This window comes from Arvicanthis niloticus, chromosome 3, assembly GCF_011762505.2.
Source record: "Arvicanthis niloticus isolate mArvNil1 chromosome 3, mArvNil1.pat.X, whole genome shotgun sequence".
Classification (NCBI taxonomy): Eukaryota; Metazoa; Chordata; class Mammalia; order Rodentia; family Muridae; genus Arvicanthis; species Arvicanthis niloticus.
The window spans coordinates 106,403,102-106,667,978 of NC_047660.1; the positions used below are offsets into that span (position 1 = coordinate 106,403,102).

Sequence of the window (264,877 nt, forward strand, 5' to 3'; positions counted from 1 at the left end):
TTAGGGGCTCGCTGGTTTAGGTTAAACACTGAGCAGCTACTTCCTGCAGTAGTTTTCTACTGCATATAACAAGTTCTCACAATGTAATGGCTTGAATCAATGTGTCTTCATCATTTCACAGTTTTGTGAGAGTCAGAACTCTGCTGCAGTATAGCTAGGTCCTGTTCATAGAAGCAGTTAAAGAAGTGGCTAGAGATGAGGACTCCTTAGAATCTGGCTGGGGAAGAATTGACTTCTCCCACTCACTGGGATGAGAGCATCTGGTTCATTGCCTTTATAGGAGTGGATGTCAGTATTTGTTGAATGTTGAGTGAAAGGCACCCTAGTTCCTATAGGCTACTGATAGCTCCCTACCCCATGACTACATGGCCAATCCACAACATAGCAGCCTACTTCTTCCAAGTCAGCAAAGAAAGAATCTGCTAGAGCAAATCTGTTAGTACATGTCACCTCTAGGTGTCTTGTTTCATCACTTTCACCATATCCAGTTCATTAAAGGCAAATCACAGGTCTTGCCCTTATTTAAAGGGAACAGATCGTATAAAACTATGAAGACCATTAGTCAAGGAAGGGCAGGCAAGATGATCACCTTCAAATATGTCTGCCATTCTTCCTTTATTATGATCATTTATTACCTCAATGTTTATTTTCCTACACTAATATTACTCAGACTGTAGATAAGAGGTTGACCTAGGCTGGAGTCATGCTTATTCAACTCTCTGGTTAAACATTCCTAACTTTGCATAACCTTAGGGAACATTCATGATTTCTGTGTCATCTCAGTAATATGTATCTGGAAAGGTACTTCACAGTTACTGTAGCATTCTTATTAATAGCTTTAAAGTCCTTAAGAATAGTATCTAGTATTTGGGAAGTGCTCCTAAATCTTAGTAGATAAAAAACATAAATATACGAGTGGTTAAACATATTTTAAGATAAGAACAAAGTTCTAATAGGTTCATTTCCCACCACAGAAAAATAGTTATCTACACTTCTTGTAACTTACAGACTCCACTTTGAAGACCATGTCTGTTGCAAAATCTTAATGAAAGTCCTATTCCTACAGTAAAACAGACATTCATTCACATGAAATAACAGTTCAAAAGCCAGATAGACCGTCTTGGATGAGCAAGGTCCCAGACCTCCCTGATTTAACCCAGAAGGAATCAGAAATCTAGAATCAGTGAATCACTTTGCCACAGCTTTGGGGGCTCCAATGTATAAAAGTGAGTGGGAGTTAGACTCCCAATAAAACGAATAATGAGACAAAAGACAGTCCTACTTTACCAAGCCTGCAATAAAGCAATCTATATCCAAGCCACCACCATTATCATGTACCAAGGTGTTCCTGACAATATTTGACCAGTGTTAATGATTATCATTTTAGACATGCTGGTTTTTTTCCTGTTGGATACAGAAATTCTTTCTAGAAAAACCCAGAAAAATGACTGTGCTGAACTGGTAGGTATAAGACACATTTATTGGGGATAATCCCCCAGAAAGGGAATAATTAAATACTCCTTAATCATAGTGAGATGGTGGATAATGCACTGATACTATGCAAGTCCGATGGGTATTGTCAAATGATTGGAGTCCCCATTTAGGGTCCTACATAATTACCCTTCTTATCCTGGCTGAGGCTCTGGTGCCTTTTGTTAATCAGTATCTCTCTAAACCACTGGGGGACATTCAGCCAATCAGACTGCTCAATTACCGTGGTTGAATGGTCTTGACCTCATGAATATGAATAGAGGGTGTGCACAATCGAGCAGCCCTTTTAATAACAATGGAACTGCCATAAGGGATGAAAGAAAAGTGTGGTTTTAAAAAAATAATTAAAATTAAAATGAGAAAAAATCATAATTAGCTGTGAGGATTACATATCTTTGTTAAAATGTTTCTCACTTGCCTTTTGGACAAAGGATGAAAGAGAATCCTTTTCTATTTCCTTCCCCTCAGATAGGGATGTTGCAGTTGTTGACAGCTGGACTTTGCTTGCATTTCAAGTCATGTAAAGGCCCTTGTAAATATTTGGGAAACAGAAGCAGGAGGATGAGAGTTCAGACACACTCTTAAACTGAGTGTGGAGACAGAAAACGTGAAAGGTGACGAATCAGTGTGCATGGTTCAAAGGCAGTGCAAAGTGAATCAGGACCTTCCTACCCAGGGCTGAGCAGGAGGATGAAGGAGGGGATTATGGGAGACATGTACTATTGACTTAGCATTTTTGTTTCATGAAAAAAAAAAAGTGCTATGGTTTTGTGGTACAAAAATGAAATAGAGGCAAAACTGTCATAAAATAGAACCAGTAAGAAATATAGAGTGTGGGGGTGGGGGGAAGGGTCATCAGCGAAGATGTGAATAATGCCATTTCCCAAATATGCATAATGTAGAATTATACACTATCTTTAGCAACTGAATTTATTAGTGGAATCCTAGAACTTGCAAGGAAACTGGTGTCATTAACCAGTGTCAATTTGCCCAAGCCTAGCATTTATCCTCAAGAGGTAAGTCCCCTGTCAGTCTCTCCCCTACCACAGTAGCTGCACCATACAAATGGGGCATCTCAGGGTGATATCATGAACCCTGGAGAAGGCACGGGTTTCCAGGAGTAAGTACATGAAAGTCACATTAAATAACTGTTTGAATCACACACCAGTGGTACTTGAGGATCCGGCTGGTGGGGGATGGTTAACAATAAATAAGGGAAAATGGATAAGGAAGGCCCACACTGGAGTGTGCTTCAAAAGCCTAGAATTTGAATATCAAAGGAGAAAGAAGAGCCCTTGGGAAAATCAGCAGGCTCCCTGACAATTTCTACAAAAATAACCTTCTCTACTTTACCGGAGAATCAAATGTGAAAGATGTCTTACTAAGCTGTCTTGTAATTTTCCCGAAAACCTAAATAAGAAACATGATTTGGTCTTTATTTGACAACTTAATGCACACTTTCTCCGTATGCTAAGAGAAAGTGCTCACTCTTTGTAATTTTATTTTGCTTTCTGAGATAAATTTTCTACAACTTTTTTGAGCCCTACTTCCACCCCCTCCCCAGCCACCATGATTGTTCATTAGAAATATGTGATCGCTGATTTAGACTTTTTTAAAACACTGATTAATGCTAATCACAGCAAAGTTGTGAGAAGGGAGTCCTACTTCTTAGCAGTGAAGCAGAGGATGAAAGCCTGGTGCACACCCTGTGACTTGGTAGTGTCCCTGGGCACAAGCAAGTGACTCATCAGCACTGGCCACACAGCCATGACATGGGTTCTCTCTAATTTTTTAAAAAATTATTTTTATTTGCATGTATGTGGGCATGTCTATGCGACTATATGCCATGTACATATGGGTCTGCGCAGAGGCCAGCAGAGAGAATCAGACCCTTTGGAGCTGGAGTTACAAGCAGTTGTGAGCTCCCTGATGTGGGGGATTGGGAACAGCACTCAGGTCACCTTCAGAAGAGAGGCAAGTGCTCATAAGTGCTAAGTTTTCTCTGGATCTCAGAAACACATGTTGCTATAAGAGGCATGGCTGTGCTCTCTTTCCATGATGCTGTGTTTTCTGTGCTCATGGGCTAACCTCTGCTCACTAGAGCCTAACATCTAGGTACACATATTTTCTACAAAATTGGTATGTGTCTGCTTAAATACCTAAAGAGAGATCCTCAGACTATCCAGCTGAATCCAAGAATAGATTTTTTTTTAAGTTACTACGGCAATGTTTTCAGATTTTCTTCCAGTATGCCAGTTCTTATAAGCCTGAGAAACTAATCAATGATGTGGGGAAGTGGTCCATAATTATTCTGCTTTGGAAAAGGATATATTTTGGTTTCAGAGGCAGATGCTCAAAGGCTTTTTTGTTCCCAAGAGCCTGGGTAGATCAGTATAATACAATAGCCAAGTGCTTAGATTTTGTAGCTCAAGGACCTAGGCTTTTATCCTTGACTTTCTCTTCTGAGCTGTATGTCCTAGGATGAGTTTCTTCATCTACAAAATGGGATCGATAACAAAACTACCTTCTTCCCAGTCTAACATACGTAATATCTGACACTATCAACTGCTGGATAGTGTCAGCTACAGCTAGGTCTCACTTAGATGTCTGCTTCCAAATAACTGCCTCTGAAATTCTCACCATATGTGTTGAAAGAAATCCCACATTGTTTTCCTGATAACATCTGTTAATATAATAGAGATTGACTATGTAAACAATATAAAACCATAGCTTTTAAGCAGACATGAATATCGCTTATAAAACCGTCCAAAAATAAAGTATGTATTATAATAGTTAATCCTCATTGTCAGTTTGATCAGAGACATAGCTCTTTTATTATTATTATTATTATTATTATTATTATTATTATTATTATTATTATTATTATTTATGTATATGGACACACTGTTGCTCTCTTCAGATACACCAGAAGAGGGTATCAAATCCCATTAGAGATGGTTTTGAGCCACCATGTGGTTGCTGGGAATTGAACTCAGGACCTCTGGAAGAGCAGTTACTGCTCTTTAACCACTGAGCCATCTCTCCAGCCCCCAAGACACAGCTCTTGATGTATCCATGGGGGTATTTTCAAAGAGAACTAATGAGGCAAAAAGAGCCTTGGCTGTAGGTGATAGAATTCTATGAGCTAAGGTCCTGAACTAAATAAGTGACTAAGAAGGAAATTAGAGTAGGGTACCTGCCTTCATCTCTTTGCTTCCTGATGGAAGATGCCATGTGACCAATTGCTTCCTGCTCCTGCTCCTGCTCCTGCTCCTGCTCCTGCTCCTGCTCCTGCTCCTGCTCCTGCTCCTGCTCCTGCTCCTGCTCCTGCTCCTGCTCCTGCTCCTGCTCCTGCTCCTGCTCCTGCTCCTGCTCCTGCTCCTGCTCCTGCTCCTGCTCCTGCTCCTGCTCCTGCTCCTGCTCCTATGCCTTCTCTGACATGTCAGATCGCCTGTGTCCTCAAATTGTAAGGCAAAGTAAACCTTTCTTTCCTTATGTTGCTATTGTCAGATGTTTTGGTCAGGGCATTAAGTAAATAGCTAATTCAGAAAATTGGTACTGAGAAACGGGGCTGTTACTGTGAAAATCCTCACCAAGTGGTTCTTGAGCCTTTGGAACCAGTTTGGGAGAAGAATATGGAACAGTCTGGAACCTGAGGCTGGGGAAGCTCCAGAATGCTGTCACCAGAGCTTGCAGGGCCATCTACCGCTTACTGTTCTTAATTAGATCTATAATGAGTGAGCAGAAAGGTATGAAAATGGAAAGTTTGGTAAGGGAAGAGGTGAGAGCATATTTAAAGATGTGGACAAGATTGGTCTGTGCAGAAAGCTGATATAATTGCTGAAGAGATTATTATGCTTAAAGAAAGACATACCACTCTCACTGGGACAATAGGAAAAATACTGTTGGCAAGATCCACACATTGAAGGTTTCAACTTGTGAAATGCTAGTTTATTTTAAAGTGAAGGGCCTGAATGGAGAATGACCCCAAAATGGTTCTCTTTGTAAAAAGTTAATCATCATCACCACCACCACCATCACCATCATCATTATCCTAGGAAGTTATTTCCCTGAGTGTCAGCACACAGAGGTCACTGTAGTCCAAAGAACCAGGCTACATGTTGAGCTACAGCATTATTCAGATAATACTGATTTTTCAGATACCAGTTAACAGTAAAGGTCTCACAGATGGCTTGTGTTCAGTGAGCCACTGAGACTAAGCAATGTGTTGACAAAGTCAGGATCCCTCCAAAGAGGCCTTGAGGGACTGTGAAGCTGTGAGAGTGAAAGCCAATTTGTAATGGAGACTCCAGGATGTTGGAGAGGCCAGAACAAGAGGCATTGTTAACAAAAGCTGCATGGTGTGGAGGTGTCCTAAGAGAGAGGCTATCTGTGCTGAAGACAGCATGACTGGATGGGAGGAGCCACCAGACGAAGTCCAGATGATTCCACCAGGAATCTTAGATGCTAGATATGGAACTGGAGGGTTTAATGTGTTTGTCCTGCTAGGTTTTGGTCTTGCCTTGGTCTGGTCTATCTATAGTGACCACTTCCTTCCTTTAGGGGTAGAGATATTAGTTTGGTACCCCAACTTGTTTGGGGAGGGGTGTTTTCTCACAAATGTCTACAGCTAAGAGTTTGTTTGCCTCGAGTCTCAGAAGAGACTTTGGATTTCGGGGTTTTTCAACAATGTTAAAACAATATTTTCACTTACTGTTCTGGATGAGCTGAGTGCATTTTGCCTTGTGAGAGTCTATGAGCTTCTTGAGGGTAGAATTTGATGATTTAAAAGTTATTGTTTGGGTATCAGACTGACAAGCAATGGTCTTAAAAGTCTGGATTGTTGATTTTATGGGATGTAGACTCACCAGAGAAACATTCCTCTGGCTGTGTCTGTGAAAGTATATTTAGAACAGTTTGAATGAGGTGAGAAGACCTGCACTGAATGTAAGGGGCACAAACCTTGGTGGGCTGGAGTACTGAACTGAATTAAAAGGAAAAGGCAACTGTGAGCCAATATTCATCTCTCTCTGCATCCTGACTACAGTTACAATGTAACCAGCTTTATCCTGCTGCTATAACTTCCCTGCTAGGAAGGACTATACCTCCAAACTATGAGCTAACATAAACCTTTTCTTCCTTGCTGTTTTGTCAGACACTTTGTCAGAGGAACAAGTAAGTAGTATACATATCCTTCATCCCAAGTGAAGATATTGATTCGGGGATTGGTATGGCCTGAATTGTAGAAAATCCCATAGGTGAGCCTGTCTGGTACAGGTCTTCTTTTAATGACCAGTGGTTCTTAAGCTTTGACTCCTGCATCAGTATCTGTATCACTTGAGTCTTTTTGTGAATGTAAATTGCCACTCTTTGGTCTAGACCTAGACTTATAGGTCATAACTCTGCAGTAGGGCCATTAATCACTTCCAAATGGGTTTGTTTGAGAAGCACAGATATAAGGAACAGGTGGAGATGTCCTTCATGAAGTCCTCCATGCACTTAGCTTTTCTGCTGAGACAGAGAGGTGATGGGGTTCAATGAATGATCTGAGTCCCCTGGAAAGAAGAAGAGTAGCTTTTAACTCATGCTATTTTAATTTAGAACCAAAGATGTCAGGCATCGGCTGAACTTGGATTAAAACTTACATTCAGGATCTAAGGAACTGAACCTTAGCAGGCTACTTGCCACGGCTCTGTAGATGTCAGCTTAGCTAAACTGACATCATATAGCCCTGGTCTTTCTTCTCTGATTCTGGGTTATTGGAGGAGAAAAATACACACACACACACACACACACACACACACACACACACATGAATAATTGGGAAAGGAGCATATAAAATTGAAACAAATTAGCAACTGATGATCTAAATTCAATGCAACAGTATATGCCATTGAATACCTTGCATGTAAGGCTGATCTGTTGACTGATATTGCTTGCTGCTTCCAATTCCTAAATGTATTTTCAGAGCTCACATACTCCGAACCTTATCCCCAGTGTAGCTGTGTTCAAAGCCCCTGCCTTTGAAGGATCAGAGCATGGGAGCTTTTGCATTCACAGAAGGGTTCATAACTTCATGGGATATTGGAAGGTGTTGGGAATTTTAGGAGGTGAGATGTAATTAGAGCAAGTAGCTCATTGTGAGCAGAAACAATGGGGCTGACTGACGACAGTAATGGTAATTTTAGAAGTCTTGTGCCACTTTTGTTGTGAGACTGAGAGGACTTTGTGACTTGTTTGCAGGTTGTTGACACTCACTACTAGAGAAAGTACTATGAAAAATAAAGTGTCTGAAGAAAATTCATTACAGGGTGAAAGGAACACACTGAAGAGGCTAGTGTGCACTTTTGAAAGGAGATGCATGGTCATGACTGTGAAGAGCATCTTAGTTTTAAATGTTTACAGTGTAGGGATAATTTATAAGCTAAGTACATTAGAAGGAAGCTAGGGATTCCAAAGAGTTGGTTGGGATTGTCCTAGAATAAGTTTTGCTCTCTTTTTCAGTCCATGAATGGGACTTGCAGACAATTAAAATAATGTTATGACAAAGTCAAAGATGGCCAATTATGTTGGTCTCAAAGGTTTGCATGGTTTTTGTTATATTGAGTAGTCAAATGGATTCCCACTGTGATCCAGCTCTGAGGTTGTCTCAGTCTCTAGCCACCATTCAGGTTATTTCTTTTCTTTTCTTTTCTCTTCTCTTCTCTTCTCTTCTCTTCTCTTCTCTTCTCTTCTCTTCTCTTCTTTTCTTTTTTTTTTCTTTTTTTTTCTCCTCTATGTCTGTCTAGCCAATTTAACCTGCCTGAAGAAGATTCAAAAAGAACCCAATGTACTAGCAACAGGCCCAATCACAGTCATTGACTAGTCCTATGGGACCAAACACTTCTACTTTTCATCTCAAAAGACACTTGTTATAATTGTGTTCATGGTCTATTTGCAGATGACAACTGAGTCAGTTCGTTCCTTCTTCCTTTATTTGGGTTCTAGGGTCAAATTTAGGTTGGCATGCTTGTGCAGCAGGTAGCTGAACCTGGCCAAGCTTTTACTCGATCTTATGAAACTGTGAACATCAGAAATGATTAGTGATAGAATAGTATAGATCTTATCAGACAGGAAGAGGGGAACTACAGAATGGAACATTTTGTATGGCATTCTATAAAGCAGGTAAGTACATTAAAATAAATATTTGTATAACTTATTTGCAATGTTACTTATGAACACTGTAGATTTTCAAAAGATGAGTTAAAAATTAAGGAAAACACACTTCTAAATGACCCCCAACCCATTTATCATGGACATATGATATTTACTCTGGGTGATTTTTTTTCCAAAAGCATACCTTAGTATTTAGTTTCATATGTGTAGTTCTTTTACATTAAATGTCCTTTAATAAAATTAATTATTTCTCTTTTTTTAAAAAAAAAAAGAAAGAAATTGTGTGCCAAAACAAATTTTTCCTACATTAAATTGATTTTCTTCAGGTATTTGGCCTCAGTAGTGGAAAGCCGACTAACACACTGACAGAGTTCAGTGACTGAGCACACAGCTGCTCCTACTAGCTGGATCTGCTGATTCAGTGTCCAGGACAGGATCCTGCAGCTTCTTGGAGGCAGTGTAGGGCAACTATCCTACTAGGGTTAAATGGGAGACTCCAGCTATCCTCACTCATCCATTTCACAAATGCTTTATTCTTCTGTCCCTCTGACCTACAGGGGCCACAGGTTCGCAGCTGAGCACAGACTCAGCTTCCTAGCCATTCATACCTCCATGGTAGTCAGTGATTGGCTACCTGCTTTGGTGCCTCTCAAATCTTGTAGATGTTTATACTACCACCTCAAAACCAATAAATTCTCTAAAGATAAAAAAAAAATTCTAGTTCACTAGGGGAAAGGGTAATGGCACTCCGTGCCTGCTCCCATGAAGAAGCAGTCTTAGGTAAGAGGAGGAGGAGGGGAGGAGGAGGAAGAAGAGGAGGAGGATGAAGAACAGCTTGCTAAGCCAGCTGGATAAGTAAATGCACATATTGGCCTCACTGTGGAATTATCATTAACACATGAGCTATAGTAAATATTTGCTATCTTTCAGGGTTTGGGGTAGATATTTTTAAAAGTTTATTTTAATATTTATGGTGTGTGTGTGTGTGTGTGTGTGTGTGTGTGTGTATCTATGTGCATCTGTGTGTCTGTGTTTATGTCTGTGTGTAACAGAAGACAAATGGTGCACCTGCTATGGTTTCTGTATTGAGGTCAGAGAACAAATGTGTCAAGTTAGTTCTCTCCTTCCACCCTCTCATGAGTGTTGGGGATCAATCTAAAACTGTCAGGCTTGCATGGCAAGTACTTGACTGGCTGAGCCAACTCAGTGGGTCTCTTTTTGTACTTTTAATTTCTCTTTTGTTTGTTTTGAGGTTTTTTGTTTGTTTGTTTGTGTGGATTTGTTGTTGAGTTGTTTTGTTTTGTTTTGAGGCAAAAATCTTGCTATATAGCCTGGGCTATCCTTGAACTCATGCTATAGCCCAGGTTGCCTTGGACTAACGATTCACCTGCCTCAGTCCTCACAAGCTCAGGGACTATAGACAGGAGGCATAATTCTTGGCACAAATACTTTTAATCTTCACAAATCTGTCAGATCAATTTTTTATCAATTTCCCTTGTTTTATGTGTGAGGGAACTGAGGCTCAGAGAAGTGCCCTAACTGACCAATATTAGTATTTTAGGGATAGGTTTTATTAGGCTCTCTCACACTAACCAGATGAGGAGAGATCTGATTCATACAGTAAAACCCAATTGCTCCAACTTTGTGTTCATTAAATAAAACTATCATGATTGGCCCACTATTAGACATTTTTTATTATGAAAGTAAAATATTTATTGGAGGAAAATTGAACAATTCAGATAAGTGTAAAGAAGTGAGCAGAATCACCCAGAATCCCATCAATTAGGTAATTTCTTTAAAAATAACTTTCTTCTGCTTCTACTTCCTATAAAAATAAAATCCATTTTTATAGGCTTTCTGCTCCCTCCTCTTCTCATTTTAAATACATGTCTGTTTCTGTTAAGCATAAGATGATTTCAATTTAGGTTTTATGTGAGAAAGGACTCTTTGGTGTGAATGGAAACGTCTAATATTTGAAGTGCATTCATTTAGTTAATGGTTAGCATGCCAAGAAAAGGGCTTGAAACTCAATAAAGACGTGTTGGCGGTGGGGTTTCCCTTTGATGGTCTTCTGATCAGTTTTTACTTGCATTCTGAAAAAGTCTTTCATGCTCTTTTTACTGAGATGTTGCGAAGACACAGGGGCTGAGAGTTACTGCTGTTACTATGCCTTTCAGTCCTGCTAAATGCAAGTATGAAAGCCTTACGTGCCCCACCCCCCGGCATAAAACTCCCGTGGGTTCATGGACTCACCACCATAAATGGTTCCTTTATGGAAGGAGCTACGGGTCAGGGTAGAGCAACAGCCATGTGCAATGACTTTGTTTTTCTTGATGGCAGTTCTTTATGTCTTTCAAGAGATCCAGTGATGTAAAGATAAGTGGTATTTAGGGTGTATATATATCATCATTCATTTCAAGTTTCCACTCTGTAATAAATAATGTTGTGAATGATGGACTCTATAGGGTCATCGTGCCAGTATGCAATTATCTAATAGAAAAAAAAGAAAAGTGAGAGTTTACCCCCTCCTTTTTTTTTGAGCAGCACTCACTGGGTCAATTAATTAAATGAGTGCAAATAGCTTCATGTAGGAGATTCATATACAAGGCAGGCAGTCTCATGAGACTGAACTACATGAAGCTAGAAAATGAAGGTAGACCGGGAGATGGAAAAAGGGGGGTGACTTTTTAAGAAGTACATAATTCTAACTCTTTATCTTGCTCATATAGTTAAGAGCCACATTAAGTCCATATAAGTTTGTCCAACATGAGATAGTGGGGACTGTCCCTCAATACTTTCCGGTATCTTTTGAATATTTGTCTCTTCCTTCAAGCTTACTAGAATTACCAGGTCTTGTCTGGGACTATAGCATTGGGTAGTTTGCATATTATTATCTGATTGATTCAGACTGGGGACACTCTTTTGTCTAAGCACTTAGTATTCCAAATGTGGAAACTGCTGTTTATTAGGAAAATGGCTTTGATTATGATATTTACTGCTGTGATGGAGTAAACTTAAATAATCCAGTGGATATATGCTTCTCATCAAATAGGATTCATCTCCCAAAGAATCTGTTGCTAGAACAGCTAAGGTATGCATGGTAGCTCACTACCGTATCCTCAGCTACTGTGAGGCTGAGGTGGGAAGATCAAGAGTTCAGGGTCGTCCTTGAGTACATAGTAATTTTGAAGGCTGCCTGGAATGCATTACTCTGCTTCAAAAACAAAACAAGAAAGCCCAGAATGACCATACATGGCCTTAATCCTAGCACTCAGGAAGCAAAAGCAGGGAGATCTCTGTGGGCTTGAGACCAACCAGGACTATATAATGAGACCCATCTTAAAATAAACAAGTCAAAAGAAACAAACAAACACACAACAACTGACTAAGACCTTGAAAAGCATAAGACCATACCAAAAAAAACCATGACTCAACAAAGTAAACATATGGACAATGCAGTGTATATATGCCCTCACTTTTGTAAGTGTGAACGCAGGCATGTACATGATCTGAGGATAACCTTGGTGGTACATCCTTACCTTCCACATTGTTTTAGGCAGGTTCTCTTGTTGTTTTCTGCTACGTACATCAGACTGATTGGCCCATAGAAAGTCCAAGGGTTTTCTTTTCTCTGCCTCCCGTCTTCCCATAGGAGCTCTGGGCATCTGGCTTTCACACAGACTCTGGGCATTTGAACTCAAGTCCTCACATGCATGGCAGGTGTCTTTGTCCATTGAACCTTCTCCCTGGAACCGCTAGATCAGTCTTTCACTAATTCAGCATATATCCATTGACCTGTGCTGTGTTTAAACTAGTGAAGACAGCAAAGAAAATACACTGGATATGTTCTCTGCATTCATAGGGTTTACTTACATAAAGGGCCCAGGGATATTGATGAAGCAAGTCATCTCAGACTTGAGAAGTGCAAGCAACTAGCAAAGAAAAGTAGACAGTAACATCAAAAGGTATACTGCAGGAACAAATTAAGACGAGGGGTGGCCATCATGACAGAGTAACATTTAGTGGAGTTGGAAAGCATAAGGGAATATATGGGGCACAGGAGACAGGGAATGAAGGTGAGACTTGGGGAAAGCACCAAGTCTCTTCCAACTCTGCACCTGTAAAGGTTGGAATTCAGAATGCTGTGCTAAGCAGTCTTCTCTAAAACACATGTCTGTGGTCTCTACACTGGCATGTGTTGGCTCATGAAGAACAAGCAACTTATGCAGTTTATTTTGTGATACACAGACAGGAGGCTGGAGCTGAGGTCTTTAGAAAGCCTCAGGCTCTCTATTGAAAGGGTCCAATTAAAATCACTTTTCAATAACTGAAAACTAGAAAGCTAAATGTAGCGAAGTCCCAGAGCCCAATAGCATTGGAACTAAGAAGTTCAAATTAGTATTCATTCAGAACTCCCCAGATTTCTATTTATGAATTATTATTAAAAATCACAAAAGTGACCCATAACTGTTGGTTAAAATACGCTTCTTTAAAACAGCCACGAATGCTTACCTGTACCCTTTCTTTTACCAATCTAGATAATTATCCATATTAATGTCTAGTTATTCAGAGTTTTCAATATGGTAAGCAACTATATATTCATATATAGTCTTCCCTCTTTCACACACACACACACACACACACACACACACACACACACACACACACACGTATGCCACAGCACATGTGCAGAGGACAGCTGGAGAGAGTGAATTCCCTCATTCTACCATGTAGGTTCTGGGACCCAAACTCAGGTTGTTAGGCTTAGGGGCAGGTGCCCTTACCCACTGACCCATCTCACCAGTCTGTTATCCATGTCTTTTCATCCTCTTCCTCAGCTTCAGACTGTTCTTTTCTAAGGCTCTAACACAAATTAGTCCATTAGTATTCTTTGAAGACATTAACTCTGTTTCCATCATTTGGCCGTTGCAACTATGACACAATGACTAATCCTGAAAATTGCTGCTGCTGATTAATAAATCTGTAATATAACCATTCAGCTCCCAAAATTATAGTTACCTAAATTATCTCAGTGTTTCTCTCCCCATACACAATTTTTGTGTATGCTATTAACATTATGCTTCATTGTGACCTATGAATTTTTAATTTTTGTCCTTTTTTCTGAATTTGGCTATATTATAATATATAAGAAACATTTGTAATTTTTTGCCTGGTTATATATTCCTCCATCTTAAATTAATTCCATGGTCTTTGTCTAAAATAAAATCAATATTTTATTTTGTCATATCTGCAAAAATAAGATGTAAGGGATTCTTTCCCTGAGGAATCTCTCCTTTAAATGTCCTTCCCCCGCCCCCCCAAATAAAAGTATGATTCGGCCAAAGTTTCTCCTGGGGAACCAAGGGCTTTAGTGTGCTTCTTCAGTAGTCATGAGTTAGAGGCTGGGTAGAGGAGGGCAGGTGATGTCAAAATGGCTGCATTGGAAAGTTTCCATCCAGCATGGATGATGGCTTTCCCATAGCAACAAAACCCTGATATTTCCATGTTATCTAACCTTTCTCAGCTGATGTACTCTAGTATCTCCTAAGACCATCTGAGGCCAGTGCAATTGAGCCAGTGACTGAGTGGTACAGGAAGATGTTGGAATCTCTGAGGTGGCTTTAGTGACCCGCTGCATCCTTTCTGTAAGGGAACATCAACAGTTAACAAACCCAATCATGAAGTCCCTCACAAGCAGTGACAGATGTTCCAGTGAGGATGGTGGCTGCTAGGCTTGGATAATAGCGCTGTGCAACATTATATCTGGATATGATGGTCTGCAATACATGCATGGATTATATATGTGTTAGCCTGCAATAATAGCTTTAAGCAACTCAGCTAACTGCCTGAGAAAGTTGCTTAAAATAACTTGAAACTAAAAACAAGAGCATTATGGAAATGAGGATAAACAGCTCTTCAATTTGACATAAAATTATTTCCAAGCTTTTAAATCCATTTGTATTCTGATTCTTCTTTTGAGGTCTCGGCTGCTTTTCTTGTTAGTATTGTTTGTTTTATGCTTTTCCTAGGACTATTGTGAATGTATCTGTACCCCCTGCCCAAGAAATATCTTCTTAAATGCACTGATGGACTATTTAAATCAAGAAAGTCAGAAAATACAGAAGAGGTATATTTTAACTCTGCCTCTATCTTGTAACTTGGGCTAACAATTACCTTCTGGCTTGCAAAGACTGAACCACACCAATCAAAGAGCATACATGGGCTGGACCTGGACTCCCACACATATGTAGTAGATATTCAGCCTTCAGGCAAGCCCCCCAACAACTAGAGCAGGACTGCCCCTAAATCTGTTGCCTGCTTTTCTACAGATCTGTTTTTCTGGCCTCAGTGGGAGAGAATACGCCTAGTCCTACAATATTTTGGAATGCCAGGGCAGGGTGATACCCAGGGTAGAGGGAGCCTTCCCCCTTCTCAGAGGAGAAGGTGAGGGAGCATGGAGGGGAGACTGTAGGGGGAAGGGAGGAGAGTGTGTCTGCAATCATGATGTAAGGTAAATAAACCAATAAATTAATGAAAAGATAATAATTATCTTCTAATGGAACCATCCCATCCTCCACATCTCAGTTTAACTCAAAAGGGAATTAAATGTCAATAGAATTAGGTGGGTAACTAATCTGTTTTATTTGTTTATGTATTTTTCTTTGTTTAATGTGGTGTGTGTGTGTGTGTGTGTGTGTGTGTGTGTGTGTACCCCTCAGTACATGTATGTGCATCTGAGGAGAATTTTAAGAGTCAATTCTCTCTTTACATTTGTTTGAGGTAGGTTTCTCTTGTTTCCACAGCTGCTCAGATCGGGTTGGTTGTCCTGCAAGCTTCCTGACAATTCTCCTGTCTCTGCCTGTCATATCGCTGTTAGAAATGGCTGGGTTATAGGGACCACCATATCCAGTTTTCCATGTAGGTTCTGGGTATTGCACTTGGGTCACTGGGGTGGCACTGGGGTTGCCTTTTAGGTGTCCAATTATCTCCAGGACTGTGAGTGACTTTTGTTTTCTTCTTGTCTAATTATCTGAACATGTTTTTTTTAATCTCAATCTAATGTTGTTTACAGACATTGAAGTAAATGAACAGTAAAACCCATGTTCCCCTTCACTGTGGATTCCATGAGAAGTGTAGTCAGCTTTGTCCTCTGTCTGTGAAACCAGAGGCTTTAGTTAGAGGTCTATTCTTTCCTCTCTGAGGGCCAGTCTCTGCATCCTGTAAAACTATTGCATTCCAGAGTCTATGCTTGGCATCTTGGATCTCCTAGACATCTCAGACAAGCACTTCCAGTCCAATTTAGAAGCCCACACTGTAGATCAATGTGTCTCTAGGGATATTCTTGCTTCATTCCAATTCACTGTCATCAGCATTACATCGAACACAATCCCCTGTGTAGAGTTTAAGTCACGATTACTTTGTGTATTAGATTTACCAGCACACATTGTCTTACATCTTGATGATCTTAGCTTTCCTATTGTTTTTTGGAGACAGTCCTTGAACAAGGGATAGTCTAGAGATAGTTACTCTTTAAATTGCCATATATTTGCCCTTTATCGCTCTTTAGGCTTCTCCCCATGAATTCTCTGCTAGCAAGCCGTGGTTCTAGGAGAATGGCTTTCAATTCTTTAAGTGCTCCATGACATATCATCAAGGCTCATGAAGAGGATAGCCTCATAGAATTTATTCCCTTTAACTCCCTATTTTATGGTGGCTTTTGATTCTCCAACTGCAGGTGGTTCTTCTTTTACATCACCTGTGATCCATTTGGGAAAACAACCTATTTTTAAAGCCACCCTAATATATTGGGAGCATTTTGTCTTTGTGATCTCATTAATTTGGGGACATTTAAAATGGATAAATTACACTCTCATAAATATACTCCTGATAAGTTCTGCAAAGATAATAGAGGACATTATAGAGTTTAGTTAGAAATACTGCAGGTCGTTAGCACATGTGGATGGTAATGTCTATTTGTGAGAGATCCCTGATATTGAGAGCATAATGACCATCAGAGGCGAGCATTCTGCCCTCTCCCCAGATCCCTATACTCATTTACTTTCCTCTCTGTCTGTTCTGCACCCCGCACACAAAGGGAGCTCACTGCTCTTTCATTTCGCAGAAGCCACTATAATTTTTCTTGACATGGCAATTACTTTTTAATTCGGTTAGCATAGACTATAATGGAACCAAGTTGTAAAACATCCTTTCTTGTTTACTCTTTTATTTTGCTTTTAATTTATTGCCTTGATTTCAATCCTTTTTATAAAGCCATTAAAGCCCAATTACTCACTTTGAAGTCAATCACTAATCAATGCCATTTATTTCTGTATTATGGGATATGGGGGGGTAGTTAAAAAGTCTGTCTGTATTCCAGTAAAGTTTTTGATAAATATCAGACATTGTTAGTGTTTACTAGTTTAAGGGACAAGAAATTCAATAGAAATAGAGGGGAAATTCCTGTGAGAAGAGGTTAGGACTCTGACTTGACTGATGTTATAGCAGCTTTGTCTCCTGTGGAAAGGCAAGAAAAGCACACATAGCATTTTAAGCATGACCTAACTGTTCATGAACTTAGACTGATTAATGAAGATGAATGGGGAATTGTCACTCTCTCACTAACTGGGACTTACCAAGTAAAACTGAACTGTGTGTGTATGGGGGGGTGGGGAACACACACACACACACTTATTGATGACTGATGACGACTTTTAAAAATGTTTCTATGTTCTATATGCATGGCTTCCTCCAGTGAGGCTGTGTGATATGTAGGGGATGCCATTAATATTTGTACCCTACAGATCTATAGTATAGACAATGACACTGGGGTTTCCCAGAGGCTCAAACAATTTGCTGTTTGTCTCGTGGCTTCTAAATGGAACCTTGTTTCCTTCTACACCACAGTGTAGAATTCTGGACCTTTTCTATTTGTACAGGAGGTTTTTTCCTGAAATAGTGGGTTCTATGACAAATCAGAAATCACATGACTATTTTGGTTGGTGACAGTGCTGTGCTGGCAACTCCTCCTGAACAAACAAACCATGATGTGTAGCATTTGCCCATATTCTTGGTGCAAATACTGTCACTGTGACCAGTTTCAAGCTTCCTAAAAGACATCATTAAGCTCCAAGTTGGAAAAGAACCCACAAGGTAGTCCTCCTGCAGAAGATTGAGCAGCTCCAGAACATAGCACACTTCTGCATTATGGCCATTAAGGTATCTATGCTGTGCATATGAGATCTGCCACTCTGGGGCATAACTGTAGTATTTCAATAAGACTGGAACATCTATTTAAAAAGTAAATTTGATCATTCAACAAACATTTTAAACTACCAAATATGAGTCGCTGTGTGGGTTGCATGAAGAATGTGTATGGATGATGGTCTTACAATGAAGCCCATTCACTTACACAATTAAGAGTTTTGCTATTCAATTAATACAATTGAATAGTCTAGTGAAGAGAGATACACACACCAGTCAACCATTTGTGGGAGTTCAATTAAGGATTCTGGATGCTTTGAGATTAGAAAAAGAAAAAGAAAATGGAAAAAAGTTTCCTATCTTGGAAATTTATTTTAATATTATTATTATTCTTTTAGAATTCCATGCATCAACACCATGAAATATGCATGCATCATTATCTTTGTTGGGGAAATTATTGAAAGACAAATCTATAGACGACTTAGTTGTCTAGGGTGATTTAAACTTATAAAGTATGTTTCCAACAAATTCATAACCGTGAAGAGTGACTCCTGACGGGGGAGGGGGAGAAATAGCAAAGCAGAGGTCTGAGTATGCCCAGCTTGTGAAAATATAGAAGATAGGTTAGTCAAAGTCAGGATCAAAGAATGTGACTGATAACGGTCCCCTCCTCAAGGAACACATCTCCGACTCTGCTCTGGGCAAGCTGTTCTGGAACCATCTCAGAAGGGTTTACTATGTGTCAACCCTTTAGGCCTTCAAAAAAGAAGAGTAATAGGCTGGGTAGTGGTGGAGCATGCCTTTAATCCTAGCACTCTGGAGGCAAAGCCTGGCAGATCTCTGTGAGTTTGAGGTCAGTCTGGTCTACAGAGCCAGTTCAACGACATCCAGGGCTACACAAAGAAAAACTGTGTCAAAAAAAAATGAAATAACAAAGTTATTAGGTGGAGATTCAAGTCTTGATGACAGAAAGAGCAAACTGGAGCTGAGAAGACCAAGTGAGAGTCATGTCAAACATGGTAAAGGTTTGGAACCGAAAAAGATGCCAGAGAACTCTGAAGGATCCTTAAATTTGAAGAATATTTATCGTTGCTTTTCTGACAGTGTAGTGAATACCGTTGTGAGACTTGGAGGGCAAGTTTATCCACATAACCATCCATAAATTTATTAGACTTCTATGTAGTATTCTACAGTGAGTATTTCATGATTTTACAGTACCCAAAAGTTTGTACACTATGAAAAATTGGAAAAACCATTTTTTTTTTCAAGAAGAAAATGGTTGGTAGTGATACTGGATTAATTGGCTAGGTTTAAGGAAGTGAAAATTGGCTGGAAAAGAAAAAGGAAAAAAAAAGAAAACCCAATAGTCTCCATCCTGAGTTGTTGGAAAGATGATGCTATTCATCAAGAAAGGGCCATGGGAGGAGGAGTTTTGCTGAAAAATATGGAAAGTTGTCCTTTGTAGAGAACAAATGGAGCATATTCTTCATCATCCCAGAGACGGCCCTCAAACTCATGAAGAGATCACAGAACACAGTAGCAAATACTAATATTTCATTCACTACTAAATACTTATTGGGTGCTAAATTTTTTTATCAGGTGCTTACTAAGCCCTTTCAATAGGCTCTTATTTAATTCTCATGGTAACCAATTAGTAATTATTATTCTAATTTTCCAAAAAGACCTAGATACAGACTATTATATGACTTAGGTAAGGTCATAATGCCTGCTTTGCAGCTGAGGGAGAATTCAAACCCAGCTGGTCTTCCCAAATGTCCCCAGAGGTTCCGTTCTGGACTTGGATGCCAGAGCTGTTTGACCTTCGCATCCAGCAGTTGAAGATCACATCTGCCTGAGGAACAGGTTAACAATGATTGTCCAGAGAAGCTGAAAACATGTGTTCATGGGCTGGATTTCATCTAACAGTGAAGAATGGTTTTTCTAGTTGATTCAGTCAGGAAGGAAATGGTTGCTAGGGCCAGTGAGGACCAGATCAGCTCAACTCCAAATCAGCTCAAGTGATCCAGTTTCTCTGGGAACTAACCACTGCAACCACCAGATGCTCTCCTCCTGTGGCCTTCACTCCTGTGTATCTTCTTCTGTTTGGGAAAGTAACTGATGTAATTCAAAAGATAATTCAGCTCATTGCAGTCAAGATACTTCCTACAAGAGAAATGTTGGGACAGTGTAATAGATGGACAATTATAACATTAATAGCAAGCAATAGGCAAGAAGAAGTGAAGCACTTACATCCTTAAATATGCCCTTCTATGTTTATTACAGTGTTCCCAGTGTACAGGATATTAGAGACCTCTGTAACATGAATTCCTTTGGTCTTACTCTTTAGATAGATTGGTCTTCTGTCTTAGAATAAAAAGATTAAAATAAACACAGTATGACTCTAAATGTTGTTACTTTCTAGTAAATCTGCTTGTCCATGCTCGGGTAACCGTTAGCTTGTCTTCATCAAGTTCAGGGAGTAAAGAAGTCTTGGGAGGAAAGTGGAGAACTGAGAGTAGTAATTAAAAATAAAGTGGACATCTGTTTGGTTCTCAATATACTATGTAGGAAAGGTTTTATATGAATGGTGGCAGCTGTGAAGCTATACAATGGGACAGAAGACAATATTAGCATGGACTGAGGCTTAAGGATTAAACCAAGAAAGAGCTCACTGTTTTTCCTACCAATTTTGTTTCTCAAAAGCTAATTCAGTAAAGGCCATGTGATAGTGGTGCACACCTTTAATCCTAGCACTTGAGGAGGCAGAGGCAGGTAGATCTTTGTGACTAGCCTGGACTACAGAGTGAGTTCAGGACAGCCAGGGTTACACAGAGAAACCCTATCTTGAATAACCAAAAAAAAAAAAAAAAATTACTCAATGATATAGCTATAATAAAACACAAAATGGACTAAAACAGACAGTCCATAAAATCAATAACATTTCATATTTGAAGGAATTCTCAGAAATACCACTTTGTCGTCCACCAGCTTTAAGAAAACAGTGGCTGGTTTTTGTTTGTTCCTTTTGTGGTGGTCCCCTGGGGGAGACAGGTGCACCTGCCTACCCCTGTGAACACATCTCTTTGCGGATGATAACACTTCCATCTCCAGCCACCAAGTCATTGCCAATAATGTCCTCCCCTCCTGTTCTCATTCTGTTAGTATGCATTTGCCTTCCCACTTTTTCCTTGGTAGAGATCAACACAGTGTGTGAATACATTCTCCAAGTTACCTACCAATCCCTGCCCTGTAGCACTGGTCTCTTGTTCCTAGGTAGCCCTGCACATGAGCTTCTCTTTCAAAGCTCCAGAAAAATGCAACTGTACATGGCTTCCAGTCCAGATTCCTCTGTTACATTGACAAAGGCCTTTGATCTGCTCCCACTCTTCTACAACCTTGCTCTCTACTTGCCTACACACAAATTCTCGTTTTCATCAGAAAAACTTCCTGCTGACCCCAACAAGTTCCTACCTCGCCATCATATTGAGTCCTACTGACATTTTATTTATCTGCTCCCCAATTTGAAATGTTGTCTCCTTCATTTGTAGGGTATTATTTAAAGCTTAAAATTTAGTTCAAGGGATTGGGGTTGTAGCTCAGTGGTAGAATGAGATTCTATCCCCAACACTAGGTACATAGATAGATAGATAGATAGATAGATAGATAGATAGATAGATAGATAGATAGATGAATGCATGCATACATACATAGGTAGATACATAGATACATAGATAGATACTTAGATAGATACATCGATAGATACATAGATAGATACTTAGATAGATACATAGATTGATACATAGATACATAGATAGATACTTAGATACATCGATAGATACTTAGATAGATACATAGATTGATACATAGATACATAGATAGATACTTAGATAGATACATAGATACATAGATACATAGTACGTAGATACATAGACACATAGAGAATTACTCTTCATTTTGACTATTAGTAGGAAAGGATCATTTTGGGAATAATCCACAGAACCATAATTTGCACTAATGCAACTGACAATCTTCACTATGCCGAGTCCACACAGAGAGAAGATTTGCTGAATTCTTGCACACCAGCAGAATGCTCTTCTAGAGAGTAGCACAGTGGCCCGGAATTCTGCTCTCTAGTGTTCTGATTATTCCTGATGTTCTGATCATTCCTGTGATATGTCTGAAGATTCATGTGTTAAACTGGGAATGATGGTGTATGCCCTTAATCCCAGTATTCTTGAGGTGGAGTCAGAAAGATAATGAGTTCAAGGTCATCTGAGGTCATATAGTGAAATTGCAGTCACCCTGAGCTACAAGAGACCCTGCCTCAAAACAATAGAAATAGGGCTGTAGAGCCAGGCAGTAGTGCTGCATGCCTTTAATCCCAGCACTTGTGAGGCAGAGGCAGGTGGATTTCTGAGTTCAAAGCCAGCCTGGTCTACAGAGTGAGTTCCAGGATAGCCAGGACTACACAGAGAAACCCTGTCTCAAAAAGAATAATAATAATAATAATAATAATAATAATAATAATAAGAAGAAGAAGAAGAAGAAGAAGAAGAAGAAGAAGAAGAAGAAGAAGAAGAAGAAAGAAAGAAAGAAAGAAAGAAAGAAAGAAAGAAAGAAAGAGAGGAAGGGAGGAAGGGAGGGAGGGCTGAAGAGATGGTTTCATGGTGAAACACTGGCTACTCTTCCAGAGGACCCGAGTTCAAATCCCAGCACCCGTATGGCAGCTTAGGATTGTTTACAACTCCAGTTCCAGGGCATCCTCACACTCTCACACAGACACACATGTACGGAAAACATCAGTTCACATAAAGTCAAAATAACTGAATACTTTTAACAAGTTAAAAAATACAACAATAGTTGAGTATGATGACTCTTGCCTTTAATCCCAGCACTTGGGAGGCAGAGGCAGGCAGATCTCTGAGTTCAAGTCTGGCCTGATCTACAGAGAGTTCCAGAACAGCCAGGACTACACAATGAAACCCCATCTCAGAAAATAGATAGATAGATAGACAGACAGACAGATAGATAGATGGAACAAAACAAAGGCTGTCTTGCTTAGCACAGTTGTCTCCACATTTAAGGCGATGCTGAAGTGTAAGGATAGTCAAGTTGAGATGTTCTACTACCTGACAGACAGAGCTTGCTACTTGATGAGAGTCATTCCATTTGATTGAGCTTGTTCCCAGTATTTTCTAGATACCATTAATCCAGAACAATGTCACACGGAGGAAACACTTGTTTCATAATTAAGAAGATTGAGAAAAAGTCCTTGCACAGTAACTAAAGAAAGACCATGCGTTGAGGTGATGGTGGTCAGTCAGCTTTTTGGACCATTTTAAAGTAGACACCCCCTGGAATGAGCCTTTCCCACAACTTAGGTGTCTTGCTGCTTCTCAAAATGCTGATCCCAGAAGCAAAATTAATGTTTGACTACAAAGGAGAAGCCCAACCCCTTCTCAGCTTTTCCCACTTTCTTTTGGAAACTCTTTTTCATTTAAATAAACAAATTAAACATTCTGAAATTCAAAGGCCTATACAATGAAAGCAGTCAGTCGGTTCATGATGGATTAGTCTGATGTTTAAAAAGAAGATGGAAAAAAATGCAAAACAGCTGCCAGCACCAGTTAAAGGAGAAATAGATCATAGGTAACATGGGATTGTGTTTCAGCCGTGCGAGGTTAAGAAACATTTGCAGAAGCGTACACCTCGCACAGGTATAAGTGGTGGGCGGCTGCAAGGCTGTGTTTGTATTTTACTCCTCTGAGCACGTGTTTACACCTCCTGAAATCCTTGCTGCTTAGAATCTTTTTCATCACCAAACTCACATCAAGCTGACCCCACCACTTCCTTTATCCTCACAGACTAAAAGGCAACATGGGTTCATTTAATGAGCAGAGGCCATCAAGTCACTGAAGGGGCAAGTTCTTGCAATGCTGCTTTTGGATCTTGGAAGTGAATTTATTACTTCTCTATTAAATATTAAGACCACGCAGGTCTAAGTGATAGATCTACAGAATGTGTGTACCTCTGCTACTGGTCTAAAATGTACAGCCATAAGAGTGGCCCAATCACAAAATGTAAACAGTGACTCCACAGGTAACCAGTTCTCTTCACAATGATAGATACTGTTGACCTAGTACACAGGTGCCTGGGATGGGTATAATCTGGTGCTGACTATAAGAACACGAGCAAGTTCAGTGCCCTGAGCATTGGGTCTGTCCCTTGTGTGATCATCCCGTTGTGCTTAGGATCAGAGGACTGTGATCATCTCCCAGAAGTCTGCCTTCTGCTAGATCCATTTTTCCAAAAAGAATTTCTACTCCTCTGCTCTGTTCTCTACTCCAAGGCTCCACTTCCCTTAGGCTCATGATGCCTCTAAAGGCCTTATGGGCTCAACCTTCTGACCTTAAACTGGCTGTCTTTTATCTTTCCCTGTGTTACATCCTAAGATTTAGCAGCCCTTTGCTGCTGGCTGGGTTCTCATCCTGCCCTACACTTTTAAACTTTATACCTTTACTTAATCTTCACTCTCCTTAACAATGAAGGCAAAGTTTTAAGCTTCAAAGTCTGTGCTCTCTTCAGGAACATAAAGCCTTCCTCAATCTCAATTCCCTTAGCTACAAAAATGAGAATATGACATTCTACCTAGCAAAGCAGGCTTCACAACGGGTTAAAAGGATAAACTGAGCCAGTGTTGGTGACATTCACTACTGGAAATGTGTTTGTTTAGGTTTAGATGCTGTTCCTCACAGACATGTTGGTCACGTCAGTATAAGAAAAACAGTTGGAGAAATGTATAAGAATATATTTGAGTATAGCAGTTTGTTTCATGAACAATGTTATGTAGTCTCAGAACTGCTTATATTTTAGGTTGAATACTCCTTTGTAGTAGGACACTTTTCTGCACATTGCGGGACATTTGGAAGAATTCCCAGCATCCATTCAACAATCACCCATGCATTTGTAACAATATAACAGTGCTTCAAACATGGCTGCCAGATGCCATGCTGCCACTTCTCTCACATTAAGGCAAGAACAAAATAGCCTTATAAACAATGTTAGCTATCAATGTCACTGTCTCAAAACAGAGGACCCTAAGAGGACAGTGATCCTATGTTGAGGACGTTATAAGCAAGACACAAGATGGATCCATAGAAAAATGATTCTCTCAAGGAAGTGTAAACCTGGGCGGCACAGAAGGATCCTGCAAGATTAGTGAGCAGAGGCTGCATTCAGTACAAAGAGCAGGAGTCCATTTCTTGTAGCATTGGCCTGGAGAACACAAAGGCAGCTTAGTGCTGCTTGATTCCACACTGAGTAAGACTTTCAATACAGCTGTTACTCAGAGAGGATTCTGGAAGGCAGAAGTTGGCATTTCTGCAAAGAAATTGGATGAAACAGCCAGGGGCTGGGGCGGGGGCAGGGGGAGAAGGTCTGTGAAGAGATGTCTTACATTGCAGGACTCTTCCCTTTCATTTCCTAACCCTGTGCTAGTCCAACCTCTGTGAACTCTGATACATCTCTGTTTCCTCTCCATCCCATTCTTTCCTGTGTGTAGTTCAGGCACTTGGAGAATTAACACTCAATCCTCTCAATTTGATGGTATCAGAGTGAGTCTAAGTTTCTGGAGCCTTCTAGTGGTCACTCCGTCGTATTCTATTCTAAACACGATGGTCAGCACTGACTGTGCACAGGATGCGGGCAATTGTAAACGCTCCTTTCATATAAGAAATGAGTTCAGCTTTGAGGTTAACATTTCACAAGTGCAGATGGGACCATCCATCTAGTTGTCAGGGCAGAATTCAAAAACAGTAGAAGCTGAGGACTGACTGTCAAATTGACAGTGTCCCCTTGAGCCACTGGGGGGCTTCTGAGGTCACGACTACATGATAAAGCCTTTTGTCCCACTCTGCTTGGAGAAAGCTGAGAGAGCCAGAAGGATATAGATAGTGTTATGTAAAACACAATCACTGGAAATATCTCAGCATGTGTCTTGCTGACAGTGGGAAGTCCAGCTCTGAGAGAAACACTGTCAGCAGTACTGGCTATTTATGTGAAAGATTAAGCTAGAAAATGCTTATTCTTATTGATATTTTTGGTACTTCTCCCAGAATTGAAATTGTTTTCAATATGCTTTTTTGCTTGCTTGGACTTTCATACATACAACTGATTCCTCTGAATACATCCATACAGTTTGCATTGACCACCAGACTTTTCATCCTTAGATTATATGGAAATTGAGCTATTCTTGAAGAAAACCTTGCATCAGATATCAAAAACTGTGGATTTGACTCTCTGATATATCTCTCGGTTCACTAATCCTGAGAAAGTCACTAATCCTATTTGTCATCCTCAGGTATTATTCTAGTTGTCCTATCTATTTCTTAGGATATATATATATATATATATATATATATATATATATATATAGTAAGCAGTTAGAAAAAAGTAATGAGAAAGTGGGTGAGACAGAGAGAAAGAGGGAGAGAGAGAGGATGGAAGGGGAAGGGATTGAAAGAGGGAGGGAGGAAAAGATTGGGGGAAAGAGATTTCAAAACACCCAAAATATTATATTTTAAACGCTTGATCAGCTCAACAGACTCTACAGAGAGGTAAAAATAATGATAGCATTTTTATGCTATTCTGGTCACCCTAAGTCATATATAACACTTCTCTCTTTTTTGATGTTATCTTTTTCACCCAACTGTTATCTTCTTAATATTTGGTTTAAAAAAAAAAAAGCAAGCTGAGGGTAGTGGTGCATGCCTTTAATCCTAGAATCTGGAAAGCAGAGGAAGTTGGATCTCTCTTGAGTTTAAGTCTAGCCTGGTCTATATAGTGAGTTGCAGGCCAACCAAGGCTAGAGTGTGAGTGATACCTGTCTGAAAAGAAAAACAAATACAAAAGCCAAAAATAACTATATATCTCCTTATCCTAAGCATGGTCAGTGGTGATCCTCAACATGCTATAAAACAGGAAGTTGTGACCATCAGAAAGTTCAAGAAACTTAGACTCACTCTGACACCACCGCCTCGAGGGGATTGAATGTCAAGATTCCAAGAGCCTGAAGTGCAAATAAGAAAGAAAACAATGGGGACCTATCAGAATTTACAGAGAGCTCAGAATAGCACAGGGTTAGGAAATCCAAGAGAGAGTTTTGCTGTATGCGACATCTTCTCATGGACCATTTATGGCATCTCTTCACGGAGCCTTCCTTCAAATCTCTATTTATACTGAGGAGAAAACAAGTGAGCAATCGAGCAACACACTTTTGGTGTGCTGTGTTAAGTCTGGCTCAGTAACCAAGTGTCTAACTCAACCCAGCTTCTCTTTAGCTGATGGCCATGCCAGATGGCTGAAGGGGTTCTAAGGAAATCAGCCCACCTGGGGAAGCTTATTGTTAGGAAATCTAGTGCCCTCTTTGAAGGGTAAGCAAAAGCTATAGGGTCAGATGAGTAATTCCACTCATCCCACAGAAAGGGCCAGTTGTGATCATAGACCTGTTAAGGGCTTCACAGCTTTGAACTCCTACTGGTTTTGAAAAAAAAGAACTTAAATTAAGCAAATTAATTATGTCGTATTTGCCTGTGTAGATTTGGAGGCTAAGGAGTTAACAGAGTGACAAGATTAGGTGACAGCACAATGACAATGGGGAGGTTTTAGCTTGTCTGCTTGCCTGATTGATTGAGTGGTTTTGGGTTTGTTTTTTTTTTTTTTTTTTTTTTTTTTTTTTTTTTTTTTTTTTTTTTTTTTGTATTTTCTAATAAACAACTGAAGAATTTTTTTATTTTATTTTATTTTACATTTGATCTTCCCATCAGAAAGACTCCTACCATCAAGCCAAGAAGATCTAGGTGTAATTTCAATGATAAGCAAGACATCTCTGCCAACCAAACTCCTCCTATTGATTAACATCTGATTCTGTTTGTCAGCAAAGAAAGAAAGAGAATTTATTACTTATCCTTTAATGGTGTGTTTGGTCCTTAACCAACAGGGACAAGTGAGGGCAGAAGTGGATAGAAAGGCTCTCTTTCAGAAGCTGGTGAAAATATATTAGTATGTATTAGTATTCTGCTCCTGGCCATATAAATAACATCTGTAATCTTAGAGCAAAGTCTTGCCTGGAAAATGGAAGGCAAACCTTCCTAGAGCAGTTGCTCCTTGTGGCTGGAAGCTGTCAGGACCTGGGATTCTTGGACTCTGAGGCCAGTGCACTGTCCTTTGCACACAGGTCTCTATTTCCCTCTTCCTGGAAGGCTGACAAGGGGCATTCTTAGCAGGAGAGAATAATACTTCCCCGTATCTTACAGCTGTTGTGTGGAGACATGGCTGCATGAAGACAAGCCTCCTGCCAGACAAGTATGAAGTAAATTCTTGACCTAGCAAAGCCAATTTGGGACTCTGTAAATACACACACACACACACACACACACACACACACACACATACAGAGAGAGAGAGAGACAGAGAGACGGAGAGAGAGAGACAGAGACAGAGACACACAGAGAGGGACAGAGAGACAGAGACAGAGAGAGACAGAGACAGAGACAAAGAACACTAGGTAAAGAATATCCTAGTGTCTTACAAGAACTTTTCCACAGTTCATTTCATTATATCATTCTTATACTTTCATGAATAAGTTATTACCTCTGTTTTGAAACACTTGAAATCGAGGCCCAATGATACTCACTGACTCAACCAATATATCATGGAACCTATACAGTAGACCTAAATGCCGAGCTCCAGCCTGAGGCTCCAAACTGACTGTCTTTCCCACTATATATTAAGCTTTCTCTCTTCCTTCACTAAGAAGCAATGACATCATATTTTTAAGGGAACCCCTAAGTTCCTGTTGGTAATGAATCTTTTCTCTAATGAGGACATTTTATTACCAACCATAAAATTTTAGTAATTTGTGATTACTAAATTATTGCTAAATTATAAATTACTAAATATTTTTTGCTTGAGAGTTGAAAGAAAAGAGTGTAAAAAATCAGTGTTGGTATGACGCCTGACGCACATACCCATCAGCAAATTAACTTAGTGTTTCTACTCACTAATGTTTCCCTCTCGTCCATTCAGTTTTCTGTTCTTGCATCAAGTATGGGCAGCAGAAGGTACACACCATGATTGATTCACAGAAAAAAAAATCCAGGAATGACCTAAATGAAATGAGATTTTTTTTATTGATTGATTGATTGATTGATTGATTGATTGATTGACTGACTGACTGATAGATTGACTGACTGACTGACTGACTGACTGACTGACTGACTGACTGACTGACGATTTTCCAGGACTTCTTTCTGACTTCCCTATACAGTCCTCTATGTTCCTAATTCTGACTCTGAGAAAATAAGCTATCACAGTGCCTCTTATGTCCTAAAATAAAGTAGCAAGAGATAGAGAAATTTCATTAAAATTTGAGATTATTTTTGTAAACCCAGAAATTTCTGAGAGAGCCCACTGGTCCCTAAGGCATAATGGGAATTTGTTTACCTGAGAATGGACAAGCCATCATACCCCTCCCCTTTTTTAGAGACTTAATTCATTTTATGTATATGAGTACACTGTAGCTGTGTTCAGACACACCAGAAGAGGGTATCTGATCTCATTACAGATGGTTGTGAGCCACCATGTGGTGGCTGGGAATTGAACCTGGAAGAGCAGTCAGTGCTATTAACCATGGAGCCATGTCTCCAGTCTGGCCATCAGCCCCTTTTAAGGAGTTCTGTTTGATCAAGCAAGGTCATGAAGCAGGGCACAACATGGGAAATGTCTTGGTGATTAACATTTTTACAAGATAGAATTTTAACTCTGGGAGGGGGAATGCAGAAGACTCCAATTTTCATTCTATCTACACTTTCTTTAATTCAGGTATCTCTTCTAGAATTATATTTACTGTCCATTAAGCCTCCATTCCTTTTATAAACTGAGGCACCTCCCAGACATGCTTCACTGTGGGTCTGGGCCCCTTGAAGGAACAATTTGCTTCCTTGAAGACTGCGCACCAACTTTTTTCTCACTAGCTTTTTTATTTATTCATAGCTCCTTGCCATGAGATTATGTCTGCAACTAATGTCCTCTTTCTCTGTTGTGCCCCTACTTTGATGCCAGGTTTGTTTGAATGTGGCATACGTGTGGAGGGAAAGCCTCTGGAGAATTTTGAAGAGTAGCTGGCTATAACTTTCAAATGTCTTTTCTTGTCTCAAAGTGTCAGCTAAGGTATAATGTGTTTGTAGGAGGGAAATTCTAATTAAGAAAGCAATTAACATCAATATAGATATCTATGCATTGTCACCTTTAGTGTTGAAACACTTGGTCTCTGGCTGATGAAGCCATTTGGGAAGTTTGTGGAACTTCTAGAAGATGAAACTTTGAGGGAGAAAATGGTCACAGGGAGGTTGTCTGGTTTCAGAGGTTGACCCCATTTCCTGTCCTGTTCAGTTTCTGACTATGACTGTGATGTGAGCAGTAGCCTCCTGTTCTTATTATTGTGACTTCCTGCCATTGTGGACCATGTCCCCTGTAAGCCAAATGGACCCCTTCCTACTTTAAGATATTTCATAAAATATTTTATCTGAGTATCAAACAAGTTAATTAATATAGTAGATACAAAAGATACATATTAAGTGTATATATGTACAACAGAATAATGAAGAGGTATACCATAATAGAAAACTTATGTTCTTAACAAGATTCTCTAAAACAGAGCATAAGACACAATCCTTTCCCTACAAACCTCTGTTTTAGTGATTCATGTAGGCTTAGATTTTTCAAAGCTTACTTTATTTAGGGTTCTTAAATGCTTCAACCTCCCTTCTATCCCACTGACCAAAGATAGGTAAGGAAGTTGGTTACTAAGACAAGGGGGTTACAGACCTGTTTAGAGGTAGTTCTTTGGGGGAGATTCCAATCTTTGTTGTCAGGCTACCAACATTCCAGTCCAATAGCAAACACCAAACACAAATCAGTAGTAGTGGCACAATCCAGCATAAAATCTCTGCTGAACTGGCCCAAATCAACAGAAGGAGCCAGAAGCAGCCAGAATACCATGAGAAGTTCTTTTGCCATTTCTCTCTACTAAGTGAAAACCAGTAAAGACAGGAGAAGACCAGCAAAGAGTTGCATGGCCAATAAAGACCAGCAAATCGTAGCCATGCAAGAGCATCCTCTCATTGTCTGTGGGGTTCTACTTATACTCTTTCAAAACACCTCACCCTCTCAAGCCTTTGTTCCAGCAAAACATCACATGCCCTCTCACATGTCTGTTTCATCAAAACATCCTCTCATAAGACAGCTTCCAGAGAAACATTACATGACACAACTGAGTTTCTAAAGAAACAAGAAATTTCCACTTCAGATTCACACTTCAGTAATGAATTTTTATATGAATCTCACTTTTGCATATTGGGAAATTGTTGTTGAGACTATGATTCTATATCTCAAGTTTTTGTCTCCTATTAGTATAACATGATGAAAACAATTCTGCATTTGGTCTTCAGAAAAAAAGCAAATAGGAATAAAAGTTTGTTAAAAGAAAAAAGTACTTTATGTGACAAAAAACTTTCTAACTAGGAATCTGGGATGCATAAAGTCACATGCTACATTGACTCACACGGTTGGAGTATTGGTTTTCTTCCTTTCTTTCTCAGATGCATTTTTACCTTTTGGGGAGCAGCATAAGACCAGTTTTGAAGGAAGTAAGATACAACTAAATTAAATGGGCTTAACGTATATCTTTTAGATAAAATAATAGGTGAGGGCATTTGTTATGGAAAGAGTGTGTTCAGAAGCACAAAGAGAACAGACTTATTAATAATGGAGAAAAACCAAGGTGTGTATGCTAAAAATGATTATGAGTCACTATGCTGGTAGCTATCTTTTGAATGTTTTATTCACAAACAGTGTGTAACACAGGATGAAGTAAAGGAGTAATGACAGAATATTCAATGTGATCATCTTCAGTGTCTGGACCACTTGATTTGGAGAAGGCAGACAGCTGTTACAGAAAAAAGGTAAATACGGAAGTAGCAATATAAATTCATGAAGCTATTTGTCTTAATAATTAATCATCAATATAGTTATGCAAATTCAAAACAATTCCAATTATAAAATTTAGCTGGTTCTTATCATTATTTCTCTCTCTCTCTCTCTCTCTCTCTCTCTCTCTCTCTCTCTCTCTCACTCTCTCTCTCTCTTTCTCTCTTGTCTACCCCCTGTGTGTGTGTGTGTGTGTGTGTGCAGACCAGCTAATTCTGAACTATAAATGATGGGTAATGAAACTGCAATAGTCAACGAAATTTCAAAAACAAATGTAGAGTACACTAACTTTAAGAATTCTTTACAGCTGAAGAGATGCTTCCATGGTTCAGAGTACATACTGCTTTTTTAGAAGACCTGAGTTTGTTTTCCAGCTGGGTGGTTCACAACCACTTGTAATTCTAGCTCCAGGGAATCCAGTGCCCCCTTCTGGCCCCCTCAGTTACTGTACTCAGCCCACATATACTTACTCACATACTGATACACACATACAAATAATTTTGTAAGGCTTCCTAGACAGTTGTCAAACTTATATGATAACAGCAAAAGAATAGACAAGTAAATCACTGGGCCAAAGAAGAAAGCCTAGAAATAAGTGTGTGTGTGTGTGTGTGTGTGTGTGTGTGTGTGTGTGTGTGTGTGTGTATTAACTGATTCATTTCAAAAGTAAAAGAACAACTGGTGGGGAAAGGGCAGTGCTCTCATCAAATGCTGCTGAAACAAATGGCTATTCTTATGCAAATTCAAATTTCAATTCATATCTTGCACTCTACACAGAAAAAGTAACTCAAAGAAATCATAGACATGAAACCTGAAACTGAAAGTTCTAGTAATAAGCAGGAGAGAAAATTCTTGCTCAACTATCTCCACATCTCTGGAAACAAGGGAGATGTCCATCTAGCCATCTTATCCAGTAAGTACTAATCCAGTACTGAGCCAGTAAGTGTTTCTGGGTGGACCTTCTATCTACAGGATGTTGTGTGGCCCGTAATGGATCCAAATGTGTTTCTGCCATATGATCCAGCTGCAAGAGAAGAAAGTCATGTTACATCTTTGCTTTTTCCATTCCTGAAAATGGCCCCACTGGGCCCATGTGGCTATTTGGAGCCTGCCTATTTTTCAACATTTCATCAAAAGAGAGAACACTTCTGGCCCAGTGATGGAAAAATCCACAGCCTTCCACATCCTCTGCTGATGGTTGGCTGCCCAGCTCTCCCTCCATGGCACTCAGCAGCAGCTGCTCTTCTCTTTGTGTGCCCATGTCTCCTTTCTATCTCGCAAGACAGGGCAATTTCTTTGAAATAAGGCCCCTTTCTCTGCGGTGAGTGACCCAGAGTCATTCAATGCTGTCATTTCCAGCTCTATCATTGACTTCAAATTCAATTTCAAGGCTCATGAAAGCTTTCCCTGTCCACCTTGTGTTGTGTTGCCTTTGTTTCGGTGTCCTGCAAGGCAATTACTTTGGGATCCTTGTCTCCATTTTAGCATGCATCTAACTTAGGCAGGGAGAACTGCTGCAAACATGGTTGTGGTGCCTGAGGCCTGGCAGTGATCCAGGGCATTGAAGTTGGGGCTTCTGTCACATCTATGGATGCTGTGAATAGCCAGTAATGAGAATAGAGGGAAATGTCATGCTAGGAACTTGTGGTCTGCATCAGGCAAATTATCTAACAATATATAGAGGAGATGCCATTATTCAGAGTATATAGGACCAGGAATGCTTCTCCAACAGTAAACTCGAATAATAAGTAATTATGGGCATATTTTAAAATGCAGATGCATGCTTCTGATTGATGGGTGGGACGGTGTTCGCCATGATGCCATTGAAACGTGCTATTTATGGTTGTCGTCAATTATATCCAAGTTTGTCAGGGAACAGCCTTGTGAAACTTAGCTTTCTAATTTGTAAAATTTATGTCGAGGTATCTTTCGGTTCAGACCCTTTAGGGCACCTGCCTGGTGAGTATTCAGAAATCTTTTCCATTCAGTTATCCATGATTTCTTGTCATCTAATCACATAAATTCTGTGCCCCATAATGGGGAATAGATTTCCTCTCTGGTGCCCAGGCTAATTGAGTGGCTATGGCTGTTTGAATTGAGAAGGATGCTGAGGGTATTCATAGGATGCCCCTGGACACAGGTTGGATAGCAACTGTGTTGCAGGTGTGCATTACGTGTATGGCAGGTTGGGGATCCATAGCAACTATGATGCACGTGTGTATGATCTATTTCTTCAACTCCAAATTCCTCCCTCTTGGTCAAATTTATACTCTTCAAATCACATATACCCCAATAAAGGAAACGAAAAGAACTTTACAGTGCCCGTCTGTGTGACATTTCAACAGATTATAGACATAGGAAAAATGGATAGTGACTATAAGACTCAGGAGTTCAATAATAAAGCCTCCAAAACTAACATATATATATATATATATATATATATATATATATATATATATATATATAACTTTATTGCAAAATAAATGGATTAGTCCAATAGGTATCTAGCAGGATACTTCTCTCTGCCTTCATGAGAGTAATACTCTTTTCTTTTTCTTATTTTTTTTAAACCTTCTGTGTGTCCTTTAATTCTACTGAAAAGAAGCATCCATGTTTACTAACACCATTTTCTGGACATGAAAAATAATATTAATAAATAAATTATTTAAAGGCTACTTCATGAAGTCTACATTCAAATGAGACTCATTTATATCAAAGGAGAAACTAGAATACCAGTAACTTTTTCTCTTAATGCAGTTCTCAGTCTCCTGTCTAAAAACAGGAAAGATCTACTTCTGTCCTTTCCTGGAAATGTATTTAAACTCAATACTAAATAATACTGGGCCTGTGGTCGGGGGAGGGTACAGGCCTGTGATCCCAGCTACTTAGAAGACTAAGGCTGGAGGAGTGCAAATTCAAGGCTAGCCTTGACTACGTAGCGAGTTCAAGGCCAGTCTGGTTAATTTAGCAACACCATGTTTCAAAGTAGGAAGTAAAAGGGGGCCTCAAGGTCAATGTAGAAGGCTTGCCTAGCATGCATGAGACCCTCCACTCAGTTGCAAACAAACAAAGAAGCAAACGACAACAAAAAAGAAGATGTGTATGTACAAAATAGCATTTTCAACTAAGAGGTATCTAAGCAGACAAAATATAAACCAAGGCTTCTGAGAAACTTTTACTGCCATTGACCTGGAGTCATTTTTACTACCTGTGAAGTCATTGGAGAGACCTCTGTTCATACCTGCAAAGGTGATGTTGATATGTTAATTGATATGAGATGTCCTATCTTATTTGTTGACAGGGCCATTTCTTGGACAGAAGATCCTGTAATGTATAAAATAGAGGAAGCAAACAGAAATGCTAGCATGCATTCATTGCTCTCCACTTCCTGACTGCAGACACGATGTGAATTGCTAGTACCTGATGGACATGCTTCAGTGGACTCTACCCCTGAACTGTAAGCTAGCATAAAATTCTTCTCCTTTAAGTTGTTTTTGTCAGTGTATCATATCATAGCATCCTCAGATTCTTCCAATTTTTCCCCAATTCAACCACAGGGGTCAACAGCTTCTGTCCTTTGGTTGGATGCACAAATCTGTATCTGACTCTTTCAACTGCTTGTTGGGTCTTTCAAAGGGCAATCATGATAGGTCCCTTTTTGTGAGTGCTCCTTAGCCTCAGTAATAGTATCAGGCCTTGGGACCTCCCTTTGAGCTATATCCCACTTTGGGCCTGTCTCTGGGCCTTCTTTTCCTCAGGCGCCTCTCCATTTCCATCACTGCAGTTCTTTCAGACAGGAACAATTATGGGTCAGAGTTTTGACTGTGGGATGACAGCCCCCTCCTCACTTGATGCCCTGTCTTCCTGTTGGAGGTGGGCTCTATAACTTCACTCTCCCTACTGACAGGCAGAGTTCTGGTGGGGTGAGGAGTAGGTGTGGAGGTGGGGAGTACGTACATTCTCATGGAGACAGGGGGTGGGGAGGATATATGGGATGTAGAACAGTCAGAGGGTAGACTCGGAAGAGAATAAAATTTGGAGTTTAAAATAAATAAACTAATCAATTTTTTAAAAAGAAAAGAAAATGTTTTCCTTGTGAGATTCTGGCAATTAGACCACCACCACCTTAACCATCCAATTTAAATAGTGGAAGTGAAAGGTAATCTTTACTTTAAAATGATTATTTGACCTGATATTCTAAATATAACAATCATATGAGGGACTGGATTGTTATAACTGGCATACAAAATCCAGAAGTTCCAGGTAAAGGCATTAGTGACTTATTTTTGTTTAAACTCTGCATTTTCCCTAGAGATTCTGCCTTCTGTCAAGATTAAGCTGTTCAGGACTTAATGTTTGCTGTGAAATAAATGCCTTTGAACTTACAGATGCCATGGAGACAGGGTATGGGAGCCCATTACTCAGAGAGAAAACAAATTTCATGGGAATGCTGACATTTGCTCTGAGGTTCAAGTCTGGACACAGTAGTCATTTTTATAGTAGAAACTGAAAGACTTGTAAAGAGATGTTTATTTGTCTAAGATATAGCTAATTCTTGGTAGGAATGAAAATTCAAAGTTTGTGTGGTCAAAGTAGGTTTTCCTAATTCAAGGTCATTGTTGGGGAATGGTTTATGCTAAACCATGGATGCTCCATGTACATCACCAAATATCCCCTCAGGCATGTCCTGAAGAAGACAGTTAAATAAGGCCAAACATGAATTCTCTTTTCCCCAAAGCCCTGGCATATACTCAGTACTCAACAGAAATTGCCAGAGTAAACAAATTTACATCCAACCGAATTGGAATGATGCAGGTATTTTCTTAGTAGTGTGATTCTACTTCATTCCACAAGGGGGCACCTGGCAGTGTATGGAGACACTTGTAGTTGTCACAATATGGGACTTGTGCTATTATGAATTAGAGAGTAGAAGCTAGGAGTGCCCATACACATCCTGTGGTATACAAGATGTCGCCACAGCAGAAGACTGACTATGAGATCCAAACTTCTAACAGTGCTAAGGTTGAGAAAGGCTATCTAAGCCATCACAATGAAAGCAAATACCCCTCACTCTTGGGGAGTTCTTTCTACTGTTGATGCCAAATCCACTCAATGCCCTTGGACTACAGCAGTGGGTCTCAAGTCTTACCAAATACTGTACAGTTCAGGTTCCAGGAAGGCCTGAGGGGGGTCTGATCCAGCCCAGACAGGAACATTTGAAAGTTTACTTCTAGGGATTCCTTTATTTCTCCACATCTGAGGCATGTAATGAGCTTCTTAAATTGTTTAAAATAGAGGGAAGGAAGTTTCATGTGCAGATACCTGGGCTCCTGACTAGGCTATGTTTTAGAGTCACTAAGACTCCTGGAATTGTTTCATTGGGAGCATCTGGGATGTTGCATACTGCCAACGTATTGGGGTTTTTGGTTGTTGTTCTGTTCTTCTCAATATGCCTTAATTTTGAGGGGCTGGCCTCATTTGAGATACTCTACCCCACATCCCAATATCCTGAAAATGACTCTATGTTTTAGCAAGCACAGAGTTAAAAACATACATTTAAAGCCACTGACCAGCCAACATCATGTGACCATGGTCTGATAGACATGAGCGACTCTGGAAAGAAGGCTCCTGATCAAAGGCTTTGCCATGCTTTCCTGTGAAAAGGGTGTGACCATCACTGAGAGGAAGCAGGAGATGTGGTGGGGGTAGCCAGAGCTATCTTTTTCAGGGGGTGCTGCACAGACTTCCCTGATTCATTGAGAACAGAGCTATGTTTATTAGATGCTCCAGGTCTGAAGGGACATCATTTTTCCATGTCTTTTTAAAATGTGGTTGCCAAGATGAACATAGAAACCTGACTTCAGAGACATCTATTTCTCTCAGCTTTGGTTGAAATCATTTGCTATTTTTTTAGGACTATTGTTTAGTATATAACATCACTGATTATATCTGATAATTAACTCAAAAATATGATAAGACATGTAATTTCTGTGTAATACTTAGATTTGGGGGAAAAAAAATCCCTGACTGCTTGTTAACATTATGCTCTCTTGGTGGAGGTACAAGCTATCTGTTTTATCCTCTTTCCTAGCTGGGGTGAAATTGGTATTTGATGTCTATCGAAAGTATTTATATCAGAAATGCCTTTTCTCCATTCATTATTGTTAATTTGCTTTATAATTCTTTCACGCTTTCTTGAAGTTGTTAAAATTCATCTACCATCAACACCCCGGGGTTATCATCTCTATGGTAACAGGATCCATTTCTTGAGCATCTTCATGGCAAATTGTGTGGCTTATTTTACATAATATATCCTTAAGTTTCATGATGAATACATGAAATGAGGTCCACAGCCTAGATTTCAAAGAGAAGTGTAAGTCTCTTACTTAAAGTTACATAACTTTTTTACAGCTTGCTTACAAACAAGGAGGCCCTTAGTGACAAATTGCAACAATGTAGAAGATAGGTGATGAAAGGAACCTAGTGGCTCGTCGGAAAGCATCTTTTTAAAAACACCATGCTGCTATTCAAAACTACATTGCTGGCATTTTCAAATGAATCTCGATTGGTATGGTAGTAGACACACAAGCATGTGTGCAATAAAAATTACGTAGACATGAGTACACACACAAACTCAAGTCAGTATGGGGAGAAATAGAGAAACTCGTGTAAGATCAGAAGATTGTATTGACATTAATATCCAGTTTTGATAAAGTACTATAATTGTAAGATGTGTTACCCTTGATGGGTTGGTGAGATAAATAGATGGAATAAGGGTTGCTCCACAAACCTGGTGGATGACCTGAACTTGATCTCCAGAATCTGTGGTGAATGGAAGTAACAAAGACCAGAAAGTCATCCTATGACTTTCTCTATGGCACATGTGTGCCCACACTCACAGACAACTACATACACACACTAAGAAAAGCTATTACCACTGTACAAAGCTGCAGCAATGAGTAAAAAAAAAAAAAGGGTAGACTGTGCCATCCCCCCACAGCAGTCCTGACAGCATACCCAGTGGCAAGAACTATGAGAAATAACTGTATTATGTATAAACTAACCACTGTTAAGTCTTGAATATGATGCATTCCTCAGTAGGGCTCATGCATTGAAAAACTGGCTGCTAGTTTGAGATGTTTGAGAGTTTCCAGACACTTCCAGCGAAGATATCCAAGCAGAAATAAATCATGGATTCATAGGATCACTCTACATCAGTGGTTCTCAACCTGTGGGTCGCGCCCATCAGAGAACACGTATTACCGATGACCTTAGGAACCGAGACAATTCTCAGTAGCAAAATTACAGTTATGAAGTGGTAATGAGAATAAATTTATGGTTGAGGGTTCCTCAGACCATCGGAAGTATGTGCTTCCCTGAAAGTCACAACCCCAGGTTGACAACTGCTGCTCTATGTAGTTATTTATAAGTATATCGCGGTGTATGTTTGTATCAGGCAGGATTCCCTAGAGAAGCAGAACAAGTAGAAGATATTTATTAAATCTGGAGAAGGCAGCAGATGACTCTCCTGGACTGCTAGAATCTCAGGAGGTAAAACGGGGGTTCTTGGAGAACCATCATCTTACCCTGGCTGATGGTGGCAAACAGTAGTCAGTGAGACAGAGGAAAGGCAGGCAAGGAGTGAGGAAGGAACAGAGAAAGAGAAGGAAGAAAACTTTGGAAAGCATAGCCATGGAGTCTAAAGTTTGTTCCCGAGAACTTCGCCCCCAATTGGGAATGCTCTCCTCAGACACTAGCCTGATAGCTTCTGACTCAGAAGAACCTTGGCTGAGACAATGAGAAAATGTATGAGGTCCTTGCAATTTCAGATCATTTAAGGAGGAAACTAAGCCAGCAGAGGAAAGAGCCCTGCTGCATAAACCTTCTTTTTTCATCCAGAGCCCTGGCAAAAAGCCACTTTCAAAAGATTCCCACTGATATGGCCGGGGAGACAGAGCAGGTATCACAGGGTTGTAGTCTGCCGTATGACCTAAAACAATACTTGTGGATGGAGGAGTAAAACTTTGAATCCGAGCTGTGTAGTGTCCCAGAAAGTAGAACTCTGTTCTATGCTACAGACTTGTATGGATCACAGAGAGAAAAGGAGAGGATGGAGGGAGAGAAGGAGGGGGAGGAGAAAGAGGGGCAAGGGCCCTATATCATGCCCACACAAGGACCCATACAATGCTAGACTCTACTACACTAACACTACATTCATGCAGGAGAATATGCCAAAGTGAGCTTGGCCTGCAGGCTCTACCTCCCTAACTGACCACACAAAGGCAAAACCAGTACTTGTAGCCATGCTCACCCATGCTAGGCTGCACGAATATCCTATGCTTGTGAAGGCTGGCTGTACCCCACCCCCACCGTGGGGGAAGACTGGACAGAGGAAGGCCTTGTAAGAAACTGCACCTGCCCTGTGCTCTTTTCTTCGCTTGAATGCTCCCTTTAATACCTAATTATAAAATCAACAAAATGACAGGAATGAATATTTACCTTTCAACAATAACTTTGAATATTAATGGTCTCAACTTTCTTATCAAGAGACACAGACTGGATTTTAAAGCAGGACTCATCTACTTGTTGCCTTAAGAAAAAGAAAAAAGGGGGGGGGCGGGTTGGAGAGATGGCTCAGCCATTAAAAGCTAGGCTCACAACCAAAAATATAAGAAAAAGAAAAAAAATGCACTTTTCTAACAAAGAAAATCACAGCCTAAGAGTGAACCAGAGAAAGGATTCCAGCCAGCGAGGTGCGGTGATGCAGGTCTTTAATCTCAGCACTGGGAGCCAGAGACAGGTGGATCTCTATGAGCCTGAGGACAGCCTGGCCTACATAGTCAGTTTCAAAGCACCCAAGGCTATGTAGTAAGACTCCCCCCCCCCCGCCCCCTGCCATCTCAAACTAAACAAAACACAAAAAGAAAATTCAAGGCAAATGAAACTACGAATCACATAGGTTTGGCCATACTAGAATCTGATAAATTTGACTTTAAGATGAACTTAGGTAAGACGAAGGGAGTCACTCCCCAACTGATTAAGAGGGTAATTCATCAAGGGAGTGTTACAACCCTGAATGGTTAGGCACTGAATTCCAACACACCACATTTCACCAAATAAGCACTCCTGGATAGAAAGTCAGAGTGACCTCAAGCAATAATAGTGGGTGATGTCATACTCACTGTTACAATACAGTTCACCCAGACAGAGAAACTGAGTTAAGTGGCATTCTACATCAAATGGACTAACATCAAGAGAATATTCCACTCAAGGACTGAAAATACATATTTTTCTCAGAAACCTAGGCATTATTCTCTAAAAAGGACCTTTTGGGGACACAAAAACATCTCAACAAATACCAAAAAAAAAAAAAAGAAAGAAAGAAAGATAGATAGATAGATAGATAGATAGATAGATAGAAAAGAAAGAAAGAAAGAAAGAAAGAAAGAAAGAAAGAAAGAAAGAAAGAAAAGAAGGAAGGAAGGAGGGAAGGAAGGAAGGAAGAATTCTTGTAGTCTATCCAATCACAATGTTGATTAGACTGGAAATCAACATCGAGAGGAACTATAGAACATAATCAAGTTTGTGAGACTGGATGACACACCGTGGAATAAATGCTGTTATAAATGAGCAAGTTACCCTTCGTTTTACTTCTCTGTCTTCTGTCTTACACCTTATGAGGGCAAAGCATTTACACCTTCAAGGTGAATCAAAGAACCACCATTTAGGAATCAGAGACTATAAGAATTTACTAGGTTGTAAATTTGATACCTCAATCTTCCCAGCTTCCACAATGGTGAGAATAAACGTCTGTTGTTCTGTCAATGGTCATAGATTCACTAAAATACACTACAGAGGCTGGGAGCTACAAAAGTAGCTAGAAAATCCATGCTTCTATCCAACGCAGTCAGACAATTGGAATTTTCTTCTGTTTTGTGTTTTTTGCTCTATTCTGAATTCTCATGAATTCTTTTCATTACTGCCTAGATATTCTTTGGAAAATATAAGTATGGGAGATGAAGAGCTAGCTTAGTCCTTAAGAGCACTTGATACTTTTTTAGGGGACACAAGTTTAATTCCTAGTAGCCATGTTTAGAGGCTTGCAACCAGCTCCAGAGAATCTGATGCCCTCTTCTGACCTCCTAGGACACACACACACACACATATGAGACACACACATACACAGATACACAGACACATACATGGCATATACATACACACAGATACATACATATATACACAGATGCATATATGTGACACACATATGACATACACACATGGCATATACACACACAGAGTCACACACATATATACATACACAGACACACACAAAAATAGAATTAATCTAAAAGAAAAGAAAATATGATCATACTGGTAATAAGTCATATCCTTACAACAGTCCAACTCTCATCAATTAGCTTGAACGTGCCCAAAGTCTACAGCTGACATCATTCAAGTTGATTCATTGGTTTTTTAATCCAAGGACCCTTTAGTTTGAGGTACTCACTCTGACTCATAGGGATCTAAACTCAGGTAGTCTCCACTGCTTAGATAACCCAGGCCTCACCAAACTAGTGGCTCTTCCTCTTTCTTCTGTCAGTCGGGAGCCCTAATTCAAGGCTTCTTCATGCCTATTCTAGGGCAAATTCCCTAATATTCATGAGCAGATCTTCAGATATTCACTTCATTTCACGATTCTGTCTGGCAATTATTTTTATTTGACGCCTTCTAGGTTTTTCTGTGTCCATGAAAGAAACAGTTCTATCATGGACATCCTCAAACTCACATAAAGCAGGACTAGAACAGTTGCGGGTTTCCCCCTCAGGTTTTAGCATTAGCAGCAGGTGGTCATTTTATCAAGTTTCACCTCCTCCTCAGTACCACATTCTATCCTTAGATAGCTTGCTCTAAATCCCTTAAAGGTAAAAGCTCATTCTAAAAACAACATGAACAGGACATTTCACATTGCCATGCTTCTAAAGCTTAATGATTGTCTTAACATTATCAAATATCTGCCAGAGTTGAAATACTATATAATACTTGACTTATCTACCTACTGAGAAAAGGGACGAAACCCAGAAAGTCCCTGATTAGTAACTGACAGTGGATTTCTGCTCAATAAATATTGCTGAGCTGAACTAAGCATGGGAGGGAGCAGAAGTATACCAAGGAGACAGGTCTCAGAGGAACAAATACAGTTAAAAAGCTGTTCCTTGTCTCATTCCACATGAGCTGAACCTTCTCTTCAGTGGCATTCTGGTCCAGGAACTCGGTTGTGCACTGGGACAAATTGAAGAGCCAGGCAAAGTTGTTAAAAGTCTTCCCTTGACCCCTTAGTCTATTCTTGAGACCAAAGTTGCCCCTGGACTTCTTGTTACTAGGTGTTTTTCCCCATCATTGCTTACCTTTCATTCCCATAGAGCAATGAACATCAACAAGAAGCATAACACAGGCAGCACTTTACAGGAACTTGAGCCACCAAGAAGAGGAAACCTCAGTTGAAGAATTGTCTCCACCAGATTAGGCCTTGGGCATGACCATTGCAGATTGTTTTGATTGATGATTCATGCGGGAGGACCCAGCCCGTTGTTGGCAGTGCCACCTCTGGACAGATATTGCTGGATTGTATAATAAAGCAAACTGAAAAAGCCATGGGAAGCAAGCCAGTGACTGCAGCTCTCAGGATCTCTACTTTAGAACCTTTAAGGCAAATAAACTGTTTTTTTTTTCCCCAACTTTATTTGGTTGTGGCATTTATCAGAGAGATAGACAGTAGGCATTTATCATAGAAATAGACAGCAAACTCAAACAGAAACCAGAATAAAGAGCGTGGGGTGTTTCTGTAACCGACCTGACCATTAGTAAGAGGGCAGTAGAGGCTTTCTGGACTTTCAGATGTAAAAACCATTGAGTATTCAAGAACTGTCTCAGAATTTGGAAGAAAAGCTGGGAGAAATACAGACAATGGAGACCTGGTTTGAAGTTCCAGAGGAGACCACTCATGAAATATTTTGATTAAGAATATGTAGAAGTAGGGCTGGAGAGATGGCTCAGCAGTTAAAAGCACTGACTGCTCTTCCAAAGGTCTTGAGTTCAATTTCCAGCAACCACATGGTAGCTCACAACCATCTGTAATATGATTGGATGCCCTCTTCTGGTGTGTCTTAAAAACAGCTAAATGTACTCACATAAATTTAAAAACAACAACAACAAAGGGAATATGTAGAGGTCAAACTTTGCTTTCCTGGGACAATTGTTGCTGGTGAGCTAGGGATGGAAGATCAGCCATGGTTAATAAAAAGCAAAATCTTGTGGGAATGTTTCCTTAGGGACAGCTCACAAACACTGTGGGCCAGAGGGACCCAAGGCTGCACATCAGGCAGGTGGCTGAACTTGATAAAGTGTTGGGGTCTCCCACATGGTGCTGATTTTGAAGACATGAAAGGGTCATGGGGAGCAGCTAAGTTTGGTACTGTGTGAGGCCAGGAAAAGACACTGGTAAAGTTGCAGCCTTAGTGACAGTAGAGACTCCAGGATGAAAGGGCCATGGAGAGAAGCAGAGGCTTGGCACCATGTGGCAGGGTTAGAGTCCCTGAGAAGGCCAGGAAAAGTTGTTGGCAAAAGTGTATCCTAAGATGCAGTAGAGACCCTGTCATATTAGAACTACCAGGACTATAGAAGCTACTGCATGAACTCGTCCTCTTCCTCTTTCTCTTCCTCTTCCTCCTTCTTCTTATTTCCTTAGAGTCTTATGTAGCCCGTCTTGGCCTAGAACTGTTGCCAAAAACAGTTGCCTTTATGTCTTGAGTGTTTTCCTTACACACTTATGACATCATACCAGGCTACTGGGGATCAAACCCAAGGCCAGTGAAGCAAGTGTTCTATCAACTGAGTTACATCCTGGTGTTTCTACTCCTTTATGTTCTTATTCTTTAAACAGATAGTTTAGAGCCTGTGAGATAGCTCAAAGGGTGAAGGTCCCTGTTGCCGAGACAACCTGAGTTCCATTCTCTGTGTCCACATGGTAGAAGAAAGCGCCAGCTACCCTAAATTGTCCTCTGATCTCTATATGTGTGCTGTGTCACAGATCGACACACAAAATAAATGTTTAAAACTGTAAAAGAATTAAGTATACAGTTTACTTACATTTCATTGTGAAGGTAATACCTGTAATTGCAGTTCATCTCATCTCCACAAGTGTTTCTCCTCACTATTACAAATACTTAGATACTTTACCTTTTATTCCGTAATATTTTAAGAAACGGCATTTTCAAACTTAGGTAAATGTTGATCTCAATTCTGAACTGTTGTAAATAAAGCTTTGACAAAAGACTTTCTACAGTGAGATTTTTGTGCATGGAAGACAGTGTTTTAGGGCCAATTCCCCAAGGAATAATGACAGAGTCATAGTATGAATAATTTTAAAGCTTATGTATGCACATTACCCAATTGCTTGAGAAGCATTATTGTTCATGTATAAAATTAATTTGCCTGTAAATTAAATTTAATTCCAAAGTACTTTTTATTGTTTTTCTATTCCATAAATTTTATAAGGTTATTACAGAAAAGTTAGACAATATAGACAATCTACTAAGAATGAAATGGAGATTATGGGTGACTTCACTATGCAGAACGAACCAAGCCACACCTCATTGCAAAGACTTCCAGAGATGTTGCTATGGATGTAGACAATTGTAGTAGTAGTAGCAGCAGCAACAACAACAACAACAACAGTAGCAGTAGTAGTGTGTCTTAAACATATACGTATGTAAAAGAAACTCTGCAAGGTCTCACAGAAATGTTGTAGATTGTTACCAAGGTTGAAGGTTTATTTCCAGGATGCGTATGGATATCAGGTAATACCATCTCCATAATCACTGTAGAGCCAAAGGTTTTCAAGGCAGGTTCATAAAGCCAAATGCAGAAGACTAAAGCCCTCTCTCTGTACATGCAATTCAAGTTCATCAAATGCATTAAGTACCTTTATTGCTCTAAAGACAGACTCAGTGGGGTGGGTTTGCTTGCTATGCCCCATCTGGTATAGTTCTAGACTGCTGCTGGATAGAGCATCACAAACCTCTAAGGCTCTCGTCCTCTCTTGTATTCTGCTTATCCAGATCTGTGCCATCTATTTCTATATCCATAATTTACTGCATGCTCTTCACAAAAAATCCTCTGTCCAGAAAACGGTATGCTAGTTTCATTCCTACCAAGTTGTTTATGATGAAAAAAAAAAAAAAAAAGATTCAGGACACTTTAAGTTTTGGGGTTTTTTTTTTTAATAGAAAACCTTTCTATATCAAGTTCTGGGAGCTTAAATTATTTTTTTTTCACAGCCTGTGAGGCTTCATCAGGGCACTGTGCATGCCCAGTTAAAGGGAAAAAAAATTTTTAAATTCTGCCATGTGCTATAGATTGTGTGTGTCTGTGTGTCTGTGTCTCTCTCTCTCTCTCTCTCTCTCTCTCTCTCTCTCTCTCTCTCTCTCTCTCTCTCTCTCTGTGTGTGTGTGTGTGTGTGTGTGTGTGTGTGTGTGTGTGTGTGATAGTTTTATAAAATCAGAGTTCAATTGTGTGTAGGAATGAGTCGGTTCTGCATTCAGAGGCAACATCTATGCAGAATGTTTGATGATTTGGCTTGTTTTATTTTTGTAGGCTTTTGTCTTTAAAATTTTCACATTCCAAATTCATCAGAATATTTTTTTGGGGTATTTTTGGTATTTCTCCCTTACTGTAGCACTAGTTTATTCAGCACCTTCATATCTTTATATTTATTCAAATCTCTCAACTTCTAAATGAAAAAAAAAATAAAAATAAAGCAGTGCTTGGCTTACATGGGAAAGTCCCCTCCCCTCCACCTCAAACTTGAACTGATATTTTCTTATAGTCTCTTGTGGTGTTTTCATTTTGGCTGGGTATTCAATCCTTCTGTAGGTTATTTTGAATGTGTTGTGAGGTATAGCCCTTTATGAGTTTTTCTCTTAGGTGGCTAGTCAGCTACCCCGATGTAGTATTGACTAATCCATCATTCTCTTATTGGCCTGTAGATAGTATATGTCTCCTTATACGTATTTTCTGTTCTACCTATTTCAATGATTACTAACAATATCTATGTTTCAAAGTGTTGTGTTTGCATGTGTGTGTGTCAAATGTGTGTGTGTGTGTGTGTGTGTGTGTGTATGTGTGTGTGTGTGTGTGTGTGTGTGTGTGTGTGTGTGTGTAGTGGGTGTGATTTGGATATGAACTTTCCCTACAGTCTCATGTTTTGAATGTTTAATCTCTGGCACTATTTGTGGGAACATAGAAGCGGAGGCTAGTATCTGGAGGAAGGTCACTGAAGTCAGGGCAAAAGTCTACAAAATTACCATTCAGTTTGGTTTGTTTTGGCTAACTACTCCTAGACATGGGACCTACCCTGAAGTGTGGTTAATATAACCAATGAGATTCCATTGGAGAAAACTAATTTTTCTTTTGCACAGAGGTATCAATTGCAGATGGCTGCTTTGTATGTCCACGTCCTTCTCTCAGTGCTCCCACCCCATCTGACTTGAACCTGTACAAGTCCTGTGCATCCGACCACAGTCTTTGGAAGTTCACATGTGCCTCAATCCTGTTGTGTCTGGAGGGCTCATTATAAGAATCAGAGGTAATGGATGATGTCTTAGCTAGGATTTCCATTTCTGTGAAGAGACACCGTGACCAAGGCAACTCTTATAAAGGACAGCATTTAATTGGGGCTGGCTTACAGGTTCAGAGGTTTAGTCCATCATCATCAAGGCAGGAAGTACAGCAGTGTCCAGGCAGACACGGTGCTGAAGAAGAAGCTGAGAGTTTTACATCTTGATCAGAAGGCAACCAGGAGGGGACTCTCAAAACCCACCCGCACAGTGACCCACTTCCTCCAACAAATCCACAAACATCCGATAAGGTCACACCTCCTAATAGAGCTACTCCCTGGGCCAAGCGTATTCAAAGCACCACAGATGACTCAAAAGAGTGTCCCATAAATGTTTTAAACTCAGGGTACTATTAATGTTTCTATCTTAAAAGATACATATTCTTTTATGTAAGTGAATTTAAGTGGCTATTGTAATATGTCATTTATTATACTGCGTATGACTTCTACATTTTACATTTTATTATTTATGATTGTTACTTATAATGCCTTCCCTACTTTATATGTTACCTGTGATGTAATCATTATTAGACTGAAGTAATTCCTTAAAACGTTTGAGGTCTTCGGTGCTATATTTCCTGGACATCTACATATCCAGGCATGTTTGACTCTTCTCCCTCAGGTGAGAACTGTCTTTGCCAGTTATGGAAATCTGGGCTTTCCAGGTGCACTAGTGTCCACTGTCCCACTGCCTTGTCACCATTTGTTTCTAAGAAATGAAAAGTGATGCTTTCCCTCTGTTCTCTAAATGAACAGTCCTTCTTTTGTTGATCTTGCGCTGTTGCTCCATCTTAAAATTGCTTGCCCACACCACCACAGCAGGCTGCTTCTTTCTTTAAATACTCTTGTGGGGACATAGCTATGGCCATTCATTTACACATTGTGTATGATTGTTTTCATATGCTACAGTAGCGGGTCTAATAGCTGCAAGAGGGACAAAAAACCCTCCACCCCACCCCAACCCCTACCCAATGCTTAATGCCTGAACTAGTTACTATCTTTCCCTTTACAGGAACATTTGCACACCCCTGTCCTAGGCTAGCCCAGAAGAGCTGGATTCTAATGAGAGCATTTCAAGCCTATAAGGACCAGCAGGGAAAGCGGCTATTTTTCAGCTTGAAAACCTTTGAGCACACTCCCTAATAACACACTACCAATGTGACCTCCTGAAAGTTCACATGACAAACTTGTAAACACTGTTTGGAAATGATAGGTACACCAACACTCTCTACAGAGCCAGGGCTGCCGCCAGCCATGATTCAAAACCAACCCGCTGGTGCCAATTTTCCTCTCTCTGAGGGAGGTGGGAGCAGGGGAGAGACAGGAGGATGCCCTTTCTGAATAACTGTATAAGTTTGGTGCTGGCTCTAGCTGTCATATTATTGAAGCTGCTTATTTCCTCAAAGCAAAGCTTCCTTTAGGGCAGAGCAATCTTGCTAGTGGTAGAGGTTTAATTTATCAGCAGTCTAATTGAATTTTCTCTGTTTGGACAGACTGTAATTTGGTGCTGGTGAGAAGCCCTTTGAACAGTTCTGTTGCTTTGGCTGACAATTATGTGACTTCAGTTGCTCTCTCTCTCAGAGCCATGCGGCTCACACATACATGGCAGATTTATTTTCTCTTCCTCTGTAGGTGCTGTTTCAAATCAGTGCTTGAGTGAGAGCAACTTAGGCAGACAAGGTAGCTCGTCTAATTCGACTCATGCCAAATTACATTCAGTATAGAGGGTGAAACATTTTAAATCAGAGAATCAAAAAAAAAAAACAAAAAACAAAAAAACCCACATTCTTTTATGGCTCCTAATTGGAAAAGGTAACATACTCGCAGTGACCTGGACCTGCTATGGAGGTAATTCATCTCCCCAGATGGAGCACTTTGCTCTCAGCTCTCGTCACATAGGACTAAACATACAGGAAGGACTTCCTGCTTTTTTAATTTTTTTTTTTTGACAATACAGAATTTAATCTAAATTTGCTTTCTCTTCTAGCTACAAGCATTTAACTTGCATAAATCACTGAGCGAGCAACATGAATTTAAGGCCATTCTGTGGTTGGCTGTTTTCATATGTATCTAGAAATAGTCTCACAATCTTAGCAGGGGAAGAAATTAAGCCCATCTGTTTTGAAGATGTGAAGAAAAGCTAGCTCCCTTTGCCATCGAAGACTGAAAGCTTTACATGGATTTCCAAACTTGTGGACTTCGGTGGGTCAGACCAGGCACTCAAGTCCTTGGTTATTTCATTGGTAAACGGAGATACTGTGTTTAGACTAGAGGCTAGACCCTGTGCTAAGCCCTTGAAATATTACAGTGTTTAATTCTTATAACAGTTCCACGTGGGCAGGTACTCTTATTAAAATCTACCTTACAGGTGAGAAAACCGATGCAGGTTCACTTAGCCTGGGTCAGAGGCTGCCAAGCTCCTAAATACTAAGTTACTTTGCCTTTGTCCCATCTTCATTAGCATCCTTCACCATGAAAGGGAAATACTCGTCTCCTAGCAACAGGAAGTATCCTCAGCTCACCCAGAGCTCCCACTGTAAGCATCGCTATGACGAGGATCCTGCAGCCCAATTCCACTTCTCCTGATTTATTTTTCTGGGGTTTCTGCATTGTTAGGTCATGTGTCAGATGGAGTCTACAAACCTACTGACTCTCGAAGTTCCCTGGAGAGGGTTCAAACCTACAGTGTGTTCAGTTGATCTTTACGTCCTGACATCGATTCACAATGTTCCTCGAATCAGGCTCCTTGGAAATCCCATTTACCAAAAATGGAAGTGTCCTTTGGCAGTGTAGAAAAGTGGTCTACCTGTGGTGGCTTCCACGTGGACATTTAGACATCTTCAAGAAAGATGACTAGACCTCGGGTCAAAACACTTTTGAATTGAGGCCCCTGCTGGCTTTTGCTGCTTCCAGACAGATATTTGTCACACTGGTTAATGAATCATATTCTATAGTTTATAATACTAATTTCCTCCCTTGGGATGGTTAGAATTCTATAGTTTGAAGCCTGGCATATGGGAGAAAGTCAGTTACCTAGAAAGAGAGAGAAATTTGCCAAGCAGCTACCTCTGCCCTTGGTGCTACTTTGTTGGTCTTTTTATTAAATATATGATATCATGTAACAAAGAACTCTATGACATAGTTATTATTAAGACCATATTGCAGATGAGGAGACTAAGAAAAGAAATTGAGGCTGGGGAAATAGGTCAGTGGATAAAGTGCTTGTTCCTCAAGTCTGAGGACCTGAGTTCTGATCCCCAGCACCCATGTAAAAGCCAGGTCTGTGCCCATGACTGCAATACTGGCGTAGGGTCTCCATGGATCCCCAGAGCTCACTGGCCAGCTCGTCTAGCTGAATCAGTGAGCTCAAGGGTCAGTGAGAGATCCTGTCTAAAAGTTAAATAAAAATAAAAATAAGGCTGGGACTTACAGAGCAAGACATCTGACGTCAACCTCTGATGTCCCCAGACACATGCGTGGACACACACAAGCACACAAAATGATTCCTCATTGTACAACAGTCATTTATTGAAAGCTGCTCTGAGGAATAGTGAAAGTTTAGTCTCAAATATTGAAGCACATTTAGGATCTATCATATTTAACAGTTTGTAGTTGGATTTGATGACTGGCTGGGACTTCTCACATTCAAAATTTGCTGGTGTAGCTCTCTAAAGTGCAATGTTATCACAAGCCTCCAAACACAAAGCGTATTCATCTGAGTCCCTTGATTTGGATCCCACAGAACTTAGAGAACACTGAACACAGTCTTTCCATGGAAGAATGGATGCTTAGGTTTATAAGCCAAGCTGGGACAGGCAGGAACTGGGAGAACATATGTAAACAAGAACCTTTTCTTTTTAGAGCTCACTTTCATATGCAAAGACACCAATTTTGCTTAGAATTCAATAGACTCTCCAGTTTTTCGACTCAAATTAGATGTTTTTTACAATTTTCGTAGCAGAGATATGAATTACTGCCCTCTCATTTCATTGGGCAGAAACTCAAAAGAGAGTTGATGGCAGTCTCAAAGACTACTGTTCAAGATGGCTCCCTCAACTCAGGTTTGATCTTGCCCCAGTAATTCAAACACTCCACAAAGACTGCTGAGAAACCAGAGGCCAAGGAAACAAGGAACTGATATGACCACCTGTGGCCTGCTGGATTCTTGCTGGAACTTGCTGTAGCTGAAGATGCAGTTTCTAAAGGACAGTGGAGAGTGAGACCCTGGGGCAGAGACTCGGAAGGCACTGTCTGGAGACGGTGGCCGGTCGAGCTTTCTTGGTATTTCAGCAAAAACCAAACGAAGGCTGCTGTACTGTACATGGATCAGGCCCCTACAGGAGGCCATTTCCCAACAGTCTTATTACTAGGAACCAAGCATCTCACTGTACTGAGCCTGTGATGTGCAGCCTGAGACAATTCTTTGCCCAGTGTGGTCTAGAAAAGGCAAAAAGGTTAGATATTCCTGTTGGAACATTTCTCATGCCAGGTTCCCCCAAACACATGTTAAGAGCTGATTCTAGATTGGAGGTGAGGAACCAGCATGGGAAAATCAACACTTATAATGATGAAGAAAGACATAGACAAACAAAAGTAAGAATAAAATAAAGTTCACTCCGAGAGAACTCGCAAAGCTAACTTTTAAATGGAGAAAGAAAGCAAACAGCTAGAACAGACCATAAATTAACAGGAGTTTCTTTTTCTGGTCCACGCATTTCCTATTCTAGCCTCTTTCCAATGTCACACTCTCTTCATTATATGATTTTCCATATGTTTACCAGGGAGGAAAAGTCTTCACTTTCTTACTATCCTTCAAAATTGCCTTATTTTGGGCGTTTCCTGATTCCATTCTAATTATGAGATGAGCTTGCCCCATTTTATTAAATGGAATGCTGAGATATTGTTCAGCATAGAAAGAAATGCATCCACCACATATACCTTTATAATGCATGCACAAGGGTACCTGTGGTCATATGTACACAGGCATATCCATGGACATAGACTGTGTACGAGGGTATGCAGACCTTTCTGAGGATGTTTTATAAGTTTCTTTACAAAGATCTTACGTGTCTGTGGATTTTATTCTTAATCACCTTTTTGCTATTATTGTCATATGTTAAAAAATAATATTTTTAATTAGTTATAATTTTTTGAAATATTTTACCTTCAATGAATGTCAATTCCATTGACAAGGGACTTCAGATGAGCTCTATTCAAGGCCACAAGACCATGCATTAAAACTCTAGTAATAAGGGGAGGAATGGGCCGTTTAGAACTTAATATTCTGCTAGGCTGTCATTCAAAAATGCCACAAGAATCCACACAAAATTATCTTTTTCTATATTTTCATATGTTGGTGGTAAATGTGTGGCTGTTGGGGTGCATTTACGTGAAGGCCAGATTTGGATGCTGGGAATCCTCAGTTGCTCTTCCACACCATCCACTGAGGCAGCCTCCCAATCAAACATGAACTTGCCCATCTGCACATCTCGCTGTGGTACCCACGGCCTGCACCTTCCAAGACTGAACTTACAAGTAGGCATCCATACCCACTAGACTCTGAGTAGATCTTAGGGGTCTAACCCTTCAGTCCTCACTCCTGTTTCAGCCAGTGCTTTAGTCACTGAGCATTTCCCTCAAATAATTATCAAACTATATCTTTCATCAAGAAAAAAGTAAGCCAATAAAGACTTAGAAAGCAAAAACCAATGAGATTAGTAAAATTTGGATTCCCTCTCCCTCCCACACTTATAAGATTAGTTACTTTTTCATCTCTTTGTTCAAAATAGATCAAAGAAACAACTTAACGAGGAGAGATTTTTTTTTTCTGGGCTCATAACTTAAGAGGGTATCAGTTCATAAAGATGGGGAAACCTGTGTGGTCCAGCTCAGTGGGAACAGTGAGAGTGTGTGGCTGAGGCTATGTATGTCACAACAATCAGGAAGCAGGTCGTGTACAAAGAGAAGTAGGGCTCTCCTTCAAAGGCTCACTTTCAGTGACCTGCTTCAACTAGCCAGGCACTGACTCCTCAAGCCTCTGGGCCTCCCAAAATAGCATGAGCAGCTGGCAAACACACAGCCGAGCCATGATGCTGTGAGAGACATTTCAAGTCCACACCAATAGGGTGTCTAGGCGTGGCATTATGTCAATTTTTCCTGCTTCATATGTAAAGCATATCTTTATCCTAAGGTTTTTTTTTTTTCTTTTCTAAATTTCCCCATTTTTGGTTGTGAGCCTAGCCCTTAGTGGATTGAACCATTTCTCCAGCCCTTTCTTTTTTCTTTTTAAATTTTATTCATTTTATTTCTAAATTTATGTTTTATTTGAAAAAATAGTGTGTGTGTGTGTGTGTGTGTGTGTGTTCTGTACCTGTTCCTATGTATGTACAGTGATCACCTATGCATGTGGTAGCCAGAGACAGCCATCTTCCTCTCTAGTTTTCCATCATAACTTTCTGAAACATGTTCTATTATCAACTCTGGGGCTGGGTGTTTGGGCTAGATTATTTGGCCACCAAGTGTTCAGGATGGTCATGTCTCCGGCTTCCACCTCACCCACCCCCTAGAACTGCAATTATAGCTGTGTACCTGTAGTCACATTAGGCAATATCTCACTGTGGCTTTGATCTGAATTTCCCTAGCGATTTGTTTTGTTGAACATTTTATATATATATATATATATATATATATATATATATATATATATATGTGTGTGTGTGTGTGTGTGTGTGTGTGTGTGTGTGTGTGTGTGTGTGTTTGGCCATTGGTATGTCTTCTCTCAAGAAATATCTTAGATTTTGTTTGTTTATTTTGATTTTTTTTTAATCCTAGAAATTGCACCTGGGCATCAATACGCTGTATCTCTAGTTCCCCAGAATATTGTTTTTAATCCTAAAAAAAAAAATCTCATTTTTTATCCCTTCACATTCTCTTCTTTTGCAAATTTTATTAGACACACCAACCATCTTCAGTGTTGAGTGTGTTTATTCTGTATTTTTGGTGCTCTTTCTTTTTCACTTGTTCTCTTTGAGAATCTCAAAAACACTGCATTGTGCTACAGTAACTCTTCATGATTAAGGTCACTTGAAATGAATCAAAAAGACTTTTTAAATGACAAGATAGTAAAATGGGAAAAATGTTTTGTACAAAGAAACACAACAGGAAATGGAAATAGCCAACTGAGCGTAGAAATTATGTATGCTGGTTAGTAAAAGAACAAGCGTTCAGATAGTCCTTCCCGACACCATGTTAACCCCTTCCTAAGCATTTTGCAAGATTCTCTGCTTTGTACTGCAGTGATTCAGTGACTTACATAAGGTCAAATCCCAAATGGTTGAGCTGGTATTTGAACATCTGGCCTAGGGCTGTGCCTTCAGACATGATAGCTATGAACAATGCTCAAATAAAATTCAAAGACTCAGGTCTTCAGCTGTGTGGTTACACCTTATGGGTAACTCACTGTCTTAGCTTCTTCTTTTAAAAAAAAAAAATCTCTACAATAAAATACACAGACTAAGCCTGGGTATTACTGTACATGCCACTTTTTTAGACAGACATGGAAAATAAACTTCCTTTTCATTTTTTTTTTATTATTTTGTGTATGGGTGTATTGTGTGCATGTATATCTGTATGCCATGTGTGTGCAGTGCCCATGGGGCCTAAAAAGGGTATTTATCCCTGAAGCTGGAGTTACAGGTGATTGTGAGCTACCATGTCAGTGCTGGGAATTGAACCCAGGTCCTCTGGAAGAACAGTCAGTGCTCTTAACCACTGAGCTAATTCTCCAGCTATTATATAGACCCTTAATCCCACCGCTCTGAAGGCAGAAGTAGGTGGACCTCTGAGGTTAAGATCAGTCCAGTCTACATAGTGAGTTCCAGACTAAACAGAGCTACAGAGTGATACTTAATCTCAAAAACAGAAACAAAGAACTCTGACCAAAAAAAACCTAAGAGAGAGGGCTTTATTTTGACTCATAGTTCCATGTTCTTCATGGCAGGGAAGTCATAATGTAATCAAAGGAGCATCTGTAATCAAGAAGAAGCAAGAGGAGATAGAGAGGTAATTTGGTGGTTAAGAGCACTGGATGCTCTTCTGAAGGACCTAGTTTTAGAGGCAGCCCATGACTGCTTGTAACTCTAGTTTCAAGAGGTCAAATGCTCTTTTCTGACATCCAAAGATACCAGGCACTCATATAATGCACAGATATGCAGGTATGCAAAAACATCCATAGAAACAAATATTTTAAATATTTTTCTTTTGTTAATTTATTTATTAACTTTACTTTCTGATCACATCACTTCTCCTCTGAGAAGGGAGAGCCCTCCAGCCCCCCATGTACCAACTAACCCTGGCACATAAAGTTACTGAAAGACTAAGCACATCCTTTCCCACTGAGGCCATACAAGGCAGTCCAGTGGGAACAGGATCCACAGGCAGGCAACAGAGTCAGGTACAGCCCTCCTCCAGTTGTTGAAGGACCCACATGAAGACCACCCAACTGCACATCTGTTACGTATGGGATGGAGGGCTAACTCCAGCTTATATATGCTCTCTGGTTGGTGGTTCAGTCTCTGGGAGCCCCCAAGGATCCAGGTTACTTGACTGTGTTGGTCTTGCAGAGCCTCTATCCCCTCTGGATCTCCCAATCCTTCCCCCTATTCTTCCATAAGACTCTCCAATCTCCCTCTAGTGTTCGGCTGTGGTCTTTGCATTTGTTTCAGCCAGATACTGGATGGAGGACAGTTATGCTAGGCTCCTGTCTACAAGCATTAACAGAGTATCATTAATAGTACCAGGCACTGGTTCTTCCCCATGGTACGGCTCTCAAGTAGGGCCAGTTATTGATTGTCCATTCCCTCAGTCTCTGCTCCATCTTTGTCCCTACCCTTCTGGCAGGCAGGACAAATTTTGGGCTGAAGGTTTGTGAGTATGTGTTAGTGTTTTTACTGGCACTGGAAGTCCTGCCTGGCTCCAGGGGATGGCCACAAAGCAGCTAGAGATAATGTTAGTGCTCGGCTCTCTGTCTCCATTTCCCAGAGTCCAGGATTCCCCATGTAGAAAACGGAGGCACCCAGAGTGAGTGGATCATCCCACTTCTATTAGCATAATAAAAATAGTCCCCCCCAGCCATGCCCAGAGGCCCATCTCCCAGATGAGGCTAGATCTTGCCAAATCGGTAGTTAGCACTAACCATCATATTGAATCTGTCACCACGTTGAAAATATAGATATAAGCAGAAACATCAATGAGACAGGACAACTCCAGGGCCTCTGCTCTTAAGTGTTACTGAAAATGATGTTTGTAGACAGGTCTCGTTCCTTTCATCCTGTTATACCCCATATGCAACTCAAGGCTCCAGGAGAGAATTCCCCTCGCTTAGCTGGAAAAATGTTACTGGAGCAGTGAGATCTTGATTTAAAAAAAAAAAAAACAAAAAACCTCACATTTCACGCTGTTGAAATGTGGGAAAATAAAAATATTTACAGGCTTCTCAGAAATGCAAATCTTCACATAGGGAAATTAGGCAAAATCATGTCAAATTAAAAATGCATACACACTACCGGACCATGATTCTATTTATAAATGTATTCTCTAGAAAAACTCTACAGGTAAGATGACTACAGTAATTTTCTTGGGAAAAAAATGGTTTGAAAAGTAAAAACCCAAATCCTAATATTAGGATATAAATCCTAATTTATTTTAATATATAAGTACAAGAGATATATTCATAAAAATTAAATCCTAAAGTAATAAAATATTATAAATGACTTTGCAATACAAGGAAGCTACAGAAGATATCTGTGCCTTTAAATATTAGCTAATATTATGTATGTGTTTATTTATACAAAACAGTATTACACACTGTTCATATTCTTTGAGTTAACAGGAAAACCACAGAGGTCAGAATAGAGGTCAAATCTTATCACAGTGAGAGAGAAGTAAGGCAAGGGGGTAAGAAAAATCTTTGAATCTCTGGAGTTAATAATTCTTAAAACATGAGAAAAGGGCTGGGGACTTAAGCTCAGTCATAGCTGGAGTGCTCGCCTAGCATTTCTAGAGTCCTGGCTTGATTCCTGGCACTATAAACAAGGGAAAAACAGAGCTGAGAGCTGGTGAGGGCTCGGTGGTTAAGAATACTTGCTGTTAAAGCAGAAGGACCAGAGAGGACCAGAGCTGGAATCCCCATCACTCACTTAAAAGCTAAACAGAGCTGCACATGCTTCTGTAACTTCAGTGGTGTGGACAGAGAACAGGGATGAAAGGTGGATAGAACAGAAGCTCCTGGCTTTGGAAAATGCACATAGGCATGTGCACACACACAAACACACACACATACACACACACACAGAGTGAGAAAGGAAAGATGGAAAATGAATGTGAGAGAGACCTTCCCATATTCAGAAAATAATTACACTAGAAAAAGCTTGGTAAGTATATTGATTAATTTTGAAAAAATTTCAGTCAAAAACAAATAACCTTCACAGTATTCATAGAAGCAAGTATTTCTATAGGTTAAGTCTGGAACACCATATTTAATTCTCTACTGAAGAAACAGATGCCTTAAAATTATTAGTTGATGGTCTTGAACACATAATGTACAGAAATACAGGTTTTGATGTCAACAGGTGAGGATGCTTTTATAATGAACCAGAGAATTTGCATACTATCGAAGGCAATATGGTAAAAATTCCAGGTAGGGTGTTATAACCTTAGGATATTAAATACTATCTCCATGGTAACCATGATAAATATGTATAGAACGTATACGAGAAGAAATAAGAGAATTGAAATATTTTCCTACAAAAGTAGGAACTAAATATAAAGAAAATTGTATAGAACATGAAGCAATGAAAATACTTCATATTAGAGAAAACAGACCACAAGGGGAGAAGAGTCTAACTGTAGGCTGTCTACAAGAGACTCAGTCAATCTAAGATCACAAATAGGTTGAAACTGAAAGTATATAAAATAATAAATAATGGAACTACTGTATGAGTCATTAATCATTTCGGGCATCTACCTAAAGGAAAGCCACTGCCTGATAGAAAGCCACACGTCCATGTTCAACAACAGTCATAACTATCAGGATACAGCAACAACCGACAGATGAATAGATAGAGTGTGGCACATGTATATAATAGATTGTTATTCAGCTTTGCAGAATATGATCATGCCATTTGTCACCAAAAAAAAAAAAAATGAATGAAATTAAGAGCCACCATGCTAAGCAAGACGACACAGAGGCAGAAAGTTAAGGATTTGAATTCTACTTAGGATTGTTGCTAAAAGTAGATTTTTAGGTGTGTTTGCTCACAAAATGTGAGGTGAAGGTCACAATGTGATTGCCATTGTAGCCACTTCATTATCGGCATGTACATCAAGACATCCCATGTTCATAAACTAGGAGACAATATCATTAGGGTGACAGTACTACCCAAGGTGACCTTCAGATTCAGTGTTAATTGCTGTCAAAATCCCAGTGATGTTTTGTATAAAAACAGAGCACTTCATCCTAACATTCTTTTGAATCTCAGGGACCCAATCAGCAAGACCATTTTGTTAAGAACAGTGCTACAGGATTCTTACCTCCTGACTTTAAATTCACCACATAGAGGCTGTCATCAAAACTGTATGATACTGACAAAGACTTGGACATACAGATCAGTGAAATGCAATGCAGGCCAACCCTCATGTATATGTGAACACTATTTTCACAAGGGAATAAGGACCATTCAGTAAGGAAAGGACAGAATGTCCTTTCAACAAATGATAATGGGGACATCAGATGTCTACATGTAAAAGAGGGAGGGGGGACAAATATGGTTTATTTAATTTTGAGAGTTTCATATATGGGTGCTTTGTTTACAGCATCCCTCCCCTCCCTCTTCTCTATGTCTTCTCATACCCTTCTCCCTTAAGTTTTACTGAGATCTTCGTGTTGCTCATACATGCTTAAGGCTGACCTCTGGGGACTGGTTAAGTGGGGGAGCCACTAATTACTGGAGAAGACTGATTCTACTTTTTGTATCCCCCAGAATAAATGTAATGAGATAATTAAATACTATATTCCTCATGAGCTCATGGGGGTCATGAAACTCGTGAGACATGTAATACCCAATCCGAAGTCAGAACACAAATTAAGGATGTGAAAAGTGGGTTCTACCCCATTCCCATTTAAACCATTCAAGTCAGACTAGCTAGTGAAGTCAAGTAGAAATGCCTTGGGTTAATTTTGCATCTTTGTAACTGCAATCGAAGGGAATACACCGTGGATAACCCCGGAACTAGAAGAGAGGTTCTCTGAAGAAACCTGTCTTCCAATAGGCTGGACCACAAAAGCTGTAAAACATGTGTTAAATTATACTGAGCTTAACTAAACCTAACACTGTTTAGGTGTATTATTAGTGGCCACAAAAGATGGTGTAAGATTCTCTTTCTACAACATCATGGAAGAAAAGGGAACTTTTTTTCTGGGGCTGGTAAAACTCAGACATCCATAATCCTATGTAGCTTCAGTCTTCCCACTGTCCTGAGTAAAATAGATGTCACTGTTGAGCCATGGAATTCACAAAGATTAAAACAAAAATGGACCCAAAAGCCCGGGATTCAGCTCAGTTGGGGGATTGTTTATCTAGCATTCGATAGTGACTTTGGGTCACTAGTTAGTACTACACCACGGTGGCACATACCTATAATCCCAAAACTCAGGAGGTGAAGACAGGAGACCAGAAATTCAAGATCACAGGTTGATAGCACATACCAGACCAGCCAGAGATATTTGAGATTTTGCCAAAAAAAAAAAAAAAAAAAAAAAAAAAGGAAGAAACCCAAAAGCAAACAAAACAATGGACCTAAGACCCTTTGTCTTGCCGCTTAAAATGTTATTTTTCTGTCAACTTTCCCATAAATTCTTTATATCTAGGAGGACATGTATCTAAGCCTTTATTATTATGAGTTCTTTCATTCTGTTCAAAATAAATTGAAGAAACATTTTCCTCTTAGCAAAATAACATCTTTGTTGCCGGGCAGTGGTGGAGCATGCCTTAATCTCAACACTTATGAGACAGAGGCAGGTGGATCTCTGTGATTTCGAGGCCAGCCTGCTCTACAGAGTGAGTTCCAGGACAGCAGGACAGAGAAACCTTGTCTACAAAAACAAAAAAGCAAAAAGCAACCAAACCAAACAACGACAAATAAACAAACAAACAAACCATAAAATTAAAAAACAAAAAACTTTTAAGTTCTAGAGTAAGCAAATCTTTCAGTAAATCCTTATTTTATCAGGATTTTTCCTTCCAGTATTTTCTGGTGTGCCTTTCAGCCTGTGTTCATATTTTTTTTTTTAACATATTACTTTTCCCAGTGACAAGTTCCCTAAAGGAGCCTGTTTCCCACAGCAGCGTGTCAGAAATGATAAGCTTTCTTTGGTTACACACACCTAAACTTGGACTTTAAACACTGGCCTCTCCAGACTATTACATGCTTACAAATCTTTGTTTAGCTGTCATTTGAGGGGTGGGATAGAGGAGTATACAAATCAATTGAACCAGGAATCACCCCCCCCTTGAATTAACTAGGAAAATGTTCTCATTTTTATTCCTTTTATATGCCCAACTCGTAGTCTGTTTTAATTTCTCCAAACACCACCAGACAATTGGATCGCACGACTTCACATCATAAGAGGCACAGTGTTCCAAGCTGAAGTTAATCATACCTCTACAAGTGAGAAACACCATAATTATGAAGCCCATGCTAGCACAATGATGTAAGTTGTCCTTATTTGCAACGAGATAGGCCTTAGCCCAACGGGCACATAATAGCCTTTAAATTAAGATCAGAGCACATTTCCTTGATTGCTCAAATTCTTATTAACACAACTGGAGGATTGTGCTCACTCTAGCTTCCCCTGATCATTCACAAAACGTCATCTTACATAGGCTCCCTGTTTTCCCACTCACTTTTTTTTTTTTTTACCTTTACAGAATGTTATTATTATTTTATTAAGTGGCATATGCCTGGGTATTTCTACAAAATGGAGAGGAAAGAAAAAGGGTTGGGGTATGGAATAGAAATTAGTAATTATGCTCTGCTAAGCGCATCATAGCTGTCCAGCTGGCACAATTAGAGAAATAGCTGATCAGTTCCAGTTATTGGTTCTGCTAACATGTTTGTTCACGGTTACTTCTTGTCTAATTAGTTTTTTTCTGCTTTCTTAGTCTAAAAGCATACCTTTCCAGACGGGGCTATTTTCAAACATTAGTGAGCAAAGCTTCCTTTGGTTGCTTTTGACATTTTTTTTTTGTATGCAATAGTTTCCCTATTCATTTATTCATTTAGCTAGGAGATGGCCTGAAAGCAAGACTTTCCTCTGAATTCCTTATTGAATTTCAAATCTGGATTTTACATGCTTCTCTTTTTAATGGATATATCAGCGGCAGCGTTGGTACAGCTGCACCGGGAGCTGTTGTCGTCAGAAAATGCCATGGTACCAGGGCTGTCTCCACAAATTGGGGCGAGCTTGGGAACGCCTGAAAGACGCTAGCCACCCGTCTCCCTCAGTGAAGCTTGTGACAAGCATTCCTTCTCCCTTCTGCTGAAAAGGAAAACATAACTCAATGTAATTTCTGTCTCCTAAATGCATAGTATACAAGAAAGGAAAATGTTTGATTCTTTTTTGTTGGTGGTGGTGTTCTTTTTGTTTGCTTATCTGTTCATTGGCTACTAAAATTTAAGAAAATCGAAGGTGGAAATGTAACCTTAATTTCTAGGACAGAAAAGCAGTAGACATGGTTCTAAGAGAGCCTCTCTCCAGTGCAGCAGAGGAAGAACATATGGCACCAGAGTCTTTGCCTTTGTCAAAGTTGATGAAATAAAGCTTTAAAATATGGTAGCATATGCAAGTGTGAAATGGGTGTGAAACACTGGGGACTCAGTAGAACAGTTTATCAATAAAGTTCACCCTGGCTCTGTGGAGGGGTTCACTGGTGATGGCAGCTGTCAGCCAAACTGGAGGACACCGGTGGGCTGTCAGGATTTTAACCACTCCCAAGGCAGGCACCAAGTAAATGCTGCTCTTTTAAAAATGTATCTTTCAATTCACGATTTAGAAGGAAGAATGTTTCTTTACCTGAGTATTAAATGACAGGGAAAAGAGCTTTGAGTATAACAGTAGAGATTTCTCCTCTCAGTGAAACAGGACTGTGTTGCTCCATTTCCATCTAGTTGATGTGGTCACTATAAAGCTTCAGCTTCCAAAATCATAGAGGATGAGCCAATTTTCTTTCCGAAACAAAGGAGCATCCTGCAGATTACAATATTTCATTAACTTTACAACTTTGCTTTAACACTGTATCGAGGCCTAGGGACACTTTGAATCAAACGATAGAAAATTAATTTTAACTTTTTCATTGCATTGGCCGTGGTAAACTAGTAATGGCAGAGCCACTGTACCATAAAAATGACACAAGGATTTTGATTTTTATTCTCTTCAGGGAGAAAAAAGTAGACAATTAAAATCTTTAACATTACATACATCCAGCCTACCCATCCACCAAAGACTGAAACTAGAAATAGAAAAAGAAAAATTTAAAAGGACCAAAGAAACAAAGAAAATATTTAACCTGTTAATTTTTAAGAAAATTTTATGTTAATTAGACTTAAATGTTATATACATAATTGAAACAAAAAATGAATTCTATCAAATCAGCAATGAATAGTTAAAGTTAAAAACCAGTCTTCACCAAAGGCAGATGGTAATAAAAAGCTAGAATTAACCAACCATGATACAAAGGCCAAATCTAGCCTACTGCCTGTTTTTGTAAATAAAGAGTTTGGGGAGCACAGCCAGGTTTATTTGAACACTGTGGCTACTTTTTGCATTATAGTAGCAGATCTGGGTAGCAGCCATGGAGATGTATGCCCTACACAGTCTAAAATAGTTACCACTGGGCTTCTTATCTTTGATTGAAATAGAAAATGTTTAGACATTTCCCTCCCTAGTAATAATTCCTTTAAAAGACAAAGTAAGATGGATGTTCTTTTTCTCTTTTTTGTTTCTGTGTTTGTAACATCTTCCCCTTCCACTTTTTCTCTCTAACCCCCATCTCCTTCAAACTCATGGCCTTTTCTTCTACTAATTGTTATTGCGTGCATATATGCATGTGTAGATACATATATATTCTTAAATATAACCTGCTGAGTCTATATATTGCTGCCTGTGTGTATGTTTCCAGGACTGACTTTGGCACTGGCCAACCAATTGCTGTGCTCTTTCCCGGGGAAGGACCAACTCTCCCACTGGCTGTGTATTCACATCTCAGTTCCTTCTTGAAAACAGCCTGCGATCTTAACTTGATATTATTTGCCCTGGACATTCGAGACATGACAGTACATCTGAAGAATTAAAAGCCATGAGCTCTTAACTAGGCAGGGGCACTGTGATCAGCAAGGGGGTACTACTGACCTTTCTTGTGTTTGTGTTTGCAGATGGAGTCCCCCATATTCTAAGCTGGCCTTCAACTTACAATATAAACTGAGAATGACTTTGAACTCCTAATCCTCCTACCTCCATCTCCCAAGTGATAGGATTGCAAGGATTCACCACTCACGTGGTTTATATGGTGCTGAGGACGGCATCCAAGGCTTCATGTGAGCCAGGCCAAACCTACAGAGTGAGCTGTACCCCCTGCCCTGTCTTCACATCATTTGTTCAGTCTCTTGACAATTGGTGATACTCCAATGATGCCAAAATCTCCTGATGTTATTCTTTTCTCTGCCAACTATCCCCTCAGCTTTTCTTTGCGCTATGCGTGGCCTCTGCTAGTTCCCACTGTGCATATTCGATCATCTACTCCTCAAAGTCTCTTCACAAGTGCCATCTGCCCTCCCAGCAATAATCCTAAGTCACCGACTCTCTTCCCCTTCCCCCATTCCCACAGGAGGCATTTTATCATTTCATGTCATTTTAAGTGTATACATGAGAGAGGACCCAAACTCCATTCACTGGAGTATGGTGACTGATAGGGGGAGAAACCCATACCCTCCTCACTCCAGCACTGGATTTCATTGCAGGAAACTGATAACACAACACCTGTCGATGCCTCATCGAGAAGTGGTATAGCCACCCTGAGTGTTGTGTGGCTGTCCTCCCAAACTGTCTTACACATTTGACTAAGCTTCTGTCCATGCCTGAGGCCTTGGAGCCATCAGTATGATTTCTGTGGTATACCTGCTCCCAACTTGACATGTTCTTTTGCTTATTATTTGAATCTGTGGGTATATTCTACATCTTGGAATGTTCTGATGCAACCCCATTGATTCATATTTAAAAAAAAAAAAAAAAAAAGCTAAAGTGCTTCTTGAAAACTACATATCCCAGCATGCTTTTTAGCCCCTACCTTTGTTGGTCTTCCATCCCGTTGCTGTTCTCCCTTGTTATCTTCCCTTGTTCCAGGTCCAGGCCTCCTTGCTCGATGTGCTAAAGCCTTTGCACTTTTTGATTCTTCTAGCCAATCACTTCTATGGCTAACTCTCCTCACTTCTTACAAGTGCCTGTTCGTATGTCAAGTTCAGTCACTCTCACAGACTCACCCTCACCCAGTTTCCAAGTTTTCTGTTGCTCTGTTGCCCAGATAAAACCCAGACTAGGAGCAATACAGGGAGGAAAGGATTTATTTGGTTTATGGATTACAATTTATCACTAAGGGAAGCCAGCATCAGAACTGAAGAAGAGACTATGTAGGAACACTGCTTACTGGCTTGCTCAGTTTCTTACCTAACCCACCTATCATGATGTGGTACCTCCTGCAGTGGGTGGGGCCCTCTCTCATCATGTAGCAATCAAGAAAATGTTCCTCAGGCCAATCCGATGGAAGCAATACCTCCAATGATACTTTTTTCCAGGTATGTGTAAGTTTGTGGTGAATTGACAAAAGCTAGTTATGATTACCTGCTGTCAGTCACCCACTCAGATCCATCATCACCTACTCTCCTTTCGTCCTTGATTCCACAGAGATAATTAGTAGACGTGTGTTTCTTCACTCCTACTGCGTCTTCTAGTCCATGGTTTCATCCTGTATTCTGAAGGTCCTTTTCCCCTCCCAAATTCTATATGTAGTCAGGCCTTTGTTACAGAACTCCTTATGACCACACAGCATTTCTGCCCAGCTGCCTGGAAATCCACCAGTGGTCTTCATGCTCTCCCCCCAACCGCCCCCCCCAACACACACACACACAAGCTTCCAGATGGCACAACATTTCCAGACAGCAAATCTAATACATGTAAAGCAGGAGCAGGCCACGGTACACCTCAATTGCAGAGGAGAGGACCTCTGGCGTGAGCCTCATTACGAAGCCATATGACAGTGCTCTCCCTTGGCATATGGGTTGGGAATTGGGATGGCTGTCACCCCACTTAGTTCCTAAATTGCTAAAGGGCAAAAAACCATTTCTTTGGACCAGGTAAAACCTGACAATGGCTAGCCCAGTGCTTCTCTCCTATTATGTATTCATTGCAGAAGTACTGGGAGCACTGGAAATTAGGGAACAAAGAAAGAAGGCAATGCCTTGGTTATGTGTCTAGAATCATCATCATCAAATACTAGGCAGAGCAGAAGAGTGACCTCCTGTGCTTAGGAGGCACTACTTTAAGAACGCATGCTATGAATGTACAGAAAGATGCAAATATAATGAGATGCAAATATATGCACGGCGGGGGGGGGGGATCTTTTACTTTTTTCATTGAAAAACTGAATTGTTATTCCAGTAAGCATCGACTATTTAGTATAGTTTTCCAATCCTGTCATATTGTATGCAGTTACTAATTTAAAGCAAAGGAAGAAACTTCTGAGGAGCTTTTAAATGTGATGATATATGACCAGACAAATTTGCCCAATAAGTAAAACTATGAACCATGAGAATGTTAATATTTTTACAAATATAATTATTTAAATATAGCAAACAAAGAGCTATCACTCTCAGCATAAAAGTACCAAATTAGTACATCTAGGCTGTGATGTGCTAGAGTGATTTGCTTTGATTTAACTCTTTTTTTTAAATCTATTTTTTTACTTATCCACTTTACATCCCGCTCACTGCTCCCCTCCCAGTCACCCCCTCCCACAATCCTTCCCCCTCATCTCCCCTCTTCTCCTATGAGCGGGTAGGGGTCCCCCTGGATATCCCCACACCGTGGCACATCAAGTCTCTGGGAAGCTAGGCACTTCCTCTCCCACTGAGGCCAGACAAGGCAGCCCAGCTAGAAGAACATATCCCATGAACAGGCAACAGTTTTGGGGACTGTCCCCACTCCAGTTGTTTGTGACCCACATGAAGACCAAGCTTCACATCTGCTACATACATGTGGGGAGGCCTAGGTCCAGCCCATGTATGCTTTTTGGTTGATGGTTCAGTGTCCAAAATCACCAAGGGGCCAGGTTAGTTGACTCTGTTGGTCTTCCTGTGAAGTTCCTATTCCCTTCAGTGCTGCACTCCTGTCTCCTATTTCAAAAGTGGGATCTTAATGACTTTTTATCTAAGTGACTTCATGATCTTTTCTCGTAATACCTAATATGAACCTGTTACTTTTATTGTATTTTATACTAATGAGTTTGTGATTTGCCAGAATAAAATATGAGACATAGACTTTCCAGAACCATCTTTTAATCTCACAGTTTTCAAATTAAATTGGAGTGAAATCAAGTATCTTGTGTATTTATTTTTTCAACTGGAAAAAAATAAGACGATGACCACATTGTCATATTATATGGTGAAATCAAAGCAATAACATGAGCAACCAAACCACAGAACCCAGTGGTGTGAGTAGATCAAAGAGTCGTTTACTTTAGGACGAATAAGAGATTGCTTGCTCATTACGGGATCCTTGCAAGTACCAGCTCCAGCATTGCAATTCTCTAGCTATCGTAGACTCCACAACGCTTGCTCTTTTTCTTCTTCCGTCCTTACAGAGCACGTACATACCTTTCTTACCAAATTGTCAATTATCCAACTGTCTTATCAATTAGAAAGATGAGGCAGAATATTTAACCAAACATGTCCAGTTACCAAGGATCCAGCCAAACCCTTTCTGTCCCAGGCCTGCTCAGCACCATCAAGGCTCCGCTTCAACCCAGTCCCCTGTGTTGTCCTTGCATCTGCCCCAACCCGCCCCCAACTCCTCATGGAAGAACTTCTGGCCTCTAAATTCACAATATACTGAGTCCTAGGCATGGGACAGAGCTGCGATGGTGTGAGAATGAGAAAAGTAATGAATGCAGCACAAATTGGTAACTTAAATATGTTTTGTTTCCATGTGAAAACCAGGCGCAGGGTATTAATGCAATAAAAAAAAAAACTGGTGGCCGGGCGGTGGTGGCGCACGCCTTTAATCCCAGCACTTGGGAGGCAGAGGCAGGCGGATTTTTGAGTTTGAGGCCAGCCTGGTCTACAGAGTGAGTTCCAGGACAGCCAAGGCTACACAGAGAAACCCTGTCTCAAAAAACCAAAAAAAAAAAAAAAAAAAAAAAAAAGAAAGAAAGAAAAAGAAAAAAAAAGAAAAAAAAAAGAAAGAAAGAAAAAGAAAAGAAAAGCTGGTGAGATGCTCTCCTAGTTGGGGACTGCTTCCTCAAAGTGGAGACAAACACTTTTGAATTCCCAGAATTGTAATCCTCAATAAATACACTGAAGGTAAATACATAATACTAATACTATATAATACTAATACTAATAAAAATTTCATCCTTAAGTTCGGAGTTTGGAGATAGCACAGTTGCAAAAGCTAGTGAAGACCACAGTCCATCAGCAACATCTCTCTTCCTCTTCTTCCACTACACTAGAAAATTTTAGCTGGGCATAATATGCACTACTTTGAGAGTATATTTTTCTCACCCTCTTTAGTAATCAAAGCTCTGCTAAAAGGCAGGGACTTAATTAAGAGATATAGGTTAAGTTCATAACCTTCACGCCTCTCCACGTAGGTCAAGCAGCATGCTTCCACCTCACATCAAGCCTGAGTGTGGAACAAGGAGGCACTGTCTTCAGGGAAAGAGACTGACTTTAAGGATTTCAGCCGTGGAATGAAGACGTGCATCAGTCCAGCACTTTTGAAGTACTTGATATCTTGGCTGTTTGGTGACTACACAAATGAGCCATTGAATTTTAGAAGTGTCACTAAAACTGACAAGAGTATATCTTGATACTCAAGTACTAACAAAAATGAAAATAGATTTCCTAGCAGCAAAAAGTTTTTCCTGTACATGATTTATCACTAATAAATGGATTTATCAATTTAAATCAATGTTCTTGGTACAAGCGACACAAGAAAGGCAGATGGTCATGTGGGAAAATGGATGAGTTGTTTGCAAAGGTTCCATAAGAGTATATCTACACAGACAACAAACATGAAAAGGCAGTCACCCTCATTATCAGATGACACAATACCAAAATATTCTACCCTGAATCTTCCAGAATGGCTAAATTTAAAGCCATTGGCACACAAATTGTTGGTAACACTATAGCCCCTGAAAATTTTCTATGCCACTTACTAATGGAGAACAAAACAAATGAAAATACAAAACAACAACAAAAACCCACAAACAAACAAACAAACAAAAAACCCTGTTCCACTGATGTTTTCAGATCTATGCTAACATGCATTGAAATTTGCATATTTTTATGTCTCAGTGTATGAGTTAATTTTGTTGCCATGATAAAAATACCATAACCAAAAGCAACCTATAGGAAAAAAAAAAAGATTATTTGGAACAATGACAGCAAACAGCCATTACAGGAAGCTAAGACCACATCTATTGCACACAGGAAACATAGGGTGCCATACTGAACATGGAACAAATAATAAAATCTCAAACTCCACCCCTAATGACACATTTTCTCCAGGCTCCACCTCCTAAAATTTCTATCACCCACTTCCTCAACAGTACCAACTCCCTGGAGATCAAATGTTCAAATACGTGAACTAGCTGGAGTCATTTCTCATTTAAAATGCCGCGTTCATTCCTGGCCCCACCGGCTCATGGCCATCTCATGGTGAAAAATACGTTTAGTCCAACTTCAAAAGTCCCCAAGTCTTTAACAGTCTCAACACTGTTCAAAATTCCAAAGCCTAAAGTCTCTTTTACATCTCAAGGCATGCCCTTCTGAGAAAGCGACTGTTACACAAAACAGCTTAGGTGAATCTTTCAAGCATAACTGTGAATAACCAAAGCTATACTCGGGAGTAGAGAGGATTCCTTGACCATCGCACCAAGCAGCTTTTCCAGACATACTGAATTCAGGATTCTAGTAAATTCTGGCTGGTGACTTCCTTTTGCTGCTTGATCCTTTTATGGCATCAACACAGTGAGGACATTTAACATTTACACATTCTTCTTCCTAATCTAGTTTAGTCAAAATAAAGTAGAAGCAGAGACTAATCGACCAACTGTCAAGAGAGACTTCACAACACATTCATCAGAATACACTGAGAATACATTGTTTCCATTCCTGACACAAAATTCCTGAGAAAAATCAGAAAAAAAAAATCTTTACTTTGGCTCAGAGTTGCAAAGGTTTTGGTCCATGGTCACTTGCCTCCATTGTTTCCAGACCTGAGGTAGAGCAGAATCTCATAGTAGAGACTGCACAGGGAAACTGAGCCACTTACCTCCTAGCAGCTGGGTAGCAGCGGTTATAAAACAAACAAGAAGAAGCCAAGGACAAGCCATAGACCTCGAGGGCGTGCCTCTAACAACCCACCTCTTTCAAGTGCATCCCAACTCCTTTATTTCCATCCATCTCCTCCCAATGTATTTCCATCCACTTCCATCCACCACCTCCAGCAGATTATAAACTTGCCAGTAGGTTGATCCACTGAGGAAGTCAGAGCCCTGTGCTCTGGATCCTGTCGCCTTCACAAAGCCCCATCTCTGAAGACTGTTCCATTGCAAACCGAGCTTTTAAGATGTGAACCTCAGACCGAGGGCACTTTGAGATGCAAAGGTAACAACATCGTAAGGAATTTTAAGAAAATAAAAGCAGAAAACATGTTTTTCTCGGTGTCTGGCTACAAGGGTAGAAACTAGGGCTGTGGTGAAGTGTGATCAGCTCAAAAGAAAAAGAGAAAAGAGAAAATTAAAAAAAAAAAAATGTGCAGAGGAAGTGCTGGCCATAGAAATAGCAGAGCAAGGTCATTTTAAATCATCTGGCCAGCAACGGAAAAGAAACCTTGCTCCGGAGATAAAAAGGATGGCTCTGCATTCTGATCAGGGTGCTACAGTTTACTATTTGCATGACCATAGGCAAATGACATTAGCCTTTCTAGTCCCCTATCTGCTAAATGGCAGGGGAGGGTGGTTGTTTTTATCTTGTGGCAATTTTGTGAGGCGTAAATGAGGCACGAGAGTATCTGGCATCCACATAGTACTCAGTAAATTTAAGCAGTAATCATTTCTATAATTACTACTAATTTTATTATTGTCACTATTCTATGCACAGCTTAGCAGGAATGTCGCCATTAAGCGATGTGATCCATTCTAATTCTGCTTCCTGAGATATGGGCGAGCCTTACGTACTGCTTGCTAAATCTGCAGAAGAGATTCCCGTTCCAATTTATGGACCAGGGTGTCAGTGTTCTCCTAACACTGTTAATAGATTATCTTCTGGCTCTCCTGATGCCACTCGTGTGGTGTGTGTCCATTTGAGCAAACATATGTGAAAGCAAACATAACCGAGTGCCATTTGGTCAGACCATACCATTGAGCTCCTTCTTTCTAGGTGAGTGTCTGCGGAACCAGCCAACTGAGAAAGAAAACAACGACAGTTGTTCAGATGCCTCAAAAAGCAAATAGCTAACTAAAAACAAATTCCACGGAAAGCTTCACAAGACTCTGTTTCACGTAAAGAGGCTCAGCATGGAGTTATTCAACTGTACAATTTCTTACCGCTGTGCCATATTTCTCCTTTGCCCCTAATTCTAGTTTTACTTGCTTTTAAAAAGCAATATTTAGCAATTTGTATAAACACGTCCCTTATCTCAAAAAAAAAAAAAAATTTCCAGACAGGGCTTTATACAAAACTACCTATGTTCTATCTAAGGTCATCAGCCACAGAAACACTCTGGTTTGCTAAAAATTGGAATTACAGTCTGACCCCTTAAAGGTACATGTCTCCCTCCTGTTTTTCCCCCCATTTTTATTATAGTCTAGATTTGTAAACTATTTTGAATTCTCACATTTCTACAGTCATTTGCATAGCCTAGAAAACATATTACATAACAAGTCAGTCAAGCTAAATTATAGGCAGTTCTTTTCAATCAGGCCTCTGTGGTTCTGTTGCACACTTCAGCTCCCTGTCTCCCACTGCTCAAATGTTGCCATGGTGACCAATTTTTGTCATGTACATTCCCAGGTCCCGTGCGGCCTCCTTATTCATAGCTCTTTGCCATCACTACAGCGACCGCTAGCTGTTCTCTCTTTTTTTTTTTTAATCTCCCCTTAGCAACACCTATCATCTTTAAAGCTACCTGGGTGAGTTCTTGAAACCTGAATAAATACCATGTTACATAAGCAAGCAAATAATTCCATAGTAAATAAATGAGAGTAGTAATAGTGAATAAATAAGACTACTTAAGCCTTCCACAAGCAAGTGCTCTGAGTTTACTTCATGTTCAATAGCTGCATCACTGTCGGGTTGCTAGAAAATCGACTGTTTTAAAACAAATGGAATAACAAGATTACAAAATCCAAGAGCCGAGTTGGATCAACCGTATTACCATCTATCCAACTGTGAGCTGTTATGACAGCTAAAACTCACAAACTATGGGATATTGGAAGACGGAGCTGAGACGTATAAAGACGGTCTCATTTATCCATATGCCTCAAAAGACAATGTCATATGGATAAAGTAAATGTCACCTTGTTTTTCTCTTTAAATATTTTAGGGTGAACGTCTTTCGAATAAAAACACAACCTCAAAAAAAAAAAAAGTCACAAGAAACCAGATCAAAGACATAAATAGAACAAAATATGCACAAGAGATCTCATCCAAGATCAAAGATGTGAGTGTAATTGCCATGAATAAGAAGTGCAGAACTCACCAGAACAGAATGTCTTCAGCTCGGAAAGAATTCTACCCAAAAAAGAATAAAAAGAAAGGGGGTGGGGGAGGAAGGTCGCAGGGAAATCAAATTCTCCACAAAGCCTGTAAAATGTCTTTATTTTTCTCCTTTGCAGTAAGCAAAAAAATTTCTATGCCACTTCATTGAAATGACCAAATATGGGGCCCATGCTCACAAGCACTAAAGGACAGGGACACAGGGAACAGTTGGTCTTTTATGCCTTTTGCCTTTCTTACTAGTTAACCCTGGAAACTTTAACTTTTTTACAGTGTTCCTCTGTAGATCAACATGGTTGCAGATAGTTTTCAAAAGTGTGAAATCCTGGAGGGTGCATTTCAGAGAGGAGCTTTGCTTGTTAAAATGAAGTCATTAACTTAATGCATATGGAAAAAAAGAGAAGAGGCTGCAAGGGGAGTTCCCTTTGTTAAATATTTATCACTTGAGTCCCGGGCGGATGTCACTCAGAGAAGCAATGGTTAGAGATGGGGCACCATCTGAAGTGAATAATAACAGCATTCTACTAAATAGAGAGAGCTGATTTCTTGAGGGAAAAAATAGCTCTTGGTCTCCTTAGACGTTGTCTTTTATGGTGCCTTGCTGCACTTGCTCAGTTTGAAGTAATTCTGTCTTTATTTTCAAAGTACCCTATCTCTAACCCTATGGGATGTTCATCCGTCTAAGTGAGTGAGGCCCACTCTCTTCTACCACTCTATGCTAACAAGATGCCAGGGAGGGGGGAGGGGAGGCGGAAGGGGGAGCACTACAAACAGAAGCATCTGCTCCCACCTACAGAAAAGAGAGAATCAAGAATGGAAAGCCCACAATTCCATTCATTCAACCTCCTAAGAGAGGACATACTTAGAATCCACAATCAAGTTTTCCTAATAGTATTTAGGCTTTAGGTTTTGTTATGTACATTGACATATGTGTCCTTTGCTACTTTTAAAATAGAGAATTTTTTTTATTTCAAATACTTTAAAATGGCCCAAATTAGGAGTAATCTGTTCTTACAAAGCCAGTGTACCCAGCAAATATGTATCTGTTCATTCTAAGGCTATTTCTTACATTTTAGTATTATTATCTGCCGTGTACGCCGGAGATATATTTCTATACTATTGCAGAGCCTCGTTATTGACTGGCGTTTGTTTTGACCCAAGAATTTAGCACTCATTTTCTTTACGTGTTTAATAGTTTCTGGATGATTTACCTGAAAGTCAAATGCAGGTATTTTTGTGGATCAAAGCACCATTCAAAGATTCCTTACTGTGTATTTTCTGCTGCTGTGTGAGCAAAAAAGACCGCCCTGCATTCAAGGAAAATGTAAGGCAAAGAGGGGCAGGTGGAGAGTGGGGCAGGGGTAGATGGGGCAATGTTAGACAACCTGGAATGCTAACAGCTTGTGTAGAAATGCTGGCGTTTATAGCTTTGTAGCTCCTATTTTTATGGGATAAACACATTTGTTGGGAGAAGTCACCTTCCAGTGTGATGTCCAACAACTCACTGGAAGAGTGGGTGTGGACTGATAAGGAAGTGAGTGCCCTTCTGGGGGGAAAAAACCAGCAAAGGAAAGGAGAGAGGAAAGTTAGGGGAGAGGAGGAGAGAGTAAGGGAGGGGGAGGGGAAGGGAAGGCGACGGGAGGGGAGAGCGAGGGGGAGAGGGAAGGGAGATGAGAGCAAAGAAAAGAGGGAAGGAAGAAAAAGAAAGAGATTAGAGTAAGAATTGACACTGTCCCTCCAATGAAGTGAAGAGTTTATTTTCTTGTGACATCTTCTATGCCCACTTTGTTTCTGGACAAGCTAGCATATACCAGTACTAGTTAAATGGGATTTCGTTTCTTTGATACATTAAAATAGTCTTTTCTCAAGCAAAGCAATGTTCTCTCCCCTACCAGGGGACAGCTGGGTAGGAGGTGCCGCTGACATCTAGCATATAGAATGCAGAGATGACACAGCTCCCCAATCCCACCTCCAGGAAAGAATCTCCATCCCAAATGGCAAAAGGACCAAAGTGAAGAAGCTTCCAAGACTCTAAAGGACCCCTCCCATTTCCATCCATTCACCTTTAGAGTTTATGGGAACGTTTCATTTAGAGCCAAAGATTTTTTTTTTTTTACTCAAAAATAATCAGATCACATGGGCAACAGCCATATATTTATGATAACAATGCTTAGGACACCTCCCAGTGTAGCGGAAATTTCCTACCCAATGTATTTGCAGCGCAGCACTGTTATTGGCCAGGGAAGAGGGAGGTGGAGCTAGGAGTTGGGAGGAGAGAAAAACACAGGGAGCGTGGAGGAGGAGAAGGGATAGGAGAGAGGTGAGATGGCTGCAGATGTATACCCTCCTGTCTCTAGTAGTCTCAGGTAGTTATTCATATCAAGGTTAGATAATTGGGATAACAATTCTAATTGTGTGGGCATCTTGTGTATTGAGTATTTGATATATATAAAATATTATATTATATTTGATATATATAAAATATATATCAAATATAAAATAATATACTGATATATAAATCTATTTGGTTAATCTTTAAGCTTTTGAGATTAACTTCACTGGGTTACTGGAACGTGGGTCTACCAACGCCCGGGTGGTTATGGTTGTGAAGAAACTAGCGGCTCCAGGGATGAGTGAACTGGAGCGACCGGACACTATGGTCACTACTCACTACGAGAACAAGCTGAGAATCAGCACAGTGGAACCAGCACGGGAGCTCCAGTCCTGCCGGAGCGTTGGAGGAACGAGAGTAGTCTGGAGTTAGCGCGGGAAGTTCGTGGGTTCATTTTTCTAATATCTCCCCCAAAATCCCAGTCACGTACTGAAAACTCCTCTGAGTTTTGTAAATATTCATATTCACTTTGTGACTGATAGTATAGCAGACAAGCTTAAACCCAAACCTTTCATAGAAATAAAATGATTCTTCATGGTACTGTTTTACTTTTATAACCCTTTGGGGTCTGGTGCCCAGAATTGGCTTGGCCACTCTACAAACTACGCTCCTACGTTTTCCTGGTGTGGGGACTTTCCAGAAACAAACTATAAATAGCTTTCATTTGGGAAATAATTTGATTTCAAAAATCATAGCCTTTACAAGGAATAAAAGTAATTTTATCAACCATGCTTAACTGGTTTTCTCAGAATGCTTGAATGGTTTTTCATTTGTTTGTTTTTAAATATGGGACCTGCTGTACATCGATGTCCCCCCTCTCCCAAATAGTGTCATCTTTCCCACCCAGTCTTTATGACTCGGGTACCTGTGGATTCACAGAATTCTACATGATTTATAACTGATAGGGAAGAAAGCACCTACAGAATTTGCACAAGGTTTAAGGTAGCATTCTATGAGAGAATAAAATGATTCTCCCAGGTTATTGTTGTTGTTGTTGTTGCTGTTGTTGCTGTTGTTGTTGTTGTTTTACAGGAGCAGTGAGGTGTGTTTCAAGGTTCATTAAAAGAAATACACAAAACCCTATCATGTCTTCAGAAGCCAGCCTGGGCCCACGTTTCTGGCAAAATCCACTGAACTATGTTGTGAAGTCACTTAGTAACATGTAATGCATTAGCTATAGTTTAAAGTTTAAAGGACAGCCATGTCTTTCCTCAAAAAAATTCTTTTATCTGTCATCAAACTACCTTGAATTTTTAGGATACCTGTCCTATACAGCCCAAGTTCTCATGCAAGTATTTAAAGATGTGCTACGTATCCACTGCCTAGTATGCATGAAATATTCACTTCTGCTTTGCTGACCTCTGAATATAGAAGTATGCTCTATAAATATAAACACACACAGACACACACACACACACACACACACACACACATACACACACAGCATGTACCAGGAAGCTCTTTGCTTTTTTTCCCCCAGAGTCCCCAAATGCCAAAAACTGAGAATGTATCTAGATTTCAAGAAAGAGAAGATTTTTTTTTTGTAGCCTAATCAAGACTTCTCTGGAATGGGCCTAGGGATCTATATTTTAAGATAATGTTCAGGGATTCACATAATCGTACCATTTAATATGCTTTGAGAGAATAAATACATGGCAGAAAATGGAACATACAATGTAAACTATTAATTCACAGAGAAGCACGCAGCAGAGTCAGCTCTTAGTGGATATTAGTTTAGGTTCGTTTGCACACTTGGGAGAGATAAGGTCACATCACCTAGTCAAACTTCAAAACCCATCAGCCCTTGTTGAGCAAGGGGCCAGAGTCTGTGTTTATGATGTCTGCCACCACCGGCTCCTCTGTGATCTTCCTCAGGTGCATCTTCAGATTCTTGTCCTTAACTTTCTTATCTTCTCTGTTATCTCAGGGTCCCCCCTGACGCTGAGTTTCCTGAAAGAGCCTTTCCCTTCTTTATCTCTCTGTGCACACAAATTCTCCCTCCTGGGACTTCTAACATTCTCTTGATAACACTCAAAGCGAATGGCTAGATCCCCTCTGTTAAGCCCAGTTTGTTTGTTACCTGGAGTCTGTGACTGATTGTTTAAAACTGATCTGAGCTTTGCAGGTATTTGTATGATCTTCAGTCTCCCTGAGTGGTAAGGCCTCCAAACACCCAGGATTACATTTTGGCTTAGAAGATCCCATTTCAGGAGTCTCTGTTTCCCACGTGTTGCAGGGATTGAGCAACATCCCCTGAACCTTGCAAGATCCAGGTCTCACTTTGGCCTTTTCTATAACTTAAAAAACAAGCCCGACGCTTCGCTCACAACTATTGCTGCATCTTTTGCTAACAGAACGCTAGGGATAACAATTTTTAAAAGAAAGGCTGCGTAAAACCAGTCTACTTTTGGTCCATTACTCTCCACTGTAGCTTTTCCCAAGTGAAGAGCAGGGTTTCACAGATCAGAGCTGCAAAAATCTATGGCACCGGCCTAAATTCATAGAGAAAGAAGCTGTCAACTGTCAATTATGCATATTTAACCTCTGTATTTTGTATAAATTACAATAGTGCAGACCAACTGTCTTCCCGCATGTTTGTATGCCAACTGACAATTATGCATGTTTAACCTCTGTATGCTGTATGAATTACTATATTGAAGCCACATTTGCAGTTGAGAGAATTTTGTATTTTTCTGAGGAATCCGTGTATTCATATGACTTTACTCTCCAGGAGAATTCTTTTTTCATTATAGAAAATAATTTAACCAAAGTGTGTAAAAGAAAACACTTGCCTTTGTTTTGCCTGGCAATTCAGTCCTTTCAGATCTCAAGGAGGGAAATCTATCCTGGACACCCCAGGAAATTCCCAAGTGGCTAGTGTAGCTCCCATTAGTCTGTTGAAAGAGGTTAAACTGCCTAAAGCCATAATTTCAAGTCTTAATTGAATGCTAGCAATTCAACCATGAGCAGAACCTCGGAAGAATGGTGGAGTCCTCTGTGGGCTTTACACAATGGGAATGCGTGGGCAGGTGCCATCTGCAGCCCAAGGGTAAGGAGACAAAAAGACAGTTGAGGAAGAGGGAATTTCTTACAGATATGATATAATGGGAAAGATCTGAAAGTCATCCATCATGACGGTGACATGCATCACACCCAACAACAGCCGAAAGCCACAAGATGTCACGGACCGCCTGCAGTGTGTCAAGCCTTCTGGCATAAGCACTTTTAAGTTACTTTTGTGTATCCGGCCACCTCTCCTTTGTTGCCCACTCTGCCACGCTGCATGGTTAGGTCCCAGAATGTGTCTGCCTGCCCCCAACCCCAACATTTGTTAATGCAGGCTTTATTATCATCCACACTAACAGGCAGTCGGGACATATTCATCTGCTAACAAGGAGGGGTCATCAGAGCTGGATGAAGATGCTGAACCACCAGATGTTGCTGGCTCCCATAAATTGGGTTAGCAGAGGTAAGTGCTCCAAGAGGTTAGAACAATGTGGGGCCACTCTGGGGCACTTGGTGGTTCAGAAGGTCTTATGGAGACAGCTGCTAGGGGATACAGAGAACCAAGGCCACCATCCACTCCCCTTTGGTTTTCTTTATTGACATTTTTTTTTAAGATGGAAGAGACAGAGAGAGATAGAGAGACAAAGAGAGACAGAGAGATTGGGTTAATATAAGCAAGAAAAAGTATACTCACGTTTTTTACATACTGTACAATATTAACCTGCCATTTATATCCAAGTGTATTCCTTTGATTTCAAAATACCACATGGAGTGTGTATACACACAGATTCATTTAACATTACCATGAATTGTAATTGGACTTGTACTATTATAATTGGACTTGTATTATATTTTGTTGCTTTAACCTTTACATGCTATTTGTTTCTTTTCTCATCTGGCAAAAATCACACGCCCTCCAGCCTCCGCCTTTATGAGCCACAGCTCTTCCTTGCCTGTTAGGAGGTTCAGCAAAAATGTTGATAACTTATTAGACTCTTGATACCTCCTAAGTTTGTTTGTCATTTTTCTATGACTTTAAAGGCCTTATAGAAAAACTGGAGACAATTTAAAGATAGTCAAGAATATATATTGGTGGCTTGGACAATATTGCAAAGACATACAACTGAACAGTTGGGTGTTTGTGGAGTTGAGGGTATGAATAGCCTAGGGTTCCTACGCTTTTCTGAATGTTTTTTCCAGGTTAATCCACCAAAGGTCAAGCCAATACTTTGTGTCCCAGACTTCTTTATAGAACAAGCAGCCCACTGGAAGAACCTCTGAGTATGTAGCTGTTTAACTTATAGGAATCCAGAAAAATCTACAAGGAAAGGACACTTGTCTAGAGAAACGACTGAGTGTGAGATAATTGGAATTCTTTCAAACTGAGTACACTGTAGTATTTGGAAATCGCTCCACAAAAACGTCAGCTATGTCCTAAAGCTAACACTTCAACACTATCTGGAGAAAGCTTTGTTATCTAGGCACAAAACTGTTTTCAAATCTATTCCAACATCTTCTGTATTTGACGCTGTTAATTGCTTCTTCCCGCTTAGGTCTTAATTGATTTTGTTTCTTCTAGAATTTTGTGAATCTCTCACACATAAAATTAATTGATTTATACCACAGGCAAGTAAGCATCTTCTTTCCTCAATATTATCCTGACTGAGCAGTATATTTTGCAATAATTTTAATAGTCACTTCATCTTGAAAGAGCTTTTGTTTATTTGAGCACTGATTTCACATCGATCCTGTCTGCTAACATCAGCGAGGAAGGAGTTGGGAGCAAGGACAAGTCCTTACTTTGTTTGGTGGAAAGTTCACCCTTGGCTTTCATGAACGGTGGGCCCAAAAATGAACTGGGGGAGATAGCATGACAAAGCAAACTCTTTGACTATCTGTAATGATTAGGAACAAATCTGATGTTAAGCTTCTTTAATAGAAACATAATATCTCTACGTCAATTCTTAAACTCTAAATCCAACAAAAAGTATTAACCTGAGAATAATAATTGCCTCAATGCTCCTTTCCTATAAGCAAAATTGATGTTAGAAATAAATTATGACCTAATTAACTAGAGTGAATACTATGGAAAGGTTATATTAAAAATATTAATTTGTGTTTATTAAGGCAAATCTATTACTTTTTAATCAAGCGTTTGAAGATGCCTATCCTAAATTATAGAAGTTTGGGGGAGGGGGGGCATTTTACTTTTCTCTTATGTGCGTGATATATGTGAGTGTAATGTTCCTCTGTGTGTACATGTGTGTGCATTTGCATATAGGTCAGAGGTTGTTGTCAAGTGTCTTCCTTAATTGCTCTCCATCTTGAGCTCTCCATTTTGAGGTAAGGTCTCTCACTGAACCTAGAGCTCACTGATTCAGCCAGACTGACAGCCAGCAGCCTTCAAAGATTCTCCTGTCTCCCCCTTCCTAACGTTGGGATTGCAGGCATATGGCAACCTACATAGGCCTGACAGCTAATGTAGGTGTTACTAAACCAAACTCAGGTTCTCATGCTTGTAGAGCAAGCAGTTTACCTAATGAGCCATCTCCCCAGCCTTAAAGTATTAACGCAACATAAAAACATGCAGCAGGGAAACTCATCCACGACATACGTAAACAGTGAGGACACACTGGAGAACATATTGCAGACGCAACCATCTCATCCTAAAAGCCTTCTCTGATACCCCAATCCAGGGGCAGCAATGACTCTTCCGTGTGTTACACTACACAATTTGTTCATTTGTTTGGCTATTCTCCACCCACACTGGAGTTTGCCTTTAGAAGGACTCAGACTTTGCTGCCTTAGTCCCTGGTGCATGTCTCTCCCTCAGCACAGGGCATGGTACTCAAAAGTGTGTGTGTGTGTGTGTGTGTGTGTGTGTGTGTGTGTGTGAATTGTAAATATATCTGAGTAACCTGTTCTTTTGCATAAAAGCAGAAGCATCACAAGAAGGCTCTACATTTGAAAACTTAATAACTTATGTCAATTATAGTGACTATTTCATTCAAGTTAAGTGCTTCATACCAAGTGTCTTCTACTCTTTTATACTCTTTAGTGACTTTTAGTAAACTACTTCCAGTAAGTTCTTTTCTACAGAGCAACTCAAAGGTGATTGAGAAAGGTTATAGATAAAGCACCGTACCATCTTATCATTCAAATGTCTGGAATATTCAAGTAATTATTCTGCAACTGGAGAAATAAAGGCTGACAAAAATCAGTTAAAGGAACCCCGAAATGGTGCACTGTATTTGCTATAGATTTTTCATGCTCTTATACAAAGTTTGCTTACCCAAAAGGACTTATGATTTATGCAGACATTGCATTTGCTAGTGATGGACCAGTGCAGGGATGAATGGGGAGACTGCTTGACTAGAGAGAGTAGGGTTCTAGATACCATTTAAAAAGTCCAAGTGACTGTGTCAACTCGGTAGGACTTAGGGCAAATTCACAACAACCTGAAATGTGTGTATGACAAGCGGCTCTGACTCTGCCGAGTTTCAAATGCGCAGACAGAAGTGTTGGCAGAAAACAGGAAGTCAACTCCACAGTGAGGGGTTTGAGTGGCCAAGAAGTCCTTTCTCTCAGATGGTGTAAGATGAAACTTCGGACAAACTAAAGGAAGTAGATGATTTCACAGACCTACAATCTCCTTTGCTTGCCTACTGTCTACATTATCCCCCTTTGACTGCATTTACTTATGTCGGCTCCAGCCCTCTGGCTTCAATGTGTAAACATCTGACTCAGGCAACTGGCAAAAGACCAGGTTCAAATAGTCTCACGCCCACAGACCATGTTCTTAAGAATGGTGCATATTGTCATTTTGGCATCTGTCTTTGAGAGAATACCAAAAATGTACATTTCTCTTTCCAACTCATGCCTTTCTTCAACATGACTACATCATTTCAGTTTTTTGAAAAAAAAAAAAAAAGAAGAAGTAATATGCATTTCCGTGAGGTAATCATCAAAATATACTAAAAGAGGCTACTAAAAGATAGCTCAGTGGTTAAGAGCACTGGTTGTTCTTCCAGAGGATAAGGGTTTAATTCTGAGAACTCACGTAGCAGCTCACAACCATCGCTAACTCTAGTTCCAGGAGATCAAATGCCTGTTTGTGATCTCTGTGTTTACATACCAGGCATGGTACACAAACACATAAGCAGGCAAGATACCCATTCACATAAATACATGAATAAAAATGTTTAAGTTTATATATATATATATATATATATATATATATATATATATATATGTCACAGTGAGAGGCCTTCTTTCTCATAGATTTTTTTTTCTGAATTCATTGCCTAGTTTCACGAAGAAGTAAATCCCTGTTTCTATTTCCTGTCCTGTCTTGCTTTTGGAAGTTTCTAGAAGGGCGTTTACAAAGTAAGGCTTATCTAGGCATGAGAGATCAAAATCAGACACCAGAACCTCCCTGTACCACCACAGGTTGACATAGAAATCAAAACAAAAATGCAGATTTGTTGTTGTTGTTGTTTTTTTTTTTTTTTGTTGTTGTTGTTTTTTTTTTTTTTGAGGCAGAATTTCTCTGTGTAGCCTTGGCTATCCTAGAACTCACTCTGTAGACCAGGTTGTTCTTGAGCTCAGAGTTCCACCTGCCTCTGCTTCCTGAGTGCTGGGATTAAAAGTGTGTGCCACATCACCTTTCTAAGCCATCAAGAGCATCCTTCTGTCAGCACTCTCCACTGTTATTGGCTGTCGGCCTCTCCTCCAGCTGCAGGCTTTCAGCTTTGGGGTGATCACAGGGCCAACCCAGCTTCCTGCCTCTCCTCTGCTTTTATCTGAGTTTTGGTGATTCTAGTGTTCTCTGCTTTAGTTTTCAGTCCCAGACTCACCCCTAGGTCTACCCCGGTTCTGAGGGCTCATCTACAACATTCCCCTTTTCGTATCCAGCTCTAATGTCTGTCTCTGGAACCCCAAGGATGTATGGCTGTGGCCTTCTGTAGTCTGTTACCTTCCCTCCCCCTCCCCCCCCCCCATTGCTTCCTCTGTCTGCTAAACCTGTGGTTCCTTAAACAGCTGTTTGGTTTGGTTTGGTTTGTCATTGTTGATGTTGCAGCTGTCACTCCACCACCCACACTCATCCCCAAGGACATGGGGCAATATCTGGAGCCATTATCACATTGAGAAGGGACGCTACTGGCGCCTGACTGGTGAGAGTTCAGGGTGTTCCTGGACATCTCTCCCACACACCAGACGCCAGGCGATTTCCATAGCAATTATCTAGCTCCAAACACCACTGGTGTCCGTTCCGAAGCTGTCCTATCTAACTAGCACAAAACCTCCCCGTTTGTGTCCTCTGGTGACTTTAGCCGAGACTAGATTTCTTTAGTGTTACCTGTATTTTTTTTTTCTTTCATGCTTTCCCTCTACCCCAGGGGTTTCCTTGAGTCTATGACTTGAAAGGAAAATCTGTTTATCCGTTATTTCCTTCAGACTGTGTTCTACTGTATTAGATGCATCTGCTTGATTGAGAGACTATACTTAGCAGATCCCTCCAGCTTTTTTTGCACTCCCTAAACTTATACTCTGCTAACTTCAATCCCCTGCATCCAAACCTTCCCGTGGCACCATTCTGGGTTCATTGACAGGTCCGTGTGAGCACCTCCTTTCCAGGCCGCATGTGAACTAATTCATTCCAGCCACATGAGCACACTGGATAGTCTACAATTCTTCCTACATACGACTGCTCTATTGCACAATGCCACTCTATCAGTAAGTAGAGAGCGATGGTGGAGTTGGTTAGGTAACCACCAATGAAGGTGGACTGATTGCCCCGAAGCTCTCTTTCCTTGATTTCTTAGAATACACATCTAAAGCTGTTGGAACCAAGCTATCCGGATTTAGTTCTTGGCTCTGCCACTTCCTCTCTTGGGCAAGTTATTTTATTTCTCCACCTGGAATATGAGCTCACAGTAAAGTTTTCCTTCCTGGGCGTCTCTGAAACTGGGAGCCATCCTAATACAAAGCAAGCAAGATAATTAGCTTGTTATCCTCAAGAAGAGTAGAGGACTATTTTCCTTATGCACTCCTGTCTGAAGGCTATATATTGATATGCAATGTTCATAAAACTGGGACTCCAAATGATTGGGTATAGCCTTCCATGCCTGCCCTACTATGAACTGACTTAACTTATTTATTTATTCATTTTTTTTATTTGCTTTGGTCGTCCTGGGGCTTGAACTCAGAACATCATGAATGTTAGATGAACATCTACTACTGACCTGCATCTTCAGTCATGTAATTTTATTTAAGACAGGGTCTTTTCGACACTTCCAAAGTTGGCTTCAATTTATAATCCTCCTGCCTCAGCCTCCCAAATACATGAAATTATGATCATAAGTCATCGTGCCTAAGTAATAGATGACTAACTTCTAGATGTATTATCAGCTATGTTTTCTTTATGAATATATCATATTAATTTTACTTTTTCCTGAGAGACTCCACAAGCTTCTGGAAACTTAAGAGTTCCTACAAGGTACATACCTCAGCACGGTCCACATATTTCCATACCCTGTTGCCAGGGTTATCAAGTTTCTGCAATTCTGTATTCAACTCATTCACTGTTAATTACAACACGACTGTGGTCTACTTGGGGAAAACTACAGAAAGCAATTAAGAGCGGAGCAAAAGCAGGAATAAAAGATAGGCTTTCTTCTTTTTATCTTTTCTCTAAGTTTTCCCAGAGTTTCACTGTAGCTCCCCGTGGATGAGTTGGGAGCTGCAGCAATTCATAAGTAATTTATTTTGAGATGGGAGGAGGAGGGACAGGGATACTGGAGACTCCCGGGTCTCCACTTTTTCTCTCTCCCTCTTTCTGTTGGCTGATCTCAGTCATTGAGATAAGATCCGAAAAAGCCAAATAGAAAGAGTAACCTATATACCTACTTGACTCCATTGCCTGTTGTAGAGGCTCCAGATAACCATTTTATTTTGTAACTCATTCTTTGCTTCTGCAGTCTCCTCTGTGAGGTGCCAACCTCTCCCCAACTCCTCTCTCAGCCACCACCCTCTGAACTAGTAGAACAAGTGACGATCTGCCTGTAATTACTGCTTAATCCATTTGCATGTGGATGCTCTCATTAAAATGTCATTAGCATGGGGAGGGAGTCTGGTTGCCAGAGCAACCAAGAGTGGGGCAGGTGCAGTTCAGCCTCCACTGGAGTCTCTGCTCTGTTTGGTCAAATTCCACCTGTACTCCTGGCTGCTCTCACCCTAGTAGCTGCCAGAATAAAAGAATTTCGTGGTGCTACCCTCTTTATCTTGGCTCTGTCTCCAGAATTTCTTGATAACCTTTGTGGCTCTGCCTGATTCCGCTATTAACCCCTTTTGTGTTAATTCTCCATGTTTGGAGACTTAAGTTTCCAGTCTGTGCCATCCAGAGTAGTAGCCACTTACCATCTAGCAACTGAACACTTACAATGGGGTGAGCCTGGGTTGAGATGTGCTTTAAGCATCATGTATGCAAATGACTTCAAAGACTTCATAAGAAGCAAAGATTGTAAAACATCCCACATGTAATGTTGTTGCTGTAAGACTGTGTTGAAATGGTACTGTCTCAGGTACATAGGGTTAAATAAAGTATATTCTTAAGTCTGTGGCTGTCACTTAGTAGTAGAATACTTTCCTACCATGAAGGAGGCCTTGGGTATAATTTCTAACTCACATGCATATATACACATACATTTATATATTTAGACACGTATACATACATATGGGTGTATGCATAGACACATAAATACATACATATATATACAAATACATAAATATAGACAAACATGCAAACACATAAATATATGCATATGTATATGCATGCACATGTATATTCATACATACATAAGTACATCATACACATATAAATATATACCTATATACAGATATACCTACATATGTACATATGCATACATACATATATAAAATCATCTAGTATATTTTTTTAGTTAGATATGACTACTAAGTCATTGGATTTTATATATTTGGGTTCCATGTATATTTTAACAGCTGCACAGTCTTGGACTTATGTTTTCTTCCCCAAATCTCTAATCAGTACTGCCCTTTTCATTCTTAGTGACAATTCCAAAATTCTTCTAGAATTTCCCAGCCAACTGCTGATTTTAGACATCACTTCATAAATAGTCATAGAGGTTAAGAAATTCAATGTTTTCATCAACACAAAAATTCCCTTCTACAGATGTGCTGATAGGGGGTTAGCTGGTTTCTGCTTTGAGAACCACCACTTAACAGGACAGATGTAGAATACCTCAAACTCTGTGGCAAGCATTTCTTAAATTGACAAGAAATCCACCTCCTCATAAAGCTACTCACTGAGCTGAGTTCTGCCCCCCCCCCCAGGAAAATAGCAAAGAATGCTGTGTGCCCCTCCCTTCGGACTGAGGAGGGGTGTCACAATCTGCTCATCTCAGCATCTCTGTTAAACGGAGTCCATTTCCTTCAGAAGACATGGCCTCGAGGCTCAACATCACTGGCGCCTTCCCCCAGAGTTTTGCCATTTGTCAATGTCCTTGTAAAAATGTGGCATCCAGAAGTGGATACCCACTCCAGATGTGATAGAGGCAGCCTGCTGGAGGTAAATCAACTTCTTTCTTTCTTCAGGGGGGATACTTAGAATTTGGAAGATTTAGTCTAAATCGACATTCATTTTACAATCTTCTCTACTCAATCCTTGGCACATGTTAAGATATTCGATTCAATAGGTCTTACGTCTTCCTGGGCAGTGGTGGCACGCCTTCAATTCCAGCACTTGGGAGGCAGAGACAGGCAGATTTCTGAGTTAGAGGCTAGCCTGGTCTACAGAGGAGTTCCAGGACATCCAGGACTACACAGAGAAATTCTGTCTTGGAAAAAAAAAAAAAAAAAAAAAAAAAAAAAAAAAAAACAACCAACCAAACAAAATCACATCTTTTATCCCACATAAGTTGACACAGAGTTATAGTCCCTTTATCATGGACTTACATAATTGAGTCTTAAAATTCAAACCCAGTACTTTACTCTCCTTTCCATTGGATTTTAGCTTGGGCTTCTATTCCATTGTGCCAGGCAAGTAAGTTTAAAATTCAGGTCTTTCTCCATGATTGACCAGCCGAATGAATGATGGTCTGCCCAGCTGTGGACCACAGGCACAAGAAAGTGCTTGCCATGTCTCCTTAATCGTCCAAGAAATGTGTTAAACTAGACACAGCCCTCTTGTTCATTAAAATAAGACTTTCCCATCATCCATCTCTCTAAAATCAAGACACACTAGAGAGTTATATGATCTACACATTGAGCAGAAATAATAGCGGTTAACAACTTGGCACTCAGTACCTGCAGTGACAAAAATTGACTCTGAACTGTGACCTGACTTGAACTTAAGGAAACAGTTCTGATGCCTGACAGCCCCCCTCCTTCTTTACTTACTCCCAAGCTGCCGTGTTGCAACCTGTTAGAACTCTGCTCTGGATCATTTCTATAGTCTGGTCATTCTATTTTGAATTAGGGAGATTCCATGTCACTTGCCAATTCTTTTCATATCTCTTTCGTTCTCAGGGTGAGGTAAGGACCAGCCACATTTTCACAACCACACCTGTAAGATGTTTGGTTTTCCTAACAGGGATGGGCCGTGCTGAGGCTCACCACCGGAGAATGGAGCCTCCTCTTTCAGAACCTGTGGGTGACTAGCTCAATTTTCAATCTTTTTCTTCCCTCTCCTTTGGGTAGGAAAGTCTAGTTTGAAAGTCCATCTGTTTGTCTCAGTGAAAAAGAAGAAAGAATCTCATTTTTTTTCTGATATCTTGTTGTTATTAAAGATTTTTCCCTTACCTATTTGTGACAAAAAAGTTTCTTCATTGATTTTAAGTGTTTTAAAATAGTGTGTGTGTGTGTGTGTGTGTGTGTATACATGCATGTGTACATATATGTGCACATTATAACTGTGGAGGTAAAAGGACAACATAGTTGGTTCTCTCCTTCCAACATACAGGTCATCAGGCTTGATAACAAGCATCCCTTACCCACTAAGCAAACTTGACAGTCCCTCATACATTTTTGGAGACAAAAAGTGCATTTAGTTTTATACACATGATTTTTATGGAAGTATGGGGAAAAAAGGGGGTGAACAGGGAAAAGGGGTATGACAGGAGGAGAAAGAGGGAGGGAGGGAAGAAGGGAGAGAGAGAGAAAGAGAGAGAGAGAGAGAGAGAGAGAGAGAGAGAGAGAGAGAGAGAGAGGAAAATAAGAAGAAACTAGGCTTCGGGTATTTCTTTTGTTTCCTGTACCCAAATTGATGATTTAGGACTAAGTGTTTTGTTCCCTTCTCTAGTCTGTATTTCTAACTTAATAAACCATAAATATGCAATTATATAAAAGGAAAAAGTATACAAGCCATCATCAGATTCACTTCAAAAATCAATCATTGAATTTCCATTTTAACATCCACATTTTTACTTTTACAGTTTCTGTAGAAGTGTGTAATATTTTGACATTAACAAATTTTGTTAAATGAGTTAAGAACACTATAAAAACGATTACTGCATTCATCTCTCCAGTCTGAGATTGTACTGTTCTTTACAGTATACATCGGTGTGTGCCACCAGAGTTGATGTGTGTTGGGCACTAATGGCTTACCCTTCTGCCTTGAAATCTCTTACACAGCCATGCTTCAAGTCTCGGAGGGAAAGCTTGACTTTGGTGCCTGGAAGAAGAAGAAGATAAAGTGTTATTACCTGTGTTGCCAAAGGGTGAGTGATTATGGATAATTGAATAAATTCTGAAAGGTACTGTAATCTGTGAGCTTAGTAGTCCACATTACAAATGTCACATCCACACTTAGGTTGTATCCATTCGTGTAATGAGAAGGCAAACTGTGAAAGAGTAATTTGACTATTCATTCAAAATTATCATATCAATCATTTCGATATTTGAAAGGAAAGTTTTAAGTGCCTGAATTATGGAAATAATTACCTCATTTTCCCCCTTCCCTCTGCTCTGTGTGTGAAGGGATAATCTGATAGACTATTTTATTCTTTTTAAAAAGAGAGTCGTTTAAATTCGGGACCCTCCCAAAGTAATCTCTGAAAACCTTCAGTCATGTTGCATCTGGCTTCCTTTGATAAATATTATCTTTTCATTTTTAGAGTAATTTCTCCAAAACAAAGAGCATCTTTTTCCAAAGTTATTTGTCAGTATAATGCAAATTAAGAACAGAAGCATAATATTGTAGAATATCTCTGAACAGCATTGCACAAACAGCCGTGAGTTGAATTGGATCCCATCAGCTTACTTAACTCAGTTAGAATAGATAACCATGAAAGGAACCAGAGACTGATGGCAATTCTATTCATGTCTCAGATTTACAATAACCCCAAATTATTTTTGCATGATTTGTTTTTCCACCAATAATTTAGTTTAATTTATCACTATACAAGATTTGAATAGGTTATCAAAGTATTAAAATTTATAATTCTTTTCATGAAACCCATGATTCTGAGATTTTACTTTTATTATTTTAACCCAGCGAAAGATTTTGTTGTAACCTGCAGATATATTTTCTCACCAAAAGACTGCAATGGGTTGACTGATTAAAAATGCGTCCATCTGTTGGTGGGTGAGTTGCCTTGCTATTTGGAAGATGCAAAACTAAGTGGGCTGTTTTATTTATGAAAACCCCCCTCTAACTGTGAGAGTTATGAATTCTCCAGCTTACATTCACGCTTGCAGTAAAGGTTAACATTATAAGCAGTAACAGTATACATACACAAAGAGTGGTTTCTATATTTCTTGAGTAGGTTTAAGTTTTTTGGTTTTGGTTTAGTTTGTTTTGGTCTGGTTTAGTTTGGTTTTTCAAGACAGGGTTTCTCTGTGTAGCCCTGGCTGTCCTGGAACTCACTCTGTAGACCAGACTGGCCTCAAACTCAGAAATCTGCCTGCCTCTGCCTCCCAAGTGCTGGGATTAAAGATGTACACCACCACTGTCCAGCGGTTTAAGTTTTTTTAAACAAATACTTTTGTAAAACAGATTCTTTTTCCACTCTTTCTCTAAAACGCAAAATAAGATTCATCTATTCTTCTTAGAAATTTTTTTGTAGAAAATAAAGGGCTTGCTCACAGAGCATCAAGTTGCATGCAACCCATTTGCTTTTTACTTCATGAGGAGTAGATGATTATTTGGAAACAACTGATTGTGAGCATTTTTTTCCCCTCAAGAACAAAGTGTAGAAAGAGCTAGTACTAGAACTGTGTTATCTCTGGGTCTAAAGGACCATTGGATATTCTGTTGGAAGCAGAGGTTTAAGGAGTTGTCTAACATCAAAACAATCCAGAGTCCAGGGTTTCTAATATATTACTTTGTTGTTTAATATGGTTTCAGAGCACCTGTGTTAAACTATTTGAGTCCCATGCTCTACTTTGTTATGTTATAGGCAGAACTCACTTTGTCTTCTTTGCATTCTATATAATCTGTGCTTAGAGGGAACAATTTTGCTGACACTGGCATGGAGCATGAATGCTAGGTATGAGAAAGAGATCAAAAGTCATACCTTGCACATTGAGCAGTATGTGTACACACACACACACACACATACGTGCACAACCTGCAGTAGATGAAGGTCAGCATTTACATATCTAGGTGTAAAGGTTGAGGAGGCTGGAGAGATGGCTCAGTAGTTAGAGCCATGTACTACTCTTCCAGAATATCAAAGTGTGGCTCTCAGTACCCACATCAGGTGATTCTTCACGGCCTGTTACTCCTGCTCCAGAGGACTCATCACCTCTGGCCTCTGTGAGCACCTGCACTCATGTACACACACCTCCACACAGACACACATGCATATGCATAATTAGATATACTAAAAATTAAATGTGTTTTTAAAAGCTGATATTCATTAGAGAAGGACGTGCAGGAAGAAGATTCTCTACAGACTTAGCGTGCATCTGTATTTAAGGTTAGCACCAGTGCTGATGTAAAGAAAAGAAAGCATTTGCACACTGGTTATAGTGAATTACTATAGCCATTATGAAAAACTGTAAGGAGGTTTTGTATAAACAGAAACAAACAAAAAAAAATTGCCAGTGATCCTACTTATTATTTAACCCCCAAGATATTAAATCAGTTTGTTAAAAAAAGATGTCTGCAATTCTATTAGCAATAGCCAAGTTGTATCAACATAGTTATCTATCCAAAGTGAAACAGATAATGTAGGTGCATGTGTATGTGTGTGCACATGTGTGTGTGTACATGTGCCTGTTGGAAAACTATTCAGACTTTTAAAACTAAGTAAATTCTGTCATTTGCCTCAATATGTACAGATTCTAAAACAATCTGACTCATGGAAAAAATTGAACTTTGGCTAGAGATGCTAAAAGTGGGGCTGCCTGTAAAAGGGTAGAAGGGTACAAAGTCTCAGACAGGAAGACCTCAGGGTTTGGAGGGATCTGCTGTATTCTTATGACTATATAGTCACATATAAATAAAACTATAAGGGGGTGTTGGATGTTTCTAAATTGTAAGTGGCCATGTACATGACTATAATCTCAGGGCAGTCAGTGTTCATAGAGACAGGAAGATCCCCAAAGTTTGATGGCCACTGACCTAGTGCTAGAATCAGTGAAAGATCTTGTCTCAAAGAAATGGAGCTGAGAAGGAAAAAGTAAGACAGTCAACGTTCGCCTCCATGTGTCATCCATACGATAACACGGTCACCCGCCACACACATGTATGTACATCACATACACACAGCACATACACACCACACAAACACTAACATTCACAAACACACATACAAATACTAACAAAACAAATGATTTACCGCAATGGTCTGTGGCCTCATCTGTTGAACAAGTTCAAGGCACTGCACTCGTAAGAGACAACTAGTATTTATGTCAGCCACCTCTGTTGTGACTGGATGTAAAGTGCGTCACTTCTGAAATAATCCCGAGGTTGCCATGGTTATCAACCCAATTTAACAAATGAAGGAATGGACATTCTCACTTCCACATTCCTCAGATCATGAAACAGGTGAAGAGACCTGCTTCGTTCGTGTGTGTCAGGATGAGGGCCGGGCACAGAGAGGCTGAGCTGAGGTTACACTTGACTCAACTAAGGTTTTGAAATGATGATTTCTCTCCTTCAGTCTAAAGCACGTGATCCAAATGTGGGTCTCAGGAAAGCTGTGAATCACATGCCACAGGCAACCGTTCATTCCAAACGAACAAAATGGCTGAGATTAAATCTATACATGAACTATGCTACACCCATGAAAAAGTAAAATTTAGATGTTGCCTAATTATTGTAGTGCTTGGGAAAGGACACACATGGAGAGGTGAGAAGGTAAAAATTTTAAAGTGCTAGTTTCTCCACACTTCATTTTAACTACTAATTTGAATTGTCTAAGCTGTTCAACTTTTCAGTTGGCTGGCTGTTAACCAGCTAGGCTCTGTGTCCACTGGAGATTTTCTTTCTTTCTTCTGTTTGCCGAGTAAAGTAAACAGCTAGAAGAAGAAACAAATGTCCGTGGTGTGAGGTGGCAGTCAGCAAGCCCCTGAAATCACAAGTTTTCTGTCCAGGCAATGGGAAATGAGATCAGAAAGTCTGTTTACAGAGGTGGGCACATTTGTCCAAAATGGCAGGACACACGGCTGCTCATTTGGTGTAGCAGACAGAAAGTGACTGTGTGAACATTTATATCTATCTCCTAAATGCCTTAATGAATAGACGCAGAAGACAATCACAGGAAAGAACCAAACCTTCCCATATCTGGAGGAAGCTACACTCTCTATGCCTGTAACAACCTGATCAGTCAAGAATAGGGAATAGGGAACACACACACACAGTAGGACACATTTTCCCCACAGAGTAGGGATGCCCTTTCCTCACAAGCAGTATGGAGCCCTTCCATATCCACACAGTAGAGATGCACAGGTACGCCTTCTGAAATTTATTTTTTGTGGTTATTTTCTAAGATGAATGCATTAAATGAACAGGAGAAACTGTATGTTTCACAATATGAAGAAAGAATCAAAAAGAAAAACCAGCATGACAGAATGAAAGAGAAAAGTCAATACTTTTATTATGATACGAGGCAAGTTTTTTACAGGTGCTGATTTTCAAAGAGTTTATTTTTTTCTTTAACAATTAACCGTCCGTCTTCCTCCCACATAAAGAACTCTGTTTATTCTAGGTTAAACTGCTACAGGTGGTGCATGGAAGGCATATTCTTTGAAGCTAATGAAGTTCTGTGGCTTACAAACAGTAGTTCAGGGGTTGTGGGAATTCATGCCTGTGTGTACACACATGGGTATAATATTTGCACAAATAATCTCTGGGTTCACTGGGTATTGAAATACACCAAACCGACGCCAACCAAATTCTAAAACCACCATTAGCCTTCATGTTATTTTCCTGAGAAGATTCTTTCCTAAAAGCCAGTTTCTACCCAGAACGGAGTGTAATTTATTGGGGGTGTTCCCAGTGCTTTGAAATATTCATTCTGAGTGCTACTCAATTTGTTCTCTCCAGTTTCATCATTTTGAAAATTAATCAACTGTCAAAAAAAGGTTGAACTCCAAGTGATATTAGATTTAAATTATACATGTGTGTTTTTATCAGAACATGAAGATCAAAACATTACAGAATAATAAATAGGTAAATTATCTTTGAAGAGACTGCTCCATGTGACTTCAGTTTTAAAAATTTAAAGCTTTTGCTATCTGCCACTTTACTATCACATATATGAGCACATATAGGTTCCCAAGATCTATTACAGTTCTTAGCCCCCCCTCTCATTTTTATACTAAGTTTAAAACAATAAAAACACTGTTTTTTTAAAAGATCAATTATGCTTAGGGAAAAAAAATAAGAGTCACAAAATTATTGTGACTTGGTAATTATTAGCTTTGCACTCAACAAGTTTTGAGCAGTGGTGCTTCAAACATTTGCCAAACATTCCCCACAGATTTGCCAAGCATCTGTGTTAACATCCCAGGCATGCTCCGGGGTTATAAAGCTGTTTGCTCAGGCTTATTGGTTACACTGTTGCTCCTGAGTCATGGCTGCCTGCCTTTTGCCTGATGAGAGACCCAGTTGTGAACAGAGGCAATATTCCTAGACACACAGCCACGCAGAGGATTGATACCAGAGAGAAACTATAATGTTTATAATGTTTTGAGTAGCCAGCTCTCTCAATTGTCTCTTTTCACCCCCATTATCTGTGATAAAACTAAACAAAACAAAAAATGGAAATACAAAAAAATTAAAACAAGTACAGCTAATGGAAACAGCCATTTTTTAAAAAATATATATATTATTGAATTAAGTTATAATTATATTGGGGTGATATGTATCTTTGTATTACCTTAAATTAAAAGCAAATATAATTCATATCCAGGTAGGTGGAAACCATCCGTCTTCCTCCTACATAAAAGCTATCTTTATTCCGGGTTTTCTAACAATCTACTTATTGTTAGAAAAATGTCTGTATTTCTGGTGATTTTATTGTAAATTTAGGATGCGGGAGAAAAGTCCTGAGCTTCAGCTGGCTTGGAATATGAAGTCAAGTTTAAAAAAACCGTAATTCATTTAGGCATGGTGGTCATATCTGTAATCCCAGCACTCAGGAGACAGAGGCAAGAGGATGTTCCACCAGTTGGAGGTCAGCCTGGTCTACATAGAGTTCTAGGCAAACCAGGGCTAGATACTGTGACTCTGTCTCAAAAAAAAAAACAAAAAAAAAAAAAAAAAAAAACAAAAAACAAAAAAAAAAACAAAAAAAAAACAAAAAACAAACAAACAAACAAAAAAAAAAAAACAAAAACAGACCAGAACAGCTATATTGAAAATAGCATGAATGGCATCAAATAAAAAATAAAGGAGTTTGAATAAAGTCAGGCTGTCTTCCTAGAGATCTAAGTCTGACCTTTCCCATTTTTTTTTTTCATTTACAAAGCTGTAAAAGGGATGTCATCTGTTGTATAAATAGAGACGTCTCAGTACTGTAGAGTCTCGTCACCAGATGCAACCTCCTCCCTATATTAAGACATCAAATCTCAGAGGATGAAATCCATATAAAATCAGAAGCAGAACTGTCCCCTGGCAAATCCAACTAGCAAAGCCGGTGCTCCTGAGTAAGTGAAGGAAGAGCCAATAACAGTACTTACAGATCAGCTAAGGATCAGGAAGTCCAAGAAAGAGAAGGCTAGATACCTCTATCACCCATACTAGGAGAGAAACTGGGGCTATTCTTGAGCGTGGAGCTCTGTTCAAGTACAGAAGGGTGCTTTATTCTTTGCCTTCATCAGCCCTGGGATGCTTAACTTCCCATGGAGATTTCACATTACAGTGCTGGGCTGCAGATGTTGGGAGCTGGTATATATGCTTGAATTTTCTTGTGTGTTTGAGAAAGCTGTTTCTGAAGATGCTTTGCACCAAAGCCCTCCCACTGGTAGTATACCCACACCCACACACCCTCCCTCAAACCCTGGCCTTGGAAGAATCCCTTGTGTTCCCTCCCCCATCCCCCTTCCCTTCTCATCTAAATATGGTGCTGGGCCTCAGGAGGCCTTGGCACACAAAGCTTCTATAGGCATCTGTCACTTGACTGACAGCAGAAAGGTTTCCGGGAGATGGACAGCTGTGTGTAGGTGGGCATGGCAAAGACTGAGCTGAGCAGATTAAAGCAAGAGACAGTCTGGGGAAGCTTCTAAATCACAGGCCTTTGCAGATCTAGAGCCTGAAACTCTGTGATCATTAACCACATGGAGGACATATGTGAAAGAGCTTTAAAGTCAGCCCATCTTAAGGCATCTTTAGAATAATAAGGGCCCCCATTTAGGAGCAGATAGATGTCAAACACACAACAGCATCATGTAAAGTGACACAGAAGCGCATCACCAAAGAAAGCTGTAAGTGGGAAGACACAATGCAGCCTCAATTTTCCCATCGCCTCTGCAGCTCACAGTGCTTTCAACCTGGGCTGTGAATTCAGCATTGCAGTTCAAGGAGTAACTAACCCTGCACAGGGGCTGCAGCTAGCCGCTTATCAACACATTTTTAGATTGCCAAAATCCAAGTGAGAACTATAAACGTTTCAGGTGAGAGTCTAATGAGACACGCGGAGGAAATGAAGCCCGCTTTACTGAGCTGCAGTAAACTGACCATTTAGTGGAACGGACTTGATTAATTTCCTGCTGCTGTGCAATTACCTCTGATAGGTGTCTAACATAATATAAATAGGCAGGTTGACGTGGCAGTCACCAGACCTTGCTTTTAATCGGAATGTACGTTAGAATCTCACTTACTCTCACCTGTGTGTGATTGTTCCAATTCCTTGTAATTCAGAGTTTCAAGAAATAAAGGAGATAGAAACTGGGAATAGTTACATGTATATTCTTCCACCTGCTAGCTATAAATACAGAACTGAGGATTACGACTCATGCAGTAAACGCTACATTCTTTATAGTAGATAAATATTGTCTGCAGAGCAAAGATTTATCCCACACAGGCCAAACAGCCTTCAATAAACTTAGAGACAGGTAATGGAGTTCTTTCTGAAATTATGAATCAGAAATTTTACAGGGATACCATTCTTCAAATTTCCATACTTAATTTTTAACACCCTCATCATCCAGCCAAAGCAGAGCCTGGGATGAATACTTATGAGGAGTTAGATACAAAGAAGAAAAACAAAAGGTTGAGGTGATATACTTTAAATGTCAGTTGGAGTCAAACGGTCCATTACTAACTGTTTCTTCTTACCTCCTACTTCAAGTCAGTCATCCACTGCCTGAATTAAGCCAACTGTGATCCCACGTATCTATGGGTAAGAGGGCTCTTGAGGGCGGCTTAAAATGGTAGGGCATATGCTGGTCCAAAGGCTTCTGTGAATTCTTCATTGCTTTTAAACAGGTGTCCAGCAAGCCTCTAAACAACACCAATTCCAAGCACCCCAATGCTGATAATTTGCATTTTTGTATTACATCCAGAGGGGAGTTGATTTGGGATGCTTTAAGAGGTCTTCATTAATTTTGGGTTGGAGTTCAAGTGGTATACAATTCAGGAAAACAAGGAACCCTATACCATGCTTCTTGGAGTCTTAGTTACATATCTTTAGTTGTTTTGACAAGATGGTTCAGAAGCATTGTTTGTTTGCTTGTTTGTTTAGAGACAAGGTCTCTCTGTGTAGCCCTGGATGCCCAGAAACCCACTTTGTATACCAGACTAGCCTGGAACTCACAGAGATCCACCTGCCTCTATCTCCCAAGAAGCACTGTCTTTGTGGGGTTGAAGCTCTTCTTTCTTACCAACTAGCATACCTGGTTGAGGTGAATAAATCAAAAGAGAAATACAGCTGTGGAAGCAATATTTCCTCCAGAACTACACTCGTTCCCTTATCCAGAAGCCTGAAAAACATTTACATGATACATAACAAAACATAGATTCTGCACTTTTCAACTGTTTTGGGACAGCCAGAGATTCTTTGGAAAGTTCATGATAAATAAATGTTCAGAGAATAGTGAATGCTTGCTTTAGGCTGATGGGGGTCAGGGTGGGAGTGGTTGGATCTAAACTTATATCTTCATTATGAAGCAGCTTGCCAATGTCCAATATTACTTTCTTACACAATTGCCACTAGCCACTGTTTTTCCAAATGGGAAAAGAAGGTGGGGAGAGGGGAGGGGTGGCAGTTGTGAGCTTATTAACTGGTATTCTAAACAGATAATTATTTATTTTTGTAAATTGTACAATCTTTATGTTTTTTACACATATGACCATTAGTTTATTATCAGAAAACAATGATAATACCCAAAAGGCTTTTTAGTATTCCTACCTCAGCCATTATAGTACTAAGATATGGGGGCTTGGAGAGACAGCTCATTCTCGTCAGTTAATGGTCCTGGCTGCTGTTCCAGAGGTCCGAGTTCAGTTTGCAGAAAGCACATGGTGGCTCATGACCATCTGTAATGGGATCCTATGCCCTCTTCTGTCTTTCATCCTCTTCTGGCATGTAGGCAGACATGCAAATAGAGCACTCATATGCATAAAATATACAAGTAAGTATATCTCTTTAAAAAGATATTTAATAACTGTGATGTATAGATCGACTTTCACAGTTTTGCAATTGAATGAGGGAAATGGTATCATAGATTTTATGCAGAATCAAGAGCATTTTACACTTCATTTGGGCATGTTTTAAAAATAAAGAAATTCTTATGTTAAGCTGGCATTCACAGTGTAGCCCCGAACAGATACAAAGTGTCTGGTCTGAATTTTGCCCCCCTCCTCCATCATCTGAAACTTAGGTGGAAGGCTCTAGATCTGGGGTAGAATTGTCCCTTAAGATTTGTGACCATTTCTCTGGTCTGTCACATTACCACATGCAAGGTGAGGTGACATTCCCAAACCATAGAAGGAACCGATGACCCCTTATAAGCAAAGTATATTGCCAGGACCAGTGAAATGTTGGTTTGAGTGAGTCAAGTCCAAACAGCCCCAGGAGTGTTCCAGCCAGCCCTTGTCTTCTTTTGAAGGTCTTACGCTGTGGCCTAGTCTCCCTTTTCTGATCCAGCAAAATCTGAGCTCTTCTGCCATCTTTCCCACTCAGGTGTAAAGGGCTGATCAGAGCCAGGTTTCTCATTTGCATAAGATACTGCACCATACCTTGACATCAGAGAATGAAAGCTCTCATACGGCTTCCCGAGTACTCCAGGAATATGTGCAGTGGTGGTTTAGAATGTAAAGGTTTTTAGAAGGTGAGAGCGATTGGTGACCCTGAACACCCTTCTTGGTTTTCTTGGTTGTTTTTTTTCAAGCTATTATTCTCGGAGGTAGGATCCCAGCCTCAGATCCTGGTGACTCATTCAGAATCTAAGAGACAAAGGTAAGCAAGCTGTCCTCAGCCAACAACGAGAAAAAGGGAAGAAACTCAAAGTCATTTCCCACCCCTTTCCATTCCAGGAATTAAAGAAGACATGCCCCTCCTCCATTCTCATGTAGCACAGAAGAAAGGTCTGAGTGCTCAGGTCCTTATGGGGAGGAATATTGCCAAGTTCTTGGTGATTTCTCAATGCAATTATAGCTACACTTATTCGTTTATCAGTATAAAGACTGATACGGAGGCAGAAGAGATGCCTCAGTGGTTCAGAGCACGTGATGTACTTCCATAGAATCAGAGTTCGGTCCCCAGCCTTCCCCACTCCCTGGCCCTCACATGTCATATGGCTCACAGTCTGTCGGGGCATCTGAAGCTTTTTTTTTTTTTTTTTTTTTGGACTCTGTAGGTACCTTCAAATATATGGTTTACACACACACACAGAGTAATATTTTTAATGTTAAAAATATTTTAAAATCTAGCCTTAATTCAAGTCAACATTCACAGTTTAATTTGTAAGTTCAAATCTTTGTGGTAGGCAAAGTACCAAAAAGACAAAAGGTTATCTAAATGATCCTTCTCAGTACAGTTATTAGCACAAGTGTTTTGACATGTCTCTTAGTATTCCCAAATTATACATGAATTCTTATGGTATAAGACTTAGGTGAAGTCCTTATGGTTTAAGGACTTAGGTCCTTTCACTTAAATAAATCCAGCGATTTAATTTCATATTTATTCAATGTTTGTATGTATTGATACATGGTCATACTATATAGCTGTGGGTAGAAGTCACTATTCAGATCAGACTGCCCTGGAACTCGCAAGAGATCTGCTTGTGTCTGTCTCTGAAGAGCTGGGACTAAAGGTGTGTGCCACACTGTGTGGATTATTTTAATTTAGTGGCAAGTGGTTTGGGTGGTAGCTGCAACTCCAGCATTTTCTTGTGTTTATGTGACTCCACACTAGAGAAGAACACTAGAAAACCCCAAGGTCTTAGAGTATACACTGCACTGGGCTGTTCTGTATTGGTGGTCACCAGGGTCAGTACTATGTTTTCATTTCTGCGCTATTTAAAGAATCATATTCGTTCGGCCAAGATGTCGTCCTAGTGGCCAGGGAAGTGTTCTCTTTGTGGGAGGGGGGTCACTGGACAGCAGACTCAGTGATCTCACGAGGCAGGTTTTCCCCCAACCCCCAGTTCTCCTTTAGCTTCTTGGGTTGCCTGGGGTCTGAGAAATGAAAGAAAGACAAGGTAGGTAAGGGAAGACTGTGTCCTCGCTTCATCCTTGCTTTTTCAGGCATCTGTAGCCGGAGAAGACGGTTAATATTCAGTGTGCACATGGGGTGGGATGCGTGCTTTGGAAATGTTGCTGCTTTCAGCGAGACAGGCAGGTAGTTTTCTCTTTCAACTATAGAAAATACACAGTACTCACCCTCCTGCGGAGACACAACCGGCATCTATTGTTTAAAAATGTTTTTCAAGAGTTCGGGTTGCTCTTTTCCTTTCTCAATCTGTGTGCCAAACGATAGGGACCTAGATCTTTATCTATTTTTTTTCTGTAAAAGCCAGAAAGACACGTGAAAGAATGAGACTTTGCTTAAGGGGACTTAGCGCGGTTATTTTTTAATAATTTATGCACACACATATATTCCCCCCCCGGGCATAGTTCCCCCCCCCCCCCGCACTTCACTGATGTAAAATCAGTAGCTACAATAACGGAAATCCACTTCCCCGGTGGGTGACATTCCAATAGGTTTTTTTTCAAACCGCAAAGTCAAAATGCCAGGAGCCTTACAGGCTGTCCCTCTGGAAAATCGACTCAGCTACTGCCCATCGCCACACTCTCGCCTTCTGCAAAAGTTGCTGGTGTGATTAGTCCGGGTCTGAGTTTGCATGCCCAGTTCTCCAGCCCTAGACGGGAAACGCGATCGGTTCTCCGTGACTATCCAGAAAGCGCCTGGAGCCACGCTCGATTGTCTACCTGCTCCACACCTTGACGTGAAGCTCAGATTTTTACTCCATGTTCCCATTTTAGGGGACAAGCTACTCATGAAATCCTTTGAATGTGAAGTTCCTCCATGAAACGTTTTCCGAGTCCGTCTTTCGTAGTCTAGGTAGAGGGAGGTGAGGCAGGACTTTGTGTACCGTAGTATGGGAGGACCTAGCCAAATCGATAAATAAATTACTAGCCGGGCTTGGTCAACCTGTCTAGCTGGCTGAGGTCTTTGTCCGTTCTGTCTTGCTCCGGGCCCGAGCGCTCCCGCATCCGGCCGGCAGGTGGCGTGGTTGGTTCACGTAGAGCCCCTGTCCCGGTTGTTTGCAAAGTGCCTCCTCTCTAAGCATAGATCTCAGGCTGAGACCCAGACTTGGAGGAGGAAAATCTGACCGGGGAGGGAGCCAAAGGAGGGGCGGCTTGAGGGAGCACGGAAGGTGGGTGTTTTGGAATCCCAATTCTTCAAACGCTTGGGGAACAGCCACCCAATTTCAACCGGGGTGGGTCCCCAGGTAGCTAGCCGATCTGATGTCTGCGATTGGCGCTCAATTGGCTTTCCTGGTGGCCTGGGCATCGGAGGACCGGATGGTGTCTGCGTCCCTGGGAAGTCGCTGGTTGGCACCCAGAACAACGCGAGGATGTGGGACACGTTTCTGCGGGTAGAGCCTCTCATCTTGGTCTCCTGGGAGACTGTCCCCATCAGCACCGAGGAGACGTCGGAGCTCAGAGCCATAGTAGCTGCTCCAGGCAGCTTGCGACCCTCCGTCTGTGTCCCTTCTGTGCAGCAGGTGTCCGCATTCTTACACCCTTCCCCTTCTTACACCTAAGTGTCCCGGGATGGCTAGACGTGGTTCCAGGGACTCTCCCTGCAAAGTGCACAGTGAGTTCCCGGTAGCTAGGGCTGTCTCGAGGTGATTTCACCTTTTATAGTCCGATAGTGGGCTCGGTCGATGTGAACACCTAGACCTGGCCAAGGGTCACTTCGCGACGTTATGAAAGATTGGGGACAAGTGGCTGCGCTCTGCTGCTGGGGAGACATTCGAGACGACTGGGCCCCCTTGGCTAGGTAACTAAGAAGGAAAGGAATTATCAAGCTGCGAAAGTCTTCCAGCCCAAAGCATTTCCCACGGAAGAGCGCCATAAAGACACAAAACCTGGCAATGAGGGTGGCTGCGTGCAGCCGAGAGCGCCCGACCTGAGCTGGGGTGGACAGTACAACGACCCGACGACCTCGGCAAGGGGCAAGAGCCAAGGTGCAGGTCAACTTCAGACTTATTTCGTCTCCACAGGAGTCTTTTCTCCCTCGCACACCCCCAGACTTGGAGCCCGGCGGGGACTGCTAACATTTTCTGGCCTTCACCGCTGTCCTTTCAGAGTCTCTCGAAGTTCCCTCTGCCGTCCAAGGGATCGATTCCCGAGGATCGAGACAAGGTCCAGGGGCTCCTGTGGGGGCACAGACCCGTCACTGCTGCGGAGCCAGCCTCCGGAGACCTTGAGCCCTGCGGAGGCTGGAGGGGGCGGGACCTCGGGGTGGGCTCTGCTCGGTGGGGGTGGGGACGTGGCTCTGGCTCTGCACTGCCATTGGTCGCGAGCTCCGGACTGGCGGGTGTACGTCACGGACCGGGCCCACCCTCTTGGCAATGTCTTCAGACTGCTGCACTCCTAACTTAAGCATTTATTCCACTGGGATAGAAGCGGCAGGAGCAGCGTTGGCACCGGCGAACCATGGCTGGGATTTTCTATTTCATCCTCTTTTCGTTTCTCTTTGGAATTTGCGACGCTGTCACCGGTTCTAGGGTATACCCCGCGAATGAAGGTAAGAGCAGGGCAGCCCTTTTGCGGTCCGGGACCTGGAGCGGGTGATTCACTGATGAATGGTCTTCAGGAGCTCAGAACCAGTTAGGATGGGGGGCGGGGGGTGGAGAGCGCGGCGTGACCCTCTCGTTCCCACTCCGGAGAAGGGTGCGGGACAGAGGGGATCCTCTAAGAGGGAACTGAGGAAGATCAGGCAGTCTGAACTGAGAGGGGTGACCGATGCAAGCTGCCACTCTCCCCAAGTTTGTAGCGAAAGGCCAAAGTTTATCAGCATCCGCCTGCAGGGCCGGCTCCAGGAGCCTCGAGGGAATACACCGGGATTTCAAAACAAAACAAAAAATGTGTGAGCAAAGTCCTCTACATCAGCAGCATAGGCGAGAAGGGAACCGCAAATGTAGAGCGCAGCGAAGGCTTAGCGCGCCCGGCCTCTTGTCCAAGCCTTGCAAGCCCGGGTTTCTGCAAAGTTTTCCCAGCGCTGCGCTTCCCGGGACCCGGCTGCTTGGTCTCCGCAGCGCAGCGGTGGTGGCGCCGCTTGTCGGGCGCCGGTGACCTGATTTCTAGCATCGGGCCTCAAACACCTTTTTCTCCATCGGGCCGCGCACCCTGGAGGTTACAATAGCAGGCCTACCTCTCCCCTACCCCAGATCCTTAAATCATCCAGCAAACCTAGGGGACCAGTCAGGGAGTGAAACATATCCCACTTTAAGCTTCTCTCTCCGGAATGGTGTACTGGACTAGTCTAGAAGGACAGGCATGACCGATGGAAACCCATTCGTGTGCTGTTTTCTGTTTGTCTATTGAGGCGTGCTGGAAGGATTGTTTGTCTGTTTTTCTGTCCGAGGTGAGGGGAGAGGTGGTGACCATTTAGTTTCTGATGGGCCTAGAGGGGAAAAGAGCACTCTCTTGTGTGTCTCTTTCTCTGTCTGCGTGTGTCCCTGTCTCTCTGTCTCCCCCCTCCTCTCGTGTGTGTGTGTGTGTGTGTGTGTGTGTGTGTGTGTGTGGTGTGTTTGAGGGCAAATGTGTTCCTGGCGCGGATGTCTGCATGAACCTGGACGATTTGTGCCGGGTAAGCGAGTGCGCACAGTGTGTGAACGTGGGCTCAGGCCTATGTTCGTGTTCCAACCTGCGCGCATTAGCTGTGCATCAGTCTCATCGATTCTTCCCACTCCCTTCATCCATCCATCTATCCATCCTCCTGTCTCTCCAGGCATCAGTCCATCTAGCTATTCCTGTGCAATCCACTATCATTTTTTCTGCTCCGAAGGAGGGAGCCAAAAGCCAACTTAGGCTTGGCTAGGCAGAGGGTACCCGGAGCTCTCCCGGCAGAGGTTTGGACACTGTCATACACCTGCCCACAGGCAGTGCCGGGGCGGAGAAGGGAGCAGTGGGGGTAGAAGAGTGGTCTCTCCCCTACTCCACCTCCTCTTTCCAAGGGTTGTGGCTTCGATTTAGCACCTCGGCAACCGCTGCCGCTCTGTCCCTGGGGCTTTTCCTCTGAGCGGAACCGCGTACCTCGCGTTCTCCTGGCTACTTACTTTACACACTTGTTAAGTGTCCCCAGAGACCTCTCTCGCCCCAGACGCAGGGACAGTTAGAGTCAGAGTTCTTTTTTACCTTTAATTTCCCCCCTTTTTTTCCTTTGGGAAGCAAGACTGGGCGCCCTAGACAAAAAGGCGCTCGATGGAACCGTAGGCTAATGTTGAAAGAGAGGGGGGCTGTACCCCTTTGCCCCTCCTTCCCTTAAAAATTAATTCATTTTGTTGCTTTTTATTCCCGTCACGTTTCCTTTTCTCCCTTTTACCCTCCCTTTCTACTCCCTCCCTTTTTTTGTAAATTGGGTCTTATTGTTCCCTTTGTGTCCCTAATCCACCTTACATAAATCCAAGTGGATGTAGCGGGCTTTTCTCTAGGGACCGGGAAGAGAAGGGAGCACAACTCCAGGCGGGGACAACTCGGGAAAGGCTCTGCATTTTAGAATAATTAATAGACCCCAGGAATACAGAATCTTTCCTGTACAGGAGCTCGGGCAAAAGGGTTGTTTTTAACTTCCTGGATCTGAGGGGTAAAATGAGGGGAGGTGGGCAGAATTCCAGGCCCTGGGGTTGAGACAGAGTTGGGGTACTCGGGCTTCCAGGACAGGGGCCTCCCATTCCCACCCCTCCCCCAGCCCGAAGAGCCAACCTCCAGGATCAAATTAATAACCCAAAGGGTTTCTTTTAGATGGGCCTATCGACCCCAAGCCTGAAGACCGTGGTGGGAAGAGCAATGTGGATAGGTTTCGAATTCGTTGCCTCTCTTTCAATGTCGTAGGCACCTAAAGCCTTATTCCACCCTGAGAAGGAAGGGTACCTCCGCTCTAGAGGCGTCTTCCCCCTTCCCCCTAGCTTGGAGGCCCAATGTTAGGTGTAACGTAAGCATACTAAATCCATTAGGCAGCAGTCCATACCTAAAATTCAAACCAGCCATTTCCGGGGGTGGAGGGCTCATCTCGGTTGTCCTCCAAAGGACCTAGGAAAAAGAGACTACTTAGTGCATTTGCATTTTAACCTCACCCTTCTGGCAGACCTTCTTGCTGGAACTTAGATATTTAAAAGGCAGAGGGTGCACACAGGGGGCCTGTATTTATTTGGTGTGTGGGGGGGGGCGCTTAAGGGGAGGGGGAGAAAGAGCCTTTTCCATGACCCTTCAGGTCCTCCGATAGCATTCACTTGTGGGTCTGTCACCACCACCGGTGAGTTATGTGGTCATCTGAGGCTTGCAAAAACAAATACATCTAGTAGATAGCAGACAGAGATGAATGCAGACTTTGCTCTCTGGTGTTGCTGTCCTACATTGATAGATTTATTTTGTTTGAATTGTGCTTGAGATGCCCTATTCATCCTTTTTAGGAAAGAAGAAAAAAAAAATGAATCAATCGGGTCCTCAGATGGAATTTTAAATGCTAAGCAAGTTAAATAAATAAGAACCTGCAGATGTAACGAGGGGAGAGGATCATGTGAGGAGTGGTTATTTACATAAGTGGGCCCGAGTTTCGGTTTTGATCAGATTGGCTATTCGCACCCTCAACACATATGGAAACGCTCAGGCAAATGATTTTTGTATTATTGGCTTTCTGCAATTGGAAATTAATCTATTTTCCTTTGTGTTTTTTTGTATATTTTTTTTTGCAGTTACTTTATTGGATTCCAGATCTGTTCAGGGAGAGCTTGGGTGGATAGCAAGCCCTCTGGAAGGAGGGGTAAGTTCTGAGGCCTTCTCCGAGGCAAGAGGGGGGAAAAAAGAGTGATTAGCCACTTTCTGAGAGCCTAATGGCTTGATTCTCGGTGATTGTGGTGAGGGGGTCAGATTTCCGCTGTGGCCTATGAAGTGAATTACGCTTTGTTGGAGAAATCCAATACCCCCTTTGGATAGTTCTGTCATGGAAGAGCTAGAAACCAAAAGGGCAGAAAGGGGCTTCAAAATTAGGAGATGGGTGGAAGTATAGACTTAGATGCCTATTTAAAACTAAAATACCGACAAGAAATATGATCTGGAGACCAAATTAGAATTTATGCCTATTACTCTGGTGGTCATGGAGTCCTGGCGGGGTTAATTTTAGAGCAATTGTTCTGCTTCCAGATGAAGAAAGAGAATATAAAAGATACCAGAAAGAAAACATCTCCAATTATATACACCAAAGCAGCAGGGAGGCTGGCCTCCTTACCTTGTGGTCCTAATCTTAAATCAGCTGCTGGTTAAGAAAGTTTCTGCCAGAGGCTTGTAAATCCAAAGAGTCCTCCAGGCTTTGAGCATTCAATTTGAAAGCTTAAGCATTTGGAGTCTGGATCTCTGCAAACCAGGGGTACATCTTTACATCTTTCACACCTCAGCTAAGGAAATTGTAGAACTCTACATAGGTCTCGAGCAGAAGACCTCCTTGCTTGACCGCCACATCCTCCCTTCCCCCTGAGCAGCAGGTCACAAATGAATCAGATACCTAAAGAAGTCAGGACAGCTTGTGTGTCTGACTATGAGCCCTGGATTGAAATAGCTCACATCCTTAAAAAAAAAAAAAAAAAAAACTAAGCAAGGCATCTGACGCCGACATGCGTGATAGTTTGTGACTGAGGCAATTGATCAAAAACAATGAAGAAGCAAAGATGAGGAATCTTGCAAGGCAAACACTGTGGTGCCAGCACCCATCGTGGCGTTCTACACCCTTGAATAAAGAATTGACAAACAATTCATCAAAAAGATTCATAGACACTATTATACAATATGTGTTTCAAAGCTAAGAATGGGCAATTAAATAGTCATTAAAAAAAAAAAAACAAAAAAAAAAACCCTGAGGAATCAAAGCAGGCCCTACAATCCACCTGAAATAAAACTGAGGTTGTCCCGCTTTCCTGTCTCTGTCTGAACTTGACTGCCTGCTGTTGGCTTGGTCTTTGATAAAAAATTCCGTTCTGTCTCCCAAACCATTTTTTTTTTAAAACCTAAGAGAGGAAAAGTGATTGGCAGGCCTCTGGTAGTGTAGACAGGCTGTATTCAGTGCTGATTGCAGGCAATTGCCCTCATCCATTGAATGTGAAGAAAGATACAGCTTTATCTTGCTGCGAGTCTGACTCAGTGTTAATCTAGACTCTGGACACGTCACTGGTCCAGAGGAAGCTTCCTCAGGCTCCACTGGGAATTTCCCTCCCTAGGTTAGAGTGTATGACAACTACTAGCCAACATCACTGAGGATTGAGAGTCTGTGCTTATTAAAAAGTTGTAAAAGGCTCCTTTCTCTTTCTCCCTGCCCCAAGCATGAAGAGAGAATACAGCTAAGATCATTTTCAACCTAGCTTGTTTCACAAAGTATACACTTGGCCTATGTAAAACCAAGGAGCGGCACATTTAAAAGTATAGTCTATGGTCTGTCTGGTTTCTAGAAAACATTTGTTGGAATTTAGCACGCAGACATCTTTTCTCCTCTCTCTGTACAATTGCTGTGGAAGACTGCTTAGTCACATTTTCTAGACACAAAACTTTCAGTTGTTTTGAAGTCTCTATTTAAAAAAAGAAAAACCACTACCAGAACCACTATGCATAGCTTACTGTGCACAACCCAGAACTTTCTATGGACTTGTATTCGTTTTTTTTTTTCCTTCATCAATATGAGATGTGTGCCATTTCAGCTATTACGAGGTCAGACATGAAATTTTACAAGTATACCTCAGAATTGGTCATTCTACAGGAACAAGAGATGGGGGTGGTGAAAAGGAAAGGCCCAATGTCACATGCTACCTTTCATATGTAGACTCTACTCACAGACATATGTATATATACATATATCTACACATGTGTGTGTGTGTGTGTGTGTGTGTTTGCGTGCGCGAACGTGTGAGACATGAAAGCAGATTGGACAGGAAAGAGATTAGCCAGGAGAGGAGCATCAGGGGTTGCAGAGCAAAGGCTCCTTGGCACATAAGTGTAAAAATTTGGTGATAAAATCTATTTTATACAATAACAACAACAACAACAAAAAAAATCTAACTTAAAAGTCATTCAAAGACATAGCTGCCATTGAGAAAACTGTCAATGTTGAAAGTTCAGTTAATCTCTAATTTTTTATCATTGAAATCCTTTTCAGGTTTAGAATAAAAGTAAATTCTGAGGATCCACTGACGAGAAATGGATTTTCTTAGAAAAGTCCAAGTTAAGGGTAAAAACATGGGGTCTTCTTGATTGTTCAGGGCTCTCTCCTTGTAGACAGGATATTATCGTGTCTTTGTTGGAAACTGGAGAGATGTCTAATAATGGCATTCACTTGTAACATATTCTTTTAGAAACTCCTAAACCAATTTGCCAACACCCCCAAGTAACACATGAGATGCCGTGGGAGATGGCTCCACGTCTGAGAGAACAATCAGGAAGAACAGGATAATGGTGGCAGGTGAAGGCTGGCTCCTGCTGGCAGCTTGTACCAGGCACTCCTTTTTGACAGTGCTCATTTAAATGGGTGTGCTGTGTACTGTGGTGATTATGAAATAAGCAACTAAGGGATGATTCCTGGATGCCACAGGTCATGGAACAATGTGTTAATACATTGCAGTTCAGGATAGATATTCACCTGACCTGAATTATCCTATGGGGGGCTCTACAGAGAACTCTCTGCCCTTTCATTTACAAGAATAAAAATGTGCTTTTCCAATTCATCTTTGTTCTGAGATGAGAGGCATGCCAAGCAGGTATTTTTGATGCAAAATCTATTTTTAGATTTACATGAGTTTTCCCTCAAACAAGTAAACTATTGATAATTTATTGCCTACTAGATTAATAATGATAATAATGATAATCACCACAGGACACTCAACAGCCTCAGTTCCAACTTTCACAACGAGAGCAAAAGATTCTCATACAGAGTTTTATGCATTAAGAGTTTCCCCTGCAAGGATGGGGACCTGTTGAAAGCTACATTAGGATACTTGTTAGAGGGGATGTGCTACTGTGGAAAACAAGTTTTTCAAAACTCTCTTTTTTCCACTCTAATTATATTTCTGTTTGGCACTTGAGCTGATTTATGCCAGATCTATATCAATCTGCATTATTTTAAATGTTAATGAAGAATTGGAGGCTGTCTAGCAGTCTAAGAGGAGCTAGGATTTAGATGCAACCCAAACTTGCCTCTTTGCTTTTACTATAGGAGGGGGAGATGAGCGCTCTGCTCAAGATGAGTCCCTGAGCATGGCCACTGCCCACCATTGGAGTCTGTGTGTCAGGAAGTAGAACGCAACGAAAACAGCCCAGTCTCCTTTTCATTTTCTTGCCTGGGCTTTCCGTCATAAATACCACTTACTATTTTACTTTAACTGGCTGTGACTAATTAGAAACGAAGCACTCATTCATTGACTCTGTTTATGTGTGTGTGTGTGTGTGTGTGTGTGTGTGTGTGTGTAAGTTTTAAAAATAAGAAAATGTGCACACACACTTGGCAATTGAGTATGGGCTCTAAAAGTTTTCTATTCCTGTGATAGTATATTTAAGAAATGCAGTCAGGAAATGTCTTCCCAGGTTTGGGGAAACCAGGTGGAATTTTCTTTCTTTTCCCTTTAAAGACTAAGAATAATGTTTTGTTTTAAAAAAAAAAAAAAAAAAGCAAAAGTCGTTTAAAAACCAGTATTAGGGAGCAAAGTTCTGACAGGAACACTGCTAACTAACTGATAACTGTCTTCCTTTGGCAAACTCCACTCTTCCTGCCCTTAATTTGCAGGTTTCTATTTAGTGGTTGAAACAAACACACATACAGGTTATTTTCATTTATAGGTAAATGTTGCCACTTGTAGCTGTAGCTCCTGTAATAGGTGAATTTTAGGTTGTTGGACCACCACAAGAACTGCTGAGAACACACAAGCAGTAAATACACTGTTGCCTGCTTTAGGCAGAAAAGTGAAGCAACGAGTATGGGGAGGAGAAGGGGGATCATAGTGAGGTGGGGGGAGGGGGAAGGGCGAGGTTTTCTCGAGAAAATAGCAAAATAGCCCCCAAGATACTCCTTCCCGTGGGAGGGGGTTGGCGCACAGTAATTTCCTTCACTCTTGGAAGGATAACTGTCCTCAGGGTGGATGAATCTCTGATGAAACTTTCTCATTGATAACATTTTCTCTGGATCTTTGCAGTGGGAGGAAGTGAGTATTATGGATGAGAAAAATACACCGATCCGGACCTATCAAGTGTGCAACGTGATGGAAGCCAGCCAGAACAACTGGCTGCGAACTGATTGGATCACCCGAGAAGGGGCACAGAGGGTGTACATTGAAATTAAGTTCACTCTGAGGGACTGCAACAGTCTTCCGGGCGTCATGGGGACTTGCAAGGAGACGTTTAACCTCTACTACTACGAATCGGACAATGACAAGGAGCGCTTCATCAGAGAGAGCCAGTTCGGCAAGATCGACACCATCGCAGCCGATGAGAGCTTCACACAGGTGGACATTGGTGACAGAATCATGAAGCTCAACACGGAGATCCGGGATGTAGGGCCACTGAGCAAGAAGGGGTTTTACCTGGCTTTTCAGGATGTGGGTGCTTGTATCGCCCTGGTGTCTGTCCGTGTGTTCTACAAGAAGTGTCCACTCACCGTTCGAAATCTAGCCCAGTTTCCCGATACCATCACTGGGGCTGATACCTCTTCCCTGGTGGAAGTTCGAGGCTCCTGTGTCAACAACTCAGAAGAGAAGGATGTGCCAAAAATGTACTGTGGGGCAGATGGTGAATGGCTGGTACCCATTGGCAACTGCCTATGCAATGCTGGGCACGAGGAACAGAATGGTGAATGCCAAGGTAAGAACAGCCATACTGTACTTTTCATTAGGGCTTAGTGCACGTAATTAAATCAGAGATGAGACTGAATGGAGTAAAGCCAGTAATTAGCAGCCCCTGTGGGATGTGCTGGGACAGAGGGGTCTAATGAGTAAGTGCTGTAGCTCCAGGTGGCAAGGCTAAGACATTTCTAATACTGAGAAAACAAACGATGCTGCTGTAATCAGCAGAAGGCCAAGCACGTTTGCTAACAGGCACTTAGATCCCAGCCGGCTTGATGCCCCTTCTGAAATGCAAATGAACAAGCTGAAGAAATGGGCCTGCTTGATCCTTGCTTAAAGAGGGCAGAAAACCTTTTTTGAGCCGTAGTCTCCTGACTCAGTGAAAATACCAGACTGTGTGTGAGCGTGAAGGAGTTAAAGGGGAAAGGCACGTTGACTCACCAGGTGCCCTCCCACTGATTACAATTAATCTGTGTAGCGAGAGTACTTTAATTTTTTCTTTTCCTGCTTCATGGACCAGTGGAGAAGTGGCCCAACAGAGTAAAGTAGGGGCTGCTTCAAGTGCCTCTGATCCACCTAACACCCCTTGAAGGGTTACAAAGCAAAATTAATCTTGACAAAAGACCTCTTCATCTCTTTTAGGAGATCATAATGCAGTGGGGGGGGGGGCGTCTCCTGATTTGATCTGTGGTCAGAGGCAATGATGAGAGTAAACTGTGGTCCATTTTGCTTATTGGGTTTTGGAAAAAGAGTGTATTTTCACTGCATTGATTACAATTCATTATATTACTAAAGTGATTTTCACCCATCTCACACAAATGGACATCGGCATTTCGTTCCTGACATCCTCTGTCTGTCAGAGCAGAGATTGGCTTCCCCGGCAGCTTTGCATTTGCCTAGGCGTTAAGAATGAGAGGAACCCATTTTATGGGTCTTGGCTTATATCGTGTGTGGATAGAGATGTCCAAACAAGCCAGTCATCCCACGTCTTCTGTCTTGCTTGGCATCATCCACAGTCTGCTGCTCCTTACTCTGAGATAGCTATTGCTAGGCAGTGTCTCCTGGTTCCAACTATGGAATGGATCAGACGAATCTTTTCTATCAGTCAGGCCTCGGGGTTCACCTGATGAAGAGCCTTAAGTAAACGATGCCAAACAATTTGTCCGGCATCTCAAGCATCCTAATGACAGGATGGGATCAAGTGTAAGGCATTCCACTTGCTAGACCTGGAGTCTGTGGGTATCCCCACAAAAAAAAGTACACTGATGGTCTTTGTGGTGTTATCCAGTTACCTGATTCCTCTTTGAGAGTTTTTCTACTTTCTCCCGGGGTGGGGGTGGGGTGTCACTGATTTGGTATAGTTATTTTTAGGAGTGGGTGTCAATGAATGTTCTTTTATTTCTTTATCAATAAAAGATAAAGATTGATTGTCTTATTTCCCCAAGCTAAAGTGTCAACTTGAAAATATGCAAGTCACAGCGGAAAGTTATCTGTAATGATGCATCACATGCTGTGTGGTTTGCTTTTGACTTGGAGAGTGCTTGGTACACTTGGAGGGAGTAGAAAGCCTGAAGTATATTCTGGCATTTGCATGAGAAAAGACTCATGTACCTTGTCACTGGTACAAGAACCACACATACCGTTAGCAGACAGCCAAATGTCCAGGACTGTGCACTCTAGAAAAGATGCTTCTCTTTTTGATTTTTGTAAACTGGGGCTTTACATCGGCCAGAGATCCCTGTATGTGATTGTTGTTCCTCCACTTCCTGCTAACACGCTCTCTCTGCCAGCCTTAGCTCATCTCCGTCTACCTAATGCTATTGATTTTCATAGATCCTGGTAACTCATATATTGCTTTATCTGTAACTCCTTGACATCTTTACAAGCCAAATTAGAGGGGAAAGGAGAAAAAGAGAGGGGATGAAGTCAATGAAACATTTTTGTGGTTTGCTTTATGGAACTGGTGTGTGTGTGTGTGTGTGTGTGTGTGTGTGTGTGTGTGTGTTCATCCTGTGATACATGGATCATCAGATGGAGCAAAGAGCTGAACTCTGCGGACCCTGTCCATTTCTGAGCAAGCTGTCTACAAAGGTGCTTTTAAAATTAATGAAATGAAAGAGGATGGCTAGCTGGTGTGTGTTTGTGTGTGTGATGTGATGTGGCAAAGGCCAGAGGAAGACTTACTGTCCCTGCCTCATTCTCTTAAGACAAGGTCTTAAGGAATCCAGAGCTAGGCTGGCAGCCAGCAAGTCCCAGAAAGCCTCTTGTCTCTACCCTCCTCAGAGCTGGGTTTACAGTTCTGTGTGTGCTGTTCCCTAGTTTTCCTATGTGGATGCTGAGAGTTTCTCCCTAGCCCCTGGTTTGGCTCATTAGAGAACAGAGAGTCTCGAGTTTTTCATTTGGTGTTTTGAGACAAATCAAGCGGGGATGGCTTCAGATTGACTGCGTAACTGAGAACGACATTGGACTCCAGATTCTCCTGCCTCTGTTTCCCAAGTGTTAGGCCTGTGGGCGCTCCAGCACCGCTCCCAGCAGCTGAGTCACGTTTTGAGAACTTTGTGTTTTCATCTGAGCTGGGGAAAGGGGCTGTGTGAGTTAAATTTGAATTTGCTGTTTTTCCAACACTAAGTCTCAAGGAGATGCTTCAAGCACACAAGTCATTTGTTTTTCCATTTCTGGTAAATTTAGGAAAGAAGGAAAAACTTGAGCAGGGTATTTCTGAAATTCCAAACTTGAGTGAGACTTTAAAAGATGATACAACAATGTAAAACTCCCAGGAGTAGGAAAACACTTGACCTTGGTTGCCAACCTTACTGGACCCAGAGCATTAGCAGATAGGTCAGACAGGTGTGGAGCTAGAGAATGTCTCTTCAGTTTGATAGTTTGGTAATATGACCTTGAGCAATTTTCCTAAACTTTGGTTTGTTCAGCTATAAAACAGAACAATGGAGTCACTATACTAAACTGACAAACTTGCCTAAGGACTCCAGGCACTAGGGGTTGGTTCCCTTGCAGATCAGAAACACTAAATTGGTGGACATGTTAATATCTCTTTCACTTGCTCTTCCCAAGGTCAAAGCTTTTGACTTGGGAGTTGGGTTAGAATAATTAATCTGTTTCTCTGCCACTATCTGCAGTCAAGGCTAACGGTGGAAACCACCCCTAAGTCCTTCACGAAACCCCCTTTTCACATCTCAGATTGAAAGTCATTTGAAGGGTGTTCTTCCCTTCTTCCCCTATTTTTTTTTCTCTATCTCTATAGCAAAGAACTTTTCCTTTGAATGAAAGACCAGTGATTTGGGGGCGGGACAAAAAAGGGAGTGTAAAGAGGGCTTAAGGAGAAGCATAAAGGAGGCCAGGCCAGCTCCTCACAAGCCTGGCAGCAGGGTCCTCCCCATTGTCTTTTCAATGGGTCCACTGCAGCAGGACAAATAGAAGGACAGGTGAAAGGTCACCTACTTCCTCATCCATCTTCCTCAGGGTCTGAGAGGTCAGAGTGAAGATTGATTAAGATTTTAAACGTTTGACAAAGGCTCCGTGGGTGAAAATGGCCAGGGCGGGTGGGGGCCTGGGGTGTACTGTTGTCTCGAGTCTAACCCTGGTCATCCTCTAGAGTCCTCAAGGGACCTTGGTGACAGTGCTACACTTCCTCTTGCCGTTCTTAGAGCCAACAGTACATGCTGATGTAAGAGGGATGCAGTCTGCCTGGAAGGCGTCAAGAGCCCTGGGAGATGCTAAGCTGACTGAAGCAGCTGCGAGTCCATTGTGCTGTGGACTAGCACCATCTAAAACGATTTGGTTTGGTTTCACTAGGACAATGAGGGGTGTCAGCCACTTGTCTGTCCTCAAGGAGAGAGACTAACTATATGACCTAGTCAGCCCAGGCTGAGGGACTCAGTGCAGAGGATAACTCTACTCCACTACCTGCTTTTCCAGGGTTAGTAGGGTCTGCAAAGGAAAATCAAGATATAATGTGATCTCTCTTTCTGTGTCTGGAGAGCAAAGACTTGTTCACTCTTCCTGGGTGTTTAGGGCACAGTTCCTGTTAGTTAGCCCAGAAAACTGAGCAGACCAAAAGACAATATTTTTAAGAATCTTAATTTAAGAGCTGAAAAGATGAAAAGAGAGACCCAGATTTACTCTTTGGGAAGTACTAATAAAAGTGTTTTCAGAATATACACATAAAAAGAATATTAGAAAAAAAAAAAAAAGAAAAGATTCTTTAAAAGGCAAAGAAGCCTAGTAGTGACAAAGAAGTTAGGCAGGAATCCACTGGTCTGGTCGGGGAGTAGAGCTCAGTGGGAGAGCATCTCCCCAGAGCAGGGGAGATTGTGGGCTCCAACCCTAGCAATAAAAACAAACCAATATACTAACAAACCAGTATGCAAACTAATATAAACAGCAACTATGAGCTCAAGTATTGAGGCATAGTATGTCACATCACATGCACTGTCTTGAATTGTATCATTCTATATTGTTCTACAGCATTCATCAAGAGTGAATGGTGTAGAAATGACATGGCGGTTATGAAACTGAAATATTGTAAATTTATCCTCTGCAAAGGTGAAAACCGTATCACAAAAGGCAGGTGGCTGTGTTTGTCTGATACGTGATAGGACTGTCAGAGAAAGAAGCGCTGGATAGAAGGGTTTCAGATATAGTCCAGAGAACCACCCCTCCATACCCTTTCATTTTTGAAATTTTTTTTCTACCTTTGAATCGTGTCTTTAAGAATCAATTGCTTGACTCACGAAGCTGCTTTTATCTGCAGCTTTGAAGCCTGTCTGTGATCACTCACAGACCTAATTCTCTATCTCAGAGGAGCAAGGTTTAATTATTGTCCTTTTTCTTCCATAGTCTTTTTTTTTTTTTTTTTTTTTTAAATTGTTTTTCCCCTTCATTGTGTGACTAGGTTTCTTTTGTGAGCAGGGGATCATTCGCTGGTCTCTATTTTGGGTTCAGCAATGCCTCACCCGGGAATTATCTCAGTCAGGGATTTTTGAAATACGTTATTTGAGATTTGATGACTTATTTTATTCTAACTGAGCTTCCTTGAACCTTTCAAAAGTGAATTAAGACGTCATTATTTTTATGAATATTTGAGCTGCTAGGAAAAAGACTGATTAAATGGTTTTGTGGTTGCCACTGTGGAGAGCAAAGGTGGCCTTGGCACAACTGCCTTTCACATCCTCAAACTTCACCACACCTAGCTTTTTTCCCCCTCTTTTGCTTTTAGTTGATGAATTTAATATTACCAAGATTGCATGCTTGTCAGAAAAATTCTCAGTGTAGGCTTGTGCCAAGTAAAAAGGGGGAGTTGCTCACCATCATGCATACACAGAGGCACCATTTTCACAATTGGACAGGTATTTATATATTAAAAAAATATTAACAGCCATCCTTTTATCTGTCATCTTGTTTATTATAAAATGTGGCCATTGTAAACATCATTTTTTATTAGTGTAGCTTTCCTCCATTACTGGAAAAGTTAAATAAGATTCACACTACAGTTTTTCAGATATTATTTTATGAGACAGGATCTCACTGTGTGGCTAGCCCTGGCTAACTTGGGACTCTCTATATAGACCAGGCTAGCTTCAAACTCATGAAGATCTGTGTGTGTCTTTCTGCCTCCCAAATACTGGCTATAAAGGCATGTGCCACCATGCCATGCCAATATCCTGAAACTAACACTTTAACTTGTAAGTTATTCTTTTAATTTTTATTTAGAAACAGGTGATGAGCCAACTTGATGAACAGTTGATGAGCCTTGTAAGTTTTCTGGTTTCATCTTGAACAGGTAAATTTAGTAAAATCCTTCAGAGGATGTAAGTGGAGGAGCAGGCTCAGTGATGTCTATCCCAGTCACTGCCATGGTGACAATCAATGGAGCAGAAGACATCTCATAAAATGTTCATTGAATGAATTAATAAGTAAACAAACGAGTAAGGAATTCTGGCCTGTGTCGTATTAAACATTTATCTGGGAGAATTCTATTTCATGGAGTCCTTTGCGTACAGGCTGATGCATCAAATAAAGTCCTAGTCTATGTGTTTGTACTTCAGTTACATCCTCGGCTCTTTTTTCAAAAGAGCCAATTTAAATTTTGTTTTTCATCTGCTTGCCTTTGAAGATCTCTTCCACATCCTCCTTTGCCTTAACCACTACTACACAACTACCACCAACCACCATCATTTGTACAGATGCCCAAGTTCAACCTTAATTAGGTTGATTTGGTGCCTCCACAACTCTACAGACCTGGAGGCTCATCACAGCCCAATGCAAGGACACAAAGATGGGTGTGATGCTCGTTTAAGGCTTTGGAAACCTGGACCAAAGCCTTGACCTTGACCTTGTGCTAGGTCATCATGAGCTTGCCCTTCTGCAGCACCATTATGCTCACCTCCAGAATCAATGCTTTTCCCTCAGCCATGGCAGTGAGTCATGGATGAGGCTAAGCCATTATCTCTGCAGTGGTGTGGGGAAAAAGCTAGCAGGCAGCGCATGAAGTTAGCACAGACCTAGCATAATAAAGTGATTCAAAACTATCTCCAGGTTTGACCGTTGGGTGGAATTTCTCATTTTCTTTTTTTTTTTTTTTCTTTCTTTTTATTTATTTTATTTTTTTTTGGTTTTTCGAGACAGGGTTTCTCTGTGTAGCCTTGGCTGTCCTGGAACTCACTCTGTAGACCAGGCTGGCCTTGAACTCAGAAATCCGCCTGCCTCTGCCTCCCAAGTGCTGGGATTAAAGGCATGGGCCACCACCGCCCGGCTCTCATTTTCACTTACCTGGATATGTAATTATGGACACTGACTCAACTCTCCTAACCTGAAGGTCACGTGTGTATGCCGGTGATACTCAACCGTACACCATTAAGTATCATCTGTACATAGGAGCATTACGTATGGAGGGCTTATTTTGTATGCGTGCGCGAGCACGTGTGCACACTAGGCACTGTGTGTACAGTGCCCAAGGAAACCAGAGTGCACTGAGTCCCTTGAAACTAGAGTTACAGGTAGTTATAAGCTGTTTTAACATGGATTCAGGGAACCTTGAAAGAGCAGCTCAGTAGTGAGTCTGTCTAGCTCCAGGGTTAGAAACTTATTTTTCTGGTGCCAAGGATGGATATGGTGATGGTGTGAGGCTGCTTGGTCAGTTTCTGCCTATCAACACTAGGTCTCAGCATAGAGATTTGTTTAGAAAGGTCAATGGCTACTTTTTCAGGAAAGAGTAATGGCATATGTCTTAGGTTACTCTTGCTGCGATGAAACACCATGACCAAAGCAACTTGGGGGAGGGCAAACGGTTTATCTTAGTCACAGTTGCTTATGATAGCTTGCTATCAAAAGCCATGAGGGCAGGAACTCAAATGGTTCTGGAACCTGAAGGCAGGAGCTAATGCAGAAGCCTTGGAGTGGGGCATGCTCAGCCTTTCTTATAGCACTCTTGACCATCAGCCCAGGGATGGCACCAACCACAATGGGCTGGGCCTGCCCCCATTGATCACTAAAAAAATACCTTATAGCTGCACCTTATGGAGACATTTTTCAATTAAGGCTTCATAAGATATGACTGTAAGGCTCTTTCTTTCTTCCTCCCTCCTTCCCTTCCTTCCTTCTTCCCTTCTTTCCTTCCTTCTTTCCTTCTTCCCTCCCTCCCTTCCTTCCTTCCTTCCTTCCTTCCTTCCTTCCTTTCTTCCTTCCTTTCTTCCTTTTTTTCTCTCTTTGTGTAGCCCTGGCTCTCTTGGTACTCCCTCTGTAGTCCAGGCTGGACTAGAATTTACAGATATTTGCCTGCCTCTGCCTCTGAGTGCTGGGATTAAAGAACTACACCAACATCACCACACCATTGGACATTTTCTTACTTAGTGATGACTCTAGCTTGTATCATGTTAACACATAACACAGTACAACACAGCAGAGCAGTAATGTTTTTTTTTTAATATTATGTATATGAATTATTTCATATATGTATGCATATCATGTGAGTGCTTGATGCTTGAGGGGGCCAGAAAGGGGTGTTGGGGCCCTCAGACTTGAGTTAGGGACAGTTGAGAGTCATGTGGGTTAGTATTAGTATTGGACCAACAATCAGTGGCCTTACACCCAGCCCCAAGACTGGTCTTACCTATGTTGATGACATCACACACACCCTCTTTCTTAAACCTCTGTTCTAAGTCAGTGGTTTGGAAATGTGATTCATATGAAGTCTTCTGTAAGACCATTTCATGTGGCCCACAGTGTCAAAGCTTTCTTCATTCTAGGATATTGCCCCCACCACTCATCCTTTCAGAAGAGCAAGGAACTTGTCTGACATGCTATCTCATTGAGTTGATTATAGAGCCAGATACAAAAATCCAGGTGTCTAGTACTAAGTCTGGCATTTGAAGAGATACAAAAGAGAAAACAGATTAGAAAAGCTATGCCCCATTTCTCTGTAATCTTTTTATTTGAGACACATGGGTTTTTTGTTTTTGTTTTTGTTTGAGGGGGGTGTTTAGTTTGTTTTCATTAAAATATGTTGTTTGGGATAACCCAAAGTGGGCCTATTTGCTTTCTTCCTCCCACCCCCTTTAGAGACAGAGTCTCACTATGCAGCCTTGGCTGTCCTTAAACTCACTAAGTAAGCTTTTGAACCTGTGGTGAGCCTTCTTCCTCTACCTCCTAAGAGCTAATGTACAGCACCAAGCCCTGCTTGTTATTCTTCAGTGATTAAAAATAACAACAAAATACTGGGACTCGGGGAAGGCAGTTGCCGTCGAGTCTGATGACCCAAGTTTGATTTTTCAGGACCCATATGGTGGAAAAAGACAACTGACTCCCACAACGTTCTCTGACCCTCACAAGGCATGGTAGCCCTGTATACACAGAAGTAATTCAATTTAATTTTTAAAATGTTTTCCAAATTTCCGTTTGCCTTTTCTAAAGGTAGACAGACACAGACAGCTGTAACTCATCTATAGAAGTTCCTTGGCATCCTAAATAGCTTTTAAGAGAAGAGAGGGTTCCAAGGCCGAGAAGCTAGAGAACTAATGCAGTAGCCAGTTATCAGCTTTTTTCTTTGGGCAGTCAGACAATCTGGAGAGCACTTCTGTCTTCTGGTGGGATGTTGAGACATGTTACTGATTTAAATGGATTTGGGAAGGTCTAGCTTGGCAAGGGGGTGGGGATCTTCTCCATAATCTGGAAGAGTATGGTAGTTTGTTTGGAAGAGTGGCATTGCAGTCAACCTTATAGATGCTTCCATAAAATTAGGCAGCAATTTATAGCTCTTGGCTTCTTAAAAACTGGTTGTCTGTGTCCAATAACATGGCTCAGTGTTCTCTTTAGATTTATTATAAGAAGAGATGATTGAGGAAGACCCAGAGAAGCTGGATCTTTTTCTCTTGGATTTTAAAACTCCTCTCATGCTATTGTGTTGACAGCAGGTACCTCTGAGCTGGTAGGGGAAGGAAAAGCAGGTGAGGTCACTTGATTTCATGATCTAGAGGGTAATTAATAGGCCCATAACTAAATGGACATCCTATGAATATTCAGGGTCTATTGCCTTCCTGGGAAACAGGCACGTTGGAATGGCTTTCAACTCCCCTTGGAGACACCCAGCATTTTCGGGGTGAATGCGGGTCGTCAGCTGTCTGCCTGGCTTTGCCTTTCCAGGCAGCCAATTCTCCATTTGCATATTCTGTATGCGCCTTCATGCAAAACAGCACACCCATTTCCCCCTTTCACAAAGGCAACTAGGGCTTGCCTTTGGAAACCCCAGCCAGAATCCCAGTCTGTTTATGCAGAACCCAATGAGTTAGACACCATGCAAATTAATTCGGCTTCCATTTGATTTGAATGCTTCCAGAGACTAGGGGGTTGGAGGCCAGAGTGGACTGTTTGCACTGGGCACTTTTGTGTAAAGCCCCTCCTCCAGCCCCCAGTTGGAATGGCTGTCAACTCTCCAGCTCCCCCTGCCCCATGCAAAATAACCCAAGCCCCTGCTGCTCATTTCATTTTGACCTTTTGGGAAAAGGACTCTGGGTCTGGTGAATCCTGAGACTTGTCCTTAGTGACAGCTCCAGTTGGAATTTTGCTGTTCTTTCTGAGGTGGGAGGAGATGGTGTTATTCAGATTATGCTAGGAATGTTTAGAAGTGTTCCGACAAGAGCTTCAGAAATTTCTGAAGGAAAAGATAAAAAAATTTTTATAAGAGTTGTCAGGTCCCAGGAAGTTCCAAAAATAAGTTTTGGGCCACTGCTCAGTCCATTCATCCACTCATTCAACAAATAGGTACTGGAAGTATATCAGAGACAAATCTTTCACCTGCAATTCTATATCTATAAATGAACATCCTAGACCTGGAGTCTAAACAATTAATTCACTTATTTTTCTGATAACATTCTTCCCACAAAAGTATATTCACCTCCCGGTATATTGTCTGTACTCCTGGTTGTAGGGTGCCTTTGCATTCTGTCCTTTCCTTATTTTCCCCAAATCTTCAAATGGGCCCAAGTTTTACCTTATTCTTCCGAGAAACAGGGACCAAGGTCCATTGTTTGTTTTACCCAGCAATCTTCATCCACATCTACAAACTAGATGAGGATTGGTTTTTTTTTTGGTTTTTTTTTTTTTTTTTTTTTTTTTTTTTTTTTTTTTTTTTTTGTATGAAGTAGTTTCTGAAGTTCAACTAGTCTCCAGTTCCGTTCATTTCAGAGGCTAGAAAATCGGGTCCAGCCAGACCTGGCATCCTCATTAAAGTGGAGGAAAGGTCAGAAAAAGATGTAAATGGGGGAAGAGAACTTTGAGAGAACTCGGTTCGTGGTCTGACAGAGTTTGATGATGTTGTGCAAAGTCCATTTGGGATGGATTATTAGGATTAAAGTTCGAGGAACGCCATGCATTCTCTGGTGTCATGATTGGTTGAGAAAGTTCAGCTGCTGGTCTGTCTCTTGTTTCCAAGCGTGGATTTAAACAGACCCGCATTTCTCAAAGGTGATCTTCCTAACCTCTTCATAATAAGTTACAGAGCTCAAATTGCTCGAAATCCTTAAAATACTATTTGAAGTCAGTTGATTGATAACAATCATTTCCCACACAAGTAAAGATATTTCCCACACCAGTACAAAGCCATGGTACAGTTTCCTAATTGCCCTGGTAATCCTGTTTGCTTGTATTTTTTAAACTATGAAGTGCTGGGTAATTATTCAATTCTTAATAGAAGGCAAATGGCAATGTAAACAATAATTAGGATGGTAGACAGACTAATGCGCTTCAAAGCAAATTGGATTTTTTTTTTCATGGTGTTCAGCATGAAGTCCCATAAAACTAACAATTTAGAATCAAGGCAGAAAAGGTTCCGTTTTGTTCATATTTTATGGCGGTATCTCTCTTCATGGCTTGTTTCTATGAATAGCAGTTTGCCCCAATGAAGCCGGCTGTGCCCAAGCCAGTCTCACAATTGCTTCCCTGCTGTTTGACATTTGGCTACTTTTGCCCAGGGGCTCCAGCTTGGGCCTTTGTCTGCCTGGGATCCAGGGGTCAGAGGTTAACAGAATACTGATTTTTCTCCCATAATACCATGGCAGGTAAATATGGCCCAACCTCATGATTAGGGAAGACCCAGCCAGCTAGGAATGCTTTTCTCTAAAGCCTTTGTCCCTAAGAATGTCCAAGATTTAAGATGCCCAGTTTCCCACCGTTGCTCCCACTCAGACCCCTGCATTCTCTTGTGTGTGATGTCACTCTTTAAATCCCATTCACAACTAACAAAACATCCAAGACACGTGACCTAAAAACTCCCAGCAGAAAAGTATTGGTTTTGAAGAATTAATTTCTACAAATTGACTAATATATTACTACTTAATAGTCTTAGGCATTCACTTTTGTGTTGTAGTCTTACCTGTACTAGGTTTTAATATGTATTTAATTGAAAACCAAGACAAGACAATAAACAGATATTTGAGTAATCTACCCCTCTTTTTTTTTTTTTGTCTAGCCTTCTCAATGTGTGAACAGGTACAAGTGCAGTTAAATGAAGAATTGGTTTTATTTTGTTTTCTATATCCCTCCTTTAAGGAAATACTCAAATGTTTATCATTATCAGTGTTACTAATGTTTTACATAATCGTAATTTTATTAGCTTCATAGCGTCAAATTTTCTCCCCAAGATTAATGACATTCACTAGGTTACCCCCTGATGCACAGGAAGGAGGTTGAGGAAGTTAAAAGATTTCAAACTGGGCAGGAGTGTTGGTGTTTGAAACTACTTGCTCTTGCAAAGGACCCAGTTTGATTCCCAGCACCCACCGGGAGATTGGCTACTTCCTCAGACACCAGGCATGTGTATGCAGGCAAAGCGCTCATGAATAAAATAAACATTTAAGGTTGCACGCGCGCACGCGCACACACACACACACACACACACCACCTTTCTCTGTCTTGCCTTTTCTGTTTGGCCAACCTCTTTCCCACTGCACTGTGAACTTGGTCCTTGGATGCATTTGTTTTCAGTTTTGAGTGTTTGAAAAAGACATCTCCTGTTTCCTTTTGAAGTGTCTGTCCTGGCAATGACTGAAGCAGCCTCAGGCAAATTAGCATGTTAAAAGAATGGATCAATAACTTCTCTGGCTCCTCCACCCTTCTTGCTCTCTTCCAAGGGAGAGAGTTTTGAAGAACCCTAGGAGGCCCTTGACAGATGTGCCAAGAGGACCATCGATAGCCAAGTAGGGGGTAGGGCTGGGGGACATTGACAGCTTGATCTAGTGCCCAGCCCACGTCTGCGCCGGCCATTTGAAAATGGATGCAGGAGGAATTGACAGCTTCAGAAAGCACTTGCAGTTTATGTAATTATGGAGAGGATTAGAAAGAAAGTGTTGGGAGAGATAAAATGATCGATAGCTGGCACTCCTCATCTTAGCTCACCCGCATCATTCCGTTTTGTTGCGTTTAGTCTTGGGCTTTGAGAAGAATATGTTACAGGTTTGTTTTTCCTTAAGGGTTGTGTGAGCCTGTGCATTAAACATATAGATAGCTCAGCAGCTCCCTCCCCGTGCTCCTCCACCCCCCCACCACCCCACCCCACCCCCTTTGAAAGGCAGGCTGGAAGGTAGCTAACACAATCATGCTATGTCTTTTTACCATTCAGAGGTGCTGAGAAGAGTTGAAAGTTTATTACTCTGTTTTTTCACAGTAAGTCCTAGATCCCGCTAAACCAGTGGTTCTCAACCTGCCTAGTGCTATGACCCTTTAATACAATTCCTCATGTTGTGGTGACCTCCAACCATAAAATGACTTTATTGCTATTTCATAACTGTAATTTTGCTACTGCTATGAATCATAATGTAAGTATCTGATGATGTGTTTATAAGAAGATAAAGAGAGAAGGGGATATGTTTGGTGATATGTAGTAAGGTATAGGGGAAGGGGGTGCCTCCACGTGCCCATGCTGAGGCATCCCTTCCTCTTGAGGAGCCAACTACACAATGGTATAGTATAGAATAGAATTTATTCAGGGCCTGGGGAGGGAAGTTGAGAGGGTAGTAGAGACAGAGAAAGGGGGTGGGGGGAGAAAAAGATGGGGAGGGGGAGGAGAGACAAAGAGGAGTAAAGGCTGGCCATGAGCATGCGGAGAGAGGTGGTGGGGAAGGGACAAGAGGATACAGCAAGAGCAATAGAGGAGCAAGAGAGTGAGGAAGGGGCAAGCAGCCCCTTTTATAGTGGGTCAGGTTTACCTGGCTGTTGCTAGGTAACTGTGGGGTGGAGCTTAGACAGCATGCTAACATCTGATATGCAGGATATCTGATAGGCTAAGAACCACTACTCTAAACACCTTCTTTGGGAAACTGATATTGTTTGTATACTAGAGTTTAGAACATTAGCACCAATGCAGTCCTATATGAGGTCGTGTGGATTTTTCAAGCAAAGGAACTTGTAGGAGGAACAAGGTGGGCGTAGTCTTTTTGCAAAGGCAAGAATGACATTTAAAATGGCTTCAAGTAGAAGACGATGGTGAATGGGCGAAATTCTTTACAGGGCAGACATGGTGGCTGTACTAACTATAATAAGCTTAAGTAATTTATTGTCTTAATAAAGGGTTTGAAGACTTGTTTTGATAGAATTTTGGTGCTATAACTATTTCGGTAGTTGTTAAGCGGTTGCTATAGATCTGTGCACCTGAACTTCGGATAAATGTTCATGTGGATGAAAACTTGGTAAAAAGTTTGTTAGAGATCTTGCTTGGTTTTCCAGCCTCCTAGAGAGAAAAAGGTCAAATTTTATGTTTTACGAATTACAAGCTGCTCTAATAAAGAATCCACATGGTGTCTCACAACTATCCATAACTCTAGTTTCAGGGCAGTTCAGTGTTCTCTTCTGGCTTCCTTGGCCACCAGGCACACTTGTGGTGCATAGACGCAGACAAAACACCCCTATGCATAAAATAAAAACATATTTTAAAATAAAAAAATACTATCATGTTTAGAAAGATACACTGAAAAGAGCCTCTATATCCCCAAAAGGATTACTTATGTCTGCTATCGATAATGAAGGAGGAACACAAACCACTGAGTTTTTCCAATAGTTTCCATTATATCTTCTAGCTGGTTATTATAGATCTACAGGAAAGCTATCGATTTTTGTATGTTTATTCCAATCTCTTTATTGAGCTCTCACGTGAATACCAATAGGATCTCAGTTAATACTCCAGGGTTTTTAGAGAACAAATAGTCTTTATTGCAAGTGATTGTACTTATATTTCTTCCCTACTCTCCCAAATTTAGACCTTATTTTTACCTTAAAATATTGGTCAGAATTGCTGGACTATTAATCAACAATAATGAGGGGACTAAGAACACTCTTATTTTATATTTTGATTTAATGGACATAATTAAACTGTACCACATTATTTTCTTACTCTTGTGTTCTTAATTTCTTTGTTTTATGTGTGTTTATGTATGTTTTCTTGAGACAGAGCCACACTTTGTAGCCCAGACTAGCATAGAACTTATTACGTAGTCCAGGCTGGCCCAAACCTCACAGCAATCCCCCTGCCTCTGCTTTCTGATTGTTGGGATCACAAATATGAGCTATTATTCCCAGCTTCCTTTTTGCAGAGTTTAAACACTTCATGAAGTGAATGAATGAATGAATGAATCAGTGTCAAATTTTCTTTAGTTACTTTTTGGTCAGTTGTTTTCATGAGTTTTACTGTATCCAGTAATTTTCTTTTTTGATAAGTCTAAATATATGTATCTGTGGGTGAGGAACAGTCCTGGGAGGTGCAGTGAATTTTGAACAGTAGCCTTCTGATTTTGATTTGCTTATTCAAACTGGAATTGGAGGGTGGGTCAGCTCTTTGGATGAAGAATGATCTGGTGTAATCTCAGCTTGGCCATTCTGTGTCTTAAGTAGGCTTTCTATTACTGTGATGGAACAGCCATGACCCAAAAACCAAGCTGAAGAGGAAAGGGTTGGTTGGACTTACACTTCCAATTATAGTCCATTGTGGAAGGAAGTGAGGGCAGGAACTCAAACAGAACAGGCAGGAGCTGATGCAGAGCCAGTGGAGGACTGCTGCTTACTGGCTTGCTCCCTATGGCTTGCTCAGCCTGCTTTCTTACAGAATCCAGGCCCACCAGCCCAAGGGTGGCACCACCTACAATTAATGGACTGGACCTTCCCCCATCAATCACTAAGAAAACACTTTACAGGCTTGCCCACAGCCCAGTCTTAGGGAGGTATTTGCTCAATTGAGGCTCCCTCCTTTCAGATGACTGTATATAGTTTGTGTAGAGTTGCCATAAATCTAACCAGCACACTGTGCCACTGTTAACTGCTTGTTTTAACTTTAGTGTTTTCCTCCTACTCACTCCTCCCTGTACTGGGGAGGAGGACTATGTGGTACCTCCCCTGTGGTGCACCACACTAAAAACTGCAGCATGTGTAAACCTCACCTAGGAAATGATATCTTAGTATCCAGCAAGCGTTGACTTTGTTTTCCTTAATTTTCATTAAATATCCACACATTGTTGGTCTACACATGACTCTCTCCTTTCCTCTTTACATACATATGGTTTTTTCTCATGTTTTCTCAGCAGGTTGGGGTCAGTTCAGGAACTTGAGATAGATTCTATTTTAATATTGACACCATTATAGAACATTATTGCACATGAGAACTCTTTCTGCAAGCTTAAAAGATTCTACTGTTAGCCTTGGTTCAGAGGTGTGCTTGGGATTTAGACTCTTTGCTAGATGTTTTTGTAAAAACACAAGAGCAACAGACCTAACCCTGGGACCCTAACATGACCTGTGGAATCACACAAGTGGATTTTCAAACTGAGCAGTGTAGTCTTTCCTCTTGAATCAGATTAGATAATTCTCAGCCTCTCCTGTCTTCACAAGGAAAAGCAAAGTTGCTTCTTTCGTCCTGTCATCATTGATGCCTCTACTACATGAGTGGATCTTTAAGCTTGTAAAGGGACTCTTAAACTCAGGGATGGATCACAGGCATGGCTGAACTAGTAGGAGCCAAAAATGTGAATGTTGATAGATAGTCATGTGCTTGGAAAAATATTTAATATCCTATCAGGCTGAGGTATTGCTTACTGTCTGAGGGTGGGGGTGGGGGAGGGGAATGGATGCAACCCCTCTGATTGTGGCACCCTATTATTAAAGGAGGGACAGGAGATGAGGAGACTGAGAACATGGAGTGACTGTAGAAGCATTGGGGGCGCCTTCAAGCAGCTCCTTTGACAAAATGATTTGTGGATTTTGAGGACTTGAAGGTTTCACTTTTCACTTAACTAAACAAATTGTTCTGTGGGCCACAGTGGATGCAAAGATTGCCAGAAGATAGGGTCTACTTCAACATAAGAGGAGGACTAAGCATTAATTTTTGGCACTGAGGATTGATTGAATCCAGAAACTTCTGCACTTAGGCAAGTCATCTCCCCTTGAGCTATATCTGCATCTCCATTTTAACCTTTTATTTTGAGTCATGGTCTATTTACTAAATTACCCAGAATGCCCTTGGAATTACTCTGCAGTCCAGGTAAGCTTTGGATTTGTGTGTAGGTCCCTCGATAGCTGGGATTGCAAGCCTGGACCACAAAGCTTTGGCTATGCCAGTATTTCTAATTATCTGAGAGTGCAGCTCAAACTGGACATTTGTTTGTGCATGCATTCACACTGGCTAGATGACTCGTGCCACCAAACAATTTCCATGAGTAGAAGGCTTGAGATTCTTGTTTCTCAGTGGGCACCACTGACAGATGAGGCAGGATCCACTTCACTAAGTAACTCTCAGCTAAGAATTAGAGATCTACCCTGTGGGAAATTCAGTACTTCCAGCTGTTACTGATAACTCAGGGTATCATCCCCTAGTCACTGTAATAGGTCAGTAAGTCCCGCCCCCCTCCCCCACATTTTCCTAGTACCCAGGGATGTATATTCATCTGACATACACACTTAGAGACCTAAAACCTAGAAGAACCTTTATAACTCTTAAGATTCTAAGACGAGCTTTTGGGGCACTCAGCTCTAAATATTTCCTGTTTCCCAGAGTAGGTATCTTTGGTCCAGGGTTCTTGTTATTTAGAAAAGAGAAGATGCTCTTCTTCTGCCAATGCCAGCAAGAAAGCTGTAATTATTTTCCAAAAACCAAATGGTGCTCCATTGGGAGTTTCCACAATAAACACACAATAATGGAGCTAGAAAATGCTGTTGGAAGAAATGACTAGCCCTTGCTCTTCCAGTCTTAACGTCTTTAATCCCGAAACACTCTTAGATGACTCTTTGCATCCCCAGATAAAAAGAAAGGTCCCCAGAGCAAGCAGGCTCTTCTAGGAGGTTTGCAGAAAAGGGCAGCCCAGCCTCCAGGCTCCAAGCTTTCTAGCTACTGTCCACCATGCTTTCTCTGTGCATGATCTACTATTATCTTTCCCTTCTACCATCTACCTCTGTATATGTGTGCATGTGAGATGTGCGGAGGATGGATGTACATGTGTACACATGCGTGCCCATGTGTGTACGGTGGACAGAGAAGGCTATGTTAAGTGTCTTGTTCTATCACTATCTGCCTTATTCTTCTGAAACAGGATCTCTCACTGATCCTAGAAGCCAGAAAACACTTATCAATTCTCTGGCCTCAGCCCTACACAGCACTGAGGTTATAGGTGTGTACATGACCACGCCCAGCTTCTTATGTGGGTGCTAGGATATGAACTCTTTATGCTTGTACAGCAAGCCACTAAGACATTTCTCCTGCCACCAGAGAAAATGACTCTTATCTTGACATTGGATCACAGCGTAAAGAGATAATAGGCGTCCCTTAAATTTGCCTCCAGATTGGGAATTTATGTTCATGGACCAGAAAATAGACAAAGAAGCTCAAGGAAGGGTGATTTAACTAAATGATAACTTTTGATTTTTTTTTCTTTGAAATAGATTATGACCTATAAATATAACCTAAATAAAATACCTGTTCCTTCCTCAAGTTGCTTTTGATCAGATTGTCTTATTATAGGAACAGAAAACTAAATAGGATATAAGGGTTTCCATAGTCTGCGTCTCCCCACACACCCGGGGCTTTGGTGGTTTTATGTACCCTTCTTCATACCTGCACCAGCAGTCTCAGACTTCCATACATATACATATGCATGTATGTATGTATGCATGCATGCATGTGTGTCTTTTTAAGTCTAGCACTTCATCTATACATTGTATGTATTTATATGCATATGAAGTCATTGAACAAAATACCTTAGTGTTCATCTCTCCATCAATGATCTATTTCAACTGATTAATATTTAACTAGACTCTAACAGATTTAATTATACTCTTGTTTTATTGTGTTCGCATAGGATGGAAAACTCTCCCTGTCTAAATATAGCCGAAAGCCATGTTCAAGGGAACATATGAATCACGCAGCTATTGGGTTTGAAAACAAATCACAAATTCCTGTGGTTTGTTAAAATGCCGAACACAGACAAATGTAAAAATTGCAAAGTCATCATCGCTCTTAGCACAGTGAAGGACCAAGCATTTCTGTGGGTTTCTGGGCTTCTACATTCTGTATACATGCACGCATGTACAAGCACATATGCACTCTCAATATTTATTATTCTTACACGTAATGATTATAAAATCTTTCCTGATCAGTAAATATAGCTATTACATAGTATTGTATAGCTACAAAAGTTCTGTGATTTGACCTTTCTTCAACTTCTCTCTCTCTTTTTTTTTTTTTTTATTGTTTTAAACTTTTAATTTGGTGTCTGTGTTTGTGTGTGTATATAAGAAAGAGGTGTTTTTCTGTGTATGCATGTGTATAAATGTGTGTGTGTAGCTCTATCTCTCCACCTTAGTTTTGAGGCAATGTCTCTTATTGAACCTGGAGTTCACCAGTTGAGCAAAAGTAGCTGTCAATCAGCTCTGACCGTCTTAATACCCCTATCACCCAATACCTGTTTGCTTTAAATGGGTGCTAGGGACTCGAACACAGATCCTTGTATTAATGGAGAGAACACTTTACCAACTGACCTATCTCCCTAACCCCACCAACCTTATTTTTATTTAGTCACTGGGTTTTTTTCCCCCATTTGAGGCTTTAGCCCTGGCTCCTTGAGTATTTTCAGAAAACCACAAACTAGCTTTTACTATTCTAAAATAACCTGAACTATTTGATTTAAATATATTTATTGTAAAGGCTTTTCATATATGCTAAAAAATTTTGAGATGCATGCTTATCTTGGATTGAGACAAATGAAATTAGAAATAGCACAAATACTGGGTCATTACATGTTAATTTGCATGCACTAGTCATTAATAAAGAGAACTCCAAAGCAAAGGTGTTCTTTTTTTTTTTTTTTAACTCATTAGCGCTTGCTTATGAGAAAAGTTCTTCTAAGTCTTTACTTTCTCAAGATTCTTAGCATCAAAGCCTTTATTCCCTTTCTAAAAATAAGAAAATCAATTAATTTTTAAGCTTGTTTTAAACAAAGGTAGGATTCCTCGTCTACCCGTGACAGTTGTTGGCAGCTACCTTTTAATAGAATGGATTCTATGTATTTTAAGTTGTCTGATGCAAATCATTGCTTCTGACTCTGAGCTTTCCCTGCCTAACCAAGCTCTGCAAGTACAGAAAAGTCAGCCCTTCCCAAGCCATTGTTCTCAGTGGATGAGGCCGATTGTTTTCACACAATCCGCTTGGGCCCTGTGGCCTAACAGTTTTACGAAATGCTTTCAAGGGTTTCGCCAACTAGAAAGGAAAATGACTTCATGGCTGAACTATGAACTTAAAAAATACCCATGCTGTAGGAAAGGGACTGGAGACGTCTCCAGGCTTGTTTAACTCGCCTTCCTTCCTTCTTCCCTGAGTTAGGTGCTATGATTACTTTGTCATCCATTGTTTCTGTGACCTCAGAATCTATCCTGGTTCCCTCCTGAGCATCACTGCCTTGAAACTGGGTCATCCGTGTGCCCATACCATGTTAGCACACACCTGTCCCAATTCCTCTCAGAGTGCTAATGATCTAGTTAAGTCGTACACTTCTTTTTAAAACTCATTGAGCATTACACAAGTTATGTTTCCAATTGTGCAAACAAAATGTAGAAAAATGCCTCTTCCTTTCTCCCACCATCCTTGACTCTCTTGGACTGAGGCTTTGGTCTGGAAGCCCTTGCCACCTAAAGATGAGGAAAGCTCCCTGATTTGCAGTTCCTTGAGCCTGAAACATTCATTTATCCTTCATTGATCCTCTGCATTCTCAGTCATGATAGAAAAGCATATTGTTTTAAATTTGCTTCTACTAAACACATCAACAGATTTTTATCATCAAAGTTAATAGTGTTGAGCGTGGAATAGATCAGAAAAAGAAACATCTCTCAACATAAAAACTAAACTTCATGTCCCATTTGCTGGTGTCATGCTGCAGGAGCCTCGGTATGAAGTCCCTGTTTGGGTGGTGGTAGCATTTATCTTTTCCTCTGATGTCCCTGAAACCAGCAGCCATCTGTTTGTTGGTGACCTTGGCATTACCCACCCACCCATGGGCAGTGAATTACTGTGGATTTCACTTCTGTTTTGCTTGGGATAAGCAGTGGCCTCTACCTGCACATGGATTTGCAGCTTCCCACACACTCAAAAACTGCAACCAGTTTTTGAGACGCAACACTCTTGTTCCTCAATGGGCCCATAACCTTTGACTGTAACCCTGAAATCCTCCATTAATAATCTCTTCACCCCAGAGTCTTGTTCTGAACCACAAGAAACTAGATTGTGGCTTGTCTGTCTTGAGTTTTGGAATGGCACCTTTATAAGACCCCAAACAACTACTGCTTATGTTCTCTACCCTCCTGCTAGAAGTTTCGAGACTTTAAAGACCCTCAGGGTGATGGTGGCACATACCTTTAATCCCAGCCTTCAGGAGGCAGAGCAGGTGGGTCTCTGTGAGTTCAAGGCCAGCTTGATCTATAAAGCAAATTCTAGAACAGCCAGGGATTTAAAAAAAAAAAAAAAAAAAAAAAAAAAAAAAAAGCTTGTAACCATATTAACAAATTAATCAAATCATAGTAAAAGGGTTTTGAATACAATAGCCTGGAAACTAACAAAACAAAAAAACCAACAAAATAAAACAAAGAGTTTGCAGACCCTCAAATCCTGGAATGGCCTTTCATCTGGGTCTTTAGGGTCTTTAGGTCTCCTGATTTTAGATTTTCTCCATCTCTTTCTGCTGCCATCAGGAAGGTTTCTGGACAGCAAGCCCATCAAAGATGCAGACTAAGCCTTTACCACGGGGAGCACTTAGGCAGATACCAGAAGGGAGTCTCTAGCAAAAAGAAGCTTTAGCCAGTGTCCTTTTCTGAAGAGACGGATGGGGCAACTAACTGACCTGCCCCTTGTCCCTCAGAGGTTATTGTCATTTAGTAGGTGCCCATCCACTTAACAGATTCAATTAAAAAAAAAAACCTGCTATAGTCTCAGTTCTGAACTCTCCCCACTGGAAAAATTAGTCTAGCTTTAAAGTTCTTGTTCCACACTCATGGTGTGTAAATTCAACTGTTATAAAGGTCACATCAATAAAAAATAAAAAGGTTGATCAAGACGGGCGTGTTTGATCATTTAAATGGTATTGACCAGGTTATTTAAATTACATATTGATCCTACTATTTCTTCTCCCTTCTTTTCTTGAGGGTCTCTCTCCCTTTGTAGCCCAGATAGGCTTCCAATTCACTGGCTGTGTGGTAGCTCAGGCTAACTTTCAACTTAGGATCATCCTGCTTCAGCCTCCCCACAGTTTAGATTATAGGCATGCTCCAAGATGCTAGACTTGCTCCCTTGCTCCTGCTGCTTTAAGCAAATGGCATGCCAGTAGTTAGGGATGAGTTTGTTTTTATTTATATGTAGGAATGAGTAATAACCACAAGGAGCAGCCCAAATGAATTAGAGTTAGTAAGTAAAGCTGGAGATGGTAGGGCAGCCAGTGTCCCTCTTCTGTCTGCTGCCATCCAGCCTTCACTGTAGACGTGACACCAATCCTTCCCTACACAGATTTGCACACACACACACACACACACACACACAGACACGGACACGAACACATGCATGCCTTCTTGCACACACAAACCTCTTTACATGAACACATGCCTCCCTCTCTGTACACATCTAATACAGGTGTACAATGCAGGCAAGTCTTTTTACTTAAACACACAGGTATATTCACCCATCCCCCCTTCTGCATACATGCACACACATGCACACACACAGAGGCATGCACGAAAGCACTGATTACATGGTCACTTCAACACAGAAAGTGCCATGCACAGAGCCCTGCCACGGCTACCTCAGCATCTCCCCTTCAGTGTTCTCCAATTCCTGGGCTGTACCTGTCTTTCAGTGTTAAATGCCTTTCCACCTACCACCGCTGTTCCCTCCCTCTCCAAAGTATTTTGATTGCATTCCTTAATGTCACTTAAATTTCCTCATAACGTTTTATCTCACTTCTCAGGGCCCACAGTATTACTTAGAGAGTAAGTGCACACCATTTATTAGCTGGCGGAGTTCAGGCAAGTCAGTGAATTTTCCTGTGCCTAGTTTACTCATAGGGGAACAGCACAGACTCCACCAGAATATGTGTGGAGTAACTGCAGTCTGTGCCAGAGTCAGTACCCGTCAGCACTTACTTACCTACCACCATCACTTCCAGGCTGGTGTGGCTCTATACCACTTCCGAGAAATTAAGCTCCCGGTTAGCTTTCTCTTTCCCCTTCAGCTGAACATTCTTGTCCAGTGAAGAGCCTGCACTGTACACGGCAGTCCTGAGGCAGAGTCCACTCTCTTCTGGGGTATCTGACTCTTATTTGTCTTTGCATCTACCGGAGTGATTAAAACCGAAGCACACAGAGTCCTGGCATTCCCAAGTGATCACTGAGGGACAGAGATGGGTGAATGGGGAAAGGAAAATGTGGAGATGTCAGTATGGTTGTGTTTATTTGTAGATGGGCGTCTGCTTGGCTTTTGTAGCATGCTGGAGGGCACAGCATATAACCTGCATGTGTTACCATCTTGCGACGGTACTGAACGTTAATAAATTTGAAGAGTAATTGAGGCTGAATTTTCTGTGGGTTTATTTACCAGATCAAAGACTGACTTTGACATCCAGCATTTATCTGCCAAATGTAAACTTACAGGTTTAGTCCGTTGCCAAGAAAGGGAAATCATCTAAATTACATGGATTCTGTCCAATTGCTCTTTCTTTTCAGGGGATAGCAGGGAAGACTCCTGGTTTTCATCGTTCTTCTGCAAATCCAACTGATCGGTGCAGTTAGCATAAAACTCTAGTAATTAATACAAGCTCATAGGGCAGTGATGTATTCCGGAGAAATGACATTACCCAGAATATACTGCTTACCTTTATTGAATGTCATTGATAAATAATTCAATTGATTTTCACACTTTTTACGTTCTGATATGATATACACCTTTTGTCATGTCACTAGATTGGAATTCTTTGACAATACATTAACATGCCAAAAATAATATTGCACATAAGAATAATGTGGAAATAAATTACAGGTAGAGCTGTATCCCTAAGGAGATTTTCATTCGTGTCTCAGGACAGAAGACTTACGACCCGGCTCGCACATGGCTGCTCCATCCCAGGGTGTTTGAGGCTCTTAGTTCAAGCCAATAAATCACTCATTTTGTGCTTACTGCATAACCAGTTAGTTCCCTGTCGGCTCTCTGGATGATACAGTTATAAGCAGGAATTCTGTATTCATAATTCTTGCTTTAAAAAGAAAAGAATGCAAAGACTTTTCTTGCAAATAAATCTTTAAAAGGAAGAGTTTTCAGTTTATGGCAGTGCTGCTGCTCCGTTATTAGAACCTGGCTGGACCTGTCTTCAAATTATCTGCACCTTTTCTTTGTTTTTTGCCAGGTGGTAGCAGCTCACACCTTTAATCCCAGGACTCTGGAGAAGGAAGCAGGCAGATCTTTGAGTTCAGGACCAGCTTGGTCTACAGAGTAAATTCCAGGACAGCCAGGGCTACACAGAGAGATTGTCTGAGGGTGAAGGGTTAAAGAGGAATATCTATATCTTATTTTTTAAAAAGATATATATATATATATATATATATATATATATATATATAATATATAATATATATTATATATAAAATTTTATATATATATATATATATATAATTTTCATTTATCTATTTAAGTAGTTTATTTTTTTAGACAGAATTTTGCTATGTAGCTCTGGCTGTCTTTGGACTCACTCTGTAGACCAGGCTGGCCTGTAACTCATAGAGATCTGCCTGTCTGTTTCCCCAGTGCTAGAATTAAAGGCATGTGCCACCGCATCCATCCTATTTTATTATTAATTACATATAAGTACGTGTCTATATGTGTATTCTCGGTGCTTGATAATTCTACAGAAAGCTGTAAACCCCCTGATGTGGGTGCTGAAAACTGAATTTAGGTCCCCTGCAAGGGCAGCACGTGCTTTTAAGGCCTGAGCCATTTCTCCAGCCCTAGCTTTGTGTTGACATTGCTTTGTACTTCTGAGTTTCCCTATGTTTTACCTCAAGAATCTCCGTGTAGCATCACAATTATGTAGCCCAGGCTGGTCACAAATGCCCAGTAACTCTGCCTTGGGCTCTTGAGTGCTGGGAGTGTAAATGTGAGACACCCACCATTGTCAACAAATACGGGTTATGGTGTTTACTTACTTGCTTATTTACTTCTTTAAAATTTTATTCTTCAGTGCTGGGGATCAAACCCTGGGGTTTAGGTGTGCTAGGCAAGTTGTTCTTTGACCCTGAGCGAATTTGGAAATTGATGACTCTGTCTGGAAAGCTCTGGTAGACTGACTGGCTTTCTCGGGTTTGGAGAAGCCATAGCTGAAACTCCTATCCCAAGAACTCAACAAGACTACAGTCTACTTCAGAGAGTCCTAATTATTTACAAGCTTTTTTCAGCCAAACACCAAGTTCCTCAAATGCCTCTAATCTTGCATGAGACTCAGAAAGTCACTAGTTAACTGGCCTTGAACAAGTTTCTCCCCCCCAACCCCGCCCCCTCAGTGCCCAGTGAAATATTTAGAATGGGTCATCTGTCTATGCCTTATAGCTCTAAAGGTACAGTAAGAGCCTTGTATAAACTATATGGTTATATAAGATCCAGGGGCATTAGAAATGTCCCTATTTCTGGACTGTCTTTATCTGGAAAGTCTCCCCATTAAAATGCAGATAAATGCCTAAGGTAACAGAGGAACTAGAGTATCCAGCGCCACCCTGGACTCTGTCCTGAAGGAATTTGAAGAACAAGGAGTGGGTATTTGGTCTTTTCTCTCAGCCAACTTATCAGATATTCTGTAGTTGCTTTCTATCTCCCAGCCACTGAGAGCTATTGATTCTAGGAGGTTCTTTCTGTACTCTAGTCTGCAGTGGGAGATCTTTTTACTCAACCAGAGGGAATGCCCCACTGATATAAGGATTTGCAATGTTTACCAGAATCTTTGTTCCAGTACTTTGAGCCTGCCAAGAAAAGATAAGAAAACCCTCAGAGCAAAGTTGTCTTAAGGGTTAAATTTAAGGGATGTTTGGCTTTATTTAAACAAAAGGAGAAAACTACAGGTCAGTGTTTGAAGAGGAAGAAAAGGCCTTGCCCTCGGTTTAGCATGATTGATGCTTTATTGCCTTGTAGATGAGTCTGTAAGGCCAGTGGTTGTGAGGTTGATGTTTACTGAGATCTAGAGTTTATAACTGTTGTAGAAAGTCAACACGTGCTTGCTACTTTTTCTGGGTGAAAAACATTGGTTAGTGGATGAGTAGAGGGTTTTTTTCTGTTTTGTTGTTGTTCTTCTTTTTTTGTTTTGTTTTTGTTTTGTTTTAATGACAATGAGCCTACAGTAGAGTTCCAGAAAGGAGTTTGCACACTAGAACCCTTTGAGATGCTTATTACAGATGTACCTGGCTTGTTTGTCTGGTGTTAGGGGTTGAACTCAGGCCTCTTGAATGCTAAAAGACATCTCACTGAGTTAGGGTGAGGAACCGCACCTGCCCTACCACACAAATATACACTTTAAGGTCACTTATCAAGCAAGCTTTTAAGAGTTCATGATCTGAATTGGGGTTTGTGTGTGTTTGTGTGTGTGTGTGTTTGGGTTGTTATTTGAGACAGGATTTTTTCTGTGTAGTCCTCCTCATTCTATAGACTAGGATGGCCTTGAACTCAGAGATCCCCTGCCTCTGCCTCCCAAGTGCTAAGATTAAAGGGGTGTGCTACCAAGGCTGAGCTTGGTTTGTTTTCACTATTTTTCAGTATATGGGTATTTTGTCTACATGTATATCTGTGTACCATATATATATGCCATATATATGCCCAGTACTTGCAGAGGTAAACCAAGGGCATCATATCCCCTGGACCTCTACTTAGAAGTTGTTATGAGCGTCCCATGTCGGGGCTGGAAATTGAACTCAGGTCTCCTGGATAAGTAGCCACTGCTCTTAACTGATGAGCCACTTCTCTAGTCACAGCGATCTGAACTTTTAATCATCTTTTGAGATAGATCCTGCCTGGTGTTTCTTTTATCCTGGTAGTAATAGAAAGGTCTGTGGATCCAAGGGCCATGAAAAACAAAACAAAACAAAACAAAACAAAAAACAGCATTCCTTACATCTGCATCCCAAGTAGCTGACAGGGGCAATCTCTGTGAGGATGGAATTTGCAAAGGGTCTCGGGTCTCGTGTATTTAGCTCCTGTAAGGATGATGGTTACAGCTGAATTGTAGCTGACACCTTAACTACAAGGCTAAAGTTTCAAGCCTTCTTGTTATGCATAAGATCTTGAGTTCAGACTCAAGTAGAAAAGACAAAGGGAGGGGAGAATTCATTTCCGTGCACCCCTAAATGAAGGGCAGTTCTATCTCCTGGGGAAGGAGAGTTACAGACTTCTTATCTCTGTTCTACTTAACCATTGCTAGAGGAGCAGGTAATTGGGAGTATACGTCACAGATAAGAAAGGCTGCTCAGTCTGATTATAGATGTAAAATTGAATTATCAGGTCAATGCAGAGCTACTGGAAGAACAGAAGACTGTTGAACGCTCTAGCTTGGGCTAACACCTTGGCTAAGGCTATGGCAGCCTCGGTGTGGTTGTTTGCCTCCTTGTAAAAGGTGAGGAGGAACTAACACAACCTCAGCCACTGAGCAGAACCAGAGCAGCAGTGGCTTATCCCCCTGCTCTCTGCGGCGTGTACCGTGTACGTTCCTCTGGGGAGCAAAACTGGAGATATACGATCAAAGAAAGTAATTCAGCCCAGTGTTCCATAGGAGAAAGAACTTGTTTAGAGCTAGGCTGAATGTGGATTAGCCACGAAAGCTAACAGAAGCCATTAACAACAGAAGGAGCCAAGGCAGACAACTTATCCAGACCATTGTGGACAACCAGATTGCCCACTATTTGGTGATTGCTAGTTAGCTTTTGTACAAATCCATTGTGTTCTACAGTCATTCTCTTAGGCATCCTTATGTCTAGACGGCCTGACACCATCTTTTACCCAACACCAGGTAAGAGACAAAACATGGCTGAATTGCTTTCTGCAGTTAAAAATCTCTGCTTACCCAGGCTGGACAGAACAAATGGCACCAGAGATGCCTGATCAAATATGCATTTGATATACTTGGGTGTGAACCACAGAAACCACAGAAACTGGGAAAAGGTGATCTTATATCTGCAGGATCTTCTGCCCCCAGGCTCCTCTGGTATAGCTCTATTGGATCTTGTACCACATTCCCCTGGCTCCCACAGGAGACCCAAGTCTACTACCCATCTCCAGTATACAGATAGATGTACAGGAGTAGTCATAGCCCCATTGAAAGTTGTTAAGACATTTGTTAGTGATGAAAAGGTTTTCCAACCTCTACAAATCTTCTTGCAGTTTTTGTTTTATTGTTCTTTCTGTTTTAATACAGAGGTGAAAAAGCAGGTATTTGAAATCAGGATGACTTCCCTGGAAGGGGCCAGCCCTCCGGTTTCATTCTTTATTTATATATATATGATAAAACTACAAATTCGAGACCATTCAGTGTGCCCTGGTCTGTGTGTATCTAGAAGTTGATCTTAGGAGTCACAGGTGGGTGTAGACCAGAGTTTCAGCATTTTCCTTTCCCAGGACACACCTTTGAACTTCTGCTTTGAAGAAATTTCCTCCTCCCTTAAAGTCAGTTACCAGGCACCTCGGCTCAGTGCACATCTGTGCCCTTCACTGGTACCCACTGGGGGATGAGGGGGAGTGTGTTATTACTCCTGCCTCTGTTTCCTCATTCACACATTACTAAAAGGTGTGAGAGGCTATGGGGAAGGCAAGGTGCAAGGGAAGCCAGCCTGTGCTCCTGATGGGCTGTAACAAAGGTTGAACCCCACAACAGGAAGAGTGCAGGTGCTTGGAGATGTGGAGTTGCCGGGGAGCAAGATAAACACTCCGCTTTGTTAACTGTGGCACGCCATATTTTATATGCCAAGGCCATTCAGTAGCTCCACTGTGGTGGAATAAGCAGGGGTTTGTTGCTGTTGTTGTTGAGATGGTTGCTTGTTCTTGATTTATTTCCCTTACGATCTCTTAAGTGTTCCCAGTCTCAAAAATCAGTAACTGTTCACTAAAGAGTTCAAGGCAACCAGCCCCAGAGAAGCAGGCAACAGTATAGGAAAAGCTGCTCCAGGTAAGGAGGTTATAGAAGCAGCCTGGCCTTTCACAAACATCAAAGAGCAGAATAGGTAACTGTGAAACCTGTCCTAAGTCAGGAGGCAAATGTGCCTGTTTGGATAGGAATTAGCTTTGCATATTTCTGTAAGAGGTCCCATGTGCCAAGTGCTATGACCAGCATGTATAACTGTTCCTTTCATATGCTATCCGAGACCTGGGTACCATCAGCCTCTTAAGGGCTCAAGTATAAGGTTTCCACTGTAGACAAGGTGCTTCGAAAGCAGCCCCCAGCCCTGTGATGGTTGTAGATCTGTAATTGGTCATTTTGACTTGACCTTCTAGGAGTCTACCCAGTAGCACCAGGGTAGCTCTTGGGGCAGGAACTAGAAGTCCTTATGCTGGCTAGTAATCTGGTGTTGGATTGGTGCAATGCCAGCAGGCAGATCTAGATCCATAAATCTTAAATGGATAAAGCCAAATACCAAACACCTCATGTGTTAGATTTGTCTTCGTGGGTTGCCTTGTGTACTTCCCAGGAAACTCTGTGCTCCCCTGGTAAAGGAAAGGAGTCAACAATATAGACCCCTGCCCCTGATGTTGATTGAAGACTCTCAGCAGCCCCTGAGTCCAGCAACCATTTGTGGTTCAAGACTCTTTGCTTGAAAAGAAAATCAAATAGAGACCTTTAGACCATAGAATTCTATTATACTGTACACTAGCTGTACTAAGATCAAAACAGAAATCTATATATCTATGCTATAGGTAGATAGGTCAAATTTTTAGCCTATTTAAAGTGGCATTATTTTTAAAAAAAAAAAAAAAACTTTTATATGCATCAGTGAACAAACAAGATAGTATTAAAACTAGCCCTAAATTAGAAGGTAACTTGTATCCTGCATATCTAGGAGATGGGCTATGCAAGCCCATCTTCTTTCTATGCTGGTTCAGCCTTGAATTAGAATAGTCTTTGTTTTTCTACTTGCATTTCTGATAACTGAGATTCCTGCCTTTGGACTGCTAAAACTTTGGTAAAACCCTGGCTGTCTTGGAACTCACTATATAGACCAGGCTAGCCTCAAACTTAGAGATCTGCCTCTCTAGGCTTTTCTTAAGCTGTCTTTAGCCACTCCTACTTGATACACGAACTTTCTGAGTACTCAGAGCAAGAAGGGGTGGGACTTACAGGCATCACACTTAGATTCCATAAATCTGTATAGTTTTCAGGGTTTTTTGTTTTTGTTTTTGTTTTTTTTTTTTTTTGGCTGGGTGGAGGGGGTTGTTTTGTTTTTAACAGAGTCTTTATATGTAGTTCTGGCTGCCCTGGACAGTTCGAACTCACAGAAATTCTCCTGTCTCTGCTCCCCAAGTGCTGGGATTAATTAAAGTCATGAGTCACCAACTACATCTGGCATATGTACAGTTTTGACATTTTACATGAATGTATAAGAAGTCAAAAATGTAAGTGAATTAAGTAACAACAACCAAATAATTGTATCCGCCCTCTGCACAGTGGAGAGCTGGAATCTGGGTCTCTGGTTTGTTTGGGGATTCGGGAATGCGCCACAGACCACATGGACTGCTATAATTCTTCCTTCCCTTGGCTGAAGCAGATGTACCGATAGGCTTGTGAAGCTGCAGAACAGACTTCCATCCCCTTGAGCTCCTAATTCCCAAATAGCACATACACAAAGCCCATGGCCCTCAGTAACCAATTGGGAGCCTAACGCTTTCCCCAGCCGTTCAGACTCTGCGAACGATATCTGACATTTTGAGTCCCATTACCCTGTGCAGACTACGAGGGGCTTAGACAGGACAGACAGAGAACCTGTGACCTCTCCATCTCTCTAAGTCCCCTCAGAGAACTGTGGGTATTGATGTTGGTTTGCTCTAGAATTTGATTCTTGCCACACTCAAGTGTTTCATGTTACAGATGTTAACTGCCACCCCCTCTGGAGTGGATAATGCTGAACATGACTACAGAAGAAAGCTAACAGCGAGCTCCCATCCCTTCTCTTCCTGTTCCCAGGCATGAGTCAGTTTGCTTGCCTTAATGTTTACACAGAGCCTTGCTAACAAAGAGCAGCTGATTGTGACTTGCACAGACTTGTACTTGTATAGGAAAGAAGAGGATCAGGCTTTGTACCAAAGGTTGTTTTTTTGTTTTGTTTTGTTTTGTTTTTGTTTGATTTTTGTTTTTTTGTTTTTTGAGAGAGAGAGAGAGAGAAAGAGAGAGAGAGAGAGAGAGAGAGAGAGAGAGAGAGAGAGAGAGAGAATACTCAAATCCCAGATTCCCCATTTGAAATCGGAGCAACATGAGCATCATGGTTTTTAACCCCAACAGGCTGTTTCCTTTGTATATTTATCATTTTGAGGCTTAGTTCACTTGAAACAATTCTGCATTTGGAGTTGGAATTTTCTTTCTTTTTGTTGAGTGCAAAGTCAAGTTTTCTGGTATGAAAACAGTGTCCACATTAAAATACCATCTTGATTGCCAGTGTTCTGCCTTTATGTGGAAAAAAAAAAGTAGGGAAAGGCTGGTCTGTGTCTAAATGGTCCATCCATGATGAGGCACTAGGAGGTTTTTCGGCATTGGGGTTGGAGTTTTATATCCTGTGTCATGCCCTAATAAGGCCAGTGGGATGTTGGCAAAAAGCCACCCAAAGTCCAAGGTTATACCCTCCTGTATCATCCACAATTTTGTTTTTAAGTCCCAGGCTTCCTATGTGATGGTCTCCTGTGAACCGGAGTCAGATTTGCTACCCTACAAAGTGCTGGTGCAGTTTTGAGCTGCAACCACTCTGCCCAGATCCAGCCAAAGCTTTGTATTTGGCATTCTGCATGGTACCAGTCTGGCATGTTAGGTGTGGGAAGGGTAGCCTAAATGGTGGCTGTTTCTCAGCAGTCACAGTTCCTCCTGCATGAGAGGAAACCACCTACTCAGTTCCCCACCAGCATACCCCCTTTGCAGCCCTCTCCAGGACTGACAGGATCAGCCCTCTCCACAGGGGTCCCCCCACCCACGCTCCTTCCCCGAGGGACATGACATTTTCCCTGTCCTTCATTGCTTAACATTTTTAAAAATCATTTTTTCCCACTGATGTCAAACAGTGTAATATATGTTAATTATAGACATTTAGGATGTATAGAATAATTTAGGATGTATAGAATATTGCCTTGAAAGAAATCACATGCAATCCTGCTTTCAGAGAGAACCACTAGTATATTATTATATTATATACATTGTTAGAGGTGATTTCTTTGTCTTTCTTTTTGAAGGGGGAAAAGGAGGTCTTGTGGCATGTGGATGGATTATTCTTTTAGGGACACATGGCTCTTAGTTGCTCTGAGACTCCGAATGCTAATTTGATTTTTATCTGCTTGTATCAGAGGTGCATATCGGCTAGAGGCACAAAGCACGCCTTTATTGTTAGGAGCATTTGGAAATTATTTAAATTCTAAGATGTAGAATATTTGGTTACAGAACAGAAGACCATGGGACTCAGAAGGGTAGGGAAGTCATGGTGGGTGATGAAGGAAGGAAGACATCCCAGAGCTGCACTGGACTAGATAGTCCCAGATTGATTACCTCCTCCTGCTATTGGTAACCTCCCTGAAACTCAATTTCTCCATCTGGGAAATGGGAGAACTCGTACTCTCCTGAGGGTTTCTGATGATTCAGTTCATTAACTGAGAGCCATTTAGGAGAATGCTTTACAAGCAAGCTGTGTAGGACTAGATAATGCTCTAAAGGAAGAGGTATTCCAACAGGGCCTGGCATCCTCCCTGATTCAAAGGGAGCCAGGATAGGTAAGCAAGGGGGCAGCTAGGAGTCCTATGTGGGTGAGCAAGAGGTGGCTAGGAGTCTTTCATGGGTGAACAGAGAAAAAACTTTCAATGGCTGGTGGAATTTTTGTTGTTGTTTTTTGATCTTCTGATGGTTAATGTATCCAGAGTGGAACTAGGGTTGTTTGTGCTGGAGATTTTTCTACTAAGAAGCCAGGTATTTGTTTTGCGCTGGCCACTGTTTCTTCTCTGTGTGTTCTGAACCTGCAAGTACATTTTTCAGTGAAAGCTAATTAATATGTTTGCTCTCTTACCTGAGACTCTCATCCCATGTCTCCCATCAGGAATCTCCATGCTTTTACACAGGAGGGACCTGGACAATCGTAGTAGTGCTTTAAACAACAGATAAGGTTCACCTGCTGTAAGTGCAGGGAGGGGAAGAGGGGTAGGGTAGGGTCTGAGAAAGATACACAAACACCTTTAATATATCGAAGAATGTGTTTGTCTCTGCTCTCGAGCTTCAGGAATTGAGGAAGTATTAAAGGGACGGGCCTTCAGGGCATCACGTGGAAACTCTGGATTGTCTCAGTCTAAACTGTCCTCTTGGTTAGTGAGGGTTAACTTCCCAAATCTTTTTGCATCTCAACTTCCTCCTCAAAACTGGAAATAGCAATAACGTTTACCTCAGAGCAATTGTGAGATAAATATAGGCCACTGATAGGCTAGAGACAGATCCTTTCCAACTCTGAGTTAAGTCCTTTAGAGGACTTGAGAAGATGCCCTAAGACGTCACGGACATTTCACCTAAGTGTCAGCAATTCTGAATGCAGGTGGATTTGTTTTGCTGGGAGCTCTCAGACCTTGGGATGAAGAGCTAGTAAGGATGAGCATGCGCTCTTAGGCATCTTCTCCTGTGGGGCTAAATGATTGTCCTAAGCCAGGCAATTATGAAGTTTTGTAAGCCTTGTGAGCTATGTGCCTTTCAGCCATTCCATATTATTAATCCCTCCTTTTTACCCATTGCTTCTAATGATTTCCACTGACAGACTGGGCAGGAAGGCACATACATACATATGTTAAAGGTACAGGTCATTTTAAGGGAGTCTTTAAGAGTAAAACGGAAGATGTGGGCGAGTTGAATTTAATTAGTCTGTACATTACACTTTATTCTCTCATGCCATTCTAAAGACACGGACTCTCCTAGTTGTGATTTTTAAGCATGTGTCTGAATGTTTTTCTTGATCTTAGTTAGGCTTCATTATGTTCTGAGCTCATGAGAGTGAAGAAGGAGCTTTAGAGGCAGGCATGTACTGTGCCAGTCATTCTTGAACAATTCCAGTTCTGAGGCTAACACTCCTTTGCTATGTACAGTCAGGCCATTGGTTAACTCTACCTGCCTCAGTTTCCTTAGTTTAAGCTGGCTGTAATATTTTTTTCTTACTCACGGGGTTGTTAATAATTGCCACTATGTATGCAAAAGAGCCAAACCATAACCCTTCTGCAAACATTAGTAATACGCACTTTTGGAATGTGCTAAGCCTCAATCTGACTCTCATTGTGCCTAGTTAACTACTTGGAATCTTTGCTCAACCTGTTTTCTTACCTAGACAATGCCATGGGGAAAAGCCAAGTCTAATTCAAAGTTGCAAAAGGAGCCCTTCAGGGGACTCAACAGTGACTTGTATCTTTTGTGTTCACCCTTTTCTTAATGATTGTCGGTAACTGGATATAGAAGGCACCAGGATCATGAGGAAGCAGACACCCAGTGCCTATTTTGAGTACATACCAAGTATGTACTTTGTGGCTGGGTTTATTTTTTTCCTTTTCATTCTTCGCATGAGCAAACCCTATTTTGCTGCTGAGGGTTACATTCCATGTCCCACTGCTCTGACATGGCAGACCCATCCATCACTCATTTCAGGTGTGTCTGACCACTGAACATGTCCACCTTTGCTGATGGAGCACAGGCCTGGTGTGGCCAGGAGCCTGCCACACGTAAATAAAGGACTTTACTTCTCAGTTAGATGAGAATTATCTGGGAGCATAGGGCAACTTGTTTTCTTCCCCATATCTAATATTCAGATCTGAAAGTCATAAAAATAACCTTTTAACTACTCGTGTACATCACCCATTGAGCCCAGTGCCCATTTTATTCCCCTAAATGGACTTCACGTCGCATAAGGGATGTTTGTCCTCTCTGTGCCCACATTGCAGGGACCAATGACTTGCAGCTGATTTGCCTTGAGGCTACTTGTTGGTATCAAGCTCCGAACCCAGTGACATCTCATCTAGGTGACCCCCACATCATTGCCAAGGCAACCACCATACATTCCCAGAATCCTCCTGGCTACCTCCCACCTTTACCTGGGAGAGGCTACATCACCGCCCATATAAATAGGCAGAACCCCCTGACCTCGATCTCTTCTTCCTCTTCTTCTCCCCACCCCCACCTTTGCCATATCTCCTGAATAAACCCCACTTGGAACCATTTGGTCCGGTGTGGTCTGTTCCAAGCCGCACTACTTAATTGATAGATTGGCCCAATTTACTTCAATTCTTATCATATTCTTTTATGAAACAAATGTTTCCCACTGTCTGTGGGCCTGCTGACCTCTGGTCAGATCTGTATTCTCAGTTGTATCTTAAAAATCTTGACTTAAATATCTCAAACAACACCCTTCTTTTGAGAACAGGTTCTATTTCCCCTCTCCCTGTTTAAGTTATATTCTGACAGTCTCCAGCATTTGGAAACCCTGAGACAATCTCAAGCTAATTTTGTTTGTTTGTTTGTTTTTGTTTTTCTTTTTTTTTTAGATAGATTGTAACATCTAAACAGAAGGGTGTCCGTAGGTCTTGGCTTTTGCTTTCTCCCTGTTCTTAACACATGTTTAAAGTGAAGTTGACTGCTGGACGTCACAGTGGTAGACAATAAAGTCTGAAAAGCCCAGAATAGGGAAGGGGTTATTAAAAAATATCTCTGAGGGCTACACCAAGTATTGTTGTATGTGAAATAATAAGTTACTTCATAACTCCCCCCCCTTTTAAAAGTAGCTTAACACAGTTTAAAAGAAAACTCATCAAAGAGTGGGATATAATAAAATATGAGCCATAGGAAATTTCAAATGAATGCAGATGCTCTGAAAGTTAATAAAATGCAAATATATTTTAAAGAGACATTAAACGTGCCATGGTATACTTCTCAAAGAATGCATACTAAAAGTAGAACTGTCAAGGGGGCTCATCAAAATGTTATCATGTCATTATAAAATATGAATTTTAAGGATGATTGATGCTTTCTTTCATCCGTTCAGAATCATCCATCAACTTATAGGGGAAAAAGTCAGAGATTACATGAACTTTTAGAAACAAGATTTTAGAATCCAGATATGATAGCACAGACTTGTAATCCTAGGGATGCAAGGCCAGGCAGGAGGGTCATGAGCTTAAGGCTAGCTGGGGCTACACAGTGAGAAGTGGTCTTGTGGGGAGGGGAGGTCAGTAGAAGAGAAAGACTGCATTTGAGCATCTCAGAACATCTGGAGAGCATGTAAAGCTTGCTAAGAAGAGAGAAGGAGAGAAATCTTGCTCTCCAGGTCTCTCCATCCATAGTGTGCTAAATCGTGAAGAAAGCGAGTGAGCGCATGACCATTAAGACAGGAAGTGGTGCATAGGCAGGCATGAATTTGAACTGTAATTCTCAAATGCAGTTATCCTAGGTGGTTGAGGTAGTGCCTGCCTTTAGGCTTCAGGAAGGAGTTAAGACGTTAGTCATATGCCATTGCGAATGTGTGAAAACTAATCCAAACAAGAACAAATGGTATGCAGTCTGCTTCTACTGAGGTTGTAGGTGGCATTTCAGGGACAAATGGGGCTGGATGCCAAATGGCCTTGGTTTGACTCTCGGTTTTTGAATTGTATTGCATAGGGGGCTGGGGAGGTGTGTGTGCTTAGGAATTGTGGCATAATCATCTATGAACATTATTAAGCAAATGAATATTTACAACCTTTAGATTTACATAATGGCCAAAAAGAGGAAAAGGGAGAGAAAGAGGGCAGGAGGTAGACTCTATCTAGATCATGGGAAAGGAATCAAGAGACTGAAGCTGGGACCCTGCAGGCTGTTGTGGGGGTAGAACACCTTTTGTTTCTTTAGGTTCTGAGTCAAAAATGCAGGTTCGTATTTGAATTTTTATTTTGGTTCTTCTAGAATATGCTATATTTTGGTCTTAACTGTTTCTTCTTTTTTTTTTCCCCCCTAAATTCTGGGAGGGGCTCCCTTTCCTGGGAGAGCTAATGATAGGACTGACACCTATACCTAGCAGGACAGGAGTCCTAAGTAGGATTTCTTTACTGCTGGAAGAGAGAGAGAGAGAGAGAGAGAGAGAGAGAGAGAGAGAGAGAGAGAGATCCTAGTGGATTGACCTGAGAACAGAAAGAAGGGATGGACTTGGGGGTCCATGACTTTCAGTAGTCCTCTCTTCTCCATCCCCTCTCTCCTTTCCTTGGATTCCTGTGTTGGAATTTTTCTTCTACTTAAAGCAAATTGAGACTCTGTCTCTGACAGTATTCCAGAAAGTTCAGTGGGGCAACCTTAGCTTCCTCTATGGTAGCTTCTTCCTCTGTGGCCACATGAGTATCACGGTGTTCTCATTTAAAAAAAAAAAAAAATCATATTTCCCCTGATCTTTTGGGTAAAAAATTTTTAAATTATTTAAAACTACCTTTCTAGGCACCCTGGGTGTTGGACTGTACTGTCTTCTGCTTTCTGAAGCACGGACCTGCTTTGTTAGTGAGAGTGTTTGCCAAGTGAATTGTGTGTAGGAGGGTGTGACTAACCCACTTGAGACCTTATCTCTCATCCTATCTGCCTGGGCTCCCAAGCCTGCCCAAGTTAGGGTTGGTGTCTTTCCCCACCAACTCCACCCCTTTCAACATTTACTGCTATCTCTCTTCAGAAAATTATTCATATCTAAGCCTTGTAACTTTTCAAAATGATTCTGTTTGATACATTCACTTCCCAGTGGGTGATCGTAGCCATAGGCTCCCTTCAACCCTGAGGTGACAAGTTCCCTTAACAAGAGGTCTTTTCCCTTGCCCCTCCCAGCCTGCAGGGATTATCAGCAATCCTTTCTGCCTGCCTGGGGTGGAATTGTCCCAGCTTCCCTTTTGGCTACTTCCAACAGAGTCTGTACTGTTGGCAGGCCATTTGAGGGGAAATGCAAGTCACAAAGGCAATAGGAACAAGAAAAAGAACCTAGGGGGGAAAAAAATCTTTGTGTAGCTTGTAGCAAGAGGTGGGTAGTCCTAGTGGCATTTTGTTCAGGTGCTAGGGGTGTTCATCAACATATAGATACCAAGCCCAGCGGGGGCTTCATTCATTGTATTTGGTCAGTGCAGGCACTATCCCTGGATGGTGAGCAGCCCCACTTACAAGAAGCACTGGAAACATCAAAGCTCGAACAGTAAACAAGAAGGGCTACTGGTTGCTGTTGAGCTTGGAGTGTGCTCTGCAGAGGAGCGCAGACCCTGGATTTCTAACACACTGTGCTTTGCATTACAGTTGGGAAGTTCAGCCGGGAAGATCAGGAGTTCTCAGCAAGCCTGGGCTACATAAACTCTGTCTTAAAAACAAAACACCAAAACTCAAAAATCAACAACAACCAAACCAAACAAAAGCAGTAGGGAAAAGTAGTCTGTAAATAAAACTTCCGGCTCCTCCTTATTTAGCTGTAGGCATCTGGGCCAGGGCCTCATTTCCTATAAGCTTGACTGAAGTTCCTGAAGCAGGGGCAATCGCAATTGAGAAATGAAGGTATGCGGAACGAAGTTTCGAGCAGTCAGCTTTGTTTTGTAGATACCAGCTGGCTGGCTGCTTGCTATCTCAGAGCTAGGTCAGGTTACCTGTCAGTGAGGCGACCAGAAGGAAACACTTTACATGAATACCGCCACACTGCCCATACCAGTAAGTAAGCTACTTGATGCCATTCCAAAAACTGTAATAACTCTTCCTTCACTTCTGGCAACCCTAGCAGGTTCTCACCAGCTGCACTAAATTCCGGTTTGAATCATATTCAGGAATCTGGCCGTTGGTGGGATCCCTGGGAGTCATGGTGCTGTCCTGAGGCTGCTATCAAGGTGTGGCCCTCCTTAAGTGGTCAGGCCCAGGCCTGATTCCAACCTCGGAAGGACTACAGGACAGGGAGGTGTCTTGAGCCTAATTAGCTGTGGAAGTGACGGCCCCGCACAGGTGGTTCTAGATGTGACTCATAGTGAGAGAGATAGAGCCAAGGGGAAATCAGAAATCACTCCTGTGTCACTTGATTGGAATCTCAGGTCTACTTAAGGAAATGTTTTCTGAGAGCCAAGGTGGAACAAAGTTGGTCTCCTATGTCACTGATATGGAACTTGACTCTTAGTCGCATCTCCTCCACCCCATTCCTTGGCTACCGCCTCAGGGGCCTCTTAATAGAGCTTCTCTCTCAGATAGTAATAGTTTGGGTGGCCCTCATTCTAATAGCCAGTGGAATCTTTTTCCAGGGCCTTGTGCATTCAAGGCAAGCACTCTGCCACTGACCTGTGTCTTTAATTCCTTTGAGAAATCTGTGGTAAATCCCATTGCTATCCTCAGGATGGCATCTGAGACTTAAGGGTTGTTATTTGCATCTGTTTTCCTGGTCCCTAGCTTTGGCCTTCCTCTCAAAGCTCCAAATAGCAAACCTCTGCTTCCTGTTCTGCCTTCCACACTTACCTAAGATGCAACATTCCTGGCCCTTTGTCTGCTCCCCCACGTACTTTTCCTCCTTCCTGCCCCTTTCTTAGCTCGGGTTGATTTCCCAGATCCCACCCCTCTCCACCTGCTGACTTCTATGCTTGCCACTAGCATTCCCTGGCCCGTGCGGATCCCTGCACAGGTGTATCTAATGATTCCATAGCATAGTCGTTATAGTATGGAAGCTTTCCTCCATAATCCTCACATTCCGGACACTGTGACAGGAGGATCTCTGTAGCTTTGATGCTAATCTGTTAGTCTGTTCTACAGTTAAAAGTTCTAAACCAGCCTCAGTCAAAATGTGAGACCTCTCTCAAAACAGTCCACCCCCCAACCCCCAAAGTGAGATAAGGGTGTGAAATTTTTTAAAAATTAAAAGTGTATGAGTCTTGGGTGTTCATTGTTAGAAATCCGACCGCAGTTCAAAACAGACCACTCCAGACCACATGGTTTCAAGGGGAGGAGGTTTATTCAGGAGATAGGGCAAAGATGGGGAGAAGAAGGTGGAAGGATAAAAGAGAAGTAGAGGCCGACCATGACCACGTGGAGAGAGAGAGGAAGGGGGGGGAGGGAATAGAGAGGCAAGAGGGTAAGAGAGAGTGTAAAAGAGTAAGAGATTAAGAGATCGATGGGGGGGGGGGGCAAGTAGCCCCTTTTATAGTGGATCAGGCCTACCTGGTGGTTGCCAGGTAACTGTGAGGAGGAGCATACCTGGCTATTGCCAGGTAACTGTGGAGGTGGAGTTTAGACAGAATACTAACATTGGGAATCTTGTAAGACAGGTAAGATAAAGTTGAGTTAGAAGAATGATCTTAATGGGAACAAAGTTGTGTTGTAGATGGCCTCACAACTCAATTCCTTGCTCACTCCAGGGATGTGGCCAAGTTGAGATCTAGGAATAAATCAACACTGATCAGATCAGTTCTGGGAAGAAGACTGGGGTACTGAATAGCTAGCTCCTGATCCAAGCCTAAAATGTCTTAGGCTGTTTCAGAGTCACTGGGTTTATATAAGTATGTTTAAAATAAGTTGGTAAATACCATAGCTGGAATAGAAGAGTCAGCTTTTCCATTTCCGGTTTCAACTTCCATATCCGGTGTTCACTCTGTTTCTGCCAGCATGTAAGGAATGTGTACAACAGGACTTGGAATCTTTTTTGGGTTTTCCAGACAGGGTATCTCTGTAGCCCTGCCTATCCTGAAACTCACTCTGTAGACCAGGCTAGCCTTGAACTCAGAGAATCATATTAACCCTGTGAAGCTACCACCCCAGAAGAAATTATGGAATCTTAACCTAGCTTGGAGGAGAACAGCTTCGAGCTGTGCTTAGTGTGACCACCTATATTATGACATTGTTGACACACACACACACTCCAACCCTGGGAGAAGGATTTATGATGTTACTGTTTCTATCTTACTTTCAAATCTGAGCCTGGTTTCAAATGATCCAGTTGTTGCTAGGGCTAAAAAAATTAAGAATTTCTGTTTAATAAACAGATGATCTACTTGCTAAATCTTGCTGATTGGAAGCACCCTGTAAGTTGCTCAGGGATGACTAAGCACGAACTGTAAATACTGAACATCTCAAAGCCCCTTTCCCCAAATCCAGGTACACTGCATCTTGTGAATAAACCCTCACATGCAGTCTAAAATTGGTTCTGAGAACTGGTCTAAAGATCTCTTTGGGTGAATGAGTATTTTGTAGCTCTGAGGTTATTTTAGGTTATCAAATTTGCGAAAGTTTGTTCTTCCTAGGTGAGGATTCCAACACCTTTCTATTCCCTCTCCCCTGGCTTCTCTCTCTTCCTTTTGGCTCCTCTTATCTTCTTCTTCTTCCTCTTTCCCTTCCTCTTTCCCTCCCTCCCTTCCTCCTGTTCTTCCTCTTTCAGAGGGAAAATCCCGGTGCTCCTTAGGGAAGGCCCCGCCCTCCCATTTCTTCCCTGACTGACATTCTGGGAACACTTAGCATCAAGCCCTGTTCATCAGTGCGTTTTCAACCCGGTTCCTCTGCTTTGATATGGGGAATATTAAATGAGAATGAGCAAATCTGTGGCTTGCTATTCCCTATTTGTGATTTCTTATTTACATCTGGAAGTGATCTTCTGACCTAACTGATAAGCCTCCCAACAAAAGATAATCATGTTTTAAGTCATCAGCCTTAGTCAGATGTACTTGAAAGGGACAAAGAATTCACCTGTAAGCACTTCTGGCATCTTGCCCTTTCCCAGGAATTCAATCTGATGTCAGAGAAAGCTGGGCTGCCAGGGGCAGCACTTGCTGAACCTGAGGGTCCCTGAGGATAGGACCAGCCCCTCTTGCTGGCATCCAGAGACCTGCTCAGCCCTTCGTGTTTTGCAGCAGGGGATTTGAATGCTGATCATCTTGCAGCTTCTCTAGGGATGTGGTTCAGTGGAGAGCTCACAGATACCTTCCTGGTAGGCTGCTAGGTTAGATTGTGCAACTTAAATTGAGTTCTTAGGACAATGACAACTCGAGCTGATGAGTTTGTAATGCACAAAATTGTCAGTGCATGAGCACACACACATCACAACACACACACACTCAGCTTTCAGGAGTGTGGTGGAAAGTAAGATGGTCCTTTGGTACTAGCAGTATCTGCATTACAGCAAGAGCATCAGTGCTGTCCCAGGTGTTTGGGATGCTGGTCTTTGTAATGACCCCCTTGTTCTGCTCTGCATCAGACTGAAAACAGACAGTGCAGCTTCTCCATAAATTTTCACTTGGTCTAGACGAGGTCTCTTCGGGGAACTCCTGGAGAGGGTTTTATTTTGTTCTTCTCATCAGACATAAAGCAAGCCTGGAATAGTCCAACGCATATAACATTAAATGCTGGCAGATAGTTATATAAAATCTTTAATCCGCTAACATGTAATACCAAAACCAGATGTTTAGTGTGATCATATCTGCTTAACATAAATCACTTTTTAAAAAACATCACGTAGACCCAGAACTTTAAAAATTCTTTCAAAAAAAAAAAAAAAAAACCACCTCACAACACATGAAATGTTTGAAGGACACAAAGGTGACAGTGATTCAAACCCTCCATGGTGAAGACACTGCTAATTACCAGCATGGGGTAGGGGGGTTGAATTCTTTTAACCCACCCCACTCCCCACTCCTACCACTGCCCCCGAAATCCTCAAGCCCCGTCAACATAACAAAAAGAAAGAAGCTCAGGCAGCAGTTATGACTCCAGTCATTTCAGAGGCATAAATCATGACTGGTGACAACTCTGGCTATAAAGGCGTTTGGGTGACAAGGACTAGCTATGCTGCCTGAGTTAATCAAATAATTATTTAACACGTGTTTCTTTTGCTCCGGCCCCAGCTTTACAACATACTTCATCCCTACGCAGTCTCCCCTGCAGTCTTTAGTTTTAAATAAACAGAGAAACTAAGTGTTGGTTCTTTTGCCAGTCACCAGCTTAGTAAACACCTTCACTGCCCCCCAACCCCCACCCTACTGTTTTTGTTTTGTTTTTGACAGCAACTATTGTTTTAGCTTCTGCAGGTGGAGCTGGCTTCCTGGAGAAGATTTTTTTTTTTAGCTGATTGATACTTCAGGGTCTTAAGTCAGATTCCCCCCCCCCCCCCCTTACTTCCATTGCTTAGTGCATCTGCATCGCCTGGCGAGGTGAATGGAAAAGTCTGAAGTCCCCTGTACCAGATGTGGGAGTAAGCTGTGATCTGCTCCCTCCCTGGTGGCAACAACTTCATAGTCTCTGGACTCTTAGCTCTTAGAACGTGTTCAGTAAAGTCGTCCTCAGGATTGCTAATGTGATGATTAGGAAAAGGTTGAACGCTGTGTTTGCTGAAACACCCGCTAGCTCTGTGGCCAAACCGGTGTGCGAATCTTGTATAGAGCTAGCGGATGCAGGAACAGTGATGCTAATCCACACAGATCCTGGCATTAAATAGGGGTTGGGGGAGAGTGGGGTGGGGGTGAGGAGCAAGCAGCTGTCCTGATCTATTCTGTTGCTGTCACCAGCGGGTCTCTAATGAGCAACTAATCTGAATGCACCCTAAATATCAAAGGGGGGACGAAGACAATAGAAACTCATCCGAAAGCCCTGTGCTCTGTGAAATGTCACGGGGATCAAGGTCACTGTTGGTGACTCCTGCTTGGCATGTCCTGGATGTGACAGATGTACCCCCCTCCCCATAAGGGTGGAAAGTTTAGATGGTAACTTATTTAAGTCTTTCAAAAGTCTTGCCAGATATTATCAGTGATTTTATGTTCAAATTAAAGGTAGACGTTTGTTTAATTTAGTATTTTCAGCCTTTAGTTCATCCTAAAATATTCAGCTTTCTTCATATTTCTTTTTTTAAAGATGTATTTATTTATTTTATGTATATGAGTACACTGTCACTGTCTTCAGACACACCAGAAGAGGGCATTAGATCCCACTGCAGATGGTTGTGAGCCACCATGTGGTTGCTGGGACTTGAACTCAGGACCTCTGGAAGAGCAGTCAGTACTCTTAACCACTGAGCCATCTTTCCAGCCCCTTCTTCATATTTCTTAATTAGTAACTTTTTTGCAGTGGTGAATCTAGGATTTTGAGCGTGTGAGGCAAGGTCTCTCTCTGCCACTAAGTATGTCCTTAACCCTTTTTTTTTTATTTATTTATTTTTGGGGTTACTTGTTTAATGTGAATAAACGTTTTGACTGTATGTATATATGCATACCACATACTTGCCTGGTGTCTGCAGAGGCCCGAAGATGGATCCCCTGGAACTGGTCTTGTGATGGTTTGTGAGCCCCTCTGTGGGCCCTGGGAACTGAACCCAGGTTCCCTGGCAAAAGCTGCAAATATCCTCTTTCTGCTAAGGCTTTTCTTCAGCCCCAGCTTTGGTTTTTTTTTTTTTCTTTACAATGTGGCTTTTACAAATTTCAGCTGTTGAATAATACACACTTCAGTATATTAGGCAAATCGATGCTTCCATCTTTTTCTTGACCTTGAATTTTTTTGTAGAGTCATTCATTCAAGTTCTGTTCACTTACAAAATCAGCGGAGGAAAATCAAGTTATTTTCTTAATCTCGGAGTTTACCTCAGAAAGCTATAGGGTTCTCATGTAAAATTTAGAAGAAACACCATCATAAAAGGGGAGAAATACATAAAATTTGATGAACTTGTATGCTTTATGGTACTAGCCTGATAGTTCCTCCCCCAGTGGTATTCAAATATGAGATTTGCATTTTTTATATAGCAAAACTCAATTTCCTAATTGGGGAAATGAGGATAAGATTAGAGTAGGAGTGAGGGATCTTTATTTAGCAAAATATATTGTTTCAAAATAACAAAGAAAAAAAAAACCACCTTCACTGTGATTACAGGTTGCTGTTGGCATCTGTTTTAAAATTGGTACCACTTTATCAAGTTGAAACAATTTATCCATTTGTTTCTACCCCCACCCCAAATGTGCATGGAAGTCGGCTCAGTTGTTAAGCTGCTTGCCCCTAAAATTTGAGGGTATGAGTTTGATTCCCAACACCTATGCAAAAAGCCAGGCATAGACAGGTAATCTCAGATACAGTGGAGACGGGTAGATAGATCCCTGGTATGAAAAAGGGTTTTTGTTTTGTTTTGTTTTTTGTTTTTTTGTTTTGTTTTGTTTCTATCCAAGGTTGCTAGGCTGGCCAAGATTCACTTCCGTGTTACAGTGCACCCTTTTTGCAAAAAAAAGAATTTCTTGTCCAGCTTCTTCTTTGCGTAACACAGAAATTCTTATTTTGTTTGTAACACCCAGGCTTACTGGCTGGCTTATCCTGGTGTGACAGAGACCTACTGAAAAAGCAGGGTCTCGTAGATCCCTCCCTCCCAAGGAAACAATACCCAAACTTGGCCTCTGATCTCCTTGAACATACTCTTGAAGTTTGTTACAGGCACAGGATAGCTTCTTCTTCAGAGAAAATGAAATGGCCATACAAAACTTCAGGAAGTACTTTTAAAAAAAAAATTTTTTTTTTTTTTTTTTTTTTGGACCATCAAGACAGGATGCATTAACTCTTTGCCACAGTAGAATTCTTCCTTGTGATCCTCTTTGCTAACATTCAGTAACTTTCATAGAGTTAATTTAAAATGAGCAAGCTTGCTTTATTTGAATTTGCTCCTTGAGGATTCAATGCACCTCTGCCCAAAAACCATCCACATTTGACATTTTGGAATTACCCACCTATTTATGGGATTATACTGCCTTCTGTTCATGAAAGAGCAGGGCAATTTGCAGCACACTTTCTGTCATTTCCCCCTCTTGTCTGTTTTTCTGAAAGCCAGTTCTAAACTAAAGAGAGAATGAAAGGAGATGGGAGCCCAAATAGGTCTGGGCTTGTAGGAGGAGAGGGAGCTCACTCAATATTGGTGGAACGAAAGAACCCACGGGAACCCTTACTCAGTCACTTATCCAATTAAAACTTTTGTTAAATAAAAATTACCTGCTATTAATTTTGCAGCTAAATAAGTTGTGGTTACAATGAGTTTAATTCAGTTATTGCTGTAATCTCTTTTTTTTTTTAAAAAAAAAAAAATAAGGGTAGACTAAAATTATAATGGATAGAAATTGTATTCAGTTTTAGAAAAGCTAATATTGGGCAAAAATAGGGATATGCCATATTGAATTTTTTTTCCTAATATGGCATATCCCTATTTTTGCCCCATTCAGGAGATAAGTATTTGTAACAGGTAACTGAGGGAACAGCTTAACCATACCCCACAGTACTTCATTCCTTTGGGGGTTGTTTTACCCAATCTCCGTTGTCACTTCTGAAGATGAGAATCAGAATGTGGACATCTTACATTGTTTGTTCAAGCTCATATATCCAATAAATAGACACTTGAGAGGTGCTTTGAAGTATTGACTTTACTTGGATCCACAGAGAATGAGAAGTGGGTGGAAGCTTTCATCTTCCTTCTGTGAGCCTCCAGTACTTTGCCACTGAGATAAGTCTTTGTTTTTAATCTGCTCCTGAGTCACCTTGGATTCCAAGAATCCAGTGTTTTCAAGATGTAGGCAGTTATCAGTGAGGCCCCACCCTAAAGCAGAAGTACTCACCTTCTGAGACCCATCTTGTAAGACAGCAAGGACTTCTTTTTACTAACTTTACCAATCTGGCATTGAGGAAATGATCAACCAGAGGATTCCTTGGGCAGGACTTGTTTCTTCCTACTCCGGCCCCACCTCTCTATTCTTCCTCTCAAAGTTCCTGTCAATATCTGCAAAATGGACTCGGAAGGAGTGTCCCTGGGTCCCCTTTGCTCTTCCTTTTCTTTTATGGTCACATTGTTTTCGACTCCATCTCTTGTCTCTACTTGAGCCAGGTAGCCAAGCTTGTCTAGGCTGGAGCAGCCTGGGCTTTTTGTTCTCCAAACTCAATAGACTAAAAACCAAATCTGGCCCCACTGTTGTTTGCATGAATCATTGCACAGTTTTAAAGGAAGGTGGAGGAGATAGAATCATTACATAAGAAACTATTTCTTTTGTCCATAGCATCCTTTATTACCTTCTTGCTGTTGTTTGATTATGAAACATCTCTGTCCCAAATATCCTCAACTTTTAAAGAAGGGAAAGCCAACCATTCTTTAGCAAACTGGCTTAAAGTCTGGAACCTTTGTGTTGCTACCACCTCCTGAGAGCCTTTGAAAACAATGTCTTAAGGCTCTCATACTAAGCTAGAGCTTTCCAAACTACACAGTGTATCTCTTATAGATTGCCTAAATATTCTCATAGGGAAAAATATTTTCTATGAATAGTATAAATGTCCTGTATTCCTCAGAGCTCACTAGACACCCCCCAAACTGTTAATGTTTTTAGTAACCTTTAAAAACTATTCGGTTTTACCTTCCTGAACTTATTATCAAAGAGCCCAACATATGTAGAAGCAAACATGGGTGAAGGTGGGGGGGTCAGGAACATAGTGTTAAAAGGCAACAGTTATATCCACAGGGTTGATGTCATGGGATGCCAATTTGAGACAGTACGTAAGTTTGCTTAGATTTGGGTTTTGAGATGAGGTTTTACTTTTGTTTAGCTTGGTGTTCAACTTCAGGGCCCAGATGGTCCTTGAAACTCTGCTTTCAAGTTCCAGGACTGGAGCCCTTCACCTTGGTACCTGGTACTCTTTGACCATGACCTTCAGCAGGTTCTGTCTTCGAAGTATTAGGGGCATATTATGTATGTGCAGAATAATGTAAGCATTGTCATGCATCATTTGTTCATGCATCACAAAAGTGTCCCTGTCTCTGACACACCCCTTCCCAAACTGCAAAGCCTATTACTTGTCCTCTAGATTAAAAAAAAAAAGTTTTTGAACTTATTTGCTATGAACTATGCATTGACTTTTTCATTCAGAGATGAGCCTGGAGCTGAAGTGATTGCTCAATGCGCTTGATATACAGGCATGAGGATCTAGTTCAAGTTCCAGCACCTAATGTGTCTGTGTCTCGCGAGTGAGCACACACACACACACACACACACACACACACACACACACTAAGAGATGGATCTGTTTATAATAGTTAGGCAGTTCTCAAAATGTGTATCTGCTATAACAGGGTTTTTATTAGCCTCAGGGTTTTAAAGAAACTAAATTCTTGGGCCCCACCAGACAATAATAACCGTGGAGCCTGGTGTTTGACTTATTAGTCACCCGCATCATTTGAGAAAGGCAGATTAGAAAACACTAAACTGAAATTGGAATTTACTGAACATCCTGAGAACTTAGCCTTGGGTTCTCTTCAGTTTCAAGTCTTCCTTGGTCCTCTGTTGTCACAAAGTAGAGCTTAGAAATCCCCAGCATTAACCCAAGACTATAACTTGATATATCTTGCCAAGTTCTCAGGCCCTTCTCTGTGCCTGTCTTGATTTGGGGTTGGAATGAGCCTACTTCCACAGGCACAAGGCAGAGAAAGCATTTGTCCCTGGAAGTCACCGATTGTAGATACAGGAAAAGAACCCAGGTCCTCTCCAGCCCCACTATTATTATTTTAAAGATTTAGTTTGTTTTTAATTATGTATGTGTTTCTGTGTGACATGCAAGTCTGGTGCCTACCTCAACCAGAAATATCAGTCCCCTGGAGATGGAGTTACTGACAGGTATGAGCTGCTCAATTTGAGTGATGGGACTTGAACTCCAGGTCCTAAGAAAGAACAATATGCATTCTTCTCTTAATGGCTGAGCTATCTTTTCTGCTCATTCTTCTGACTCTCATAACCATCTTTATCTTGTCTAACCTATCTGGCTGTAGTTCCCTACTACCCAAGGTTGACCTTTGTTGTGTTTAGAGAGCTAAGGTGTGTACCTCCACACCCAGAGCCCGATCTTTTATGATGTAGATGAACCATTCCAGTTCTGGGTTGTCTAGAAAAGATGTGAATTTAAAAGTAATCAGCACTGTAATTGTAGGATTCTAGAAAAGCTTAGATGGATCCATAAATAGAGAAGCAATGCCCCTCCCTCTTCCCCCTTCCCGGACCTGGTCTGGCTACACCATTTTAACAGAGAAAGAAAAATCAACAGTGTTTCCAATAAGATAAGCTGATAGGAAGTTTTCTATTTTGAGTGCTCTTTAGTCCGACAAAGAGAGCAGGGCCTGTAGATTCCAGTCCTTTCTAACCTGCTCCAGAAAGGAACCTTGGGCAAGGCATTCATTATAGACCGGCTTTAATGCTGGCTGACAGTGTAGAGCCAGCCCCCTGAGCCCAATCCAGACTGCTACCAGTTTTTATATGACCTGAAAGCTAGTAATGTTTTTATGGATGGCATTTGCAATTGATTTGGTAATAGAAAGTGCTTTCCTTGAAGACCAATTAAGAGAAATGTTATATCTCTAATAAAGAATTCTGTTCTCCTCATTAGTAAATATCTAATACAAAAAAAGTAATTAACCATTCCAGTTAGTTCAAATCGTACCACTAACAATTTGTTTTCTATTTTGTTACATAGTATCTTTCTTCCTCAGAGCTTGGCTGTCAAGCCTAAGATACTTACTTTTTGGCTCTACAGGAGGGTTTGCTGACTCCAATGAAAGCTAATCTGTAAGGTCTTCTTAATGGCACACTTTTGTTTATTAATATAGCATCGTGATTTGAATAATATGTATCTGGCAGCATTTGGCCATATTTACTGTTTGAGTGGAGCAGAGTCTGGGAGTCCTGATCCAGAGCCTCTTTCCTGTAATAGGTGTCAGTCATCTTCACCATGGAGCCTCAAGAGGATGAAGTCACAGAAGAGGGTAGCAACATTAGATTACATTGCTTGAAGAGAAAGCCAGCTTTGTTTGTGATTAGTTCTTTTTTTTTTTTTTTTTTTTTTTTTTTGCCTCAGTTTTACACTCCGTGCTGGGAGGAGGGTCATTGCCTAATGTTTCCTTCCAGCTTTTCCAAATAAATATTACTGGAGCTTGCACATTTTTATGGAATCTTGAATGCAGCCATCCTTTATCATACAGATTATTTTCCTCATCATTTATTCTTAAGTTATAAATAGAAGTGAGCCATGAGTTAGAGAAGTGATTTATTGGATTGGTCAGTAAGTGGCTTTGATATTTATACTCCAAAATAAACATTGTGTCTGGTACACAGAATGTACAAAGTGTGCACCACTATCCAGGGAAAAGTAGAGAGGCCTTTGGATCAATAGCCAAATAGTCCTTAGGGACCAGTTTGCATAAGTGGCTCAAATTCTCCCCAGAGGATTCCTATTGGAATTTCTGTTCTGACCTTCTGGAGGCTCTATTTGAGATACAGTTTGTTACCTGGAAAGGTAACCTTTAACTGCCCCCCACCCAACACCTACAACTTCACTTATTTGGACTGTAATTCAAATTAGGTTTTACATAGAGATTAGCTGAAAGCTGAGTTTAAGGGAATTCTTTGAGGTAGTTCTGGGTGTCTTGAAAAATGTGGTTTCTGGGTTCTGTTGGTATAGCCCCATAGCTTGCAAGGGTATGTGTGTGCGTGTGCGTGTGTGTGCGCTACTGTTTCCAGAGCAATGTTATGCAAGAGAAATATAATGGAAGATTGTAGATTATGTTAAAGGTTTATCACTGGTCACACTGAAAAAAAATTGTGTACACATATGCTTTTCCACATCTTTATATGATGTGAACATGTATATGTATATATGTACTCATGCATGGAGACCAGAGGTCTACACTGAGTGTCCATTATTTTTTGAGACAGGTCTCTTTGAATCTGGAGCTTGCTGATTTGGCTACCTTGGTTGGTCCTGGAACTCCAGTATAGCCTGTCTCCCTAGAGCTGGCATTAAAGGCACATGGTACACCTGCCATTTTTGTTCAGGTTTTGGGGAATCCCAATGCAGGCTCCTCTTGCTGATGCAGCAAGCATCGTCTTTACTCATTGAATGATGTGCCCAAGCCCTGAGATGAAATGCAAGGTAATGGCATTTCATTTGTGATTTCAATAGATCATAATTGTGAAATTAAGCAGGTTTGCGTGTGTAGGGGGTGAGGTTAGGTGCTTGAGGTCTGGAGTGTATTTCACTGCTATAGCTGGTCTCATATAGACCAGCTTCACCTCAAGGTCTCAGCAGGGAAGTGATACCCCTAGAAGATCTCAACCCAGACAATGGATCACAGACGACGACAGCAATGGCTGGTGAAGGCAGCAGTGAAGAGCTGTGTGAGGTCTGCTGTACTTCCCAACCCTCTTAGTGAATCATAATGAATTTTGCTGAAAGGACCGTCTTCAGCTCACTGTGGTGCCTGCAGACCTTTAGGGGAACATGAGCTCTGGCATTAGATGCCTGTATGACTTGGAAGTTTCCTTTTACAACCTTGGATTCTTGCATATCTGCAAAATAGCATTAATACTTCAAACACCTGGATTGTTATGGCAACTAATTAAATAATTTGTTTGACGTCTGCCACCAAAATAGCTGTTACTAGTTACTTTACTAATCAGTTTAAAATGAACTATGAAGACAACTACCAGGTGCTGTGTATCTTCTTTTGTAATTCTAGAAGGAAAGTGGCCATTACCATCCATACCAGAGTTTGTTCTTGTTGTTCTTTGTGTTGAACTCTGGCTTGGAACTCAAGGTCCCCTAGCCTTTAGCCTGCTGTATGCTCTCTACAAGGTAATTTTTTAAAGAGCAGGCACAGCCAATTTATTACATCTATAATGAAAACAAACAAAAACCCCTAGAAGTTAAAAAATTCAGAATTTACACTAGCTTTTATTTGATTTGAGACCAGGTCTCAACTGCATAGGCCAGGCTGCTAGAATTCATGGCTCTCTTTCCTGTCTTATATCCCTGTGTCCTAAGATTTCAAAGTGTAGACCACTAAAAACTCTATGTTCTGCTACCTTTGGTGAAGAATCTTAAAGTTATGGTTGTAGGTAAAGTAAGGGAAAAAATGTCTCCTTTTTCTTTTCCTTCTTATCCTCTGCCATTTTCCTTTATTTCATGTTAGCATAAAGAAATGGTTAAGGCGAAACTAAAGGGGTTGATGGAAGTTTGTTCTGAGTTGATCTTTCCATGAGAGACAGTTCAGAAGTGACCCATCCTGACCACCTTCACTGGGACATACAGGAGAAAGACACTTCTTGAGAAAACATTGGATTTGCTTTACGAAGTCATTCACTTTCAAAAAGACGGGGCAGCAGTTCTTAATCAACTCAGGGGAAAAAAAAAAAAAAAGATGAGAAATAAGTGTATGTCACTGTGTCTTCTACAAAGTGCATCTTCCACAGAAATTATATTGTGAATAAAAGGTATGGTGAGCTTCTTAAGATGTTTAAGTAGAGTGGTGAATAGATGCAGGATGCACTTACTGCATCTATGGGCTATATTCTGAAAGGCTGAACCACACAGAGCAACGAAATGTACCAAACCATCAATTTAGCAGGTCATTTTGAACGTAGGCAGCAAAATGGCTGTGTTCGTGAAAAGCCACTACTATATTTTGAAAGAGCCTTTCTAAGAATCCTGAAATATTAATAACATGGTCTTAATGTAGTTAAGGGTGGCAGGGGCTGCCGAGAATAGCACAATGACAATTTTGTATTTTTTTGCTTGTGCTTGTAAAAGCAAGAAGTTAAGAGATGAAAATAGTCAATGTGTTGAAAGAACAGCGGCTTTCAATTTTCTAAATTGGTGTAGAACTCTGTATTTCCCCCGAATAAACTCATTTATCCTTGGTAACATGTTGATATGAACATTGAGGAAAAAAGAAACTATATAAACTCACGCATTTTCTCTCCCCTTTAAATTCACTGGCGAAGTACGTAGTAAGTCTTGAGCCCTTAACAAATTGGAAGAAACATCTTCTGGTAGAATTCATTGTTTTCCTTATCATACTAATCAGCCACTGACTAATTTCTGTCAGTCATCACCTTCGATTCTCATGGTACAACATTAAATATTGATGTTTGATAAAAATGAAAGTGTGCTTGAATTAGCCAGTGTCTGGTCCCTTAAGAAAAAGTTCTTTTCCCCAGGTTGGACATTTAGAGGAAAGCTCCCATTCCCTCAGGGGCTTAAAGAAAGTTCCTGCTTGCTAAAATGGAAGTCATTCTCCTTTTCTCTGGTTAGCGGAACTTGTGGCTCTTCCATTAACATATGACTGGTGCCTATTAACTTGTCAAGGTCAATGCTAGCCTGTAGGCTCCCTCAGTCTCTACACATCTGCAGGACCTCAGCTCACAAGACTAAAATCCTTTGTGTCTTGTTGATACTCCTAACTTGGAGTTGCTTTTATATTATGTGACTCACTGACCAGTGAGACCCAGGGAGTTTGTGCATTTGTTTAGGGCTCTTCCTGTGTGATATGGGACCACAAGACCTGGCAGGCTTCTTCCTGCCATTGTCCGGGGTTGGCAGATTTTCATGAAAACCCTAGGGCCATCTTAAACACGACCCAAAGCACCTTGCAAGCTGAACCATATCTAATTATGGGATACAGATGAACTTGGGAGACACATAAATCACAGCCACGAAAGCAATTTGTTTTTCTAAAGATGCTTCGGTCCAGTGAAAGACCGAAAAGCAAACAAGGGAGAGATTGATCTGGGAGCACATTTATTGTTGGTGCTCCACACGCCATAAAGTTTTGGCTCGTTAAGGGAATTCCATAAACAACTTTAGTTAATAAGAGTGAAGTAACTGCGCCTTTCTGAGCGCCTGCTAAAGTCCTTCTCCGCTTGTCTTTCTGCGAGAGGAGGAGGAGAAGGAAAAGGAAAATTCTTGCTGGCCAGGCCATAGGGTGAGGAGGCCGGCGTCACTGGAAAGTGTATGAGTGGATGCTTTTGGACCAATGTGGCTGCTCGCTGCTGCGGCTGCCGCCTCTGTATGCTCCTATCTCCACAGAGAATCCAGCGCATGTGGATCACTACATATAGTCCTTGTGGAGCGATATCTGGATGGTTGGTCTGTTGCATGTCGGGCTAGTGGGCTTTGCAGCGGGTCCTTCCTCCACACAGGTTTTGGTAGTATCGACACATTCTGAGAACATGATGAATGAAGATAGCAGAGAGAAAATCATGCAGGGGAAATTGTGGGTGGCTCATTTTCTTTCCCAACCTCAGATGCTATGGAATGACTTAATTATCAGCGTTCTTATCGGTGACCTTAATACTTGACGGGGCCAGTCAGTTTTTATTTTGGGTTAAGATAGGTTTGGAGAGTAACCATTAAAGGGTGTGGGAGGAAAAAAAAGGGGAAGGTTGCAAAGCCCTATTAATTAATTTTTATGATGAGGTTTCGCAGCAGCATTGAATTTTTCCACATTAGTGAAAATAGTCCTCGGTCTCCGTGTGATGTTTATGAAGCTGAGATCATGGAAGGCCGATCACAGGTGCATAAAAACCTGTGTTCTCTGAATTCACTTCTGTAGGGTGCTCGTTGCAGGGGACAGACAGAGGATGTGCGCTGAAAATAAAATGAAGGTAGGGGAATCCGTGCACTTGAGAATAAATACCATATTATTAGCTGGTTTTTAAGTAAATTATCCCGCACAATTCCAGAATCTATCTTTAAGTTGCCTCCATTGTACTGTCCTGAAAGGAAATGGCTCATGCAGTACACACTCCTGTCCTTGTTTTCTATTTGAGTCTTTCTGGAACCATAATTAGGACATAACCGCTGACCAATTTTGTGTTAGCATCTGGACACATTTCCATCCAGTTGATTAAATCAAAGATAACACCCCCCCCACACACACACACCCTCAGATTCAAAAGTAAGTGGTTGTGTATCCAAGTTCTGGGGTGCAGAAGACTGAGAGGTCAAAGCTGACATGTAACAAGTTGCAATTATCTGCTGGAAACTGGGATTCTTCCTTTTAAAGACGTTGATAGCAGTGCTTTAGAAAGGGACTACAGGCTGGGCAATGGTGGTGCATGCCTTTAATCCCAGCACTTGGGAGGCAGAGGCAGGTGGATTTCTGAGTTTGAGGCCAGCCTGGTCTACAGAGTAAGTTCCAGGACAGCCAGAGAAACCCTGTCTTGAACCGTCCCTGCCCCCCCCCCCCCCAAAAAAAAAAAAAGCATACTGGTTTGTCTTCCGGAGGCTCTTTGACACATAATTTGAAGAGAAGCTATGCTGCTGGGTCTGTCTGTGGCTGAGTTGCCAGAATGCTTACCTAGCAGTCAGAAAGCTCTGGAATTGATCACCATCCCTGCATAAACCAGCCAGGGTGGCACACCCACCCTTGCGATCCCAGCACTCAAGGAGATAGAGGCAGGAGGCAGAACTATGAGACATTTAAGGCCACCCTCAGCTACCTAGAGAGTTTTCCTGGGTTCCATAAGACCCCTCAATCAGTCCATATCTTGGGTTGCTTTACCCTGCATTTCAAACCACTACCTCCCTACCTCCATCCCACCCCGACTTCTGCCGTCCAAGAAATGCCTTCACATTTTGCTCTGTTGTTCTTGCAGTGGTTCATGTTTGCTTTCCTTTTTATCCTTCCTTGTAGCTTGCAAAATTGGATATTACAAAGCTCTTTCCACGGACGCCACCTGTGCCAAGTGTCCACCGCACAGCTACTCTGTCTGGGAAGGAGCCACGTCCTGCACCTGTGACCGAGGCTTTTTCAGAGCTGACAATGATGCCGCCTCTATGCCCTGCACCCGTAAGTGCTTTGCTTGTCTCCTGTCTTCTGCGATGCCAGCAGCTTTCATTACCACCTAGCAGGGTGCTGCCAGGACTTCTCCCAGGATAACCTTGCAGGGGGCAAATTAGATATCAAGCACGCATCCCCTTCTATCATAGCAGGCGAAATGCTTACGAAAAGAAAGGCTCTTTTTCCACTTGTTTCTGGTTGCCTTCAAAATGCACAGCTGCCAAACCGACTACTCTGTGCAGCAGAAATTGAGTGTTCAGGTTGTTTGACAGTGTAATTACAGCTGAGAATGGAATTTATAAATGGCTTTACCATTGCATCGAGGGCTGGGGGCAACTTGACAAGCACAGGAGAAATAGGTAGAGGACAGGGTTTGGGAATGTTTGGGTCCCAGAAGAAACAGCTTAGAGTACTGTGAGGTCATTGCTTTGGTTTTCATTATACCTCTTCCTTCTTCTGTCAGAGTTTGGTGTTCGTAACACTTAGGCCAGGACCCTAATAAATGCCTATTTCATATTAGGCACTTAATAAATGCTGGGGGAAGGAATAGATGGGGTTGGCAAGCCTGGTGTGAAGCTGGATAGGAAAATCTCGCAATTTCTTTGGACAATGTTCCCAAGGTATTGCCATAGGCCTGTGACCTTGACCAAGGTAGGAATGATGGGCCCTGGGTGCTTCCGTCATATTTTACACTAGTTGAGGACTGTCTTTCAGGGAATAGCCTGGTAATGTGGCTTACAGGACTTCAAGCTTGTTTATTAGACTATGGTTTACTAGCAAAGTGATTCCTTAGTCTGTGAAGTCTTAATTTTCCCATCTGTTGAACAGAACTAATAATAGCATTTGCTATATATCTTTGTTCTAAAAAGCATTGTATTTAGAGATTTGGGGGATTTTTGCAATGTATTTGAAATGAGACCCAGCTGTAAGCCTGAATCTCATTTATGTTTCATGTTATCCTTATAGCTTGATTGCAACTTCACACAATACTTACAGTTTGCCTTCCCCCCAACCCCCCACAGGGTTTCTCTGTGTAGCCCTGGCTGTCCTGGAACTCACTCTGTAAACCAGGCTGGCCTCAAACTCAGAAATCCTTCTGACTCTGTCTCCCAAGTGCTGGGATTAAAGGTGTGCACCACCACTGCCCTGCTCAATTTGCCTCTTTTTTGACTGCAACCTGTCATGTGACATCAAGCGTCCCCTTAGTCACTCTCACTCAAACAATATCAGGTTCTAGAGCACTTTGGAATTTGGGTGTTAGAAATCCTTCCTCTTTGTCTGGAGAGTTGGCTTAGAGGTTATAGAGCACTGACTGCTCTTCCAGAGGTTCTGAGTTCAATTCCCAGCAACCACATGGTGGCTCACAACCATCTGTAATAGGATCTGATGCCCTCTTCTGGTGTGTCTGAAGATAGCTACAGTGTCTTCATATACATAAAATAAATAAATCTTAAAAAAAAAGGAATACTTCCTCTCTATCTCTCTGAGGACTGTAGTTATTATATATCCTCATGGTGGTTGTGAATCTATAATGTGCACAACAATTCTACTTGATTTATTTTAGATCTTACTATTATTATTGAAATACTATAAATTCCAGCATCTTGGGCCAGCATCACTGAACACAGAAGCCATTCCTGGTTTTTGAGCAGGTTATTGAGGTTATTCTGTAGCACACCTTCAACGGGAAAAAGGAGAGAGGTTTTATTCAGGTCCATCCTAGACTTGTGCTGGAATTGCCATCCCTGCTGGATTGGCTTTTATGACAAGAGAACCTACTGTGGTGATATAAATACTATACTATGATGTAAACACTATAGTGTAGGTTATGTGCCAGGCACTTTGGGTAGGTGATATAAACACTATACATACCTTGTTGTGCCCGGCCCTTTGGATGATAAACTTGATCACATACCCACACTGTAGTGACATATATGTAAAGTAGGTCTTGTTGGTTTTATAAACTCTAGCTCTGAAACCTCTAGCTCTGAGATGCCCCTGAACAGAACAGGGATGGAGCTGCACTACCTGAATACTCAAGTATATACTCCTGGGAGGGTCTCTTGCCTGGTGTCCTAGATTAAGCATTAAACTTTCTAATCTAGCCTTGCATGCATTCATAGCAGTAAGAGTCTCTTAACTACCCTCCCATTTTAGTAACCGTCCCCAAACTAAGTTCTTTTTCTGCATGGTCTCCCCACTGCCATCCCTGTTCCCTTCTCACTTTTTAAACTTTTATCTTGAGTTTTCCAGCTGGAAGGTGATGGTGCACACCATTAATTCCAGGAAGACAGGCAGTTCAAGCCTAGCCAGGTCTTCAGAGTGGGTTCTATCCAGTACAGCAAGGGTTACACAGAGAAACTCTGTCTTGAAAAAAAAAAAAAAAAAAATCCTGAGTTTTTCAGTATTTTTTATTCTCTGTTAGACTTGGTGGTTTAAGAATGAATGCCCTGCTTCTGTCTGCAGGCACTACCAAACCCTGAGCGGTGGGAACTCAGGGCACAAGAGCAGGCTTAAGAGGAAGTATTTTGGGCTGATGTTTATATAATGGCCCTTTATTTGTATTCGGTACTCCACCTACTCGCACAGAGACTTCTTCCTTCCTTCTGGGTAAGGTTTGACTGCAGTCAACGTCAGGAAACTTAACATTGGAAGGCCAGCGGGTTTTTCATTCTCCTGATTCGGATTCGTGGTCAAGTATATTCTCTTAGGCCCTGTGCCAACATAGTGACTGTCCCTCAGTGCTTGGGCATTTAGGGCACCTCCAGAGATTGTCATGTGTGTGTTGTGCTGGGTGGGCTGTCATCTGCACCATAGCTAGCTGAGATTTTATATTGTTGCAGAAATGCATTGTAAGCTGTATTCCAAAGACACAAAGTTTCAAAAAATGAAAAACAAAAAGAAAATACTGATTTTTTTTTTTTAAATTCACAAACTGAAACCATTTTTTTATAAAATTGGTATGACTTTTTGTCCGATCCTCTCCCTCCTCCCTCCCCCCATATTGTGAGCTTTTTGAATTGTGAATAAAGGTCAATAAAGAACAGCAGGGGTTCTTCCCAATTCTTTAAATTGCCTCTACTCTTCCTTCTGAGGTCTTGTGGGCCTGGCTTGTGGGCTGGCCATCACTGTATCCTGCTGGCTTGCTCCCCAGGGCTTCTATGAAGATGAAATAGCACTGATGACAGGCTCACAGACTTCCCAGTCAGCCAGAGCTCCTAGCGCTATCCAAGTTAGGTTAGTGACAAAGAGTGTTTTATGTCTTCGGGCCCCAGTTTCCTTATCTGTGAAAGGGATTCTCACTCTCTGTCCTTATGGCTGTTTTTAAAAAAATAATTAAGAAAATATTTGTGAAGGCCTGACTGACACATGGTAGGAATCTGAGAAGTGTTTGTCTCTCTTTTATCTCTAGTTGGTCACTTCCTTGACCAAACCACCTCTCAGGGAGGGGACACCATTTTACTGACTCTCAATCCTAGCTTGTTATTGTCCTGACTGACTACACAATTCAGTTATTCAGTGCCTACATTGCACCTCAGGATCACTGAGGTAGGACTCAAAAATCTGACTTTTAAGATGGATATCACATCTCTACAGAGTTAATATTTCTTCACTTGATTAATTATGTAAACCTTGGAAGCCTTCCTGAGAGAGAGGGACACTCAAGGACCTGTATTATTAGATGAGACAGCAGGATTAGAATCATGTCTGAGGATTTCTCCCTTTCTGTTGAATATAAGCTGCAGCTATAGGCACATGTAGCGTTAAGTTTTACAGATGTGTGCTAGATACATAGCAGAGACAAATGTTTCTGACTTTGCAGAAAGTCCTGTTCTACCATGCGCTTGACTAGATGGTTCAGTAGAGGAAACAGTGAGGATTTCTCAAAGAACCTCTTGTTCCAATAACCCACAGACGAATCTTCCCCATTCCCAACTTTATCGGATTCTCTTGACAAGATGTGGCGATGGAAGGGAACATAAACATCAGGGGATCCTTTCAAATGGATTTCAGCCGCTAATCAGTTCTTCCCAGTTGGTTAAGCCAGGTGACGAACCCAATTCCCTTGTGCTGACAGCCAAGATAATCAGGCACCTTCTTTGTTCATTATGCTGTCTTTAACCCAAGCATTCTTATGCAGCCCGGCATTTAGTGATCGCTCACTGTGACGGCACACTAATGAAGAAATAAAACACACTCTCCGAGACTCATTCTTCTGGCCAAAGTGAGACTTTGCTCCATTGGCTTGTAAAATCAGATTTTTGTTCACTTGGGGAACAATTAGACCAGGTAAATACAAGTCCGCACCAGCTAATTTCAAAGGAGACACCTAAAAGTTCACACAGTCCACACTCCTGGAAAAATTAAAGTTTGGAGGACTTTTGAGGGATCCACTGGTTAGTCTAACATGAGAGAATGTGGTCAGGCACACTGAGATGTTTCTCAGTGTTTAAAAAAGTTTGAGTATTTAAAAAAGAACTAGTCCATACCTGTTTAAAAGAAGGAAGCCTAATGCTAAAGATTGATATTAGTATTGTTGTTGTTGTTATGGATTTTCCTTCTTTCTACTTCTGGGGATTGAACTCCAGTCCTTGCATATGCTAAGTAAGAGCTCTATTGTTGAGCCAGACATCCAGCTCATTTTAATTTAATTAGAGATGTAGGCTAGCCTGAGACTCAGGATCCACCTATTTCATCCTCCCAGCTGTGATAATTCAAGATCATAGGTGGGTGCCAACAGCCCCAGCCAGAGCAGTGTTAGACTTCACATCACTGTGGAAGAAGCCACATGAAAGCCACTTATGGGTTAGTAGGTCCAGAGCCAGGCCTGAGATTCTGCATTTCTGATCATTTTGCAAGTGACCATGTGGGCGGACCAGCTATCCATTCCACCTAGGTTCTTTGTCTGAAGGGCAGGAGCTCAGAGATGCTCTTTCATGCCTGTAACTTTCAGCTAATGAAAACTCTGGAAGGATATTTCAAGGACCCAGAACATTTGCTCTTAATGAAAATCAAATAGTTCATTCGTCTCATTCTGAAAAATAACCCAACCCAGTTGGAGGTCATATAACCAAATCCCCTCACTATACATGGTTTTGGTTTGGGTTTTTGTGGTTCTTTCAGACTCCCTACGGATTGATGTCAGAGAGCAGAAATGTAAATGCTTCTTCCACATTACCTCACAGAACTTGATCAGAGGAGAAAAAACACTGCTGTTTTCTGGCAATGTTGCCTGTAGACCAGAGAGAGACACCGAAGAAAAACAGTGAACCTAGGGATGGAATCCGAGTTCATCACTTTTTTCCAAACAGGATTTATTTATTTGTAGGTTTTTTTTTTTAATAAATTTTTTTGAGAGAGGGTGTCAGGTAGCCCAGGCTGGCCTTGAACTCTCTCTATGAACTGAGGATGACCTTCAACTCTTTACCTCTCAAGACCACAAATTATATAGCATTACTTGAGCCACCCCCTGTGGTATGGGATAATAATAATAATGATAATAATAATATGAACATTCTGTAACGAAGATACTCAGCCCCTTCTCACCTTGAATTTCTCTTTCCCTTCTGAAATGCTGTGTGGCTTTCTTCAAGGTTGGGAAGTCTCCCAGGCAAGAACAGGAAGTCCTTTATGATCTTTATGCTTGGCTGGTGTTCAGTGATTATAGTGAGGAGGCTGAGCCAACCAATATTATGTTGAAGGAAACTGTTGCAATTTCTGATACATTGCAAAATATATAAGCAGCATACCTCATGAAGGAAGTCATTAGCTTTGTATACCAAAAAAAAAAAAAAAAAAAAACTAAAGCCACGTGTTATTTTGCTCCTTTGCTTAGCCTGTTCACAGAGTGCGTCTCTATCATCTTCAACTGAAAAAATAAATCCTTGCTGCTGTGTTTCACTTGTTAGGCAAAACTTATCAGTGTCCAAGATCAGAGGGGCTCTGCAGAGGAGAGATGATAACTTTCCATTGCCAACTTAAAGGGTCTCTGTGCATTTGTCTCTGGGTAAATGGCCTTGAGTAACTCCATCAGCTGTTCCAAACAAATGAGAGTGATTGATTGACACTTAGTGGCTTAAATATCCCCGCCTCCCCCAAATCACAGCTTTTACGACAGCCCACACTGGAAAAGCTCAAGGCTAATCATAAACACAAATGTACCCAGATCTAGGCTAAAAGGTCCTGAATTGAGAACGCTGCTTTCTGCAGGTGGAGGGTAGCAAGCAGATGAAATGGCCGAGCTCCAAGCAAGGGATGATACTGACTTTGTCTCTGCATTCTTCTTCTGTAATTGAATTTAGTGTGCCACTGTATTTCCTGTAGAAAGTGTATTGTTTTAAAATCACCATTTCAGTTCTATTACTCAAAGCCCTCACTTCTAATGCTGCCTGGCAGTTATCAACATAATGAGCCATAATGAAATGATGAGCAATCTTCAGTGGAAACCGAGCGCCAGTCCCACCGGTGCTGTGTGACTGTGTTGTTAAAATCGGAATGCAAATTAAGATAACATCGTCCTTACTAGCTTCCAAGGTCAGAAGAAAACTATCCCCCCCCCTTTTTTTTTTTTTGAAAAGTGCTCTGATTTGGAGAATCTCATATCCGTTTTTGAACAAGCTCTTGAAGGTGCCCCCGATGATGCTCAGTTCATTTTTCCCCCCACCCCAAAGAGTTACATGCAATGTGGTTTAGGGATTTGGGGAGGTATGTCTGGAGTAAGGCTTTGATATCTAAACCATAGGATAAAAGACATCCTTTAGTTTCAAATATACTACATCTTCCCCTGCCCCCATCAGAAACAAGTATTTCTTTTTGCTTTGGGGTTGCAAATAGCTGATATTGTAATGTGAGTAGATCATTGTATGGACAGGTCAGGAAAGATGGGTCACAACCACTTTGGTATAAGAGTCGGAACCAAAACCCCCAAATGTTCTTTGGAGATTCAAGAGGTCTGTTGGGTGATCTTTAACTGTTTTCTCATCTCTGCCATCAATCCCTTTTTATATGAGAATACTTGATTATAGTTTTGCAGGGGAAAGTCTTCATATTGTATAGCAAATAGATAGTGTAATAGTGTATTTGTTGGTAAGGTGGAAATCAAATTGAAATACGTCCTTTCCGCCATCATAATTGGGTTTCAGTTCTCAGTGTATGTTCCCACTGCTTATCACTCAGGTGGGAAGCTAAGGTAAGCAACCTAAGAGGTTATGATGAACCAGATACAGATCTCATCCTGTCCCATTTCTAGGCTACCTGCTCAAAAGTTCAAGGTCTGACATGAGCTCAGGGGTAAGCCCTGTCCTTCTCTCTCTCTAATAACTGCCTTTTGGCATCGCGAGGACAAATAGAGCAAGTGTAGCATTCTTCCATGAAGACCATAAGGAATTGAGGAGGTTGAGAGGGAGGCACTGGGCAGATGGCTCTGTGGGTAAAGTGCTTGCTATTCAGGCTTTGAGGACCTGAATTCAATCCCTAGAACTGAGTTTAAAAAGCCAGGGGTGACAGCTGTGCACTCCCAGCTTTGGAGAGATGACAAAGAGAGATGATAAAGGTATATCTCTGTTCTCCACGGGCCTTACCAGTGAGCATAGGCCACCCTATAAAACAAGGTGCATAACCCTTGAGGAGCCTGCCTAAAATTGACCTCCACACAAGGGCTGAATGTAAGGTACTAGATGGGTATCAAGATGTGTGCTGGCTGGTTATTTGATGAGTTTGAAAATGTCATGCTATTCCATAAAGATTGGTTACCATCTCATTGAATCCTCCCCTCTGACCTACTTTTCAATGCACAGGAATAAACAATGTACTGCATATTCAAAGAGGAAATGCATAGGTGTGAGGAACATTAATCTTTGCTCAAGAGAGAGGGTTTAGAGGGTTCAGATAATCTGCCAGTACCCATTTAACCAAGTTATTATGATTTTTCTACCCCCATGAATAATTAGGAGTGGCTTGCCATCATGCAAGCCCCATCATTTCTGGATGGCATCTCTGACAGTCCTCACTGAAGCCATACAGTGGTTACGCACAGCATGCTTCTTTGAAACAGGGTCAATTATACATTTTTGTAAGCTCCCCTGGGGTGAGAACTGAGGATCTTCCTCGCCATCAGCATTTTGATTTTCCTCTCAGCCTGTACTCCTTCTCCACCTGCTATCTAGCGCCCAGCCGAACATGAGCTGAGGATGGAGTCTCACTGCGGACCAATAACCCCCTCCTGTGACCTTCTCCAGGGAAGGAGTCTTTATCAGAAATTCCTACATACCCTGTTGGGTGGAAGGTAGGAGCCAGATAGAGAGCACAGCTCAGTGAAGACCAGAGCACTGTCCCCACTGGAGTCTGAGTTTCTGATAAAAGCTGGAACCAACTTGCTGTATTAATTTGGTTGAGTTTCTTAGCCTGTCTGTGCGCTTTCTCTCTCTCTCTCTCTCTCTCTCTCTCTCTCTGGAGAGAGAGAGTAGACCCACTATACCTAGAGCTCACCATTTCGGCTAGGCTGGTTGACCAGTAAGACCCCAAGGGATACACTTATTTCCACTTCTCTCACAGCACTGGTGTTACGATATCACTTGTGCCTGATGGCTTCTATGTAGCTGCTGAGAATCTGAACTCAGGTGCCCATACCTGCACAGCAAAGCACTTTACCAGCTAAGTCATCTCCCACCCTGCTTAGCTTCTGTTCCTAGTAATTTTTCAGTTATCAGCTTGCCCTGATAAAAAGTATGCAATATTGTTGTAAGAAACATACAGGCACGATGCACAGCTCAGCTAATTCCTGAAATGCCAGTCACAGGTTCCTTGGTCCTGTATATTTTCAAGTGCTCATGCACAGTTGAGAATCTATAAGTTATTCAGCCATACTCTAGTCATCTCATATAAAGCAACAAAACATCAGGTCAAACCAAGAAAGAAAGGACAAAGATTCCTGGAGAGGAGAATGGTACAATGGTCAAAGTAGAGAAAGGGTAGACCCTGGCAGAATGTCAGCCTGCTGACCTCTATGGGAAGTTAAGGCTTCTTCATGACAGCAACAAGTGATGGATGTGTCCAAGTGGTTCAGCTTTGAAATTATGGACAGCTCTGCCTTGGCACTCTTCATTGTTAAAACACATAAACTGCTGTGATAAAAGGTTCTGCACCGTTCATAAATCTCAAACGTGGTATCCCTGGACAGCAGTCTTTATGTAAACTAACCCAGCCGTCAGGGTCAAGAGAAAGCAATTAGTGGTGGCAACATATACAGCTGTCAGGGGGGAAGCAAGGGTTTCATTTCGAAGTCCAAACGTACACACCCCCAACTGTTTACACTGCCTTACAACCTGTCTTTCAACCAGAGAGAGATTAACAACAAAAGCTTATCTGAAGGGTTGAAGGGCTTTCCAGCTAAGACACTGAAGTATTATTGACAGCCGAAAAGTTGTGCATGCTCCATGAAGCCTTATGAAATGGAACTGGAGCCCCAAGGTGCCTCTTCCTCAGAAGATAATGTCTTGTAACTGGTTGCCTTGGCATTTTTATCTGGTGACAGTTGCGCTTAAAGAAATTGATCATGTTAAGAGTTATGTTTCTGCCCGGGCTCCTGGGATGGTTCCTTGCTACATCCAGAATTAATTTCATGGCTCAGGCATTGAATTTTAAAATGATGATTAAAAATCAGTTAAGTATTAAAAATCTGTAATGGGTCTGGATGCTATGGTGCCACAGGAGCCCTGATACTGTGACTTTTCTGTCAACTAAGACTCCTTGGTTACAAACTAGAATTTTTTTCTTTTTTAATTTTAATATGAGACTGGCACTTAGTACTTTATTTCTGTCAGCTCCCCCTGCTTCCCCCATCCCCCGACACTCACACACACAGAGGATATGGCAGTGATGATTCTGGTGAAGGCAGCAGCACTATCCAGATAAAGGACCCATCACTTATGAGAGCAGACAGATCCTAGGCTGTTAAATACCACCAGAGTGCAGCTATCATGAGAATATAAACAAACCATGGCCTGGGGACAAAGCTTAGTAGGTAAAAATACTCGTCAACAAACATGATGACAGGAGTTCAATTCCCAAATCCCATTTTGTTTTTAATCCAATATGGTGGCGTGCTCTTGTAACCTCAGCTGGCCAGCCAGCTTAACCTACTTGTCTTATCTAGATCCAGGCAAAATAAGGGACTTTGGCTAGAAATCAAAGTGAACAGAGGAAGGGCTCTTGAAGTTCTCTGGGTTCCACATGCACAAATATGCACACTCAATTGACATATGTGAACACACTCAAAAATAGTAATAAACCAAGAAAGAGAATGGAGGCTAATATTCTCACAGGAAGGAAATAAAACGGTTATGTGATGGGCTGCCTTGGGGTCTGTTAGCACTTTGATGCCAGTTGTCACAAGAAATTGAAATTCCAGGTTCTTGTGGAACTTCACACCATATGTCTATATGTCTGTTACAATCCACATCCAAATGGAATCGTTATATAGCTAAGGAATTAGTCCGATCATTTAAGAATTAAATCCATTCCCAGTTCATATGGGGTTGAGTGGAATGCACTAGCTATTCTTATGCTGGCTTTACCTTCCCACGGAGTAAGTTCACATGATGACTGTACCTCATTGGATACATCAGTGGCCAGATTTATGCTTAGCTAGTGGTTTTAAAGTCATGTGTGCATGTGCAGGAGATGTGCATGTGAGTATAGTACCAGAGGAGACCAGTAGAGAGCTGATGTTACAGTCAGGTGTGAGCCACCAGACCTGTGTGCTGGGAACCAAATTCAGGTCCTCTGTATGAGTAGCGCCCATTCTGACATGCTGAGCTTTCTCACCGGTATGTGCTGCCCTTTTCCAGAGGAGACGGCATATTTAGTGAAAGGGGAAGAAAATCCTTTTTGCGTTATATAACATATGAGATTTTATGATACAACGGTATGCACTGTGATAACCCTTTGTATCTGCCATAATTTGGCTATAATTTCTTCTGGGCCTCGCACTGTCGAACTCTTGCCCACTGAATGAAAGTTGACATTCCACATGAAAACACTAATTACCCGTCATCGTCACACCTTTCACCAGCACCTGCTAGGTGATGTGGAAAGCATTTCACACCACCGGAGGAGGAAATGAGTGTTCAGTTAAACTGCTCCACAGAGGCAAGCGGTGCAGTGCCCATCTTTGTCAGAGCTGTGGGAAGTAATGTTTCACGCGTCACGTTCCTTCACTCAGACAATGACATCAGGTATAACCTAGATTTTAGAAATGAGCATTATTCATGGCTTGCCAATCTGAGCTTCCTATATTGACTTCTGCTGCCCTTAATGTGATAGAAAAAAAATGTATCTATGTAATTATGAAGGTGGTACCTGTATTTATTATGCTATGGCAGAATGCCTGACAGAAACAATTTGTGGAAAGAAGGGATGGTTGTTTTTGTGGCTCAGAGTTAAGGGGGATACAAGTCCATGGTGGTAGATAGTCACAGGAGTGGATCTCTATGGTTGCAGCAAAAACAGGTGTGGCTGGTTACACTGTTGCTCGCAATAGCCAGGAAGCAGGGAACAAAGGTCATAAGGCATCCCTCTTTGTCTAGCAAGGTTTTACCCCTTAAAGGTTCCATAGCCTTCTCAGATCGCCAGAGAAGACTAAGTAGGCAAGCACACAAGCTTGTGGGTGGTACCATAGCACCACAGTCCCTCTATGGGGGAAAAGGAACATCTAATCTAGTGGTTCTCAACCCCCAATCCCCGGGGGTTCAAATGACCCTTTCACAGGGCTCATCTAAGACCATTGGGAAACACATTATGATTCATAACAGTAGTAGGGATTACAGTTAGGAAGTAGCAACGAAAATAAGTTTATATTTCCACAACATGAGGAACTGTGTTCAAAGGTTTTAGCATTAGGAAGGTTGAAAGCCACTGATAATCCCTCTAGGAATCATTGACGAGCTATGGCCAATTTCAACTGCCATCTACTTTTGCCAAGTTTTCCTGGGCAGAGCCATGCCTCATGGTGGAGATACTTGCTGTGGCTGCTGAATGCTTGTTGCCAAGAGCATATGGCCCATAAAAAATAAAATATTTACAACGTGGCTATGCAATAAAATGTTCTTACAAAGGAAGAATGCTGACCCCGCTCTATTCGTAAATTAAAGGTTATTACATTTGCCTTTTGTTTCTGGTAGTATAGTTATTATCTGTGCCACTAAATTATATTAAAAACAAGAAAGACATTCAATATTCGAAAACTTTAAGAGCGTTTCACATGCCAGCCCCATTCTTGGGAATGCTGGGGTGCAGAGACAGAGAAGGTTGAGCTTATGTGTGAATACCACTCAGAGATTTACTAGTGCGATTCAAAATGAAACTGAGGAGTGTCTTCCCTTACGAGCCTTCTGCATTTGATCATTTCTTATTAAAAAAAGGCTTAATTTGGTGATTAAAAATAAAATTAAATGAGGGAGGGGAGCTCTTAAAATTCTATTAAAGGCACATACGAAGCTTCCTTTGGAAATGTTAGAATCCATTTCTTCCAGAGAGATTTATGGCTAGTTTTTTTTTTTTTTTGGTAAATCATCACCCGAGAGGAAAGCAGAAGAGAAATTGGAGCCATTCAGTTCTGACTTGACAAAGCTTTAATTGACAAGGCCCCCTTTTAAACTCCCAGGTGCGGAGCCTAGTCACATAGTGCATGAGGCAGGTCAGGGCGGGGTGTGTGCCTGCCTGTAAACCCAATGCACACACATACTTTGTATTTAGATGGCCTTAGCGTTTGTTTCCTCTACAATCCTCCTTCTATCCAGGAATCTATCACAAATGCATTAGCATCAGTTGAGGTGTGACTTCATTTGTTTGTTAGTTTTTTCCTCGCTTCCCTCCAGCAGGCGAGGAAATGAGGCATGTGATGGATATTTGTTGGATATACAAGCACTCTACAGCCCCCCCTGCATTAGTAGCCATCGATACTGGGCACATAGCCTTTCCTACCTTTTCCAGTCTGGTTAGTCTATGGGAATGAGTTATTTAAAGACATCCCTTCACAGGCAGGCTTAGTGCTTGCTAATGAACCTTATGGGAGATGCTGAATGGTCCAGCCTTAAGTCAAGAAAGCCTGTGTTCCTCCATGCAATACAAGGTACACTCAAGCACCTTGTTTGCTTGCTATCCTTCCATCTACTCGCTCGTCAAACATTTATTGAGCTTTCTCTGAGCTAGATATTTTGAAATAGTGATAGACAATGGGAAACAATGAGGAGTACATCAGTTCCCTTGAGGATGACTTAGACACAGATGATAGATGGGGACAGGTGTGGAGCGGATGTCTGTTTAGGAAGAAACCATCCTAAGTGAGTTGGACCACAGAAACAAGGAACAGCAATGGGAGTGGTACCCTACTTGCTGCCAGTCTTATATTCAGGCTAGCATTGATAGAAGAAGCCACTTTGTTCCTCACAGTGACCCTTCAGCAACCTGGTGTCAGTGTGTGTTCAATAAGAGTGGTATGGCCAGAAAGATTGGAAAATATGATTGCATTTTGCAGTAGCTTTTATTGATATAAAAATTATATAGTCTTCTCTCGCTATGCATTTGGGATTGGCCTTAGGACCTTCAGGGATCCCCAAATCCAATGGGCTTCACCCATGCATGTCTAATGTGTGATATGAACAATACCATTATCCCATATATGTTAAATATTCTTTGGAACACTTATAACTAATGTTATAATGCTATCTAAGTAGTTATGCTGTATTAAAAACAGCTATTTATGTTCATGATAAGAACACTTCTTTGTTTTCTTTCTTTTTTTTTTTTTTCTTTTTTTTGACAGGGTTTCTCTGTGTAGCCTTGGCTGTCCTAACACTCACTCTGTAGACCAGGCTGGTCTCAAACTCACAGAGGTCTGGAGAATATAGCCTTTCTTGAATGCTTTCAGCTAGGTGGTTAGATCCCTGGAAGGAGAGCATGTGCAGAGGGCCCTGCTGCACTTAGAACTGGAAACTTCACTTACAGATAGGCCGCCTCTGACCAGGAAGGCCATTGCTGTCAGAGACTCGATGACTACTAAAGCCTCAGATACAGAAATTAAATGGAAGAGAAAATAGGTCATTATCAGAGCTTTTCCTCTGAATGTTTTCCGTTTATTGGCTGAGATTGTCGCAGTGATGTCAGTCAGCTGCTAGCTGAGACCTAGATTGACTTTGGCGGTCTTCAAGTCCATTTTTTCCCCTTGAGAAGAGAATTCTTCTTCTTCTTCTTCTTCTTTTCTTTTCTGAGGAAGCAGCAGCTCTTCACTAGAAATGAGGAACACACTCATTCCTTTAATTGACAGGAGTTGGAAAAAGAAACCACAATCCCACAGATGAAACACAGCCACCATTATGATTTTTAGCTTGTAAGGCACGCATGCTTTTCCAGGTCCTTGTGTAGGCCAGTGTGGCAATCATACAGGGCAGGGATTTCCATGTTTCATTTCCCCCTTCATCACACAACTGTAATCGTCCAATTTGTGCACTGATGCTCCCATGTCCTCCTCCTCATCTAAGGCGGCAAAGTATGACACACAAGAGTGCTGTTCTCTAAACCAGCCCTGGAGGCAACATTGAACTTGAACTTTGTTCTCACCCTTTCTTTAAACATTTACCTCCAGGCCTTCTGTAAGAACTAAGAAGGCTGTTGGAGACCATCGCTTGTTTTCATATCAACCCCCCCACTTCCGAAATCCTCCTGCATCTTTGTGCTGCTTTCCCCATTGCAATGTTACATCTCTGCACACATCGTGTGACCATTTAGTTTTCTGCTCCATTTCTTCTCTGCTTAGACCCCGCCAAGCCCCGTCCTACATACTAATTACTGACTTTTTGCCTCTGCAGTGCTCGGTTCATTGTGTCACATTTTCCCGTGTGAGAGTGGACGGGGGGGGGGGGGGGGGGGCTTGGCAAGGGGGTTAATGGGTTTCAGAGTCACTCTTGTTTATCCCTGCAAGTCTCAGCAAAGTGAGAACCAGTGGCTGATCCATTTTGTCAAACAAACTGTGGCCAGCTTGAGCTGCAGTCCAGTGATGGCTTGCATGGTGGTGGTCACCACAGGTCACAGCATTTGAAGAGTAGAAAATGTGCACCCCAACTTAAAGTAACACTTCTGCCTCATAGAGCAGACGAGGACACAGTTCTTTGGGGCATCAGTAAAATTCTCTCATGAATGACTTATAGTGTGTAAACTTTCCCCACTTACTATATCATACATCTACTTCATGCCTCTTAGTTCCCTCATCTTTAACATTTAATACTTAACACCATATTCGGCTCTGAGAGTCTGACATTTCCGTAAGTAACGCCATTTATACGTTCTGAAGTCATTATTCATTCTTACTCTATCCTAGCTGTTATGTTCAAGACCATACATTTAGTCTTAAAACCTAAATAAGAGAACATTTGTATTTTGTTTCTGAGGGTTTTATGAAGTAGGCTCAGGGTTAACACAAATTTTGCAATAGTTCTCTTAGTTTCTTTCTTTTTTTCCCTAAGATTTGAAGGTTGGGGGATGGATCTTATAGCTAAGAAGGTTGTAGATAATTAGTCTCTAGGGGAGACAGGGAGAAGCTGCTTACCTTTTTAAAATAAGGTCTTTAATTAAGCTGTTTGAGAGAGAAGAAGGGGAGATTTCCCACACCGAAGGTTTCCACCAAATCATTGGCCCCGTTTATCACTGCAAGCCAAGTAATAATTGTAGAATGTGACTGTATGTCCACAGGCTACTGCTTCACCTCCTCTCTGTTATTGCTTTGGACCAGATTCAGTGTTCCATTGTGGCTAAGGGAAAAAAGCATCAGTTTCACATAGGCCTCCAAGTTAACCTCCCTTCTCCAAGTGAAGGAGATTACCTTCATAGCAATCATCCCAAAAGTTTGTGTGTGTGTGTACATATATGTACATAAATATGTATTCACATACACCACAGACGTGTGGGTACGTGTGGTGTGTGTATTTATATACACACATACACATGTGTGATTATAAGTATGCATGTATATGCATGTGCTGTGTGTGTGTGTGTCTGTAGAAAGAATGGATGTGTCTCCAAAATATCTCAAAGTTTTATAAAAACTTAGACTGGCTCTTCACCTTGCTTGTTTTGTTTTGTTGTTGTTTTTTTATTTAATTGATTTTATTTTTAGATTAAAGGAATGTTTTAAACTTTTGAAAATGAATTAGACCAAGGAAGCCCTACCTTCCTCCTTTAATCCCAGTTTCTACTTGACAGCAGTTAGGACTTAAACTCTTGACTAAAGGGTCCGCAGTCTTGTCTTTTATTGTTTTGCAACAACCTGTGGTGCTTTGAGTAACCAATTGTCTGTCATGATAGTCATCATCATTGTTCACATATCAGAAACCTTTTGAAGTCAGTGGGGATGAATGTGCTTTTAGACAGCCTGGTACGGCTCTAATCTATCAAAGATCGAGAGAAGGTATCTGGTAGTCGAGGACAGCCCTGGCCTAGCTCTGAGATCTCTCAATAGCTGTATATCTCTTCGACATCTTTGAAATCATGTTAAACCAGTTCCTCCTAATTATCCAGCCGTGGTTTAACGCATCCCTGCATCTGGGGCCGCAGACCTATATCTATATCTCTAATCATTTAATTTGCTATTGGTAATGGGCTCTACTGAGCCATCAGAACACGTCTTCAAAAGCAGTCCCTAAGTATTAATTTTCCAGTCCCCCACAGCCCTAGGAACTGGAATCCATTGTAGAGCAGACTCTCAGAAGGTAAGATGGAGACCAGATAACGTATGCTGCTTTGCTGCCAACTGAAAGCAGGCCCGGGCTTTGAGCCCGCTTGCTGTAGAGTGGTTTCACGTCTTTAAGTGGCATGTTTATTTGCACTGGAAGCAGCATGACACAGACACACACAACTTCTATCATATTGTCCTTTTAAAGGATCCCTTTTGTTACTTTTCTTTGCCTTTTGCTTTGCTTTGCCAAATGGGCCTTCCTTCTCTCCTAGAGCTGTAGAGACGATAATACAAACTCTAAAGGGGTCCAAAAGGATCTCGGTCCTTGGTGTGACAGTCTGTTTTTTCTTTCCCCAGGCCCACCATCTGCTCCCCTTAATTTGATTTCTAATGTCAACGAGACGTCGGTGAACTTGGAGTGGAGCAGTCCTCAGAACACAGGTGGCCGTCAGGACATCTCTTACAATGTGGTCTGCAAGAAGTGTGGAGCTGGCGATCCCAGCAAGTGTCGGCCCTGTGGAAGTGGAGTCCACTACACGCCACAACAGAACGGACTCAAGACGACCAGGGTCTCCATCACTGACCTCCTAGCACACACCAATTACACGTTTGAGATCTGGGCAGTGAATGGAGTATCTAAGTATAACCCTAGCCCGGACCAGTCAGTGTCTGTCACAGTGACAACCAACCAAGCAGGTAGGAATCAATTTCTATTTACTGTATAACTCTTGAGTGTTTATGGAGAAAGTCATAGTTGCTGATAATCATGAACTGTAGAACTTATTATAAACCTAGAGGCTGCATTAGAATATAAAAGGTTTCAAAGAGGACAGGCACTAGTTTACCACGAGGCAGTAGTTTAAGAGCTATTCTTATAGCAGGCAATAGAGTGAATCAGACAGTGTGATTGAAAGATGAGGAAGCGATAGCAAACTGAGTCCCTTGGGCACTTATTTGATTTGCCTCTTTGGGCTTTTGAGAACTATTATTGTAGTGTAGGTGAACCTGCATATGTAGGTACAAGAGCCCACGAGCTTCAAAGCACTAAGAGGCTGGAAGAGTCTAGTGTCCACCTCTCCAGGATTTCCTCTGAAGCAGAGTCTCTATCTAAACCTGGGGTTTGTGATTTCTAGAACAGGCTGGAAGCCAGCAAACCACAGTAATCCTTTTGTCTCTGCTTCATTCTTCGGATGCTAAAGGTGTATGCTGAGTGTCTGGCTTGTTATGTCATTACTGGGATCCAATCTCTGGTCCTCACAATTGCCCAGCAACCACTCTTAACCACTGAACCATCTTTCCACCCCCAGTGTTTGCTATTTAATCCCTAAATCCATAGATGGACATCACAGCATTTACGGATTACATAGGATCATACCATTGATTTTACTAACGCACGGCGTTACCCTGGCATCTTTTGAACTATTCAACAGAAGCATTAACAGCTATAGTTTGGATCTTGTTCTTAAACGTGAAAGCCTATTAATAATATACATGATTCTATATCAGAATGAACTGTGTAAATCTTCTGTACTTAACAAGTACAGAAGCTTTAAGAAGCTTGCTCATCCTGTGTGATAGACATACCTATCCATAAACCCAGTTCTTAGGAGATGGAGGCAGAAGGATGAGGAGCTTGGGCTATGGTCATACCTTTCTCAAATTCCATCCTAATTTCTCAAAGAGGATGCATGATAATTGTGTACACATTTGCCAAGTTGAACTTGGCTGACCGGAGCTGCACAGGAGGTGGTAGCCCATCCATTTCTTGTATAGCATACTTCAAACAGACACAACTAGAAAACTTTGTTGTTCTTGAAGTGTTTGGGCTGAGTTAATTATCAATCATCTGTCACAATCTTGAATATTGAGAAGTACGGGAGAGTCTGGGTTCATTTGTGGAGCTCAGAGAACCCTTCAGGAATGGAGGCTCTCCCTCCACTCTGGAATCCAAGGGTTGGATGCAGGTCAGGCTTTCCTGGCAGGTTGTTTTGTACCTGCTGAGCTATCTCACTGACCAGGTTCCCTGTGATTTTTGAAGAGTTCAGGAGGAAGGGACGGAGGAAATGGCTTATGTATGAGAGTCTTATGATAGCAAGCATGACCAGAAGAAGATTATAAGCAGCCCCCAACCCTCCTGCCTCATCTTTCATTTTTCTTTTAAGTGTTTCAGGAGGTGACTTCAATAGCGAAATAGAATATCCATATTGATTAATCCAGAAGAAAAGTATGCCAAAGACATAATCCAAAGCCATTATTTCTTTTTGCCATTTTACTCTGAATTTCCTAGAATACATTAAAGAAACATTGAGACTTTCAACAGGAGTGACTATGGAAAAATCATCAACTGTTCAAGTGTAGACAGTGTATTGTAGTTATGAACCATAAGTATGTCAATTGGGCAGGCTTTTATCTTCTATGTACATATTCACATGTGTTGAGATGTGTGTGTCTGGCACATTCATTTGTGTATACATGTAGTGTGGCGAGCAGAAGTGAGCACTGATAGACCCCTCAGGTACAATCTTGTTAGTCTGATATATGATTTATTATTATTACTATTATTATTATTGTAGGGTGTCTCATTGAATAAGTAATGCTGATTGTCCAGTGATCACAGAGGATCCACCAATCTTCACCTCTTTGTTATAAGAATCTGCCGCCAATCTTTGCTAATCTTTCTAGGCATGCATTATACTGATGGCTTTGGCCCTGGTCCCTAAGCCCTTGCCTTTTAATTTTGTACTTTTAGATAGTCCATACTGTTTGAGGGTGTTTCACTTTTAAAAAGACTAGAACAATGTCAGAGTTTTTAGTTGTATTAAAGTAAGAGTTTGTGACCAACAGAAAAGTTTCTTTGTTATATTGTTAGTGTTTCTCTCTCTCTCTCTCTCTCTCTCTCTCTCTCTCTCTCTCTCTCTCTCTCTCTCTGTGTGTGTGTGTGTGTGTGTGTGTATTTAAAGCAATAGACATATCACAGCTCCTTGGACTATAATTGGTGTCAGTACAAGAAGCAGCCAGCATGTGCAGAGCTGTGTTTGTACCTAGAAGAATCTGGTTATGGCCAGTCAATATTTTTAAATCCAGACCTCCATTCTTATTCCATCCACAGCTCTGGGACAACTGTTCTTCCACTGAACTCAGTCCTCTCTCTTTTATTACACCTTTTCAATTATCCCGATACAAATAAGAACATTGTGTTCTTAACCAATTTAAAATTCAGACTGCCCTTTTTGAGGCCACATCTATGCAGGGTCAAGTCTGAAATCATTCTCTGGCAGAGGGCAGCCCTTGGGAGATGGGCTTAACATCCACAGGTTTTAGGAAGAGACTTCATGGTTCTTCATATACTTAAGGACTCAAGCCAAAAGATTGTGTCAGCCCAAACTATGCCAAAAGGTCCAAAGAGCAAATGAAAGGCATGTTGAAAATCTTCCCCACGAATAACACGTGCAAGAACTTTATTAGGAATGAAGGAAAGAGTCAAAACTTTTATGAAAAATGTTGTTGTAATTATTTTAGATCTAGCAGAAAGGTAGACAGGTAATTCCTCTGGAGCAATGGGGTGACACTTTCCCTGTCTTGTTGACTGATCCTGCAGGGAGGTTTGCTTAATAGGACAGAATTCCATCTTTTTATTTTAATTTTCATGGAGGTGGATGCTGGGAAGCTGTTCAAAATTAAAAATAAATCTTTCAATAAGGATACCTCCTATCACGACAGCCAGAAAGTGTTTCTGCTCAGTAGAGAACTTTACACATGTGCATAGGGTCGCCTCCATGTCCTGCCCCACACTTTGAAGTTCACTGATTCCAAATCATTGGGTAGTTTGTCTTTGCTTAACAGAGCCTTTCTTAATAATGGTGACAGTTAATAATGTAGGCCAGATCAGCTCTATCAAAGCTCCCCTAAGCATATTTACATATGCACAATTATATTCTAATTGCATTTGGTTCCATCATTCCATTAAATTAGATTCCTTAAAGACCTGTATAGGCAATGATGGCTTACTCTATAAGGAATACATAGAATTAATGAATATTAGTGGTTGTTAGCACTTAGCACCAGAGGCCTTGCGATAATTCTCTACCTTAGCTGTGTTTTCATGGTTTTGCTTTCTTTGTTTTTTTGTATTGTTGTGTTTCTCATGAGTAACATGGTTATTTGTTTGTTTGGTTGGTTTGTTTTTAAAACAAACCAAGTACTTGATAACAAGGAGAAAAATCTTATTGTAGACAGTGGCCTTTCCTTCCAATCATCAGGACATCAAGGGTATTCTTGTATTCACCTTGGCCTGTCTCCCACTGTGAGAGAAAAGAGTGTGAGGTTTGGATTTAGAGGGCCTTTGATGGAAGGTGGTGTGAATGGGCCATATTCTCACAAGAATGTGTAAAACCATTTGAACCCAGATATACCAGCAGCCTTTTCCTCTCCCCCTGGGACAAAAAACAAAAGACAAAGGAAGTCAGGGTATCTGACACTTGGTTTTTGATAAGTGGATTGATGGATGAGAGCTTTGTAACTAACCAAAAGGGCTTAATGGAGGGCTTATTGGTTGTTTCCCAATAAGCAAGAGTCCTGTGGGAAGGAAGCTGGTGCTGAGGCAGGAGAGTATTTTCCGTGTGGTAAATAAAGTGTGGCGTGGTCTGCATTGAATATTACTACTTCTGAAGTACCTAGTTTCACCAAATGTGTAAGGACATGTCACTACTCCAATCCTCACCTCAGGAGTGAGGGAGGAGGTGGGGGAGGGATGAGGGGAAATCTACCCAAAGTGTCACAACATTAAAGCTTGAAGGCGGAAGCTCCTCCCAGACTTCCTGCCCTTCTTGAAAGACAGAAAGAGTAAATGGAGGCCTGGCTTCCTGTGGCTTCCATCCTGTAGCAACTACTCTGCCTTTTGTTTGAGAAATGGCTATGCAAACTCCTGGAGACTTGTTTTCTTGCTTTCCTTCTGTTGACTTTGACCTAAATAGACCATCTCAGGCAAATGAATGCAGGGTGTGTTCCTAGATGAGGGAGATGCTGTATGTATACATGGACCAAGGTTTTCTGGCTAAGGAATGGAATTGTGATATTATTCCTTAAAATCCAGTGGGAGCACCCAGCATTAACATTGCTGACTTCTTTTTACTGTGCATTTCCTGACCTCCTCAGGCTTGGTTTGTCAGCTCTGAGACTAGATCATACTGGGACGGAAAGGTGCTTGTTTGTCTTAAATCATTATTAACCTGACATTTATGAGTAAATAATTTTTTTTTTTTTTGCTAAGTCCCCTGAGCATAATCCATGGGCAGGAATATCTGTATTAAAAAGTCTTTTGTTTGTTTATGTATGGGAGGGTATGTATGTAGATGGGTGTGTGTGCACATGAGGGCACTTATGTGGAGGTCAGGGAATAAGTTTTAGGAGTGCATTCTCTCCTTCCACCAGGAGATAGCTGTAAGCACTTTGACCTACTGAGCCATCTCCCCAATGTACAGTTTATTTTTACGCTTGCCTGTAACTGGATGGGAAAGAGCTGGCCACCTAAGTCTTTGGCAGCAGTAGTGTTGCAGTGACAAACATCTGGAGCTGAGTCCAGAAGCATTAAAATAGTCTATAGATTATGTGGTTATCTATCTAAACCTGCCCAATTATCTAATGCTGCCTTTTCTATGGGATCCTATGTATTCAAATGTACAGTCAAAAGCCATGACCTTGGAGTTAAAAGATCTAGACATTCAGAAGCAGGCCTTAAGAGCTATTCCAAGGTGGGAAGCAATTCTAAAGGATTTCAGTATAATTATCATTATAACTTTGTCACACTGGTGTGACTTTATAGTAATGCTCATCTCCTAATAGTCCCATAGCCAAGTGACATGACATATTCCTGTGTGATTGCAGTAGTGCATGAAGCAGGCTCCTGTTTCCTTGATTGAACTGCTGTAGGCTGAGAACATAATTTAGTCCTTGCCGTTCCTGGGCAGTTGTTTTGAGCCTTCAGGAGCCTCTCTGAAGTCCTTTCCCAGTTGCTTTGCCATCAGACAAACCGGTATGGCTTGTTGGACTGGCGTTGTTCTTTAGGGTTACACAGTTAAGGCAACTGTAAGAAGAAAGAAAGCCACACCACCAATAAACTGGCATGATGCTTTGTCATAATACCATTGGACTAAATGTAGTCGTAGTTATTCAATATGTTTGTTGACTTAACTTTTATTTACAGTAAAAACAAATGGGTTAACTCTGTCTAGTAGTCATACATCCAATAAACCCAAAATAATGAGATGAGAAAAGAAAATAATTAAGTACAAGAGGCACACTGTCTATTATTACTCAACTGGTAAGCTCCCATTCTCTCTTTCTCTGCCATCTTTTAATTAGACACATTATGTTATTTGAGTGGGATAATGGAGAACAGTGGGAATTCTCATCCCCACTGGGTATAATTGCTACCTGTCTTCTAGACAGCAGAAGAAAGCTTCGGAGAAAATGGTGGGAGAAGGGAGAAGAATCTTGGGACAATTGGGTGAGGCGATTTGCCACAGGCATAAAGAAGCCAGGTTTTCTGGGGTCTGAAGCTTAGATGGGTTTTGTGTGATTAAGGGATGGACATAGGGCCCAAAATACAAAAACAAAACCAATAATAATAATAATAATAATAATAATAATAATAATAATAATAATAATAATAATTGGACTCATATGAAGGTTCTTAGCTTTCCTATGTCACATTTCAACAAGGTTAAAGGTATACAGTTGTCAGATAAGGAGCTCACTGCATCAGTATGCTCAAGGCAAAATAGGGAACAGGAGGATTTGCGTTCATATGAAAGGTGTTGAAAGGCGAGGTCATTGCTCAGTATGTGTCTAGCCAGTGGTTAGGTGTGAGACGTGAAGGCCATACCGGAGTTAGCCAGAGGAGAATTTGAGATCAAAGAACAGGCGGAAAGCACATTCCCATTATTTTTAAGAATTATGGTGGATACAATGTTCAAATGAATTGGGCTCAGGACCAAGGCTTTTCTTTAAGCGTGCAAAAAGAGGAAAAAAGAAAGAAAGAAAAAAAGAAACAAATTGCTGGTATTTGAAAGGCACAAATGTTAGCTGTTTTTAGCATCCTACCTCCCCTGTCCTCAAACAACCCATTAAGAACAGCTTTTGTATTTCTAAAGGGTTAAATATAATCAAAGAATGAGAGATAGTTTGTGGCATTCAGACTTGTAGAATTCAGAGTTTTGGCACCTATAAATAAAGTTTTATTGGAACAGGAGGCCAGTCATTTGTTCACATGTTGTGTAGGAGGGCTTCCGGCTGCAGCAGCATGGCTTGGTAGCTGTGGCACAGTGAATGGCCAGCAGTGTAAACATAATTAGCAATCTGGCTTTACATTTACTTTCTAAGCTGGTCTCTACTCTGGCATACTAAATCAAGAAAGGGGAGTAGTGAGAACGGAGGCTAAGATGTTGAAATGGCCGGGCCACTTGTGGGAAATGATGCTTCAGGGGAAGGATGTGGCGGCTTAGCACTCTGGTTAATCCCTATGAGACAGTTTGTATTTGGCAAGACACATTATTTGTAAGATGTTTTGATTGTGTTAAAAATAATTAACCAAAGTAATTATGATTTCAAAGATGCCTTTGCTTCCTTGGACCACAAATCTTTCCCCATGTATACTCACATTTACATGTGACTTTCTAGGTGCTGACTGATGGGCACAGGTTCTCCTCAGTTTTTAAAATTATTTAATTTTATTAATTAGTGTGTGTGTATGTGTGTGTGAGTTTGTGCACGTGTGCGTGCGCGCATGCACATGCGTGTGCACAAGCATGCATGACATGTATGTGGGGGCACATATGCCACGGTCAAAGGACAACTTTGGAGTCAGTTTTTCCTCCCACCTTTATATGGGTTCAAGGATTGAAGCCCAGCCATCCATCTTGCTCAGCAAGTGCCTTTCCTCTCTGAGCCAGTGTGAGGAATCCTGGTTCTCTTCATACTTTACATCCTTCCTACTTTAGGTCTTAGATAATCACACGCTCTGATTGTTCATGTTATCCTCTCACTGCAATGATTTCCCAACAAACTTAGACTGTAAAGAAATCCCACTGAGGTTTCACTGATAGGTGGTCTGTGCATCCTTCTTAGTTGGCACATAATGTTAGGGGTATAAAAGTGGCAACTGGTTGAGAGACCTCTGTTTGCTTGGATTATTATAAGCTTCACCAAGCACACAGTGGTCTTCAGAGGATCTAGGCTGTGGTTTTCTCATTAACAGCTCTGCTTCAGCCACAGGCTCTGGGCTTAGTTCATAGTCCTTATGAAATGTGTATTTGAAAAAACATACAGTATAATATTTTCTTTAAAGAAATGATCTCTGGAGTTAAACTGAATACAAAAAAAAAAAAAAAAAAGATTTTCATTTCTGTAGAATGTTGTTGCTTCAACTGTAATTAATAGGCCTATTCATTAATTCATTATTATAATGCTAAAATCAAATACACAAGCAGTTCTATAAAATATAGCCTTTTTGTTTGGGGAACCAGAATTCCTGGATTTGTATTCATGGTTGGTACCATAAAGCCTGGTGAGGAGGAAAAAAATGAAAAGCCTTCCAAAGGAATCTAGTAAATTATCCAACTTCAAGGTTGACTGAGCAGCTTAGACAAATGGTATGTCTACAGCGCCTAGTGGTAATTATTGTGTATAAGTGAAAGTTCTCATTGTTTAGAGAGGTAAATATTTCATTCTCAGAAAATGGACGTTGGTTTTTATTTATACACCCAAGCCCAGAGAACACTGTTTTTCTTAACTCCATTTGCTTTGCTCCTACATAAATATACACATATGTTCATCTGTGAGACGGGAAATCCACTCTCTTGCATGTTCTTGGCAGCCTGATTCTGCATTCTTTCTCATTGCTCAATGTTGTGCTTGTTACATTGAACTCCACTGCCAACTTATAGGCCCTGGAGAAGCCATCAAGAGATCCAAAACAAATGCCTGCCTTCGGTGAGAATTGAAGAGCCTGAGGTTCACATGAGTTCTTAGATGGGTTTCTGCACTCTCTAGATATCCTTCCAACTAATGAAATGAATCACTGTCTCCTTAAAGTAGCCAATGGAGACTCTTGAATTCAGTCTGCAATTGAACATCTAAAAAGATCCAGAGACTCTTTATCAAAGCTCCTATTAAGCCCCTGCTGATGTCTCTAACCAGTTTAGTTTTTATTTTGCCTTAAATATCATGCAAATCTAAGAGTCATGTTGAAGGACTAATCCTGCCTTGAGAGATCTGAAGTCTGCAGGGACTAATTGAAATCCTTGTCCGTGTCTTCCAAAGGTAGACTATGACTATTTGGGAAGACATTGTCTGTAGTCTTCAGGTAGATCAGAAAATAATGCCTTAGCTTTGTAGTTTTTCAGAGAAGCGAGCCATAGTAGTGGAAGGCTTTCTTTAATTACCCTTTTCATAGTATCCATCTGGCTCCAGTGTCCTCAATTCGTGAGCCTCCTATGGCTTGTGCCAGAAATACAATGATAGAGTTCTCAGCTGTACAGTAGTGTGTGTGTGTGGGGGGGGGGGGTTCGCCTTCCTCAGGAACATGGTGGCTTTCATTGAGAAATATCACAGACACTCTCTCCTGTGTTATTGAACTTGAAGGTCACAGCCTGTGCCCAAGCCAGGTCTGGTCTCCATCCTGAATAAACAAAAGAGCCAAATTTGAAGAAAATTTGAATAATGTGGCCTCTTTGAGAAGAGAGACAGAGTTCTGGTAAACTCCCAAATCTGTCCTCAAATAGAGGGTCAACATGCATATCTCAGCAAGCCTAGTTCAGGTGTGGTCCTGACAACCACTGACTCTTTGTTGTCTGACCTTCAGTCCCATCCTCTAAGGTAGTTTGAGAAGTTGTTAGATCTGTATGAAATCTCTTTCCTGTTCTCACTCTGGCTGGTGCCTGTTCTCTGAGAGAGAGAGAGAGAGAGAGAGAGAGAGAGAGAGAGAGAGAGAGAGAGAGAGAGAGAGAGAGAGTCTGTGTGTGTGTCTATGTGTGTGTAGTAGGGAGGAGTCACATTTCTTTGAAAATAGTGAATTGTTTCATCTTCATTTCTTCCAAGGCCATTACAATACGAGGGTCACTGTTAGAGTTGTCGAATCTATTCTCACAGCCATTCAGAATTCATATGGTTACCATTCATATGGTTACCATATAGACAGAGCAAGCAGACAACCCCTTCCTTACCCAATTTCTTTCTCTATCTGATGCATTAATTGCAAAGCCTTAGAGTGGCACCATAGATATACAAATTGCTTAGGCAGTCCGAGGTATACTTTCAAAAAAACCTTTTGGATGCAAAACCACGGAATCGATATTTTTTAAGAAGTTCTCATAGGAACCTTGGTCTGTAGCATATGTATAGAGCTTTTAAGTGGCAGCTCCAGCTTCTCAGTTGAGAGCTAAATAAGCATCTGCCACCAGCAGACTCCCAGTATATAGGACACTTGGGTCAGATCCATCCATTAGAACACTTAGTGCAAAGGGACAGCTTACAATGGCTCTCTGGAGAGTTTGTGTTTGTCTAAATAATATAGTGCAAGCAGTAAATCATCTGCTGCCTTTTCCAATCAACTCTTTGGGTGGGAAAAGGCGACTAAGTGTGTATTTTGGGCATAATAAGTTGAGGTGGATGGAAATATAGCTTTGATCATGTTTCCTTACCAATGCTAAGGGCATAGAAACAAGCCAGTCTTTCAGATATGCTAGTAGTAGAAGTCTTAGTTATGTATTCTCTGCCTTCACTAAGGTAGCCAAGGACTCTTTTTATGCTCTGAAAATTACTGGTGATCCCAAGAGTTGTTGATGTAGTGTGGAGTCCTTGATTGTGTTGATGAAGTGCAATGAAACTGCCCTGATCCTATAGGGTTCTTAGGAGATGGAGGTTTGAAGGAACTTCATAGAAAGCATTCTTCCAATGCTGGATTTGGGGAGTTATATCAATTCGTTTCTTTTCACTTAAAATGGAGGCAGAGTCATCACTGTAGAATGTGTGGGTGCTTGTTACTGCATCTTTCACCAAAAACTAGGAGAACAGCAGAATCCTGAACAATGGGAGTTAGAAGCCTGTCCTCACAGAAGCAGAAAGAAAGGTGTTTACAGCTTTCATTTGGAAATTACTCCACTGCAGAGAAGCCAGCTAACTTCCGTGAGAGCCTGAGACAATGCAGTTTGGAAATCTTAGAATTTTAAAATGTGTCATTCAGAGGAGAAGCCTTTGAAATATAAGTGCTAATTTTTCGAAGTATATTTGAAGTGGAGGCTCTCTTTATACCGTGTGTTTTTCTCTACCTCCTCCATTTCAGAACGCACACAAAATAACTTCCACAGCACACTGGCGCTGTACTTTATGTGTTTCTTAGTGGCCATGCTGGGGAAGTATTTTTAGGTGAGATGTTGTTCTAATGAGGTTCTTCCAACACTTAGGGATTCACTTCTGGGTGGAGCTGGATCCAGCAAATTTCACACTTCAGCAAATTGTGTGTAAAGAGAGGCCCTTGAGAGAATCTATGAACGCCCCCTATTAAAAAAAAAAAAAAAAAAAAGAATCCCCAAACAGTTAGGGCTTTCCTAATGCATTCTTTGCTGTTTTATGACTACAAAAGTTATCTTGAATTTTTAAGCACAGATCTAGTTGAAGACATCTATTGGCCTTAATAACATTTTAAATTTTAATGGCTCAGTTGTTTCTGCTCTGAGCTTACACTGCATGTAGGAGTTGAAACTATCTGGCTCACACAATTTTCTGGCTGATACCCTAAAAAAAAAAAAAAATTGTATCTGTGGTTGCCAATTCCCAAAATTCTTCTTATAAATGACTCTTCTGTTCCTAATCTGTAATATTGTCTTTTAAGAGAATTGTTCAAGAGGTAATGTTTCAGAGTTGAGGATTGCTGATCATTTTATGGCCATGTTTGTTTGTTTGTTGAGAGCTTAGTATATGTTGGTGACCATTCTGAGGAACCATTTTCAAAAGGAGTTGTGTATAATCTAATCGAAAGTCCCCTGTCTCTTTGTCCCCTCGATGGTAGCTTCACTGTGCCCTGTCTGTCACAGCAAGAGAGACAGTTGCATGGAAAGTGGGAGCCTACTTCACTGCTTTTGCCCCATAAGTAGCTCAGCCTTTGTGCTTACAGCCCCCTTATACTTCCATACTGTGGAATCAAAGAAGGATTAAGAGTCAACATCACAAACCTGGTGTTCATCCGTTGCTCTGTCTGCCTCTCCTTTCTGCTTGTGACATTTCACGTCATTGTCCAGAGTCATCTTTTTTTTTTTTTTTTTTTCAGCCCCATGGTTCTGTAAGCTGAGTGACATTAGGGCTTGGAAAGCTTCCATATAAGCAGGGAACACGTCAATTTGGCAGCGAAAGATTCACCCACATCTTTCTTAAGACAGTAAGGCCCTGTCAGTAATACTCTCCAGCCTATAATTTTGTGATGTACTTTATTCTTTTCCAAATAGTGTTGTCTGAATTTTTCTCTCTTCCTACTGACTATGTTTCAGAGGCAATGAGAGACAGATAAGTTAAAGAAAAAGTTTAAAAGTTTAGATAAAAGGACTCAAATTCTCAATTTATAGTAACCCTGGCTTTTGTGAGTAGCTTGTGTGATCTCTTAAAATGGCCATTAGAAAAATAGGTGTCCTATTCCAAATACATACATCATATATACGTGCTGGGGGATTGGATGGCTTAGAAAATGACTAATGGGCCTTTGGACCTTTCTGCCTTTGGGTCACCTCTTTGAATGTAGATGACATCTTAACTGTTCCAAAGCCTAACCACTTGGCAGCCATGAGTGACTATGTTAATGGGTTTGATTTCAGTCCAGGTCTTTGCCGACAGGTGCTCATATTATAACTGACACTAATTGACTTCCCAGTGTTTCAACCTGGAAGATAGTGGGCCATCTCTGAGACAGCTATAATGAAGGAGCAGTTTGCAATACATTCAGTCTGGCTTGAAAGTCAAGAAACCGAACTTCGGAGTGGGTACCCCCTAGTACCATGTCTCTGCCTGGCCCCTTTAGCCCAAGAGGTAGGAAAAGGGAATCTAATTTTGAAAATTTTTCCAATAATTCAGAATGGCTAATGCTCCTTGTCATTGAGTTTTTCTTTTCAATTGTCCTGTACAAATGTCTACCATTTATGAAAATTGGAACTTTGTTTAGGGTTGGTAACCAGATCATGTATAGATAACACTAGCTACAAATGATGCTTATTGACAAAGAGTATAAGGCTGTATTCATGCCCTTGCAAAATGAAGGCCAATATGAAAAAAAGTAACATGACCCCTTTATCAGCAAATTTGCAAGTCTGATCAGGGTGCGGTGGTATATACAACTGCAGTCTCAGTACCGAGGAGATGGAAGCAGGAAAATAAGGGGCTCTAGGTCATCATCTGTTACATAGCAAGTTTAAGGCCAGCCTGGGCTACATGGGAACTTATCTCAAACAAAAACTAAAAAGAATATCAAAGAATAAAGTTAAAGGAGACTCAGTTTTCAAAGATTCTCTTGAATCTCTACAAGGACTTGCATCCAGAATGAGACATCAGGGGTTTGTCTAACTGGGGCATTGGCCTGAGACTGTTTATATTAATAAGACTGTCCCTGGAAATTTTCTGATTTATCTATTAGCTGCCCCCTTTTCCTCCTTCTTCCTACTCCTCCTTCCACTACCTCGTCTTCTTTTACTTCAGATGATTCCAGTATCCCTAGAGCAAGTGGCAGTGTCACAACTGTCCTGAATTAGTCATCACACCTTAAACAATTCAAAATAACAACAGTCAAGGATCTATCTATTAAGATCAATAGGCTCCTTTAGCAAATGTTAAATGCCTTAACCTCTACAGAATAGCATTACAGAAGGAAGAAATCAAAAGTAGCTGGTAGAAAGGAAGGAGTGGGGCTTTCTTTTGGTCAGCTTCTGGAGAAGATTTTCAAGTCTCTCTGTGTGTAAATGTGGAAGTTTGACTGTGGGAAGCAGGAGGCAAGAGCAAAGCTCTACTGGTTGCATCTATCTATCATGCTGGCATTTAGAAGCTTGGTGATTAAAACATGCTTAATTGAGGACCGGTCTAGATGCTCTGGATGTCAGGAAGCTAAATGTTGTAGCATTGTCAGGACGATTAGCAGCTGTCTGGGAAACAAAGCAGCCCGTGGCCCAGCTTTTTCATTTTGCAGCCTTGGGAGGCACAGAGCTTTCCAGCAGGGCTGACAGTGAAGGAGTAAAGCCTGGGTGTGCAGCACTTAATCCTCCCCTCTCTTGGCCGGCTCTGTGAGGCTTCCCTTACATATTCCAAGTGAATTTCGGAGGACCTTGTGGGTCACGGACGACCTGGCTTTGGCAATGGGATCTCTATCCAAGTCCTATACAGATAGAACAGTTGGAATAACAATTCTTCAATTTAGGTGAAGTTTTGACGTGAGCATTCTTCTCACTAGAAGCATCTAAGGTGGAAAAAAAATTATGCTGTTTTGCTGTTACCAGGTTTACTGTGTCCTTTTCTTAATACAGTTGTCTTGCTCAGGCAAATTCTTAGAAAACACCACCGAGAGGGAAGGCTTGCTTTCCTGTTGCCTCAAACTGGCATTCTGACTTAGCAGGAAGTACATGCGTGGAGTCCTGTGGTGTTTCTGTTGGCAAGTGTTGGGCTACACTTGTCAGAATTCGTCAACGAATCTCTTGAGAAACAAAGTACAAGAACAAATAGCTGAGAAGATACTCAATGCAAGGGGGATAACCAGAGCTGAGAAAGGAGCAGTGATCACCCTGTGTGATTCTAGGACCGGCCCTATGATGGCACAGAAAGTTGTGTCTGTTAAAAGGGAAATGATAATGCAACCTTTGTCTTCATCAAACAGCAGGGATCCCAGTGTCAAGATCTCAATGTGTTTTTGAAGTCGCTGTAGCTCTATCCTACAGAAGTTTTCCTCTTTCTTGACTTGTTTAGGTTTTTCCTGAGCAGGAAGGTTTACCAGGGATTTTGGATCAGTTTGTCTAAAGATAGGTACAGGAACACTTCGATAATCTTAATATTTGTTTTGTGATCTTGTTGTCATGAAAAATGTATACAGAACACAGAAAAGTAGGCGGTATTCTTAACATGTCACCATTGACAGTGTCTCAAAGCAGACACCTGTTTGATGATCATGTCATAAAGCACAGAAGCTTCTCTTGTGTCATTTACCCCTCCTCCAACTCCGAGTACTATTAGTTTTGTGTTATCTTTATCTCTGTTCCTTGAGTTAGCCCAGTGTGAGGTGATTCAAAGCTAGATGGTGTGTGATTTGTGTGTGAGCAGAGACCATGTCTGCTGACTTGGGGGGCGGGGGGTTGGGGAAACCACCACAATGACTCCATGGGTAGTTGCTGCTATTAATGTAGAAAGGAAAGTTAAGTTTTAAGCATACAATTTCTCAGTTTCTCAGTCAAGGGCATGGTAGCACATGCCTTTAATCCCAGGACTGTGGAGGCAGAGGCAGGTAGACCTCTTGAGGTGAAGGCCAGACGGGTCTACAGAGCAAGTTCCGGGATAGCCAGGGCTACCTTCAAGATCTGCCCCCAGCAACCCACTTCGGCTAGCTTGGCCTCAATAAGAAAGTTTTTATAATGTTCCCAAATTGGTATCACCATCGCGGAGGAAATGTTGTTCCCAGGAGCTCGTAGGGGTACATTTCCCATTCAAAACCTAACAGAAAGAAAGAAGATGTGTGGCTTTCTATAGACCAGTGGGTGAGGATGTGGGTGCTAGCATATGGCTCTGAAATTCACTAGTTACGGAATTATCTTAAGGAAGCTCTGCTACTTCGTCCTATATTCTCCTCACCTATAAGATGGGATAATAATAGTGCCTGTTTCAGGAAGTTGGTGGGAAGTAATTCATACAGAATTTTTTTTTTAATAAAGCTTGGTACATCACTGCTGTCTAATGTGGGTTCATTATATTTGTCACTATTGACATGTGGTGCGGAGAAAGGATTCTCTGAGTCAGGTGGACTTGGATTTCTAGATTTCTAACTCTTACAGCTTTGGTCAAATTATTTAATTTCTCTATGCTGGAGTTTCTGAATTTGAAACACAGCTACGCAAAGAATAGTTAAGAGTAGAGAAAGGTGGTGTGTGTGTGTGTGTCCTGTAGTGAGGGTGGACAGCTCCCTTCTCACCCATTTCTGTGACCAGCTCTTACCAACATGTGCCCACATCTTCAACTGTGTGCTGCTAATTATGCAACAGAGACTAAATTACCTCTTTCTAAAAAGAAAAGCTCGCCCAACCCCACTGTCTTTTCCATTTCCTATGGATACAGGCTCATCCAAATCCTTTGGCCCAGAATTTTGTCCTTCTGCTGAGCCTACTTTGCTGAGCCTACTGTTGGAAGAGAAGACTCATGTGTCCCTGCAGAGCCTCTACTTCTGCCTCTGGCCCTGCTCACCTCAGGGTAACATGCTCCAGTTTTTCACAAATGAGTGGGGATCTGCCCATCATCCATAGCCAAGAACTGGAAGGAACCTGGACACCATTCTGGCAGCTTCAGACCACAGATCAATCTTCTGTTGGCCACAGTACACTACACTTCATTTGAGTTCATTGTTATGAAAATGCCTTTTTTTTTTTTTTTTGGCTAAATGGCCTCACTTCACTCCAATGAGCACCTGCTGTAACCCACAGCATCCACAAGTGGGTTATTGCAATAAAACATCATTTCTTGCTGAAGTCACATTCAGCTGGTGGTGATGTGGGAAGAGCTGGCGTCAGGCCTCCAGGATAGGCTGAGGTTGGCATCAACCTCCAGCTGGCAGATTACAGAGGAGAGAGAATGGAGAGTCACAAGGGGGATATTCATGAGCGAGTCTAAAAAATAAGTAATTACTTCAACCAAATTCCATAGTCCCAGTCTCAGTCATATGATCGTCCTTGGATACAAAGGAGTCTAGGAATGTGGGTCTGGCTGGGCAGCTCCATCTTTGAAACAGCTATTTGGATAAAGGGAACTCACATCTCTGGACAGTAAGTAAATGGAGATGGTCCTGCCACCTCCCACTGCAACGCACAAGCCCTTTCCATAAAAGTTAAGAACATCACATCCTATGGTTCCAAGTTTTATTGATGACTTTCTGTAAAGAGTTGAAAATAATTTGTTGTCAATCTCTTGGCAGTGGGGTTGGTGCTAAGACAACTATGTAAAGTTTTGAGCCTACATTAAGCCAACAATAAAGACCAGGTGACAGCCCATGTAAAGCCTGAGCACGTAAACCATTCTGTTGAAGTCTTATTAGTGTTCCAAAATCAGATTCTCAAAGTCCTTGGGTGCATGGCTCAGTTGTACCCTTCAATAAACATTCACACGCACTGCTTGTGTTGTAGTATTTGTTGAAAATACATGCTGTACTTCCCTCCGAAAAATCACTGTCTGGAAAAGATGCAATCCATGTTTCAGAGTTTAAAATTAATCCATATGGATCCATCCGTATTTAAATGTAAATAAATGTCATTTAATTCAGACTCTTCTGAAGATTTTGGCTGAAACTCAAGCTGTGTGTTTTTTGTCAATGTGAAAAACAACAGATGATACAACTTTTGCTTTTCTGTACCTTTTGCTTAGTTGCCTTTTTTTTTTTTCTCCTCCCAATTTGGGGTGGTTGGGTGGGGTTTTGTTTGTTTGTTTGTTTCTTTTGTTTTGTGTTTGAAACAAGGCCTCACGTTGTAACTCAGTCTGATCTTAAACTATTAAGCCTCTGCATGTCTCTGAAATCAGGGTCACCCTCTTGCCTCAGCTCCCCTGGATCACTGATGTGTACCGCCAAGCTCAGCTGCTTTGTTTCAAAAGGATAATGTACTCATGTGATTTAACAGCTTTAGTAAGAGTTGTAGGGAGTAGGGTAAGGTTCTTACACAGACAGCCTGAGGCTGTTTTTTAAAGGAATTTTTAAAGGAATTTACTTGGGGGGGGGAGTGGATAGCAAAGGTAATCTAACTGATTGAATGTGCTACAAATATCACATGTGTGTGTGAAGCTTTTGGTCTTGTTAATGCTATAAGAATAATAGAGTTTAAAAAAAAAAAAAAAAAAACTAAGAATGGAGTGTATAGCCTCTTCGAGGTTATAGAAACTGCTCAGTGGTTAGTTCCTTGTGCCACAGATACTGCTGAGTCCATGAGAAATTCTTCTCTCCTTGAATATGGAAGAAAGCAATTAATGTTAGCACCAGAGTTCTTAGCCTCTCTGAGATGTAAAACCTTTAATCACAAGGATATCATTAGTGCTCCAAAGCATTTCATTTTGATGCTTGACAGCATTTTAAAATGCACAAACCTTTGATATGGAGCAAATCAGAGCTGTGGTGTTGAATTGAGAAAGAAAAGACTGAACAAAGACTACCTTAAGCTGCGGGTAATTAAATTTAAATATGCCGTTTGAATAAAGCAGAGGTATTTATAAACTGTGCTTAGTTTTCCTATCAGGAAGAGACCCGAAAGGACACATCATCCATTTAAATTCAGATTCCAGTAACCTTGCTGTGGCTACGTCATCTTCATCTTCGGGCCATACAATGACCATTGACATTCCACCCATTCAGGGTTCTAAACTTTGAAGGGCTGTTTTTACTCTTCCTTACCCATAGGCAGGAGCTGTCTTCAATGTATTGGCCATCACTGCCCCAAACCCTAATTTGAGCAGAGAATGAATAGCAGTTGGGTTATCTGAGCTGTTTTCTTTCGCCCTATAAATCCACACCCCAGTAGTTTTCATTCATAGCTCACAATGCTTGCTGGACACAAGAAAGCAATGGACTACAGCCCAGGAGTTGAGTACATCTTTCCTGGATCTTTTCTCCTTGTTTCCTTTTCTCTTTACCCCATCCCGTTTGAGTATCAGGAGCACCAAACTGAGGCAGTAAAATGACTTGTAGGTGTTTAATGGCAAGTCATTGAGGAAGTGAATAAAAGAAAATTGCAGTATTCACATCAGTAGGGAGCAAGGAGAACTGCTGAGCTTTGAACCAAAGAAAGTTAAATTTACCATGTTCTTAAGGGGAGCCACCTCTGTTTGACATCAAAGCATCCTCTGTAATTCTTCCTCCCGGTGAAATGTGCCACCGTTAGTCACGATGGAGCCTTCTAATCTATGTGGTTTCTGTTTATCCAAAACACACACGGAGATAAAACCACATGTGCCTTCTGAATGTTTTGCGGTCTTTTACAAACCATATACAACCTTAGGTACAGAGCAAACGGAGAGTCTAAATTCTCATTTTCTCAGGGATATGTAGAATTCTGAATGTCAGATATTAGGGGTTGGCAGTAGGTGGGGAGATGTGTGGAGCTTATCTTGGTTTTCTATTAGAAAGCTCAGTTCATTCAACTTCCAAACTTGGGTGAATTGTCCCTTTTTATCTTCTCTAGGTTTTGCTTTATTCTTTACAAATAATTTTACTTGTTTCCATTGGTGTGTGGAAAGAGTCTGTTCCAATTGTTTAATCTTGGTGTTCCTAGTCTGACTGCAGAGGGCTCTGGATTCCTCTTATGTGGCAGTGATGAATGTTCCCAGGGATACACAGTGATGTCTCCCACTCCAGCTGCCTGTCTGCAGTGATCCAAACAGTCTTGTACAACAAAAAGGAATTCTGGGGACCTGGGTTTCAGCAAATGACCTAGAAATCTCAACTATGCCATTCCTTACGATTAAGACCCTCAGGAAAACTATTTGCATCCACCCTAGAGGTACAGATGAGAAACAGTGAGTAAAATTGTCAACACCTCTGTCATCCTAAAGAGCAGTCCCTCAAAATGTCTGGAACAGGTGCAGCGAAGCCTGGCTTTCCTGTTAACTTACATTTGAATGACATTTTACAGCCTGCGTGTTTGAAAAGTGTTCAGAAACGTCACGTGGACCTCGCCAACAGAGATCCCATTTATAATTAGGACTGTCATCTGCTCCGCCGCCTATTGTCAATGTCTTGGTTAAGCTAAATGACAAAACTAGACCCACCAAAGGTCATGAGAGGTGGATGCTGGGGGGCTGGGGGCGGGGAGTTGAAGGAGCACTCCTCGTGACTGGCACTTAATATTCAGGAAATGTTTCACTGTCCATACACACAAAAAAAGGTAGACCGATTTTAAGATTTAGCTCACTATTATTCACTCAAATGTACTGACCACACAGGCTCTATGCTAGACATCCTGAATCCTGAGCTATAGTGACGACCGGCATTCTTGCGCTTAAGCTGTGTCTGGAAGCATTCACTAATGAAATATTGAGGCAAGAAAAGACGAGGGACATCTCCAAGATGGAATCTAATACATTTTAGAAAGAGACACTTTTTTCCTCATTTTTTTTTCAAGTCAGTAGAGCATTCTACTAAATCATTTAGGCGAAATATATTTAAAGTATATGGATTCTTCTTTTTTTTTTTTAATGCATTGGAGGAGTTCTTCCACACAGAAACTGAGAGGGAATTTATGTTTGTTTGTCCCAGCTCCACCCTTCTCAATCCTGCTTCCTCCTCACGCAAGTCTTTTGAGACAGGGTCTCATGTGGCTTGAGCTGGCCCTTGGGTTTACTGTGTAGCAGAGTTTAACCTTGAATATCTGATTGACCTGGGTCGACCTCCCCAGGGCTTGAATTACAGGTGTGCTCCACCATTCCCAATGTAGATATCAGGAAAACCTTGACCATACCACACAGGCCTTACCTCAAATTAATGAGAAATACTTTGTGACCCATGGTACCTTTCTTATTACCCCATCCTCTAGTCCCAGTACTGTCTTGTCCTATGCAGTACTTCAGTTCCAATATAAATTCCGTTTTGTTTTGTTTTGTTTTGTTTTGTTTTGTTTTGTTTTGTTTTGTTTTGTTTTCAAGACAGGGTTTCTCTGTGTAGCCCTGGCTGTCCTGGAACTCACTCTGTAGACCAGGCTGGCCTCGAACTCAGAAATCCGCCTGCCTCTGCCTCCCAAATGCTGGGATTAAAGGCACACGCCACCACTGCCCAACATCCAATATAAATTCCTAAGCAGAGGCATGAAGCATACTTTTTTTTTCCTTCGGAATGGCTGAATGGTTGTGTTGGTTTGGTTTGTAAATAAAAGAGGAAATGAAGAATATCCTTGGGACTAAAGAAAACTACATTCCCTTGAGACTAAGAGGAGAAGTTGCTCTCTTAGCCACATCTCAAACTAGGACAATTGTCATCTGTTTGCTATTCAGAATATTGCCACAAAACCTTAAAAATTATGGGCACAACTGAACAAGAACATAAGTCCTTATGTAGAAATCACCCTCTCATCGTGCTTGCCTTTTTGAGCTTCATACCCATCTTTCCCTACCTGCATATTACCAATTAGTGTCATTATCTCTTCTTGCAGTGTGGCTTTTAAAACAGGCATACATAGAACTGGGGACAGAGTTTGATGGTAAAGGACTTGGAAAGAATTCTCAGGGCTCTGGGTAGGATTCCAGCACGATTATGATGATGGTGATGGTGGTGGTGGTGATGACGACGGACGACGACAACCTCGATGTATGGTTAAACCCAGGTGTGGTAATACATCCTTATAATCTTAGCACTCAGGAGGCAGAGGCAAAAGCAGGTGGATCTCTTGAGTTCAAGGCCAGTCCTATCAATAGTGCAAGTTCCAGGACAACTAGGGCTATACAGATAAACCCTGTCTGGAAAAAAAAAAAAACAAAAAACAGAACAGAACAGCAAACAAACAAAACCAATACATTTCTAGATGGACTGGGGATAAGCAGATGTGCCTAGGTACCAGTGGTGGCATTGAGGCTGGTCCTAGGGGAAAAGGAGCACTGGGTTGTAACAAACGAAGGGATTACTCTATATAAAGTTAGGTTTTTGTTTTTGTTTTTGTTTTTTTCCTTCTTAACATTCTCAGTAAATCTGAGTGTACCAAGGTCAGGATCTCAAGTCAGTGCCTGGATAGCCTTGCTGTTTCTTTAATGCTGGGTAATCTTGAATTTTAACAAAGTTTGGGGAGGCAAGAGTACCCAGCAAAGGCTGACAACACGGTTTCGCTTACATTCTATATTGCTATGGTTATCTGTCATTAATTGGAAATGATAACAGGGCTTAACTTATTAATGGGAAGTTTCCTTTTAGTGTAACACAGTTTCAAATAAATATTACGAATTCATGATACAAGTTGCTGGGGGCTGGAGGGTGGTGTGGCACATGGGTGCTGTAAGAAGACCAATGCTTGGGAACCACTAGGCTAAGGGACCAATGGGGACATTCCATTGCCAAGTGCCTCATCGAGGGAAATGAGCCGCAGGCAGGCACACGGCAAGCTGATGGCTTCCAGATGTAGAATTGGAGGCTGTGTCGGAAACAGAGTAGAAAAAGGCGAGGGGCGAACCCATATGTGGCTTGTGATATGGAGGACATCCAAGTTGCCTCTTTCCCAAAGTGGCAGTATGGCAGAGGTGCCGTTTTCTCAGGCCGAGTTCTTCCCAGGGGAGGGACAAAGCTCTTCTGTGAGAGTGCTCCATGTGCAAATGCCTGACTTAGGTATGTTTCCCAGCTTCTCCAGGCCATGAATGGCTTTTGTCACTGTGCCCAGTTAAACATCTCCTCCCCCCTCCAAGAACAGCTGTTCAATCAAGAATTCAAATATGACAGTCACATCATGGGACACTTTTTGTGAATTAGAGCTATGCGTTCTATATTTCTGTAGATGGTACCAAAGGCAAAGCATCAACTCAGAATTCTTCTGACCGGTTTCATTGTCTTTCCTTCTTCCCATTGCGTTTCTCTTTCGTTTCTCCCTCCTGCATTTTTATGACATCTCAGACAAGATCCACTCTGACCATTTTCCTCCGCATCAGTGCATGCACATCAATTTCCCAAGGAAGCATGCATTAAGACTATTCTGTTAACAAAGGGATCAGATCGTGTTGTCTCCCTGCTTGAGTTTCCAGTATCCAGGCTGAGCCCAGATCCCTTTTGAGCGGCTACAGGAATGCTGCCTCTCAAACTTCAAAAATTGAAATTGGATTCATTTCCCTGTGCCGCAGTGTCCTCATAACCTAGCCAGAGAAAAGCCATTTTAGTCCAGCGGCACTCCCTGGGGGCATCCAGGCTATTGTTGCCTAGAGACTCTGTCAATTTTTTTTTTTTTTCAGAATCCAACCCAGACTGTTTCTGAGAGAAAGTTCATTTGATAATTTTCTGATTTGCTTCCCTCCTGCCTCTTCTGTAATGGCTTCCCTTTTCTATTTCATTTCTCAATCTCAGGAACTTCGGAGCTTAAAGAGCCCCCTTTTATGGAGTGTATGCTAAAGTGCTCTGTTAGGCAATATATTTATTACCTGGAGTGAAATGGCTTTTCACAGCCAGGCAGCCTCCTGAGCCTGGCTGCTCTCTACTTCTATATTTAAGAAACTTGCTCCTTGAATTCTATAGGTTGAAAGTTCTATGTCGACCAGCACAGAAAAAGAAAAGCGTGGGGTGTGTGTGTGTGTTAATACATCTAACGAGCACATTTCCGTTCTCCATTTTCTTCAGATGTTCAGTGGCTTCCATATGTCTGCTGCATGCAGCTTTGTTCATCCAGTTGGGTATTACTAACCTTGGCCTTGCCTTTGATGGAGACCATGTGTATACACTGTATCTTTCAATGGTGTTTATGCCTGAGTTCCAATCTGGAATAGCTTTGGATATGAGAGAGGAGAGAGGATGGGGGGGGTGGGTGGGAGACAGACAGAGACAGACAGACAGACAGACAGACAGACAGAGACACTGACACTGGGAGGAATGTCTGAACGTGTGTTTCCATCCTAGGGCATCCCTAACAGAGATGTCAGACTGTCAGTATCTGTCTCTAAGAGACAACCCTTGCTGGATTGGCTCTGTCATAGAGAGTCTCACTTTTATGCCACTAGGATACATAAGCATCGTGTATGGTCAGGCGGGTCTGGACTCTTTCCATATTCTGTTTCTGGTGTTAACTTACTTTACTTATTCCTTCCTGCATTGAGAATTGGCAGGCTCATGGATACAAAGGAGAATAACAGTCATTTGTCAGAAGCCCGTTTTCACATTCCCACAGTTTGGGGAGTAAGGTGAATATGCATTCAATTTAGCAAGCCCTCTAATCTCTGGTACTTGAGGCCAGCTTTATGAGATAAGATGAAGGATTTCATGGAAGTTTCCTCTTCTCTCTGAGGATTGTATGTTGGCACTGGCCCATGTCTGTCACAGCAGAGTTCGATAACAGCTGGCCAGAGATGACAACTCCACATAGGAAAGATGCAAGCATTGGGCAGCCTGGTTTTATCAATCTCTAATATGTACCACCTTCCCTCCACCACCCCAGTAACATACCCACAAAAACTGCTTTCATGTTTTTCCTCAGTGGAAAGGAAGGTTTGCTGCCCACCAGGCACCAGAACAACTTCAACCTCTTGTAAAATAGTTTCATAATGTCATTTATGTCCAGAGAGACCATCATGGGTTTTATTTGTATTCTTCATTATTTGCATGGCCGTGCTTAAGCGGAAAGTCTTACTGTAATTAAGCAGGATTTTTATTTATATTGGAAAGTGTATAGATCATTTGCCTTCCAGCATTCCCCACAGTAACTGGAAGAATGGCAAATCCCCCTTCTTGTATAAAATTAAGTATCAGTAAGATACCTTGGTACTTGGAGGTAGGGTGAAAGGCTTGATTGGAGGTTTGCCTGAGGCAACTATGACTTGTAAAAAGATACCTCAGGCAGTGAGTCCTATACCCATTGCCCAATAGCAAAAGCTGTTTCAGAAACCAGGGAAATGACACTGGGCTCCTAAAGTCACCAACCCTTTTCTTCACGATTGTTGAGTGTGTGTGTGTGTGTGTGTGTGTGTGTATATACACAGCTATTTCCATGTCTAGTTTCTCAATGGCCATCAGGTATAGAAGAATATCTCCCATCCTTGTCTTAGTTAGGGTTTCCATTTCTGTGAAGAGACACCATGACAAAGGCAAATTTTATAAAGGCAAACATTTAATTGGGGCTGGATTACAGTTTCAGAGGTTTGGTCCATTATCATCATGGCAGGAAACTTGGCAACTTGCAGGCAGACATGGTGCTGGAGGAACTGAGTTCTACATCTTGATTTGAAGAGAGCAGAAGAGTTGGCTGTCTGTCTTTTGCACTGGGCAAAGCTCACCTCCAGTGACAACCTGTCCTCCAATAAGACCACACCTCCTAATAGTGTTAATCATTTAAATATGTGAATCCATGGAACCCAAACCTAGTCAAGCCACCACAGTCCTTCTTGATCGTTCCCCACTCACCTCTCTACTTTCAGAATTATGTATCAGTGCCAACCACACCCAGCTTTTCTGTGGGTACTGGTGATCCAAACTCATGTCCTCATGATTGCAAAGCAAGTCTTACCCACAGAGCTGCGTCTTCAGTTCTTTCACAGATGATCTGTTAAAGACAAATCCTGTACAAAGGAAGGTCTGGAGACCGTGACAATAATAAATGCTCTTGTCTGGAGAGGGGCACCATGGGATGCTGAAGTCAAGTGACATTGTTGAGTACTGGGTTCCTAAAGCATGTTTCTTTTTAAAGTAAGATGATTATTTCTGTCTTTCTTTCTTCCTCCCCATAGCACCATCATCCATTGCTTTGGTCCAGGCTAAAGAAGTTACAAGATACAGTGTGGCTCTGGCTTGGCTGGAACCCGATCGACCAAATGGAGTCATCTTAGAATATGAAGTCAAATATTATGAAAAGGTATTTCCCTCTTTCTTCTTTGCCTTCCTTCTTCCTCTCTCTCCTTCCCTTTCTCTTTCTTCCATTCCTTCCTCTGTGATGTTCAAACATTAGACAGTTCTAAATCATGAAACAGCAGTAAAAAGAAAATCAAATGCATCTGGATTCCCAACAAATCTGATTATGAAATGTAATATTTGGCTCATTATCTTGAAAAACACACACAATGTTCTAATATAATTATCTTTTCTTTTGAGTAAAAGAAATCAAGACCTAATCTATATACCTTCTATCATGCAGCATGACTCATAACTGCTAAACTAATGACATGTTTAAGCAGATCACTGCTGTTCAAAATAAAGGTGTGGGTTTTGATGAATTTTAACAGAAAATTGGCAAAGGAAAATTACATTCCTCAGCCCTTTATAGAAAGCCATTAATTTTGCAAATAATTTGTCTCTTAGTGGACAGAGTTCTGAAGAAAGCTATTTGCTTCCAAGTTTGTCCAGAAAATGAACAATCAGCCTCCCTTGGATTTTTTTTTCTTTTTAAGACAGCGTTTCTCTGTGTAGCCCTGGCTGTCCTGGAACTCACTCTGTAGACCAGGCTGGCCTCAAATTTAGAGATACATCTGCCTCTGCCTACCAAGTGCTGGGATTAAAAGAGTCTCCTATTGGCTTCCTTATTCGAAGTAGAAGGGGGACTGGATTGTTTAATTGAAATCAGATTATAATATTTTTTGCCACTTTCCAGATAGAAAAGAGGCCTTTATAAGGGAGGCAGGGTGTCATAGAAGGAATAGAAATGCGTGGTTCCTGTGCACACTTGGGTCCCAGTCCATTGCACACAAAGGAGAACTCAGAGGACACACACACAGGAGATAAGGGTCTGAAATAAAAGATCGTGATGCTGATTTCAACTTCTTAATAATTTGGGAGTTAAAAACTAGAAAAAAACATCGACTGTCACTTGATGTTCCTTTCAAAAACAGACGACTTCATTCTCAAAGCTCCAAAAGATTATAAATGAAAGGCATAGAATGATCAATGTGAACAATGACCCTGAACCCCCTTTTTTTTTAAACTGTAAAAAAAGACACCGGTACTTCAACACTGCAGAGCATTGCAGAGAACATGGGGCTTAGGAAATGTACCTGGTGTCCCTTCGTTTGCTTCTAGACTTTTGGGGAGCTGGCGTCTCCTCCCCCTTCTGTCTGGAGTCAGAGGACTCATTTCATAGCTCACCAGTTATGCTTCGATCTACTGTAGGATCAGAATGAACGAAGTTATCGCATAGTTCGGACAGCTGCCAGGAACACAGATATCAAAGGCCTGAACCCGCTGACTTCCTATGTTTTCCACGTGCGAGCCAGGACTGCTGCCGGCTATGGAGACTTCAGCGAGCCCTTGGAAGTCACTACCAATACAGGTAACAGAGACCACCCAGGTGTCACCCATTCTGTGATGATTCATTTATAGGTTGAGCCCCACACTAGTGAAATCCAAAGAGCTGTGTGTGTGTGTGTGTGTGTGTGTGTGTGTTTGTTTTTTTATTTTTATTTTATTTTTATATTTTATTTTTTAGCTAGGTAAGCTTTTGGCTACTGTGGATATTTGCATGAAACAGAGTAGCCAGTGTCAACCTCTTAAGAAACCCTTGTGCTGTTTGAAGGAGAACGTTTGTCATAAGAGTTTCTCATCTGTCTTCCTCTGAATGAAAAACGATGTCAATGTTTATCTTTTTGAGCCTTCTACCAACCATGAATAATGGGTTTGCTAACCTGACTAATTGAAGGTTCTGTAGTCACCCCACTTTAAGAAAAAGAGTTTTCTTCCTGAGATTAAAGAAGGAACCAAAATTACCCTTTTTCCCTCCTCCTACTTATTTCTAGGAATCTGTTTAAATAGTGTCATTAGTGTGCATGTATGTTTTTAAGTCCTTTGTAGAAACATTAAGTCTTGCTCCCTGGAGGGATGGAATGGCCAACTGAACACAAGTTCACTGAGCAAGGATGACCACCTCCTTAATTACTTAGCCCAGGCTAGGCCTACTTGATAAGGAGATGCTGGGACATAATTTTTAATGTCTATCACAGATATAAATTGTTTATATTGACAGATTATTAAATGAGAATGAAGAAGACAGATGGGAAAGTTGGGATGAGTATAAGGGACACTGGCATTCTTGCTGTTATATAGGAAGTCTACAAGGAGGAGGAGGGTGCTTTGAACTGACCTCTAATAGGTTGGATTTTAATGGCTGGGGATCAAAGTAGATGAACCTTATAAATTTTCCATATGTGTTTTTCACTAAGGAATATAGTTTTTCATTATGTGAGCTTTTTGACAAAAAAAAAAAGATATTAAGGCATCAATATATTTTTATATTCATCGCAGGATGGTTGGGAGCGGTGGTGTGGGATTTGCTTAGCAGATGCTATGGCATGGATTTGCTAACATGGATACTGACTGAATGGGCTACCAAGTTCCACCTCTTAGGACTCCCCCCTGTGAGACCCCATGTAATTGTCATTTCAGTGCCTTCCCGGATCATTGGTGATGGAGCCAACTCCACTGTCCTGCTGGTCTCTGTCTCTGGCAGTGTGGTGCTCGTGGTCATCCTCATTGCAGCGTTTGTGATCAGCCGAAGGTAAGGACGGAAGTGCCTCCCGTTCCTTTCCAGTTTTCTGCAGGAGGCTTGTGTCTTCTCTTGCGTGCCAGTACCATTTAGCTCTCTGGTTAAGCCTGGACTCTCCTATGCTCCAAAGCTGTATAAAATGCAGACCCCAAAAGTTGAGCATTGCCACCCGACAGCTGTATTTGTTTTCTTCTTTAAGATAGCAGTGGTTGTTGCTTGCCTCAAAGGGTTGTTGGCAAGCAACTTTGATAAACATGTTAGATACTACAGTAACACAGTAGGTGCTTCAGCATGATATTGGTTAACGAGAATAGTAAGGAATGTGAGCGCTGTGCTTCCCCATCCCTAAAAGAACATCGACATTTTTCAGAACTCTCATTTATCATTCTGGACACAGTGATTCTCTTAGAAGAGAATCTGATTGGGCAGTGTGTTTATCCCATGTGCACTAAGGTGTACCTTGATGCTTGAAAGAGAAAGAAAAGTAGTGATGGCTTGGTTGCATGGTCTTTGGAGCAATCTTCTTCCTATCACTCCTGTCCAGCTGCTCACACTGACCAATAGTGTGGTATCCAATAGACCACAGGAAACAGATGCTCCTCCTCAGCTGTGATGATCCTTATCTTAGCCACTTCTCACGAAATACCACACTCACAATTTTCCACAGCGGTTCTTTTGTTAATATAATCTTCAGTATAAGGCTCTTCCAAGTGACAGAGGATAAAAATGACGTCAAGGGAGTTATCCAGCACTGTTTTGGTATGATTGTAGTTATGCTTGGCCTGCAGGCCGCCCACTGTCATATTGTCCCATTGACCTGCTGACGGTCTCACCAATGTCTCTGGCTGTCTTCATCACGTGTGCAAGCCACAATGCTGTTACTTCACATTGACGTGCATTGACATTAGGGTGATGAACCAATGTAAGAAAGTTTGCCTGAGAGGCCCATGCATCTCCTAATATCTTGATTCTACCCTTGGTTTGTAGAGTGCCCCAGTATATATACAAAGGTCCATTTGTTCATTCCAGTACTAACACACTATGGAGCGATAGATTGCTCTGTATGGTGTCTCTATATTCGTCATTGGCTTCATTCCTTTTTGCACAGTCTATAAGTAGGCATATTCAACTAGAGCTGTGAGTTATGTCTCCAAGAAGGAAAAAATTTGAAAGGCAATCAAGACTTTTCCCTGTTGCTGCCCTCCCTCTCGATTTTGCTTCTGTATGTGTGCCATGTAAAGAATGCATTGTATAATGCATAGAAAATGGTACATTGCCCTGAACTTGTCCAATTGCAGGGAGAAGAATGAGATGGGGGTGGTGGTATAGAAATTACATGGACATTTGTTTATATTAATGCATATTTCAGTGTTTTAAATATAAACACAGGAAGTACCAAAATGGTAAAAATTAATGAAAACCATGAATGACCTCTACTTCAAAAACAGTAGCCTAAAAAGTCTGGCTACTGTGTGGTGCTTAGGGGCATGTGAGCATTTAAGCACTTGGCAAATGAACTCATCTTGTATACTGAACTCATCTCGTGGTCCAGCTTTTCTGTAAATTTCCTTTCTTTCTCTTTTCTTTTACTTTTTTTTTTTTTTTCCGGTTGTTTTAAAAGTGTCCGCAAACAAACACAGCAGTCAAATTCAAGCAGTTGAAGACAAGTCAGTCACTCCTGTGGCTGTTCTGTGTCAAACATTAGCTTTGGTGAGAAGAAAGAAAAGTAGAGATACTATAATGCAGGGAGATGGGATTATTAAAAATTGGGGCTGCCAGAGGCAGTATCCTCAAGTCAGAGGACATAATTCTCTTTGTACTTTTTTTTTTTTTATTGATCATTTTATTATATAAGGGGAGAGCGGCAGAGGGATGCATGAGATTTCCAATTACAAGGCCATCTCCGCCTTAGAGATTGACCCCTTCAAGTTACCCAGTGTGGATTCTTGCTCCTTCTCCCCCATTTAAAAAAAAAAAAAAAAAAAAAAAGTCACTTCCCAATGCTGATAAACACTGCTTGGTGATTGGTCCTCAATGGATCAGTTTTTAGAAAATGAAATGTCAGCCCCTTGCCCTCATATTGATTCTTCCTTAGTGCAGCCATAAAGCTGTCAGGGGAAGGGCTGCCTGGAGCCAGGTATCTGACAGGCCTGCAGCGGCAGGGTGCTCACTCAGCTAATTCTTCTCCCTACTGGGCTGTCTGCTCTGTTTATCTGGGACAACTACATGTATTTAAATAGGATAACAGGTGAGCATAGAGGAGACAGGTACTGTAGACAAAGAAGTGTGACCCAGGGCTTTAGTTAGAGTACAAAGAACAGGTAATAAATGGTACCTCGAAACTGTCTTGTCTGGCCTAGGCTGACAGTGTGAGGAAGTCATAGACTGAGCATCTGAGCCTGGAGAAGCCAAGTTACCTTCACCTGTCACCATCTCTTGCTTCTGAGAGCTACAGAATGTTGCTGTCAGAAAGGATGGTGGAAGCCAGGCATGGTGACACCCAGCACTGGGGAGGCAGAGGTAGGAGGATTGAGAAGTTGGGGCTACCTACCCTGTGTCCACAGTAAAGCAGAGCCCTTGTGAGCTGAGTGGAATCTCAGGGTATTGTTGGCATGTCAGTGTGGATGGAAAATGATTCAGGAAGAAAAAGTTCCAGAGCTTCTGGTGGCTACCAGGAGAAAAGTCTGTTTGTTGTTGCTAATTTGTTACTTAAGGGGAAACTGCCTCAGGCTCACAATTGGCATGTTGCTAGATTTTAAAATAGGTGATGTTTATTTATTTTATTGTATTCATTTAATTTATAATGAGAAGCCAGAACTTGAGGTAAGCAAGAATAATTCCCTCTTTTAGTCTGAAGGTTCAGTCTACTTCCTTCCTTCCTTCCTTCCTCCCTCCCTCCCTCCCTCCCTCTCTCTCTCCCTCTCTCTCTCTTTCTTTCTTCTTGGCCAACTTGAATGTGTGAGCATTTAGGAATTTCCATCAAAGAATGAAATTATTGCATTTATAGATTTTAATTATTCAACATGCAAGCAACATGAAATGCTGTCTGGGCAATTATGTTGACTGAGACATTTTTGTAACCCACATAATGTCAAGAAAATAAGTTAATATACTTTCAATTTTTTACATTTTATCTATTGTGTATGCTTGTATGTGTAGAGGTCAGAAGACAACTTGCAGGAGTCTGTCTTCTCCTTCCTCCTCCTCCTATTATTATTATTATTGTTGTTCTTGTTGCTGTTGTTACTCTTTTTCTTCTTCTTTCATGAAGGTTCTGGGGATCAAACTCTGGTCTTCAGACTTGGCAGCAGATGCCTTTAACCAGTGAGCTGTCTCAACAGCCTCTAATTTATATTTTATGACATTATAGATCTGTGCTTTGGTTATCATTTCAGGAGAATATCTGCTTTCCAGAGCACCCAACTGCCCTTGCTATAGATGTGACCCTGGAGTACTGTCACAAGAACTTTTATCCCAACTATGCATATATTCTCTTAAAGAGCAAACCACCCTTTCCCTGTTTATATGTTTATATATTTGTGGTCTCAAGTTTAATCACTTTCTTTACTGCTTTTTAAACATGTCTTTCAAAGGACTGTTAATAGTTATATAATTAAATGCAACTTGAAACCCAGGACCTCCCAGACTGATGGATTGTATTAAATTTCTCTGACAACCCTTCCCCTGTGATAGCAATGATTTCAGATTATTTGAGGCTACTCCTTTTTTCTAATATTATTTATTTATTTATTTATTTATTTGACATGTGTGTGTGTGCACTCATGTATGCCACAGCATGCGTGTGCAGGTCAAAGGACAATTTGCAGAAATTGATTTTTCTTCTACCACAGGAGTCACAAAGATCAAACACAGGTAGCTTAGCAGCAAGTACCTTTATCCACTGAGCCATCCTGCTGGCCTTCAACAGTGTTTTATTGTTCAAACATGGAAAACAATATTAAGAAAATGTTTATTGTCTTGCTTGTTCCTTGACTATGTGCATCTATTGTATTGCTAGTTCCTGAACCTAGAACTGACCTTCACACTTGCATGTAATTATAATGGTATAAAAGCAAAAAGGAGGAGGGGGGATGGCATAGGGGGTTTCTAGGGAGGGGAAATGGGGAAAGGGGATGACATCTGAAACGTAAATAAATAAAATATCCAATGAAAAAAGAAAAAGCAAATGACTAAAATATGAGAAGAATCCTTGGGTTTTCTTAAAGGACTCTTTGGTTAAAGGACAGCATGATCTGATGACCCAAGAGCATGTGCTGACTTCAAGATGGTCTGATTGGGATAGCTAGTATACTGGGTGTCCGTTTGTACAAGGGTTATAAAATGGCCCTTTCACCAGATTACAAAGAACCAAATTGATTATAAGGAAGAAAATGTAGCATCCACGGAAAAATTTAGATATGTTTATCAGGGCCTGTGAGCTTTGAATAAGTGACACTGGATACACAGAACATGTTCAGAGTTCATTTGTCTCGTACCCAAGACTCACATTCTGTGCTTTGGAGCTGACAGACAGCTCAGGTAATCCTAAAAGAGGTTCTGCTCAGCCTATGTCCATCTTTCCTTGAGTCCTTGTATGCATCACTGGGATATGCACCTAGAAATGAATACACTTAAATGTTTGCGCAAATGGGCTCTGATGGCTTCTTGTACATTCACACAATTTGGGAGGCAATTGATTCCAGGAAACGTTTCTAAGCAACTTGCAAGCAACCACAGTGGTTCAATTCCAGCTCTATCAAATGGCTGCTTGGGAGGAGCCATTAGGTATCTTTTGATGCAGGAACAGTGGCAGCTTGAGGAAGGGGAAGAATGATATGGTGTATGAATCTTTGTGGGAGAGACTCCTGAGCTCTGGAAAGGGTCCCTACAGGAGCCATGCTCCTTATTAAGGCTTCATCTCTAATCTGCCCTTTAGTGAATAAATTACTTACCTTTTACTAATTAACTTTGGAAGAGTGAACCTCATTCATCAAATCTGTGCACTTGATGAGGAAAGTTGGTATTTTGATAAAAAGTGAGGCTTATGGGCCGCCCCTGCCACACTCCTGTCTTCTTATTTATTTTATTGAGTAGTCAAGGTGCCAGGAAGAGCACATTGGCTGGAAGGTTTCCTGCTGTTCCCTCCGGTGATGGTTAATACCCTTATTAGCCAGTCCCTGGGATGGCAGGGAGGATTCCATTCACTCAAAGTTTCACCTGCAGTGCAAGGGCCCTTTGCCAGGACACCTACTGTGGCAAGGTTCCATGGTTCCTTCTGGACCATTCTAACAAACCATTCCACTACTTCCCCTTGCTAATCGCCTTGTCCACATCTTTGTAATTAGAAAATATCCCACAAAGCCTTGCTTCTGCCATTCAGGTGACCTGTCTGAGATGTCAATTTAGACTTAGCTCATCAGGAGGGCTCACCCAAAGTAAGCTTCAATGGTCTTTCTCTCCTGGGATAATAATGAGCCACATTGTCCAACTCTGAGCCCAAGGGGAAAGGGTCATAGGTGACAGAGGTAGAGCAGAACTCGGGCATTTTTGTTTTCAAGGTATTATTAGAGCGGTAATAGGCTACAATTAGTTTTTGAACAGTAATCCTCCTGTTTCTTTCTCAATATCCCCTGTACCCTTGTAAGGTCTTCTACTCCAAATAACACTCCACATTAAAAAGATCTTTAAAAGCACCTTCACCGCTCAGATAATTCTATGTTGGCAAGTCTGAGGAAGAAATGGGAAGGTCACCTTTATCTTTAATGACCTCTGCCATTTTGTATTCCCTCTGGTTTTGTCCATTTTTAATGAATGTGCTTGATGTGAAAGCAGCCACGCTCCAGGATTTTTCTTGAGGCCACTGGTTTCTATTGTAGATATCCATTTAATAAAAACAAAAGCAACTCTTTAATTTCAAATGGATGCCAAGAACTCAAGGATATAGCTCAATGGTTGAATGCTTTTCTCGCATGCACATGTTCAATGTTGGGTCTCTGGACAGGTTAAATAAAGGAGGGGCAGTTATTAAAGCTCTCTCATTCTATATATAGTTTTTCAACTTAGTTTCAGTATTGGAGTTCTAAAATGGCTTAAAAGATAGTCTTACAGTTTCAAATAGGGCTTTTAGAACTTTGATAAGATAGCCTATCACACCCTAGGGATTTAGTCTTGGTGTTTTCCTGACCCCAAATATCATTTCTGTAGTCTCTGACCTAACACCTTTCTGTTAACGTTTAAAAGGGGCAAAGGACAGGGGAGGAGGGGGCAGGGGCGGGTTAGAGGGGTTACATGCTTCATAGAAAGTTCTTTCTATTCACAGCATTAAGTCTATTTGTTAAGTTTCTTTGATGAAGCCGTTTAGGAGCAGTTGGATCTGATGTGTGGGTTTGCTGATATAAAATATACTGTTTAGGCTGGAGAGGTAGCTCACTTAGTCAACTGCTTGCTTTGCAAGCACAAGGACCCTCATTCAAGCCTTGGAACCCAAGTAGTAGCAGATTAAAGGCAGCGTGGTGGTATGTACGCTGATAATCCAGTTCAGGGTGGAGGGACAAGATGGATAGCTAGTGAGTCCCAAGACACAGTAAATGACTTTATCTCAAAATGTGGAAAGCTTCTGAGGAGTGACACCAGAGGCTGTACTCTGCCATCTGCACATGCGCACACACACTCGCACATACATACCCGTGGTACATACTTGCATGCCCGCACACATACACAACCAATCAATACTTTTAAATGTACAATTAAGTCTCACCATTTATCTTCTAACTTCATCTCTTCTGGGAAAGGCACTGTGCAGGGCTGGACTGGACCAGGGCAAGAGGGGATGTGAGTGATGCCCCTAGTTCTGTATCCTTGCCTGTACCATGTCCTCATCTGTACAATGGAGCTGAACATGTGGTTTCCACCTGATTCCTTTCATAGGGTTGTTGTGAACAAGCAATTAAGTAATAGACCCTTTGAAGGCCCTTTGAAAAGCTAACTGCAAAGGAAAACACAGGCTGTTATTTGGTACTGAAATATGCACTTTGCAGTTAACTGTGGTAACTGGGGTCTCTGTTTTGCTAAGCTGGCTCATGCTTTGCAAACAGCTAGGGGAGGAGATAATGTATGTAATGAGACTACTTTGAAAAGTTAAATGCAATGTAAGAGCACAAGGTATTATTATTTGCAAGGGAATTATCCACGTAGAGGAACATCTGTGGGCTCTGAGAGTCTGATTGCTGAGCTGGTGCCTACATAGCTGACAAATGAGAGGATGTGGGAGGGAGCTTTGCGCATGTGCTCAGGGCTGCGCATGTGCCCAGGGCCGCGCTGCCGGAGGTTGGCTGTCTACCCACTTGCCCGCTTATCTCTTTTCGCCTCTATGCTACTTTCTCCCCTGTAGAGTTATCTAGCCTTTCTACCTGTTCAAGTTGATGATTTGAGGATATCTCATTCTGATAGAGATACAAACACCCTGGCTTTACCTTGCCTTTGAAACACAGTGATTAATTTTATTGTAAATTTTACATAGTCATACATTAACACATTTTATTCCCTAACTTGCTTTTAGTCTTCCAAAGTGAAAAGATCTGTAATAAATGAGTTGATTTTTCTAATTATTTTATGTGATATAATTTCTCCTCATTAAACATAAAGTGTATATTTAAAGGTCGAGGATGGAGTCCAGTGTGGAATGCTGGCCTAGCATATGGTAGGCCCTGGGTTCTATTTCCAGTACCTCATACTCGACACAATTACATATGCATATATATCTGTGTGGATGTATTTATATATTTAAGGTTTTTAATTTTCAAGTCTTGAGTTGACTTCTCCACTTTATATAACTGATTCATATTTTCTTGATTCAAGATTTATATGTATTAGAGATTTATATTTCCCAAAGCTTTATTTGAAAAAAGTAAAATCTCACTTCAACAAGTTATGGGCAGGCAGTATGTAAATTTTGAGACCAGGTGTCTCTTATTGGAAAAGAATTTACAGACCTAGTGGTCTACCAAATCTATTGGAATGTAGTCAAATACAAAGCAAATATTGTACCTTCTAAAATGTCATTTGTATCTTAGGTATTTATATGCTATAGGGTGTGTCCCTCCACCCAACCCCTAACCCCCCAGATGAGGACCTAACCTAGGACCTTGCTCTTTGTAGTAACTCTACTACTGAGCTAAATCCCTGATCCCCGAAACCTAACATGATAATGAGGTGTTAGGATGCTATCATGATTGTAGCAACAAGATGTGTTCACACACTGAGCGTTATTGCCATTTCACTAGTGAAACTCACTTTAATTCAGAATGTATATACAGGGCCAGCAAGATGGCTCGGAATGAAAAAGCACATGAGTTTAACCTCTAAAAGCCACATAAAGGTAGAATGAGGGGATCAACTGTCCAAAATTGTCTTCTGAATGCCACACCCATGTGTGCATGTACACTTGAGTTCTTCTATACACACAGAATGAAAGAAAGAAAGAAAGAAAGAAAGAAAGAAAGAAAGAAAGAAAAGACAGACAGACATATGGGAAAAATAGCCAATCAGAGATTCTGAGCTTTGGCTTCAGCTCTTAACCCCGACTCAACAGAGGTCACGTTATTATCTTTTTTATTTTATCTCTCCTTAAGCCTCGGTTTCCCTATGTATGAAGTGTGCATTGCCTATTCACCCGACTTGTGTTGTGGTCAGGAATAATTTACTTAAGTTTTTTTTTAATTACAGATTTTGTATTGGAAATCATTTTCCCTTTCTTTTTTAATTTTAATAGACGGAGTAAGTACAGCAAAGCGAAACAAGAAGCAGATGAAGAGAAACATTTGAATCAAGGTATTAAAAAAAAATTGATTCCAAAAGTAATTTCATTTGTAGAGCATGCCTTGTGTTATCTAAACTTAGAAAATGTTGGTTACTGTGTCTATTAATATTTATATAATGCATTCCTTATCCAAATAACATTATTCAAGGATGTCAAGGTGCAATTGGTGATTCAAAACTGTGTAATGTGAGGTTAAAGGCGGGACGTTCTTTAGAGTCTGCACGTTTCATCTTCTGCTCTGGACCAGCGTTCCTTTAGCTGTCCTCATTTCTGGAGCCGGGCAGCAAGATCATCATTTACTCTCGTGAATGGAAAATTGGGGTGGGGGTGAATTGGTAAAAGGACAAGAAGTTATGTGATGGTAGTCTGTGTTGCTGGGATGACAGCCATCAAGAATATGCAAGTGGATTCTTGATGCTGAGGTTACAAATAGGCTCCAAGAGTAAGTTCAAAGACATTGATTTAAGAAGTTCAAAACCACTTAAAGGAAGCCAGATGACCTAGCAGTGGTTTGCACGGGGACTTTCTGAGATGACAAGATAGTGTCATGTGGGAAAACTGTAGCCTACTCGGTTCTTCATAATGACTGAGGAAGTGAAAAGGAGAAAGATGAACATGATTGAACAGTCATGGATATTTGGTCACCTGGCATTGTACATCCTCAAGTCCCCAGTGCAAATGCCAAAGGAAGCTGTTGGGCATGCATGTCACCAGCTGCCTCAGAGCTCACATTTCCAACTTGTCTGTGAGTGTGGTACATGGCTGGATTGTACCCATAGTATCCACAAGATTCAGCTAGACTGCAGCATTACCTCCAGCTGAACCTTCTCTCCAAAACAGAATACAAGTGGAGGTCCAATTTAGAGTCCTTATTCGCAAATCAACCAGTGACCAGTGTTCGTCATATGCATATCTATCTAGGTTTAATCTAAGTCTGTTCCTTATTGGTCATGTACTTAGTTGGTCTAACTAAGGGGGAGATGTGACACGCTGTAGACAGGGCCTGTGGAAACTGAGAGTGCCTATTGCCTTTGATAAGGGATAGCATTTGGAATGATGGGCACAGTACGACTTTAGTGTTAGGAGGATGAAGTTAGGAGCCATTGGTTGGGAGAAAGGAGCCCACCAACTCATTCCAAATTTTTTGATAAGAGATTCACTTTTCCTCCAGGGACAAGTTGTTTTTAAACTCTTATCCTTGAAGTGTGAGGACATTCCAGAAAGTCAGTAGAGCTGAGGCGTCTTGAGCAGCTAGCAAATTCTTTGTTTACCCACTAATGAAAACCAGAGCAAGCATTTAAACATTTTCATATGTAAACAACCATATAGTTAACCTAGCTTTTCCTATGTGAAGGGCTTTTTTTTTTTTTTTTTAAGACCTTGACCCTTTAGGTTTATTCATGTTGCCTTTATCCAGTCACTTTATCCCATGTTCATTTCTTAGGTGTTAGAACTTATGTGGATCCCTTCACATATGAAGACCCCAACCAGGCAGTTCGAGAATTTGCCAAAGAAATTGATGCATCCTGCATTAAAATTGAAAAGGTCATAGGAGTTGGTAAGTATCTGAGTGTACATCTGATAGTCAGCTTCCTTTGTAACTGTTAAATATGAATGTAAATCACACAATTACATTCACACATGAGTGTATTGCATGTACGTCTATATGCATAAATATTATTCACTGAGATTTCCTTAATCAGAGTATAAATGCAATGTTCTGTAAGGAACCTTGGTGCAAACATGTATTTTAATCTCAGGAAAAGTGAGCATAGGGATAAAATAAAGGAACACAGTGAGATCTGTAGCCAGACTGGGTGGATTCAGAATGCTCTAATTCTCGAAAGCTGGGAGACTTTGGTGAGCTTTACCTTAAGCTTGAGCTTCCTGTGATAAAATGGAGCCTCTGAGAACAGTACCTCCTACAAAGCTTTGGGAAGGACTAAATGAAATCATCACTGTGGTTCCCTATTGAGGCGCCTGTCCTATAATAAGCATACAATGAAGGTTATTTTGTCTTGAATGCATTGCAGATGCATCTTGAATCTTTCTCCCACAGGCGAATTTGGAGAAGTCTGCAGTGGGCGTCTCAAAGTGCCCGGCAAGAGAGAGATCTGTGTGGCCATCAAGACTCTGAAAGCTGGCTATACTGACAAGCAGAGGAGAGACTTCCTGAGTGAGGCCAGCATCATGGGACAGTTTGACCACCCAAACATAATCCACCTGGAAGGCGTTGTCACCAAATGTATGTGTCCTACCCCCAAAGGAAGCTAAGTTGAGAGTTAACAGGGAGATTAAATACACATTTTCTTTCTAGGGAAATGACAGATGGGACAGGCCTACTGATTACTAATAAGAGGAAATCAGTGCAGGACAAGTCATTAATCTTTCAGTCAGCTCTAAATGGGTCTATGACTGCAGCTGATGCCCGGTCTCCAAGGCAACTTCTGTGAGATTTGGGGGAAATTAATATTGCAGAGTTTTGGGTACACCATACCATCTTTCAAATCTTTGCTAGACCAAACTGATTGTCACAGGGTGGGCACGAGCAGATGGTAAACAAAATCAGTTTTATATAAAGCAAAACAAAAGCTCGCCACACCTTGTATTGGAAGCTTGGGTTCCAGATGCAGGGAGGGAAACTTGGGAATCTTTATTATACTGGGGGATTCGCTTGTCTGCTCTGCCTGATTTATGGCCATTGCCATTCAGCACCTATTTACAGTAACACCTGGTTGAACCTTCCCTCTTTAGTCCATTAGCATTCACTGAGCTTGTGAACCACGCACGCTTCAGTTAAAAATACGACACAGCTCAACAGACGCGTTTTGTGAAGCAACCCCTGTGTACATCTGTAAGGCTGGCTAAGACTTATAAAGTACCACATGGAGGGGGCACCAAAGCAGGGTGTGTTTAAGGTGGCTCTGGTCCAGGAGCCCTGGTACCTAACTACAGTTACTACAAGTCAAGGACCTTGTAAGCCTGGGGCTCTGTCTTCAATGAGGCCAAGATGTCTCTTACTTGATTTAAGCTGTCTGTGAAAAAAGCTTGTCAGTCAACAAGTGCTGAGGGTCAGGATAGTTTGCTTCCACGGGTGAGACACAGGGAGAGGGAGGTAGGGGAGGGGATTACATTTATAGTGAGCTAAAAGTATACAATCTTTAGGAGGAAGAAACCAGAAGGTTACTTAAACAAATAAACCTATATTGGAGTCTTCTAATAATGTTTAGGGGCCAGGGAGATGGCTCAGCTTGTAAACAAGCTTGCTGCCAAGCCTGATGAGTTCAGTCTCAGGAATCCCTCTTGACTGGAGGGAGAGAATTAAACTCCCTAGGACTGTTTTCTGACCTTAGGACAAATTCCTTGTAGCCTACACACTCCCCACCCCACGACGCTAAATAAATAGTTGTAACTAAATGTATTCTTTTAGCTTTTAAAATTTTGCTGAGCCACCTCTAAAGCAGTTTGAATTCGGGGTAGGGATGGGGAGAACCACCTGGGTGTTCATTCCTAGGAAGGATTCAGTAAAGGTGATGCTGACATTATGGGTCCATGATCCATTTGGAGAGTAACTGACCTTATGATAAAGTGTTTGCTGACAGCTTTATCAGAAGCCGGTGGTGGCTTTGATGGGTTGGTCAGTCTTTTGTTTTACTGTTCTCATCTATTTAAATGGAGATAAATAAAACTTGCCTTGCAAGGTTATTTGGGGAAGGAAATAAAATATTTAGAGTAGTTTGTATTGCACAATGGCAAATTTACACACACATACATACAAAACACACACACACACACTCCTCTTTAAGTGTTAACCGGTGTTATTATGTCTGAAGGAGTATATCTCTCACATTGAGAATTCTTCAAAAAAGGAAATTTGATGCTAAGGACATATAATTTTCTACCTGATGGAGGCTATAATTAGCATAGAATAGTTCTATTTGCTTTTTAAGATTGGTTTTACAGACAGGATATTTTTCTGTTGCCTGTGGCCTTCGAAGCTGCCCAAGCCCCTCGCCACTTTAATTAAAAGATAACATTCCCTTTAAATACTTCTGCAGGTCTCTTTTCTAGAAAAGGGGCTCTGTTCAACTCGGGTGTTTTTCCTGCCGCAGACAGTGATTTTCCTAGCACCTCTGCGGAAGAGAGAAGAAACAGGGGATCTTTGTGTTAAAGTCCCACCGCGCCTTTAAAAACCCTAGCTATTACAGCTGTAGCTGTTACAAACGACTGGGTTCGTTTGCATAATACAGTTGTCACTGAATTAAAATGATTTAAAAATTTCCACCAGAGAAGTCGTTGGGGTCCCTTCCCGTCTGTCCCCTCCCCTCGGAAGGAGAAAAGCAGCCATCTCCATCCGGAACCCACTCCTGATTGGTTTTTCTTACCTTTGTAGAGCTCTTCAGGATTCTGACAAATGGATACTTTAATAAATAGACTAGACAATACCGGAAACTTGAGCGGAATGGGAGGAGTCAGGCCAGGGCGTTGTGAGGGTGAAAGGGCCCAATCAGAGTGAGTTTTTTCATAACCGACCAGTTCCGCGAGAAATTATCTAGATTCAGGAGAGAACCATAAATTGCTCCCCGCTCAGCTCCACTCTCGTGGATCATCTCTTCTGGAGAGTTCCAGAGGGAACTGGTAAAATGGAATTAGGTGTTAGTGCTTGGTTGAGAGAACAGACTTTTCCTCATTAGTTGACAAAGTACCTTTTGATTGAGGCAGGATGATTAAGACTCACACAGGTGACTTTGTTGTGTCCAAGGACTTGGGGAGGGCAAATGTGTTGAGAATGGGGCCCTTCCCACAGGGACTGACCTAAGCAAGGCGAGAAGGGAGCTCCTGACAATCTCTTTCAGCAAGGCCAGAGGCGTTCTTAGTGGCCTGTGTCTACGCAGGGATTCCGAGGGGGAGGAAACAGAATGGCAAGGGACCCCAACAATTTCTCTGGAAATTTTTAAATCATTCATTCCTCACTGCAAGTCTGAATGGCGTCATTCTCTGGTTTAAAATGCTTACCTCTGAAATATGGCTTAGACATGAGAGTCACACACACACACAGAGAGAGAGAGAGAGAGAGAGAGAGAGAGAGAGAGAGAGAGAGAGAGAGAGAGAGAGAGAGAGAGAACACCAAGAATAAACTGGACTTCGTTGAAATACACTGGCCTATTTTCTGACTAAATCACTAAGTCCAGTCAGCAAGAGCAATAAAAATAAATATTTTCGCCAGCTTACAGGTTACTTTCATCAAGGGGGATCTGTAGCTCCCTCTAGATTTTCTCATAGTAGAAAAAAAGCAGGGTTACAACGTTTGCTAACCCCTCTTACCCACCCTGTAACATTACCCCTTGAAAAGAAAATTTCAGACCCTAATTCTTTGCCTGTAAGAAATTAAAGAAAGGTTATTTCCAAAGGTCCTTAGGAGAACTAAAGCAAAATGAAAAGGTTGATTTCCCCCAAGTCCCTGTAGACCTTCCAACCCTTTTGCTTCAACCATGAATTCAAGCTCCTGTCTCAGATAAAGTTGTTTGTGAAGATTTTATTTATTTATTTATTAAAATATATACAATATATTTGATCTTATTCTGTCCCCTCTTCTCCACCTCCCTATTGATCCACCTTCATGTTCACTTGTCTTTAGGAAAAAAACAAAAACATAAAAACCAAAAAGACAAAAAAACAAAAAAGAAAGAAAAAAAATCAAAACAAACTAACTCTCCAAAAAGGATCTGTTTGTTTTTTAAGATGAGTTGTTAAAGGAAGCACATAGAATATATGTGTGACGTGAGAAAGCATGGGGGAAATCCCGGAGACCAGGACAAGAGCAAGAGAAGGGAGCAGGATTGTATATGACGTGTACTTCAGGTTATAGGAGTAATGAAGTATTCAGTATAACTACAGCCCTACAAAACCTGAGTTTCTCTAAAGAAGCTTTCTCTGTCTTTAGCATCACACAAGTTGCTCTTCTGGGGATAAAAATCAATGAATTATTCTAAAGGCCCCCTCTCCCCCCCAAAGCCTTTCAACAGGCCTGCCCATTTATCATTTCCCCCTGTTGTTTAAGAGAGCAATTATCCATTCATGTGATCCCTGGATACCAGAGGCCACTTTTGTTAAGGACCCTGTCAACAAGCCAACCGAAGGGTTAACCTTCCAGATGGAATGTAAGCCTACATGTCCTTTGAATATTTCATTCCTCCCTCCCCACAGCTGAGGCAGAAGCATGGCTTGTTTTAATTAAATTAGATCGCACAAGACAGGTGTCTTGGCAGTAAAATTCTGCGCAGCCCATTTTTATCTCATTAACGGCCCTGCTCATAAAGCGTTTTTGTTTTTCTTTTGGAAACTCTAGGTAAACCAGTAATGATCATAACGGAGTACATGGAGAACGGCTCCTTGGATGCTTTCCTCAGGGTACGTGTCTACTTTCTGCTAAGCCAGAGGATAGTAGTATCCAGTCACTAGCAGAATCCTTGTATATGCTCTGTTCAATTGCATTCGTGAGATTTGTTCAGTAGGGTTCAGAAAGGGGAGAGATGGAATCTGATGTGATTCTTAAGGCTATTGAATAATCCATGGGCAATGAAGGTAGTATTTGATTTATCCTCACACTGTAGCGCTCTTTGAGTCATGGATTCATTGCACTTGGACAATTTCCATCTATCACAGGAAGCCAACCCAGCTCCTTGAGTACACTCCACTCGTTGAATTAGTGACTTTGCTCAGAAAGGCCCGGAAATAATGCTGAGTTTCATTGCTCACCGGATACCGATATGCAAAAAGAACCCTGGAATAAATGCTTGGTGGTAATTGATTTGCCCTAATGTTAATGGGATTGTTCCCGCTCTCTTCCTATGCAGAAGAATGATGGTCGATTCACAGTCATTCAGCTGGTGGGCATGCTCCGTGGCATTGGCTCGGGGATGAAGTATTTATCTGATATGAGCTATGTGCACCGAGACCTGGCTGCCAGGAACATCCTGGTAAACAGCAACTTAGTCTGCAAGGTGTCTGATTTTGGCATGTCCAGGGTGCTGGAGGATGACCCCGAAGCAGCCTATACTACCAGGGTAAGGACCATTTGCCACCTCTGGCATCCATTCGCTCTAATGAAACTGATCCTCTCCTGTCATCTTGAGGTTGGAACCCTTCCTATTTTTTTTTTTCTTCAAGTTTACTTATCCTTCAGGCCCTCTCCATATTTCTGCTCTCATTTTTAAAGCGCGACTTAAAAAAAAAAAGAAAAAAGAAGAAGATTCAAAGCCAACTCTAATGGGTAACTATTTTAGAGAGCCACAAAATTACAAGCAAAATGAATTCTCTTTCCTCTGAATTTTCTTGGGCAAAGTGTTCATGAACAATGAGAGGGTATCTTTAAAATTGAGCCAAATCAGAAGCCAGTATCAAGGGCAATTTACTCAACAAATGATGCATTATTATGAAAATCAGGAGGTTGGATGACTTATTGTGTATGTGTGCATATATATACTGTATACCAAATATATCTATGTAATGCTAAAGTCCTCTTGATTTTCTCATTTTTTTTCCCCTCTTCCTTCTGTGCTCCTTTTTCTTTCTGTGCTTTTCTATTTGGTTCTTTTCCATTCTTCAGAGGGCAATTTTTTTTTTGCTCTAGATAAGCCAAAGCAATATCTCTACTCGTTTGCTTGTGAATTTGAGAATGTACATGAAGAAGGTATAGACCATTTCCCAATATCTGATGGCTTTAACTTTATTTAGTACTGATAGATAAACATGGACTAGGACAAAGTAGGGAATGCTCAGGGTAGCGGGAGAATGTGTGCTGTCTTAGCCTGACCATCAGAAAAGAACATTTGAAAGGAATAAAGGCCCCATCCTCAAGTACTTCTGATATGCATACAGATCCTCTTGTAAATTCTGAGGATATCTTTGCTGAGCTCAGATTTCTTTATTGCCATTTTCAATATTGGGATAGAAGAAAAGTTACAGAGGCTGCTAGAAAGACACGTGCACATAGGTAAGTCCCTTAGCAAAATATGTAAGGGAAGCGAATGTGTTCATCCATAGATAAGGTGTGCAGACAAAGTAGGCTGGGTTTTTCATAATGAACCACAGAATAGGAAAGTAATTCCAAGTGATTTACAAGGAAAATCCTGAATGGTGGCTGATAGACCCATGCGTGGATCTAAATTCAAGTTCCTTTCTCCAGGCAGAACATTAGAAAATTTGAAACTCATCTAAAAAAGTTTTGTTTGGTTGTTTGGTTGGCTTTTTTTTTTCTTATAAGAACCAAGAAGAGTGGGATCAATCAAGCAAGAAACACTTGAAGGTGTTTAGTGTTGTTTAGACTTGTTTTGGGAAATCATTTCCTCTTTCTCTGCATGATAATTTCTTAGCTTATCATTTTCTGTGATTTTTAAATTTAAAAAAAAAAAAACACTAATTAAATAATAGTCTTTCCCTCATAAAAACATACTGATTTTTTTTCCAAGGGCCTTTTAGATTATATTGAGTAATGTTTGTCATGCTACATAAGACGAGGGAGACAGTATGGTGGATAGAAAATATCTGCATTTGCCTTCCTTGTTCTTGTTTGTTGTTTTTTGTCACAGTGTGAAGCACAGCCTTTCTCAAGGCTGCATGAGAAAAAGGCAGTAAGAAGGCAAAACAAACATAAGCTACATATCCTTTGACATACCCCAAATAACATATGTATTTATGTAAAACCTGAGATTTCCTCTCTATAATATTGCCCTAAGCAGCACTCAGAATAATTAGACAGATTACTCATTGACTTCCCTGTGGTTAGGGAACACATATGGAAAACTGCCTCAACCTAGAAGGCTTCAGCTCCAATAAACAAGTCTGTCGTTACTGAGAGATGCCTCAGGAATGCTGTCCTCTTTCTTGTCAAGTAGTCTCTGCATTCAGAAACAAAAATGGCTGACACATTGGTGGGAAAGTAAAGAAATGACTGATAGCTGACATGTTCACAGGGTGGCAAGATTCCTATCCGGTGGACTGCGCCAGAAGCAATTGCGTATCGTAAATTTACCTCAGCCAGTGACGTCTGGAGCTACGGAATCGTTATGTGGGAAGTGATGTCATACGGAGAGAGACCGTACTGGGATATGTCCAATCAAGACGTGAGTTTTTACTCTGAGTTTCAGGAAGTTGTATGTTACCCTATGGTTAAGTACGCGTTGGGTTTGAAATAATACACTAAAGTCAATGCTCTTAATATAAGTAAATATACCTGACAACCTCATTCCCATCAATGACTTGGTTTCCAGACCAAAACGAAATTGTTTCCAATGTTTAGTGTAGGGGAAGAAATAGATCTGTGGTTTTATAGATAAACAATGCGAAGTTTGTAAGGAAACCGATTTCATATGTGGTAAAATTGACACAAAAAGTTTTGTTGAAAGAAACCTAGTGAATATTTTAAAGCTGGTATAGTTGTAATTAGACCTTGGCCCTCAAGGACCCTTAAATAAAGCTTCGCTAAATGACCCTTTGTAAATTCTGCACATCCCTTTAAATGTACCATCTGGACTAGTTCGAGAGGGAGTATCTACGATGCATGCAATTTCAGAGACACATTCAATAATGACACTAATAAGATTCCAGGCTAATAGAATTTAATTACAGACATCTCCAGTGAGGAAGGGAAAAACAAATGCAAAACACAGTAAGTCCCAGATCAGGGATTTCCTAGAACATGTTTTAGTTAATTCTGATAAAAAAAAATTCTTAGGATTAGAAATGAAGTGACCCCCGTCCTGATACCTTTCAAACTCTACTAGTATTTACTCATGGTAGGGCATTATAGAAGAGAGTTTACAATATGATATTTAATTTCTCAATTAAAATGATGCTTTGAGAGTGTCATGCCCTGCTGTAAACGGAGCTAGCCGAACCCTTAGAATTATATCTTGGAAAGCTTTCCTTTTAAAACTTGATTCTGGTGTAGAATGTCTTCTGTTCATCTGCCTCACTCATCTAAACACAATAGAAAAATGACAAAAACCTCACAATTAAAGGGCCAGACGAATGGAAAGAACCACAAATTCCTTTAAGCAGAAGAGTGGTCAGAGCAATGAAGAGGCCATGTGGCCGAGCGGGGATTTCTCCACTGTGCCTGCCCAGTTTAAAAATAGTTGTAGCACTGACATTGCACCATCTACCATTCATAAAAGAAGATTCAGAGTAGACGGGGTAAAAGATGGCAGCTAGAATGATAGGCCACTACACGATGTAAGAAGACTGGGGGTGAATGCCATGGAGTCCATGGTATAAAGGGATTATCGCTTATAGATGTCTTCAAATATTCTCTTTCAGCAATGGTTGGGTTCAGTCCCTCAGAGGGAGCATGGTGTGTATGGACTCACATACTGAGTTGTTTGCCTTTAAGCTTCCTTTATTTCAGTTCAGAGTCCCAGATATATGCGTGTCTGTGAAAGAGAACAATATTCCTGACCTACCTAATCTCAGACTTAGTAATTTTGACAGTATTTCTGTAGGTAGAGCAGTACTTTGCATTTGGGTGGCTTTGAGGCCGTTTCTTGCTCACAAATAATATTGATAATATCATTCATATATTGTCTGTCTGGGTTTGGGGAATTGTTAGGAAATGTAAGTGACGTCACTGGGCATATGGCAAATGGAACGGCAACACTGGGAAAACGACACCAAACTTAGTAGTTTATAAAAAGAAATTATCTTTGGTCCCCCACCCAAGAGAGTCAGCATTGAGCTGGAAAACGTGCTTTGTTAACCTAAAAGCTGTCTTTCCAGCTGGCCTGGGAGAGAGCACACTCATCAGTTAGAGTTCTCCAGGCATCAGCCCAGTGCTCTTCTCTTTGCATCCTCATCAACGGAGAATGCTTTCATCAACTCCAAAGTTAATACCGTGTACTTGGAAAGATAAAAGGAGTAAAAGGCTCAAGCTGACCTAATGTGCTTGCCAAAATTAAAAATACAAAGGCGTTACACGAGGCAGAGCAGAAACATCTCCTTTAGAAGGACAAGTCGATAATTCTGGTACAGGAAGATATTGAAAACTACTTGGGAGGTGGTCTTCTATCAAAAGATGATTGCTAGATTGAAGCTGAAATGACAACCATCAAATTTGTGCCTAGAATCCAGATCCACTCGAACTGTTTTTTGCCGCAGGCCAGTTTCTCAGCAGTCAATAGCCCCTTGTGGGATAGATCCAGTGTGGTTATAGAATGGCTGCAGAACTTTATCTTCTTGGCAGCTATCATTTGGGGAGGGGTAAAGAAAAAGAAAACAACAAATAAAAAGGTGTTAAAGTATCAAGCAAGACTGCTTCCAATATCTGAGGCTGCTCCTGAACAAGGCTTAAGACTGAGATACTGTGTGAAGAGTTCACCCTCCTTGAAGTTGGCAGGAGTCTTTCCCCCAATCACCTATACTGGATTCAGGTCCCAATGGGGAGGGGATTTTAGAAAAAGCCAATGAGAAGGTAGTATGAGCCAAACATGGCAGCTGAGGCAGGAGGACATCAACTGGGAGGCCAGCCAACTGAACTACCCTGTTAGATCCTGTCTCAGAAAACAAAAGGGATGGGGGGTGGAAGGAAGAAAACCAATGTGTTGTCTGTGAAGACACACATGGGAAGAACTAAATTAGCAGAGTGGAACAGTTCCTTTATCTAATTAAGCAGGGAGACATAAAACACACCAAATGGCCTTGAGCATTAAAACAATAAACACCTACCATGAAAACTTCCTTTTATGCATAAAGATCTGCCTTATAATATGAATGGATTAGTTTTTTGTTTTTGTTTTTTTTTTTTAAGAATTGACTTATTAACACTTTGAATAGAGTTTAGCAGCAGAGGACTGTGGCCAAGACAGACCCAGTTGATGCATAAGAGTACAGATCTCCTATAGAGAAAGTGGCTAGATGATTAGAAGTGGGCACTGATGCTGACATAGTAGCTACTGAGTGAGAGTGGACACAGGGCTGAATTGATGCCTAGGGACGTCCAATTTAGAATTACTTCCTCAAGAATGCCTGGCGCTGGGTGGCTTTCATTGGAGTGTGTGGATGTGCTGAGGCTGAAAAGCGGAGTGCAGACAGGACCCTGTGATGTTGGAGGGCTGTCACCAAAGCTCTGACACCATGCTGTGATCTAATTGGGTCCTAATCACTTTGGAATATCAATGCATCTTTCGTTCAAGTTTCAGATTGGCATCACTTCCATTTAACAGCTGGCTTTGCTTCCCTGTTGCCAGCAATACCTAGCTTTGGCTTCTGTAAAGGCGTTGGAGCTGTGCCCATGCTTAGCCTGCTGGCAGCTTACCATGGCATCCTTTTGTCTTCTAGGTGATCAAAGCCATCGAGGAAGGGTACCGGCTGCCCCCTCCAATGGACTGCCCCATTGCCCTCCATCAGTTAATGCTGGACTGCTGGCAGAAAGAGAGAAGCGACAGGCCTAAATTTGGGCAGATCGTCAACATGTTGGACAAACTTATCCGCAACCCCAACAGCCTGAAGAGGACAGGGCCAGAGAGTTCCAGGTTTGCCATGCTTACTAATAATGATGTATAAGGGACCACATCATTTGTGACAAGCAAGTGCAGTGCATCCTAAATCCTGCTTTGCAAAGTCACAGACCACCTCCAAGCTCTGCAACCTGGGTGGCTTCTTCAATTACTTTGAGCCGGAAGAAGCTTACTAGTCTGTGAAAAAAACAAACAAACAAACAAACAACAACGTAAAGGTCCCAGGGCCATGGTTCACCAGGAAGTTTCCTTTAAAGAATGAGCTTTCCTGTCAACAGATTCAGGACACCTAGACACAAGACTCATCTGGTGTAGATCAGGCTAGAAAGGCCTGTTGGTTACACTGTTAAATCAAAAATGCTAAGACTCAGGCTTACTTCAGGTGAGCATCAATCTCTGGAATAACACTAAATGTAGCTAAACTCTACATCTTAGCTGGGACTGTGTGTAACTTTATGATTTGAAGAAAGACATACATCTTCTACCATGTGGGAGCTATCTTTTTGTCTTATTCTTGGAAAGATTAAAATGGTTCCCAAGCGTTCTTTCCAGGTATAGCTAGTTTCATCAATTCCCAGGGTGAATCTCCCTTACCTTCTTACCTTCATCTGAGTCCTTTTTGGAGGAGAGGCAATGGGAGGTATTTTTTAAGGACAAGTTTTTCGTATTTGGTAGCCACTAGTACTGCATAATGCCTGTCTTGCACCAAAGCATAGAGCAGGTTGAGTTATACCATATATTTTTCTTCAGTTTTGAACCTCTTCTTGATAATGCCTGTACTTAAATAATGCCTGTCACTATTGATTATAATAGGATATAATAGAATATGGAACACGACTAAGCACAAAATTATGCAAATGTGGTGTTCTACAGAGAGAACAGAGACTTCAGAACAAGATGGGCAGTGACTGACTGACACCCAGTGGAGATATTTTCTTTTCGAGGTTTTCAGAGCTTGTCAGTCAATCGGAGCCCTGTTCATGAGCCTAGCCTGAAATCACAAATAAATACAAATAAGTTGGGTTTTGTTTAACAACAAATACTGTGGCTCTACCCCTAAAATTCTGTGTGGTAACGTCATTAACTCAAAATTAAGAAAACTCAACCTTGAGTATTTTTATTGTAAACAGTTGCTGAATTTTGCTCAGAAAAATTATACAACTGAACTGACAGATACAAGAGAAAGGTCAGAGAGACAAGTTATTGAAACAATAAATTAATTGCTGTAAAATTAGTTTTTGTTTAAATACTTATGTAAAAGGAAAATAATGCAAATGAAAATAATTTAAGCAGAAAATGAAAGCTTTTTAATGATTGGATTGATTTCTGTATATAAAACAAATCTAGGCATCACAGTAACTTCCTTCTGGTTTTTTTTTTATAAGAAAAACATTTTGGTCCTAATTTGAGGATATTATTCTAACCTAAATGTTTGTACACAATCATAGATTCAGGCTAAAATGTTAAAATCAGACAGAGAATTTCTGTGGTTTTAAGGGGAAAGGGAAGTTTAAGAAGACCATGTTTCTGTGCAGGAAATTACAATAGAAGTGTTATAAAATGTGTCTCTGAAGGACTAGCCTGTGGTCATTCAGTAGAAAGATGAAGATGAGTCTCTTTTATGGATGGGAGATTCATGAGGAAAGGCAGAATGCTTGAGACCAGTCGGTCTTGACTGTTGATCTGAGAGTAAACTCCTGGCTTAAGAATGAACAAATTATAACTAAGTTAGGAAGTGCTTTGACTTTATTGGAATAATTATCAGCAGAGAAACCTGAGGAGCATATACCCCAGTCCATAGAGCAATCAGAGTGCCATTTTTTTTTTCCTGGTCTTTGCATGTGCTGGTCAGACCTAGGTTGCTTCAAGAGAGGATTAACTACCCCTGTCCTGGCTTTGTGGGGATGCACACTGAGCACGTCTTGCACATCTAGCTAAGAGCATGCTGGACAGGAACTCTCTCTTTGCTATCCCAGCTTCCATCAATCCTGGCATCTAGCAAGCTCCCAACTCTCTTCTCTTTGGTTCACTGAGGTGTCCACAGTAGCTGAACTAATGTCTGTGGTATACAGTCCTGATGGAAAGTTCATTCTTTCTCCAAAGACTGTATAGGGTTGAGTCACAAGGGCTCCCCCATTCTCTACCAAGTTAGAATGATCAGGGACCTGCTATGTGACTCAATTCCCTCAGCGGTCCACCTAAAATGAGGGCCATGAGGGGGGAGGGGAAAAAAGCACATGTTAATTTTGAATGACAGCTATTTTGCTTAAAGATTTGACCCTTTGTGTTTCTGGCCTGTTTGTCTTAGGCGGTCTGACTTCTAGCTGTTTTACACACTCTCGTTCTGTTTCAGACCAAACACAGCCTTGTTAGATCCCAGCTCCCCTGAATTCTCTGCCGTCGTATCAGTGGGTGACTGGCTGCAGGCCATCAAAATGGACCGGTATAAGGACAACTTCACGGCCGCCGGGTACACAACCCTAGAAGCTGTGGTTCACATGAGCCAGGAGTAAGTACTCAGCGATATAACACCAAAGGGTAAATCGAGATTTCATAGTATTTGCCTGTTGTGCTTTGAGCTTCATAATCATTTCCTACTCATTAAATTTAAAAAAAAGAAAAGAAAAGAAATCTGGAATTGTTGTGTTGAAAATAAAATAAATCTCGGTGGCAGGGTCGGCTACCTGCCTCAGTATTTATTTAACATTTCTGAATGAAAGGCGCACACATAGATAGCCTTTATACTTTGATATGTCTCAATCATCACAATAGCTGGGCTATTGCCTAATCTCCACTACTGAGAGAATCTATCTTCTGCAGATAGTTCTGAGTTACAACTTACCAAATTTTGTGTTTTATCTTGGTTGTTCTGGGCCCAGAGGGCTGCCCAACTGGGCTGTGCTCTGGGCTGCACTTTCCAGCAAAGTGGACCTCTTTCTCCTTCCCTTCCCAGTCCCAAGCCCAGGAATCCTAATAAAAGTCTTGCTTCTGTCTGCCCTATCCAGCCATTGGCTGCTAGTACCTTTATTTACCAATCAGAACCAACTGGGGACAGGGTCCCTCAGTATCTTATGTGCAGACATGTGGACTGTGTCTTGCAAACAATTTTGGGGGCCCAAATTAACATTAAACATTAACATTAAAGTACAAACAACATTAGGCCAAACCCACATGGAATGCCCCTCATTTTGGTTGAGTATAATTTTACCTTTATGTGGTACCTGCATTGTTGTATTGGATGGCTTAATGAAACATGTATAGACCTACCTTGTACTGTACTAATTGTGGCTGATTCAAATGTGTGTCTGCATGAAGCCTTGAGGAAGAGGTTCTCCATACCCTCCTTGACTGTCTTTCCCTCTCTCTCTCTTGGCCCCACCTGCAGTGACCTGGCAAGAATTGGCATCACTGCAATCACGCACCAGAATAAGATTTTGAGCAGCGTTCAGGCGATGCGAACCCAGATGCAGCAGATGCATGGCAGGATGGTTCCTGTCTGAGCCAGTATCAAATAGACTCAAAACTCTCGAATAGTTTACCTCATCCATGCACTTTAATTGAAGAACTGCACTTTTTTTACTTCGTCTTCGCCCTCTGAAATAAAAGGAAAACAAAAACAAAAAACAAAAATATCTGCAGCGTTGCTGGGTGTAAGAGATTGCTGAAACCATGGGGCTTATAATGAATGACCTTGATCATCCGAATTAAACCTGGAGCCAGTAATTTCTCAGAAGTACTCTGTCCATCGCTGGTGTGTTAAAATACATGTACTTATATAAATAAAACTCTGCCTCTGAGATTTGATGCTGTATTCCCGTCAGATACGCAGCTTTTCAAGTCACCCTAATCCTTTCTCTGTCTGGAATTTCAACGGAAAGATTTTATCTGTGGCATTAACTACAGTCATCACGCTTTACTGGAACGAAGACCAGCTGTGCCCCAGGAGCTTTGTTAAAGGACTCAATGGTGGCCGTCAGGGCTTGGTTTATACCACAGAAGAAAATCCAGGTGAAAGCCACTTGGCCCATTCATGCTGCCTCTTCAGTGCCCATGACACCTGGTGGATTTTTATGACATATGGGGGGGGGGGTGGCTAGAAAGAAAAGAAAATGGATTTTTAAAAAATGCAAACTCCCAAGCCCTATTACCCCTAACTGGACAAATGAGGTCTCTCTGGGCCTGAGGCTGTGCCATATAAAGTCTTGTTTGGGAATGCTACAAACTTATCATAACTACCTTATGGATAATGGGCTGAGACAATCCTGAATGGAGAATCTTCACACACACACCCCTTTAAAGAGGCAACTCCCAAATTTACAAGGTAAGTTGAAAGAATGCACAATGACATTCTGGCAAATCTCTCTCTCTCTCTCTCTCTCTCTCTCTCTCTCAATTTGTTTCCTTTTGAAACACTCATGTCAAGTGCTGGGTTGTATGAGATTTCAGTTCTCTTTGGATAGTAGAATACACCAAGATTAATATAGCTCCCTGTTACTCTTCAAGAAATAGGGAAATGTCCTTGATGTGAGGTCAAGGTCATGTGGCTGGACCCTGTACACGCCACTGTCTGCCTTTCTCTCAAGAGGGCTGCTTTGCCCTTTAATGCCATTCACTGAGGCCAGGCCTATTTGTTACTATCTGGATCTCAGATGTAGTGTTAGGAGCCTTTCTAACTATTGTGCTCCCAATCTTTGGGAGAAGTCACTTAGATAAGGAAGCATTTATCTGTCTTATCCCAGTAACCCCTACACCAGACCAGTTTAGCCCTGGAAGATTCATCAATGAGTCAGTGGTGTGACTGGGAATAGCTGTCACTTCCTTATTGCCAGAAAATGATCTCCTAAAGTGTACTTTCTCATCTTGTATTCCATTAGCAGCATCCAGTGTCTCTCTAGTTTAAGTTCTAGAACTTTTTTCATGAAGCAGGTACATTATATTCCTAGATGCCAAAGTTGGCTTTGCGCTAAGATTTTTGGGTTAACTATTTTCTGTTTTATCACTTTTAAAGAAGAGCTTGGCTAAGTTACAGTTACATGATCTCTCCCTCTTCCCCTTCTCTTTCTCTTCTCTCTCTCTCTCCTCTCTCTTCCCCTTCTCTCTCTCTTCTCTCTCTCTTTTCTCTCTCTCTCTTCTCTCTCTTCTCTCGTCTCTCTCTCTCTCTCTCTCTCTCTCTCTCTCTCTCTCTCTCTCTCTCTCATTTTTTTTTTCCCTGAAAGCTTTCTTATAGAGTAAGGGATGCTAAATCTGATACTGTCAAATTATGCTGGTTTAGTAAAAACATTTCTTACAATATTAGTTGTAAAAAGCCTTTCCCTTCCCAAGGGATGGTTTTTTTTTTAAGTACTCCAACAATTTTTGTTTTATCTCTGCTTTTGATGAAGGCTAGGAGTTGCTTGACTTTTTTTTTTCCCATGCTAAAAGTTGACAAATATGGGTGAGGAATCTGATTTTCTTTTTCTTTCTTTTTTTTCTTTTTTTCTTTTTGGCTGGTTTTGATTTACACACACACACACACACAAAAGTCTTAAGAAGCTGTGGAAATTGCGGGGGAGAGGGTGGTGATTCTTGGTGTGTGTGTCATGTGTCCAGAGGTTAAAGGACAAGAACACACAAAAGTCAGTTCTACATGTGGGTCTCAGGGATGGAACTCCGGTCATTAGCCTTGGCATCAGGCACTTAAGAGTTCTGAGCCATCTCACTGGTCCAAGTTTTTAACCTCTGCAGTCTCTGTTCCAGTAAGAGAGCATTATGGGTTCATACATTAAGTGAAAACAGAGTATCACCTTGCAGCCAGTACTGAATGATTAAAAGGTTTCCTTTTTTAAAGGCCTGACATGTTTTTCTAAACACAGAATGTGTTCAAAGCGCAACCTCACTAAAGTATTCTAACAAGTGAACATTGTTTACAGTGCTGAGGTCCTTTTCTTACTCCTTGGCAGTTATCTCTGCAAATGGAATAATATGAAAAGTTACATCATTCAAAAGCCACCTTCAGAGTCTTAGTCTTAACCGTATGTCTACTGTAAAGTCAAAGCCAATGGAAAGGCCAATAAAGGACGACCCAAGTGTCTGCAATAGTACCCACGGAGCAGTAAAAGTGTTTACTGCCTCCTGAAGTTTTAGCAGTGAGCCATGAGAACAATAGGAAAGCCACACTCTTTCCCAGGGCGTGGAGCCAGACTCTGGCGTCCCGACAGCTATGTGGTCTAAAGCCAACCGAAACGTTGACACTGGAAACTCGCCCCACTTTGCTTCCTAACTCAGTTCCTTCACCTGTATATTAGAAAGATAATGATACCTTCATAATAATAGCTTTCCCAACATGGCATGTGTGCACAGAGCTCCCCAGAGGGACAGGTGCCCTTCTCCCACCTCATCCAGGTTCACCACGTGTTCTCTGCGTGGGGCCCAGTGGTCAAAAGGCCGATCGGGTTCCGAGCACCAGGCAGATGGAGCACCAGGCAGATGGAGCACCAGGCAGATGGAGCTTTGGTTTATGGGAGGCTGGGAGGCAATATGTATCAATATTAAAGGACACACTTGTAAAGATATTTGCATGTCCTATGACTAACTCAGAAGAGCAGCAGTCTTGTGTATTGAAGCACATGCACTTTATTTTATGTATTATAGGCCCTTCATAGCCCACATGGCTTCCTTGGCTTCAATTCTAGAACTCCCTTAATAAAGGAACTAGCTGCCTGGACCCTTACTGCGACATTAATTAGATGTCAACCATCACAGCTTCTCACCTTAAATATCCATCTTCACCTAAACAAGCCCCCCCCCCGCCCCAATGTCCACTCAGTACTGCGAATATATTTACATAATAGGTATTTCTAGTCCCACATTAAATGAAGAAGGGGGTTTGCAACCTGAAGGGGACAGGCATAGAGAAAGAAACTTGCTATCCACATGTTAGCTGTGCAGATGGTGTGCTTGTATATTGGAGTTTTAAGTTCAAGGCCATGTTCTCCTTGTTCTTCATGTGAGCATGCGTGTATCTGATGAACTCTGTGTGTGGTCAGGTTTCAGAAACTACAGCCTATTACTTTCTAGAAAGGAAGAGTTAGAAAATATGTTAGATCCTGTTTCTTTTTCTAAATTAATTTATTTATTTAGCTTTAGTTAGTTAGTTAGGTTTTGTTTAGTTTTGTTTATGAGACAAGAGTCTTACTATGTAGCCTGCCTTGGCCTGAAACTTGTTATGTAGACTAGGCTAGCCTCAAACTCATACAGATCTACCTGCCTCTGTCTCCTGAGTTCTGAAAATAAAAGTTGTACCACTATGCCGGGCTTTCAATTTTTTTAAATAATAGTTTGAATAGCCAGTTATAGTATCACTCACCTTTAATCCTAGCTCTCAGGTGGCATAGCATAGGCAGGTGGATCTCTTAGAGTTCAAGGCCAGCCAGAGTGACATAGTGAGACCCTGTCTCAAATAATAACAGTAGTAGTTGGGATAGTTATAATCAGCCTCTGTATTGACAAGTGAGTTGTTTTTACTAGTTTGTATTTAAGATACATATTAATGGGACTCAGTATGTACTAAGCCTTGTCACTTTCAGTGAGACCCAAAATGTTGTGTGTCTGGCTAGTTCGATAGAAATGTGACGTGTAACTGATCGGTTGACTGCTGGCTGGTAATAGTGGCTGACATTTTTTTGTCTGTCTTTTCTCTATAGGGAATAGCTTCTGGTATCTCAGCCTCACAGCCCTTCCTGTTGATTACATAAGCCCTTGGAAGAAAAGAGAACACGCCCTCCTCAGTTCCTTCTGAATGTTTTCCTTTGGCTTCTCTTCTGCCAGTTTTGAGGCAAAGACATGACAAAACACCTGTACCTGAACAGCAGAAGAAATGCGTCAAGTCCCCCTCACCCAGAAAAGCAACACCCAGCTTTGGCACCTGTTCTCCAGCTATACTGAGGAGTGTCCTGTCTCAAGGCACCAGCTCTGCAGAGCCCTTTCTCCCAAACTCCTTGTGGTTTTATTTATACGTATTTCCATATCTCATTCCTGTACAACCCTGCTGCATCCATGTGGCAGCAAGTGACCAAATGTTACAGGTTTTACTATGGACGCCAGGTCAGGCGCCACCACGCAGAACAAAGCCAGTTCCATAAGCTGCCTCCAATACGCATTGCTGAAGTAACATTTTACCCAGGGTGTGCCATTGCAGTGATATAAATATATTTTTTTCCTAGACTAAAATATGACCTGAATATCTCTTTTGATGTGTGTACATAGGTGTATGTGTGTGTATGTGTGTGTGTACGTGTGTGTATGAGTGTGCGTGCATGTGGGTGTGTGTGTAACCTCATGCTTAGAACTGCCTGTGGATGTTGTGGAATGCTATACCTGGAGAGTTCTGGTTTATTACCAGTTCAAAGATAAAGAGTCACATGATACACGAGACCTGGAGACCACGTCTGTCCCCTTGGGAAGACAGCTTGGAAATGCTACATGTTCTTTATCTGTAAGTGTAATGTGTCTGTCACATTCATCCTAAGAAGCAGTTCTGTGGACAGATGTTTTCGCCACGATGGTGGAATGAAAATAAACCTGACTCGCCGATTCCACAAAGGAGAGAGAAGGGGATGGAATCCGTATAGTGACCCCAGATGGAATATAAGTCGCCTTTTTTTCCCCTGCATAAATGAACTTGTTGAATGCGAACAAATATATGCAATTCATATACTTTTTGGAGATGAACTTAGATATGTGTGTCAGCCTTGAGATGATGTGTCTGGAGTAATACTTTGTGTCCCAGTGTCACAGAAAAATACATACATGCCAGTGGCTCTTGAGGTTAATGTAGTTGGGATGAAATGGCCTCTAGGAATTCCAGGTTCCCCAATTACATGTAGAAAGTTCTGGTAATTAATATGCAGCTAACTACTTTTGCCCTTGAAAGTACATCAGTCTTCTAGAATCTTGGAGTTCTGGTGTATAAAGATTCAGTATTGACCGGATATGTATACCAAACTCCAGCCAGCATACTGCCATTTTACTTAACCTGAGTGGCTGCCTTGCTTATTCTGAGCTATGGTTACAGAAACTGTGGCCATTTATATAAGCTATAACATCAAATCAGGGAATTAAAAAAAAAAAAAAAAACGGGGGAAAAAAGATTCTGAACCATATATTGTTGAATAGGTAAAGAAAATCACCAATAAATATTTATTGCATTCTGACAGGGTGTGTGGCATTGTATTCTCATAACTATGCCAGAGTGACAAAGTTAATTCACCCCTTTTGGGGGGACCTTAATATATTTTTAAAGGGATGTGCCTATGCGTTGATGCCTGAAAAATATGTGTAAGAAAAAAAAAATGAAGTTGTACCTCTGAGTGGATCATCTTTCCCAGAGGTCAGGTGGGAGGAGGTCTACTTCCGGGTCTGTGTCCAGCCCAGGAGCAAGCGCTGGCCTCGTGAGTTGGAAGGCTAAAATCTATTCAAATCTACTAAGCAGCTACGAGCTGTGCCCTGCACCAAATCAAGCTGTTTCACCACGTGTCTGCAGGCTCTGAGTTATTTTTGGCAATCTTATAAATGAAATGTTCTGGTGTGTTTAAAATAAATAGAGGAAAGGTTGTGTTCACAACATGATTACCGTGTGTGTCCTGAGATCTCTTGTATTCATCTGTGAAGGGTACGTGTATTAATCCATACACTCCTATAGCCTCAATTATTTGTCTGAAGACACTTAAATTTTGACCAGTAAAGGAAAGTTCTAGAAGCAATATTTTCACTCCTTTAGCATTGTCCAAATAACATCAAGTATTAATAAACGCTAAAGAGTGTATTTATTTTGTATTACTCTAAGTCTGTTGGAATATGCAAAGACTGTGGTTATAATTAGAATGTATAAGGCATATTATAATTTAGTTCATTCTGAAAAAGGAGTTAGCCGAACATCTCTTGGTTCATACATGTTCCAAATTTTGAGCAATCTTTTGAGTTAGCCATAGATTTTTCTATTTTGTTTTTATTTGTCAAGGTATTTTTCTTCCCTTCATGAACTTTAGGTACACATAACTTATGTCATTTATTTATGGTCTTTTATACCTAGTTTGTAAAGTTGTAAAATAGCAAACTAAATGCAAAGGGTTTGCATTTGAAAGTAATAAAGTAGTTGCCGTATACAAACCGGAAATCTGGCTGTCTTTGTTCTACTTCATTTTTCTCTTCTTCATTGTTGGGGACAAATACTGGGCAAATGTTTCACCAAAGAGCTAAACCCCGCCTCTTTCCAGTTCGAGACAAGTTCTCAACTAAGTTTCCGAACATGGTCTGATAATCATGTTAAAGCCCATGCTAACCTTGAACTTGGAATCATTTGGCTTCTGCCTTCCTAGTAGCTGGGAGTACAAGCTTGTACCCCTCGTCTTTGATTGGCTTTGGTTATATCTTTTCAATATTTCCCATTTGTATGGTATTGCTATATTATTTGTCACTTGAGTAAACACAGAATCTTAACTCTTGATTAAATGTATTTATTTGGAGGATTTTAAATATTTGATTAATTCTTTTAACATTTATTTTGGGGTTGGTTTTTTTTTTGTTTGTTTGTTTGTTTGGAAAAAAACTTCATCATGTATGTAACCCAAGTTAGCCTCAAAAATCTCAGCCTCCTGAGTACAGAATAGCAGGCATTTCCTGCTATGCCCAATTTACTAATTGTTATTTTAATTGTCCATGTTTATAGAGTACAGTTTAATTTGATACATATACAATATGTGAAAAGGCACTGGCTAAGATCTTATCCTTGCCATTGAAAGCCATGCATCAGGAAATCTGATTTTGAGATGCTATATTCCATTTTAGACTGTAGATTTAGAATCCAATATCCCCTGCTTACTAATTACACAATACAGTGTAAGGCTCTTACATACCTTAGGCCTGTTCCCTTATTTGTACCACTGGTAATTATAGTGCTACGAGTGTTTATAAAAGTTAAATATTTTGCCATGTTTGCTACAGATCTTGCTCAGTCTGATGACACTAACTTCTTCAGCATCCTTGGCCCTTAAGCCTCTCTTGTTACTGACCGAAGATGCCAAGCACCAGACTTTTCTCATTATAGTACATTTATTTTGTACAATTTATTTTGTACAAAATTTATTTTGATAAATGTATTTAGTACATTTATCCTCTCTCTCCCCTCCCCCCAGTCGCGCCATGATTCCCCTTTGAAAGAGCAATCCTCCCAGGGACAAGCACAGCTTAACAAGCTAGAGTAAGACCAGGCACAGACTATCACATCAGGACTGGACAAGGTCACAAGTAGGCATACGAGTCAGGGACAGCCCTTCCTACAACTGTTAGGATTTCCACAAGAACACCAAACTACTCAGCCATTCATATATGCAAAGGACCTAGGTCAGACCCCTACGGGCTCCCTGATCTCTCTGAGCCCCATGAGCCCCAGTCAGTTGATTCCATGAACTAGAGTTTGAATCTAAGATCCATGGATCCTGACAGTGACATTCAACAAGGTTCAAGACAGGTTCCTGCCCCCCAGCTATGTAATTGTTACTTTTACATGTGTACATATGTTTTGAAAGGGGAGTTCCATATTCTATTCAAATTCTGATATCATATTCAAATTCTAAATTGGTTTGGAGACACCAAATCATGAAAACCTAGTCTTCAGGGAAATGCTGCTTTCATGACACTATTATACAAAATAAACATCAGTTGGTAAAAATCACTGTTCATTGAAAACCAGACTTAAAGCCATAAAGTCTCTGAGGCAAAACCTTGGGAGCAAGAGCTGATTTCAAGAAGCCTATGTAGCATAGTCTGATAAGGCTACAGAGGATTGCCACAACTCTCTTCCAAGCACTGAGTGATGGGTCCACTCCCCTCTTGATGCAGCCAGGCTTGCTCCGCAAACAAAGGACACAGCAGAAGGGGAAGGGGGTATGGAAAATCATATTCAGAGCTCCATAGCTACCTTTGGAAGACAACTTCTTTGGTTTCTACTTTCTCATCACCCAGAACTCAACATGTTCCAAATGCACGTGCCAGGACACTGGGAGATCTACTCTTAAATGCACAGGGAGAGGAACTGAAACTTGAGGAATGGACCAGTCAGTCTCCCACAAGCACAGGAGACTGATTGCATCTGGAAGGGCTCGGGAAAGACTTCCCCTAGGAGTGAACACAGCCATGTAAGCTTCAGGTTTCACTTTTAGTTCATTTCCCAAAGATTTGGTGAGGTTGAGCCCAGTTCACCTTGGCTAGAACATTCACATTCTCGCCCTTGTCTGTCACATGTTCTGGGCTTCTAGCAGAATAGATGTCTACACACCTCTAACCACAACCGTCTTTTATACAGAAGTACCTGCTTTGTAGGGTTTTAAAGGGTCTTAACCATTCCATTAGAGAGTGGGGAGTTCACAATTACACCTTAATCCCTGGCAATTAATTTGAAGAGTGTTCTCTGAAAAATAAAAGATAAAGCTAGAATATGAAAAGTCCTACCAACATGCACTCTTTCATTTCTGATCGATAAAACTTTAAAGCCTTAGTCTATGTCTCCCAGAGAATTGGTTTGGAGCCTACCACATCAGGCTTCCATTTATTTGAATATTTCTCAGCACTAACTACTTCTCAGACACAGTGCTAGGTTCTGTTTCTGTAGTTCTCACAACAGCCCATAAAAGTAAAACAAAAAAAAAAAAAAAAAAAAAAAAAAAAAAAAAAAAAAAAAAAAAAAAAAAAATTTTTTACCCCCATCAATAAGTGTGAACACTGTGTTGTGGTTAGATAACAAGAAGTCCCAGGCCACCTAGCTGATAAGTATTGAATTAGAAAATTAAACACAAGCAAAGCGTGTCTAAAAAGTGGTTCTCAACCTGTGGGTCACGACTCCTTTGGAGGTTAAAATAAATAAATAACCCTTTCAGAGGGCTCACCTAAGATCATCAGAAAACATACTTACATTATGATTCATAACAGTAGCAAAATTACACCTAGGAAGTGTTAAGCCTAACACAAGGTCTAATCTCCATTCTACCTTCACCCTTCAGTCACCTTAAACAGGTGGAAGGCGAGAACAGGCCCTAGAGAGATTTACATACTAATGAGGTACCTGAAGGCCAGAGGTGCAGCCGATTAAACATTCCTCCCCAGCCCTTCCCCCTTTCTCCCCTCCCCTTTTAACTCAGGTCGATCCTGGGTTTGGGGGGGTATGCATCAGATCCATCCACCGTCCGCCATGTGAATAAACCGGTTTTGGAAACCCAAGGACTTCCTCGTGTGTTGGGGTTGCGCTGCCATGAGGAACCGTGAGGAGCCGGGGAAAAGCTTTTAGTTAATGAGCAGCCGGGCCCAACTTCCAGCTGGAGGAACCCAGAGCGTTACCAGCCGACTACCCACAGCATGGCGGGAGGAACCCTGGGATCCCCAGCCTTATTTTTTTCCCTACAAGGAAGTAGTGAAAATGACTCTCTGGTTGGAGATCACCCATGAGGAACTGTATTAAAGGGGTTGCAGCATAAGGAAAGGTGAGGACCAGTGATCTAAAAGTGGTTCTTCACCATCCTGACATATTATGTGAGGTACCCACTTTACTCCACCCAATCTGTTTATATTGTCATGTGAGTAGGCTTCAGATGAGTAGTGTCAACAATACTAACACACCATTGTTAGCAGTGTGTGTTCCACTGTGTTGTTGCCTAGGTTCTGTCGCTAGGTAGGCTATTTCTCTCTCTCTCTCTCTCTCTCTCTCTCTCTCTCTCTCTCTCTCTCTCTCTCTCTCTTTCTCCACCCTGTACATCTTGTACCTCTCTCCATCTCCCTCTTTCTATCTCTCTCCCACCCTCCCTCCCTCTCTCTCTTTCACTCTGCTTTCATGGACCAAATGATTAAGTACAATATTTCTCAAAGACAGGGCTTTGTAAGAATTAGTCTCTGCATTCTACCTTTTGCTTAATCTACTACAGCTAAGATGCTGCCATTAGATACAGAATGAGGATAGGGTGGAATGGGGTGGTGATTCTTTCTAATTACCATTTTCATGTTTTGAAGATAAAAGCCACAGGCAACACATCTCAAATGCCATTCTTCACTGTGATGGCCTGTGACACGGTGAGGGTAGTCATTACCCAAACAGAAACATGAGATGAGTCCCATGACAACAGGAAATTTAACTGAGGCATAGGTGGAACGTCATCTAATAAAAGATTTTATATGAACACTCAGACACTTTCTAGCTGCGTGACCTTAGATGGATCCCTTCACCTCCCTGAGAGTCCCTTATCCCATCTGTAAAATAAGAGTGAATTCTCCTGGTATTGTCCATTTGGTGTGAAAGATCAGAGTAATCACTCCAATAGAAACTTGCTGCACCAAACGGCTGTCTTCGAGGGCCAATCAGATGCCACGGAGGCCAAACACAGCTCAGAAGAGAATGGGTAAGCACTGAGATGAAAAGTTAGTTTGCTAAGATGCTGAGTATTACTGAGGGGAGGGGTGTCAGTAGGGGTTGGGAAATTCAGGGTTCTGTGATGGAATAAGAGCAGACAACATATGACCCCCTTCCATTTATTTGACTTAACAAACCCATTGACTTATGAAAGGTTCTGAGAAGGCCTCTCTTAAACTGGTTTTGCCATTTTAATCTAGAAATTTTAAAACATATTTGGAACTTGAATCTTTTTAATATCTCTAGAGAATGAGGCTATTTTCAAGCACATTTTGGGTATCTGTTCTCTGGGATCTCATATACAAAACAAACAAAAAAACAAAAAAACAAAATAAAAATTCAAAGAGAAGTAAGCAGAGATGCAAGGAATTTACATGGTGTAGAACTGGACTCTGGGATCTGTATAGGAGCTACTTGGCTGAATCACTGTTCCCTAGATCTCTCTCGCCATGTCTCAAGGCATGTCCAAGTGCATACCCCGATTTTCAGCTGATTGGAGAGTTGCTGTCCTGTGTTGATGATCAAGTAGCTGCAGGGCCCATAGGTAGGCCACAGAGGATTCAGGATTTGGAGCAAGGGTTAGGGAGATTGTGATACCTCAGAATGTGACTGTTGAAGTTTTCATCTCCATAGCACACTAGGATGTTATAAACCATGAACTTTATAGTGTGCTCCAAAGTCAAGACCTGGGCTAAGATATCTGAATTCTTCCAGGCATATGAAAGAACCAAATGGATTTTGACAATGGAAAAACTGTACCACCCACTTAAATCAACAACCCAATTAAGACCCATTGCTGAGTGGGGGGCTGAGGCCTCAGTTATTTTACCCTTTCCCTCTGAAGGAAGTGCCCCTAGCCACTGACAGCTCCCAGTTGAATAGGTAATAGACCACTGACATATCTGATTTCTGGCAATCACCCTCGATATGTTTTTTTGTTTATAGCACTGCTGGAGAAAACTTGATGAATACTTGGGAGAAAATAGAATTAGGACCTAAGAACACAGCTGAAATCAACTTAGCAGAAGACAGACACAGCTTTGTGTAGAGCTGGAAAAAAGATAGCCATGCAAGAAAGTGGCTTAAATGTAGACCCAGAGAAACTATCTATTACACACATAATATGTAAGATGCAATTAAGGCCTACTGTACTAATCTGCAGAGTCTCACTACCTAGTAATCAGATTGACATATCCTAATGAGACCCATGTTGTTTGCAATCAGACTGGCATTGCTCATTCATATCTCTATTCCATAAGATGCACTTTTAAATGGCTCAGATTGCACCAGATGCTATAAGAAATGGCTTTCCATTTTATTCTATTACCAGCATTTTTCCTTCTTCCAATTAGCATAATTTAAAATCAGCCAGAGGCAAATGTGAGGGGCTGAAAAGTTGCAAGGAAGTTTAAGGAATACTTGATAGAAAAAGGCAAGAGGCCATCTCTGAGCAACATTCTTAAAAAAAACAAAAAACAAAAAAAAAAAAAACATGAGCAGGTGAACATGGCAATTCATAGTTTTCTTCTTGTTTCAATAGCTCAGGATTTACCTCTGTGACTTATTGAAATATTAGAGCCTCTCTCAGGAGGCTAATTAGCCTGTAGCTTTTCTTGCTTTTGCATTATCTTGCGAATGATATAATAGAGCTGCTACCTCATTTACCATTTTATTAAGGTTTAATTGAGTTCTCTCTCTCTCTCTCTCTCTCTCTCTCTCTCTCTCTCTGTGTGTGTGTGTGTGTGTGTGTGTGTGTGTGTGTCTGTAAATGGTGATGAGCTTATAGAATCAAAACAAATCCTCAAGGGCTGAAGAGATATAGCTCAACAGTTAAAAGCACTTGCTGCTCTTGCAGAGGACCAGGGTTCAGCTTCCAGCATCTATATCAGGTGGCTCACAACCACCTGTAATTCCAACTCCAAGGATCTGATGCTCTCTTTTAACCTCTGCAGGCACATACACGTGTGGCATTCACACACACACACACACACACACACACACACACACACACATTAAAATAGATCTTTAGAAATCAGATTGTCGTTTGTAAAAATAATAAGATGTTTGGAAATTGCCCCATTGTAATTATAAGTCAGGTCCTGGCAGTTTATAAAATATCTGACTTTGGAACCTGAAGTAACCCAATGAAGCATCGCTTCCTGATACAAAGTGCTGGGAGTTTGGATCTAGATGGACAGCTGCTGTGGGGAGACTGATTTCCCAATGATTTACCGCCAGAATCTCTGATCATGAATTCTCTTGATTGTGTCTTGAGCTCCTGTGACATTCATGGCTCCTTGGGTCACTTCCATTCTCAACGTTTTTAGTGTCATATGTTAATTTTGCCAGTTTTATTAGGGCATTTTTATATGAGTATTTTGATCACAGCCTCTCGCAACTAGTCTTTTGTCACCTTCCCCATCTCTAACTAGTCCCTTTACTTTTATGGCTTTTCTTCTTCTGACCTAGTAAGTTTACTTAGGGTTGCCTAGAGGAGGATGGGTGAGGGGTTATTTACAGATATACAGATACATGCCAGGGGCTACACAACTGAAAGACACATTTCTCCCTCCTTGAGAACCTGTGCTTGTTAGTTTTATGTCAACTTGACACGAGGTAGAGTCATGTGGGAAGAAGAAAATGCAATTGAGGCCATGCCTCCATCAGATTGCCTATAGGTAAGTCTGTGAGGCATTTTTTGTTATTAATGATTGATGTGGGAGTGTAGAGGTCACTGTGGGTGGTGCCAGCCCTGGGTTGTATTTAAAAAGAAAAAGTTCTCTTCCTCAGATTTCCATCTTTCTGTTCTGTTTTGTGACTCGCTGACTTTTACCAGGGCAATCTATGTGCCCAGGGGTTTGGGACTGTCCATCATAGGTTGGCAGGCTACACAACAAAGACAGTAAATTCCCTTCTCCAGGATTGATTTTGTTATTTATTTTTATTTTGTGTGCATTGGGGTGTTTTGCCTGTATGTATGTCTATAGGAGGGAGTCAGATCTCCTGGAACTGAGCTACAGATATTTGTGAGCTGCCATGGGGGCACTGAGAATTGAACCTGGGTCCTCTGAAAAACAAACACTCTTAACTGCCAAGCCATCTCTCCAGCCCCTTCTTCCAGAATTTACTGTAGATAACAATTTAGCAAGGGAGAGAGGAGCCTCCTGAGCTCCTCTGCAATCCATGGCTTCCTGTCTTGCTAAGTACATATTCTCATGGATACGAATAATCGGGAAGCTATCAGAATTTCTTGCCTTCATTCATTTTCTCCCACTCTTCTTCTTCTTCTTCTTCTTCTTCTTCTTCTTCTTCTTCTTCTTCTTCTTCTTCTTCTTCTTCTTCTTCTTCTTCTTCTTCTTCTTCTTCGACTTTGCCTCCTCTTTCTCCTCCTCCCCCTCCCCTACCTTCTCCCTCCCCCTCCCCATCCCTCTCCCTCTCCTCCTTCTATTCCTCCTCCTCCCCCTCCCCTCCCCTCTCCCTCCCCCTCCCCATCCCTCTCACTCCTCCTCCTATTCCTCCTCCTCCTCCTTCTCCTTCTTCTCTCCTCCTCTTCTTCCTTCTCCTCTTCCTCTTCTCCTCCTCCTCTTCCTCCTCGTTCTTCTTCATCATAACATATGGACTGCCCATGTATCTAGCAGAGGGAAGAACATGTTGAGAGCTAAGTGAGCAATTACTGGCTTTTGTCCCCAATGTACTATTCATGAATTCTAGTTGCAGGATATACTGGCTCTGTCATTTCAGACTCATTGTTTCATTTCCTCCTATGTAAACTGGTGATTATTTCTAACATAGAAACTTGACGTATGAGAGTCAATAGTTTGTAACTGGCCGAAGAGCATGGTGCAATACCTTTAAGATACTTTTTAAACCTTCATCAGCCACATTGTGCTCTGGTCACACAACCTACCTAACCACCCCCACCGGGACCCTGAAACAACTACCACCATGGGTCTGAACTTCAATCTCCTTAGTTTGTATGTTACAAACAACTCCAGCTGCAGCCTACTGATCCTAAGAGAAGTGAAAAGTGAACAAGAGAAACCAGTGTTTGGCACATTCCATGGCCGATAGAAGTCAGCAAGATGCATGAAAGGAAACCTCTAGCTTGCATTTGTAGGTTTCTGATTCAGAGGAACAGATTATAATCAGTTCCTGATCTCTTCCATATTTTCATTCTGACCTTGTGCAGTCAGCACATGGGTGTGTGTGTGTGGGCATATACAAATGTGTGTACAAGTGTGTCTACACATGCATGTGCGCACTTGCCCATGGGAAAGAAGAGGGGTCAGGGAGACTGACCTTTGGCTCACAGATGGTCCAAATATGATACCTAAACAAAAGCAATGCAATTTTTTTTATTGTGTTTTTACATCTCATCCTAGATGGGGCAAAACACTGAGAAGAAGGGAGCAAAGAGGGTTAGGGTTGCAGTGGCTTGGACTGAGCCACCCTTGTCCTACACATGGTATTAAGACTGAACAAGAGACTGTGGAAAACACCCTTTGATGCCTCAGAATGTCATGGTCGGGCCATTAGACTAATTTTTACCTGATGGTTGATGATATTTTTGTGAATGAAAGGTTAAATCTTGTCAATCACCCCAGGGGTGGGAGGTTCCAGGGCTAGATCTTAGGCAACGTCTGTATTATTGGAGAGAAGAAGATTGCACTTGTGTGTTTGTGTATGCATGTATATATGTATATAAGTGTGTATGGATGTATATATGTATGTGTATGTACATATATATGTATGTATACATGTATGTATATTCTTTAGGTTAGAGACATGGAACAAATCTGAAGGTTTGAAACTCTGGGGCAGGAGTGTTCAGATTGCTTTAGTGGTGAGAGTTTGTAGCCATTGCTCAGGAGAAAGCTAGTATGTGGACAGGGCAGTGACCTAGCAGGCAGGGCTGCTGTTCACAAGAAGGTAACAATTGTTAAAGTTATTGTTGGAGCCTATAAACACCAGTTAAGTTGGCCCTAATCCTGCCCCAGTATGACTTGGGAAATAAGATGGAGCAGAAAACTGCATTTTCAGTGAAGGATTGACATGGAATATAGTTGCCTGGGAATACAGCTATGGTAGGCATTATCTATATAGTCCAGGGAAGATAGACATATTTGTCTTGGACCACCTGGGAGGCTGGGAAACGTGGAAACTTAGTGAGAGAGCTGTTTGCCAAAGTTGGTTAGAGATAGTTGAGTCATGAAAAGAAAATGTGACATCATTTTTGTAGCCAAAGCAGTAATTGACTAATGAGCTGCATATAAGCTTGTTAATTTGTTTATTTTTAACAGACTTAAGTTGCTTTATGTTTTCTCATATAAAAACCTTATAAGGTAGCCACTACTAGAGCCTGGGTCCTCTGCATGGAGACTCTGGTATGCGTTTTTTAAAAATTTATTTATCGATTTATTTTGTGCATGGTGAGTTTATGCCGTAGTTCACATGAAAGGCAGAAGACAACTTGTGGCATTCGTTCTCTCCTTCCACTGTGTGGGTGCCATGACCTGCTGAGTCATCTCCCTGATGCTGGTGTGGATTTTCCCAAGATGGCCAATGAATTCCTGATCGGGAGACTTGGTGAACACAGTCTCTTAGCAGAGGTTGAGTGTCTTCTAGAGATAGCTGTTAGTCTTAGAGATGGCATCAAAGGTAGCCTTGGCAAAGTCTATAATACCAGCAGCAGCTTCTTGGCCAGAGGAACAGAGACAATACCAGTGCCTCTGGGGTCAGGGGTGAGGTGAATTATCACAGAACCGCAGTGGTCTGTCATCTTACCTGTCCTGGTTTCTCAGTAGGCACTTTGTGCAAGAATAATGGAAATCTTGCACAATATCATGGTCCCTTAGATGGCAATGGCTACCTCCTAAGAGCATTAACTTTCTGTTCTAGTCTGTTTCTCTGATGCTGTGACAAAACACTAACCAAAAGCCACTTGGGGGAAGGAAAGGGTTTATTTCAGCACAGTCCATCATCAAGAGAAGCTAAAGCAGGAACTCAAGGCAGGAACCTGAAGCAGTGACTCCGGAATAATACTGCCCACTGGCTTGCCCCTTATGGTTTCTTCTGTCTGCTCTTTTATACAACCTAGGACCACTTTCCCAGGAGTAGCACCACCCATGGTGGTGTTATTCCTTCCATGAGTGGTAAATGCCCCCTACACTTGTTCACAGGCAAATCTGATGAAGACGTCTTCTCAATTGAGGTTTCTTCTTCACATGTGATTCTAACTTGGGTCTAGTTAACAAAAACAAAAAACAAAACAACAACAAAAATTCTAAGCAGCACACACCAAGACCAATATGGCCAATTGTCTCCAATGGATAAAAAAGTGTTCAGCTTGTTTGGCTGGCTGCCCATGTCTACTTCTAAACTGACATGATCTTTAAACTCTCTTCCATAGGTGATGCTCCCAGGAAAACTTCATATTCCCCATATTCTTTAATGGGATGGTGATGTTTGTTTATTTGGCAAGGTCTCTGTAGCCCTTTCTGTCCTGGAAATCATTATGTAGATCAGGCTGGCCTGGAACTTCCACAGACCTTCCTGCTGTGCTCCTAGAGGACTGGAATCAAAGGTGTGCACCACTCTACCCAGCCAGGGACTTGATCTTCATAACCTGATCCATGTGACTCAACTTGATTCAAGTTGAGGGGTCCACTTCTTGACCTCATCTTTACCTCCATGAATACAATGGCCTCTCCCCTGTCCCTAAACATGACCATGACCACTGCCAAATCCTCTGCATAAGGCTGCCTAGCCTTCCAAATCTGGTCCCCCAGGTCCTTGAGTCTCAGTCTCTCTCTCTCTCTCTCTCTCTCTCTCTCTCTCTCTCTCTCTCTCTTTCACTCTCTGTCTCTCTTCAATGTCATTTACTATTTAGTGGTTATAAGTTTCTTATTCTACTCTTAGCTGTGTGTGGTATTCATGGGTGAGAGTAGAGTGTATGGGCATGACACAACTTGTGTTTAGAGGTCAGAGGGCAATTACTCAATTCTCAATAACCAGGTGATAGCATCATCACTTCTATTTTTCCAGTGTGCAAAATGGGAATTGGATGGGTTAATCTCCAGACCAAGTTGTAATTGCTTGCAAAATGATGATAGTGAGACCCATGTGGGATTTTTCTGTTCCTAACATGATAGAGGTCTCCTATCAGGATTCTTCTGAACAAATACAGATACAGAGAAGAACAGGGCTCCTCCTTTACTTCCTACACCTTTTCCACAAAATGGATCTGGTGATGAATATGTGTATGTGAGCCGTTATTTCCATATAAGTTGTCATCATTGCTATCTGTCCAAATGCCTTGATGGAGGAGTGTGATATAGGAGAGGTGTGTTTTTTGTGAGAGCCAACATTTTACATCTTAGGATTTTTAATTCCCTGGTCGATGTCCTGAAATTGATTTTTCCCCTAGCTGTAGACCGGAGTGATAGAAAACCTACTTAGTGTAATAGGCACTTTGCTTGATATCCTTGAAAAAAAAAAACATACAGTTTAGAAGGCAGCCTGGCTGGACTCATCCAACAGCACTCACTGACCAAGAGGCTGTCACATAATTTGTATTCTGAAAGCAGAACTTTACCATTCACTACCTATAGCTTCTTCCTTCGTTCCTTCCTTCCATCCCTTCTTCCCTCCCTTCTTCCTTTCTTTCTTCATAGTGTGTGTGTGTGTGTTTGTGTGTGTGAGGGTGAGTGTGTGGGTGTGTGTGGTGAGAGTGGTGTGTATGGGCATAATAGATCCTGTGTTCTGAGGTCAGAGGTTACCTTTAGCTATCTGTTTTCATCTTCCTCTTCACTCAAGACTTTGCTATACTCTTCAGCATATGCTAAGCAGGCTGTCTGAGCTTCTGGGATTCTCCTATCTTCTTCCTATCTCACTTTCACTGGACAGGCTTTATGTGTGCCCTGGGGATTCAGACTCAAGTCATCACACTTGCGTGGCAAGCTCATTAGCCATTGAGGTAACCTCCTCAGCCCCATATCGCCTTTCAGCTCTGAAATTCTGTGTTCTTTAAATTCCTAAGTATGGATTTCTAAATACAGGAATGCTTGGGCAAGGACACAGACTAGAAACAGGAAGTCATATATAGTCCTGTGTAGCAGATGCATGTTAGAGCTGCCGGAGCAGTTGCCACCGGGTTTTAATTCTTTCACGGTGGTTGGTAAATGGCCATTGTCTTTTAGCATCCTCAATGGACCTCTGGCCAGTTGCATTATCTACTCCCCAGTCACAGTTGCTGAGGTAAGGTATTTCATAACAGATTATTAGTTTTTTCCCCTTTGAGATTTAAAAGAAGTTTTGACATTTATGCAGTAACTATAATCCTGAATAAGCTTATGAGAGGCAAAAAAAAAAGCTAGTAAGAAAGTGAGCAAATGAGAGTGAAAGGAAGAAAGACAAAGACGAAAAGAAGAATGGAGAGGAAGAAGAGAAAGGGAGAGGAAGAGGAGGAGAAAGAGGAAGAAGATGAAACAGAAGACAAAGAAGAAGAGGAAGAGGATGAGGAAGAAGAAGAAACAGAAAAAGAAGAAACAAAAAAAGAAGAAACAGGAAATATTATTTGTCTATTACTGGGAAGTTATTGTCAGCATGAATAGCCTTGCTACCTATGGGTAGTATATCTACCTGCATCATGTGATTCTCTCTCTCTCTCTCTCTCTCTCTCTCTCTCTCTCTCTCTCTCTCTCTCTCTCCTCTTATCCTTCAAGGATTTAAGGAAGAAAATTTCTGTTTGCAGATTTTCTTGTCAATTGAATACCCGGACTGTCAACAGAATAGAGCACTGGATTTGTAGATACCATTCATTAAGAAATTACACTTTCTGGGGTAAATTTCTCAGGGCCCCAACCCTAGACACACACATAATAAGAAACCCTCTAGGCAGTCAAGAATACTGAGAATAGGAAAAATAACCTTCCTTGGGGAAGAGTCCCTCAGTTGGTTCTTTAACAGTGGTTAGCCATGAAATCATATACATATGAGTAACATTATGTAGACTGATCAGATTATTTAAGGGGGAAAAGCCACAGGCCATAATTTGACAAAGAGTGTGGGTGTGGTTGTGTGTGGGAGAATAGACTATATTTTAATATAAAAATTAAAATTTAAATATAATTTTAGAAGGAGAAAAAATTACATTTCCAGGACTAGGGCGACAGCTCAGTGAATAAAAGTGATTGACAAACTCTCAGCATGAGTTCCATCTTTAGAACCCACATGGGAAAAGGAGACAATTGACTCCTGGAAGTTTTTCTCTAACCTCCACACTGGTTCCCTGACACACAGACACACACAGAGACAGATAGACAGACAGACAGACAGACAGACACACACACACATTCATTAGTTAATTGGTTATATAATATGAAGGCTAGATGAAGTGTCAGTCATCTGTAACATACGTACTCTTTTGGAAATATGGACAAAGGAAACTGGAGAATTGTTCAGAATGTTATAGGTCAGTTGACCTAGAACACACAGCGTGTCACAGAGAAAGAAGAAAAACCCTGCCTCAGTGACTCCCCAAAGCCATCTTCTGATACCCATGAACAGTGTGGCATAGATGCTCTCCCCTACCTCACAACAGACAATTAAAAAACAAACAAACAAACAACTTCAGTATTTACATCATGGAAACACACACAGGAAGGAAGCATTTTTAGTGTCAGTATAAGAACTCAATGATTCATCCATTCCTCTTCATAGAAGAAACATTCTGTTCTTTGGATAAAACATGGGGGAAATTACCACCAATTTCTTGCTGATCTGTAGACCATGTTCTTTGGCAAGGTGGTCCAGTGATTCCTTGTAGTGATTTGAATGTGAATGGTTGCCATAGGCATTTGTATGCTTTGTTTTCTATTAGTGGAACTGTTTGGGAAACATTAGGAGGTGTGGCTTAATGCAGGAAGTGTATCACTGGGGAAGTGGACTTTGTAGTTTCAAAAGCCCATGACAGACACAGACTCTCTCTCTCTCTCTCTCTCTCTCTCTCTCTCTCTCTCTCTCTCTCTCGTCTCTCTCTCTCCCTGCTGCCTGTGAATCAGGATGTAAAGCTCTCCACTACTCCCCCAACACTATGACTGTCTGCTTCCCACCCTGATGATCATGGGCTAACTCTCTTAAACTGTAATCAATCCCTCAATTTGATGTTTTTGGTTTGGTTGGTTGGTTGGTTAGATTTTTGTTTTGTTTTCTTTTGTTTTATAAGAGTGGGTTTGGTCATGCTGTGTCCTCACAGTAATAGCAATAATGACAACATTCTCCACTCAATTTAAGGACTCTAGGAGCTTACAATTTTCTAGACATTTGAAATAATTTGCCAAGTGACCTTTCTCGCCTTTGTAGTCTGGCATGGTTGGTTCTCTTGTCTCACACGAGTATTTTCGGAGTACTAAAGTTGAGTGAGATATCTATCAATAAGTGTGTATGGATGTGTGTGTGCGCCACTGTGCATGCTTCCCTTTCTTTTAAACATTCTTGTCCAAGAAGGTGTCCCCAAATTATAAACTCTGGTTACTCTCTTCTGATTGACACCCCTAACTTTCAGCCAGCTTCCTGAAGTTATCTGAGACTCTATTGCTATTCTTGACAGTTGTGTAGTTGATTACTTTGAAGCCCACTTATCTTCCTCAGTTGATTGGAGATGTAAGTGATGTGCTTTTTTAATTAGCGTGTGGAGTGGGTGGAGTTGGAGGGAAGTCAATTCCATCCAGCTCAAGTCTAATCAATGCTAGTTGGCTAAATGACTTAAGTTTATTTAGTTGATTGACCCTGGACTTCTTCCGAAGTTGTTTTCTCTTATTTTCAATTTTGATGATTTGAAAAATGACATAATTGCAGAAGACACTTCTGTGTTTCTTAATATGTTTTCAGAGAACGACTTCAGTTTTCCAATGATGTGTAAGTCATGGAGCACATAGGATGGCTTAGTGGTATCTGTTGTTCCAAGCCATCACTGAGAAAAGACTGTTTGTTTGGTTTTTTTGTTTGTTTGTTTTGTTTTCCTGTAACTTTGTGTTCTTTGGTTGCATAGACAAAGTATTTTGAGAATGAAAAGGTTTTCCAAATTTTCATAAAAATATTTACAGTGTGCTCACTTTTGTTTCTTTTTGTTTGGGGTCTATGTGAGTTGGTCAGTTGCAAATCTTTTCCCTGGTTAAACTTTTCTCATTGAAGTAATGAATAGCAAAACGGTGCTTTCCATTTATTTGAAGTAGAACGATTGTGGCTGCCTGCCTGGGCATCTAGCTGAAATGCTTACAGAACCATTTCAAATCCCAAACAGCTACCAACCAAATTCCGTTTCTGTCAAAATAATAGAAACAAATGGTTCCCAGGCAGAAACACCGCTGGTAAACATTTTCATCAGAATCAAGTGTGGTGCCTATTAAAATTTATCCAAATTAAATGTTTATTTCTGAAACAAATGCCTTCTTTGTAAAATATTTGCCAGCAAAGATACCACTTGCCCCGAGGGGCCAGCTCACTTATGCGAAAGATCTATGATTCATGGGAGCCTAATTAGAGAAAACTTGAGTAAAAAAACCTCTCTCTAACAGGAAATGTTGAGTCTACAATTTTAAGGTGGTAATGAAAATCTTTTCTGAAACTTTATCTCCGAATGCTTCTCTCTCTCTCTCTCTCTCTCTCTCTCTCTCTCTCTCTCTCTCCTTCCTTTTCAGTGGGAAAGGGTGCTTGGGATGAAGTCCAGGCCATGAGCATGCTGAGCACAGTAGCTATACAGAGCCAGCTCCTCTAAATGACATTTTAGAAAAATGCCACATTTGAGTCACGGGGAGCTTGGGCTGATGGCTCATAATCAGATGTCTCAACTCAGGTCTCTAACTGGACTCAGACTTACTTCATTTTGGTCCATAGAGCATCTGAAGTAGACTTTGAGAAGGGAAAAGCATTGAAATTATGCAGAAAAAGGTCTATCCCCTGGCTCAGCCTGCAGTTTGATGCTGGAAAAGGATATATCAGCAATTGCCATATGAAAATGGCATACAAACTATTTAGAACAGTGGTTCTCAATCTGTGGATCACAACCCCTTTGGCAGGGGTCAAAAGACCCTTTCACACGCCTATCAAATAGCCTACATAGCAGATGTTTACATTACAAGTTCTATCAGTAGCAAGATCATAATTATGAAGCAGCAAGGAAAATGATTTTAGGCTTGGGGGTCACCACAACATAAAGAACTAATTGTATTAAAGAGTCACAGCATTAGGAAGGTTGAGAACCACTGGTCTTGAGAGACAGTGCACAGCATTTGTTTCTCTCTCATTTCCCTACAGTGTTTCATTCTTTATACCAATGGTTTTAGTCTGCAGGTCATGACCTCTTCGGCAAACTTCTATCTCCAAAAATATTTACATGGCGACTCATAACAGTAGCAAAATTAAAGTCATGAAGTAGCATCAAAAATAATTTTGTAGCCACAGGTCATCACAACATGATGTTAAAGGGTTGCAGCATCAAGGATGCTGAGGACTGCTCTATATTATTTTCTCTTCCAAGGTTTGATGTGACCTTGGAAGTTTTGTATGACTGATGGCAGGGCTGCAGTGGAGAGACACACTGGGTTCTCGAGTTCCCACCTGGAGAAGGATACAGTAATTAGCACTTTATATAAGCAAGAGATACAGGTGTTATTGGAGCCATGCATACATCAATGACTTCATCTACAGGATGCCTGCAGTGGTTCTGAAATATGTACATAGTAGTGGCACTCTACCTTTCAAATGAATTTTCCTTCTCTCAATTTTACCCTGGGTTTGACAAATAGCCTTTAAACAAACAGTAAGATGGGTAGATGCTGATAGAGGTGTCATCAGGGGATTTCATCCTCACAAAGACATGTGGTGTGTTGTGCTCAGGCAGAATAAGATGAGTATGACTTCATGAGGAAGACCCATTCTTGCAGGAATGCAGTCCTCTGTGTAGTCTGTCACTGACTGACATCTACTTCAGCTCATGACTATATGGTAGAACTGTTGATATGTGGCTTTAAATGAAATTATGTTTTAAAAAAAGGTATTGTAGTTTCTTGCTCTTATTCTTGGGCCATTGGTTCTGGGTGAATTTTGTAAAGAATTTTGTAAAGACACTGTCATTTTGTAAAGACACTCAAATTAAATCATGGAGGTGTTCACATAATGTGCAAATGAAGTCTCCTGCCACCAACTGCATTGCGTTGCATCAATGTGTCATGCTAAAAAGAGCTATAGTACCAGTCAAGATCTCTGGTGGTTACAGTCCTCTATAGCATCTTGATAACCACCACAGGAGCCATGTGTTGGGAAAATTCAGGTTCTCTCTGGTTTCTGAGCCTGCAAATCTGTGTGACTTATTGAATCTAGGTTGAGCAAAAGGGACATGACCATGCTAAAGAGGCTGAGAAAGATGTAAATGGGAATATGTTTGAAGTCCAAAGGGGAAGTAAGACTTGCTACAAAAGTAGGGATGCTAGAATCGTGAACCTCAAGGCTACTGCTCAGAAAGAATGCGCCCGAGTCAAGATCACAGACCTAACACTCTTCTGCATGATTATGAGATCTCAGTTGTTAAGACCAAGAGAAAGAACTGAGAGCAGAGGTAAACTGAAGAGAAGGCTGTCAGATGTGATTGACTCACATGATAACCTAGAGTTAAAATAAAGGACAAGATACATTTTGGCTTGAGTCTAGGACCTAACATTGTCAGTGCTTGGGGAAGCTTGATAGGACCCTTGCTAGTTAAACAAAACACAACAGGGTAATGGAAGCTGCTGCCTGAAAGATGTGCTTCAATTAAGTGTGTCAATACTGGGGGGATGGGAGTGGTGGCAAGAGATGTGGAACTGGATGCTGAAGCAAGGGAGATGACAGTTAATGTTCAGGCTCCAGAGTATGTGAGAACAATAGCAAAGCAAGTATGGGAAATCATGCTGTCAGATAGTGGATAGCTTGTAGTAGAGAGGAGAAGAAATGAGATGTACCTGGAGAAGATAGTGATGCTCAAGACTTTGGATAACACACTGAATTCCAGATGGAAGAGTAGAAGTGTTGGGAGACGACAAGAGCATGGTATATAATTGGGAGACTATTGGGCCACCCTGGGAGTTCATAGAGTCATCCAAGGATAGAAATCTGTGAAATTATGGGAAAGTAGATGTCTTGAAAGTGTCTGGAAGTGTCTGAGGTAGGCACTGGTATTAGGTCATGATCATGTGAACTGAAATGGCCTCTTAGATGGTGGCTCATAATAAATTATCAACAGCCCTTACTTGGGGTTGTCCTAGGCCAGTTGGTAGTTAGGTTAGAAGATGGTGGTACAAGGTAGGATGGGCACATGAAGTATCATGGCATCCTTGAAGTTCAGTGTGGGTCCTGTCATAGGGACCCTGGAAGCAATGGATGGTGTCACTGCTCAAATACTTGAGAGGCCTACTGTGGAAGTCTCTAGAGACCCCTGAAGTTCTACAGAAATGCCTATTTGCAGAGCACCAACTTCCTGGTCTATTGATAAGTTCAGGAACCAAGCATCCTCAGGGTTCAAAGGGAAGGAAAATGTGGTTCAAGACTCAGCATTTTAGATTTAAGCCCCTCCTTTTTTCCTTTGTTTACCTAAACTACTTTCAGAAGACAAAAGTCATTTTTCTGAAGGCCTTCAACTATAAGCACGCATGAGAGGATTCAGGTCTTTGATGACCTCTGAAGCCAGAGAATAAGTAAACTTTTACCTGTGCAAAAGTGGCCCCGAAAGAACCACATGACTCTGAGCACCACAGTGGAAACCTGAGGCTGGCAAAGCATGAAACCCAATGCTATGGAAGCATAAAACCAACAAGAAGCAAGTCTCTTTGTCAACTCCAGAGTTGGAAAGTCTTGGGGACACACACACATACACTGGGTTGAGCAGAGATTCATGTTCTGATCCAGGAGCCTGCATATCTCCTAGTAACACCTGCCTTGACTCCTCTGCTAGGTCCCTAATACCCACTCCCTGACACCTACTCCCCAATACGCACTCACCCACTTTTCTCTCATTCTTCATCCAGCCCAGAGGAAAACAGAGTGTATAAGACACTACCATATGATTGTGGCTTAATTTTTGCATTTCTTTTTCAGTTCGCTTTGCACTTACTGTCTATCTTTGCTGTTTGTGCTCTGTGCTTGACTTTATGCACAAACGTGGCAAGCTCCCAGTGGGAATGGCCAAGGGCCTAGTGTCTGGGAATGTGTGTGAGTGAGTGTGTGTGTGTGTGTTTGTGCTGGGGTGAAGTTGGAGGTTGGCGGGGTTATCCCTAGGAATCTTTGTCTAGAGGCTGAGAGTCCTTGGGAATGGAGGAAGATGAGGAGGAGTGGGGTGGGTTTGACCCAGGTACAAGGGTATTTTGTCTTCTGGTTTTGGTTCATGTAATACCATCTAATTAGTCTTTGGTGTAGTAGAAAGTCTGGGAACTTAAAGCCTCCACATCCAAGCACATAGGACGAATATTCCAGCTAAAGTAGAAACAGAGAGTTGGTTCTCCTCCCTCAGGTTCCTGTCAGAGTCCTCAGCAGATTGAACCATGCCCACCCTCCATTTTTACTCTGTATTGATTCAAATGCCAGACTCTTGTAGAGTCCTGTCACAGACACAACCTGAAATCATGCTTTACCAGCCATCTGTCGTTCTTATTATCTGGGCAAGTTAACACATAAAATCAATCATTGCAACCAGAGTTTTTAGTATCTTCGTGATCTTTCTGAATCTGTATACCAATGTGGTCCAAAGAGAAAGTGAGCTTGTCCTGGCTTTCTTAACACACGTGACAAACACGACACACTCCTCACTTCTTTCCTCCCCCACAAGATGATTTCAGGGATAAATATGAAGTAAGAGCAACCACTATTTTCTTGGTTCTTTCTCTTAAGAAAACAATGTAAATAGGCTACATTTCAATATCATGTTGCTATTAAACTCCTGTTAGGTATTTGATATAGAAACTAAAATGTGTACTTTCTGGATAAACTCAAAGCTCACAGTATGCTTTACACTTTATAGATATCTGATACTATATTTCCAAGGAAGAAACAGAGTGACAGAATTGAAGGAGTATGATTTGCTCCTTGTCTTTTCAATAAGCTTGTGCTTAGTTTTAATCTACTGTTTACATATGCAGGCTTCTGGGGGCTGACCCCGTAAACATAAACTGTACCCAACTGAACTGACTGAAGAACATTCCTAATTCCTTGAAGAAAATTCTATAGCTGTGTCTGTGTTTGGAGGCTAACAGCAGATGGGAGAGTACTCTGAATATCTCCTTTGTAGGAGACGGTGTGTATTTAAAGGAAAAATAACAAAATGTGACCCATTTGAAGCTTATGTTAATTTTACAGGTTTTGTTAATTTTGTTGTTATTAAAAGTTGAATAATAACTTCAGGGATTGTTAAGAACTTAGGGGTAGTGTGTGCTATTGATACTCAGTGTTCGCTCTGTGTCTGGATGGAGATTTTAGTGATATCCACAGTGGCGAGAAAGGTAAGTGTGTCCCTCAAGCCTAGCAGGGTCCTCACCTGATGCACTCAGGTTTTCCAGAAAGGCTTCCAGGCAGAAATGCTTTGCTGACATAAGTCCTATCTCAGTAGGTTAGGATGAGAAGTAGCCCCTTTAGGAAGCCTCAAGAGCCTCTGCCTTCTGACAGCACACAGCCTAAGCAAGGGCAGCAGTCAAAACCAAGAGAATTGACTTTAATATTTTGCATAATTTGATAAACACTGCAATAGACACACCTGTACAGGGGCATCTTGACAGATGGGAGACTGGTGCAAAAACTATTTGGAAATTTGTGCATTTCTGTGCATGCATGCATCCATGTGTCTGGGTGCCATGCCTCACATGTGCAAGTCCAACAAGTTTGACTGTGAGGTCTTGACTTCTACTGTGTTTGAAGCAGGCTTGCTTGCTTGCATTTGCATAAACCTGGATAGCTGGCCTTCAAGTTTCCTGTCTCCACCTTGCATCTTGTAGCAAGAGCACTTGGTTTTCCTATGTGTGTTGGGATGTGCTTTGCATGGGTCCAGGTGTGTGTGTGTGTGTGTGTGTGTGTGTGT

The 264,877-nt window shown here is 41.3% G+C and overlaps 1 protein-coding gene across 2 annotated transcripts; it reads left to right on the forward strand.

Moving 5' to 3' along the window:
* Positions 1 to 102,562: 102,562 nt before the first annotated feature.
* Epha4 (EPH receptor A4) lies at positions 102,563 to 243,501 on the forward strand. Of its 2 annotated transcripts, XM_034497596.2 has the most exons (18): positions 102,564 to 102,760; positions 105,930 to 105,997; positions 110,400 to 111,063; positions 166,749 to 166,904; positions 183,979 to 184,317; positions 209,278 to 209,402; positions 210,650 to 210,809; positions 211,919 to 212,030; positions 220,789 to 220,847; positions 222,281 to 222,394; positions 222,896 to 223,081; positions 227,186 to 227,247; positions 227,694 to 227,903; positions 229,812 to 229,961; positions 233,170 to 233,363; positions 235,702 to 235,857; positions 236,734 to 237,669; positions 241,031 to 243,501. In XM_034497596.2, exons 1-17 carry the CDS (start codon positions 102,670 to 102,672, stop codon positions 236,846 to 236,848), a joined length of 2,961 nt encoding a protein of 986 aa, XP_034353487.1. In that variant the 5' UTR covers positions 102,564 to 102,669; the 3' UTR covers positions 236,849 to 237,669; positions 241,031 to 243,501. The 2 variants fall into 2 exon arrangements, with proteins under 2 accessions (XP_076787730.1, XP_034353487.1); XM_076931615.1 differs by lacking the exon at positions 241,031 to 243,501 and having other exon boundaries at positions 102,563 to 102,760; positions 235,702 to 235,886; positions 236,734 to 236,869.
* The last annotated feature ends 21,376 nt before the right edge of the window (positions 243,502 to 264,877 follow it).

Excerpts from the sequence above, each read along its gene's own strand:
- Epha4 (XM_034497596.2), top strand. The coding sequence starts at position 102,670 with ATGGCTGGGATTTTCTATTTCATCCTCTTTTCGTTTCTCTTTGGAATT. Across the intron at positions 227,904-229,811 it reads AAGCAGCCTATACTACCAGG|GGTGGCAAGATTCCTATCCG; the intron begins GTAAGGACCATT and ends ACATGTTCACAG. Across the intron at positions 233,364-235,701 it reads ACAGGGCCAGAGAGTTCCAG|ACCAAACACAGCCTTGTTAG; the intron begins GTTTGCCATGCT and ends GTTCTGTTTCAG.